The following is a 259,508-nucleotide window of genomic DNA, read 5'->3' on the forward strand; positions in this document are numbered from 1 at the left end:
GTCCAGGTTTACTTTTCTTGTTAGACCAATGTACAAGTTATTTTGAAAAGTGTTTTTTCAATTGCAATGCATATATGATATATCAATCTTGAGAGATTAAAATAACTTTTTTTTATAAGCAAATCAACATTATATTAATAAATTGGACACAAGAGATACCCGACACTTATACATCGGAATCTGTTTAGGCCAAAACAGTGAAAACTGCACAAAGCCCTACAAATGTAACAGCTGGTTACCAAGTATTTAATGCTTTGCATTAAAATGTAACAGCTGGTTACCAAGTATTTAATGATTTACACTAAAATGTAACAGCTGATTAAAATAACTTTCACACCAACCATTTTCGTAAGCTTTTATAGGGACTTGGGTTTATTCACAAATAAATAAATAGGGATTTGGGTTTATTGAACAAAATCAAAACTGTCACACAGGTTAATTATTACATTCTTTTCTTCATTTTCTTCGAACACGACTGCATGGTTTACTCGTACAACTTTTATATTCAAAAGCGACGATTCTATAATAATGAGTGCAAACGGAGAGTTATGTTGAGATAAGGATTTAAGTTGAGTGAGTCGTTTGAGTGGCCACTTAGTTGATACATTTATTTGATTATAAAAAAAAGTTATAGCATTAATTAGCTACAAATTCAATGCTAGTGTTAGCTTCTTTTTTATTTTTTACTTTCAATTTCCATTTTAATAGCGTCTGTTTATGGTTGAAGGTAAGTAGCGTCGACCAAAAAGTTGGACACAACTAAGTTTTGAGCTTTGCAGCGTCAGATATAAGGTAGTGTACACAAAGTCATCACTAAAATCAATTTAGCATTTTTGACCGACGGTAAACCCAAATTTCTTGTTATGATGATACTTCCCTTTTACCAATAAGTATATAAATCCAAACAACATATGAGAAATAACCTATATATTTGTTAAGAAACAGAAAGCACCACAAAATGATGGACTTATATATGTCGGGGATGTCCTCAGCGCCTAGGAACGTATACACATGTGCGACTCGTTCATATGATATGAATGTAGTTTTTGTTCGTTACGTTAAAAGTCTTTCCAACACTTGCATATTTAAAAATAATTTTTTTCGATCTAATTAATAAATCAAATATTTCAATGTAGAAATATATCATCAAAATAATATATAATATGATCAACATAATATCATATGTTATTAACTTTTATTACAATAATCAAAATCTTAATATAATCCTATAAATTATATATATATATACTATAATATATGTTTACATATTACAATCATATAATATATTCGACATACAGTATATGTATATAATAATATAATAATTTTTTTTTCATATATTATCAATATAATATAACAATTTAATCAATAAATCAAATATCTCCATTCAAAATTATATAATTAGAAGAATATATTATACAGTCAATATAATATTATATATTATTAATTTTTATCAAAATAATCAAAATCTTGATATAATCCTATAAATTTTTTGCCTATATTATCAATATAATATAATAATCTAATCAATAAATTAAATATTTTCAAAAAATTCCACAACCAATACACTACAATTTAATAAAATACATTTTTTATTATTTAAAATGGAAGAGCACACACACAAGATGATTCATATTTGGATCAAACTTTCTTCCCAAATATATTCTAAAATCAAGAGATATCATATATTTAATAATCCAATATAATGATTATGTATCTCTACATGTTTCAGATTGAACAAAATATATATTTTCACAACAATTACAATATGCACGCTTGATGACACTGAGAAAAAGTATATTCACTTTTAGAAAAAAAATAATTTCCACAATATAATTTTAAGGCTTAATGATAAATTTAATTCTTCTATTTATCTCGGTTCACAAATTTAGTTCGTGTACTTTTATTTAAGAGTCCTCCATTTTTTTCATTCTTGTTATTTTAGTTTCCAACTTCAAAATTGGACATCACATATTAAGTTTTTATTGAACCTCAAAACTTTCTTCATGTCATCACCCTAAAACCTTGTCCCTGTCATCTTCAAAACCAAATCCCTTTATGGCATGCTTTTCATCCTCATCTCCTTTGGAAGTAACAACAGTCTCCAGTTCAGTTTCTTCAGCTTTTCTAACATTATCCCATGAAACGTGCGCTTTACTCTTAGGCATGGGGAAATTCGAGAGATCTGACTGGAGCGCACCCCATATGCACACTTCAAAAAGTCCATCTGGTTATAGGTCAAAGTTCCAGTTTTATCTGACAGGATAGTATCTACCTGACCCAACTCTTCATTCAAATTTGATGTCCGCGCATCGGCTGGAGTCCCAGTTTCTTCATCATGCATTTGAATGTCTTAGTTGATGAAGGTTGCCTGTAAAACCTTTACAACCTCAATGGAAACATAAAGTGAGATGGGTATCAAATATCCATAAAGAATAAGTGCATTAATCAGATGACTCATTCCAGCCACTCCAACTTTGTTGGGATCATACTGATATTCAATATTGTCGGGCCGTAAGTACCACCACTTTGGGGCTTGGTACTTTGTCTTGAAGATAAATCCTATGGAACTAATAACAGATATAAAAATAAAGACAGTGAAGGGGTGTATATGATATAATCCTTCTTCCTTTTCCATTGTGCTTCTTTTTGAAGGGGATTTTGTGGAATTCTGCATGACTTTGCTGTCATGACCAGTGAAAATGGCCACCCCATAGATGTAATCAGTGTTCCTGAGCTTAGAATCTCTGAGAAGAACTTGACTAGGATCAAGAGGATAAATCTGGCGCTCATAATCTGAGTTTCCAACAAACATATAAAGATTGGGGTTTGGGTCTTCAGAATGTATTGTTCCACTGAAATCTTTAAAAACTTCATTATCTAGATTTTGAGGAAAGATTTACGGAGGAAGGTTTTAGTTTGATGCCATGGAGAAGGTTTGAGGTCCAATAAAAGTACAATATGTGTGGTGGTTAACGTAAATAATTAGTCGTTAATATTTAATTTTAGGATTGAAGATTAAAATAATTGAATTGCAAAAAAAAAATAAAAAACTCAATTGGTGAATTAATTTAGAAAAACCAACTTTATGAGCTGAGATAAAAAAACTAAATTTGTAATTAAGCCTAATTTTAAATACAAAAGACACATTGATTTGACACCAATTGTTAATTACTTGAAAGTGTTTTCAACACTTACACTAGAAAATTAGGATCTATTTTGCAGTTAAAATATATAACAATAATAAATAAAGGAAAGTACATGTTCTTGTAGCAACAAATTTTTTTCTTTGAAATAGAACTCTAAAGAGAAGCTCTTTTTCTAATTTTCAAGTCTAAAAAATAGACTTTTTTTTAGTTTGTATGTAATACACTTTACTCTCATGTAGATATTTTTTTATTTATAATGTTAAAGAAATATGAATTTGATCATTTTTTAAAAAGTAGACATTTTATTTAAAATATTTTCATATCTCTTTATCTTTCTATTTGAAAATAAAAACTATTTTATATCTTTTTATCTTGAACTTTCTAATATTAGACAAAGATAGTTAACAAATAATCTCATAACTAATTATGATAACTAACTAATCACATGACCTAATATGTAACAATAGAATCCTAATTTTATCTTATGGACAACTTCTAAATTTATAAAATAATACTTTTTGTTTATATTAATTATATTCTTGTTGATAGCAAAGAATATAATAATATTTTACTAAAATATTTATTTAATTAAATTAAATTCTGTAATTTAATTATCAAATAAATTATTTTCTTTTATAGAGATTGGAACACTCACTTGTGTGTAATCCCATAGGTTTAATGGTAAATCAGTAGTAAATTAATTATAATTAATTTACTAATCAAGGTATGTATTTAACAATACTCCTTAACGTCCAGATAACATGAAGTAACATATTTTACCTTCAAGAACCCATAGAAGAAGAATCATATAATATTTTATTCCATCATTTACTACAACTCAAGATTAACGGTAGAGTGTATTACTGTCAAACTCTAATAAGTTAAAATATTATATTTAGTTAATGAATGATTTAAGAAACTCTTTTCTTCTTTCATTCAATTGTCCTGGTCAAGGTCTTAATTCAATCATAGAATTCAAACTCATTACCTAGAGTTGATGAATTCCTTCTTAATTAATCATTAATTCTACAAGTATTTAATTATATCCAATATTTATTCAACTAGTGCATTAAGACATTAGGTGTTCGAAATTAAAATATAACAAATAACTTGTTAATTACTATGATAATCTCATGTAAAAGAAAACTATTATATATCTTCTTGAGAACTTTCTATTGACATATGAAGGTAATATTATCTATTAGAAATTCTCAATTGAATAAGTTCAATAATAACATTCACATGTACATCATTTATATGCAATTCAATAAATGAGATCTATTAATTTTTATCGAATAAAGACAATTATATATATATATATATATATATATATATATATATATATATATATATATTGATCTATTTAGATTATTGATGTCCTATTCACAATAATCCCACGATCAAGAATAATTCAGATTAAATTTATAAAAGACTTATTTCTCAATATCATAATCTTTATCATGATAACAAGTCTCTAATTTTAATTAAGGACTTGTCAAATTAACAATTTCATAAAACAATAAATATGATAATAAAATAAAGAATAATTCTTTATTAAAATTAATAACATAATGAATTGGAGTCTGAACATACACATTTATTTATAACATTTTTTCCATTCAAATTATATATATATATATATATATATATATATATATATATATATATATATATATATATATATATATATATATATATATATATATATATATATATATATATATAAGGGACATATTAGGTGAGATGAATGTTTTATTATGAGAGATGAGAGAATTAAATAGCAGTCATTGGGAGATGGATGTTTTATTATGAGAGATGAGAAGATTAAATAGCAATCCTTAGATCAAAATGGGAGGTCTAGATTTAATTCTCTAATCTCTCATAATAAAATATTCCTCTCACATGATATGATATGCTCTATATATATATATATATATATATATATATATATATATATTTCTATATTATATCAAATTTATAATTTCAATTGGTGCAAATTTAATAGTCTTAATTTACAATTTAAAATGAGAAGAACTTTTCCATCATAAACAAGACAAATATAAAGTTACTTGTTAAGATCAGAAAATATTATTTTAATTAAAGATAAAATATGTCCGTAATGAATTAATTTTGATAGATTTGGTACAAACGGAATAAGCATCTGGTTGTTTACTTCTTAGAGGATTAATTAGAGGGATTCTTGTTGGCTCAGACGGGCTTGAAGGGCTATTGCAAAATCATGGTCCGAGAAGCCTGTTAACAATTGACAAAGGTAGATACAATGCAAAGAATGGGGGCACCCTTTTAAAGCAATAATAATAATTAAAACAACAGGTGCATTATATTAAATTAGGTACGTGTTGAGCTGAGGAGCCTCCACCAGAAACGAAAGAAAAGGAACACATGCAACTATGGCCTCTACGCGTCGGGTAGAGGAGTCTCCACAACATTCTTCTTCTCCACGTGTAAAGTATATAGGAGAATGCTATATCTTCGGCATCAAGAACCATTATGCAGTCTTCAATTTTCATTTTTGTTTTCAAGCCTAAGATAAGAGCTCTCGGAAATGAAGAGAAGAGGAAAAACAAAGGGAAAATCTGGGTAATTTTTATATTGATTATTATTTCATCTTTTACGGATAATTTTTTCATATAATTAAGAAAAAAACATTTGTTGAGTGTAGATTGAGGACTTTGATATTATAGCTATGCTTTGGGTGGAAAGTTAAACCAGAAGTTATTAGATAATCTCGAATTATTATGTGCGATGATCTCATTCAATTTTTATTGTTACGTATATTTAAGTTTTTTAATTTATTGAAAATAATTAATAATACCTGATTAATTATATATTATGTAAAAATTAATTAAAATCGTAATAGTACTTGGATCATCTAATAGTTATTTCAAAGTAAATGTTGTACACAACATGTCGAATTTGTGAGAGAAAAAAAATTTGAATTCGATTCTCACAATATATTTTTGAGAGAAATGAAAAATTTTAAGTGTGATAAGTCTGAAATCAAATTATAATATTATTTTTAATAAAAAAGTAAACATTGTACCCTCAAAAGTGGTTGGAACTTTATCATAGGTTTGTAATGAATTCCATAACCTCTATGTCTCAATTTTTTATAAGTAATTAAAATTAAGTAGACACTTGTTTTTTCAAATATAATGAATGCTCTTAGATTATACTAATAGAATCTCCCAATTAAGTGACCGGTAGATAAGTAATAAGTAACACAAAAAAGTCATAGCGACAGAGAACATATTGTCATGTAAGCAGTATGTGTTTGTATTAATTTTCATTATCATTTTTGTTGAACACCAATTTTCTTCAGTTACGTTAGAATGAATTGAACAGAGAAAGATCATATTGTAATATCAGGTAGTGTGTGCTTGTATTTTCGCTACCAACCCTGTTAAACTTTAATCCACCAATTTTCCTCGATTACATTAGAATCGATCTATTGAACTGTGTCTGAAGGGGCAATGCAAATGCAAACACATCCTTAATTGTTCAATTGTCACAAGCCCTAGTCTTTTATGTGTGATGTTAGTACCTTCAATTGACGAAATTCAGCTGAACTTTACTTTATTGCTTTTCTTTATTCCAAGTACATATTATGAGATCCATAGACACACACTACCTGGAGAGAAAGGAAAACACATAACATACTATATATAGCTTCTAGATGCCCATTTTCTTAGACCACTTTATAAAACTAACAGATACAAACAGCATATCATTAATAACTTATAAACCATACCCTTAAACCCTCTAAATCTAGAGTTTCTTCATCTTCAAAGTGTCAAGAAACCTACCCTTTGTGATATCATTGCCGGATATGAAGTCCAGAAATTCCCTAAAGCAGAATTCTTTGTAGGATTTGGGGTGCTGGTCATTAACAAGTTCAAGTGCTGGACCCATCTTTCTGTCCATTGCAAAACTGTGAAGGCTCACAATGGAAAACCTCTTGTCATCCCCGTTAACCGTTGCGCGGTGAATGACACTCTTGTACTGTCCATTGCTCATAACTTCCATTTGGTCACCCAACTGCACCACAAGTGCACCTTCAACAAAGGGCACAGGTACCCAGTTGTTGTTTTTGTCCTTGATTTCTAGGCCGGAACGGGTTTGGAGCAGCACCGTTATGGACCCGTAATCGGAGTGAGGGTGGATACCTAAGGTGAGTCCAGGTTGTGGACATGCAGGGTAGCAGTTCACGGCGAGTGTCTGTGAGCCTCCATTGATTTCTTCATGTAGGTAACTACGGTTTAACCCTAGGCTTTCAAAAATGATTTCCAATAGTTGATTTTGTAGAACTTGCACTGCTTTTACGTACTTTCCCATCTTCTCCCTGTTAGCATGTCATTGTTGTGCATATTTTTAATTAGGACTAGGGCAATGATATGGACATGAATTTGAAAAGCTTTCATCATGGAAGCGGCAAAATGGTTTCAATTATGATAAGTCTATTTGTGGTATAATGGTTTCATATTGTTGCTGGATAAAATTTTGGCATTTGAAAAGGTCTATATATATGAAAGCAATTTTTTTTCCTACATAGTTTTTTTTCCACACCATTTAACTTTTACATCATATATCTATACACTCATTCTTTTATTGTAGAAAAGGAGGAGAGGTAATTAAGCTCTGTAAAATTTATCTTCCCTCAGTTGGATGGGTGTAAAGATTACTGATGTAAAAATTGAGGTGTGTAAAAGAATCAAAGACACAGTTTTAAGAATAATTAATTAGGATCATATATATTTTCATACCTCCCTTTTCTTGTTGTACTCTATCCCACACTTAGCTTTTAATGATATAAAAAAAATCATTTTGCCTTAAAATATATTTTCTTGGGTTTCTCATATTTTTATATATTTTACCTTTAGTGCAAATAGCAAGTAGGGGTGGGGTAGTGTGAGAAAAGGGATCGTGGGAGAAATATTTTTCAAAGGTTTGTAACGAACTAACGATACCTGTAATTCGATGGATTTGAAGGCCACATGTGAATCCAATCCGATATTGGATAAGAGTAGTGTTTGATGAAATCTCTCCAGCAGTAAACTTCATCCCTAGCTTGGTTAAGACTTGTTCCATACCTTACAGGTTTGTGAACATCTTGAGAAAATAAACGCATCTTTTCATCATTAGGGAGGTTGAAGAACTCTGTTGCGACTTCTAGGGCTTCATCCATTACTGATTGATCAATTTCATGGTTAATAACCTACAAAAATACATAAGTCGTTTGTAAATGTAATATTACAGTATAAAAGTCACCATAGAAATAAAATAAGTCTAATTGTCTCCTCTAAATTTAGCTCACTTTGAAGCAAGGGGTGTCGTCTTCGCTTTTAAAAAAACTACATACTTATCCACACACTCAGCCAACTCCTATATATACACAAATATATATGCAAATATGCACGTTCATGTGTATGCTTGGTGTTCACTAGCAAATTTGTATGATTTGTAATTGGTCATGTGTTACCAGAAATTGGGACTTATATAGGAAAAAAAAAGGAAATCAGAATTGTAATTATGATTGGTGGAATCAGACATATTGAATAAAATAATTGTTTTTAGATAAGCATATTGAATAAAATAATTGTTTATATAAAATGTTTTTGCTTTTACTTTTCTAAACTACTTTATATATATATATATATATATATATATATATATATGATCCTTTTACATGAGACAAGAGGAAGATGAAATAATTTTTTTATAAAGTGATTATATGATTTTTAATTTTGGTTATATATTTATTTACGGTTCCTATATATTTATATTTTTTTAACTTAAAAAAAATAGTTTCTTACTAAATTCATTATATGTTAGCTCTTATAATTTATAAATAAATATGTACAAATGTATATATCTGCATGCATATGCACGTGTATTTTTGGTTGTATTAGAAAAGTTGCATGCATGATATATTAGAAAAGTTGCATGCATGATATACAAAATGAGCGTGTGCTATACCTGAAAGCAACCAATCTCCTTGCAGGCAATTCCAATTTCATCGATCGTTCTAGATATAACAGATTGATCCCACAAAGTAGACAAATCTATAATGGGAAGAGTGGTGGAGATCATGGGAACATGAGGGCTAGGACGTTGTGATGGTGGAAGAACATAACGTTGAGGTATAGAAGACACTCCAAGCTTGTCAAGACTCACAGCACTAGTAAAAGATGAAGCACTATGATCTCCCTCCATTGTCTCTCTTCCCAAATCTTATATTTTCAAATGGTATTGAATTGAGATACCGAGCTAATCATCAAGATCTATTTATAAGCCTCCAAGTGGATATGTTACGTTGATCACGATAGTCCTCTATCCACATTTCTTTAAGTTGTTCAATTCACTTAAATTGTGCATGCAAGAAAGTACAAAAAAAAGATTTTCGTTCAGAACACGAGTGTGGATTAAATGATCATAGTTGCCCCAGATCTGAGAGTGATGGGAATTGAAGTCAAAACGGGATAAAAGAAGAGCAGATAGTGATGAAAGAATTTTGATAAATATATTGGTCCAATATTCTTACGGCGCTAGTGCTAGTGGGGTTTGCTTGTTTGCGATTTTTTTATTGGAGAAATGTTAGGGCTTTGTACGAGTCCATGCTGTGGCACTAAGGATCGTTGGCTTGTTTTGACTTTGTATGCAAATCAGCAGTTTAGAACGTGCCTCGCGGAGTATCTTTGCGGTTTGTGTTTAATCAGAGAGATACCTAAGACGAGTCAATTAAAAAATAGAGTTTATATTATTTGGGGATGAATGTGTACATTATATTTGTCCTCGAAATTATCCAAGAACTGATCCTCGTTCACGGTACATTATCTTGGGTTTCTCATATCCTCGTTCAACGTATCTACAGATAGACCTCTGTTGGACTAAAATCATAATAGAGCTAAATGGTTGTTGCGGCTGTTTTGAATATTGTTTTCCTTTTTTTTTTTTCTGGTACATGAACATGTGGCTTTGGAGCTTTAATTTATTCTGGTATTTTTTTTTATTAAGTGCAACATATTGGCCGCTAGTTATTTTTTATAAAATAGATATTCATTGTGTATCCTAATGTTAGTTAATTCCATCAATCTCCTTATATTTTAATTTCAAATGTCACATTTTGTTAGAGTATCTCTCAGCACCGGGTCCTTGCTTTGAATGAGCTATATATATGTTACATCAAATTTAAGAATTCCACTATATATATGTATCCTAAAGACTTAAATGCATTTCACATGTTATCTCACATTTTTATATTTATTATAAGGTAATAATTCATTTGTAATTTTAAAACAAAAAAATATGCAAAAAACTAAAATATATTATTTTCTTAATTTTTGTAACAACAATTTTTATCACAAAAAATATTAAAAATATAAAAGATTTACTTTATCACTAATTTTAAAATTATGAGAAATACATCATATTATATAATTAAAATAGAATCTAATTTTCATTATTTTTACATAAAATTATTTTTAAATATGTTTCATCAAGTTTGTTTAAAATTGGGGATAAATTTACTTTTTACGAATAACTGTTTTTTTATATGCATGTTGCAAAATTAGGATGAGAATCGTTAGATAGTTGAGCAATTGACATGTGTCATTGTTTGGATGATCATAAGAGTAATTATTGTTGGAGAATAAACTAGTATAAAACTAACACTCTAACCAATTACTACTAATAATATCCTTACTTATATTTGGATTAAACTCAACACTCCCCCTTAATCCAAATCATTACAAGATATAACTCTCAACTCTATTCTGAGTTTTACAAATTTGTCAGGCCTAATTGCCTTAGTATGTCAGCTAGCTGAGTTTCTATTGAACAATATGTCATTTTAAGCTTTCCATTATTCACCTGCTCTCTTAGGAAATAGAATCTGGTTTCAATGTGCTTACTTCTCCTATGTGAGACTGGATTTTTAGCTAAATTGATAGCTGACTTGTTATCAATTGGCAATTTAATAGGTTTCTTTGCTTCAAACTTCAATTCATCTCGGAATGAATCTAGCCAAATAGCTTGGCAAGCAGTTTATGAGCCTGCTATATATTCAGCCTCATAGGAAGACAAGGCCACCACAGGTTGCTTCTTAGAGCACTAGGAAATTGGAGCACCTAGAAACTTGAACAAGTACCTTATAGTGCTTTTCCTATCTGTTTTGTCTCCACACCAATCTGAATCAGAATACTCTAGTAAACTCATTGTTCTCTGGTCTGTCTTCCTAGGAAACAAAACACCATATTCCAATGTTCCCTTCACATACCTCAAAATTCTTTTGGCAACTGTCAAATGCGACTTCTTTGGATTATTTATGAACCTATTGATTAAACCAACAACAAAAGAGAGGTCAGGTCTACTGTTACATAGGTACCTCAAGGAGCCAACTAGTTGCTTATATATGGTTGGATCCACTGCTTCTTCTTCTTCTTCTTTTACTATTTCCAATTTTGTATTAACCTCTATTGGAGTATTTGCAGGATTGCAATCTGCCATATGAAATCTTTTCAATACATCAGTAGCATACTTCTGTTGGTGAAGCAGAATTCCCTTTGAGGTAGTTACAAATTCTAACCCAAGGAAATAAGCTAGAGTACCAAGGTCTGTCATTTCAAATTCCTGCATCATTTGTGTCTTAAAGAACTCAATATCCTTTAAATCACTGCCTGTTACTAGTAGATCATCTACATACAAGAAAATCAGAATCACACTTGCCTCCTTCTTCACATAAACACCATATTCAACTGAACATTTCTTGAATCCACTCTGAATCAAGAATGTGCCAATCCTTCTATTCCACGCCCTGGGAGCTTGCTTTAGGCCATACAATGCCTTGTTAAGCATGTACACTTTGTCTTCCATTCCTTTTTTCACAAAGCCTGGTGGTTGAGTCACAAAAACAGATTCCTCTAATGGACCATTCAAAAAAGCAGATTTTACTTCCATGTGAAACAATACCCAATTGTGGTTGCTAGCCATTGCTACTACTAGTCTAACAGTCTTGATTTTTGCCACTGGTGCATAAACCTCAGAATAGTCTATGCTAGGTTTTTGAAGGAAGCCTTATGCCACAAGCCTTGCCTTATGCTTTGCAATAGTGCCGTTGGGATTCAGTTTCAACTTGAACACCCACTTCACACCAATTGCTCTCTTCTTATTTGGTAAGTCAACTAGCTCCAAAGTGTTCTTCTTTTCAATATCATTCAACTCTTTTAGCATTGCGTTCTTCCAAACCTGTTCTTGTAATGCTTCTTCATGACTAATTGGTTCTGCATCTGCTAGTAATGCAAAGTGAACCAATTCTCCTTCTTCTATTACCTCAATATCACTTCCCATTTCAAAATCAGAGCATCTAGTTGGCATCCTTCTCTCTCTTTGTGGCCTCTAATTTTGTGGTGATTCTGCCTCTGCATTTATTTCTGCGTTTACAGTGCTAACCTCATTCTGATCTTCTTCAATTGTTGATATCATTGGTCTGATTTCACACCTTTGTCTGCTCCAGTCCCTGCCTCTGCCTCAGTGAAGTATACATCTCTATTGATCTCAACCTTCTGCTTGTGTGGATTATAGAGTCTATAGGCACCAATAACATGATGGCCTATCAGTATCATTGGTTCACTTTTGTCTTCCAATTTCCTCCTTTTGGCATTAGGAATGTGTTTGCAGCATAGGGATCCAAAGATCCTGAGATGACTAACCAGTGGCTTTCTTCCAGACCAAACCTCTTCTAGGACTTTCTCTTTCAATCTCTTAGTAGGACATCTGTTCAACAGACAAGTTGCTGTGATCACAGCTTCTCCCTAGAATGAATAAGGTAGCTTCTTCTGCTTCAGCATGCTCCTTGCCATGTCAAGGATAGTTCTATTTCTTCGTTCTGTCAAGCCATTGTGTTGTGGTGTATAAGGTGTCGTTACCTGATGAATTATTCCATGTTGCTCAAAGTAGGTGTTGAATGCCTTGGAAGTGTATTCACCACTTCTATCTGTCCTCAGAACCTTCAAAGCTTGTCCACTTTGCTTCTTTGCCATCACCTTAAATTTTTGGAAAACTGAGAACACCTCATCTTTTGCCTTGATCAAGTACAACCACATCATTCTGTTGTGCTCATCTACAAATGATGTGAAGTACTTGTTTCCACCCAGTGATGGTACCTCAAAAGGACCACACACATCAAAATGCACAACACCAAGTATACTAGAAGCTTTCATTGGCAAATGGGAATTAAAGGAATTTCTTGGTTACTTGCCAATGAGACACACATCACACACCTTCTCTGGTACATTTAATTTTGGCAGACCTATAACCATATTATTAGTTACTAACATATTCAAACTTTTGAAATTTAAATGACCAAACCTGAGACGCCAAAGCCAGTTCAATTGGTTGATCTCTGTAGCCATTAAACACTGTACTTCTACTACCTTAATGTTTGCTTGAAAGGTTCTATTTCTTGAGAGTGGAGATCTCAAGACTAGCTTCAGATTAGGATAAAACAATTCCAACATTCCATCCTTCATTGACACAGAGAATCCCTTTTCCACTAGTTGTCCTACACTCATCAAATTACATCTCATCCCAGGAACATACAACACATTTTCAATGAGTGTTGTTTTCCCATCCTTTCTTTGAATAAGAATGTTCCCCATGCCTTCTGCACTTAGAGTTCTGCTATCCGCCAATCTGATCTTAGATCTTCTGTTTTCATCAAAATCACCAAGCCACTCCTTGTGACCTGTCATGCGGTTAGAACAACCAGTATCTAAATACCAAGCCTCAGAATGTGGGTTGCTATCACTAGTTGCCACTAACATCACAAGGTGTTCATCTTCTGAATCCTCATCTTGAGCTATGTTTGCCTTTTCTTCAGAATTCTTGTTTGGTTTTCCTTTTCCATGCTAACATTCAGAGGCATAATGCCCACATTTCTCACAGTTATAACACTGAATCTTTCTTTTATCTTGACCTTTCTTTCCTTTTTGATTACTGAAGTTCCTTCCTCCTCTTTTATTAAAGGATTCAGGTTTATCTCCAATCTTGTCCTTTTCTTTGTTTGAGAACCAATTCCCTTTGCCACTGCCTTTTCCTTTCTTCTATTTCTTCTTGTTTCCATCATTCTTGGTAAACTGAGCCTGCATTGCTTGATCCAAATCCCTTGAATTTGCCCTTTAAATCAACCTCTGCTCATGGGCTTCAAGAGAATTTTGCAGTTCTTCAATCTTTAATCTTTCAAGATCCTTCGATTCTTCAACTGCTACCACAATGTGATCAAATCGAGGAGACAAAGTTCTCAAGATATTTTCAACAATCATCTGATCTGACAATGATTCTCCACAAGTCTTCATTGAATTTACCAACAACTGCATTTTGTTGAAGTAATCAGCCACTGTTTCCTGATCACTCATCGAGAGGAGTTCATATTGCCTCCTTAAAGATTGCAACTTCACCTTCTTGGTCTTTCCTGCATTTCCAAATGCCTTTTGCAGAATTTCCCAAGCCTCCTTGGCTGTACTAGCCTTTGCAATCTTCTCAAATACAACAAGATCAACACACAAATGAAGAAGACACTTTGCCTTGAAGTCCTTCTTCATAATTGCAGCATCATCTTTCTCCTTCTCTGAGATTCCTTCCTTCACAATGCCAAGAATCTCATAGAAGCCAAGAATAGCTTCCATCCTCACAACCCATTGATCATAGTTCTTGCAATCAAGAACTGGTAACACATGTATGAATCCACCAATGTTTGTTGCGGAAGCCATTGTCGCACCTTCAATCGGGTCCTTGAACCTTAGAGCTTTATGATACCAATTTGTTAGAGAATATACCCTTTCACACTCACACACAAATATGAACAAAGAATATATTTCAATGAAACTTGTGTGTATTTTCTTATCAAACACTTACACATATGCACCTTTATATAGTGTTTTTATAAAAAACGGTTACAATAAAAAATAGAAACCAATATAAAACTAACACTCTAACCAACTACTACTAACAATACCCTTACTTATATTTGGATTAAACTCAACAATTATAATTATCATTATATATGAGTCATTCGTTCTCAACAATTGTATGATGCACACCCATATTATATATTTGATTGAATTCATGTGTCAAACATGTATTGACCTAGTATAAATGTGAATTGAATTTGAAGCATTTAAAAAATCCGCTCAACATTTCTTGTGGATTCTTGTCGTGGGATAAATAATATTCTCTTCTCTTATAGATAGGCTTGACATTGATCAGATAGGCTTGACAAATGTAGCTTACTCAAAATAAATATCATCTTCTAGATAGCCTTTTAATTGTTATGGTTTTTGGAAATTTGACTATGTGGGTGTACACACAGAGAAAACTATAACCTTATTAATTGGATCGGTAATCTAGTTCTCTAGTCGAGTTGATGAGACTAGGCCAGTTATAGAAACATTGTCGTAACCCACTGCTGAAAACATTGTCCATTAGATAGGCAGCTGATGAAAATGGAATAGGAACAAAATTTGAAAATGATAAGGGCATTAATCAAGGCAAGCGTACCTTAAAAAGGACCTAAAATGACAGAGACTTAGCAATAGTCAATCTTCTGTAGTCCCCATGACATCTAAAAGCCAAAATGTTTCTAACTAATCACTAATCTAGTGACAGAAAAATATTGATTGAGTAAATTTGTAGATTACTTTTTGAGAAGACACTTATTTAAATACACTCTCTCTTATGGCTTGCATTTTCTTAGAAATTATAAAAAATATGCATCTCACATCTTATTTAATAATATTTTCTCATAACATTATAATTTTCAATAAATTTAATAAAATAAGTTAAGAGAAATATATTAGTTAAAGAATATATTACTAGTACTCTTCTTATTTTTTTTCATCCTTTTCTTTTGACACTAATTTAAAAGTCAATCATTTTCATCCAGTAACTTGTACATATGCTCACATTATCACTACACCAAGGATTTCCCACAAAAGTAAATCCACCAATCGATTCTCCCAATCCCCGTAGTATTTGAACTTGGAAAATCTAGTTGCTCTAGTAACTTATGGTGTATTACAAAGACAAAACAAACAAGCTTACAACAAAAGATAAAGGATAAAAGGTACATAAAGAAGAAAACAAGAAAAAAAAGAAGATAAAGGAAAAAGGTGATTTCCACATCATAAGATTGTAAGACACTTGATCCATGGTTGGGCGAGAACATGAATTTTCACTAAAGCAATAAACTGCCAAGCTTGTAACCAAAATGATATCCACAATAATTGAATTTAGAGTTTGAGGAGGTCTTTGGTCTAGCACATCAATTAGTAACAAATTATGATAAGTTATTGTTGCTTTTCCATGATGATTTCTAGACAAAGCATGCCAAAACAGAACAAAACACATTTTTTGTCCTTGGAGCAGCACCGTTACAGATCCGTAATCGGAGTGAGGGTGGATACCTAATTAAGGTGAGTCCAGGTTGTGGACATGCAGGGTAGCAGTTCACGGCAAGTACTGTTTGCAATCTTCCATTGATTTCTTCATGTAGGTAATCTTATTGTAGAAACTTAGGAATGAGTATGGGCTGTCTTTATCTTTATAGTTTGTGTTTAATCGGAGAGATACCTAAGATGAGTCATTTTAAAAAAAAAAAGACTTTATTTGGGAATGAATGTGTATCTTTTAATGTCCTAGCTCAAAATTATCCAAGCACCGATCCTTGTTCACAGTTCATTTCCATTCGGCCAAAAAAACAAAGGTCATGGACAATGTATCTAGTCATAGAATATTCGGCTGTTTTGAATATTGTTTCCCTTTTTTTCAGGTACATGAATATGTGGTTTTGAAGTATATATTATTCTGACATTGTTTTTTATTTTATATTTTATCTTAAGTGCAACATATTGGCTGCTAGTTATTTTTTTATAAAATAATTATTCATTGTGTATCCCATTAGTTAATTTCATCAATATTCTTATATTTTAATATCAAATGTCACATAAAACTTATGTTTTAGTTGTAAGTTTAATTTTTTTAAAAACTAAAACCGTTTTTAGATTTTAAAATTAGTTTTTTTAATTAATTACAAAATAAACTTATTTTGAAAGTTTCTTACCTTATTAAAATTAGTTTTTAAGGGTGTGTTCAAGTGTTGACAACGACAATAGGGATGGGGACACCAATTATGGTGGAAGCAATAATAATGATAGTGATTCGTGTGAATCTTAGACCCCTTAAAGGAAAAATTGTGTTTACAAAAAATTGTAAATCTCATATCTTATTTAATGACACTCTTTCATGATTTTATTATTTTTAATAATTTCAACCAATTGTAAGGAGTGAATCAGGAAGAGTGTATTACAAAGTGTATTGCTAGCGCTCCTTTTATTCTTTCTTTTTCTCTTGTTACTAATTAAAAAGTCAATCATTTTCACTTTCTTTCAAACCAGTACTAACTTGTACATATGCATGCTCACACTATCACTACACGAGGATTTCCCACAAAATAAATTCTACCAATTGATTCTCCCAAATCAATCCCCTATTTTATGAACTGGGAAATCTAGTTGCTCTAGTAACTTATGATGTATTTCAATGACAAAACAAACAAGCTTACAACAAAAGATAAAGGATAAAAGGTATAAAGAAGAAAACAAGAAAAACAAAATACTTAAGTAGTTTAGTGCTTTAGAGAAGTTGTCCAAGTCTAATCATAGGGAACTGGTCTGCTAAAGGTGATTTTCCCATCATAAGATTTTTAGACACTTGATCCATGGTTGGCCGAGAACTTGGATTTTCACTCAAGCAAGAAAATGCCAAGCTTGCAACCAAAATGATATCCCCAATAACTGAATTTAGAGGTTGAGGAGGTCTTTGGTCTAGCACATCAATTAGTAACAAATTATCAGTTATTGTTGCTGAAGATGAAGACAACAATGAAGAAATGAGATCTCCTGGATGCTTCCCCATGATGATTTCTAGACAAATAACTCCAAAACTGAATACATCATATTTCTCAGTCACTTCCATAGTCTGGGAAAGCTCTACAATAAATAAAATTCCAAAGTTACTCATAAACCAGTGTATAGGTTTCTGTATAAGCTACAAGTTCACTAACTTTGTTTTATAAATGGATTTTGTATTGCACATGTCACCTTAATTTTACTTGAATTTTGCATACTAATTATGATGCTTAGGGATTAGTATAATTAATCTACAAGTAAACAATGTTTAAACAAACTTTGAATATACAAGTGGGGCAAATTAAATGCAAAATATGTGATCATTTCTATCCATATATGTTAATTTCTAAGAAAATTAAGAATAGGGAGAAGGGATCCAACCTGGAGCTGCATACCCAATGGTGTATGCAAACGTGGTCCAAGTGTGTGAACCAGGCTTTAGAATCTTAGCTGTCCCAAAATCAGAGATAAGTGCTTCATTTTGTGAATCCAAAAGAACATTCTTGCTCGATATATCACGATGAATTATTGGAGGTGAGCAATCATGATGCATATAGGATAAAGCATTGGCCACACCTTTAACAACATTCACCCTCATTTTCCAGTCAAATGCAGCTGCTTTTGCGTCATTGCTTAGTATTTGATCCAAGCTACCTCCTTCCAAGAACTTATAAACCAAAAGTGAGAACCGTGGATGTGAGCAAAATCCACAGAGCTTGATAATGTTACGGTGCCTGATTTCGGTCAAAGCTTGAATTTCATTTTTAAAAGCTTTAAAATTGGGCTTCTCTTCATCTGGTTGCAAATGAAGTTTCTTCACCGCATAAACCTGAGATGGACGCAACTCAACCTTGTAAACGGATCCTTGTCCTCCGACTCCAATGAGAAGCTCATCATTGAAATTGTTGGTAGCTTCAATGATATTTTCGAACATATTTCTTCCATCATGGCTCCATAGGGAAAACACTTCTTCAGATTGTGCCTTATCTTTAGCCTGGACTCTTTTCTTTCTTGCTTTTAGATAAAGAATATACATTGAAACCCCCATCCCACATAATAAAGGGGCACCCAAGATAGGAAATAATACCAGTAGGATGCCCTTTTGCCTCTTTTTAATGCTTTTGGGTTGGCAAAGCATCAAGCCAGTGACGTTGCCACACAAGCCTTTGTTATTTTTCAACGATTCAAATGGAGCCCTAAGAAAGGCTTCATTATCTGGAAGTGGCCCTTCTAACTGGTTGTATGATATGTTCACCGAAATCAAACTTGACATGCCACCAAAACTGGATGGAATACTTCCTGAAAGATTATTGCGAGAGAGATTCAACCATTGCAATAGCTTCACCTCTCCAAGCTTACCTGGTATTGTTCCACTCAATAAATTCCCACTTAGATCAAGGGATTCAAGAGACTGATATTGGCTAAACTCAAAGGGAATGCTCCCTTTTATTTTATTATTGCTCAAATTCAATTCTATTAAATTGGGTAACTTCAAAACTTGTTTTGGTATTGTGCCACTAAACTCGTTTTTTGCAAGATCCAACTGTTGAAGATTCTGCAACAATCCTATTTCAGTTGGAATGTTTTCTGAAAGATGATTGTTGTTGACCTTGAGTTCAACTAATGATTTTAGCTTCCATAGCTCTTTTGGTAGCTTTCCGTTCAAGCGATTTGAACAAAGGTGAAGCTTGCCAAGCTTGGTTGCCTCAACAAGCTCGATTGGTATGCCACCTGAAATATTATTGTTGGATATCTTCAAGGTAGCAAGATTAGTGCACTTCCCCCAGTTTGGTGAAATTTGGCCGTAAAATTTATTGTCACTCAAATCAATATATTCCAAATTTGGATAGACACCAAAATCTTGCGATATATCTCCTTCCATTTGGTTTCCCTCTAGCCTGAGTCTAACAATACTAGAGCAGTTCTTCAAACTTTTTGGCACTGGACCAGTAAAATGGTTGTGAAAAGCAGCAAAGAATGCTAGTGACCCACCCAAACATATTTGAGGTGGCAAATGGCCACTGAAATTATTCTCGGATAAATCAAGGTCGTTGAGTCTTTTCAAATTTCCAATTGTGGTTGGAATATAACCCGAAATTTGGTTGCTATCCAGTGCAAGTTCCTCTAGTTTGGCCAAGTTTTCTATGGAAGCAGGGATAGATCCAGAAAGGTTATTGGCATAAAGGTGGATCAATGTCAAGTTGTACATGTTCCATAAGGAGGAAGGAATTGGCCCAGATAAAAGGGAGTTACTGGCAAGGTAAAGTTTATTTAAATTACTCATGTTACTCATTGTTTCAGGGATAGTACCAGAGAGAGAATTTGCTGAGAAATCAATAAGCTTAAGGTTTGTCAACATTCCAATTTCTCGAGGAATGTGACCGAAAAGGTTATTTTCTGCAATACGCAGAAATCCCAACTTGTTCAACTTCCCAATCTCTGGAGGAATGTGGCCAGAAAATTTGGCGGTACTTAAGTCTAGATATGACAGGTTGGACAAGTTTGCTATGGAATTAGGAATTGCTCCACTTAGTTGAAGACATTGGGAAAGATCAAGAGCATGTAAACTCCTTAGTGACCACATTTCTTGAGGGATGGAACCATGGAAAGAATTTAAAGAAAAATTCAAAACATTTACTTTGGACATGTTACCAATTTGTGGGGGTATAGTCCCATAAAAGGAGTTGTTGTAGATATTTAGGCTGAGGAGGTTAGGGAAAGAGGAGAAGTTGAGGGTGTGAAGTGTACCTTTCAGTCCATAATATGCAAGATTTATGCCGGAGACTGACTTGGAATTGTCACACCGAATTCCTTGCCATTTGCATGGACTATTACCTCTCCATGTCGACAAGAGATCTTGGCTGTAGTTGTTGAAGCTGTGTTTCCATTTTAACAGAGCGTTTGCTTCACCGTTCTGAGCTGCAGCTTGATCACGAGCAGTAACTATGCTGGCAGCAGAGGCCAAAGAAATGGTTTTGGATAAACAAGCAAATTGGGGTGAAGAGTGTGCTAGAAACACCAAAACAAACGAGAAAAGAATCTTGATGGATACCATGGTTCAAGTATAACAGGATTTTGGGATCATGAATACAATCAAAGGCTGCAGATTCTTGTAAGAGAAAGGTGTATTAATTATGGTGAGGACTGAAGTTGGAGTTAGGAATATGCTTTATTATAAGGGAAATAATCAAGTGGCACGAGAGGGAACCATATATTGACATGACTACACTTTGCAAAGTCTAGCACTAAAATGGCAAAGTAATAATAAGCAAATTTAAGAACAATGCTTTCCGAATATTTAAAGATATTTAATATCCAAAGGTTGTATTGGTTGGTTCCTCTCATATATATGGAATCTCTTTCCTCTTCAAAAGCAAAGTACATTTTTCACATTACTTTGAAAAAATAAATTATATACACTGCTTTAGAAAAAGGGATGTTGTCAATGGTCCAAAGGCGTCTCAACGGGGATATTATATATTCACAGCGTGTTTGGTACTGCACGGTGTACCAGTTGACACGCATATAACCTGAAGCATCAAAGACCAGCTTTCGCATAATTGGTTGGAGTAGAGGATCCACATTCAATAATTTGTTTCAAACACACATTCATTTGATTGGTAAAATAGAAATTAACAACGAAGACAAAAAGAGAGACCTGTTCGGATTTATTGGTCATCTATATGGCGGGTAAAGGCCATATTAATGGCCGGTAAAACGAATTTTTGGTGTAGGGCGTTCTAATCGAATGGATTGACATGGTCAGTCTTTTGAAAGTCTTGCACAGATGCTATAAACATTGACTAAAATTTCCTGATGACACATTCTTCAAAGGTTGTATTATTTAGTTCCTCCACTTCTATCAATTAATCTTTCCTGAGACGCGTAGTTCACCAAAGATTGTATTTTAATTTAGTTCCTCCACTTCTAAAAGTTGACGCGTTCACAATTCCATATTACTTTAACATGTTATGTTACAAATGTTTTGAGACGGAATTTAGGGGTGACACCTAGGTCTCTCACCGTGAGAAAGGAGCTAGGTTCCCACTGTTAGATCTCTTATTTATTTTTTTATCGTCTTTCTTCACACGGGATGGTAGAAGAGACATGGAGAATTTGGGAAATACAAAGAAATTTTTTTTGAGAAAATCCTAATCTTTCATTTCAACTAACAAAAAAAATAAAAAATTAACTAAATTAAAATGTCCAACGTAACCTTAAACCGCAAGTACAACGTCTGACAGGTTTTTCTTCAAAATATGGAGAAATGACTTAAAAGGGACAATTTTTTTCACTAATTATTAAATGAAAGTAAAATTTAAATAAATACCTAGAAAGAAGGAAGTTGTAAGGTATCTCACCACTTTTGAGTTTAAAATCGCAAATTATTTTATGATTTTTGTTTTTTTTTTCCTTTTCTACTGAAATCGTAAAATAATTTACGACTTCTTAATTTTTTTTAATGTGACATTGAAGTTGTAAATTATTTATGACTTTAAAGTCATAAATAATTTTATTTTTAGTTTTATTTAATATTTTCTATATATTTTTATATTATTTTATTTAATATGTTTTTATATATTTTATCTAATATTTTCTATATTAAATAAATCCTTAATAGTAAATTATTACGATTTGAAAGCCTTAAATAATTTTATTTAAATTAATAATTTTATTTTTTTATTTTATTTAATATTTTTTATATTATTTTACTTAAGATATTTTTATATTTTTTTATATTTTATTTAATAAAAAGAAAAACAACATAAAAATTATAGAAAATAGTAAATAAAAATATATAAATATCAAATAAAACTAAAAATAAAAATATTAATTTAAATAAAATTATTTATGACTTTAAAGTCATAAAGAATTTATGATTTTAAAGTCAAATTTTAAAAAAATAAATTAAAATCATATATCTTACAACTTAGTTCTTTTTGAGTATTTATAAAATTTACCTTCATTTGTTAATTTAGAAAAATATTTACCCCTAAAAGATCGTTTGGCCTCAAAATAACTTGTTTATTGAATGATTATTGTTTCTTACTTTCTTCTTTATATGTATATTCCTGCAGCCAACTTAATTTGTAGGCGTGGAGCACTTGATCCTACAAAAGCAAATGGCAAAAATAGTGGCATGCACTCGAGAAGGTAAAAAACCAGTTGCTGAATATTTTGTACATTCAAAAGCAAAATGGTAATACACCTTGCTGAGCCTCATGTTTTGTCCACCGTGTGAGCTATGCTGAGAAAGTGAGAAGAACCATACAGATATGAGGCCCGTCGTTTTCCCTACAACTGTCACCTACTTATATGGAAAAAAGATATTTAGACATCCAAATGCCTTTTCACACCAAGCGAGAGAGAAATATAGGTACCATAGATAATATGATGTAATAGAAAAGGAAAAATTGAGAGAAATGAAAGATGTTAATAGAATGTTTAAAACATAGTGTTAAAATATTATCATCCTAATTATGGATGAGTTTGTTTAAATTTATTTCTTGAAAGATCACTTATTTTAATAAAATAAATAATTTTCTATTTTCTTAATGTATTTGTCTAAACTGTTTTTGCTCAAAAAAACTATTTTCTGTTTATTTTGATAAGCAAATCTTATATGCTTATTTAAAAAATGTGATAATTGTCAAATATGCTTAATTTCTACACATTATTTAAGGTGAATATATAACATTTTTTGATAGATTGAGCCTTCTTTTGACTCACAGTTAGGATTAAATAAAAAATTACACTTAGATATCTTAATTAGTTAGAATTTCTTGATGATTTTGGGGAGTTTTGTAGATATTGAGTTAGAAATCACAAGTGGGGGCATATGCTCGCTTAAGCGTGGCTTGATGTGCGCTTAAGCGAGCAAGGCAAACTAAAAAGAAGAAGCCATAACATGTCTTGTTTAAGTAAGCCTATTTGGGTGCTTAAGCAAGGTATTTTAAGCAACTTATGGAGTCATAACTCGCTTAAGCGTGACATTCTGAGCGCTTAAGTGAGCCCAAACAAAGAGCACAAACGAAAATGGCACTAAGCGAGCCTTCGAGGACAGAAAGCCCTTTTTAAGGCTGAAGTTGGAAAAATCAAGCATTCGGCCAAGAGAGCATGAATTGGAACGTAGAGAGTAGAACAGAGGCGCAAAACAGAGCAAGAAAGCAAAAAAACCTTAGCTTTCAAGAGGATCTTAGGTTTAGGAGTAATTTCTAGGTTCCTAGAGGTGGAGGAGACATCCCACCACTGTGTAATATATTATTTTCTTCTTAAACCTTCATCTTGTAACTGAAAGGTGCTGCCTTGCGATGAAAGACTAAGTATCTCTGTTGGGAAATTCTACTGAAATTTGATGTAAATTCTTAACTATCTATTTAAAGTTGTTTTATGTGTTGATTGCTTCTATTTGCACTTAATTATTGTATGCTTTTGGTCTGATCACCCATTAGTGTGTAAAGTTAGGATTTTTAGCATTGGAAAATGTATTAATCCTTAGAACTGGATAGAGCAGGGCTAGATAACTGCATTGCTAGACATAGAGTGCAAGGTTTTAGTTTTTGATATGCTGTGATTGTAATGTTGTTCGGTTAGACTAAGTTTGACGAGACATCCAAAAATGAGGTTTAATTAGAATTAGTCCATTCACACGAGGAATCGGTGTTTAATATTTTAGTCTTCAACATAGTACACAAAAATAACATTAAATAGAGAAAAATATTTCAATTACATCAAACATTCAGTAGAAGGACCCAACGTTTTAATCATCTATTTTCTCTCCCGTTTTGATAAGCGTAACTTGTAGTTATTTAGATTTACAACATATACATCCTTTGCTCATTTTTATTTACATGGCTTTATATCAATGTCTCCTTGACGAATGAAACAAGTTTCCTGAGTTCGATACTCAATTTCTTACTGTTTTATTATTACTTTAATGACTCGGTACACTTTTCGATAAAGTTCGGGATTGTGCGGGGCTCGAACAGTGACCCAATTTTCCACAATGCTGACAAGGTGGATAATTTTTCTTTTTACCCTTACCTTTGTTTTGGTTGTTTGCACTATTTTCACTGCTTGCTAGCTGGTTCTTCTTGACATATTTCTTTCTATTGGATTCAGCATGATGGTGCTTGGCTGGTAAAGCACCTTCAATTGCACCGTTTTATTTCATCAACCTCCGCTGCTCTTGGGACTGCATAGTACTTACAAGTTCTGCCAATGTAATCTTTGGCAGATCCTTAGTATTTTCCAATGAAGCAATAGAAGCTTCAAAATTTTTAGGGGTAGTCACCAGTATTTTCTGAACTATTCTTGAATCAGAAAATTCAAAACCTAGCAACCTCACCTTGTTAGCAATGCTAAGAAGTTTGTTTGCATACTCCTTGATTATTTCAGACTCCTTCATTTTTTGCATCTCAAATTCTCTAATCAGATTCATGGCTTGCATTCCCTTGATCTTTTCATCTCCTTCATATTCATCCTTGAGGAAATTCTTGACTTCAAATACTGATTTGATTGTCATGATTTTGGTAAAAATGTCTTGTGAAACAACAACAAACAAGTTAGCCTTTGCCTTTGACTTTCTAGCTTTCCTCTCCTTTTGATTTTTAATCTGAGCCATAGTTGGATTGGCCGGTAAAGGAAGAACTTCGTAGTCTTCCTCAATAGCTTCCCAGATATCATTTGCCTTTAGGTGAGCCTCCATTCTTACTGCCCAGATGTGATAATTATCACCATCAAACACAGGCAGTGCTAGTGCTGTGTTAGGAGTTTCAGAATCCATCTATTTGATGAATTGAAGCAAAGTTTATAAGCTTTGTTTTTTTTGTGTGTGTGTGGGTTGTACTGGGTTCATTCACATGTCCCTCTAAGAAAAAAGCTCTGATACCAATTGTAAGTTTTATAGCAGAAAAACTATAATAAACAAAGAAGAAGAGAGACAATACGTATGCGAAAGAAATAGAATGATTTTATTCTGAATCGAATTGTTCTGAGCGACAATACAATAAATAATAAATTAAAAGTAAAATAGAAATTAATCACATAACAAGATTTCAGTTAAACAGAATTAAAACTGATTTGTTCCTAAAGTATAGAAACTACTTATTGACTAGGCTAATCTATAATTGAAACTAAGAAAAACAAATAAAATATGCAGTTACAAAATTAATTTAAACAAATTTAAATAGTTGGATTTGTCACAGTGAATTCCTTACCATGTGCATGGATTATTACCTCTCCAAGTTGACAAGAGACCTTGGCTGTAGTTGTCGAAGCTTTGTTTCCACTTCAACAAAGCATTTGCTTCACTGTCTTCTGCTGCAGCTTGGGGCCACGAGAGTGTTAGAAACACACAAAGAAATAGAAACAACATGGACTTTTCCCTTTCAAACGTGAGTACCATGAGGTAAGTGTTAACAATATCTTTGAATCAAGGATAAGAGGATATGGTGGTGATCATAGTAATTTAGAGTTCAGAGTTGCTTATAAATGAAATAACCAAGTGTTATATGTCACATGGGTACACTAAGTCCATTTTTTTAAATTTCTGGTCCAACACTAGGTCGCATTAAGACTGCCACCAAGGTATACAAAATATTTATCAATGGAACTTGTTTAGTATAACACTATCCAATGGCTGTGTACTTTGTATTATTATATATCTGTATTTGGCAACCTAGGTTCATGTCTCTTTAGATTTACATCATGGCCTTAAATAAAAATATGCATTACTTTTTTTTCTTGTAATCTTAAATATGCGTTACTACTGTGGGAAAGGAAAAATTAATTAAAAAAAAAATCGTAATGGATTGAACTTCGTCTGAAAAGAAAAAGGGAGTTGTTATTAGATTTACTGCTGAAGAGAAGATGGAAGATCAATAAAGAAAGAAGAGGTAGAGAAAAAACATATAGAATTCAAAAAGAGATAGGTTTTCTTCGGTTCGTTTACTTTTGTATTCCTGTTCCTTGGTCTTTCCCGCGTAACCATCACCACTACTTAATTATTTAATAGACATGTGAAACAATAGTAATAATTTTAATAGAAAATTAAGATATCTACCATTTTTTTAAGGAATGCCATACATACACACACATATATATATGTGGTTATTTATATAACATAAATTCTTTCCTTTTATAATACCATACTTTTGTATTAATTGAACTAATATTAATATTGTAAATAAGAAAAGATAAAGAGACAACAAGTAACACTAGCAAATAAATAAGTTGTGATTATGATCGGTATAAGAATAAAGAACCTAAAGTTTAAGTTTTGGGTTTACTAACAAAAAAAAATATTTTTTTATTGATGATTTTTATAAAATAAAAAGACCACAGCAAGAAAATCACATATATTAGAAAAAATGGTTAACATATAACTTTCTAATTTAAAGTAAAATATATTTTTTTTCTTTAAGTTTCAGTCATCATTAGATCTGTCCCGATTTTGATCAGCAAAAAGAATAATCAAGCTGTGGAAAGTGTTGCGTGTAGCTTTAGGCTACAGTTTGTAATGTTTTAGCAACAATTTGTTTTTGTTTTTTTTTTTTCCTTTTTCAATTGAAAGCAAAAATCTTACAGGGAACACACCTATCTTGTTTATTAATTTTTCGTTCCTGTTCTCACGGTCACATCAAATCGATATCCCACTTAATCCTCCGTCCTCTAGTTCATCAACTCATCATCAACCAACAAATACTATATACACGTCTTTGGACAATATTACCACATCCACTACTTCTTATGCTACGAATTTCAATTCAACTCCTTCACTCAAGCTTCCAATTCCTCGATCTTCTCCATTTTTCCCGGATAAATCACGTTTCTACAACTTTGTCATTGCACAATGTGGTTGACACATCCCTAGCTAGCTAAACAACACTTGCGCCAAAGTCGCCAGCTTGTATCCACTTATCTTAATTATGATTACACGTGCAAAACACCTACTTCTCAAATCTAAACAATTAAACTCACTGGAACTTATGTATGTCTCCCAATTGCCAAATTAAAGAGCCCAAAGCAAAACAAACCATGTTAATTAAATGAATTTATTCATAACAAGTAGCAAATGGACTCTTGTTCCACTTCAATCTCTCATTATAATGGGTTTAGGAATTTTAGTAACTAGCTCATGCTTATCGCAAAAAGCAAAGGTTGTTGGAGAGAACTTTCATCCACCTGATCTTAGATTTCAAGGACACCTTTAGTCTTGTTAAAATAATACTTTGCAATGGCCATTCTTTTAATTTATTTTAAATCCATTCAGAGATAACCTCTAGAAGAATAAATAAAAAAATGGGAAGAAAACCATTATTTAACATTATCTCGCTTTTTCCTCATTTGCTGGTTCCTAAAATAATGTCATCCTCTTGACTCATTGTTACCTAACATCCACAAGCTGTACATATTTAACATTATTCTCTTTGACCATGATGCTTGACGATGGAATAATTCTTTCAAGGAAGAATTAAAATTCTGAAATTCCATGGTCTTTTATTCGACAGACAAGTGGCTTTTTACAAGAAAAAAATAAGATAAAAATTTATAAAATAAATACGCGCAAGGAACGTGCATTGAAAAAAATTAATTAAACTTACAGTAAAAAAAATACTTAAAGTCAAAAAGCTTCGTTACACTAAAAATTAAAATATATGAGATACAAACGAAAAAAAGTTTATTTAAACTGAGTTTGATAGGGATTAGGAAGAGAGTAAAATATCACAGACATCTCTGTCAATGAGTTTAATTTAAAGGGAGTTGATTAGGAAATACAAAAAAAAAAAAATCAATTTAAAGTCAGTAGATGTTGATGGAGAATTAATAATAACACAACAGTAGAAACACAATAGCAAGCAATATGTAACAGAAACAAATTTTTCCAATTTGCAATAACAAATATATGAAACAAAATAGAACAACACAAATAATACAAAAGAGACACCAAGATTTACACTTTACACATTTGGGTACAAAAGAGTTCCAAATAGTGTATAAAACTTTGAAAAATCTCTCAATAGTTCAAATCAAGGTCGTTCAGACCAAAAAAATAGTTTTACTATATATCAACTAAGGGTACAAAAGAGTCTCAAATAGTGTATAAAACTTTGTTTACATTTAGCAAAAACAGCTGAGCATCAACTATACATCCAAAAAAGAGCTACTATTGTGAGAAATTTATATTCACCTCCAAACATCTAGTCACCGATCCGATTATTGAAAACCAAGAATTCAACAAAAAAAAATGTTGAAAATCAAGAATAACGTGTGCTAAACTTTGCTTACAAAATTTAAGCATGATCTAACGGTAAATGACTCTGTGATCATGATTTTAGGATGATGACCAGGTGAGTATGTGAGTTAGCCTTTTCCTATTCTTTCTCTATGTTTGTTGTCATTTTCACTCACAATATTGAGTCTTTTACCTAATTTGACCTCTCTTTGCCTAGACAAGTGAAATAAAACGGGCTTACACATTTGGGTTTTTCTTCACATAAAAAGAATGTCCAAAACCCAACATTTGTTAGAGAATAGGAAGAGGATAAAATGTTAGAGACATTTCTATCGTGAGTAATAGGAAGCTTTTCCAATAATACAGACTCCAATACTCAAATAGAGTATTAAAGGAGAACTACATTATGTTGTTCAACTCGCCTATTTTTACTTAATATGGGATATTAAAATGATTTAGTATATTAAAATTACTATGTACTTTAAATTAAGGATAAATATTGTTTCATTTTTCTCACTTTAGTAATAAAACCAATCTAGAGCGCAGTCTTTAACTAATTATTATAAAATGTGCCTTTACATATGTGTCCTTCATTATATAAGGATAGGAAATAGCATAGAGGCCATGTGCGATGCTAAGCACTTTCCAAAGACCAATAGAAAAGAATGGGTCATTCCATTCTTTACCTTCACCTTCTTGTTTCATCCTTTCTTATTTTCACTTTGTTGCTGAATGCTGTCCATGCCAGTAAAAAGGTAGGCCTGGTTATATATTTTTCTTGTTAATTGGTTTCTCGTTTGCATTTTGTTAAGAGGTTTCTACTTTGAAAATGATCAGGTGATGATTTTAAGATAGGGTGTAATAATTGAATTTGGATGATATGATGTTGTTTTTTGATTTTCTGTTTATAGTGCTACATTGTATACTTGGGAGCTCATTCTCATGGTCCAACCCCTTCATCTGTTGACCTAGAAACTGCCACACATTCTCATTATGATTTTCTGGGTTCAATCTTGGGAAGGTATATAAATTGGTGAACCATTAAATTCAGCTTAAGTTCTGGTTTAGAAGAAACTGATTAATTGATTAACTGTGTTGTATATATTAATCATTCACAGCCATGAAAAGGCCAAAGAAGCAATTATTTATTCATATAATAAACACATCAATGGCTTTGCCGCTGAACTTGAAGAGGAAGAAGCTGCAGATATTGCAAGTAAGAAAATCAATTAGTGTCTATTTTTACTAATTTTTTCTTATTATAACCTAGTTTCAAGTTAGTTAGTTGACACAATGATTCCACTATGCAGAAAACCCAAATGTAATATCTGTGTTCTTGAGCAAAGTGCATAAACTGCACACTACTCGTTCATGGGAGTTTCTTGGACTGCAAAGAAATGGCAGGAACACAGCTTGGCAAAGGGGAAGATTTGGGGAAAATACAATCATCGGTAACATTGATACAGGTAAACTTTATAACTGTACCTTACTCTATTTTATAATCCATGACTCTATTTCGTAAAATTAGTGTAGTTTTTTTATAATTTCATTTTTATACCAATAAGATTTACAAAATTAGGAACCTAAAGTACAAAAATCATAAAATCAATGATTAAAGTGACTCATACTTAAATGCAAAAAACTAAAATGGGATTTACTCGATTAGAATCAATTAGTTATCTATTATTAAATATTTTGAGAGCACATCAATAGTAATGATCATAGCCAGAGATATCAATTTATCCTATAGTTTGTTATATACTTGTTTACTTATTTTATTGAGGATGTATAGAAGGTCGATGTTGCCGTAACATGTTAATTATAGGACTATTAGGTGCTTTCCGGTTTTTCAAATTAATTAATCTATTCCTCGACATGCACTACTGGCTTTCTTGAGTTGGCAAGATTCTTTGTTGAGTTCTAAAAATCCAAGCATGAAAGCTGAGGAAATTTATTAAAGTATTATATTTTATTTGTCCACGAGATCTCACGGTGTGCCGTTCCAAAAAAAAAAAAAAAGATCTCCTGGGGTGTGTGTTGCATATTTGTAAATTGCAAGAGGGAGAATTCCAATAAATTTAAGAGCCTAAATGTCAGGGATCACTTTGCAATCAATTGTTATATTTTGTTATTTTGACACCTACTATATATATATATATATATATATACTAAGTTATATCGTGTAAGTCATATCAATTATTACATACTCTGATATTTTTTATATTGGATAATTTAGGTATAATATGTAGTTATAATTAGTTTGATTTTTTTTAAAAAATAATTTGATTGTTAAAAATCATAATTATATATAAAGTTATCAAAAGTAAAATAATTAATACTCCTCATACATATATGTACATACATATAGAGAAAGAGAGGGTGAGAGAGAACAAGATTAATTAACATTAGATGTCGAACTTTTGAACTTACATCACTTGATATTTTTTTATAATAAAAAATTAATTAATCAATCCATTCATTGATTTAAAAGTTCTTTTTTTTGTGTGTGATCATTTAAAATTTATTATAAAGTAGATTAATTAAGTTTATAAAATTTTATATAAAAAACAAATTGATATTTAATAACGCTACTTTATTTTAATAGATAATATGTTATTTAAAATATAGTTAAATAACATACCAAACAATGTCCAATTTATGCAGAATTTGATGCACGTGATTAAAAAGTTGTAATATCAAATTATTTAATTAATTATATAACATACTAACCAAATAATTATTGGGAAGATAAATAACTAATTCAAGTAATGTATGGTAGAATAATCATTGTGATGTAATAAGATTTAAGAATCCCTAATAGATAAGATGGGGGATAGCGAATTAGATTTTTTCCTATTGATTATATTAGAAGATACTATGAGGGTACATGCACGGACAAAAAAAGATGTAGGGTCTACAGTAAAGAAGTTATATTTTATCTTAACATCTAAAAAAGAAAGATCTGTTTCTAATTTTATTAATTACTACGTATTTGTTTTCTACAAAGATATCTCTAAATTCTTTAAATTACTCTCCTAATTAACTACTCCTCCCTTTGTACAGGTGTTTGGCCCGAATCCAAGAGTTTTGCCGACAACGGAATAGGTCCTGTCCCGGCAAAATGGCGTGGGGGCAATGTCTGTCAAATTAACAAACTCCGGGGTTCAAATAAAGTTCCATGTAACAGGTCCTCTTCCTTTCTTTAAATCTTTCACACTTTTCATATCCAATGTATAATTTAATATCTGTAGTAACGTTAGTCATTATATAATAGTATAAGTAATTTTAAATTTAAATAGTAATATTTAAAATTATATATATGTATATAGTTTAAGTATAATCTAAGAGTTATATTTATCGAAAGAGAGAAAATATGTCTAAAAATTAAGTCCATACCTGTTTAACACCCTCTAAAATTAAGTTACGTTCAAAGCAAAAGTTTCACGAGAGTTGCTTGAAACAACGTACGTTCGTTCACTCAAATGTACCTTAACACTATGAAAAACATATATATGTAAAATAATTTTAAAACATAAAAAATTGTGAGCGTACGTGTTATATTTTTCAAAGAAAAATAAACTGAGATAAATAAGGATAGATAATAAGAGTATCAATTTGATTGCAACAAATGTATGTGTGGTATGTATACACAATGATATGCACTTTTTGCTGATTTTAAATCGCTTAGTTTAATTTATGCATGCAAAATCTTCAACATCAACAATATTGTGTTATATAATCCAGGAAGCTAATTGGAGCAAGGTTCTTCAACAAAGCTTATGAAGCATTTAACGGTCAACTTCCCGCTTCACAACAAACAGCACGTGACTTTGTAGGGCATGGTACTCATACTCTATCAACTGCTGGGGGCAATTTTGTCCCAGAAGCGAGTGTATTTGGCGTTGGCAATGGCACTGCAAAGGGTGGATCCCCAAGAGCTCGAGTTGCAGCCTACAAAGCGTGTTGGTCTCTAACCGATGCAGCAAGTTGTTTTGGGGCGGATGTGTTAGCCGCTATTGATCAAGCCATAGATGATGGTGTTGATGTTATTTCGGTTTCTGTTGGAGGCAGAACTAGTCCTAGGGCTGAAGAAATATTCACTGATGAGGTTTCCATTGGGGCATTCCACGCACTTGTCAAAAATATTCTTGTGGTTGCCTCTGCAGGGAACCTTGGACCAACGCCTGGAACTGTTATCAATGTGGCTCCGTGGTTATTCACAATTGCAGCTAGCACACTAGACAGGGACTTCAGCAGTACCTTAACTTTTGGAAACAATCAGCAAATTACGGTATTCTTCTTCTAAAAAATACTAACAACATACATTTTCAAATTAATGGATCTCACAATTCATTTATTAACTCTCTTTTCTACTTTTATATTTTTTAATAAATTTCAACAATTAGTGAAAAGTGTCATTAGTACTCTTTTTCTTTTTCTTAATTTATAATTTTTTACTACTACTACTTGTCAGTATTGTAGGTCAAATTATACCCTTACCCCATAATCATTATTTATAAATTAATATTAGTAAAAATAAAGAGGAGAATATTCTTTATAGAGAAAATTATATTACTTTATGACATGCATGCTATATGAGTTGACCTTTTATTTATTGTAATTTAAGTAACTCATAACTATTATATGAATACTTGATTAAATTACTAGATAGACATGACACTAATACTAGCTAAATGTTTGGTGGTTATCTCTTAAACAAAAATAATGTTTCTAATGTCAATCTTTTATCTGCATAACTTGTAATAACTCTATTATTTCTAAGATATTGCATCTCTAGCCTATCTTTTTTAGTCTTACTATACACATACTTCTTTCAAGTTATATAACAATACAATTACAAATTAATCAAGAGATAATCTGTATTAAAGAAAAAGGACCACGTTATATAATTAATTATAGAAGGTTTATATGAAGTTAAGATAGGTAAATAAGGTAACAAGGGTAAAATCACTAATGTTCAAAGAGTGTCAATATTGTAATTTACACATTATTCTGTTATTATTATTGTTGGAATAATTGTGTTTTTTGACTTCCAGGGAGCGAGTCTTTTCGTAAACATACCACCCAACCAGTCGTTTTCTTTAATCCTTGCTACAGATGCTAAATTTGCCAATGTGTCAAACCGAGACGCGTAAGTACAAATCATCTCACATGCACTTCCTCAAACTAACCTTGTTTATTGAATGACCATTTACTTATTAATTCCACGTGCATTCTTGCAGTCAATTTTGTAGGGCTGGGACACTTGACCCTAGAAAAGTAAGCGGCAAAATAGTGCAATGCATTCGAGATGGAAAAATAAAATCAGTTGCTGAGGGTCAGGAAGCTCTATCTGCAGGCGCCAAGGGAGTGATTTTGGGCAATCAAGAGCAAAATGGGGACACACTTCTTGCCGAGCCTCATGTTTTGTCCACTGTCAACTATCATCAACAACATCAAAAAACAACGCCCTCTAGTTTTGACATAACTGCCACGTAAATTATATATCCTTTTTGGTCACCTTAACTAACATTTTCAAATGACATTCTACGTACAAAAGAAGTGGTCCATTATATGCACACGTGTTGTATATGTTTATTGGTGCAGGGATGATCCAATAAACTCAAATACGACACTAAGGATGTCTCCAGCGAGAACGTTGCTTGGAAGAAAGCCAGCTCCAGTTATGGCTTCATTCTCATCCAGAGGACCCAATCCAATTCAGCCATCAATACTCAAGGTACATACACTACACTAGAATTGAAATATTTGGCATCATCTATGTATAGAATATGAAATGATCGAAAGTTATTAAAAGTCACAAACTTTTGAAGGTCTCACTTCGTATTTAATGAAACTCACATATATTATTTTATAATTGTTTAGATGATCTAACTTAATTGGTTGAATAACATGTGTGAATTGTAAATCTACATACCCCACATGCCCGTGTTCATCCTACTTATAAAAAAAGTGTATTCCTAACACTCTCATATTCCTTATGAATTATATTGTCTTCACTTTGTGATGAGATTTGTTTTGTTTATTGTTTTTTGTCTTAGCCTGATGTTACCGCCCCTGGTGTGAACATACTTGCTGCATATTCACTATTTGCAAGTGCATCGAACTTGCTAACAGACACTCGTCGTGGGTTCAAATTCAACGTGTTGCAAGGGACTTCTATGTCTTGCCCTCATGTTGCTGGCATTGCTGGACTTATCAAAACACTTCATCCTGATTGGAGTCCCGCAGCTATTAAATCAGCAATCATGACCACTGGTCTATTCTCTCTCTGGATTAATATATAGATATATAATCCTTTATTATCAATTTATATCTTTTGTTAATTATTTCTATTTCATTACACAAGAGTCTCAGTCTCTCTATCTCCATGTCCGTGTGTGTTTTCTCCTTAAAACAACAAATCTAAATCATTCAATGCACAAATACGATACGTGTGTCGAATATGATAGGTATCCAATATGGCAATCAAAATGTATAGGATATAATACGTCTAAGTTACATATTTAAAAATGCATAAAAAAATTATAAAACATAATCAATATATAATTGCAATTATGCAAATCAAATTAAAAACATACTTGTTGCCTTCTTGGTTTGTTAAGGGACAATACTTCTTTAACTTTCTCCTAATTATAAGTTTCATGTAATTGTATTAGATTTTATAAATACTTTAAAGGTTTGGATAATTCATTGATAAGTATCACTGATGTATCCAAAGAGTATCGATATTAGATATATGAATACATGAAACAAATTAAATTATCAATGCTTCATAAGTTTGGATATTTCACCGATGTGTATTGGTGAAGGATTCAAAAGTATTAGTATCAGATACAACTACCGATATGCAAAGCAAATTGAAGTATCAGTTCGTCACATGCATGTTCTACTTTTTTTATTGGCAATTTGTAACTCACCTAAAATATATGTTCTTGCAGCAAGCACGAGAGATAACACCAACAAACCGATAGGGGATGCGTTTGATAAAACATTGGCAAACCCATTTGCTTATGGCTCAGGACATGTACAACCTAACTCTGCAATAGATCCTGGACTTATTTATGATCTAAGCATTGTTGATTACTTGAACTTCCTATGTGCTTCCGGATACGACCAACAACTCATTTCGGCACTCAATTTCAACAGCACATTCACTTGTTCAGGATCTCACAGCATAACAGACTTGAACTACCCTTCAATCACATTGCCAAATCTTGGGTTAAATGCCATAACTGTTACTCGCACAGTCACCAATGTTGGGCCAGCAAGTACATATTTTGCAAAAGCCCAATTACGTGGATATAACATCGTTGTTGTACCCAGTTCCTTGAGTTTCAAGAAAATAGGTGAAAAGAGGACATTCAGGGTTATTGTACAGGCTACAAGTGTAACTAAGCGAGGAAATTATAGTTTTGGGGAATTGCTATGGACAAATGGAAAGCACTTAGTCAGAAGTCCTATCACGGTTCGGCGCAAATGAAAACTTTCCTTGGAGTTAGTTGTGTTCAGGATATCACACCAATGCAGATATGCATGGTTCACTACTGCAATCTCATTTTATCACTTGCCTGTGACCCTTTGTTATTTCATCTTTTTTGGTTTCTGGTTGTTTGCTTATTATAGTAATTTTTGTTGTAATATGATTGATGCATGGGGCCAAACACTGAAAGTCAGGTCATTTTATTCTTCAAATTGCAATGCAACTGAACAACATGCTTGAAACATTATGAGGTGATGGATGATGACAGTTTGGAGCTTTACTACTCCCCACTCTCCAGGACGATGATCGTGAGCCTCACTACTCATTGCTGATGAGATATTCTTGATGAGGATCGGAGGAGTATTTTGGTTATGACAAGCATGCGCAAAAGCCTGAGTTGTGATAGTCTGACGAATAGTATAGGCATAAGACGAAATTCTTTGCCAATCACCCTCCATTATTGGTTCTGAAAAAAATAGCGTGATATCTTTAATTTAATCTTCTCATACACTTCAACGTTTGGAAAATCTCCTCCCTAGTAACACATTAATGCTTTTTCCCAAATCCCAAACCTCCCACTCTCAAGCTTTGGAAAAGCACCCTCCCCACCCATAATATAATATTCCTCCAACGCATTTGGCTCATCAATCCAACTCTCATTACCATCTTGGATCATCACATATTTATCTTTCTTCCTCCTAATTAACCAACGTCAAACCATGGAAATATCCCGTCTCGTGGTCTCCATCCTTGATCCATTTGGCTCAAGATTTCCGAAACCAAAGAATATCATTCTTGTTCTTAAACCAACTCATATTCTAATGAGATCATGATGAGATAACAGAATCAATGTGCAATTATGTGCAATTATTATCCTGTATTATTAGTGTGTGATCATGTAAATCAATTTGTTTAGTCTAGACATAATCTTAAGAGTTTATTTGAAGTATCAATCTATATAATTCAATCTTAGAAGATTTTGCTGTAACTCTCTTGTATATATTTATGTCTTAGCAAAGCATGAAATACAGAATATAATTATATTCCGTCATAGAATCCTTTATGTTACCAGAGTCAACAGGTTTTGTTTGAAATTTAGTGGCAATGAGTTATCATGAAGAGAAGGCACCAAAGAATGAGTCTCATAAGTAAGAAGAACATAAGATGGTGAAGCAGACTTCATCACCATATTAATTGAATTCCAACAACAACCTGAGATCTAGACGAGGAAAAGGAGGAACAGTGAGTGCAAATATTGTGCACAGTGGTGGAACAAGTGTAGACACCAAGATCTCAGAAGGAGACAGTTCAGGTTTGACTGGGCTTACTACAGGGCAATAGCAGACGCTGGTAGAATTACTAAATGCTCAGAAAACAAACTCTAATAATAAGATGACAAGTGAGTGTGATACCAATACATGGATAATTGATACAAGGGCTTCCAACCGCATGACTGGAAACCTGAATCATATGGATGAACTAGGAGATATTCAAAGTTGTCCAATTGGACTTTCTAATGGACAACATACAACAACAATTAAAGAAGGAAACGTGGTGCTAGATGGAGACTTGAAACTTACTAATGTTCTCTATGTGTCTAAATTGAATTGCAATTTGATATCTGTTTCACAGATGATGGATGAATTGAAATGAGTTGTTCAATTCATTGATAAGTTATGTGTTGTGCAGGATTGTATTTTGAGGATGCTGATTGGAGCAGGTGAACAAAGGGATGAGCTCTATTTTTTCAGAGGAGTTTGAAATATGAGAGCTTACAAAATTGGTGGTTTGCATTGCATGGACTTGTGGCACAAACGGTTGGGACATCCTTCCTTGAAGATCACCCAGTTGATTCCTGAGGTTAGAAAACACAAAGATAACAATGTAGTGAATAAAACATGTGAAGTTTGTTTTAGAGCTAAACAGACTAGAGAAAAGTTTCCTTTGAGTGAACATAAAACCAGTAGTGCATTTGAATTAATTCATTGTGATTTATGAGGACCATATAGAACTCCTTCTACTTATGGTTCTTTTTATTTTCTAACAATAGTTGATGATTATTCACGTGCTATATGGGTATACCTATTAGCTGATAAACGAGAAGTATCGACAATGCTTCACAATTTTTTTGCTTTGCTTGAGAGGCAGTTTCATAAACAAGTCAAAATATTCAAAAGTGATAATAAGACAAAATTCACATGCATGAAAAGATATTTTCTTGATCGTGGAATAATTTTTTAGACATCTTGCACCGGAACACCCTAACAAAATGGGAGAATGGAATGAAAACAGAGAAATATTTTGAATGTGGCTCAAGCACTGCGATTTCAGCATTGTTTTGAATGGAAAAACTCCATATGAGATGCTACATGGGCAACAACCTGCATATGAACATTTGAGAATATTTGGCTCCTTATGTTACGCACATAATCAAAGAAGGAATGGTGATAAATTTGCAAGTAGGAGTAAGAAGTGTGTGTTTATTGGCTACCCATATGGCAAAAAAGGGCGGAAGTTATTTGACTTAGAAGCAAAAGAGATTTTTGTGTCTCAAGATGTTGAATTCGTTGAGACCAAGTATCTTTTTTCTATTGATGTTACTACTAGAAAAGATGTTTCTCATAAAAATTGGAGTTGTGAAGAAATTGTAGATGATTTGATGTGACTGATGGTGTAGAAGAAACGAATCACACAAGAGGTACTGAAAAAAGTGGTGTTATGATAATGGATGATAGAGGGGGTGAACCAGATGCAGGGTTTGATGAACAAGATGTTACTCTACAAAATATGGACACACAAGATACAGTGCTTCCATCTATATCACCAACCGACCCATTATTGGGTAGAGGACATAGAACCAAACAACCTTCTACTCGATTACAAGATTATGTGACAAATACCACCAAAAGATTGAGCCCATCCAATTGTTCACCCTCTCCAAAGGTAGACTTAAGTGCACCTTATCTCATAACTGATTATGTGAATTATGACTATTTTTCTCTTGCACATTGTGCTTTTCTAACATCCATTTCACAAGAAAAGGAGCCTGTCACTTATACTAACGCGGTGAAAGACATTCGGTGGAGAGATGCAATGAAAAGTGAGATACATGCACTTGAGACGAATGAAACTTGGACAGTCACACAATTGCCTCCAGGAAAGAAAGCACTTGGCTGCAAGTGGGTGTACAAAATAAAGCATAAATATGATGGAAGTGTAGAACGATTCACAACACGGTTAGTAATTCTTGGCAATCATCAAAAGGAAGGGATTGATTACATAGAGACTTTTGCACCCGTTGTAAAAATGGTAATGGTACGCACAATGTTAGCCATAGCATCCGCACGAGCTTAGGAATTACATCAAATGGATGTGCACAATGTATTTTTACACGGGGACCTTGAGGAGGTTGTGTACATGAAGCCGCCTCCTGGCTTTCTTCCTCAGCAATATGGCATGGTGTGTAAACTTAACAAGTCCTTATATGGACTCAAACAGGCGCCTCGTTGTTGGTTTGCCAAGTTTTCTACTGCACTAAAACACTACGAATTTCAACAATCTCTTTTCTATTATTCTTTTTTCTTCTTGCAAAGATCGGGGGTACATATTGTAATGTTGGTGTATGTTGATGACCTAATCATTTTGGGTGATAATCATGAAGCTATCATCGAATTTGAAGCCTATTTGCACAATTGCTTTCACATGAAAGACTTAGGGATCCTCAAATATTTCTTGGGTGTTGAAGTGGCGTGATCTTCCGCAGGTATCTTTCTTTGTTAAAGCAAATATGCTTTGGACATTATAGCCAAAGTTGGACTTCTGGGAGCTAAGCCATCAAATGTGCCAATTGAACAGAATCATCGTTTGGCACTTGCAGTAAACTTGTCTTTTCCTCATCCTGATTAGTATAAGCGGTTAGTAAATCGTCTCATTTACCTATGTTTTACCAGACTCGAGCTTTCATACTGTGTGCATGTGTTGTCTCAATTTATGCAGGTGCCTAAAGAGGCCTATTAGGAGGCTGCTCTCTGTGTTGTTCGATACCTGAAATGGAATCCAAGACAGGGTGTTTTGTTGCGTAAGGATTGTGACCTGCAACTATCTGGTTGGTGTGACTTTGATTGCGCTGGATGTCCTTTAACTCGTAGGTCCCTTACCGGATGGTTTGTTCTACTTGGATCTTCTCCAATTTCATGGAAAACTAAGAAACAACAAACAGTATCTCGCTCCTCTGCTGAGGCCGAGTATCGATCCATGACAGCTGTAACAGGAGAATTGAAATGGTTAAGAGATCTTCTCCATAGTCTTGGTATATCTCATTCTCATCCTACGCGACTTCATTGTGACAGTCAAGCAGCGCTTCATATTGTCAAAAACCCGGTTTTTCATGAGCACACCAAGCACATCGAAGTGGATTGCCACTTCATTAGCGACGAGTATCTACTGGCAATATTGCACCTACTTATGTTCCTACACATGCACAATTAGCTAACATTTTTACTAAGGCTCTTGGTTTCACCTCTTTACTATGCAAGTTGAGATATGTAATGTGTGCAATTATGTGTAATTATTATCCTGTATTATTAATCTGTGATCATGTAAATCAATTTATTTAGTCTAAACGTAATCTTAAGAGTTTTATTTGGAGAATCAATCTATATAGCTCAATCTTAAGAGATTTTACTGTAATTCTCTTGTATATATTTATGCCTTAACAAAACATGAAATACATAACAAAATTATTTTGTTGAAGAATCCTTTATATTCCTTCCAAATTGTCAAATACTCTGGCTTATCTTCCCAACGAGTAATTCTTAGATGGGCACCTATCTAACACGTCAAATTTAGGCACATCTAACTAAACATTTACAAATCATTAATATATATATATATATATATATATATATATATATATATATATATATATATATATCATAAAAACAGAATTGCTTTTTCTCTCCTGTTCATCCCGTCTATCTGGCCAACGTTCTCGATTCATCTCTTTCTTCCTCTGGTATTTTCTCTCGTATTGTATGCGATTTTGATCTCCCATCACAGGAAGACCATCCCGAAAGCATGAAACTCATTAAGTCTGCAATCCGTGTCGTCGTTGGAGTTGAAACTGGATGTCGGGGTGCAAAACTGAAAAAGCCGAGATGAACCAGATAAGTTGGAGGGTCATAGTAATAGTTATTATTATTATTGCTGCAATTTCTTTAGGCAAACTAGAGAGTATCAAAAAGAGGCCTAGGAGGAAAAAAATATGATCTGAATCAGCTCTTAGGACATGAAGAATAATACTAGGAGGAAATTCAAAAATATGATATGCAGAGCATATTTTGTTAATCCGCGGGCCACTTGATTGGCTTCTCTAAAGATGTGGTTCCATGAAATGTTCCGTGCATGTATTAGCATGCTCTGTATAAATATCTCTAACAAGATTAAAGCACAAGTGGAGATTACTACTGCTTCCTTCGAATAATTTGATAGCACTCAGCGAGACTGAATCAACACGAATCTTAAACCCACGAGACCAAGCCAGTTTGATGCCCAAGAGAATGGCCAAAGCTCTGCATAAATGACTGAACACGAGCCAATTTTGGCATGAAAACTACACAGAAAGGCCACATTATGATCACGAATTACTCTACCACAAGTAGATTGGTTCCCTAACTGGATGACAGCAGCATCACAATTAAGAGCAACCTGACCCGCCTCGGGAGATTTTCAGCAAATATCATCATGGTTAGCACTTGTCGAATTAATTAAGGGGAGAAAGAGGCTTCAACATCGAGCTACTGTCCTTATAAGCCTGAGCCAAATTGCAAGCTCCTGAACCAAATGTCGTCCAAGAGCATACCAAACAAAACATTCCACCTGACCCCGTGGACAATGTGATTAGCTGAGAGATTACCCTCTAACCATTGCTTCCAATTATTGCATATATAGAATTCCCCACCATTCTCCAAACGGATGAAAAATTGCCAAATTAAAATAGTGGTATGGCAATCTCTAACACAATGAAGAAGAGATTCATCATGATCATCACAAGCATAACAACAATCACTCTAACTAATGCCCATCCTTCTACGTCTAACACAATGAAGAAGAGATTCATCATGATTAGTCAGCATACTTCCATGACAAAGCTTCCGAAGAAAGCTTCTTATTCTCTAAGGTCTAGGCCATTGGTGCACCAATTTAAATAATCTCACCTCAGGAATCAGATGATGATTACTCAAATTTCATAAGCGAACTTAACTGAAAACGACCCATCAGTGGTTCCTTTCCAAGCCACAACATCAGCACCAGCATTATCGAGCCTTCCAATTATTGAGGCGTACGTTGATGGACCTTATCCATAATAAACTGAAAAGTGCCTTCGGAGATTGATTTAGACATTTACTTTTGTGGGAAATCTTTAGTAGAGTAAGAGCATGCATACGTACAAGTTATTGATTTTGGATGTATTAAATTCAGATTTTAAAAGACTATTTTAACTATCACATTTTTCTGCATATCTTTGTTCTTAATAACAACTGAATCCCACACTCCTTGGAGAAAAAATAAATAAAGTTTTGGGGTGTAAGGGTGGAATTAAGATAGAGAGAAAAAATAAACAAAAAGAAAAGTGATGAATTTGATAAGAATAGAATCATAAATAAAGAGAGAAATAGGAAGAAAAATGGGATGAAAAACAGACAAAAGAGAAAGTGAATTAATAATAACTATAACTCAGAACATAACTATTCAGATAAAACCATAATTAAAAATAATAGCAAACAGATACATTGGAGATGCAATGTAACATGTGCACACAGACATAAGGCACAATCCAGATTTCCAAACAATTAATGCTCTAATGAAAATAAACAAATCAAATAGTTAACTTTGATTACCTATAAATATGAATCACACAGAGAATTACTCTTGGAGCTTGGCTGCATTCAAGGTAGGAACTGGGGTTGGCCATCCAAGGAGAACAAGGGACATATAACACTACCCGGAAAGTATATATCTTCATCCGCTGCTGCTGCTTCCAGAGACTTCAGTTTTTTGTTTTTATCATCACATATGAAAACAATCAAACATCTTTATCTTAATAGAAATACATCATATAATCACAATGAGGGTGAAAAGTCAACAACTTCATATCGATCATACTAACTCCTCTCACATCAAAAGGACGCACCGACCATGTCTCTTCCTCAAAATTCATGAGTTCAAAAACTTTAGGTGGTGTTTGGTTTTATTATTTTCTTTTTTATTTTCACTAAAAATAGAAAATGGTGATAAAAATGTGTTTGATTGAATATTTGAAAATATTTTCAATAAAAATAAAAACAGAAAACAACTAGAAAATAAAAATAATAAAATCTCGTTTTCAATGTTTTTAGTTGAAAATAAGGATTTGAGTGAAATAAAAACTTGGTAGAAATTTTAAGCAAACCTAAAAATACAAAAAAGACAAGAAGTCAAAACAAACAGAAACACATTTTCAGAATTCAAATTTTTTTAAAATGAAAACAGTTTTCGAAAAATAAAAATAAAAAATAAAAATAAAACCAAACAGACCCTTAGATTCTGAATCTGTACTTGAAAATACACGGCCATTATATTGCATATCACATGGCATATATCCCATTCTGCAAGCCAAACACGATTACTGTGCTTGGGTCATCAAAGGGATCACACAAAAAAAGACCGTGATTCTTCAACGTCCAAACAAACTTCCCCATTGTAGGCAAGAATGTTGTTAGAACACCACTTTGACAGTAGAACCTCGCGATCAAGAGGGATGGTAACATTAGAATTGAAGCACCCCATTCACCTGTCTCGGACGAAAACATGTTTACTTCAATCGTCGAAACGTATCGAAAACAATCAATGGGAATGTGCACAACCCGAAACCTCGAACCAGATTGGTACGAGCCTCTTCAGTTGAATGACTCTTGCGTAATGGTGGCAATGCAACGTATTGTTTTGTGAAAGGGTTGCATAGGAAATAGTGAGTGTAACAATTGTTACTAGTACTGCACAGGAGAAGGTCGCAGTCTGTGGCTTTCACTCTAACTCGATCACGATCTTGAGGCCAGGAACAAGGGAGAAAATCAAACCCTTTTAATATGAGTTATTATATTGGAATCTACGGAGAAAAACATCATCTTATCGTAATTGGAATTGAAACTCGAAAGAAAGCGAAAGAGGAGGAATTGTGTGTGGGTTTCAAAAGCACCAGGTGATAATTAGTTATGAGGGTGAAGGAAGCGTGGATCAGAAATCACACGCAGGAATCTTTTGCTAACGGATTTACATTGAAGAAGAAAATGAAATGGCAGATGGTGAAGAATTTCAGCAAGTTGGTCATCGCTTAGTTCTTATAGCAATATATAGGTTTTAAACACGTCTGTGCAATCGTGCTAACAGTTCTAAGTGTTATGTAGAACAATATCTATATAATTAAATACATGGTTTTTCATTTTAATAAAATTTATTTGACAGAAAAATATTTTATAAAATAATTTATGGTAGTTTATTTTTAATAAAAATTAAATATAGAAAATAATACCTAAATTACTATATATATAATTTGAAGTTTTATATGTCATATGAATAATTAATAAATAATAATGTACATTAATATAATACCTTTTAAAAAAAATAGAAACTTATCTATTTATTTATGTTTTAACAAATCTATCTAAACATTCTATTCTAAATCACTTTTTATTTTATACATTTCATTGGAGTAATATATATATATATATATATATATATATATATATATATATATATATATATATATATATATATATATATATATATATATATTTTGTAGTTTATCTACTGATTTCTATATTTAATGGTTATTTTAAATCAACTACTGTGAATTATTTGTTAAAAAGTCAATCTAAACTATCTTTTCTGATAAAAATATTTATAAATATACTTAGTAATTTATCTATTAATTTATATGTGTCATTAATCATCTAGTCATATAACAGGGATTCATTTTAGAAAATAAGGTCAGAAATTATAATCATTTGAATGAAAATTTAATAATTAATATTTAAATAATTACACATATCTCCGCAGATAAATAATCATGCATTCTCAGGTTTCGTGTGTGTGTGTATATATATATATATTAGAGGATTGCAATTTGAAAGATCACATATTGATTTTCCAATCGAGTACTAGGTATTCCCCGGGTTCAGACTAAGTTCAGTATATGAGCATTCCATTTAACTATATAATTTTAACAATAAAATTTCAACTAATTATGATAACTTCTAAATTTATATTTTCTTAAAATAAATCTATCATTTTGGACAAATCTGATTTGAAGGATAAAATGCGATGATAATTATGAAGGTTAACATCCGCTAGATCGCAATCCCTCTCCCTTATTTGGTGTGACCTCTAATATCTCCCAAAAGAAATACATGAGTCCTTATTGTTAATTGTTATTCATGAGCTTTAATTGCATTAAAAATAAATGAAAAAATAGTAATGTGTCTCTAATTTATGGTTTCTTTTCTGAGAATTGTTAATATTTTGTTCTTGTATGAATTCATAAAGTAGAGACTCCATTTTTGTTGACTAATGTTGAATTTAACTTGGTTTTTGGGCTAAAGAAGATAAGGTGTTGAAATGATGCTGAAGGACTCGTTTAGCGAGCCAGATTGGCTAAGCGAGACTCATTCGCTTAGTGAGGCAGCCAACTCGCTAAACAAATGCAAAACCCTAGAAGATGTTGAGCCAGAGAGCAGCGGGCTTAGCGCACAGCCAACCCACTCAGCGAGGACATTGTCTCTTCTCACCCTTAGCTCGTTCAAGCCTGCTTAGCGCATATCCACTTACTCTCGCTCAGCGGGACATGCTCGCTGAGCGCGCCTTCGTATGCTGAGAAGCCCAAGAACCTTTAAAACACTGAGCTAGAGGGAAATAAAAGGACACTACGTGAAACAAAAGGAAGAAGGCACCTAGGCTAGAGAGAAGACATTTTCTTCATCCCTTTACCATTTTCTTTCATTCAAACACCATTTTCCTCTTTGTATTAAGTCCTCCTTATTAATGGAAGGCTAGAAACTCTGTTGTTGGGGAGTTATTCTACTGAACACTCTTAATGTAAACTTCTAACTATCTATTTAATGTTATTTCTAGTATTCTCTGCTTCTATTTGTGTTTATTTTACGTACTTGTGACTTGATCATCCATTTGTATGTTTAGTTAGGTTTTGAGTGTTGAAAAATGCTTAGAATCCTTAGAACTTGATAGAGCAACTAGAGGTCTATTTATCTAGGAATATAATGCAGTAATCTAGTATATTTTGTATCGTGTGCATACTGCAACTTCCTTATAATGAATTTGTTGAGGAATCAAGAACAAAAACTAATAGAGTTAGGCTCGTTCATGTGAGGAATCATTGTTTGAGTAAATCAGTGGTACAAGAACACTAGAGTAATGTTAAATAAAGAAAAATCTATTAGTACGACAAGAGGAAGTTTGGTAGAATACTCCCCGACGTATTTATTTTGTTTTATAGCTTTGTGTTCATTTCGTCGTTTGTTTAAGTAGCATAATTAATTACAGAAAATCAAACCATTGATGAATCTTTTATTTTCATTACCAAAGCTAAAAATGTTCACACACTGAATATACAACATCTAAATAAAATAAATTCTCTGTGGATACGATACTCGAACTTACCGTTTTAAATACTACTTGTGCAAATTGGTACACTTTCCAATAGGTAAACACTTATTCATCTTAAGAATCCAGAGGCCATCCGTGGAGAATCCAGAGCACTTATCCAGCTTGAGTGCTTGAAGTATGTGTCCATGCGAACGAGCTAGAACTTGAAGATCTAAATCCCTTACAATCATATGCCGAAAGTGAAGCGACTTCAAGCAATCGAAGTACTGAGAGATCTATCTAACCCAAGGTGTGATGAAACCTCCCCAACCCTCCAGTATTAGGTTGAACATCGCTACCTGTGGCTTTCCCTTCAGCTTTAGCAACTCGAGGTGCAGGAACCGTCGCCTTAACCTGTCCTATGTGGTGGTGTAATACAATGCGATTGTCAAGTGCTTACGTGTGAGCGAGTCAAGCTCGTACAACCGACGGCACACCTGCGACACGATGTCGCGGTCCTTGGAGTCGTGTATGTACAACATCACGCAATCCAACACCACATTCGATAACCTTGTCACCATCTGCTTCACGTCCCAATCCTTCATAAACGCCAAAAACATGTGAAAAGCAACACCACCAACTTGGTTTCAGAATAACAAGGAAGATTCAAAGCGCATTGAACGAAGATGTGAGGAATTTCCAAGAGGAGGAATTTCGCACTAAAGACGAGCCAATCGGTGGGGAACAAACCGTCGAGCCGACCATCAACGATGTAAGCAAAGTTTGGGAGGCTGAGGATTTGGGAAGGGGGAGAGAAATTGAAACCCTAGTGCAAGAGAGTGAGAGGGAGAGTGAAGCACAAGAGTAATTTAAAAATTAAAAATATATTCACTTCTAAGACAGTTTAAAACCATCTTAGAATGTCAGTCTTTTAAGATGATTTTCGTAAAAAAATCGTCTTCGTTAAAAAATCTTGTATTTACAAAATTATCATTGTCTTCTATAATAAGACGGTTCTTGAAAAAATTATCACCATCTTTGCTTCGCCATCGTAAAAAATGTTTTTTCCAGTGGTACTTGCTCAACTGCCTTTCAAAGGCATATGCCAGTAGTATATATTGTATTTTAAGAAAATTATAATTATAATTAATTATTATAATAGAATTATATATATATATATATATATATATATATATATATATATATATATATATATATATATATATATATATATATATATATATAAGTTTACTACTTGTATGTAAGTTCCTTTTGAATGAATTAATAGTTATGTTTTTAATTGTCGAATTATTCTTAAAGCGCAATACCCTTCATCAGTTCCGCTAGTATACCTAACAAGAAGGGGGGGGGGGGGGGGGGGGGGGGGGGGGGGGGTAATTCACAACATATAATCTGATTTCGTATTATTGTCAAACTAGATAAAGTCTTTTTCAATGAAACATCCTTTTCTGTACCTAATATTCGTATTATAAATTTTATTCTAAAAGCTAATTCCATGAAAGAGGAGGCTTCTATTGTGTCCCACTCTACGCGAAGCTTAATCCTTACGACCAATGGCATAAAGAAGCCTTCATTTACAAACATTTAACAAATTGTTTTCCAAAAGAAATGGTCCCCATATATAAACTTTTTTCACAAAAACTAAAAGTACAACTTTTTATATGTGAGAACTTTATGCCTTTTAGTTTTCATTAAGCTTTATATATAATTCATGTAAGTTCGCGTTCAGATCAAAATAGGATTAAGCACTAGATAGTGACCCAAAAGAAAAGGGTATCTTAGACAAAAATCATTTGCATTGCATTGACAACAAACACGCACATATGGTGATTGGCAAGTGACAAGTGACACTCCTTTTATATGATTTTGGGTTTATATATTTACATGATAAAGAATATTTTTGGATTAAATTCTTAAATTAGTTTTTGAGATTGTATAAAAGCCAAACATCTTAGTCCTTGAGATTCTAAAAATTCTCCATTAGTCATTAAATTTACAAAAAAAAAAATCGTTTTATTGCTTTTTTATTTTATTTTCCACTATCATGCATCTGTATAAAAAGGACTACAGTAAATAAAGTTTTATAATATTAAAGATTAATCTAATTTTGTTAAATCTTATAAATTAAAATGCTTGACTTATACAATTTTGAGGAATAATTTAAAATTTATTCATTATTTTTATTTAGTTTTTTGTTTTATGATTTTTAGATTCTCCATTCCTTTGGTTTCATCCTAAACATTTCCATTTTTCAGTTTTAATCGGTAGAATTTATATTGAAATGAAAATTGAATCAACCGATGGTATTGAATAATATCACAAAATATTATTTTATTTTTAATGATGTTTTTAAATTATGATGTTACTATACCAAAACTTAATTTATCACAAAATGATCTATTTAAATATTTTTAGAAGACCTAAAGACCCAATTAAAGCTAAATATAAGAATGAAACTTTTTTCCAATGCATTAGAGTTGGGTCTAGTGATGGGAATTTTGATCACTTGCATGAAGTCCTAGGTTAACTTAAATTCCATTGTCATAGTATAAAAAGAAAATGAAACTTTTTCTTACTAAATATTAGAAAGAAAAAAAACATTTTGAGATGCTAGCTAGCTAGTGTGTGTTTTTATCACATAGATGCTTGCTAGTGCCTATATATGTCTTGTGACTTTAATTAACTCTTTATATATATATATATATATATATATATATATATAAGTAACAAGGATTATATTGTGGGAAGTGAGTAGGCACAAACGTATCGAGTGGGTCAGGGATGGATTTGGATTTCTCTCTTCTATTCCTTTAAAGGAGTAGGATGTAAGAGAAATGAAAATAATATATATATATATATATATATATATATATATATATATATATATATATATATATATATATATATATATTAATTTATATGTTCTATTGAAATTTCTTTTCATATTCACAATTATAAATATTTGACAACTCATAAAAGCTTATGGTCACTGGTGGTTTGTAATTGTGACAGCGTTATATATATATTATTAATTAATCTTTTTCATGACCTAAAAAGTTGTCTAATCCCTAATCAAAATCAGTTAAAACAACTTGAAATAGAGAGGGCAAAGCACTATGCAGTGCCATCCAATGAACCCCACCCTTATTTAAATGTGGATAGACTATAAGCATAGCATGTTTTTTTTTTTTCCGGTGTCTATGCTCACTCATCTACTCCAAGCAATATTAAATAAATTTGAGGTTATTTTTATTCCTTTATGTGCATATTGAATGAGTGTCCAAACACGCACCATTAATAGCACCAGATGATATTTTTTTATATATGACACTATGATCTAAAAGCATTCCCAACTAATTGTATTTATATAGCATTTTTAAGTGAAAGTGTTATTTAATAAAATAGAGTTTTATCAAATAATATAGTTTTCAGGTAAGACTTATTCCCTCAGGTAATGTTCGATCATTTATATATATATATATATATATATATATATATATATATATATATATATATATATATATATATATATATATTCTTTTGCTTTCTATACAACTAGATAGAAAGAGAGGAAAACTTTATAAAATCATTTTATTTTCCATTCTTTTTCTTTCTTTCCTTCTCATTTCTTTCTTTTCGTTACTAAACCAAAAACATACTAAAAACATACTGTAAATGTTTTTCTTTCTTTCCTTCTTGTTTCTTTCTTTTCTATTTTCCTTACTAAACCAAGAACATATTATAAATATTTTTCCAACATAATAGCTCACTGACTAATGGCTAAGTTGCGTAGAATATTATAATCCTGAATATAAAATATGGCACCTAACTTGTGTGATATTGTGTAGGTGGTCTAACTTCACACGCGGCTAAGAAAAATAGGAAAAAAAAATTAAGATATAGTGCTCACTACCCATACCCTGGCCACATATGGGAGGATTGATGATAATATATAACAAGAAGTCTTCAAATGGATTCCTTTCTCCCTTATATATCCACATATAAAACTTTTAAATATTTTCTCATGATTTTTATGGTTCTAGCACTAAAACATCCACTCACCCTACACCGATCAAAATGGTTTAGACGAATGATGACCTGTGTGAGACGATATTTAAAAATTAAAAATTAGGCAACGATAATAACTTTCATATATATATATATACACACACACATTAAATTCAACGTTAGAAAGTATAGCACGCATTGGCGTCGTATTAAAATCATCATGAAATTGTGATCAGAATCTTGCAACTGGCATAACATCGTTATAACAACTCAAAAAATATATATGATGTGATTATAATTATTAAATAAAAGCTCTCATTAGTTTTATTCAAAGAAAATAATTGATAATATCGCATATACACCCCCCACGAGTTAATTAGAAGCGAATCATATGTACTGAGAAATAAATAATAAATTAGAATTTGATAAGCTCTCAATTCGTCAGAATAGCCATTCAATATGTTATAATCATGACAAGTGAGCTTTCGGAAGCTGGTATGGCCCCATGGCCATTGATTCAACATTTTTTTTTTATCGTAAGGGGCCATGCATTTTATGCAGCCGAAAGGGCTACACGGTTTATATATATGATTTTCTGAAATTTAGTGGTGCAGGCCTATATTATACTTTAAACCACACAAAGCAAGAAGACATACGCGTATGGAACAAGAAAAATGTGTTCACGACTCACGTAGACTGCAAGCATTAATAAGAAAGTGAATACCCTTTTTTTTTAGAAATCTGGATCTTAATTATCCCAATTTTTCTATTGAGTGAAAAAGAACATTCCAACGACATTTTAAAATTTTCTGAAACGTGGTGATGCAGGCCTATATTATACTTTGACCACACGGGCAAGACGACATGCGAGTATGGAACAAGAAAATTGTGCTCACGTAGACTGCAAGCACTAAAAAGAAAATGAGTACTCGTTTTTTATTTTTGGTTGAGAAATCTAGACCTTAATAATCCCCATTTTACTACTGTAAGAATGAACATTTCAACCTTTTTTAAAATTTTATATCAAAGTTATTTGAACACAATTTGAAATAAAGAAAAAATAATAATTTTGTAAACTGTTGAAGGTGGTGATTTAGTCCGGTTAACATATAAACTGTGTAATATATAACGTGCACTTTAAATGCAAAATAGAAATGTGATTTAACAAAATTATTTATTTTTCTCTTTTTTTTTTGTATATCATATATGTAATTGGTTAAAGCATTTGCCGATTAACTTTTGTCAAAAAAAAAAAAATTGAGCATTTGAAGTGAAATCGTCTTGTTTAACACATTTTTTATTCAGTGTTAGAACCTAGCACTTTATTTTAGGAATTTGAGCTCAAATTTACTCAAACATGACATGTTAGTATTATTTTACTTTGGTATCAGATTTTTGTGATTGTTTAATTAAGGGAAAACATCAATCGACACCAAATGTCAAATTTGTGCTCTTGCACCTTTTAATTAATTATGTCTTTTGGTAGAATTTGAAATTAAGTAATCCAATAGTTTGAATAATTTAATATCATTGTTTTGATAATATATATCATAAATTTATTATAAATTAGACATTAGATGTTATGTTATCTAGCAATAGAAAATTACTTATACTTTTAAATATTGGGAAGTATCAATTATTTTTTAATTTTTTTATTAGAAGTTTTATAAACTTAATTAACAATATAAGAACTTTCAAACTCAACAGTTAGATTGATTAATTTCAAATTTTGTATATAAAAATATATATTAGGCAGTGTAAGTATGCAAGTTTGACACTTATAAGTGTCAAATGATCCTTTTCCTTCAATTGATATTAATATTTCAAGAATTTAACGTATGTAAAATACTAATATATAACAACTACTTATATATCAACTCAACATGAAATTTTACATTAATGTAAACTGATACCATATACATTTTGGTTTATTAGCCAAAAATGTTTTGTTTAGGAAAAATATAACATCAAAGAAACCAGAAAAGATTGATAGAGCATGCATGCTGGTTAGTCTTGGAAAAGTGAAGCACCCAAAAAAAGAGAGTACATGCATGTTTAATTCGCCCGCACGTAAAGTGGCTGCAACTTTTTTGGAGGCTCGGAGGATGCATGCATGTGGACCAAGCTCTTAAAATATCTGGACCCATTTATGCTGTATAATAAACAGTTTGCTAATTGTTTAACAAAAAGCTTGATCCACCTCAGCAATGTTCATTTTTAAGCTTGTAGCAAAACTCTTTAAATTATATAGCAACTTTAATAACACGAGTAACGATTATTGTCGAATCTAAAGTGTATGAAGAAACTTTGTAATAAGGAAAAAATAATTTGTGAAATATTCTGACGAAATCTAGTTTTTGCTAAGGTACCTATGGATTGTGAGAAATCTATCCTTGAAAACGGGACAATATCGATCGCGATGTTCTTGACTAAGAAGAAAAGTACTTGAAGTTCAATATCTCTAAATCGAATCTAAACAAGATACTGCGTGTGTATATTGATTCTTATTATATACTTTATTTAAGTTTAAAATTAACTAAAAGAGCTTTTAAGTTAAAAATTATAAATTGAAGAAGTAAAAAAAAATGTATAATGTTGGTGTAGCTGAAAGTTTTCTACACACACTTTTACAAACGAACTTCCCACTGCATCCATCATGCCCGGGCCATGTTTGGTAACATCCCATGTGAATGTGACTTCTGTTTTCAAAAACTTAGAGAGCATTATGGTCGACTCGACCCCAGCTTACAGAGACACATGATGCTGTCTAATGCCCTCACAAAGTTTTAGCACGTTCAAGAAATACTGAATCTGGGTAATATAAATTTTATAGCGTTTTAAGGTTTTGAAATCGTTGTCCTGCAAATTTAAAAATTTCACGAATTCACTACTACTATATTTGATGGAAAAAGAGTCTGATTATCTATCTTTAAGATTTGTTTGATTTTTAATAATATTTAAACCCCATTAGAGGATATTCTCTTGTTCTAGAGGAAAAAAGAAACTAAGGAACTATATGTCGGCTGATAAAAAAAACATAAGGAACTATATGTCAGAATAATCATCAACCAACCTCCAACATAATTTTTTTCCTTATTTTAATTAAAGGCACAAAATCACTTAAGACAATTAAACCTTAACTAGAGTTCCAAAATGTATGTGAAAACTATCTTAATATCTACTATCAACTAATAATAGTCATGATGATATATACTACAGTAAAGTAATTACAAGTTCAATTTTTTTAATTAATTAATAAAAATAATATATAACAAGTCTAGTATTTAAACTTTATTTACAATGTTAGGTGCGCATACTAATACCAACTAATTATAAGTTTTGTTGCATTTTATAATATAATAGCCCAAAATACTAGCCTTTTAATGGTTCAATTAAGTAGACTAGAGCTACGTTGTTGTTATTTGCAACTAGACTAGATTCATACGAATCTCAACAAATAATTTCGGTATAACTTCTTTAACTTTTTATTAAACTCGACTCATAATATTAATAAATTACCATACCAATAAATTATACTCAGCTTATTAGTTGTCCTCCTTGGATATATATTAGAATTCATAAAATATTTAGTATTTACAAATATACAATTGTAACAAAAACAGTTTTCACATATACAAAAAATTTGTTGAAAGCAAAAAACTCAGTCAAATGAATAACCTAACACTGTGTATGCTCTCCCATCGAATGAAATAGAGCAAGAGGGGGTGAGTCGGAAAGAAAAAGAAAGCAACTAAACAAAGTTTTTTTTTCTCTCACTGAATATCGCTTGTAAGATTATTAAAGAAATGAAATGAAGTTTCATTATATTTTTTTACTGCAGTTTCATTATATTTATGTTCTGCTCCATTCTATCCTAAATTTGGGACAAATATATATAATTTAGTTCTGCAAGAGAGAATGATGAGAATGATTTTGTTTGTGTTATGTTTTTTTTGTGTGTGTTATATGTTTCTTCCTCATTAATTTTTAAATTCCCAAACAAGGGAATGCATTCACCCTACCCACGTGATTTTCTTTTAGAATAATAAAAATAAAAAGTTTGGTTTGATAAATTGACGTGACTCAATACGTTTTTTGTGATTAATGTAAAAAAAAATTTTAATCATGTATGAGGGTGGTTTAAGTAGCCTAAAACCTGATTTGGGTTGTAAGTCAACGTGTGTGCTATTTTGAAGATCAAACTTAATTTTTGTTGTCTACGTTCAACTAGCCAGTTTGAAGAATGTTGTAAAAAAAAAAAGCTTCAAAAAAAGAAAAAAAAAACATAATTTAATTAATCATTAATCCATTTAATTCACTTCACGTGATGGTCATGTATGAGAGCGAGATAGAACTTTAAACCCACAACTGCATTTTACAAAGATTTTATGAGTGTCTTTGGAATTGCATCTCTACCTTTAAATTAAATAAGCAAATTCACTAAAAGCTACAAGTGATAACATTAAAATTACACTTGATACGCATTTCTTCGTATACTTTTGAACATTTATATTCAACTAGTCTTAATATAAATATCATTTAATAATAAAATAATCATTAAATATAGTGTGTCAAAGCATATTTTCCGAACATTTTTCATGAATATTAACAAGTTGACCCATTCTTTAATACATTTTATTAAAACTCATTAAAATTACAAAGTTATGAATAGAAACACTCATTAAATAAATTGAACCGAAACTTGTACAATTTTATAATTTCTTAATATATAAAAATTATAATTTCTAATAAATTTAATTAATAATAAAAAATTGATTTAAAAAAATTTGTTAAAAAGTATGTTATTAAAAAATTATATACCAATACTAATGAAAACAAGTAATAATGATTTGTTTCCATTAATTAATATCTTGATAAACAAAATAAATATTTTTTATAAATTATTGAAATTTATTTAAGAGATTAATTTTTTATCACATTTTTTTATATAAAATCTCTAATCTTATGATAATAATGTCACACCATATTAATAAAGTATTGTGTTGTGTGTCTAATTTCATGATTTCTTTTTTATATTAAAAGTGAAAGCAGGAAATGAAATGAGAAAGAGTTTCGTGTGTTTTTTTAGCATGGTTAAAGATTGAGTGTTTTTTAATCCATAGAATTTTATACACAAATTGAGTACGAATTAAATAATTAAATAGATAATTTTTATCAAGTGAATGCAAAAGAGGTAAATTGTCTAACTACATGAAAAAAATTAAATAATAATAGTAATAATTATCTTTAAATTGAATAAAGTAAAATAAAATAAATGCCAGCATATGTAAAGTGTAAACGAGAGAGCCAACCGCAGTCCTGTCTGTCTTCCCAAAGGTTGAGAGGGTGAAGGAAGGATGCGTTAAACGTGCGTTCTAGAGAGAGAAAATAAAACAAACAAGTCATTCTCTCTCTATTCTCTTCTGTAACTCTCTTTCTGCTCTCAGATCTTGCAAAACCCCTTTTCTTCATTACTAAATCCCTTATTCTCTTCTCTTAAAGATTCTTTTCTCTTTCTTTCTCACTTCTTTTTCTTTCCTTTTTCCGTTTGTTTCCCGGGAAAATCTCCAACCGCAACCTCTTCTTCGATCTTTCCCGCTCCCTCCAATCGCTTCTTGCTCCGTTTTTCCCCTCCCGCATTTCACCTCACTCGCATTTTCCGCCTCGTACGGCATCGCTGTCCACAGTGCAATTATTTTCCGGGAAAGTGGGGGGTTTTCCTGGAAAACAGAGCATTCTCCCGATGACAATACCGTTGCTGTGAAAAGGTGAAGAAAATGGATGATAGAGGCGGTTCCTTCGTCGCTGTGAGAAGAATTTCGCAGGGTCTTGATCGAAGCAACACGTGCCATTCAAGTTCCGGTAAAAAAATTTCACTCGTGATTTTCGCGTTTTTTCAATGTTTGATTCATTCTCTATTCTCTCTCGCTCTCTTCCTCTCTCTCTCTCTCTCTCTTACTCTCGTAATAGTCTTTGAATCGAGATTGAACTCGGGTTTTTCACTTGCGTGATGTTTGCGGATGTTCAAAATTGCGTTGGTGGGTGAATTACCGAATTCACTATTCATTCATACAGCTACTACTTTTTAGTAAATTTTAATTAATTTTTTTTTTTTAATTTTGATTGGTTTGAGACTTTGAGTTGAGCTTGGTAGAGATCTCTATGGAGCTCAGTTTACTATGAAAAGGTGTTAGTTAATCTTATCTTAGCGTTAAAAGTTGTTTAATGTGGTTAATTTATAGGTTCGACCTGTGATGGTGTTATATCATAGATCTAGCATTCGTGAAATGCATTATTAGTGTTTATGTATATTGGAAAATGCAGATACTGTTGTATTTCTTTCTTTTCATTTTAGCGTGAAGCTGAGTTCTACTGTTTAGTTGCAGAAATAGTGGGAAATTATGAATAAAGCAAGCTTGGTGGGTGACACTATGATTGAAACTGAGCAAGTGGCTACCATAATGATTAAAGCAAAGACCACTCTTCCCTCGGGTTATATTTGGTTGCTTGGCTTTGTCCTTGTTTCCTTGTCCTCAGCCTAGACAATAATATGAGTAGCAGAAAACAAAATACTTGTTTGAGGGATTCCTCGGTTCAAAAAGTGATAGAAAAGGAAACGGGGAAGGGATAGGCAATATTTTGTGGTTAGGATAAGGTGGGAGGTTGTAGAAAGCATAGGTGAACAAGAGCTGTGGTGTGCTGAGGAATAATTAATTACTTATAAAACACATGATTGATTTCTGTCGAACAGATTTATTGTAGATTTGTGACACAAAAATTGGAAGCTCGATCTTCATTTATGGGCAATTTTATTTTGTTACAGCTGAGTTTGTGACAGGATCAACAGCATGGCTTGGCAGAGGTCTGTCCTGTGTCTGTGCACAGAGAAGAGAAAGTGATGCCCGACCCTCTTTTGATTTAACTCCAGCCCAGGTAATGCTTTTTTTGTGATTTAATTACTGAAGCAGTAATTTGATACTCATTAAGTAATTCTGTTAATTTTTCTCTTGGGCATCTTCCTTCAAAAAAATAAATAAATAAATTTTTTATTGTGACTTTGTTGATGTTCTTTTAATGAGATAAGCTTCTTTTGAACTATTTGGAACAACCAAAGCCTTTTCAGAATTTCATGCAATAAGAACATTGAGCTATAAATTCTTATTGAAATTTGAAACATCTACCCTTTTACCAAATAAAAAAGAATAAAATTCAATTGTATTTGGGGCTATGTGTTTTGTTTTGTTTATTGTTTCTGGAAATTACACTCATTTTGAAAAAATTGTAACGTACAAAATTTATAGCTTGCTCTGAACTTGTAACAGCTACTTTGGCACCCATGTTTCACATGCTTGGTTTTTTTGTTTTTTGTTTGCTTGTGCTGTATACCTTGTGAGATCAAAATAACATGTCACTCTCTACTTATTCTTTCTATTATTAAATATTGTTTATAATTATGGCACGAGAAATTCTTAGTGCTGAATCTTCAATTCGCAGGAGGAGTGCTTGCAGAGACTACAAAGTCGCATTGATATTCCATACGATGGTTCTGTCCCTGAGCACCAGGTACCCCTTCTATTGATATTTTTCAAGTTGTTGTGAGTGATATGGCAATAACTATGAAGTCCATCAAAGATTTTAAGCCATGTACACATTACTTTATGTACTGCCTTTGTCTTACCATATGTGCAATCTTTTGTCTCTCAAGAATGTAATTTAATTTGTTTTTGATGCATTGTCTTAGGATGCCCTAAGAGATTTATGGAATGCAGCATTTCCCGAAGAAGAACTCCATGGTTTGATTTCTGAGCAGTGGAAGGACATGGGCTGGCAAGGGAAGGATCCATCAACAGATTTTAGGTAGATATTATTCTAGATGTTTTAATCTCTATTCATATTCTTTCTTCAGTCAAACTACTTGTTTTTAATAATTTCTATTTGTATTTATTTGGTAGGGGTGGTGGTTTCATATCATTGGAGAATTTGTTGTTTTTTGCTAGGAATTTCCCGGTATGATCTCTTTCTATTTTTGTTCACACTTTTTTCAATATTGTAAAAAATATTTTAGAGCCTTATTTTTTTACTTGACCAAAATCAATGCGTAGATTTAGATTGTTATAAATAAAGCTTATTTGATCACCGGAAGGAATTAACAATTCAATCATATTAGGATTTCACCCAAAAGAAATGCCATTTGTGTTTCTAATTGTAAATAGTTATAGGACTATTCTGTAGATAAATATTCTGTTCTTGGATATTTATCTGTTTGAAGAATGAGTACTTCCTCTTTCTAAATTTGAAAATGAGGGATTGTCATCTTTTTCTTTCTTGGTTCTTGGATAAATATTTTTTTCTTTCTTCCTCTTATCCCTTGTTTCCTTGTATATTTTTACTTTCTTGGTGTTAAATAAGCATAGACTACAGGTCTCATTTGTTATGAATGGTTGCCAATTTTGTTTTAGGAATATTATGTATCACACATGTCACTATGATCTTTCAGGTTTTACCAGACACATTTTTGCATTTCTTTTAGACCCTAATTCCCTGAGGGTTTCTCTTTGTTAATCTAGTCTTGGTTCAAGCCTCCAAGAATGGTCAACCTAAATTTAAATCAGTCTTTGCTATTCATTTATCCTAATCATAAAGCTTGAACTTTTCATTTTGTAGAAATCCTTTCAAGATCTTTTACGGAAGCAGGAAGGAGATCGGTCAGTGTGGGAATATCCATTTGCTGTTGCTGGTGTTAACATCACATTCATGCTTATTCAGATGCTGGATCTTGAAGCAGGTTATTTTACTTCTCCTTTTAGTTTTCTAGTCTCAGAATATTTCATGTATAAAAGATGAATTGGGGATGCCTTTATGTATGGGCACATTTGTTTCTGCATTCTGGTCTGCTGACATAAAATTTTACCAGTTAGTTACTCTTGCACTATCCAGTTACCACCGATCATGATCTGAATGATGGTCAGTGCCACATTGTAATTATAAGGAATTAGATTACATGTGTCCAAGGGCCTATTTTCCTTATCCCAATAGCATAAAGTTTTTACTTTATTTGAAAGAATGGAAGTTGGTCATTCCAATCCAATGACGTAGGCCAACCTTATACATCCACTCCCCACTTTTAAACATTTTTATAATAATTTTTTGCATATTATACAAATTGTTTTTTCTTGGTTCCAATGAATATGGCTTGTTACCAATTATAATATTTTCTGATGTGAGATATCATTAAATTGCATGTTTCTTAATGCATACTATTGCAGCATAGATGTTTTTCACAAGTAATGAATGAATTGAATTTGCTTACTATGTTATCTGTTACTAATGTTTTCCTTGACAGTCAAACCTCGGACACTGGTGGGAGCAACTTTCCTAAAATTTCTTGCAGGTAGCCTTTATAATTCCTCTCATTAATCTATAAATTTTACTTCAGTTTGGATGGGAAGCAGGGAGATAGGAACTTAACCATAACTAAATGGAAAAATGCAAAATGTTACAAAAGTATTGAGTACATTTGTTTTGATTTAAGAAAGGCATTTTTTTTTACCGAGCATGTTTCTTCCACTACCTCTCTTTCACTTATCTTTTCTAACTTCTTTTTTTTTTCTCACCTGATTGGTGCTACATAATTTGTATTAGATTCATGAAAAAATTTCATGTGAAGTGGCATTGCTTGAAGAAAATACTTGTGTTTATAGCTTTTACATGATAGTGGCAGCAGTCTTCGTTTTATGTTAGTTTGCTGTTTCAAGTTACTAAATTCGTTTCTATGCTTGTCTGACAGAAAATGATTCAGCTTTTGATCTTCTCTATTGCATAACATTCAAGATGATGGATCAACAATGGCTTTCTATGCGTGCTTCATACATGGATTTTAATGTATGTATTTATCATGAATTTATTCTGTAGAGATTAGGAAATATTATGGCACTAGCAAATTTAATTGAAGTACATAAGTTTCTTTGGATTGCTAGTGATTATCAACATGTTACTTATGTTTAACAGACAGTAATGAAATCTACACGCCGTCAGCTGGAGAAAGAGCTTCTACTTGAAGACATAATGCGGCTAGAAGATGTACCCTCATACAAACTTCTCACACGATAGTTGTCCGTGCTTACTCCGAGTCTACTAGTTTTAACCAGAAGGTTTTACTTGATGTGATGCTACTCTTATAATTACGATTCCTTCCAATTCGGCTTTTAACCTTCTAACAAGACTGAGGCGAGCCTAAGTATGATATCATCAAGGTTCTGGAGGCAGCAGTTGAGCTTTTAATCTAGTTGGAGGAAAACATTGTGGGTGGGACAAACTGCCAGGGGAGTCTGAAAAGTAGGTTTGCTTGGTACCAAAAAAGATTAGATTGTAATGAATTGTGGTTTGCCTATATATTTCCTCAATGTCCATCAATGGGCAAATATAGCTTGCAGTATTGTAATTCAGGCAGTTTGTACCCTTTTTTCTGGTCTACAGGCAGAGGTGTACCTAAGTAGGTAGATTCTGCCTTGGGCCTTGTTTGTGGAGGAATTGATATGCTGCATATTGTTGTTTGAGTAAGACTTTAACGTTTGAGTTGATGAATAGTACCTTAACTATTGCTTATGGCTTAAAGTACCATGGTTTTATTTTATGCCTGCTTTTCTGGTGCTCTATCAGAGAAAAGATAAATTCTTGGGGCATTCATAATAATGAAACTGATCTTGGTCATTTATAAATATCACCTCAAACTAACCAGTGAATTTGGTTAGCTAACTAGTTTCAGTGAGTTATGGCTTGGTTGTACAATTGAACAAATGCGAGTAAATTTGAATTGGTTCTGAAGTGAATTGAATTAGTACGAGTATTGGTGAAACTTGTATTTATAGTTATTCTACATACAATAATTTCTCAGCAAGCGGAGTGAATGTATGAGTACTGAATTTACTTTCATCTCTTGAAAATTACCAGCGGTAATGAAATGGGAGAACAGTGTGCTCTTTCTTTTAAATAGTAGATAATAAAAGACTCGCGGGGTACAATAATTAAAGACTTCGGTTAGTTGCTTAAGTGGGCAATTAACTTTCTTATTAAAACTAGTGCAACCTCTGTAAAAAAAAAAAAGCTAGTGCAACCTATTAAATTAGAAGGAAATCACCCATACGTCTTTGTGGTGCATTGGTTCGTTCACAAACTTTCGTACCATCCATCATTTTTCTTAAATTTATTTACCTTTGGATGAGTAAAAATGAGGGAGATGACATTTTAAAATTTTGAATAAAAGAAAGAATGGAGAGAAAATTTTGCATTTCTTTATTTCTTAAAGTAATTTTTTTGCCTTCTCTTCCCTTATTTTCTTTTTCAATCAAATAAAAAAATTTAAAATTATAAAATTTTCTTTATTATTTTATTTTCCTTTATTCAAACATATGGTAAGAGTTCGAATGATTTTTCTTTTGGAGGAATAAATTAAGTGCAACCTCTCAACAATGAGTACAAAGAGCATTAATGAATGAACCATAGAGAGACATAAAACTTCGTTTAGGATTTATATGATCGTGAACATGTTCCCACCTGAAAGAATAAGCTATTAATTCCAACATAAAAACACAACGGCTAGGAAATGCACTAATGAAGCGTAAGGGACAACAAGACTTGTTTAGCATTTATATGACCGTGAACATGTTCCCACGTAAAAGAATAAAATTATAAAACTATTAATTCTTACATGAAAAAACTATTAATTCCAACATAAAATCAGACGTAGTGAATTGCGAAACAATAATGTTTTTCTCACACTTCTTCATGAAAGGTGAGATGAGTAAAAAAAAATAGAAAAAGAAAGAAAAAAGGAAATAAACAAAAAAGAAGGATTACAAAAATAAAATATTGGAATTTGCTAGCATGTAAACACTTATTTTTAACCAAGATTATCTTAACAAACTATACCTTAAATGTATTTTTTAAAAATTGAAGTTATAGTTTATTAAAATACTTTAAAAAAAAAAAGTAGGTGTGTATAAAAAAAAGTGAATGTATGTTAGCGAATTTAATTCGCAAGTTATACCTTAATTGTATTTTAAGATAATTATAATTACAACCTGCTAAAATACTCCTAAAAAACAAGTGTTTTTGGAGTTAGCTGACCTTTAGGGGATCAATCCTTTGTCATGCTATTATAGCACGTGTGTCATCTAAGGCAAAAGGAGAATCATAACTTGATATCATCCTCACCATCCTCCTGCTTATCTTTGATAGTTTACTCAGGGCTCCAAACTCAAAGTTGGCAACTATATATGGGAGTTGCACTCGTTGAAAGGCTTAACCCAACACCTTATTACGCAATCTGTCGACAGACATACACTACCTTGTTCACATTCCCAAAGACACAATTTTCTTTTGAGTGGATTCACAACATGTCAAGCTCTAGCAAGGTTCGTTGTTTTGCATCTATTTAAAGCACATACGTACATACTTCATTGCCTGTGCGGCTCCTCTTGGTCAATTCCTTTAAGTTTCATTATTATGAACATAATCCCTAGGTGGGATACTTAATGTATTAGCTATTACATTGCACAGAAATGGATATGCATAACACCTAATGTTCATCATTTACGGCTATGACTAATAGGTATCTAATTCTCACTCCACTAAATTTCATCTCTCAATGTGGGTGTCCCTGTATAGTCCTTTTGTTGTTGGTGTTCTTTTTTATCATTACGTATTTCACTGTTCTAGTTGAAATTTTGTTTACCCTTACTATACTCCAACTTGATGGTTTCCACCATCTATCCAAGGTTAATTAGGCCCCTAGGATTTGGCGACCAACATATTAAAAAGCCTCCTACAAACACTTTATTCCTAATCGTTTCAAATAATGCTTGCATTCTGTCTTACCGTAATTGTTAGCATAGAGTTATTCGTACAAGATTCGTTTTCAATTCAATAATAATAAACATACATAAAGTTATTATACAAAAATGATTCATTTGATATATATACATTAGGGGTCTTAGTGGTATAATTTTGACTTAAGACTAGTTTGAATTAAACAAGAAAACTAAGTGTAGTGTAGTTTGGTTCAATTTAAATTATTTATAAAATTCGAACCAAATGTTTAGTTTGACTTGATTTTTACAATTTAAAAATTTTATCACTAAATATTAAAGAAATTGTTATTATTTAAACAAAACTTGAATAATAATTAGTTTAATAATTAATAATATAAATAAACAACAAAGTTTAACAATTTAAACTTAAAGTAAAATAATAAATATTTTCATATTAAATAATATTTGAATAATAATCATTCAAATTAAATAATAAAATAATAAATTATTCAACTTGAAAGTAAAATAATGCATAATACTTACTTTCAATAATAATACTGATTTCATAATACATGACCATAAACATAATATCCAACGATATTTAACGATTGAATTGACTAATTATGCATATTGAACAGAATTATTTGAATTATATATTTGAATATTGTGAGAGATGACATCTAGCTAGATGTTGGTTAGACAAGCCTTTTGAACTGATGGCATTGACCCAAAAGCTGGCTGGGACTCTTGTAGTTTTGGTGCGTAAGGTGGATTTTCTAACTCACCTACCTACAAGCCTCAGCAAGTTGGTGTTGAAAGTGCTTGTTAATCACTTGAGACCATAGATGACATTGTTGAACCTTGTTAGAGTTAGAGTACTTTCATTCCTGAGAAAGCCATGATTGCCCAAGAGCGCTGGTCGCTTGTGCATTTTAAGCCCATGTTAGAAAAGCCTATTCAAATAGATCATGAATCCCACCCGAATTTACGGCTCTAAAGTCGACCTGAAGCCCAAAGTTGTGCAAATCAACACCAAACAACAGCAACTTTTCTGAAATATCTACTCAATCCAGAGGAGAACGTCATGAGAAATGAAGAAGCTACGGATTGAAAATGAGCCAAAATTGGCAAAGAAATCTGCAATCCGTGCCTTTCATTCTCTTCCTTTAAGGAACTCAATGCATATACTGTACATAACAAGTGATTTTTCTGACAACATTAACATGCATTCCAGCAATACTCTTACTTTACAGTTTACATGTTTAGCTTAAATTCTTTAGACACTAAAATAGTGAAATTAAGTTGGGGATATGATATTGAAAAGTTTTGTTGTTTATTAAAAAGGTTATATGATATGAATCTTACATTGACTAGAATAAGAAGTTTAATGCAATACTTTAGTCATGGAGTTCTTCCACTTTTTGCTTACAAAAAAATGGAATTCATTCTTCCTCATGATAGACTAATCTTTTAGGTTGAACTCTTAAGCTACTTATATATTATTTAATATGAGAAGAGATGATACAAATCTTCATGAAAAATATGTTCATGTTTTATTATTTATATGAAAATAAAATTAAGATAAAGTCTATTAGACAAGTTTGTTATAAGTATATTGTTTGTTACGAAAAAAATTGGGCTAACACAGAAATGGAACTCGATCATTTTGTGATTTCTGTTAAATAAGTGACTTTCAAATAACCAATAAAACATGTACATAGTCACATACATTGAGATATATATAGATTCGTATCATTGTATCTCGCATTAAATAGCTGGTACGTGATACGCAATTATAAGTAGAGGATGCATTCAGATAATATCAGTTAGTACACGAGTACTGTAAAGATCAAGATATCTTATACACAATGTAAAAGTCCTTGACATCGCTACATATTCTGCTGTCTTATCTAGCTGAAAAGTAAAAAATAATACATAATCTATATATTGACAAAAAAAAAAGTTCCACATATATAGACCAGATAAAATATTTTTTTATGGGGTAATGGTTCCCTCGAAATATGAAAAATATGGAGAAAGAAATCAAGGGAAATGTTGTAACAAGCATATTATCGATACAGAGCGTTCTGAATAATAACATGATTGAGTTCATCACACTGAACTCTGTGACAAAGCACATGGAATGTATCAATAATTATGGTACCTTAATTGAGTTCATAATTAAATACCTGTTGATCATCATTATAAGCAAACGACATTGGCCTTGCTAGCTAGAAAGAGGTAAAGCATTCATTCTCTGATGAATTTGAATCGTCGCAAGGGGAGTGATTGTGTCTACCTTCATAGGTGGTTATCACCATACGACAATCCTCTGATAGTCGTTCAACCCTCTTCTTCACCCTACAGTTGTTGTGGGTGCACCGGTAATAACTTCTGCAATATCCCAACAAATGAGATCGACCACTAAGAAACAAATCGGAGTAAATAAATCAGAAACTCCAAAGATATATTTTTTAATCTTTAAATTGACATCATACTAGTTCATTAATTTACTCAAATGGAGCCAACATATGGTGCATGTGCTATGTTTAACAAATAACTATGTCGCGCACTTAAGTATATCGTCAGGATTTGATCCTTAGATTCATTTGCATGAAAAAAATAATCTGTTAAAGAAGATTAATTTCTTAAATGAATTTCAATACTTTGAATAATTAATTTCTGATTTCGGCTGCAGGAACTGGGATCACCAAAAAAAATATACTAGATGGGGGACTATAAATTGATGTGCATGACAGATACTGCGTAGAAGTTATTTTGGTTATATTTCAAAGGATTAACCTTAGAAGGGAACCTATCAAACAAAATCAACCTTACTTGCAGGCTGGCTTCTGAAATTTGTTATGTATTCTATTGATTATATTGGTTGGAGTTATCTGTTGTGCTTAGATTCCTTTAGAATTTAGCAATCATTCGCGGTATGGTATAATAAAAAAGACTTGAAAGTCTCGATGGTTTGCCATTATTGGTTAATATACATAGACCATATATAGTGGCTTATTATGAAATCATTTTTATACTGCTGATGTTAGAGTTGTGATTTTTATTAAACACCGATTTTCGGTCATTAAATGCAGATGCCTCTATTTCTTTCAGATTGATTGATTTGCCATTTTTATACTGTTTGAAAAGTTTGTGTAGGTATAAAGAGGTCATTGTGTATTAATTTAATGAGTTTATAGAAGTGTGAAATTATAATTTCATCTTTAATATAACTTTTAAATTATTATAATGACCAATTAACTTATCATTCTAGTAATACTTAGATTAAAAAAGTTTGTGAATTGAATAAAATATAAAAATATGCATATTGGTACTGCATCATTTTATGATGTAAACTATTGTTTGTTAAACAATGTGTTAATGTCAACCATGTCCCATCATCATATTTGAAAACATTTCTTCTTTCAGTTCCATGAACCTTTATCCATGAAGTCATTAATTCCAATAATTCTTTCATCTTCCTAATTGCACTTCTAAGTAAATATATTTATATGCAATTGTTATGTTGGTATGCAACAGATATCTTGCTTTTTAGTTTAAGGATATAGGGTATAAATAGCATTTTGACCATTTTGCAATAGCGTCCGGAAGTACCTCTAGTGAAACTGTTCTTATATTGTTCCTTCCCATGCAGACAAACAACATTAATTTTAAGATACACAAAAAATGTTTATCATTTGGGTCAAATATGCTTGTTACAAATATGTAAAGCAATTAGCATAAGAATAAATCATAACTAGCTGTTTTGAACCAGGGTCCTGAACCCATTTTCTTCCTTATGACTAGATATATGTCTATTTACCCAGTGTCATTGAATTCAAGAAATCAATACACATATTCGTAAAAGGAATGATATTACTTAACACCAAGATGACAAAAAAAACCTGTCTTTTTCTCATACTAAATATTCAATATGTAAATCTGAATCTTTGTTTTGGTCTTGATATATATTTAACTTATACGGTCAATTGAACAAATTCAATGCATCCTTCACTTAGTTTCGATCCAACTGATTCAAACTTGAGTAACTAGTCTAAAGTTATTGGATTGATTATACCATTGAACCAATCGAAAATTAAGCTGAACCTTTTCAGGGGTTAATTAATTGAACCAATTTAAAAAATATTAATGCAAAATTTCATGAATGTGGTTTTAACTTATGACCTAATAATGCTGGTTAAAAAAAACTTATGATCTAATTACTTACTCTAATAACATCAATCACTATATCTCAACTATATTGATTATTATATCATATGGTTGATTATACAATTAAACCAATCTAAAACTACGTTGAACCTATTCAAGGTCATGCTAGTTTTTAAATTATTCTGTGACTTTAATTTTTTTAATAGAAATTATTTCTGTATGACTGTACAAGGTCAAATTTATTTTTCTGACTTTTATACAAAAAATGATTTTCTCAGGAGATATATTGCTGTATATGACTCAATCTGTTTGAACAATAACTTGTTAATTAAACTAATAACCTGGTATTCCAACCAAATAAATGATCCGATAAAGATTAATAAATTTGTTTTAATGCATACATGATCTATTACCTTCCATATCAAATCTTAAAATACGTCTCCCATTTTGAGAACATTTTCGAAAGATCTCATTATATGGTTGAACTGATCCAGACGCACCTTTAAAACTACTTTTTCTTTTACAGTTTATTGTGAGTGATGTCGAAACCAACTTGCTCCTCATGCACAACTAACTTACTCAATTCTTAGCTTTTACCGTAGTAGCATTGAGGCACATGACAATAACTCTTTCCCCTTTTCTTATTCAGGATAAAACTTATGTAAAACCTTTCATGATAATGTAGCTGAAAAATAAAATGCTCACACACATAGAAGTAACACAGAAGAACCTTGAGTGATAAGTCATATATTTTCACCAGATGTTATTTCACCAGATCTATTTGAATGAAAGGCTCCATGCAATTTTTTTGGTAACATAATATATTAATTAAATATGTAAAAGTAATAATAATATGATGATATGATCAAATAATATATTTCAAACTGAAAAGAAGAAGAAGGAATGCAATATAAACAATTAAAATAAAATTTGAAGCTTTATTAGATGAAAATAAGTACATTATTAGAGCAGCATGCAGTAGAATTATGCAGAACCTTCCTGTTTTGCTGTATCTGTTTTGTGAGTGGAAGGGTACATCTTTTGCTCTTTTCCATTTCATTATCAACTCACCTCAGTTTGCATTTTAAAAAAATAAAAAATAGATGAAAATAAGTATAAAATTATAACAGTATTCTTTATGACATTTTAACATAAGCATAAATTGGATTTGGAAAAACAGATGAATGATAGAGTTACAAGGAAAAACTTTAAGTTCAACTGCAGCCTTTTCCAGAGATGGATAAATATGCGGAGAAGTTTGTCATAGAAATACCACGACAAATTGGATGGTTTTGAAATAGAGTACGAAAGAGGGGACCCTATAGTGCACCCTATTGTCAAAACTCTAATAATAGCCCACCAAATATATTATCAGTATATACATATATTTATTTTCCCCCTTCCATTTCAATATTTGACTTGAAGTTAAGCCTAAGGCTCAATTAAAATGCATGAACAATTTATTATCTCTTCAGCATTATTTTATGCATTATTGAAAATAAACGATCATGAATCATTCCTTCTATTTCCTCAATAGGTCGTAGATTCCCACTATTTCTTTTGTCTTCGTGTGTTATTAAACTTTCGTGTATCCGTAATTCTTCTTACAAAACAAAAGTCTAAGATGAATGATGCCAATAAATCTTGTGACTTGTGATCACGATTTGATTAAATTATTCACTACTGACATAACTTTTTCCCAGAAAAGACATTTTACCTTCATTCCCCCCGGGTATAATGCCTCTGGTATTGCCAGTGTACTCAACCACGAACATTTTCTGTTCATAGACAGTTTCACACACCAAAAGTATATAGTTTATATATATTTTTCTTTTCATCAACCTCTCCCACATCTTGAATGTCTTGTAATTATTATATTCAATGAATGTCATTTGATAGGGTAGTTGAGCAAAATTCTTCAGTTCAAATCCTAGTTATTATGGCTTCCTTTTATCGAAATCAAGTGCTGCTTTAACTTCAGTTTTGATGAATCAGTACAGTAAAAAAATAATTCAACTTCCATGTGTTAATTAATTCAACTCATTATTATTTTTCCTTAAAACATATGTTTACTATAATGAGCAAATAAAAGTCATGGTTAATCAAGATTTGAATATTACCTTGGATGAAGGCTATTCTTGACAACTTTCTGGCCATATTTCCTCCATTTGTAACCATCATCAAGCACATCTACATCACTTCTTGTTTGGAAACAAAACCTTGGTTCTCTAAGCTTCCTCCTTATTTTCAACTTGTTCTTTTCTGTTGCTGCGCTCCTCCACCTACCACAATATATAGCATATATAATTAGCTACAAAACATTCTTCATCCCCGTTAATCACATTTCTCAAATTGAAACAAACGATTAGGACTTCAGATAAAAAAAAATAGAAATAGAAGATGGACAACTAATCTGTATGAGAGAACATGTGAAGTCACTAGTGATGTGCATAAGTGAATTCAAGAATCAACAAGTAGCAAGATTCAAGACATTTGAGTCTTTAAGCTCTTTCTCCCCATAATAACCTAAACGAGATTTTAAATTGTTATCGTGGTTGCAATTTTGTTACAATTCTCGATATTGTGAAAAGAAATTGTAGATGCGTCTTTAAAAACCATAATGTTACAGACGAAATCGTAGTTATGAACCGTATTGTAAAACCTTGTTTGAAGACAAAAGAAGCAATCCGTTCCTTATATAAGATTGGAGACCTTTTAGATTCTGATCTGATGTCTGAAGAATATCTCTTTAGTTGGATATATAAATAAATATTGTCTTGCATGCACTTGGAGAGAGAGAGGATAAGAGAGCAAAAAGAGGAGGGACATAAAAATTACAAATAGTGTAATGAAATTGAAGTTGGAGGAGAGATATATACCAAGCGTTGTTGTTGCCTTGATCACTACCATTTCCAGTGCAATTTTCTTCTTCGACAGGCTTTGGATCCAGAGTTCCTACCTAAAATACCATAGGCAAAATCTTTTTAAGAAACGTAGTGGATTGAATACCCTAAGATCGAAAAGGACACAAAAAAAATATCAAAAACGCAAAAGTAAATAAACTAATTATTATAGGGGTGAACAATAGAGAACTTTGTTCGATCTTAATTTCAATCATGGAGATTAATTTTGCAAAGTACAATTAAAAGTGAATAACCACCTCCTGGTCGTTATTCCAAGTTTTGATGGCAAGTTCGCTATGACTCACGAATCCGATGGTTGCTGCAGCGGCGATTGCAGTGGTGGCAGTAGCGACGACGAGGGTATCACTCTTTAAGGATTGAGAGAGGGGAGAAGATTGAGATTGTGAAGAGGGTGACAAGAAGCCAAGGACCTGGTTTTCTTCATATTGAACAAAACCCAATTCGTGTATGGCCTGTGGGGTGTTGGTGAACGAAACTTGAAGCTCATAATTGGGTGCGCCACCTCTCTCTCCTTCCATATCCCACTTTTGACTCACTAATTAACTAGTCTTTAATTTGCTTCGTCTTCTTCCTAGCTAGATAGCTAATTAGATCTTCTTCTAGTTAAAAAACCTTAAATTCTATGCCATGTGATTGGAAGGAACACAGAGAAATTAAGGGTAATTCCGCAGGCCGAGACAAGAAGGGTTTTGTACTTGGGTCAACTGCTACTACATGTGTTCCAGTTATGTTAACTCTTAGAATTATTCCTTCTCCTTTTTCTTTAAGGTGGTCTATTCTATTTCTAGTTTACACACACACTCTCTATCAATTAAATACACGTGCATTGTCCCACAAGTGTTTTTCAAGGAAATCTGTCTCAATTGGCGGGGAGAGGAATGGAATTATAGTTTGCCCTCAAGTTGTATGGATACCATATTTCAAGGAATTAAGAAAACATTGTTAAACAGAACAAGTAAAAATGTAGAATATTTAAATGAGTTTCTCTTTTTTACTTGACTTTAATTAGTCAAGATCAAATATAATTTTCAGATATAGAAAACTTTATACAAAAATAATATATTAAGAATTTTAAAACAGTTTCTACCTTTTATGTTCAATATTTTTATTTTAAAAATATGTTATATACATTTATAAAAGTATCCATATTTAATCTTACTTTAATAAGATTGTAAAACAATGGATATATTTTTTCATGATTTATTCTGTAAACTACATTTTATAAAAGAATTTTTGTAGTTAATACATCCCTCCTGAAACCATACATATATGAGGTCACAGAATCAAGGTGTAATTAAGTTTAAAGAAAATTATTTTGTGGAATTAATTATTATTAAACTGTCAAATTATAGAAGTGAATGGTGCGTGTGTAAATATTAATGCTTAATATTACTCTTTGTAAAAAAAAAATGTTCTTATGTGTAGTATACACAAAGAGTGCACATTTGGCAATCTAGTTGCTTGGATTTCCATTAATTCCTTTTCTTTATGAATTTTGTTTATATATTAGAATAGTCCTTATATTCTTATTAATAAAATTCCATTCAGTAATAATAATTAAAAAAAAAGTGCGCATTCACAGCAAATTATTCATAAACTTTTTTAAAATAAACTCATAAAATCTAAACACGTGATGATTATTCATATATAAGCAAACTTAAATTAGCTTAAATTTATTTTCTTAATAAAATAAACAATTTTAATTAAATATTTAATGAGTCAAAACAAAATATTTTCATTTGCTTACATCCCTATTTATACCTTAAAACTTTGGGGTAAGAATTACTTTTGCAATTTTTTCTAATAAAAATGAAGGAAAAAAAAATCAACAACATTTTGTTGCACCTTGCCCCTATTCTGTCCTCTTTTGTTCAGTAAATCTTGTAATTTACTTGACTGAAATATTAAATTTATTAAACTTTCAATTACAGATCATACATAAATCCATCATGTATAGGAAATGTTTCGATCACCGACGACAGAACATAATATTAATTGACACAAAAGGCAGCGACAATCTACCCTTAACTTAAGTATATATTCTGCTAAACAGAATTGCTATAATGTAAGAAATCTTTGTAAATATGACATTATTAGTTAAATAAAATTTAAAACTGAACCCAAAAACTAAAGTAGAAAAACAAAAATATCACAATATATAACCAAAATAGATTCTGTTGATTTTTGGGTGAATCTAGGGTGTCTATCGCCTGATAGTCAATAACTTATTTTTAAAAAAATATGAAAATCTATTTAAACGATTAATTTCTCCCGATAAGAGTTTTTCATCGATGACACTACTATACAATAATCGGTGGCAGTAGAAGAAGAGCAAAACAACTAACCGCTTCTAACAAAAGAGTTGGCTATTGCATCTGCTAAACAATTTCAAGTATATCTGTATGTCAGTTGTAAATTGTTATTACTTGTATAAAGAATACAATAAAATTATAAATGATTTTAAAATAAATGAACAGATCGATTATTTTTAAAATTTGTATAGTATAATATTAAGTAATAAATAAAAAGTGAAAAGATATAATTTTTATTGGTAAAAAATCTTTATACTTTTATAATAAAATATGTAACAAATATAATATATAAAAAAAGGGAATTATTTTTTCTAATACAATTATGAAGAGGGATGAGTTAGAAAAATAACTGAATGAGATGTAATTAAAGTCTAAAGAAAAATTAGTGGTGAGGGCACATAAAAGAATCCATCGATGCCAAAATTGTCCCCGGAAGGCAAATTAGATTAAAAAAGGTGGAAATTAAAATAGAAAAACAGCCATTCGAAACATGTCAATTGTCAAATCCTATTGCAACGCATGTGTGCACTTAGAACAAATCTGAAGAAAAGACATGAGAAGCCTACAATTATAATTGGAAAAATAGGTTATGTTAATCACAAATTATCATCATCGTAAATTTATTAATTTTTATTATGCATACCTTAAAATTTATATTAATAATAATTTCTTATTAATCTATAATACAAATATTTTATAATTATACTGATAATGTATAATCATTATAAAATCAATTATGGTCATATTTTACAAAATTAGCTAAAAAAAACTAATTAAAAACTGAAAAATTAACTTTTTAAATTATAAATATTCAATAAAATTAATTTTTGAAATAATTGAAAAGTATAAAATAATTAAAAAATAATAAAATTATGATTTATCTAAAAAAGATAAACAAAAAAATTAATAAATATATTAAACATAAAAAAATATAAAAAGTTAAAGATGAGAAACTAACGTTTTTAAAAACGTTATTTCAATTAACATTTCAAAAAATATTAAAAATTACTCTAAAGTTATTAATAAAATTTATTTACCAAATAGTCAAATCAAATATATATATATATATATATATATATATATATATATATATATATATATATATATATATATATATATATATATATATATAACCTTACCCCACATCTTTTTCGCACTTCCTAGCTTAGGAAAATTTCTAAAATTCGTATTCCTCCTATTTAAATTAACAATGCAGAACGTATGTTTATTTTCTCCCTATTATTTTTTTTAAGAAAATAAAAATATTAAACTATGACAATTAACTTATCATACATGATGATAGATTGTTATTAAATAATTATGTAAAATTATTTTATATGTCAAGACATTAATATATATATATATATATATATATAGGAGAACATGATATATTTTTAGCTTTTTACAAAATTTTCTTTACTTTTATATTTAAAAATGCCAAGTATTTTTAGTTCATAACCAGACTTAAGCTACATTATTTTTGTTAATTAAATATAATTTTATAATGACTAAAAGAAATATCATATTTTCAAGAATGAAAATCTTAAACATAGGTAAAAGTTAGTGTGAAATTTATATAGAATATCTACAATACTATTTTTTTCCCTTTGTGATGTTGTGGATTAACATTAAGTTCCTCTTCCAATTAATGTAAACATGAAGCCTGCAAGATTAAATATCAGTACTCGGTTATTTCATGATATTAACTATCTTAATTCATACCCTCCGAATTGACAAATAGTTGATATGGATGGACATGATACATAATATATTTCGAAAAGTTACTTTTCCTCTCTCTAACAATAGAGGTGAGAGAAATATCAATCTTTTTGGTCTTACAAATTGGAAACAAACAAACTCTCCCAGAAGTTGATGAAGATACGTTTTAAAAAAGCGTTATCCACATAGTGGTCCCCCGTACATCTATGGTCTCACATTTATGCATTACTTGTTGCCTTCAACTTTCTCTCTATCTCTTTCAATCTCTCTATGTCTCCTCATGGATCTTTTATCACTGTTTAGTCTAATAACATCTATTTATTATCCAGAGGGTATGTATATATATGATAATATCTTCAAAAAAAATTGAGAAACACTGCCATTTTAGATTAGCTGGTAATAAAAAAAAATACAAACATGTGCAGCTATGTGTTTATTATTTTGCAACCTCTGTCTTTTCCTTCTTCATTACCCATTTGAGTTTTTTCTTACTTGCACTTTGGCAAATATATGTTCTCATTTATAGTTTCAGACACATGCATGTATATTGTTCGAATACATGTACAATGTGTTAGAAATTGTATATAGGTTTAGAAATTTATTTTAGTATTATTTGAAAAATATTATGCTGAAATTGATATTGGCTACATTATTTATGTATTTTATTAATATTATCTTCTATCTACTGAAAAATTCTACTCATATGTATCATGTGAATTATTGCTCTCTTTAATTACTATTTTATTTTTATTTTTAGTTAGTATCATGTATTTACCTTAGTTTTCTATTCAAGAATTATTTGTATATTATGTTTTGTATAGTTTGCAAAATAGTTTTCGAATTGTCCAAAATTGTGGGTGGTATGATATTGTAAATTCACATAAATATATAGGGTTAATTACACTTATTTCTTCCTTAGTTTTAGATTTTTATTTAATTTTTTTAATATTATCTTTTACTCAGATGTATTATGTGAAGACAATCCTACTGATATCTAACTTATATATTATCTAATTATATAATGTGACGTATCTTACATTGTCATATTAGAAAATCTAATTTAATTTTTTATTTTTTTTAATTAAAATTTAAGGATCTTTTTGTAAACCTAATATTTTTTAAAAGTGTAATGTTTTATTAAAAGTGTAATGTTTTAGTCCTAATTTTCTTAATTCAATCTCTAATTTTTTAATACCTCATTTTCTAATCCTGAAACTCGTAGCTTTCACTCTCTTCTTATTATGTGACCAGTATTGAATTAATCAAATATAATAAAATATTATCTAATCAATTGTAATTAAATATTATCTAATCAATTTAAAATTTATCTAAGCAAATAAAATGTTCTAAATTTAGCTAGAAGAATGAAAGCAACGAGTTTCATGATTAGAAAATTAGGGATTGAATTGGTATATTATTTTTGCATAGTTTGCAAATAGTTTTTGAATTATCCAAAATTGCGGGTGGTATGAGATTATAAATTCACATAAATATATAGGCTTAATTACGCCTATTTCTTCCTTTGTTTTAAATTACGTGCATTTTGCCTCTTAAGCATTTTTTTATGCATTTTGCTTTCTATTTTCAAAATTTTGTCAATTTTGTTCATCCGTTAGTTGATTATACATTGTCATCAATTGACTCTAATGTAGCAATGTTAACTGCTGTTAATTTGGTGCTTTGATGCTAATGTGGACAATCGACATGGTGCTCCAATGCTAACATAATAATACACATGGCACTATCATTGACCATTGGCAGTGACATTGATGTTCATAGTTATCATTCAACGTTTAGTTAAATTTATTTATCTCTATAAATAAATAATTTCAAAGTTAGTTTTATGTTTGATTATATAAATTACTCGAGGTCAAGTTCTATAAGCTTGACATTAAGAAAACATAAATATCTCGTATGCCTGAGTACAATATAAACAAAAGTATTAATTTTAGGCACACAAAAAAAATTACTTCGTAAATTTTAATTTCTCTTAAAAAATAGCATGATCTAATTTTTATGTTCACTATTTATTTTACTTTCACCATCAAAAAAATATTATTTTACTTTATTTCTTCTCTTTATTTTATTTCATTTTTTTGACAAGTAATTATCTATTAAGTAGTTAATAAACTTAAAAATACTTTAAAAATATATTTAATAAATTAAAATAATCAAGTTAAAAACGAGTAACAAGCTAAACTTAAACATTTTCGTTTTTATAATTTCGTTTATGTAAATTAATTGAACTTAAACATAATATTTTACAAGTGAAACTTGAATATTAAATACTCAACCTTGTTCAAATCATTTACGCCATAGTGATAGATGCAGTCACTCAAGTTTGAGGGTTCAGTCTGGTTTGTACGGATGGACAACCGTGATCCGTTGGCACAAAGAGGCCTACCTGGATAGTCAACGATGGTTAAGGGCTTCATTTCTCTCAATAATGCTTCTTTATTGATAAAAAGAGAAAAAGGAAATATTTTTTCATTTTTTAATTTATATTCAATTTTTGTCTTTCTTTTATCATTTTCTCACCATTTAGAAAATAAAAAAATACCACTGAACACGTAGATTAATTGGTGCTAGATTGTTTAAATTTAATTTGTAGTTTTGATCCAATAATGATTCTATTTGATTTGTGCCTAAATGTCTCTCATAGACTATATGTGTGATATATTACCCAAGAGAAAAATCAAAGAATAGGTGTCAAGTGACACTAAATAAATAAAATAAAAATGCTTGTCAATTTAAGGTAATCAAACATTCTAAAATTTGGCCAAACAGACTAGAACAACAAAATATACCCTAGGAAGAAAATAGGAATGGAAAGAATAAAGTATACCGACAAGCTCACAAAACTCATGATTTCTAAATATGAAGTTCAAAAGTGTAATAAATAATACTCCAAAAGCAGGGTTGCGAATTGAACTTTTGAAGCAATTTGAGTGAATGAAATAAAGAGGTGGAGATCATGATGAGGATGCAAAGCAGTGTATATATGAGCTGAATTCCATGCAGCAATTATGGCTCTTGGATCAATTCCAAAATCTAATGATGGTAGAGTGAAGCATCAGATGTACGATGGGTCCCATTGTCTCGAACCTTTTGTACCCTTCACTTTATAAGTTTCTTTCGTTCTCACATCTCATTTATTTCACCTCCCCTCGGTGGGTTAGGTTTGCAATGGAGATGGAATGGAATGTCTTTCAACGGGTGAAACTTGGTAATCTTTACCAAACTTTGCTTTGTCTGTCGATCGTCACTTAATTGTAGTAGGAGTATTATTTTAATCAATATGCGGGTATATAGTTTTTTTATCCCCAAGACTTGAAGACTAATTTTAGTTTCCAAAGTCCATATATAAATGTCTTAAGGCTTTTCATCCTTGGACTTCTTATACTATTCCATGGGCTGCTAAACACCCTTATTTCTGTACCAACATTTAATAAATAAATAGAAGGACATGAAAATATCATATTTTATTAAATGTTCATAAAAAAAATATTTTACACTAAAACTATATAAATGAAATTTGTGTTTTTATTATTAAAGTAATTTATACTAATTTTGATAAATATTTTTGAAGTGTTGTTAGACGTTAAATTTTTTGTTTAGGTTGGGATCCAGGGGCTGAAGCTGCCCACGACCAGGAACGCGCACATGCTGAACACGCGCGTGGACAAGCTGCATACGAAAGTTCTGTTCATGCAAGAGTTGGGGTTTTTGTACGAGAAAGCACTCAGAGCTTGTGCTAGGTTACCCGCAATTTTCGGATATGACGTGGAGAACAATCTGTGGCCCAAGTTTGTGTATCTTGTGAAGGAAATGGAGAGAGATTTGGAGGAGCTGAATAGGTTTCCTCAATACTTTGGGTTCAGTTTGAAGGAGAGGATTGTGCCAAGGCACTTGCATTTGAAGGAGAGGGGTGTTAGGATTCCCTTAAACAGAATGTTGATGTGGGGTAATGAAAAGTTCTACGCCAAGTGGAAGTAATAGTCAAGTGGGTATATTTGCTCACACATAAAACCATACAACAACACATTTTTAGTTTGTGTACCTGTACAAGGTTTAATTGATCTTTTAGTGTGTATATGTTGTCTCACCTTAAATTGTAGTCACTGTGTATACAGATGTTTTAGTCATGAGCAATTTTTTTTTTATTTTATATATTTCAGTCTCTGTTATTAGTTTTTTATGTCACAAAATGATGTATAAAAATTACAAATACAATAAATATTCGTATGAGAACTACAACATTAAATTTTTAGGTATAGAAATCTAAATGCAAAGTGTGAACAAGTATAATTTAGGGTTAAATGATTAATTGATTTTTACAGTACCAACACCTCTTAAAATATGAGAAGCTAACATATTAACAAGAGGATCTGTTGAGATATACTTTTATCAACATACTGTTTAACATATTTTTATATTTTTATCATAATGTGCGTAAATAGAAATGCTCAACATATGTGGTAATAAGATGCAATCCTCATTAGTTGCACAAGACTATTATAGCTGCATTTGCGTAAATAAATAAGGGGCAGTAAGGCGCATAATTGACAACACACCTTCATGACTTCAATCAACCCACATTACACCCAGCTGCGAACATATAATCTAGGGTCATGCACTACCAAAGGCACCATACTATAAGAAACTATAACATATTTTCTATAAATTAAACTAATACAGGAGTGATACACCATTATAATACATTAACGAGACATTTAATTCATATGACATCAAACTCCCAATTTGAGGAGCAACAATAATATAACAATTTTTATTAGCTCAACTTACCAAAAAGAAAGTGACTAGACGGGGAAAAAACCTTCAGTAAAAATCTAACCCAAGTCTTCAGCTCTTGCTAGAGATCTATCTTTTACTCTTCTTGAAATGAAAAATATTTATAGGCTATTTCAACAAGTGATATGGGACTAGAATTCATTAAATACGTCAATTCTATTCTGTAAGGACCATATTAAACAAATTATCCCAGTAAAAAGAAATAACAGGATCATCCTGCATCCAACTGCTGCTTGAAAACTGCTTCCATCACAACTAAAGAACATTCAACATCTTGACTCAGATTCAAGACTTGACCAAACCATAGTCATACTTATCATAAAATGTATACTTTATTCATAGTATAGATTGCAAATGCATCTGAAACACAAAATCACAGCTACCAAAGTACATACAACCTGATTCGAGCATTGGAAAGAATGTGTCAACTGCAGTGGCCACATGCAAATTATAAAATAACTGCAACTTATGTCGGCCCTTTTTTGTGTGAAATGCAACTTTCTCATAGACCCCTGCCACATTGCAATAGAATATGCAAAAAGTCAGAACAAATAGAAGCAACATACAATCTTATAAAATGTGAACATCACAGACCAAAGGGGGTAAGCGTTTAAGCAAAGGGAATAAGTGGAATAGAATCCCCTGGCTAGGATGATATAATAAGCCTTTGATTCAATTCAAACTTTAGTTTTTACTAATTCTCACAATTAAGCATCCAAAGCATAAAAACCGGCAAATCTCCATAAAAGTGGAACAAGATAGACCATTACTTCCAAACTTGAAATTAACAAGTGAACAGATCCCAAGTTAATATCTTCAAGGTTAAAGATTGCAGGCTAAATTGATATCTTGGCGCATAATTATTTCACTTCAGCAATAAAACCACATACCAGTATGTTCACAGTGTCGGCTAGATAGAGAAAATAAGCCCACAAGAAATACGGTAAAATTCATCTTATTTTGAGTTTTTTTTTATGAAAAGATAAAGTGATTATATAGTAAAATAAGGCTCTAAATAATCTTTATTTTTTTGCAAGGCTTATGTGTGTGTGTGTGTGTGTGTGTGTGGTGTGTCCTAGTGTCCCATATTTGGGACATTAGCCATGCTGGAGTGTCTGTGTCAAAATCTATGCTTCGTAGCTTAAATAATTCATGCTATTGCAGGATATTCTTGGGAATTTAGCTCACATCATGTATTTAAAGTATTACTTGGATAAAAAAATGTGATGTAGAATCAAGGTGCATATTTTTCTAATGTTCTAAAGGAGAAAATTTGGTCTTTTACATGAGTGCTAAATACCTGACTTTCTTGATCATAATGGCCTTAAGTTTCCTAGCAAGATCTTCAGATCGAATCTTCCGCTCCAAGTTCTTTTGGGCTAAAACACGCTTCTCAGAGTTTTTGATATGGAATCTTTGCTCTTGCTTTATCATCCTCTCAATCCCACTTGATTGCATCTTACGCTGCATCAATCCCAATGCTGCTTCCAAGTTCCCACCTATGACCTTCACTCTTATGCCTCTGCATTGCTGAAGCTTCTGCATTTGATGATGGCCATTATTGAAGGGTTCAGGCGTGAAACCTGAATGTCTGAATAATCTTGATAAACGCCTTGCAACTGAGTTCATATCTAGGGGAGATGAATGTGCTTACTACTATTCCTTTTATGAGCACTAGTAAAAAGCAAAAGAGAGAGAGAGAAAAAAAAATCTAGTTATATTGCTCTTGAAATAGTATCATGCATAAAAATGGAGGGTCAATCATAGTTTTATGTTTTATAAATTTATTGGAACTTTCATATGAATTAGTTTTGGGGGATTTGGTAAGTTGTTTAGGTAATATTAGGGTAGATTTAGAACTGGAGTATTATTCGGATATTATATAGATTCAAAAGAACCTAGACAATGGCTTACTTCTCAATCAAATATGCTTATCAAAGGGTCTGCTATCTGTTAAACAAAATAGAACATATATATTTCACAATTTTCCTTATTGAATATTATTTCAGGTATTGTAACTTTTTCCTGGTACACAACAGAGTTTTCACCTAGTGATTCGATATGACTATAACCTATACCCCCTCCCCCCTTTTTCAAGAAAATGTAGATGAAAATAGAAAAAACTCCAGGCTAAAACCTAGAGTTTCAGTATAGCAATTTACAAAAATCAAAACTATCATGATCATGCTAAAACGGATTGCTCCAACTCAAACATCTGCTTAAACCAGAATTTACTAATCAAACCAGAACCACTAATTTTGTAGTTTTCATACCAAGCAGTTCTTGGCTCGAAACTGAATTACAGATCAATAGTCTCATTGCAGTGAATGATATTCACTCTAACATTTTAGAAAGGAAAGAAAGGAACTGAAGAGCGAAACTGAAAAGGTCGAAGAATTTACCTCGGCTCGCGTCGTCGGAGGAAGTCGCGTCGCGTTGCGGCAGATAGGGCTTCAAAGTCGAAACAGAGAAACGACGGCGTATAGGAATAAGGGTCACCTTATGAAACCTGAAGACTGATGATGAGTAAGGAGTCCGTTTCAAGTAGGGGTGAATATATTTTTACTATTTAACATATAATATTTTTCGTTTTAGTTTTTATTAAAAAAATAATTTATGTTTACTATTAAAAAAATTATATAATTTTAATGAGAAATGAAAATCACATCAATTTTATTAAATATAAGGGTTAATTTTTTTTTTAAAAAAAGAATATATAAATTGTATTTTGTTTGCATCAAGAATATCATTTCACTTACAATAGGATAGTATTAATAAAATAAAATAAAATAAACTTATGATAGAAGAGTAATTTGTTCAAGATTAAATATTAGCAAAATTGATATTATTTCTTTACAAAATTATATTTATACATATAATCAAGAATCAAATTCCTATTAACATGTTTAATGAATCTTATTATTTATCAATTGTGTTGTAATTTGTTCGTAAAAAAACATATAAAATTAAAACCAATTTAATCATTGGTTTGGTTTTTCATTAATTCCTTTTAACTAATCGATATTCTTACTCATGATTAAGACATTAGTGTAAAATTAAACTTGAATGTAAGACAGTTTTCCAATTGTAGTAGGAAAAAGACTTAAATCAATCTACTTTAAGCTTTCATGTTAAATTTTAAATTACACAAGGCTTTGCTAAACTGTTCTTGACATTTTAATTTTAATAAACTACAGCTTAAAACTGGGATGCAATATTCACGGTACTGGTAATATTTTCCTCCATTTAAGATTGCATCTCATTAACTAAAATAACTAGTGTATAGTATGGAACATAATTACAAATACATGACAATCTACAAATTCTGAGCCAAAAGTTACAAGTCTGTATTCCGGATTGTGCAGCATTCTATAAATCTTTTAGAAGGAGAAGGTTTTGTTGTCTCTTCTACAAGAAAGAACTCATTTGTTCAAATCTCTGAGCTTTCTCTAGTTGACCATTGTGTGTAAGTAATCGCACCATAATAGCGAAGTGTTCCTTAGATGCTTCAATTTTATATCTAGGCATTGAATTGAAGATTCTACAAGCATCATCAACAAATCCAGCTTTGTCACATATAGATAGAATGGCTTCAAAGGTAAAGTGGTTTGGAGAATATCTCATTTGATCAAAAAGGTTAACTGCATCTTGATACAATTCATTATATCCATAGGCCCTAATAAGAGCAGTCCATGTCATAGAACCTTTAACTGGAACTGCATTAAACACCAAATTGGCCTTATTAATATCTCCAAAGAAACCATACATATTGATAAGTTCTGCAGAAACAAAATGGACTGATGTAAAGTCCCTTTTCAATATCTGCCCATGAATCTCCTTCCCAAGCTTCACAAGTTTTCGTTCACCACAAACACTCAACATCCTTCCAATAGCAACAGAGTCTGGCCTGTGCTTTGACAATTGCATTGACCTAATCACACCAAGTGCTTCACACAGATACCCATTTTCAATATACGAATCAATCATGGCGGTCCATGAAATCACATTCCTTTGTTCCATATTATCAAATAACCTTCTAGAATACTCAACAACACCACACTTGGAGTACATCGTCATCAATGAAGAAGCTACAGACACATTAGGCAGAAACCAATGTTTCAAAGCATACGCATGAATCTGCTTCCCTTGTTCCAAAGCCCTCAACTGTGCACAAACCGGAAGAACAGTGGCAAGTGTCACCACATCAGGCCTGAACCCTTCTTGCTGCATCCAAATCGTGGACCTCAGCGCCTGCTCTAGTTTCCCATTCGCAGCATACCCCGACATCAGAGCAGTCCAACAAACCACATTCCTCTCCTTTGAACCATAAAAAACCCGTCTCGCCGAAATCATATCCCCACACTTGCAATACATATCAATCAAAGAAGACTGAACGGGCACCAGCTTAGAGTACGATTTAGTTTTCACAACATAAGCATGAAACTCCTGACCCAACCTCCTCGCACAAACCTCCCCGATCACAGGAATAACAATCGTCATCACAACCGAATTTGGCTTCACTCCCTCCTCCACCATCCACCTCACATACTCCAACACCTCCCTCTGCAACCTATTGTGCGCAAACCCAGCAAGCATCGCCCCCCACACAACAACATCCCTCTCGGGAATTTCCTCAAACACCCGGCACGCGAGCCTAACCTTCCCACACTTGAAGTACATATCAATCAAACTGGTCCTAAGAATGTAGTTATCCACCAATCCATTTTTAATCAAAAGTCCATGAGTCTTCAATCCTTGCGAAAATGCTCTCGCGCCAGCGAAACTCTTAATCACATTAGAGAAACTATACACATTCAACTCAACCCCCAATGCCCTCATCTCAGTATAAGTCTTGAGCACATCAATGTACTGTCTCTTCCCAGAAACCACAGTCCCTCTGAGCAAAGCGTTCCACGGGTACACGCTCTCGCAGGGCAATCCATCAAACAGCTTCTGCGCATCTTCCAACGACCCACATGCGGTGTACATGTGAACAAGCTTTGTCCGCAAGAAAGAGTTGTTTTCGAGTCCATTGATTCTGATGTGGGTGTGAACTTCCCTTCCTTGTGGCAGTGACTTGGCACGAATGCACGCGGCGACGACAGAAGAGAAAGTGGTGGCGTCGACGGGGATGCCGCGCTGGTCAACGTAGTCCAAGATGGTGAGAGCCTCCTTGAGCTTGTTCTGGCGAGCGAAGCGTTTGATGTCTTTGAAGATGAAGATTGGGTTTTTGTTGTGGAGGGGTAGGGAGCTCGGAAACGCGTCTTTTTCGGTGAAGGGTTTTGGCTTTTTGGTTCTGTGCTTTCTGGGGGTGGTGAATCTGGGAGGTTTTGTGTGGTGGGTTTTGGAGGGTGGTGGTGGGGATCGTGGGGAGGGTCTAAAGCTGAAAGCTTGGAAAATGTGGGTTTTGGGGTTTGGAGGGAAACATAGTGAGAGAGATGAAACAGAGTTTTCCATGGCTAACTAACAAAGGGAATGGATATTTTGTTACGATGTGAGGCATGTTTTTGGAGCAGAACAGAACTTGCAGATAACCAGCATAACATGTAAAATGTACACCATAGATTAATTTTTTTTTTTACGAAATAAATTATATATATGAATCATTTTTGTAATAATGGACGCTGGAGATTATAGACACGACACTCAAAGGTGATCTCAGTATCTAACTGATATGTTTTTATTTATTTTTAAAATATTTTATGAGGTAAGTTTTAAAATAAAATAAATATATTTAATATTTTGATAATATAAAAAATAATAATATTTTCTTTCTTTAATGAATAAAAAGGAAAATGTTAAGAAATTGAAAGTATTGATGGTAATTATAGTAAATTTCGATTGTAATCGTTAGAAAATAGTAGGAATTTGCGTAGAAATTGTGATCGATCGGATTACTTTGCAAAACAACACACTGGTTTTATGCTACAATTCTTGGGACAGTCAAATTAAATTGTGATCGAACTCTGCATGATGTTTTGTATATTCCATCCTTTCATGTTAATCTCTCATCAGTTGAGGCATTATTTAAACTCTAAAGACTCTAGTTACGCAATTTCATCGATTCCTTTTCCATGTATATGACAATGGTCTCTTGAAGATAATTGGTAAAGGTAATTGGTTCAAGGACTCAATTCTTTGTTCATGTTTTCAATTTATGTTTCATACAATACGTCTAATACTTGGCTTGCTAGGCTAGCACATTTTCATTAAGCAGTAAATTTTAGTAACATGTTTCTCCACATAATTCTCCCATATTGTGATATTTCTTTTGGAAAATCGTGATATTTCTCCTTTGAAAAGCAAAGGAGACACGGGTTATAGTTTCATCATATTTTTTTATATTATGAGAAATTATGAACAAATACAGTCTATATGACTAATTGTGGCCGAAATCATGGTAACATGTCATTTTTGAAAACCTTAGGAACTATGTATCATTCATTTCTAATAAGCATATTTTTGTTTTTTCATTTGACTTGATAAACTGTCGGACTTGGGTTCCAATCCTATATCACAAGCCAACTGAAGGCAAAAGGTATTTTTTTAACTACAGTGAATGATCACACTTGATTCACCTAGGTTTCTTCTAAAACATGAGAAAATTTTAACAACCAATTTTCTAACACACTCATTTAAACACACCTTTTATAATTGACTTAAATTTATTGGAATTCACATATTTTTGTGAAAACTCAATTCTAGTCCTTAAATAATTCTGTTGATGCAAAAGAGCTATTAACTGAATCTTAGCGGTCAAAGGCGTCCTGCATCAGCTTGGTTGAGTGTAAAACTCTGTAAACTGTGTTGAAAGGAGATACTAACACTATTTAGCATTTACTCGATGTGGACAGAAGAACACTTAAAATTGCCATTATGTTTGGGGACAAAAGAACAACTCCACTATTGCTTAAATTCCTTCAATCAACATTAGGGATTATGAGATATTTACAACTTACCAATAAAATATACTTTAGAAGTGTACTATGAACTATAAATTAAATACAAATTTGAGTTTTTTCATAATTAAAAAATAGTAATGTTCTTTCTGTCAAATGTGAGATAGGTGGAAGCAAGAAACAGATAGGAAGGAGAGAAAAAAAAGAGAGATCTGTAATGTGCAGAAAAATTAAAGAGATCAGAAGTAAAGAAAATGAATAACTTATAAAAAGTGAGTTGTGAAAAAAAAAATCAAAATCCAACTAAACATTTCAAATGCTTGTATATTTTTATAATCATTAAAAATATTTTTCTACTAACGACTAAACAATTTTTATAAATATTTCTTAATTGATTTTTTCAGCATTTATTAACCTTTACTTACACACGCTAACACAGGGAAGGAAAAAGAGTATTATTATAAAGTTCCCTTATTTCCTACTAATATTAAAAATATTGGTGTTATGAGGTCGAAATTAATTTATACCTTCACTGTTCAACGCGTAAACTGAAAAAGAGATATAACATTCAAAACTCATTACCAGCAGTTAGACATTACAGAGGGTATTGGTGCCATTAAATTCACTGAAAACAATATTTGTAAGTACAAAGAAGGTCCCTAATTTGGACTTCTCTTAGTTACTTGCCAAATCTTCTAAAAGTCGGCCTAACCAAGCACATCAAATCTTAAACAAAAAAGAATTATAAAAATATTATTTTTAGAATAGTAATTTTCTCATGAGAATAAATCATTTGTGGAACATCATCCAATTAGTTCCTAAAATTAAAGAATCTAAAAAAGAAGTCTTTCAAAAATTGGTTTCCCTAGTCAAGTTAGTCCAAATTGTAACGTTAGTCACCTAATGTAGTTTAACACGTTATATGTCAGGCAAATAACTCATTAGGATCAACTTAATGGGGAAGGACTTAGGTACTAATGTCAAGCAAATGTTTGTGTCCTCTATATGTCATACCACTCAGCAAAATGATATACCAAAATCCTCTCTTCTTCTGTTTGTGTGTCTTCATAATTCATGTCTCTGTCTCTAGCCTCCTTTAAAAATTAATTTTCTGAATTCACGCATTCACAAATTGGAACTGCTGGATGAATGTAGACGATTCACATTTTTTATGCATATTTTTAAGTTTGATTTATCAAAATAAGAATATAAATGTAAGTCATTTGATCTACATTTAACTTAGCCGAATCCAGAAATTCCCTGACTGCAGAAAATTCTGATCCCCCTTCGTCTCATCCTTCCCTCTAAATACTTTCTTTGTTTTCTTTTGCATACTCCTCCATTTGAAAGAGTCACGAAAAGAACTGTGTGATACTTAACGTATAACCTCAGTTGATGTAGTATTATATTATGGACTAAGGTAACCAACAAAACTAATTTAAAGGATTTTTTGTTAAATTTCTCTAATTCTAGAAACCAATCCAATAACGCCTTACAACTTCGGAAATTAAAATGGTAAGTAGTTAATTTACTCTTTCTCCCTAATTACCGATATTAAAGAAATTGTGATCTCAAAGTCAATACAACTAGAAAAACTAGCTAGTTAGAATTGAAGAACAACAACAACAACAAACTTTTACCAAAGTAACGAGAATGAATAGCTGCTTAAGTTAGTATTCAATGGATATTACTTGACTAAGTCTTCAACACGTATTACAAATGGAAAATAGATGAAAAATAGTTTTAGGATTCATTCAATTCATTCATTCATCAAAGTATTATAAAGTTGATATATTTATACAAAGATAGAAAATAACTAACTTGAATAATCAACACTAACTTACTCAAATAACTTCTAGTAACTATAACTTGAGTAACCAACTAATTTACTCAAATAACTTCTAGTAACTAACTAAATTAATTTTATGTCTAATATCCCCCCGCAAGCTGGAATGTGTTGAAAACACTTATAGCTTGGAGAATACAATACATCAACATTAAAGAAGAAAGAGAAAAGAAAAGAAAAAAAACTTGAAAACATGAAATATAGCGAAACATGTCGGAAATACATTGATCAAAATAAAAAATTTCGAGAAATCTTCGACCAACTTCGACGGCTTCCAAGAGTCCAAAGCAAGCATCAAAGCTTGTTGGCAAAAACTTTGGTGACGAAGGACAAGAAATTGCAATCGACACGCTCGAAGAGGTACCACAATGTGGTGACATAAACGAGCATCGCAACCGCTCCACGCCAATTCATCCACAACACCACATCAACAACTAAGCTTTTGCCGAGAACACGAAGAAAGGATGAGAAACTAAGGCAATGCCAAGATTGTCAGAAGAATGAAGGGGTTAAAATCATCAATGGCAGTCATGGCCATGAGAGAAAAAAAAAAGAACCAATCAGACATCCGAAAGGTCCCCTTAAAAAAAATGATTTAAGGGGGTGGCCTACCCAGTTATATAAGAACTTAATCATCAATGACATCCATGGCCATGAGAGAAAAAAAAAGAACCAACCAGGCATCCGAAAGGTCCCCTTAAAAAAACGATGCATAAGGGGGTGGCCTACCCAGTTATATAAGAACTTAATCATCAATGGCATCCATGGACATGAGAGAAAAAAAAACCAATCAAGCATCTGAAAGGTCCCCTTAAAAAATGATTCATAAGGGGGTGGCCTACCCAGTTATATAAGAACTTAATCATTAATGACATCCATGGCCATGAGAAAAAAAAAAGAACCAACCAGGCATCCGAAAGGTCCCCTTAAAAAATGATTCATAAGGGGGTGGTCTGCCCAGTTATATAAGAACTGAATCATCCTCATGAACCACCCGATGTGGGACTCGCAACACGCCCCCTCGAGTCAGGGCTCAGCGCCACAAAGCGAAGGCTAACAACACTATCCACACCACCGGGCAGAATCACAAATAACTTCAATAGGAAACAAGAGATACGGAAGCAAAAACTTCTGATATCATATTAGGAATGAAAGAAATGGAAGATAGATGAAAAGTAGTTTTAGGATTCATTCAATTCATTCATTCATCAAAGTATTACAAAGTTGATATATTTATACAAAGATAGAAAATAACTAACTTGAATAACCAATACTAACTTACTCAAATAATTTCTTGTAACTATAACTTGAGTAACCAACTAATTTACTCAAATAACTTCTAATAACTAACTAAATTAATTTTATGTCTAATAACACACAAATTGTTCTATGGATAACACTCGTCTTCAACCATGTGTCTAAAAAATTAATGCTCCCTCTTTTCCTTAGATTCTATTCTATATATTATGAATCAACTTGATCCAAATTAAATTCATATAAAGTAAAAATACAAGTAGTCATCTTACTCTCTATCTTTATAGTTTTCTGTGAAACACTTTTGGAACAAATTTCTCATATCATTTGTTGTTCAATCAAGAGCAGTTTTTTCAATTGAGCAATATTTCTTTGATCTCTTCAAGTGCCATGGCAAATTATGGAACCACACAGAGAATACCCTCCTCCTCAACACCACCATCCACTGCAGACAATTATGAACCAGAACCAAAAGCACCCCAAGAAAAATTCTACAGTGATTTCAGAATCTACTGCCCCATTAACATTCCCTCCACATCAGAAGCTGCAGGAGTGCGCATCATGAGAAACATGTGCAATTTTGGGTTGTACTACACACTCTTTGTGTGGATCATACTCTTCATAACCCTCATCCCTCAGCGCAAGGTGTCATTGATTCTGTTTGTGACCATGACCTATGTGACAACCCTTTATATTTTACTCTTGAGGGTATTTCCAAACTCTGTTGTGCTTCACAGAATCATAGACAAAAGGGTTGTGTTGGCTTTGCTTGCAATTGCAACTGCGGTGCAGCTGATTTTGACTGAGGCAGGCATTCATCTTGCAGTGACTTTGGCTAGTAGTGTGCCTGTGCTTCTGGTTCATGCTGTTTTGTGGGCTAGCTATGATGCCTTTGAGGTTGAGGATGCTTCTGCAAAAGGAGAACTGGCTCCACTTGCAGGCCATAGTGAAAATGTTGATGACAATACTGATGCTGCTTAAAAATTTGGGGGCTCACTATGTAGTCCTTTCTGACATGGTGACTGAGTTTTTCTTGGAGAAAAATAAAAGCATTGATATCCTTTAAAAAGTGTAAAAGAAAAAAAAAAAAAAAAAATATATATATATATATATGGATGTAATAAAGACTATGCAAATTCATAGTGGATGTTTTGTTCTTTTATAAAGTTTGGATGAATTAAGTTTCGAAGATTTATCAGGACTAAAAACTCGCGTCCTTCCTACATATGAGTCAAATCTTTATCAACTACACCAACTTATGTTGGTCATGAAAAACAGTATATGTACAAGTATCTTGTATAAAAGTCTAGGTACAAAAGTGTGAATTCCATTTTCCTTCTTTTTTACTGAAATTTGTTTACTCTAACATTTTCATCAATCACATTTACTTTTCAAAGTGAATTGCAAACTATATAACAGATAATTCCTATAATTCGAAAAGTCCTCTTTATACCGAAAAATGCCACAAGTCAAGTCGCAGTCGTTTACTGAATGAATTGCAAGGTATATAACAGATAATTCCTACTTAGAAAATGATTTAGACTAATAACAATACTGATTGAATTGACTGCTCAACTGATAGAATTGACCACTCAAACTTGCCAATTGTTAATAAAGCTTCTTAGCACTCTCTAAGTGGTGCCGGCTCTAATACTCTCTTGTATGATTATTGGGCTTTCGAGGTAGAGAATTATTGTACGGTTTGAGATTCATTACCTATCTAAAATTCTAATCAATACTTGTTTGACACATAGTCAAATTTTATTAATTCTGTAATAATACTATAGCATATAATTATTTATGTAAGGTGGGAGTTAAAGGGTTGAATCCTAATTAATTAACTATCATTTACTAATCTCTGATTATAACTGAAATCACATTTTACAATTTTCCCTTGTTTGATATCTTTTGTTTTAGAGAAGACAGTTTTAAAATAATCAACAAAGACACTAAGACATGCTTGCTCATAGAAGCCAATAATCAAGCAATTGACCACCGACCAATCAATCACCACATTTTCGTATTGAACTTTTCGTCATTAAAAGACGACAAAAGTTGTTTAGGCCCTGAAAAATAGTAAATTAATAATATTTTACTCAAAAAAATTGAAAGAAAATTATTAACCTATAGATAATATTAGGAGACAAAAAAAATCTTATAAAAAGTAAGTTACTCTCTTTTTTTTTTAATTGGTAATTACTTGATTTATTTCATTAGTTAAAATTTCATCTCTATCCAGTTTAAAATACATATCTTTCATTGTTTAATATTTCAAACGTTGAATAGATCAATTATCAAATATTGGCTATCATAAACGTAAGTAATTACTATTATGCTTCTCAAATGTTGTAAAAAAAAAAACCAAATTTTAATAATTTCAAGATTAAAAGTTTAAAAAAGTCAAGTAAAAATCTTTCGACTAACCGTGATCAAGTAATAATATTAATAATGTTGATTAACCACATGCATTTTGTGGATGTCAGGTATACATTTTTCAAATATAATGTATCAAAATTATTGATTTTTCACGGATGGTTTCGTAAAACTATATACAAAGTAGTGTAATATGGAAATTATTGACTTCTAACATCTATCGTGATTAAAACTAAAATAAAAAAGGACTTATTGACACCAATTACCGTAGTTTTCAAACTACACTAATTTCGTATATTGTTGTAGGAAACCAACTAAATTGATAAAATAAAAGTCAAAATTATTACTCATTATAATTAAGAACCCCCCTGATTTGAAATTGTAAAAATCTTTCAACTAAACCTGAAAACTATATTCGTAGTAAAAAATGTAGAAAGCCCTCAATGAAGGTAACTAGAAGTCTAGAAGCTAGCCTAGAACGACTCCTGATCCTAAATTGTTTTCCATGACCCTGCATGCCAAGCACCAAGCACTCATCACTTGGCTCCTCCATCTTGTTTAGCGCAACTCCAGGAAGCAAAAAGCACCATCATGACCACAACAAGAAGGAGCAGAACAAAACCAAGAACTCCTAAAGATGCAAACAAGATGCCACTCATTCTAAACATGCCACACGTGACATCAAACCCTGCTGCAGCAACCAACACAGACAAACAGTACAGAAGAGAAAGGCACAGCATTGAGATAATGGGCACTCTAAAAGCCAATGACCAAACCACAATTACGGTGTACACAAAACTCACTGCTATGAAGCACCGACACCGACACAAACACTGGACACGACACGGACGCTAACATGTAGACACCTGTAATGTCCAAAATATAGAACGTGGTATGGGTGTTGTGTCGGTGTCGGACACTGACACGGATGAGTGTCGGACACCAGACACGATAAGGGACTGGAGTGTCCGTGCTTCATAGACTCACTGGGAACATTCCAGTCCATATCATTGCTGGTAAGAACCCGCCAGAGGCTTGCCACAAACTTGAGCTTTTGGACTGGGATAGGTTCTCAAAAGGGTTGCCCAAAGCAGATAAAAGTGCTGCTTGAACTCCGTATAACTTAACTGCTAATGCAGCACGATGTTCCTGTGGACAAATTATCTCCCGTTGAACAGAACTGTCTGAATGTCTCACAAATGGGAGCACTTACTATGTGAGAATCATTTTTTCTTAATCCTTGGCTTCCACGTTCTAAAGTTTTGAAAGTGTCTTGATATCTATCACATGGGAAGAGGAAGAAGATATAGCATATTCCTTGTTTGCCTGTCCAAATTATAAAGAATTACTCAAATATTAATCTTATAAGCTTCAGGAGAGATTATTACATCTTCGGAGACTACTACATGTCTATAGTCCTAACTAATTTTTACACACATAATCAAATTTCAATTTACAAAGGGATCATCCAAGACTGTAATAATTTCTCCCAGTTTCAATGTGTTTGCACATATACTAAATGTTAACATAAATGAAACGGCAACTTGGGTTTTCATTACTTTTCTTCTTTCCATTGAATATTGATATGATTTATAAAATTTTCTGCACAGACAAAATTATACTTTGTTCGCAAATCCCATTTATATAGTGAAGATTTATAAGATATATGATTGTATTTTTTTTCAACTGAGCAAGCAAATTAATCTGAATAACTAATCTTGTCAACATGGCTGCTTTTCCTTTTCCGTTTTTTGGTGACTATGTCGTTAGAGTAGTTGATAGTTTTTTGAAGTTCCTTCTGACCCTTTTCCTCGTCGCTTTGTGAGCTCCACTCTTCTTCATCTTCCTCGTCAATATAGGCTTTATTGTAAGACAATATTTTGTCAGGCTGCAAATTAAGTGCATGTGGAGACAAAAGTCATATACAGTCTAAATTAGTGTTTCGGCATTTGTCGCATGAACAGAGAAAAGTCACAGGTAACATCACAAAAATGAAGAACATAATGGTGATCCCTTTCCTCATAATATACTGATGTAGCATTTGTCAAGTACTCAATTGTTCTCAGTAACTCCTTATTTGTAGGGTACTGTTAATGTTAATGCAAACGCAAGAGACATGTATGTTAGAAAGGGGGACGAAACAAAGAAAACACAACCGAAAAATAATGGTGACGACGACCAGGATGAGATAAAGATTAGAATAAAACATTAGATGATTCAATTTTTGATCAAAATTGATCTTCCTCTCTATATTTTACAAAGCATAATTTTGATTATCGCATTTTTTATATAGTTTGCGAATTTCACTTCTCACCATAGTATCTCAAGTTCATAATTAAGAAAAATGAAATTTACTAATTGTGAAAAAATACCATAATCAAAATCATCCCCTTTAAAGCATAGGTACTAACATCAATTTTGATCGAAAATTGAAAGATTTGAAACACATTTTACTCAAAAGGTTAACAAATTCTTACCTCAATTTGTTTCTCTTGAAATCTCCCTGCAGTTGATCCTCGACGCAATTTCCTGTATATGATTGGATTTGGTTGCCTTGTCTTTGTTGTTAATGATTTGCAAAAAAAAAATAAAAAATGAAAAGACCAGTTAAAGCCAAAAAAAAAGTCAACTTTGAGGGGGAAGCAAGGTGCATAGCAACTACCAGCATAACTTACAGGCTTTATTGGAAGCAAGAACTTGTTAGTTAATTTACATTGTTCTCCCTGGCCTGTTCTGAAACAGAAGAAAGACTCAACGAATCCATGATGAGACAAGAGGATCGCCAATTCTATAAGATGCAAGTTTAAAATATTTGGCTTCCTACTTCCCTGATCACCCCCCAAGTGTCTTAAGTACTAGTGTTGTGATGAAACTACATAGAAACTTTGAACCACATCGCTCATGACTCCTCCTTTTCATGGGTTGGAAGCATCTTCTGCCTACAATTTGTTTCTTTTCAACGACAATTAATGCTTTTTTCAAAGAGTGTATTAAGTACATATGGTGCCATCGGCGGCCTTTTTACTAGATAATGATAATTTTAGTTGCAAACTTTTTCTAAAGTTAGAAGTTTTTTCTTTCAAAACTATTATTTTAATTTAGAATGTTTTTAGGTTTAATTACTATTTTATTCTCTCAATTTGGGGCCCTGACCTTTTCAGTCTCTTAAACTCAGAATTTTTATTTTTTAGTTTTTGAATTTTGAAAATTCTCTTTTAGTCTCTCTTCTTATGAGTGTGTGTTAACCAAAGAATAAAAAATTGGTAACTTGTAACAATTTTTGGCTGTTAGAATTTGGTTTTTGATTTTTAGCTGTTAATATTTATAATTTTTAAAAGGCGCTTATGTTATGCATGTTGTTAGTAATTAATTAGTTGCTTCTCCTACTACAATTCATTGTGCGGTTGTTCTTCACATTCTTCATTATCTTTAGGGCACTCAATTCTGGTTTTCCTCCTTAGAGTTGTGTATTTTGATTAATTAGGGTGGTAATTTCACTTATTCTAAGTCCACAAGAATGTTTTTCATCTTTCTAAGAGATTCTCTTATTTCTTGAAAGAACAAGAAACAATCAATTGTGTCTTGATTTTATATAGAAATTGAGTATTGTGTTATGACTTTCATCATAATAGACATTTATACTTTATGATAATATAAGTGTCATACAAATCAATTGTAATTTAATATTTTATTAACATATCAAATATATTGAGATTGAGGGTCATTTCAGATGTCACTTTTTTCATGAAAACATTACTTTAACATTTATTTCTTCATCCATCCAAATTGTTGATTTGTTCACAAAATCGCATTTCACTTAATGTTTTTGTTTTTTAACTTTCTACTGATGTATCATGAATTTGAGGAGGAATGTTAGATAATATGTATTTTCTTACTTTTCCTCTCTTTTATGATGATTTAGTTTTATTACTGGTTGTATTTATATTTTCCTCCTTTTACTTTTGTATGTTTAGATGTTGAATAGAGCGCCAACTTTTATTCTCCATTTTACTCTCTCTTCTTCCTCTTCTCTTCTTTATTTTGGCATTGTTAACCATTACTACAATATGTGTTATACCTTAGCCATTTAGAAAACAATGCCTAATAGTGACATTATGTATTCTTGTGGAGAAATTGGAAATCGGGATATCGCAACATAATTTTTGCATGAAACGAAAAACATCCAATTTTAAGTTACACTGATTATCCTACAACTTGTGTCATACATGGATAAGCCCAGAAGTATAGGATTTACATTTTAGGGATAACAACTTCACGATCTTCTTTATTGGCATCTCAAGAGGGGATTCATCACTATGGCATGCGAGATGGGGGGGGTCATCCTTGCCATAGTACATTTTCTTTGATGTATAGTTTCATTACATTTGTTCAATTTAAAGTTTTTGAAAATAATTTTGTTTGTTATATGTCAACAATTCACAAAAATCATGTTCCTTTGTAATAATAAAGTTTTCAAACTTTTTTATTTTAATAATGATTTTCGGGGAAAATATCATATATATATACCATCTCACAATGGATCTCATTATTTTTCTTGACTGTTGTTGATTACTACACTAGAGTTGTGTTGGTTTATGTGATAAAGGATAAAAGTAAAACTGAAACTTATCAATATCTCGACAACTTCGCAACATGGTAAAAATGAACTTCGGTTCCTAGGTACAACATGCTCTCGTAGTGACAAGGATACAGAGTTTACATGTTTTTCTTTTCTTTATAATTTTTTGACTTAGTCTTACGTTTTATCATTCAATTATTATTTTTTTTACAAAATTTACCGCATATTATTTTTCAATTTTTAAATATTTTAGCATTATGTTAATAATAAAACAACATTATTTTTTGTAAAAATTGGTGATCAAGTTGATTTTTTTGTTAGTTCATTACATTAATTTGTTTAACTTGGTATCACATGATAAACGGTAAAAAGACATCATGTGAACTAATTTGATTTAACAAAGAGATAATATAAGGGATTAAACTGAAATTTTTTAACTTAAAAGACTAAACTAAAATCTAAAATATAAATAAGGGGCTAAAATTCTATTTTAACCTTTTTTATCATAAATTTCCTTCCTCTTTTTCATTTTCTCTCAGGTGCACGATATAAAATTTCCTATAAAACCCACATACATTTCATTTTGTTTCTTTCCTAGCTTTTCACCAATATAAGAAAAGAGACTTGTTTTTCATTGTATTTTCTTTCTCTCATCTCTCTCGCGTTTCAAATGATGAGTTAAAGCTCTCTTGTAAACAACAACAAAAAAAATGATAATTTAAAGTTATTTTAATTTACATTACATAAAATATAAAGAATTGAGGTAATTATGACATTATTTAAATTACACCTAAATATGTTTTTTTATATATATATTCAAATTTTGTTTGATCTTTTGATAAAAAAAAATGTACATCTCCCTAATATTTAAATTTTTTTATTTTAAATCAAAGTTCAAAATAAATAAATCAGGGGAACATATCCACGACCTACGGCGAGAGAGTGGAGCTGCTCCTTCGTGAACATTTCCAGAAGCTTCTCCACGGGCTCTTCTTCGAGAGTGAGATCCTCCTCTTCCTCTTCTTCTTCGCTTTCAGCATTTTGCGGTTCTTCCTCTTGTTCATGTTTTGGTTCCTCGACGACCATGATGTTAGGGTCTTTTAGGGTTAGGGTTGGTTCTGGGATGGGTTGCTGTTGTTGTTGTTGTTCGAGTTCAACTTTCGGTCGTGTTGTTGTGGCTCGACGGGTTTGGTGGGTTCGGGGTGGGAGGATCGAAGCTTTCGTTTCTTAGCCATGGGCATGGAAGCGAGAGGTAAGGTTAGGAATTGGGAGTGTTTTGGTTTTTGGTTTGTTATTTTAATTATTGATGTTTGATTGATTTATTTATTTTTTTACTTTAATTAATTGATATTGGCAGTTTTTAATCCGAAAATATAAATTTGATTTTAAAATAAATAATAATGATTTTTAAATCCACAAATTATCAAATATTAATGAACACATTATCCCTTTAAACTGTTAACAGATCTAAAATAAAAAAATTCAAATATTGAGAGAAAAATATTTATTCAGGAATCAAATGTATATATAAGAAATAAAAAAATATATTCAAGTTTTTCAATCATGATAAATTGATTAATGATTTTTATATTTATTAAAATTATGAAAATAAAGATAAAAATATTTTATTAAATTAAATAAGTCTAGTTTTCAAAACTCACTTCATAAATAGATATTTATAAATAAAAATATCGAGGGAGATAATAAAGTATGAACAATTCCTTTTAACTTGCAATTTAAAAGTATGAAGTGGACTATGCAGTATGTACAACCAAAATCAAACATTAAACATTCTCTAGACTACCCTTGGCTCCACATGTACATCTATTATGGCCAACAAGAGGAGCCATTTCTTTGGTATCAGAATCATCCTCAATCTCAAAGCCATGATGACTAACCCAAAAAACTGCATGCACCAAAAGAAAAGGCACAGCACAAGCCAAAGTCACAGCAAGCTGAATCCCTGCCTCAGTCAAAATCAGCTGCACAAATGTCGCAAACACTAGCAAAGCCAACACAAACTTTTTATCTATGGTTCTATGAAGGAAAACAGATTTGGGGTGTGCCCTTAGAACTAAACAATAAAGAACTATCACATAGGTCATGATGACCAACAAAATCAATGACGACTTACGATGAGGAATGAGGACTATGAAGAGTATGATCCACACAAAGAGTGTGTAGTACAAGCCAAGATTCTCCAAGTTTCTGATGACACGAATTGCTGCAGCTTCTGAAGTCAAGGGCGTGGTGAAGGGCCAGTAGATTTTGAAATCAGTGTATAACTTTTCATGAGGCGCTTTTGGTTCATAAGGGTCTAAGGAGGGTGGTGAAGGTGTAGTGGTAGTGGTGGGTGTTCTATGTGTAGTTCCAAAGTTTGCCATAACACTTGAAGTGGACTTTGGAGGATCAGAGAATGGCTCAATTGAGGTACCTCTTCTATTGAACCACAAATTGGAGAAGTTTGTTGCATATGCCCCACAGAAACTAGAAGGATAATAGTAAGATGGGTACATGTTGTGCAATTGAATGAAATTCAGAAGTATATAGAATCTTAACTCGTTTTAATTTATTTTCTAGTCCAGGACACAAGATCCCTATTGTCATTGTCATAAAGACATGCTTGGCGAATATCAAGGAAATTTCGTGAAGAAAAGTAGAATATTAAGGAACCTTCATTGTTGTTTGTAATGTGGCTCTTCACTTAATTTTTTTGGGCCCATGTGGTGTGAGTGTGTCCATCCAAACTAGCGTGTAATTTAAGAAATATTTGTTCTTTGATTAACAATTTTAGAAAATAACGGATGAAAATAAAGTTGAGTGAGAGACAATATATTATATATACTTGGATTTAGTGATTTGTTTGTTTGAAAACTATCCATTTAAAAAAAATTATAAGCAAATTGTCAAAAATAATATTTATAAGATAAATTGATACGAACACGTAGTTAATAATTTTAATTTATCTCGTAGCCAATATTAATTGAATAACTAATAAGATGTATTTTTTATACCTATTAAATTGATGACTAAATATTAAATGTGAGTGCTTCTTCTAAGGAGAGTTCAAACCATGGTTCATATTTAGTGTTTAACGGTAATTGAAGCAAAATCATATTTAGAGTCGTAGTAATTCCTAGCGAATTAAACCACCGGAAGTTCTGATTAAGTCGTAATTGCAGTAAATGTTGAATAGAACAAGCATGATGTCTGAAATAAATAAATCAATCTGAATTAATTTCCAATGGCAATGCAAATTTCTTATTTCACATCAACATGGGAGACCAAAATTAAATCTCACCACTGCTAAATACTCATATAGTATATGATCCCCCTATGAAATGATACAATACAAGAACAAGTTTCTGATGGGGACTCAAAAATCAATTTTGACGAAACTTGGGCCACACTGTAATTACGCCCGGTCTCATCTCCTCAAAACGGTACCTGAAGCACAACACAAGAGAAAAAATTGAGAACCAAAATGAACCTTATTCCTAGAGACACACAATGGATATCCCATTCTTATTCGTTTTGAATATCCTCAACAAAGGTAATGGGAGGGAGGGAAGGAAGCAGTATAGATGACATACTGCATTGGGAGATTTTCGACCTGTTTTCATTGAGGAAACTTCTGACAGCTGTAGGAAGAGCGGCTTGTCCCCGACTGTGATTACCGACACCTGCAGAAATTAAAAAAATGCAATTAAGTGCTACCATGTTGGTTCACGTGGACATTAGCCTATGCATATGCAATCAAAAAGAACTTCTCCAGGAGCAGAATTACCTATACAAGTATGAACATAGACTTTATATGTTATCCATGGTCAAAAAGAAGCCAAGATACCTGTTATGACATGCAAAGCTAATGGTCTGAGCCGTAATGGTGCTTCCCTGTCCATGAAATTGAGAGATCCAAGTGTAGAATGTCCAAGCCCGTTTTCCTTCACGCCATTTGAAGTGGCTGAACTCTTTGAGAAGCCTTGGCTTTCAATTCTGTAGAGATGTTCTTGCAATGCTTGAATAGCTTCAGTTGCATGAAGACCATGCAAATCAAGTTTCCAGATATCATTTTCATTATTCCTGACGCTTAAAATTTTTTTGGCTGCATCAGAATTAAGTTCTTCAGCAGTATGCCGTTCCGCCCGAGCTTTCATTGAATGATGTTGAGCAGAAAAATGATCACCTCTAAGAAAAGCACTAGAAGCTGCCCTAGAATGTCGTGATGCTGACCTGTTTAATTAAAAAGGTACGAAGTCTCAATTCAGAGTGACGATCTGTATACAGAAATGTGATATTTTCAATAAAACAACCGGTGTAAAACTCAAATGGTTTCATCTCTAATTATGGACAAGGATGCAATCCCTATGATTGAAAGTGATTACAAATGAAAAATCCTGAAGAGGAGATATATGATAGCATGGATTAATTAGACGCTTCAAATCTAAAAGTATGTGCAAAACTGGAAATGCTATGACAAAATCAGCATAGGCTAGAGCTCTTTCTCAAGAAGTTATTGCAAATCTAAAACCATATTACTATTACAGACATAAATGAAAACAGAAGGCACCACCACAGACATAAGTTCATTACTTAATGCTGTTTTTACTGTAATTGGTTAAGGTTAAGGAAATCTTTTCTCTAAGCACATTACAAGTAGTTTCAAGACCAAAGAGATTATAGGTATAGCAGATAACAATACAGGAACTTGTTCAAATCCCATCTTGATAAGGTCAGACTAAGTCAAGCATTGATCAATATGTTTCACTGCATGTAGATCCCATCTTCACTACATATGTTTCCCCATGTCATCTTATATAGAAATAGACAACAGAAGAAAAACATAAATACATACATAAATATGTATGTATTACACGAGAAAAAAATGCTGATAAATAAATAGCCAAACAATAAAAGCAAGAAATAACAGCTAACACCATTTCCAGAAAGAATACATGTATTAGCATTCATACCGCATTGTCCTCAATGCATCCTTTCGATTGCTAATGTAAATATCATCATCCTCCCATTCAGGCTCAACAGGAATGGAATTCAAGAGTTTCATTTTGCATCTCAAGTAATCAACATCAGAAAGCTTTTGACCTGAGGGAGCATTTCTATCCTCCAAGTCCTTATCATTATCCTGGAGATTATCAACAAGATTAGAATCGAAGGGAATGTCATCCTCAACCTTTTCTGAAGTAAGACTATCGTCAGTCTTATCCTTACAAGGAGTATCATCTGAAGTAGTTGATCTAGGATTGCTGGATACTTTGGATTCTTCAAAATTCGCTGCAGGGTCCATAGTTTCCAATAAAGCTGTGGCCTTGTCAATATTGTTATTAACAGCAGAGAAAATATCATCTATCAAGCTATGTTCAGCCCAAAGATGCTGCTCTCTAAGCTTTTTGATAGCTAAATTAACATCTTCCTGAGCAGTAGCCCCGCAATATTTTCCATCAGAATCAGAACCTACCATTGCCTTTTTGCTATTCCCACCCTCTTTGAAAGGGGGGAAGTTTCTAGTTGGGAGAAGTACTGAAGAGAAAGGCTTTGCAGGAACATGGTTCTTCCCGACCATAGGATCGGTAGTGCCTATAGCTGGGAAAGGGTCCTTGTCATCTTCAGATTCAAAATTGTTATTCTTTCTCTGCTTGAGATCAAAAGCTGTCCAACCAGAGGATTGACCCCTAGCCCATGACATCTTCTTAAGGGAAGATCGGGCTGAAGCAGTCATTTTGGTCCTTACACCACAACGTGGTCTCAAATCACTTTGCAATCTCTCTGTCTTAAGACTTGAGCAGATTTAGAACTCAGAAAGCCACAATCTGGAGGCCTTGCTTGCAAAACATCCAAGTCAATAACTGTAAGCCCTAAGCATCATACCATGCACCGGTATGTTAGACAATCACGGTATAATTATATATTGATGAAAACATGATATGATCAAACATTTGATATCATATGACAGTTTTTAAACTAACTCAATTTAAAATTCGGGTGCATTTGGAAGAGCATATTTGCAGTTTATTTAAGTCATGTGTGATAAACCTCTTCATAAGCACCTATAAGAAAAGAAAAAAGAAAGTATAATGAATTGAACTTGTCCCATAAATTAAAATCAACTTATGCACTTTAGCTTTTGAAAAAGTTAGATGAAAGAACTTTCATAAAATTCAGTACATAAGTTCAGTTTAATTTATAGAAGAAATTCAATTCATTTTTCCTTCTTATTTTCTTCTCTTACCAAAGTTTATCTAAACATAACTTTAAACTTATCTAATGGCATAACTTAGTATTTCGAAGGTCTTATGAAAACAGCTTATTCAACTTATTTCAATAATCTCTAGGACAGCTCGGAAACAACTTACAGGTTATATAAAAACAATTTAACCTTATTTCCTCTTTAATTATAAAAACAACTTAGAAACAAGCTTACATGATAACAACCTAAAGCCTATTCAAAAAGCGTTCAATTAAGTTATTTATCAAACCACACCCTTAATCACATATATCAATTAAATCTTAATAGAAAATTTAATAATTGCGAAATATAAGCTAATTTGATAGTTAATTTTGACTAATAAATAAGTACAATTTCTTTACTTTATTATTATTTTTAATGAAATAATGAAGAAATTAACATCTTTATTATTTTTTATCAGCAGAAGTCAAGAGAAAAAGAATTTAAGTGCTTTGAAGGAACATTGAGGCAAAAAGTGAAAGAAAAAGCCTTGAAGAAAAATTGAAGAACTGGACAGCTCACTTAGTGCGCCACCAGGCTTAGCGCGAAAGCCCGCGCTAAGTGCGAAGTCAGCGTGAAAATTAAGCTACCTGGAGACTATATAAGGAAGACTGGAAGAGGAAGCAGAAGTAAAAAACACCGAGTCTCAAAGCTATCAAAAGTCTGGGTCTATCCATTAGGGGAAACTCTCCTTCTTAGTCATTCTCCATTTTCTTACTACTAGTCATCCAACCTTTTCTTTTATTAGCCTCTGAAGTATAAAGTCTCTCATGGTTATGAGAGGCTAAATCCCCTTTGTTGGAGCCTAGCAGCCAAAGTCCGTGTAATGTAACTGTTCTTCCTATCTATTAATATAATTTCAATTTCTATTGTTCTTTTCTGTTTTTCATTGTTATTGTGTGGTTTGGTCATCTATGCATTTGTTTTTAGGGATTATAAATTGAGAAATGGTAATGTCTAAAGAATTAGAAAATGACATCTCAACATTGCATTATTAGGAATAGAGTGTCTTTGTTGTTTGGGAGAGAATACATAAGGGAGACTCTTCATCATAAGGGATCAGGGTTGAATATATTAGTAGATATGAGTAGAGATTAGGAAAGCAGTAAAAAAACATTAATATTGCATCAAGGATAACTAGGCATGTTAGCCCCAACATAATTGTAGTCTGATATCATCTTCTAAATCATCTTTGTTTTCTTCTTGTTTATTTTATTATTCTTACTCTCTCTTTTCTTGCTTACAAATAGGATATTTAACAACACGCAAGTACAAAGTCCCCTGGATTAAACACTCGTTCTTCTTTTTTAATCTTTATTAATTGTAATAAAATTAGTATACTTAACACCAATCTAGTAACAGAATTCAAAGCAAGCTCGCCACAAAAAAGTATGCCTAATAATCTCAACACAACACAAACCATCATACACCATCCCCAAAAAACCCAGAAACTAAATTTAAAAAACATAAAAGAAAAGATAAAAAATTGAGCTGAAAGAAGAAAACCCATATGAAATCTAACCTTTTTTTTTTCAATTCAGAAGAAAATTACAAGACAAAGAGGGTAGCTTGAATGTTATTTGAGAGCCAGAAAGCGTAACCAAGGAATGAATCTATCGAAGGGTTGAAAAAGCGACGGAACCACGAAGTCAAACACTTGTCGGTGGAAGAAATTTGCGACGGAACAGTGCTGCAGTGAACCAAATTTGCAAATTTTATCCATAAATCTTCTGTGTAGAGATTGCAAAGAGAGGAAGAACAAAACTTTGGGTTTTCTGGCGTTTCCTCCCAAAGGGTCTCTCAGAGGCCACAAATGGATTCTAGACAGAGAAAAAAAGCAGGCAGAGAGAAAGAGATTTGAAAGCCGCCGCGCTGTCACCGTCACGGAATCAATAACGCCGTCACGGAAGAAAGAAAAACAACACGCGAAGCGCCATGATAACTTACCTCCTTGATTTCCGGTACGGGTACCAATTACCGTGTTAACGTGTCGCCCGTACTTTATTTTTTAATTTTTATTTTCCCTGCATACTTAAAAATATTTTTTTCTCCAACCACTAAAAAAAAAATAATATTTGAACATATCTTAAATATAATTTCTTACTTTCCAACAAAGATATATGTAAAAAACGAGAAAAACAGTAATGCACCAAACATACGAATTTGTGGTTTAATATTTTTTTAGTAAAACAAGTATTAAATAGTAGTACAAGATAAAGATAAGTTTGTGTATTATGTGAAGTAAATGTTTATTTTTATATATTATAAAAGAGACACAATTTTTTCTAAAAGAAACACATTATATTTTAGATTTATGATAAAAAAATAGAAAAAGTATTCTGCATTAATAATGTAAAATTTTTATAGTCATTTAATCATAATTTATCATAATAAATTTATTAATTTTTAAAATAATTATTTTATAGTATTTTAAATAATAATTTATTATTTAATGATAATATAAAATTATTTTAAACTAGTCAATAATATTAAACTAACAAAAATATTATCATACAAGATTATTGTTAACCATTGACCAAATCCGTTTAGAAAAAAAATTAGAAATAGAAAAACAATGTAAAGTAAAAGGGATAAGTGGTTAAAAATTTTAATACTTCTTATGATATTAATGTTTTTATGCAATTTTTATTATATATTATGGCTTTTTTTTAATAGTATAAATTTTTATATAAGTGATTCTAATGAGATAAATTTCATCTTAGACAATAAAAAATGATTCAAAATTATATCTTAAAGCTGAAAATGAATACTATTTTAAAAGAACAACATTGACTCAAATATGAGAGATAAATAACCAAAATAAATCTTTCAAAAAACAAAATACAAAAGATACATTTTAAAAAGAACAAATAACAAATTATAAAATCCGTTTTAAAAATCAACATGGCGTTGATATTATCTTGTGTTTGATCTAACATGTGTGTTAATTAGTATTAGTATTATATTTATATTATAGGTGATGTTACAAGAGATAACAAAGTTAGGGTTTGAAACAAATAATGAGGCTAAGGGTTGAAAATAAAGTAATAATCAGAGATAGAAGATTATACCTTTTGTATAAAGAACACTCCACAGGGCTAGATTTGAAAGAGTACGAAAATACTGAGAACAGCAAAAAACTTTGAGAAAAACAAAATTGATGAGATATATAAAAAGGAAATGAAGACTCAGGCAGTACTTATACAAGAGCAAGATCGATGTCATTGAGGCACATTTAATATAAACTTGAAAAAATACTTTCCTTAAGGTGTCTTGAATTTGCCAAACCAAAGGACTATAATTTAAAGATTGGAGCGTGACAAAAGTATAAGTGCATTACTGAAATAAAATAACAAAAACCTTGTGTTAGACCAAAGTTACAAAGGGTGCCGATATTCTAAATCAGTTGATAAAAATTTTATCTAGAAAATATTTTCTACACCAATTCTTAATACAATCATTCAAAAAGTGTTTTCTAGACCAAACTTATTATATAGAATGTCCACCCCAATATTAAAAAAAATATCACCACCTTATATACTATATTAACTTTTTCCAACGCTAATTTAAAATTTTCAATATAAAGAAAGTTTTTTACTAATTAATACATTTATCATCCACTTTAATGTAAAGAAGAAAAGGTTAAAAGGGAATAATTCTTCCTAATAAAAAATAAGTAACTCTCAATAATAAAAATTAATAAATAGTATAATTAGTGACCCTAAGTTCAATTTTTAGTTAGGTAATCCACTTTAATGTAAAGAAGAAAAGGTTAAAAGGGAATAAATTCTTCCTAATAAAAAATAAGTAACTCTCAATAATAAAAATTAATAAATAGTATAATTAGTGGTCCTAAGTTCAATTTTTAGTTAGGTAATTACATTAAATATCTAAGACAATTTGTTGTTTATAATAGTCTTAGACGACTCAACAAATGTTATCTTTTATGAAAAATATTTATGTTTTTTATGTGTGTTTGTATTTTAGTTGTTTGTCACTTTATTGTCACTCAAACTCAACAAAACTCAAGTAAAAAATGGTTGATTCAATTGGTTACAACATTCATGTAGGAGACAACTAATATATTTGAGTTCTTTTAGCAAACCTTAGACTTTGAGAGATATTTACCAAGGAAAAAAAAGAGCTTTAAGAGACATATGTGATATTCAAACTCAATACCACAACAATAAGATTACAACATTCATCTAGGAGACAACTAATATACTTAAGCTCTTTTAGCAAACCTTAGACTTTGAGAGATATTTACCAAGGAAAAAAAAGAGCTTTAAGAGACATATGTGATATTCAAACTCAATACCACAACAATAAGATTACAACATTCATCTAGGAGACAACTAATATACTTAAGCTCTTTTAACAAACCTTAAAGTTTGAGAGATATTCACTTGAAAAAAAAAAACCTTAAGAGACATATGTATTATTTAGACTCAACACGACAATAATAAGATGACTAATTGAGTAGATCATTTTCTTCCATTGCCATAAGACTCAGGCATACTAAAATACGAAAGTGAAAAAGTTTATTTTTACCACCTAAAAAATTAATATGAAAAAATATCATATGAAATCAAGTAAAAAAAGATAGATAAAATCTCTATTTTTATCTGATAGATATTCATCATTCTGATGACATTTATATCAAGAAATTAGGTCTAAATATGTAAATAAAATGAAGTTGTCTACTGCATTTTAATTATATATATATAGAAGAGAAACATTTATCCTACAAGGTTGGGTTTTTCTTAGAAAAAAAACTTTAGAATGATAAAACTTACACGCATTAATTTTAGAACCATCTTATACAATTATCGTACAAGTTAACACATAAGAAAATTTTCTTGTCTTCTTCTTAAGGACGAATTACTTATCCTCCAAAACAAAAGAATCCCCACTATCTATTCCTTGGGTCCTGATCACTAATTTAATGATGATATAAGATTTTTTGTGAGGAGGAGGACATAAGAATTTTCATTAAATGATACCTTAATTCAACTGCAACAGTTTTGTTTTTATAATTTTTTTATGACTGACTAAAAATGTGTGCGAAATCTGTTAATAAAAAGGCATTACTAATTACTAATAATATAAAAATGTATGAGAAAATTAATAAATAATCAAGTCTTTTAAAGCTTAAATATATTAATTAAAGTTGAGTGTTTTTTTTATGAAATCATATTAATCTTTTGTGAAGCTTCTAAAAAAATATTAATCTTTTATGAAAGGTAATCTTATTTGAAGTTAGTAAGATCATTAATTCATTATGAATAATAAACCTTATCTTTTGAATATTTATTCAACTGTATAATCTTGTTATCGAGATAATCTTGTTAACAAAGAAAAAACAGAAAGTCAATTCAGCAAAGAGAAAAAAACAGAAAATCCTAACGACCCTTATTTTTTTTCCAGTGAAATAAAGTTTATTTTGTTTTAATTTGAGGCTTGAGTTGAGCTACTTATTATATTTTTTAGTAATCTCTATATTATAAAATTTCTAGTAATCTATATAGAGTTAGGAACATGCCTAAAATTTCAGAAAAAAATAAAAAAGCCAAAAACAAAACAAGGAACATACCTAAGAGTTTGCGAGAGAGACAGAGAGAGATGAAGTGGAGTCCGAACCAAGTCTCATAGCTGAGAGTTTAGGATCGGAATTCTGCCACCGTTCTTCTTCATCTCACCTACAACCTTAACCTCGTATGTCACCTTCTTTTACCTTATTTTCTTCGAATTCCTATTTGACACAAAGATAATAATATATTTCTTTAATCCGAAGATTCGTTGTTTTCTTCGTTCAATTGCTTTAGCTTCTCGTCTCGGCCTTTGATTGAATGCCTTGAAACCCATTCAATTTTGGTCTCTGCAAAATTCCCTTCTGGGTTTTGTTCCGTGTTTTTGGCTTGGCTTTATACATTTTTCTGCTTTCGAATTCATGTGGCTGATGCATAGTTTCGTACTGATTATCCAATATATTTGAAGCCCTGCTGAAATTACAACATGTGTGATTGTATCATTGATTTTGGGCATCGATTTCTTTTTCGTATGATGTTTTTCTCTCATATTTAAGATGGTTATGTGGATTTGGGGCACTTGACTTTTCATCAATTTTTCTTAATATTATTTTGATTAGGGGATTAAAGATGTCATGGCTATATGGGGTGCTTGATGGAGGGTGCCATAGGTTATTATTTGGTTTCTTTTTTGCTTGCTTTCATTCTTTTAGCCTTTTTTTTCCTTTCTATCTTCATTGATAGGAATGCATTTCTTCTTTCTCCTGATGGGAAGAAAAATTGATTTGGATCACTTTAACCAGTTGAACGAACCTGTCTTGGCAGTTTCTTCAATCATCCATTTGAGTATTTGTAGAAGTCTAAAATGCTGATTATCATGTCTTTTTGGGCTAGCTGTAGAATTTGTTAGCGTTAGAAAGTTTCTTTTTTTTTTTGTTCTTAGATGTATCTTTCACCTTTTGGATTGTCAGTGAATAATAATGAACATGTGTTTTGAAGATTTTTTATGTCTTTATTTCATTATTTACCTTTTTTTACTTGCAGATATTAGCACAAAATTAGTTTGCTTCTATGAGCCAACTGTCGTGTTTTCTTCAGCTTCATAATGGTCTTGAAGGGTCTATGTGAGAGGATTGTTTCTTCAAAATGCTCTTCTAAAAGCTCCACCGAGACTGTAGATAATACACAGGTGCCCGTTTATTCAAAAGCAGGATCTAGTAACAGTAAGTTTCCCAAGGCTTCCTTATGGTCAAACATCTTTACATCTGGTTTTTCAGTGGTTGAAACATATAGTGAATCATCAGCTTCCGAAAAGAAAGCAGTTCATTCTCGAAGTAGCGGGTGGGCAGCTGCTGTGAGGAAAGTTGTAACTGGAGGCTCAATGAGGAGATTTCAGGAGCGTGTACTAGGATCAAGCAGGACTGACATTTCAAGTTCTGATGGTGATATATGGCTTCTAGGTGTATGTCATAAAATTTCACAGCAAGAATCATCTGGAGGTGTAGATAATAGTAATGGATTGGCATCATTTGAACAAGATTTTTCATCAAAAATCCTAGTTACATATCGGAAAGGTCTGTTGAATGTATACTACTACCTTTTCAGGGATGTATTAAGATGATAAATGTTAAACTAACAAATTTTAACATGCATACTATAGGCTTTGATGCTATTGGAGATACAAAGTATACCAGTGATGTTCATTGGGGTTGTATGCTTCGAAGCAGTCAGATGCTTGTTGCACAGGTATGATGCCTTCTATATAATGATTGCTTTTGAGAAGGAAATTGTCACATGATACCTTATATTTTCTGTATTTTTTTGCCTGTTTTTGTTGTCTTTCAAAATAAAGCTACTAATGTGGCTTTCTTGTGCACAGGCATTACTTTTTCATAAATTAGGTAGATCATGGAGAAAACCTATTGACAAGGTCAGCTGATTGATATGCACTGTGTTGTTTCAGTAATTAGACTGTTTTCCCCCCTCTCTTTCCCTTTGTTCTACTTTTTGTCTTCACATCTTTGTATGTCTTGTTTTGTCTGGAGATACAATGCCATTAGGTTGACTTATTGTTGTACTTCTATAATTTACAGCCACCAGATAAAGAATATATTGATGTCTTGCAACTTTTTGGTGATTCCGAGGCTTCTGCCTTTTCTATCCACAATCTTCTTCAAGCTGGTAAAGGTTATGGCCTTGCTGTTGGGTCATGGGTGGGACCATATGCCATGTGTCGCACATGGGAAGTTCTAGCCCGTAAGAAAAATGACCTTGGAGAACTGCCACTTCCAATGGCTATTTATGTTGTTTCTGGAGATGAAGATGGGGAGCGTGGTGGAGCACCAGTTGTCTGCATTGAAGATGCCTCCAAACGCTGTTTTGAGTTTTCAAGTGGCTTAGCTGCTTGGACACCTCTACTTTTATTGGTTCCTTTGGTTCTTGGACTTGATAAAGTCAATCCAAGGTGTGCAACATTTTCAAGGTTCTTTGGTGCTATGTAATTGATTCACAGTTGAACCTAGTAATATCATTATATTTGTTAAATCAAAATCTTCCCTGCCTATTTGGATTAAAAATAATTGGGGTGGCAATCCGTAAAGAAACTTTCCTATATCTTTATTCTTAAATTGTTAAACTCAAGACCAAGCAGACTGAATTACAGTACAGGTTTAGACAACACAGGGCTTTATTCATCTTTTACTGTAGCACAATGACTGATTAGTTGTATCTATAAATTGTCAGGTATATTCCATTATTGCGCTCAACTTTTAAATTTCCCCAAAGCCTTGGCATCATGGGTGGCAAACCAGGTGCTTCAACATACATTATTGGTGCTCAGAATGAAAAAGCATTCTACCTTGATCCCCATGATGTTCAGCAGGTATGAGAGTATACAAAATTATTATTTATTACTCATCTCAATACTTTTGAGATTGTGAAACTTGCATCATATTTGTTATATATGAATTAACTTATTGAATGTATCTCCGGCTTTACTTCAAATCTGCCATCAATTACTAAGCTAGTATAAAATGTTATATGTGTTTTTGATATAATAAATACTTTTTTTTAATTCTTCTTGTTGGCACTTTATCCTGAATATTGACTACCACAGAGCGTCTTTATGTATGCAAATACATGTGTATAAATTTAGAAAGCAATGACCTTACTGAAAATATTTTGTGGAATTGCAATCATGCATGTTTTGTTAGTTATTTTGCCATATCATTATTTTGAATTTGTAAACGGGTAACAATGGGGTCTTGAATCCGAGGTTACGAATTGTTGACTTAACGCGGGAACGGGCTAATAGAATTCGGTTAATGATGTAGGTATGTACATATTTGGATATTGGTGTAACTTGAGATGGTTTTTGGTGTATAGAGGGAAACATTACAATATAAGGCTATCTTTTCTAATTTTGAGTGCCAAACAAAATAATTAAAAAGAACTGCTAATTGATAAAAGGAAAGAAAAGAAAGTGCACAAACAGAACGACTAAAAAATGAAGAATAAAAAAGGATGGATATATGATAACCTAGTTGTTGGGACTTGGGAGGAATGAAATCCCATTTGCTTTCCTTACTTTTTATGCATGACTTCAATCATATAAGTGTTTAGGCTGTTACTGGGTTGGTGAACAATCAATAGCTCACTAAGTATGTCTTAAATGGTTTTCAGGTTGTTAATATCAGTGGGGATACTCAAGAGCCTACTAGTACTTCGTCATACCATTGCAAGTAGGCCTTTTACTTGTATTGATTTTATTTTGATTCTGTTAACTACAACTTGTTCATTCTTGATTGTCTAATTTTTAAAACTCTTACCAGTATTATGAGGCACATACCCCTAGATTCAATTGATCCATCCTTAGCTATTGGATTTTACTGCCGAGACAAAGGTTTGCTGGTTACTCTTGCTTAATTTCAGTAGTTCAATAATTATGGCTAATATCTAAGCTTTCTATTGTCCCTCATCACTCTAATAATGGTGGTTGGCAGATGATTTTGATGATTTCTGCTCCCAAGCTTCGAAGCTCGCAGAAGAATCAAATGGTGCACCATTGTTTACTGTAACTCAGTCTCGGAGTTTCTCAAAGCAAGTCACCAGTAATGATGTGTCAGGTGACAACACTGGATTCCAAGAGGAAGATTTCCCTGGCATGGACCGTGGCAATGATACAGGAACCAATGAGGATGATTGGCAACTCTTATAAATGCGATTGCTGGACTATGACATGGATTCAAAGTACAGGGTCAAAAATTTGTTGCATGATTCTCATGGGCCTAATTGCCACTGCAAGTTTGGTTGATCCCTGGCATGGGGCTCCCCACTCTTCAAACATTGTTTAATAGTCGTGTAGAAAGTAATTTAAACTCATTATGATTCTTTGGCTTAAATCATTTGCTCATTTGTTCATATTAGCTAACCAGGTATTTGTTGTACATTACAACGGCTAGTTTGATCATATTTGTTGCCTGTACCCTTTTATTGGCTGCACAAAATGTAGTGGATAGTACTGTGGGACTATCAAATAAATGGTAGAAAGTAGTTCATATTGAGATGGAATGTTTTCTTTAAATAGAAGATAGCATAAACTAATCACTTGAGTCCCTTGATATAAAATATGGGTAAAGCTTTTTAGTAGTTGCACTACACTGATGTTGCATTAGCTACTCACGTGAATGATCTGTAAGTGTGTGTTTGTCTAGACATTTTAGCATATGTTCCACAAGTTCCAAGAAATCAAATATGATTTGAGAAATTGATGGATTCAATACTGCTGTCATCTTTATGTGTTCTATTTGGATGCTAAAACCAATGTTAGTTGTCAGGTTAGAGATCACTTCCATGAGTGATTTGTCAATCCATAAATCATGATGAATGGCAGGGACGGAATCTGTAAAAGTTAGTAGGGGAACGAAAATTGAGTACATGATAAAAAAAAAACTAATTTTTATTATTAGTAATTGCCTAAAATAAATAATTGCCTAATAATAAATATTTCTTTCTATCAACAAAATTATCTATAAAATATTTTTAAAAAATAAATCCTAAATAAAACTTACTGCAAACACCCTAATTACAAAAAGAAAGCAATCTTTAATGTTCACCGGAGACGTGAGTGTATACAAAGTATTTATTTTTTCTTATAGTATGATTTATTTCATATTCAATATTAGGATTTGAACTTTAGATTACTTAGTTAATGGATACAATTATTTTTCACTTGTGTTAATGGTTATTGTAACTTTATTTTTTATTTGTTTCAAATAATAATTTATGATTGAATAACGGTATAAAACTATTTTACATCATGAATATATAAATAATTTTTTTTAACATAAAACAATAAGAAAACTATTCTTAAGGTTAAATTTGAATAGTTCAGGTTGAATGCCCTACTTGAATTTTAGAATGAAAATAATCTGAAGAATTTGATCAGAAAAAAATCAAAGTTCCAAGTAAGGGTTTTCCTTTGAAATGCTTTGCCAGTAGCTGAAAATCTGTTTAAAGAAATATATTCTGTCAGCATTTAATTTTCTTGTCATGCGTGATGCGTCATGTGGTGATCAAGTAGAATCAAATGTGTGCCTCTTTGTTTTGTGTCCAATGACTGAAAGCCTGATATCTATCACAAGCCAGCTAATTACACTACTAGTACAATGCCTCATTCTGGAGATGGTGGATTCGTTCAGCTTGAGAGCTTAGCAAATTATAAATGTTAGTCTTTAATTATACAGTGAGGTAACAGATCCAGGTTACCTTTTAAGACTGATCAAGTACTTGAACCAATGTGAAGCAGCTCCAAACTGGGTTGAAACTAGTTTTGTAAATATGTAGTGTAAGTTCCATTGCTTGGAAACCAAACTTTAAGACCTAATGATTTATATAGCTCTAACCATTATACTGTATTGGTTAAAGTTTTAAATTTTTTTCGGGAAAGATGAACACACGCAAAGGAAACAATAAAAAAAATCAAATGAACAAATTAATATTTCCTGCTTTAGTCTAAAAAAGTATTAACTATTTTAAAAATGATAACAATGATAATTTTTTTCAAAAAACCAATAATAATTTCTTACTGGTCCACAATATAAGGATTGTTTGGTTTGACTGCTTTTTGTTTTCATGTTCACTGAAAACAAAAAATGGTGATAAAAATATGTTTGATTGAATTTTTAAAAACATTCCCAATAAAAATAAAAATAGAAAATAATGAAAATAATAAAATCTCATTTTCAGTGCTTTCAAACAAAACAAGTCAATATATATGTTTTTTATTTTCTAAAAACAAAAAATAAAAAGTCAAACAAAACATATTTTAAAAATTTCAATCTTTCAAAATAAAAATACAAACCAAACACATTCAAAAAATTTGTATCTATTAAACTCAGTTTAAAATATTAAATTACTTTTATAATATTTGACATCATAGTATATATTTTTATACACACCTGAACAAATATTTCATAAAAAGAAATTAAAGTCACGGTAAATATTATACTCCATTCTGAACAAAACATTTCTCTTTATCAATAACTGAAAATGGCCAGTAACTAGTATTTAACCACCGACATAACTGTGTTTTGGAATTTAGAGTGCAATAATTCCTTCGTTCTACCGTCATCAACTAGAAGAAGAAGGTACATGTTAACGCAACGCAACCTCACACTTCCATTGTTTCTCTCTTCAGATCTCTCTCATTCTCACTCTGTTTTACATACAATGTCGTTCTGAATCACTGCATCTTTTCTTACTTTCACTCTCTGCAGCTTCAATTTCTGCAAAATGGATCCGTCTGCGGCATTGCTGTTTAACCACCTCAAAGTCCGTCATTTCTCGCTGATTATGAGTTTCTAGACTTTGAATTTTTCTGGGTCATGACCTGAATTCCTTCTTTTTCTTATTTTTTTTTTTAATTTTCTGATGGGTCGTGTTTCTTTCAATCTCACCAGGGTGCAGACCCGTTCTTCCTGCTAGCGGGTCCTAATGTGATTGAATCAGAGGAGCACATTCTGCGGATGGCTAAGAACATCAAGACTATTGCATCTGAGTATGTAATTATCTCTATTTATGATTATTTTTTTTATTAATGGGAAAATAAATGTGATTTGATGGAAATCCATTAGAAAAAGCTAGCAGGAAGAACGGGTGTATATTTGATAGCTAACATGATCTTGAGTGTATATGTGTCTTCCAGAGTTGGAATACCGTTGGTTTTCAAGTCAAGCTTTGACAAAGCTAACCGAACATCATCAAAATCATTTCGTGGCCCGGGGATGGTTGAGGGATTGAAGGTTCATATTTCTGCTACTTTGTTGCGATAATATCTCCTTGTGATTTGTATCTTGAGGATTCTAGGTGTTGTAATTGTTCAATAAGATGAGACTGTATTAGCTCTGCTAAATTTTCATGACTTCAGTTAAATATGAGTAATATAAAGTTGTCTTATCCTAACTAACCGCCAAAGGTAGCTCGAGAGGGGGTGGGGGTGGGGTGTGTTAGTTTCCAAATCATTGTAAGGGGGTACTTTAGCCATATATCTCGCTAATGTGAGATTATGAAAGGGTCCTTTATATTGTTTCTGGTTCCATCTATCCCTAGAGATTTTAGAGTTAAATGTCGTCAGAGTTGGAGGTAGCATCTGTATACCTTACGGCAGGGCCTAGAAAAATCTTATCTATGGGTCAAATGTCACCTCTTGCAGTGCCAAAAGAAAAAGATACTATACTAATACTAGTAAAATTTCAAGTCTTACTTAGGAAGGAATTATTTATGACCTTTAGTAGCCATTGGCACAAGCACTGGTACAGTAATATACAGTTAGTGTGTTTGTTTAACATGTATATTGCTTTATCTAAATCACTGAGTTTTGTACTGGATAAAGCTATTTTATCTTTGTTGAATGTTTTTTTTTTTTTTGCTGTTTTATTCTCAGATACTCGAGAAGGTTAAAATAGCTTATGACATTCCTATAGTGACAGATGTGCATGAGTCTATCCAGGTAAAATGTTTAGTTTTACTATATATACGGTTGTCAGTTTAATTTTTATTTTTGGCTATTTGGCTATGTTGTATGGAATTCATATTTCATGGGTCAAGGATCACATACAGTACTAACATTAGGCATACCAATCAGACTAGTTTGGTCTTAATTATATGTTGTTTTGAAGGCAATCATTACTTGTTTGTTAGTGTTGATAGAAAAAAATAGCACAAACTTTTCTTTAAGTGATGCTCTGATAAATGGAATGTTAAAATCATGAATTAGTTGATACCTGTCTTAAATTCTTATATTTTCTTTCCCCTCATGCAATCAGTTTATGTAGAAATGGTAACTTGAAAAACATTTTGCTTGGATCATTCATTGGTATGAAACTATATCTTGTAAATCCAAGTTTGGCTCTCTTATTATCACTGATATTTGCCTTAACAATTGGCTATACCCACCCATGTAAATTTGAAAATCAGAATGGTTAGCACCTTTATTATTAATAATTTTGTAATATACTATCATATTGAATGAGGGCGAGCCCTGGTGCAGCGGTAAAGTTGTGTCTTGGTGACTTGTTGGTCATGGGTTCGAATCCGGAAACAGCCTCTTTGCATATGCAAGGGTAAGGCTGCGTACAACATCCCTCCCCCATACCTTCGCATAGCGAAGAGCCTTTGGGCAATGGGGTACGAAGTTTTATACTATCATATTGAATAATTAAATTGATTCTTCCAGTGTATACTTAGGAATGGAGTATGGTATTGATATTTCAGATTCTAACTCATGATCTGCCTTTGACGCATTTATATTTTTTGCCAGTGTGAAGCAGTTGGCAGAGTAGCAGATATCATTCAGATTCCAGCATTCTTGTGTCGCCAAGTAAATGTTTATTGCATTCAATTTCAATTTCCATTATAATAGGCTGGTTAAAATTTAATAGATGTGCCAACTTCAATTATTTCATTAATTTTGCTTCTTATGACAGACAGATCTTCTAGTTGCAGCAGCCAAAACTGGGAAAATTATCAACATTAAGAAGGGCCAGTTCTGCGCTCCTTCTGTTAGTATATTATCCAACTTTATGAGTTAAAAATTTACAATTTCAATAGTTAGCAATGACATAACTTAAGCCTCGGAATTAGTCTGATTTTTACCATTATTTATGTTTCATAGTTTTCATGTCTATAGGTGATGACAAATTCAGCTGAAAAGGTCCGGTTAGCTGGAAATCCTAATGTGATGGTTTGTGAGAGAGGAACAATGTTTGGATACAGTGAGTTAGTAGCAACTATTTTGAGGTTTTCTGTTCGTGAATGATGTGAATCTTGCAAGAACCATTCAATAATTGATATCAGTAATTGCTTAATGCAGAGCAAATTATTGTTTTTCCTTTCATTTTGTAATGCTTCATTTTTTAGAGCATTTTACTGCACTGCAGGATGTAATTTCACCAAGGAAATGTCATATCAAGTGATGCTAGTTATTTCTCTATGTCCACTTGTTGTTATTTCATTGTTGTCTTGTGTTCTTTTTGCTCATCTAATTTAAAATTGAAATCTCAATTTTATTTTATTAATCTGTTACCCAACCTCTTGGCCTCTCCTTTTAATGTGTATCTGAGGTTTAATATTGCCTTAAAAAAGTGAGTATTGGAATTAGTTGCCCTTTGCGTTTTTGTTTTCAAAACCCAGAATTGATTAAAATCTTTTCCTTTTTTCATACAGATGATTTGATTGTTGATCCACGTAACTTGGAGTGGATGAGAGAAGCCAATTGTCCCATTGTAAGTAAATCTTTCTTTTATAGTATGCTTTAAGATATACTGTTTGAACATTTATATCATTTCTTATTGAATGAAAGGATACAATCAAGAAGTGCATTTTCTTCCTGCAGCTTTTCTTGATGGCATTGTCCTAATAATTTATTTGATGAAAATATTATAGTTGATAAAATGAGATGAATCCCTGTGAACACAATCAACCTGATGGCTGATACACACCTTTTAATGGTAAAAGTTGCTTCAATTGCTTACTCTACAGGACATTTTCTCTGAAATGCTCACGTCTCTCCCTTCTGTGACTTACTGACTTAGGAGAAGGTTGATTCTGTAGTCCTTGCAAATGTTTTCCTTGGACTGGATAATAACCCAAGTTTTAATGTACAGATGACTCTTATCAATAAGCTAGAACAAGAGTATTTTATTTTGAATTCAAAATGCAAAGAATTGATTCTTGTGTGGTTTGGAGGACCTAATTCATTTTTGTTGATCTTTTAGTCAAAGGGTATATAATATTTCTCTTTCTTGCAATCCCAAATTAATAAAATAGTTATTTACTTGAGAAGTAAAGCAGAGTGCTTCCATTTATTTAACTATAAGAGTGAGATTGAACTTAATTCTTTACTATTCCCTTATTATAAAGAACTATTCTGTTAAGCAGTTTTTCTTTTGGCATTGTTTAAATTTTCTCATGGTGAAGTTTCTTGCCACTATCTCTGTATGCTGTTTATTTTTTTTAGAAAACTCAAATATTTGATTTTGGTGTTTGCCTCAGGTAGCTGATATAACTCACTCACTACAACAGCCTGCTGGAAAGAAGGTGTGTTTAGTATTGTTTATTCCCATATTTGTTTGATATTAACTGCACTTTGAACTGTATATTTCATGTGACACTATTTTAGCCTGCAATGTTTTAAAAACCACAAAATAGTGGAATAAACCTTTATTGTTGAAGTACTGGTGTTGACAATATCTGTTAGAATATTTGAATTGTTAGTGCTTTCTGAGTCTTAGTATGTTAGTAGTCTTATTGGGCTAGGCTTCTATTGATAGTATTGTGCTACACTAGAACATGACCTAGATTACTAGTACAACTGTACAAGTAGTGTTGTTTGTATTTTACAGCACCAGCACATGAATATTATATCAACAATTGACAATTCTTTTTCTGCCTTTCTCTTTCACATCATTTATCTTAATTTCAACAGTCTCTTTTTTATATTTGCATTGGGCATGTCATAGTATGTGAATACAGTGTAGGCCAAAAATGTCACTCGTTTAATTTCGCTGGGAGAATTACAAATAATAGTTTTCTTTTCAGATTTGCAATGTCAAAAGTTCATGAATGGCTTCTATGCTGCAGATTTGTGAGGAACTGAGGATCATTTAGAATCTTCAAGTATTGTGTTGTTCCCTCTGTGTGTTTGCTGTGTAAACCTCTATGCTATGCTCCATTGAAATCTTTTAAGTATATTGAAGTCTCACATGATCTTTAAGTATGCTTACTTCTGAACCCAACTATCAGATCTGACTTCTGTAGTTCTAGCTTTTAAATAACTTTCTGAAATGACCTTTCCACATCTTACACCTGGTTCGTTGAATTAAAATTCTGCTTTCTTGTGTATAGTTGGATGGAGGAGGTGTGGCAAGTGGAGGTCTTCGAGAACTGATACCTTGCATTGCAAGGACAGCAGTTGCCGTTGGAGTGGATGGGATCTTCATGGAGGTTCGGAGACTAATCTATGCCAGTTATAATTTACTAGTATTATTATAAAAAGAAAGTAGTTCAGAGTAAAATCTCAGCTATATAGTCATCATACTTGTGATTCCAAGATCTGCTATTCAAAGAGTATCTTTATTTAGTTTGTCAATCACTGAGCTTCTAAAAGCCTTTTGACTTTTCAGGTGCATGATGATCCACTGAAAGCACCTGTTGATGGCCCAACACAGTGGGTGAGTTGTTGCTTATCACAGTTATTTAGATTTATAAACATCATTTCCTCAACATTGTTTTCCTTTGGATGTTCCCTTTTTTTTTTTTTTATCAAATAGGGCACTTAATGAACTATGTACTAAATTCTCTTATTTGACAGCCGTTGCGCCACTTTAAGGAGCTACTTGAAGAGCTTGTAGCCATTGCTGTAAGTTGTTAATTGAAATTTATGATTCTAAGTTGCATAATAAATCTCTAAGTAGGCTAATTGAACTAGTCTTCATACCTCTAGGGCCTTGGACGTATTAAGTTCTCTTATTGTAAATAGAAAATCTTGTTTGTTATTAAATATCTTGCCAACAAAGATGATAATAAATCCCCTTTTAGGATAAATTTCCAACTCATACCGTTTTGTTCAGAAGAGTGACCAGAAGATGGTTGGAAATAATTAAATTAATTCTAGATCTTCACCAATTAAAATTGGTCGGGATGGGTTTAGGCAATTTTAGGTGCAACCTGAACCTGATCACATTTAGGTTGGGTCATTCTTTTATAATTAAACAATAAAAATGAAAAAACAACACAAAAAAAGTTACAAAAAAATAATGGAGAAAGCACAAATCATAAAAAATGAAAGAAAGTTAATATCCTATCTCAAAAGTCAGAAATATTTTATGAAGCACATTCATTAAATCACATTAAGTTTGTTTATTGAGTATTATAAGTGTTTTGCATTGTTTTTATAGTCTGGTTAAGTATGAGATTGTTTAGTGACAATACATTTTATTTTCCGCCGATTTTTTTTTTTTTTAATTGCTTTGTAGTTTTGAACTTATATATTTGATTATCTTCAATTTGATGTATTGTAGAGGATAAGCAAAGGGAAGCAACGGTTCAACATTGATCTCACACCATTTCGTGAATAAAGAAAGGGTAAGAAATGCTTTGTTTCTTTTTACATCATATTCATTTTATGTTTTTGTTTCTCCAGCTGGTTAAGGTTTCTTTTTCTTTGTTAATTTTTTACTAAAATTATAACCAGTGTACTGTACAGAAATATCTCAGTCTTATATTTTGTTGTGAAAGTATGTTCTTAAAATCATTTTTAGAGGGTCTAAAGGCAAATATTTTACGTACTGCATGAAATATCCTTCAAAGAACGTGTAATTGATATACATCCATTGATAAAGACTTAAAATCAAAATTGAGCTTTAAAGTCAATAAGTTATGATCTTACTTGCAATTTGCTTAAAAAGTCATATAAGTAATCCTTAAACTTAAATTAAACATTGACCAATCACTAAATTGTAATTAAACTTAATGCAAGCATCGAAACAAGGTTTAAATAACCAGAAACTTATAATGCAAACAAGACCAGTAATGCAATTAATGATAAATTTAAAACTAGTTGAAACAACCACACTACTGGCTTTTATCCTATTGTGATTTGATTTGATTGGAATTAGAAGTGTTTTACCTATTTCAAAGCATAAATGCATTCACATTTTTTTAATCTGATCTTTGTTTGCAGGTGATGGTTTTCAGATATTCTGAATATAATTCCGTGACCATTGGTTTTTAAAGATTGTTCAAGGGTGATGAATGCAAAACTGTCTCCTATCGCAAGTTCCTTATAAGGAGAGTTTATATTAAAAAATGTTATTTGATGATCCATGCTTGTTACTCTGAAGTGGTAACACTATACCAACTAATGTTTGTCACATATCCCTTAATCATGTCAGTTACTGAAGTTGAGGCAATTAATTGAATATCAAAATATAGGTAGATTATTTATTAAATTTATTATTAGGTAAATTAATTTATTGTTTTGTGTCATTTTTCCCTAGTACTTTCTACAAGATTTTCAAACCATTTCTAAAATATCTCAAAGTAAATCTAAGTTTTGTTGGATGACAGCAAATAAGGGGTTGGACAACACCTCCACGTGTTTTCACTTTTTTTTTATTATATTTCTTTTATTTCTTTTTTTCCTACCATATCAAATTAAGTATTGAATAGATGTGATAATATGAGTTGAGTTAGTTTGATCTCACTCAATAAAAGATAAGATTTATATTTTAAATTTTGAGTTCAAATTAATACGGAACTTTTTTGTTTGATCTAATCATAATTTGATTCAAGTTTGCTTTGAAATTGATGTTTTATTTTTTGTCCAATTTATTATAGCGTACAACTTGCATCTGAGCCGACCTATGTGTATATTTGGATACACATTTAAGTCAACTTGATTTGTGTCTGACTCAATGCTTTCCCTTGTAGCTTCCCTGTGTTTTATCAATTGGACACAAAAATTATAATACGTACTACTTTAATGCTTTAACAAACATATTCTAAATCGAACTAAGTAATCTATTTTATCATCTCTATCCTTGAAATAAGTATGTATTTAACGTAGTATGTGGTATGCCTAATTGTAACTTGCATGTCGATAGTTATGAAGAAATTCTTGATGATTCAATCATAATTTGAAGAAAAATGATACATTATTTTTGTTACATCGTTTTTAAATTATTTTCTTTGAAGATAATCGAATAATATAAATATACTAGCTAATGTATGTTGTTTATTTTTCTTTTGTCTCAAGTAAGAATGAGAAAAAAGTACAAGATAGTGTATAAAATTTTGTAATCCGTAGTTATTGTAAACCTGTTTAGGCAGTTTAGCCCAATACAAGTCGGTGAAGTCACTATGTTCTTTTTTTTTTTTTTTTGCGCCATTGACATTTTTGTTATTGTTGTGTTTATTAGAACAAAGTTTGGCAATTCCCCTGGAAAGTAACTAAAAATACCATCCAAATCATTATCATTATTTTGCCAAAAGTTATAAAAAAAATCATGACTAGGTAGGAAACAAAAATTATATAGATTTCCCGACAAAATTAGTAGTATAACAATAGATGATTGTTATTTTGAATGAATGATGTTTGTACCATGACTTTTAGCATGCACTTTGTCTTTGTTCCTAGTTTAAACTAAATAAAGTTGATATTAAAAAAAAAAACTAAATAAAGTAGTCACACACTCAAACACATACGCCTCACGCTCATGTCCTATATTGAGATATAAATTTATGGTTTTATATAAACTAGAACACTATTTCCATGCCTTGTAGGAAGGGCCAAGACAAACTCAACCCAATCATTAATTTCGATAGTAATAACTAAAAAAGAAGAAAGAAGAAACCATGCCAAAAAATAGAGCCATACACATCAACGCCTGTCCAATGTCTGGACAATTTTATTATATATTGAGACTGCTTAAGTTTCTTATAATTAATTTAATCTTATTGTTTAGATATCGTGATTATATTATATAGATGTGTTTTTTGGTCCCTTAAAATTTGGGTGTCTTTTCTAATCTCTAAATTAAAATATACATTTTTTTAGTCTTTTTTAACTGATTTTTGGTGACTTGAATGTATAACTTGTATAGGAACGGTTAATTTCCCCCCCACAAATTTAAGAGATTAAAAAAATGCAAATTTTAATTTAAATGATTAAAAAAGACATAGATCAAATTTGAGAGACTAACAACAGCCAACATATAATAAGTCTTGTATTATAATGCCACAAAAGAAGGAATATTAGCGTAACTGTTAAATTTTATTATTGATGTTGATAAATTTTTTCGTTATCATAATCATAGTAATTATTGATAAAAAAAATCATAAGTAATTAAAAAAAATCAGTCATGACACGTCTTAAATGATACTATCCTATAAAGATTTGAACCTAAAAGTAACATAAGATTTATATCTTTTTTCAGGATTTTTTTTCCATTGAAAGTGTTTCAAAGGATTTTTCTTATCTCTTTTAATCTATATATTTTTTTAATTATTAATGATTAAGAATAAAAATATATCACAATATAAATTACTTATTATAAAAATAAATAAATTTATATATTAAAATTACATATTATGTATTTTAGTTATATAATAATAATCTTTTACTGTATATTTCATTAATATTTTTTGTACTATATATTATACATATTAAAATATTAATATACATTAAAATTGAAAACCTCATGTAATAATCATAAATTATTTCCATAAATTCAAATAATCTCCCAAGACCAAGGACTTATTCCAAACACTAATAACTAACATCGCCGGCTGTTCCTTTTCAAGGGTTTTGCGTTCTTCTTTGCTCCCTATTTGATTCTCTTTCTCTCTCTCCGTGTTTTTCCGTTGTCTCTATCTTCACCAAATTTCCTATCTTTATTCATATTCGGCAATTGGGTTCTTTTCCAATTTTTATTTCGACTTTGACAAGCCTTCCTTTCTTCCATCTTCTGCAAATTAGGGTTTAATTTCCAATTTGGTCATTTTTTTTATTTGGGAATCTTGTTTCATCGATTTGGGGTCAATAAATCCGCGAACAATGCCTCCGAGAATAGTGAAGAGAGGTGCTGCGGCGAAGAGGGCATCGAGGGGATCCTCAAAGGCTGCTCCTGAGAATCAACCTGAGCCTGAAACTGCGGAAGTGGTCGTGAAAAATAATGAAGAAAATCCTGTTGTTGATGCTGTGGTGGAAGAAAAGCCCGTTGATGTGGAGCAAGAACATGAGGAAGTGCCAAATGGGTCGGCTAAGGTGGAAAGTAAGTCCCTTTTTTATTATATAATATATATATATATATATATATATATATTATATTTTTTTTATTTGGATCTTAACAGGGTGTTATTTGTGATTTAACGTTTGTTGTATGTTTTGGATGTTATGTTACATGGGGTTTGTCAAAAGTTCAATTTCATTTTTCTTGGACTTTTAAATGGGGGTATCATGTGAATTTGCGTCCTGCCAAGGTTTTAAATTGCTGTCACAGTGATGGTCGCGGTTTTGTTGCAATCCTTGACATTGAGAGAAATTGCAGCCAAAATTGTGGTGCATACAAGTTTTTAAAACATTGAGTTCTACACTTTTGTATTGGTTCTTCGTGAATATCTTAATTTGATTAGGAAATAACTGGTAGACGTATAGTTTGCTTATGTAGTAAGGGAAATCTGAAAATTGATATAGCCCTTCCGCCCCAACCATTTGGAGAAGTTATGGATTACGGAACTATTTGTAGCGAGCATTTTTATGATAGATTATGATTAGATGGTGCTACCTATTATTGAAAATTTTCTTTACTTGCTTGGTAACTTGAGATGGAAGGGTGTTGTATGGGATGGGAATATGAAAGTGGGTTTTATTGTTTTGCTCTAATTTCTTTTCTGTTGTGTGTTAGTGTTATGCAATGTTGGGAATAATTTGGACCAAGAATGCTGAGGATTGGTTGTGGAATACGGACTCCCTTATTTTAATAATTACTTTGATGTTAGGAAAGTTGTGTTTTGACTGGGATGATTTTAAATATTTATTTTTTGGCAGACAATGAAGAGGAGATTAAGGAGTCTATAGATGAATATGAAAAAGATGAACACTTAGATTTTGAGGATAATTATCCTGAGTATGAAGCAGAGGAATATGGTGGTGTTGACTATGATGAGAAGGAAATTGAACAAGATGAAGGTCAGGAGGAGGGAGATGAAGTCGAGGAAGATCCCGAAGAGATTGTAGGTGAAGAAGAGGGTGATACAGGTGATGAAGAAGTTGAATATGTTTATGAAGAAGTTGAGGATGATGATGATGAGCATGCTGGTGAGGAGCATGAGCATGCACAGATGCCTGATGTGGAGCAAGAGGAACACCGTGAAGTGGTAAAGGAGAGGCGAAAGCGGAAGGAATTTGAAGTATTTGTTGGTGGCCTAGATAAGGATGCTACTGAGCATGATCTGAAAAAGGTTTTCGGTAAAGTTGGGGTAGTTACTGAAGTCCGGCTGATGATAAATCCCCAGACAAAAAGGAACAAGGGATTTGCATTCTTGCGTTTTGAAACGGTTGAGCAAGCGAGAAGAGCTGTGGTGGAGCTAAAAAATCCTGTGGTAATCTTTGATCTTATCATAGTTAAAGCAGGTTTTAAATTGCTATTGTATTAGATCATATGTTTTCATTGCTACAATTTCAGATTAATGGCAAACGATGTGGTGTTACTCCAAGTCAGGACAGTGATACTCTCTACTTAGGTAACATATGCAAGACATGGAAAAAGGAAGCTGTAAGTTTTTCTCTTGGTCTTTTCTTGCTATCTTTAACACCTGAGTTATGCTTACTATGATTATTTCTTGCCACCTTCAAGGACTGAGATTCTAACTGTTAATGCAACTTCTGGTGCCAGTTAAAGGAGAAACTTAAACATTATGGAGTAGAAGATGTGGAGGATTTGACTTTAATAGAAGATGATACCAATGAGGGGATGAACCGAGGATTTGCATTTTTGGAGTTTTCTTCTCGTTCAGATGCTAAGGAAGCCTATAAGCGACTGCAGAAGAGAGATGTTGCATTTGGAGTTGATAAGCCTGCAAAGGTTTCCTTTGCCGACTCTTTTATTGATCTGGGTGATGAAATTATGGCACAGGTATTTTTCTGAATCTGATTTTCTTTTCCAAGGGTCATTACATAGAAACTGCAAAGTACGGTTCTTCAATCTTATGGAAGCATTTGGGCTACTTGTAAACATCTATGTTGGCTTCCAACAGAGTTTTTTTTTTTTGGTAGACTGTTTGGTGTTATAACTTTAGTTTTCTTCTGATTTATAAAAGAATACTGTGGGTTTATTTTTGTGTTTGATTAATAAATTTCTACAAATTTAAGCCAGTTTATTTTACTCTGGAGATTAGGCGGGCATAAAATTTATTGGTTTTAATACATGGACAAGCATACATTCTATCCCTGTCATGGTTGTAGCCTCATAGGTGTTCAGCTGTTAATAACTTAATATACCTTATATTTGCGGATCTATCATCATTTGTTTTTTATGTACCTGATGAAGTATAACTATCTGCAGGTTAAAACTGTATTTATTGATTCGCTGCCTCCTTCATGGAATGAAGATTATGTCCGAGATCTTCTTAAGAAATATGGAGAGATTGAAAAAGTTGAGCTTGCTAAGGACATGCCAGCTGCTCGGAGGAAGAATTATGGATTTGTTACATTTAGTACACATGTTGCTGCTGTGGAATGTGCTGATAGCATTACTAGTGCAGGGTTAGGTGAAGGTGACAAAAAGGTTTGTTTGGCATTTAAGTTCATTGTACTTTGCAACAGCTAAATGTGGCATTTTGTAATGCTTCTTGCTTGTTTCAGGCAAAAGTTAGGGCTAGATTGTCACGGCCTCTTTCAAAACCTCTTCAGAGAGGCCGTGGAAAATATGTTAATCATGGGGACTTCCGCTCTGGCCGCAATTCTGGAAGATTGGTAAGGTCTTCACGGAGTCAACCTGCACCACGTAGTCTTCCTGCCCATGTGGTGAGAGGAGTTGGAAGTCGTGTTCCGCCAGTTAGACCTATTAGTGTGAGAAATAGACGTCCTGTCACACCCATGCTAGTAAGAGCCAGGCCAGTGGCTCCTCCAGCTAGAAGCTATGACAGGAGATTGGCTGGTATGATTATATATATATATATATATATATATATATATATCTGACTTCCTCTTGTTAGTCTGTCTTCATGAATATTTTAGTATGATATATTATTTTTGACTGTCAAAAAAATGATATATTATTTTTAATTGTTAGCTCCTGCTTATCCCAAAAGTGGCATGAAAAGAGATTATAGTCGACGTGTGGATCTACCACCTCCAAGAAGTAGAGTTGCTACAGATTATGGCTCTAGAGTAGCCTCTCAGAGGCATTCATCTTACAGGGATTATCCTGCCCGTGGTTCTGACTACCCTGAGCTGCATAGAAGAAGTACATCTCGTGGTGCACCAAAGAGAGGTTATGTTGATGATGGCTATGGCCAAAGATTTGAGAGGGCTCCTCCTTCTCCTCCTCCCCCCCATCTAAGTTACCATGAAGGACGGCCACGTGATTATGATTCTCTATCTGGCTCAAAACGTCCTTATACTGCTATAGTAAGTATTATTTCTAATTATGTACTTTAATAGTATTGTTTTAATTTCATTTAGTTCTCTTTTTGCTAAATGAACTTATTTTACTTTAATTTCTCAACAGGATGATGTTCCTCCTCGGTATGATACTGGTGCTCGCCAGTCAAGGTCTCGTTTAGATTATGACTATGGAGGTAGTGCTTCACAGTATGGAGATGCTTATGGTGACAGGTTAGTTTCCTCTAAACAAGGTTTTTGCATTCTCCTCGCTCCAATCGTGTTGTTCTTCAGGAATGTATTCCTTGCATTTTGGTTTGTAGACTTGGAAGATCTAGTCTTGGATACAGTGGCAGCAGAAATTCTATTTCTAATCAAGATTTACATGGGACTTATGGCAGTCGACAAGGCATGAGTTATGGCGGAGGTGGACACATATAATCTGAAATGGTATCTTAAATTTAAACATCAAATGTTATTTGCTTAGTGCTTACATCTTTATTGTGTGTTTCATATCAGGTTCTTTTGGTGGTAGTGATGGTGGTATGTACTCATCAAGTTATGGTGGTGATTATGCATCCCGTGGAAGTGATGTAAGTTTCTCTTTCTCAATCGGGAGTAGTTCGATTTATGGCTATCTGTTTGCAACATTCTCATTTTATTGCGTTCTTGATGATGTAGGTTGGTGGCCGTTCATATTCATCTATGTATTCTGGTAGAGGTGTGGGTGGTAGCAGCAATTATATGGGTAGTGGTGGATCTGGGTCTTATTATTGAGGTAAGTCTTCTAACTCTTTGCCATTGCATTTTATGAAGTACATGGGGAGGCACCAGTATATGTAAATCTCGCTTTCTCTAGAAGATTTCTCTACCCTCAAACGACATCTCCATATTTTTCCATAAGGGATGACTGGCGAAGATTGATCACCTGGTCACTAGTGAATTTGTCTGTGAACAGATCTAATTACAATAAAGAGGCTGCTGTAGGATGTGGAATTTGAAGCTTATGCTCATTTTGATGCCTACCATGTGGAGCTGAACATTGCTAATTAATTGCCTGGTTTGGGTATTTATCAAAGATCAAGGTTTATGTCAATTCAAGTCTTCTCTCAAATGGACAAATTTTGAGTTCTTGAATTTGTGCTGTAAGTACTGAAGTTGATTAGAAATGGAATGAGAAGTGCTGAGCATGTGATGTATAAATAAACTTCGTATTATAAAGCTCCCTTATGGGTGGGTAATTTGAAAGATCACTCCATATCCTGTTCATTTGGAAAGAACCAAGGCCTCAGATATTACTTTTTGATATTGGATTTTTTCTCCTGTCATAAAGTTGGTTTTTCCCCTCACAAAAGAGATATATTGTTACTCTTTGGATTCATTATATTTTCGCCAATGGTATGATCATGAACAAGAGTACCCAGCACTTTGTGGAGCTACCATTGGTAGTAGTTATATGAGCACTACTTCGGCAATAAATAAAGGAAAGATTTTGATATAGTAACATATCCTAGGAAGCATCATGCACTGATTATGTGTGGCTAGAGTGTTTCTAACATGGTATTTTGTACTGAGGGGGAGTACAAGATGCATATGGAGCATTGCATATTTTTCCTTAAGATTGTTTACTTGCACCCCTTGGAATTTTTCTTTGTGATGCAATTATTTTTGCGCACTTCATTACTATCCAATCCAATTGCATAATATTGGAAGACATTTGCCCATGCTATATCATTGGAAAATGCAACTTTGCGAGATTGTATAGTAGCTGGAATGGATTCAATATCATGTGTTACCAACAGATTTTGAATTTCAAGAATCTATGGAATTTAGCATTTTATGCACCAGGTTATATACCCTGCTTGGTTTTGCAGAACTCATGCCCCAATGGCAAACATGAACTAACCATAATATCACACTAGAATGTCTATGCGCTCATGGACTAGGTCTTCTCATTTATTTTAATCCCCAGTTGGGTAGTTAGTTTCCAACTCATACCATTTTATCAGCCTTAAGCAGCAAATACTTATGAAGTATTGATGCTCGGAGTCTTAAAAAGTGCTGGAAGCTGATGTCCCCGAAATGAGAATATTAGATTAATGACTTTTTAGGTTTTTTCTAACATTTTATCTGCTTTTCAAAAGTGGTTCTGATCAGTACTAGAGGTTTGTTACTTTGATGATGTTCCGTGTTCATGCGTATCCAAATTCTCTACATGCTCTATGTTTTTCTAAGATCCCTGTGTTGCTTGTGAATAATTGGTGTCGATCAGGGTTTGCATGGTTCTTAGTTTTTGGTGAAAGGCTTTCGTTTCTTTACCCTTTCACTGTATGAGGGATCTTTACTGACTTGTTGAAGTTTTAGTTTCCCGTGTGTTCCTTTTCTGCACTGTGCAGGGTGTTGCCCTTCATCAAGTTTGGTTAAATTGGTTTCTGCTTAGCTCTGGATTTTTCTGTGGCATTCTATTTGACATCATGATTTAGTTTTACAAGTTTTGTAAATTGTTCCATTCATGACATTGTAATTCTGGGTAAAATACCATATGATGCTAGGTTTCCAATTTACTAATCTTATATTATGGTTGTATGCTGATACACTCTCGAGCTGCTTTTGTTTCTGAAGGGATTCTGTGTCTAGGGATTCCCTGTCACATGCTTTTACAACAATTAATTTGGAACAACTTGCTTTGATGACATAAAACTCTTAACGGTCAAGATGTTTTTCTTTTGAAAGATACACCTCATTGTTGCCTTTGTTAAATTAATGTTCGACCCACTTTGTCGAATTGTACAAAATTTAAGACTAGTCCATTTAATATACTGAATCTTGTACCATGTAGCCCATTTAAATGGATATTATGCTGGAATGCTTGATGTAAAATTGATCCTCTCAACTAGTAAGAGTAAATCCTGGCTATTGAGTTGTCCGAAATTACTAAAGTACCAATTTTGTTTATTTACATATTCAGATATCAATTCTTATATGGAGGAATGATGCACGTTATTTTTATTTATTAAATCACTACATTGGAATCTAGAAAAAAAATGAATTTATACGAAACAATTAGGATTACTCTTTTAAAGCGGATGGTGACAATGATGAAATTCGTCCATGGCAATCATAAGGAAATGTTTTGATATAATGAAAGTTAACGTAAGTTTTAAACACCTCAATTTGTGGCATAAGTCACTATGGTCTAAAATTAAAAATAAAAGAGTCTTGTCTTAGTTATTGAGGTAATTGACTCAACTAACTGCCTGTTTGCTGTTGCCTTCATGAGGTCTAACATGCATTAAAGTAGAAGCAACTAAAATAGCTTCCTTGATTTTTTTTTTTTTTTTTTGCAATTTGAAGAGATTTGAGCTTCAACTTTGCTATCTAAAATGGATTTAAACATTGTTTGGGTGAATACGTAAAATTGATTTTAGGTTTAATTATTGTTTTAGTTTCTTAATTTGTAATTTTTTAGTTCCTAAACTTAAAAAATATTTATTTAGTCGTTAAATTTTGATAAATTTTTTTTTCTGACATAATAAATTGATATTTTACTATGGATTTTAACTCTGGTAATTTTTTAATATTTTATGACAGTTTTAAAATATAAATTTAAGCAATTAAAAAATAAAAATTAATTTATATCAGTTAAAAATTATCATAAAATATTAATTTATTATTTTAGAGATTAAAAAAATAATTTATCAAAATTTAGTGATTAAAAAATACAGTTTTAAATTTTAGGACAAGAAAATCACATATCTCAAATTTATTAACTAAAATAATAATTAAGCCGTGATTTTAGATAAAAATAATTTTGTGAATTTTTATTTGGGTTTAAATAAGTTTTAAAGTAATTTATGTTTGATTGTTTTTATTTTAAAAGTTAAAATATTAGTATAAATATTTTTTTTTATTCAAGACAATTATCTAAAAGCCGCGGCAACAATGGAATGACAGCGACAACAAGCTTCGTGACTTTTATTTAATGTGAGACTTGTATATGTAGAAATTCACTTAAAAAAGCTGGTAATTCAATGTAATTTTGGATGATATGAATTAATAATAAAATGTCATCACAAGTTATCAAGGTAAACCAATTCAAATTAGAACAACACCAAAAAAGAGCTGCGTTCGATTTTTGAAATTAGAGTTTCTAATTATAATTAAATTGAAATATAAAATAACTTGAAATTAATAATTACTGGTAACTTGAAATTACTGCCTTCGAGTTTTGAAATTAGAGTTTCCAATTATTATTAAATATGTTAAATAATGATAGAGTTAACAACGAGTAACAGTTTATTAATCAATATTTTAGAGACAAATTATATCATATTAGCAAGCCTTTTAAAAACATTTAGATGCCAATTAGTATGAATATGATTTCGTAAAAGAGCAAAAAGGTGACTAATTGATTACTTTTTCATATTTACTTTATCAAGGATCTTCTCAACTTATAAAAAATTAGAAAATTTCAATTTAAATAAATAATAACCGTTGGAGTAAAATTAATGATTAGAATAAATTTTAACAAAATTTACTATTTTACTTCACATATGTTTTTAACTCGCATTAAAAGCATCACTCCTCAAACTGAAAAGTTGCTTCCTTTTACAACTTTACAGAACTGCAATACAGAATTGAAAGATTGTGAAGTAAGAGGATGTTGATATTCGAAGGAAGAGGATGAGAAGATCCATTACTTACTGTTGTGTGTTGCAGCTCTATAAAGAAGTTATAAAATGAAGCAATCTTTCAGTTTTAAAAGTGATGTTTTTAATGTGAACTAAAAAATATATGAAGTAAAACTATAAAAGTAAGTTTCTTAATGATTATTTTTTTTTAAATTGAGATTCTGCAGTTTTTTATAAATTAAGGACATTCATTTCCGTGATAATCATAAATTTTGGTCCTTGGAGTAATCTCATGTTAATAGGTATATTTCACGCCTACCACACCAGATTATTTCCCTAAGTAATCCTGCCGCCCATCACCGCTCGCCGTCGTCGGAGACAATTTCTGGCGGCGGTGCACCCTCCACCCCATCGTCTCAATAAACTTTTTTTTTTAATAAAATTATAGTAGTAGTAGTAAAAAAAACTCTAAAACAAAATTAAATATTACATTTATGATTTGTATTAAAAAAATTCGATTACCGCATCAATGCGTCCGAGATAGGTTGTGATTTTCAGACACATAGTAATTATGCATGCAGGCAATGTGATTGTGAGGTGAAAACAGTGACGAAGCTGAGTGAATAAAAAACAAAGGAAAAAGGAAAGAGGTAAAGATAGTAGATTGGAAATAACTTGTCGTTATTTTTTGCGGTGGAAGGAAACATCATCACCCTTTGTGTTTTGTTGCAACTTCATAATGAAAAAGCCGCGAAGCTTGTTGTCGCTGTCGTCCCATGTTTCTCTGTTCTTCATACCACAAACGTAGAAAAGAAAGAAGTACGAAAAAAACAAAGACACCCCATTTGATTTTCTCTGCAATCTGAAAAATGGGTCGTCGCCAAAACGACTCAGATTTCGGTAGATTCGCGATTCTCGTCCTCTTCTTGATAGGCGCAATCTCCTGCTCCGTGATCTACCTTTTCCTTACGGTGGTCTTCAGTCCCAGCCCTGAATCTCTTCCTTCAGTGGATGATCATGTGGTGGGGGTTGCAGAAGAGGAGCAATGCTGCAGAGGGATTGAACATTTGGAGCTTTGGGGTGATGCTGTGAAATGGGGCTCTGAATTTAGGTTGAATTCCTCGGAGGAATGTTGCATGGCTTGTAAGCGAATGTGTAGCGGTGATGGAGGACCTTGTATGTGTAATTCCTGGGTGTATTGTGGAGATAGAGAGGCTTGTGGACCTAGATTTGGTGAGGTATTGTTTCTTTTATTTTATTTTGCCACTACAAGATTTAATTTTATCTTGTGTGTCATGTGATTTAGGACATTCAGCAGTGTTGATTGGTTCAGGCAAATATTTATGGCTTCACATGTAATGCTTATTTATCACTATTGTGTATTTTTCATTGGTTATACTCCCCATTGTGAGATCTAGCTTGAGATTCAATTTGTATGATAATTGTACCCTAGGGGAGACCCCAATGGTTGTGAATTGGGTTCTCCATCTTGGAGGTCCGATTTTCTTTTAAGCCTATGAGCCTAAAACCAACCTTTCTTATTCTCGGAATCTTATGATGATGCTTTCAATTTTCGCCTACTTGCGATTGGTTTTTATATCTTTATGTTGTGTTTATTGAATTCTTTTTTTTTAACGATCTGTTTATTGAATACTTGATACATGGTGAACTCTTAGAGATTGCCACAAAGATCTATTTGGATGGATATAAATCTAGTTGGCTTAATGCCTCTGCTTTAACTGGATGGTACTCATGAATGGGTTATGATTTATGTCTTGATTGGGAAGTTTGGTTGGGCGTAATAGTACTTCATTGTAAAGATACACTCTTTTAGCTGGTGTAGTTTATTATTGCTTCAAATGTACAATTGTATAAGGATGGAATATTCCTGTTTTTATGCATAAAATTTTAGATGTACTTGATCTTAATATTATTTCCTGCTTTTGTTTCAGTGTTGGTTAAAAAAACAAAAGGATGCCTTAAATCCTGATCGACGAGACTCCGGAGATCTAGTTATGTGGACTTCTGGGTTTGTCTTTGATAAGGAAGAGGTAGGAATATAATTTATTGTAGTTAGTTCTCCAATTGACATATACTGCATATACCAATTTGGGATATGTATCTCTATCAAATTATTTTGTTTGGGTTTTATAAGTATTTTCTTTTATAATTAAAAAGAAATTCATTGCAACACAGGGAAAAACTAGAAAGAAGAAAAAGGAGGATGAGGAATTCTCCTCTGCAAAAAAACAAACAAAAAGCAACAAAGAAAATAGAGAACACCAATGCAACAAAGCTGTCCAGTCACTCAAAATATCTACTAGGGAAATCCCATTATTAAATATGCCATGTCCTAAACACCAGATAGAAAATGAACGCCTAATCTATCATAAAGCAAGTGTTGTCAATGAAACCTCCTCAAGAATACTAGAGTTACACTCCAACCAAATGCACCAAATTGTAAAAAAATAATGTTATGGAATACACTATATAAAAGCTTTTGTTATTGGATGAGAAACAAGGTAGATGGAACTGCAGAATGTTTTTCTTCTTTGGATTGTTATAAAAGGCAGAAAGTTTTGTTGTACAAATAGGAAGGCCAAAGTTTTGTTTTCCCTGCCACTTAATCTGTAGATGTTTACTTGTTTAGACACTTGTGTTTTTGAGTCTTCTAATTACTTTTGGAGGATCTTCTGATATCAAGCCACATTACTCTCAATACATATTTTTGAGAATCCAGCTTTATGTTAGAATCACTTCATTCTAATGTGTTGATTAATTTTATGTTTTCATGATCCTAAAGTTAAAGTCTTTATGGTGTTAAGATTTATCCCATCTTTTTGTCCATAAATGTATTATGTGTTAGCATTAATCAATGCTTTATGTTCATTATAATTTGCTCAAAATATATTCTCAATATACTTATTTTCTGCTCATGATTAAGCATTGTGGTTGTTGCATATATTTTAGCTTCTCTATATCTTTGAGCTATATTCTTAACTTTCCTTATACACTTGTATTTTTAGGGAACTGTTGGTATGGAAACTGACCATGGAATTCTTCGAATAAAAGTAAGTATTTATCTGCATGCCCACTATATTTTATATCATTTACATTCGTTGCACTTTTTTTATGTTGTTTATTTTCTATCTAGTATGCCGGACGTATTTTCCATTTTTATTTCATTTCTATTGTGTATTCCTTAATGTTTAATCTAGCAAATGAGGCATGTCCAATGTGTTTGAGGGGAGAAAACTGAAAAAATGTGTTCTGAACTTTCATCGCTACAGCTTTTGCCTGAATGTGCTCCATATTCTGTTTCCTACATCCTTGAGCTGTTGGCGTTGCCTCATTGTGTTGGTTGCCATATTCATCGTGCTGAAAGCCGAGGAAGCTTTTGGGATACAGAAGGAAACCACATAAAAAAGGTAAGATTCATTATGTGAATAACTATACAAAATTGTGCATATGTATTGCTACTTCTTCATAGATTTGCTTCTTTTACTTTATTTATGATTTTTCTTTCCCAATCATTTTCCTTGTAAATGAATTAATTTTGACTATTAGTTTTTTATAGGAACTTCTCTCTCTTTCAATTTCTCTGTAAATGAATTAATTTAGACTAGTAGTTCCTTTCTTTGTGTGTACAACATACAGATGTTGATGGATTGTCAAGTACATCAATTCGTCCTAAGTAATAAAAATAAAACGGAAATCCGAATATCGTATCCACAAGGACTTTGCTTATACTTAAGTAGATGGATATTTGATTAGTAAAAGAAGTTAAAGAAAATTAATTTGAAAAGGTTATGGGAAAAATAGTAATTTAAATTGGTAAAAAATTAAATCAAACAAGAGAAGAAATTAAACAAGAATTTAAATTAATTAATTAAACACAGAAAAATTAGAGAATCCAATAATATTGTAGAAGTAAATTCAGAAGATCAAAATGTTGAAAACTTAGCGTACCAAAACTACTCTTTGATGTAATGTTAATGATTTTTCTTTATTTATAATTATTCCAATTTACACTTACATCTACTAGTATACTCTAACTTTGGTCCCCCAGATGAAAGAGTTCAATTTATCTATTTTCTCTCCCAAATCTCTTTGCAGAGCTAAAATAGTAAATTGCATTAAGAATAGAGATGTATAACAAGCTAAACAAAAATCAACATATCCCTAGTGATGACTTTATTTACATATTCTTTTCCAGTTCTGTTAGAACTTCCCAACGCTACCCCTAAAACTTACCATGCAAATGGGTGATCAAGCCACAAGAAATAATATTAAGTATAGGAAAAGATAATACAAATTTAATATTCATAAATAGATAAGAAGAGAAATTACATCAAGAGTAGTTGGTTGTCAAGTTCCCAACAAAGAGGATATAGCTTCTGATTGATGAAGGCTTTACAATTGCAAAAGGGAAAATATAAGAAAGGGAATGGAGGAAAGGAATGACTCTCAATGCTTGTTTCTCCTTCTAGTCTTTGCCTTCTATAAGAAATTGTATTCTCTTGAAATTTTTGTATGTTTTTTCCTTCTTCTCTCTTCTTCTTTTATAGGTGCAGATTAGTGGGTTTCTTGCACTAAGCTTGCCTTTACTCTCCTGAATTAACATGTTTTCCTTAATTAGTCATGCTTTCCTTAATTAGTTTGTTTTTCTTAATTAGCCTGATTTCCTTAATTAGCTTGCTTTCCTTAATTATTCACTAAACACCATAAATTCATCACTCTTAATATTCTTTGCACAAAAACTTAAATGATGTTAATTTAATAATTATTTGCTAAAAAAGGAAATTAAGAGAGAAAAATTACAAATTCCTATATAATTTAACCCCAAAATATATTCATAATTAGTAGTTATCAAGACACCATGCTTTTCATATGCTTGGTTGTTGTACTTTTATACCGAATGCCTATGCTACTTCACCATGTTGTTTACTTTATGATTGGACTGGACATTGTGAAATACTTGGGTCTATCTCACATGAAAAAGTCCGGAAGATGCTCATATTTTATCGTGCTCCCTTTTAAACTTTTTGTGTGAGCTTGTTTTGATATTAAGAGTTTGGTCATTTTAAATATCACTATGGTTTTAATTTAATATTTACTATCCATGACTTCAAGAAAAAAGAGTAATGAAGTTTACTGAATCAAAGGCTTCGAGCTGGTGCTCCCCATGAATTCCTGTTATCCTATTTTCAATTTAAATGATTCTATTATTTTGCATGCTTCCCTATGCCAATATTTCTAGGTAAACTATCTTTGACTTGGTTACTCTATGTTTTACTGCATTTCATGGTTTTAACTCAACTTTTTGTGGCCTTCTGTTTCTTGTATCGACCATTTAAATGAAATAACAAAAGGAGGAGATAGAGGAAATCAACTGGTGGCTCCATTTGTGCTTGGTGCTGGTTTTATCCTGTAACTGGATCTGCTTAATTTCTATCCTAGCTTTCTTATTTTGAAATAGTTGAAGTCTGTTCCTGTATGGTGGAAAGTTGCCCAGTGCTAACTGCATTGTTCTTAAATTTAATCTCTGCGTAACTTACATCCAGACCATTGATTTATTGACCACCCATGTGATGTGTTTTTGAATTTGAATGTTGATGCAGACTCCATATGGTCCTCCTTTCGCACTTATTCAAGGAACATTGGAATCCTATGGGTCTATGTTCAAGGATATTCCAGAAGAGCACTGTCCTACCATAAGAAGAGGATCTGTTGCATGGGTTGGTTCTGGTCCAGAATTCTTTATCAGCCTCGCCGATCACGCAGAATGGAGAAATGCATACACTGTGTTTGGCTCTGTTCTATCTGAAGATATGGAAATTTTAGAGAAAATTGCTCAGCTTCCAACTAAATCAGAAATTTGGAATAATATTAAAGTCTCTGTCTTAGAGAACCCAATTTCAGTACGGTTTCGGAGAATGAACAAAAAGTCTTAAATCCTCAGTTTCATTGGTTTGTTCTCTCAATTTTTTCCTCCTTTATTAAGTGATAATGACTTCATCTATCAAGGCAATACAGGAATGGATCTTGGGCTCAAAGTTACTTCTCTACATGCTTGAAGGGGTTCGAATAATGTTAGGTATTATTATTCAGGCACCAAATTATAGCTGATTGCAAATCAAATAGAGTTGAATATACTACAAGTTTGATAGGCATGAGAGCTTTGGATATTTCATGATTCTATTTCATTTTTCCCTGTACAGAACTTAAATTTAGTGTAAAACAAAGGGTTCTCATTTTCCTTGAAAACAGAAGGCATAGAAGAGATTATGTTAGGTCCCAAGATACAAGATCATGACAAACATTTGCAACTTGCAAGCATTGTGTGCTAAAAAATTAGTGGACATTTCTTGATGCACCTGTAATGATGTAGACAAGTTGGAGATATAGAATAGAATTGACTAACTGATTGTATGGAAGTTGTGGCGTGCACTTTTTTTTAGCCTTTTAGTCTTCATATTCACGTCATAAAAAAATTCTTGGAGAAGCTTTTGGGTTATGTGTCTTCTATGTTTCTGGATGGAACTTCGATTTTCAACGCTGTATCGTAGCAAGTGACATAATAAAACATGGGCTTAAAAATATTGGAGCATTGATCTAACCTGACAGCTTCTAATCTAGTCCAAAATTTTGCAATTATTCATGTGTTTGTAACTGTTTGGGAACCTAGAAAATAAATCTATCTAAATTAACAATTATTGGTTGAATTGATAAGAAATTCGAATTTCTTTAGAAACAAAGTCTTGAATTGGAGTAAAAGAAGAAGTATAGAAAGAATTGTCCCTTGAGATAAGTTTATATGGTTTTACCCGAATTAGTTAAGAGTTTGATATCACATAAAAAAGAAATCTATTAATCTATTGGCCTGAAAGTTACAGTAACATCCAAAAAAAAAAAAATATTAAGTAGCATGATATTGATAGATAAAACCTAATCCACCTTGGCTGTTAGGTAGGTTTATAGGCATGCTACCTTCCAACCATGCGCTATGATTACTGCGAGAGTAATACTGAACTTGGTAGTTTAACTTAAACAATAAGATGCAAGTTTCACTAAAAAACACTCGGGGTTAGTTTCGTTATACACTGATCGAGGATTTGACATATTTAAAGTATGAAACATAGTTTAGAAAATAAAAATTAGAATTAGAATTGCTGATTAAAAATTTCAAAAAGTATTTAGTTTCATAACTTATGCGATGGTACAAGAGTCAGAACTTGACTGGCTTGTGAGTTGTGAGATTTTTGACATAAAAGTGATGTTGATGAGTGCTTAAAGGGCCATCCATGGGGCATTAAGAAGGCAACGCATCACGTGATGGAGTGAACAGAAAATCACATAAAGCCCGCAAATTTTCCAAACTTTAAGAAGATATATTCCGCGCCCACTGTCCTTGTTTTATTGGGTCTCTCTGAGTCTGTCCACCACTAATAATAGCAGCACCTTTTGTCCCTCTCCTCCTTGCCACCACACCATTAAAAATGTTGTTGTTGGCAAACTCAGTCACCCAGCCTTGGCGGTGGGTAACTTTAATAACACCCACCACAAAGAGGTAATTTTGATGATTTGGAATTGGTCATGGCCAAAGTCAGAGGTGGACCTCTCTCCCCCGCGGCGCACGTTAGCCCCCCTCCCAAGCGGTGCTCCCCTCCTCATCCACCCACGTCACTTATTCAGCCGCACTTTAACATGATCAACAAGTCCACCACCACACCCTAACCTAAAAACCCTTTCTTTTCTCTCTCCACCCATGGCCTCCCCTTCTTCCCCCACCGACTCCAACCCTCCCTCTGCCCTCCCCCTCCCTATCCCTCCCCCTCCCTCCACCTCCTCCCGCCGTCTCCCTCCTCCCTGCTGGACCCCCGAGGAAACCTCCGCCCTCATCGACGCCTACCGCGACAAATGGTACTCCCTCGGCCGCACCAACCTCAAGGCCACCCATTGGCAAGAGGTGGCCGACTCCGTCACGGCGCAGTGCCCCAACGCCTCCCCCACGGCCAAAACCCCCGTGCAGTGCCGCCACAAGATGGAGAAGCTCCGCAAACGGTACCGCACCGAAATCCAACGCCTCCGCAACCTCCCCCTTCCCCGCCTCAACAACGCCAGCACCAATTCCCCTTCCTCCTGGCTCCACTTCAAATCCATGGACTCCATGGAAAAAGGCCCCAACCACAAACCTCACGCCGACAACAACCTTAACATCAACAACAATTTCCACGATGACGACGTCGACGACGACGATCTGTACGAGGAATTCAAAAACGCCCCCGGATCCAACACCAGGAGCCTCAACAAGCTCTACAAGAACAACAACGGATTCAATTCGGCTGGTTCGGGCTCCGGATCCGGATTTCGGATCCGGATCCCGGCCGGCGTGCCACAACAACAACACCATACGGCGTCGTCAAATAAGATTTTTAACAGCCATCCTCCTCCCGGGATGGGGCCACGTGGCGGGGGCGTGAAGAGGGAGCGCGAGAGGGACGCGGTGGCGGAGATGGTGGGGGCTATTAAGGTCCTTCGCGACGGGTTCGTGAGGATGGAGCAGATGAAGATGGAGATGGCCAGGGAGATCGAGAGCATGCGGATGGAGATGGAGATGAAGCGCACCGAGATGATCCTGGACTCGCAGCAGAGGATTGTGGAGGCTTTTGCTAGGGCCGTTTCGCAGAAGAGGACCAAGGGCAAGTCCACGCCCTCGCCTTCATCGCAACCGTAGAAAATTCCAAATCGAAAAGGTTGAAATCGGACGGTGACGGTGACGGTGATTGATTAATTCTCTTTAGTGGTTCGGTTTCTGGTTTAGATAGGTTCTCATATTTTGCTATAGTCTTGTGTTACTTTTTTAATTGTTAGCTGGTGATGTTTGGATGTGTTGAATGCTGGAAACTTGATATTGGGTTTAGGATGGGTAAATGTGGGTTTAGCATTTGTAATTTTCTGTCTCATATTTCTTACTCACAGATTTGCTACTCATAGTTACATTTCATTACATCTAACTTTTCTAGTAGTTTTTAATTATTCCGATGAATTGTCTCGTCTGATAATTAGCCATGCATTTGTTGGGTCATGTGTTATTTGTGCCGACTATTTTGAAAGTTTTGTCCATGATTAATATCTATTCAACTTAACTTGTTCTCTTTCAACCAAGTTATCTGATAATTGGAAATATATTTTTTAGGTTACTAACTTGTTACTATGTTATTAGTGCGATGTATATCAGTATTGTTTATGAATAATATTTGCACTGATAACCTAGCTGGTATACTTTCAATGAGATCTCTATTTTGAACCAAGATTTTTCCATCTACACTAATCAAGTCCACCATGTTAGTTGATAATTGGATGTATGAATGGATGGACGAGTGTTTTTTTTTTTTTTTTTTACCCGTGAGAGCCGAAAAAAGTGTTACAAACAGAATTTATAATAACTTATGCATTCATATTCAACCATATGAGTTATACCTTCTTGACAGACGGATGAGTGTATAAATTTCTTAATAATATCAATGCATTTTAATTAATTTTAAAAAAATCATGTATAAAACATTTAAATAAGAATAAAACGTAAAAAGTAGTTTTTGTTTTTTTATTTATTTTTAAATTTGATTGATCTATTAATTATTGGTTGAAATTCTAGAATGTGAGATTTCATTTTAGTAAATTATGAAGCTAAAGTGGCACATAGACCAAATTTCAGTGATTAAATATGCAATTCGGGTTAATTTGATTTTACTGGAGGTATAAATTAGATTGCTGCCTTGTGTTTAAAACAAATTATTCAACTTAGTGAACATAATTTAATTGATGTAGCAGGGTATCTCTTGATGAAATTATGGTGTGTACTTACACGACATCCCTGGGGAACAAGTTAAGTTGGCATATCAATACTCGGTGAGGCCTCTGAAATAGTTTTCTGGGGACTGGGGATTGCTATTCTTGTATCCGTTCGTGTTATTCCCACCCGCTAACTTTATATTTTTGTTATTTTTTAGTCTTAAATATGATTTTGATTCATGTAAATTCTTGGGTTTTTTTTTTGTCTCGATAAGTTTAGTGTTACTCTTCACGAACTCCATGTAAGCTCACTCGTCTACCGTAAGTCGTGTGTCCCTCTTCCTTCTTCCTTTGAGTTGAACCATCGTAGAATCATTGTTGCATAATCCAATGCATATACAAAACCAACTCCCACAAGCATGCATGCATGCATGCAACTGCCATCAACGAGCCAACACAAAACACCATACCAAGGACATACACTCCCACAATGCATATACATTTGTTTCGTTAACTTCTTTTTGTTCCATTACATCACATAGCATCCCCCAATTCCTGATAATACCTTGATCCCAACAACTCCCTCCCAAGCCGATCATATCAGCCAATTATTGACAAGGAAATCCTACCAATATAAACATGATTATTATCGATCTGCAGCACAAATGAAACCCATCAAGAGGTGTAGGAAATTCGCATTCTGATGTCCATCATGCATACAGATTTGTGCTTCCGCCGAGGTGTACTGGGCTCGGGACCTAAGTGCTCTAAAAAGGATCATTTTCCAACATCAAGAGACTTATGATGTCAGAATTTCACTTTCCACAATGATAGCTACGAAGGAATGTAGCTGGGAAGAGAGATTCCTACCTTTTCTTTCTCTCTTTTCACATATTTTGAAGCAATGAGCTTAGAGTTGAGGTCTATTAAACATAGCACCCATTCACACAAGAGCATCTCATGTTAACACATAGGGGGAGGGTTAGGGACTTGGGACTTAGGTCGAGTTAAATGTACATTTCACCAACCAATCGATGAGATCAGTGGCAGCCTTGGCTGTTTTAGTTATGGGGTGCAACTCCTAGGGCCTATAGTTGAAGGGGCAAAAATTTTTCAAGACAACTTTAATGTGTGGAGAACAAAGATTTCTTTTCTTTTGGAAACAACTTATCTTATCAGCTTTTTGCAAACTTATTTAATTCCCAAATTTCAACTCATCCAAAACACGATCGAGTATAAAATTTGCTTTGTTGGAGAGAAAGAAGTTACTCCTATGATTTCTATGCATTTTTTAAATGACTTATTTATATATTAATTAGTTGATATATATTTAATTTATCAATGCAATGCACATCCATAATTTAATACTTTTTTATCTCATTATAATTGTCGTGAAAGAAAAAAAAATATCTCAAAATAATTATCATTTTAGTTTTTGAATGTATCATTACTTAATTTTTTTCACCTATATTTCTTATACCATCAATGAGGAATACTAAAATCTAAATGAATTAATGATAGTACAAAGTTAATTTTGTAAAATTATCATTCTCTTCTATCCATTTATTATATTTTTTTGATCCGTGTAAAATAATCTGATATGCCAATTATTTTTGGACGAAGGATATATATATTTAGTTTTAATCCGAAGCTTAGTCCCCTTGAAAAATAAATCAAAAGCTTAGTCATAATTAACGTTTCCCGTTCTGTTTATTCTATAATTATTCTAAATAGATTTTATATCCATGCGGGTTTGATTAAATTATATTTTTACTTAGTATTATTTTTAAAAATATGTAAATAAATAAACTTACTATCTTTTAAAAAATATTTAGCATCATATTAAATATAATTATATTAAAATTGAGTAAAAGGAATAGTTGTATTTTTAATTGAGCATATATTATCTTCAAAATATTAACCTTATTGAAACTTATCATGATTTTCTTTCAAGTAATGATAATAAAACAATACTGGTATAAAATGAATAAATTCAAAATAAAAAATAGTTATTTGGATTGGGAAAAATGGTATTCAGATTAGTTATTTAGTTGAGGAATCCTTTAGTCTTATATATGCAATTAAGGAAAACTTTCAAGAAATTTGGTTATTTCATAATTATTTCAAGTCAAGTAAACTAAGTGATGAGTATACAAAAATAGATGCATTTTATTATATAATTAGTATTAACTAATTTTTTTGAATCATTATTAAATGTAAGTATCTATACTGTCTCTAGATTCCTCTTATTTTAGTATATATTAGTCTCAAGAAAGATTATCTACATAAAATTCTGATTAGTAGAGAGATATTTTGACTCTTACAATAATCTTGAGTGAATAATCATCATATAAAATACCCTAGAGTGCGAATCATCGAAACATCAACAATCATGAATGTTATATCACAAACAAACATGTGTTCTAATTTTTGCATAAAAAATATTTTATTTGATAGATAATTGTAGAATTTAATTTAATTAAGATATTCTTGGCTTAGTAGCACTTTTTTTTACTCATCTTTCACGTTTTTGCAATTTTTTATCCCCAAACTATAAAATAACACATTTTTTACCCGATTTTTAAATATATAAATCGTATAATAATTAAAATTTATGATAAATAAATATTTTTAAACATATAAAATTTATTTTTGATTTACGATAAATAACCTGCATTGTGATATACAATGTTATTTTAATTTCTGGTAATTTGTTTTAAAATTTCTTAAAATTACTGTAAAACTAAAGATATTAAAAATGATATATTAGAATGAAGGGGGTAAAATGTTAAGAAAAATCTCTAAAAGTATTTTCGTTAAAAAAAACATAGTTAAAAAGTTCTCGTTAAAGAATGACAGTTAAAAACGTTATTCTAATTCATACGAAGAGAAAGATTTAGCAAAATAAGTTAAAATAATATATTTAATGAATGTAATATTTAATAACGTTATTAAGAAAATTCTTATTATATACACATATATCAATATTACATTGATTAAACAATAAAAAAATATTTAAATATATATAGAGAGAGAAAATTTTAGTAATTACTTTTTGTTTAATAATAATTTCTTAATAAATACGAACTCCTATAAAAAAAAGGCATATATTTAATAAAATAATTTTTTATATTTATTAAATTAAATTAATATAGTATATTTAATAATTTTATTAGAAAAACTTTTATTATACATTTTAATATATACTGTTATATGATATTAAATTTGGTAAAGATTACTTTTCTTTTAATAATGCGTTTTTATTTTAGATGAATTCTATAATTGTCACAATTTTAATAATTATAAGTTATATTTATTAAATATAATAAATATATTATATTTAATAAATATAATATGAAATGATAATATTAAATTCAATTATATATTGTATCATAATAGTAAAGGTAATTATACATTGCAAGGAAAAAAATATTTTGATTGATATATTTATGTAAATACTTTTTAATACTACATTTATTTTATTACATACATAATTTTGTAATAATTAATTTTTAACAATATATTTTTAATATAAATAGATTAATAGAATAAATATAATAATTAGTAGTATTAAATATTACATTACTTTTTTAGTGAGTGTGTTGTACTTGTATATAGATAGATGGATATAAATTGGCTTAAATTATCTAGCTGTTCTGATTAATTACTCGATGTAACTTAACTGCGACTAACTTAAAGATATCATTAGAAGATCTCACGATAATTATATTTAATGGAATTAATTTACGAAAGATTAGATATGGTAGCTGTTACACAAAGCCAGCTTCTGTCGTTATGTTTGGACTTTAGATTATTTAATTTCTCTGTCCGAAACGAAACAATGGTTTCCTCAGCAGGTTGAGTAAAGTACCGAGTTAGAGATAGTTGTACTAAATTGGACAACAAGCATAAGGATACGGGTCAGAAAATACTATACTCTGTTTTCTAGCACGATAGCTACCCATAAAGGCCATACAAAAGGTTCATGTCTCCATTTTCTATTTGCAATTACAGCTACAGCCAATTTTTCCAGCTTGGTTGTTTAATTAGTAGGCTAAATCCACCTCATTCTAGCTGTGATTTCAAGGTACCCAGTTGTTGCTATGTTATTGCATAAGGAATGTTCGTTTTTGTGGTTGATATATGGATGTTCATTAATTCAACAATCAAGTTTACATTGCATAAGGAATGTAATTTTTAGGTTCCCAGTTGTTGCTATGCAATTATTGATTTATTAGCCATCAAACACTGATTCAAATTAGCAGTGTACATTGAATATTAGGTGAAATTTTTAAGTAACCCTGGAGTATGTTCGTTAGTTCATCAAGTTCATGTGATGTAACAAAAAGTTTCATTATGAAAAGTCAGATTAATTGTAACTACGTACTTACTGCCAGATTAATTAGATGAATTCCATATATGTAGTACAATGATCTAATTATATAGTATGTTATTGATATTCATATTACTTGAACACATATATAAATTATATTAAATGCTCTAAAATATATTTTATCAAAATCAATTCAACACAAGTACACAACTGTAAAATAAATGAACACTCGGAGGGCACCCAAAACATTCACCTACCCTTTCACAAATTAATGGGCCTTTCTTCTTTTTTGTTCACAATTAATGGACCTTTTAAGATGCCAAATCTCTAAATCTAATTAAATTTAGATGCCCTTAAGTCTTACAAATTAGTGTCTATTATTCCCTATTATATTGTTAAAAATCTGAAATTGATTTGGGTCACATGAATCAATCTTGAAACCAAACACCACCTTTCTCTGCATTTGTTTTATGGGGTATAAGCAAATAAGAAGGAACAAAAGCAGCATTTACTAATGCCATGGACCAACATAGCAAATCCATGTTATGTCACCCCACTTGTTTCAGAATCAAAACACATGCATAGGTCGCCTAATAAAACGTGGGACCCTTATATTACCGTCGCAAATTTCCCACATGTAATCACATGATGGGTATGGAATGCCGAAACCGTTGTCACAAAATAAATCACCAGAAAAACCACAGTTCCTTTGCAACAAAGAGACACCAATACACAATAAACACGTCCCATTTTTTTTTCCCTCTTTTGCAAGTCAAGTTTTGAAACTAAGAAGAAAAACAAAAAATCATTACCCAACTCAAAACCCCAAAACTTTTTTAAGCCGAAAAGGACACAAGCCACCACAAATGCCAACTTACACATAGATAATTTAAATTACAAAGGGGCATTTTGGCCAAGAAAAGTACCTACCCTTAACAAACAACCTCTTTCACTAGTCTAACACAAACCTTACGTTATATATACCCTCACTATCTGACATCAATTCCAAGCACTTTACTACCTAGAATTTGTTACACTCATCATGGCAGAGCTTGAGAGTCCTAATGTTATGCCTAAGCTGATATCTTTTCTCTCATCTCTGCTCAAAAGGGTAGCTGAATCTAATGATCTTAACCAGCAACAACTCATACACCAAAAGGTCTCAGTTTTCCATGGCTTGACCCGCCCCACCATCTCAATTCAAAGCTACCTTGAGAGAATCTTCAAGTATGCCAACTGCAGTCCATCGTGCTTCATTGTTGCATATGTCTATCTTGATCGTTTCACTCAAAGGCAACCCTCTTTGCCCATCAACTCCTTCAATGTGCACCGGTTACTCATCACCAGCGTTATGGTGGCTGCAAAATTCATGGATGACTTGTAAGTATCTCAATGTGATCAAGATAATGGTTAATTTTGTTTTCTTTTTTAAATCTGATACCCTTTAAGTCTATGATAATCAATGATGAATTGTAATGTTCAGTCCTCTTTGAAATTTCTGTGAGATATTCCTTTGATGAGGTGAAGTTAATTGACTTGGAAGAGCAAATTTGAGACAAGTCTGGGTGTTCTTGAATTTCTCATTAAGAAATTGTTGTGATTATTAGATACATGTGAATCAACTAACATGGTGAGGTATGGTTGGCAAATAATCATGACGCTTAAGTATGTGATCAGGTTCGATCCTCAGAGTTGTATATAATGAACAACATTTGTTGGAAGAGGTTAAATCCTTAAATAAATATCTGTAATCGAAAGATTAGTCCCTGGTTAAACCAAATCAGAGAAAAGCAGGAGAATTGCTCTGCCATTCCTGTGTTTGGAGATTGGCGTTTCTCCTAGTTAACTGTGAAGTATTTCATTCATAGGAGAAAAATAAAATAAAGTCTCAGTAAAACCCAGATCTTGCATGTTTAGTTTCTCCCTGTTAAATTTGTTGGCTTTCATTTTCTACCATAATAATGATCTGGTATATAGTTGTAAATTGAAAACGACCATGCTTCTTAAAAGAATATAGTCTTGCTTGTGAATAATACTATGTACAGGCTGGCCTTACATTGGAAAGAGACAACCCACCCATGTGACCCCACCACTTTATTGCATGTACGCAGCAGCTAACTTTTAAAAACAATCATAATCTTCCTGAAAAATTATGTCTCTACACAAATCTATGATCGAATTTAGCACAAGACACAAAAGGAAATGCCAAAACTCTTAAATGATTATTGGCTTGCTTGTTTAAAAACTTAATTTTTTTTACATGCTATTCAGCAAATTCCTTTGGTGTTAACTTTTCTGTCTCTCTTGAAATCATTAGGTACTACAACAATGCTTACTATGCCAAAGTTGGAGGAATCACTACAATAGAGATGAACTTTCTTGAGGTGGACTTTTTATTTGGTTTGGGTTTCCATTTAAATGTAACCCCTGGCACCTTCCAAGCCTACTGTGCACATCTACAAAGCGAAATGCTGCTGATGCAACCACTGAATTTTGCAGATTCTTTCCTAAGTTTAGGAAAATCTCTAAATAAGGCACATTTATGATACAATGAGGATGAATCTTCTTCCCATCAAAAGCAACAACAATTAGCTGTTTGATTTCTTGCATTACCTCAATGCATGTAATCTAGGTGTAGATGTAGTGAACCTATTATAGATTTGCAAATTAAATTATTTTGCTCGTGCTCTCTTCTTACTTCTTTGTGTCTCTAATTAGTAAAAAAAAAAAAAGAATCTATTTTTCTATTTCTGAATACTGGTTAAATTATTTGGCATTGTACAGAACTACAGATGATGGTCTCTTCTTTACAGTCTGGCTAGATGAGTGGTATTTTTAATTAGCTCGACTAATATAATAATTTATTGTTTCTTTGTGTGGTTGGGACCGATTCTTGTGTTGTCCACCTTTGGATTCTCTCGAGTCTCGGTGATTTGCAATTGTATTGTCACTTAAACGAAGAGAAAAGTTTTTAACTACATTTTGGACAAAAAATTGTGTGGTGAGTACATGTCCATTTTGGCCATAAGGAGACAAAAGAATGATGTGCACAGTTCAATAGAGAGCTACTATTTTAATGTAGCTTAGCACTAGTTTACACCGAATAGGTCCATCCCTTCTAGGGTCCAGGGATCAGTTAGAGATTCAGTATGTTACTTGAAGGAAAAAGATTGGTTAGTATCTATTTTCTTAAAAAGTTGATTAGTATCATAAATTTTTACTGTGGAAATACTTTACTTAAAATAAAAACATTTTTTCACTAGAACCTACACTACATAATAGTCTCTATTCTCTATTCTCAAGTGGGAATTCAATTATCAGGATATCTAGAATATTTTAGATTATCTAATGACTATACTTGGATGACATGATTATGAGTTTTGACTCACCACACCACATTGGAGTGTCTTAAATAGAGGGTCCAGTTATCATTAGTCAGACTAATTCATCCCATTCACTGTTAATCTACTGGTTTGCATACTCACTTAGGTCTTAGAATGCCTTTCATACTTTCGTGGCTTTACATACTAGCATAATCACCGACATTCCATTCAACATCAAACAGATAGTGCGTGCTAATTGACAGTTGGGCTAATTCTTCGGAAGTAAAGAAACATGTGCAATAATGGACAACTAGAATTAGTTGGTTACATGTATATAGAAAGTGACAGAGGGAGAGAGAGTACTGCACCACGAAGCAAGACTTGACTGCTTGGTATAAGTCTCTATCTGCTTCTTTTTTTTCTAAAAAGAAAAATAAACTTCTACAAATTACAATTTCAGTCATTTGAGATTTGAGTATATGGTAATTACAATTATATTTTTTTTCTCCACCACTAATGATGCGACCATATATTTGAAGAAACAAAAAAGATAGTAAAAAACTCTTTGAAGAAATTTCACGAAAAATTGCTAATGAGATCATTGCGGATAAAGTTTCGCATTATTTACACTACTTTAGAAATATACTAAAAAGGGGTCTATACTTTAGAAGTGTTAAACTATTTTCTTTAAAAAACTAACACATGATATGAAATATCAAATATGGTTCAATTAGGTTTAGAAGATGATAAAGTACTTGTTTGGTTTAGAATTCAGAAGAATTTATTTTAATGTGTTTTTATAGCGTGTTTAATTGATCTTACGTACGGGACATGATTGTTTAATAAGAAATTGGTAAATATGACTTTTACATCTTTTTTTTTTATAGAAAAATTGATCTAGTTTTTCGTTTTGTAACGAGTGCCCAAACAAGTATGAATGTGTATTTAAATTAATTTGAATACATATTTACATTTGGACATTCTTTTAAAAGTATATATAAAAAATGAATTTCATATTTGAAAATAATTAGGGACAAAATTATCCAAATTGTTACCTCAAAGGAATCTTGCAACTATAGTACTTCACTACCCGTTGAACTAACTCTAGTTGGTAACACAATCTTTTATAATGTTTGGTTTTCTGTTAAAATAGTAATTTATTTGAGATAATTAACATAAATGATCAATAGAAGTCACATGTTCTATCCTCTTCCTTCTAATCTAAACCTATAGGTTATGTTTCGTAGTTCCGCCTACCCCTCCGATCCAAATTAATTAAAGTGCATCTTATCACACTTGTCAGTTTCTTACCTCCTTCCAGAATAGTTGGTACTTGCTGGATCTGCAAGCTATAAATTAAAGAACACAATCATATATGTTGAGTAATTATTACATTCAAGAGGTTGCAATGTACAGGATAAAATCAGTACAACGAATTAATAAATTAAGAAGTTAAAATGTATAATTAATTATTTGGTAACATATCTCTCAATTTTCAATAGAATAAATTGATATAATTGCAAAGATATGTTGTCTTCAAAGTATGTACGAGGTCATGAAGATGATTAACTAATGTCCCTTGATAAGTTTCATGGTCGAATTAATTGTTTGCGAAAATTGATAGAATGCGAGCGTAAATTTAGGGTAATTTGTTTTGGTAGAAAGGAATATTCGGGAAATCCTTGCTTAATTTTCACGAGTTTGAACTTTCAAGTGGTGGAATAATAAATCATAGAAAGTTAAATTTGAGGATAAATACTCAAATACGTCTTTCAAAGTACAAATTAATTTTGAAAGATGAAAAAATTAAAAAATATGTAAAAGTGTAATGAATTAATCCTATATATAATTTAATGATAAATTAATTCTTAAATTTTATAATTTAATATCAAATTAATTCTAAAAAAATATAATTTATTAGTAATTTCATCATTGAGCCGTATAACTAATAATAAAATAATATCATGGAATTAAATGGGTGAAAAGTGACTTCGGTTTCGTAATGTCAAATTAGTTTTCATTTTTTTAATCCCTTATCAATTGAGGGATCAAATTATATTGTTACAAGTTATGCTAAAAATTTACATTATTAATAAATTGAATAATTTTATCTCAAATATCTTGTTAGATAAAAAATATTATTATATAAATTATATTTATAAAATCTTAAACTAGTCTAGAATTATTTAATCCGTTAATATATGTATCATAATCGATGCCGATATATAATAGATTGCCCAGAGATCACTCTAGATAATTGTCCACTCATTCAACTTGCATGCATATACACAACGCAAATTTGTTGTCCTTGTGTTATAACTTATATCACACCCCCTACCTTTTCACTATAACTCAAATGAAAATAATATTTTTTTATTAACAATCGAAATTACATTTAGTCACATTTAAATTTTTCTTTTAAAAGTTTAGTATGCGAGAATTAAGATTAGGTTTTTTTTCCCCACAAATTGTTCTCTCGTATGTTATTAATTGAGTTATCCTTATTGGGTAAAATACATTTTCATTTTGTATAGTATAGGATGAAGCATTTCCTCAAGGGTATTTTTGTTAAAAACAATATAAAAAAAACTAGGTGAAAAAATAGCGGAAAGGTGTGAAAAATTAAAACATATGGTGTTCACATGTGTGATTTTAATTATTAAAAAAACTAATCTGTTAATGCTTAAATTTTGATGGATGAATTAGTGTTCAGCTCTTTAAACAACTTTCCCCACATGAACTACAGAGTAGCACGCGTTCTTATATTTCAGTCAACCTACTGGTAATAACCGACAATTTTTCAATTGAAATGCAATATTTTCAATTTCAGTCATCAAACAAATTAAGAAGATCACAGTTGGTGTGACAAGTTGCTACAATCAAATTAGTTTTATATATTATTAATATTTAACATCAATGCTGATATTCTAATATAAATGTAAATATTCTAACATGTGTTAACCTGTATCAGTAACTAATTTGTTTGGAAAAACACATTAGTTAATCCACCAAGTAGGAAAAAAAATCAAATAATAAACAAGCGAAAGACTAACAACAATATTTTCATTACTTTTTTACAGTGTAGCTTATTATTATAATACATGTAGTATTTTTTATGAACAAAATCGATCAAAACAGACAGAGAAAAGTGATTATTATTTCTTTTATCAGAAAAAAAATATATAAAAAAAGATAAGAGTGAAGTAGAAAATGTAATGCATGTAATAAAATACAACATTTGGACCCAAACCAAAGAAGTAACAAGATATTAAAATGTATGTCAAATTTTTTTGATAGAAATTACAAGAAATTTCAATCACCACTACCACAAAATACAAAATAAAAAAATCTAGTACTTTTAGTTATGGGAATCCCAAAATAATGTAGTATAGAAAAAAATTGATAGAGTTGAAGAACTAACATTCATGAAAACCCCAATGATTTATGACAGTTAATAAAGATATCAAAGAGGAAAAAAGGTATTCATAACTTCAATAGTCATTGTTTCTCTCACTTTTTTTTATCTAATAGTTTGAATTGCAATCAAATTAGAGAAACTCCAGCTAACTCTACCTATTTATATCATCCTTTGTGGTTTCTATTAATTAATGATATAAGAACTATAATTTCTTCTTCTAAAATCTAAACTAGAAATTGATTTAGTTAATTTACTTTACTCTTTGGAAACCATAAGAACAAAAAAGAAACAATAAGCAGCAGTGAATTCAAGTTCTTCATTAAAGAATTGAGTTGTGGTGGGTGAACAAGAGTGAACTTAGATGTTTATTAGCACATTTCAAAGCTTGAATTGCTAGAGCAAACAAGAGTTTCATGCAAGAAAGCATGATAGCTTTATCACTTATACCAGGACATTTTGTCACAACTTTTAAGAAAAATAATTGTATTAAAATTTTCTCTTAGGCCGGTTCTAAATCAAAGTGATTGTAGAAATAGCTACAAAGCTTCAAAGAGAATTATATATATGTAGTCTCACACTCTCTATTCCCACCAATTAACTATCAATAGCAAAAACCGACTCAGGCCCTACATGTTTATATTTATCCTATTTTGCTTAACATTCACCTGCTAATAATCTATTTGATTGAAATAAGTGAAAATCCTATCCTCCTCCTCCCAACACCTGGGCGAGGACATTTTATAGGTCGAACATAAAATCACTCAAGGGCATCCCAAAGAGAAACAAAATACTAGATTTCATATCAAGCAATTAGCAACTGTATCATTTAAAACAAAGCCACAGAGCTCCACCTGATCAGTTTGAGACATGTTCATCATATTATAAATCAAACAAGTACTAACACTATGCAATCATCTATCTTTCATACTTCTAGTATCGTGTTTAAATTATGGTGCATATCAAATCATCATGAAATTCCTCCAAGGTCATTATTTGAGTTTGTTAAAACAGGCATTTAATATCTCATGCACATTTCAGATAAATTTCAAACTGTACAAAAAAAAAATCAGATGCTCAGGTAAATATCTGAAAATATAACCAAAGAAGCTATTAAACACTACTAGTAAGTTGTATGAAAGGAAAGAAAATAAGGTTTATCATTTTCTACTTGAAAAAAAAAACGCATTATATCTTTTTCTTACCAGCTGCTTTCTTTTACTATTGTGTCCCACACCAATAGAAGGATAATGAATGGGATTGACTGATTGAGCTTGCAGTAATTCACTTTGGTCTAGTGCATACTGGTTTGACTCTCTTATTTCTGCCTCCTACACAGCATCAAACACAGTCATTCCAAGCTATTCCTAGTGTTTTCATTTTAAGACTAGAATACATTATCTTCTTTTGCTTCACATGTTTCAAGTATAAAGATACATCACTTGGGAAATTAAAAGCATCGGTTTCCTTTTTGCTACCCAGCCCAGCTATCTTTCTTCCCCTTGGTTATATATGGTTCAAATTTATTCCACATATTGGGCATTTTGAAAGAATAAATAGATAAGGCTTGGTAAATATTCTTTATGTTTTACATGCTTTGTCAAGGCATACAATTCTAACAGATATACTAATTCGTAGCATCAAATCAGCAACAGTAAACCAATGTGAAGTGACTCTCTTACCTTTGAAAAATTAACATATATTCCAGAAAAAGAAAAAATAATGTTTATATTCCAGGTAAATACTGCTGAAGAATATATGCTGGCCCTTGTTGCTCTTTTTGGTGTTTGTCCCGGCCCTTGTAGTTTCTGATGGATAGAAATGCTTCAATAAGAAGCAACTAGGGAATATAACTTCTCAGGTAAATATTGTTGAAGAATATATGCTGAAAAAAAAAAATATATATATATATATATATACATTAACCTAATTATGGATCTTATTCCTTGTCTACTCATTCATTAAATCAAAAATTCACTAAAATTCAAAGCTGAAAGGGAGTACATTTTCCTGGGCAAATGGTTTCATAAAATAATTTACACTGCAATTAGAAAGAAAATGCTTATAAACTAGATATCAACTTCTGACAGATGATTGCTCACTGGGCCTGCAACAATATTAGCAACAAAATCATAAATTAACTCCTTCAATCAATACAAGATGGTTTATTATCAAACAATTGATAATATTGGTTCAAGGTTTGGAGCACAAATCTTTCCAAATCTTAGATAAAATAAAAGATCCAAGATGTCAAAAAAAAAAAATATTCAATCAACGAAACAATTAAAAAAAGTCGGTCAAAATCCAGTTATCCCCTCTGATGAAGTTCATGTCCAATGTTAATGAAACATAGTTATAATATTTCGTATTAATTCAGAAGTAATTCTCTCTAAAGTAATCACAGAGCTAGCTAATATTTTCAAAAACTAATAAGTCTAAGACGAGGTATTTCGTCGATCCAAAACAAAAAATAATTATAAAATCAATCAAGTGATGGGTAGAGTTGAAGAAACAAGATCAAGCATGAACTGAGTCTGACTAAGGTAGTAGATTCTGATTCTGAACACATTTCCTCAAGAACAAGTTGAAGATAAGAAGCAGAAGTCTAAAAACAAAAGGTCCCGTAGGAGTGATAAGGACATAGCGAAATCTGGGGAGACAGCAAAAATATATTGATAAAAAGTCACAGCCATGGAAACAGTGGCAACAAATATCTCGAAATGGAAAGGGAACTTGTGAGTGAGTGATTCAGATTATCAGAAGAATGTGTCTTGTGTCACTTGGGGTGTCCCTTTCTTCATCATATTCAAAGTATCTTAGCCAAAGTTCATAGGAGACATTTTTATTTTTTTGATCAAAACTTGCATAAGCGGATTAATTAATTGGGTGCCTTTTTATATATAGACCATGTTTCAGCTTGGAAATTGAATCAGGGAGAAAAGTACTACTACATTCATATTTCACTGGGTCAATGTAAGAAACCGGGAATTTGAAACATTGGATACACAATTTTCGACCTCATCAACACAATTTGGGCCTTGAAAGCAAAGTAACAGAGATCTCACCTATCTTTTTGCTAGATTTTTCCAAAAAAATGTGAAGCCACAAAATTACCCCTTCCCCTCACATTTTGCTCTCACAGTTGACAGTTGGCACCCCAACCCCTTCTCCCTTCTACAGTTTCCATCACACCCCATTCAACAGCCAACTTCCTTACTTTCAACTCTTATTTTTCTTTTTTATAAGACACCATTTATAATGTGTTTTACCTTAATTATTTTTAAATTAAAATACTTTTAATTAAAAAAAGAGAGAAAATATATTAAATAATTAAAAGAGAAAGAAAAATATTATTAATTATGATAATTTTGTAAACCAGTTATAAATTTAAGATAAATTTATTGTTATAAACTAAATTAATCTTTTTGTTAATTTGAATGAATTAGATGACTAGATCGAAATCTAATAAATAGAAAGAAATGGAGTATTTAGCTTAGGAATATATATAAAAGAAAAATTAAAAAGAAATAATGAATATTTAGATAGTTTTTTCATTTAAAAAATGTTAAGATGAATTTACTTTAGTCCAACAAGTAACATCTCCGACAATTTATATTCCAATCTCTACATCGCAGTACGATAAAAAAAAAAAAGAAAAAAAAAAGATTGTTGAAAACGGCATAGTATTGTATGGCTTGCTTGGGCTAAAATTAGAACCCTAAGCCCCTCAGCGAGACAGCCGCCGCCGCCTTCTTCAATAACCGTCGCAATCCTCTTTCGGCAAAAAAAGAAAACCCTTCTTCTCACTCATATTCTTACGCACACAAAACAAGAAACACAACACAGCACCAACCTCGGCAGCACAACGTGCTAACAATTCAAAGAAACAAAAACACAGACACAAACAATGGCTGGTCGATTCCGCGAGCTGATGAAGAAATACGGAAAAGTCGCACTCGGGGTTCACTTGAGCGTCTCCACCGTTTCCATCACGGGTCTATATGTCGCCATCAGAAACAACGTCGACGTGGAAGCCATCCTCGAGAAGCTCCACATGGGCACCGTTTCCGAGGAACAAAACCCTAACCCTAACCCCTCCGACGACGTCGCTGCGCCGCCCAAGAACCGGACGGCTCAGCTCGCCGCCTCGGCCGGCGGCGCCTTCACGCTGGCGATCCTCTGCAACAAGGCGCTGTTCCCCGTGCGCGTTCCCATCACCGTCGCCCTCACTCCTCCCATCGCCAGGTTCCTTGCGAGGAGGAAGATCATCAAGACCGGCTTATGAATTGGATTCGGTGAGGAGAATCGTGAGATTATATTTATATACCTTGTTGCATTGTTGGGTTTTGTGAGCATGGAAGTGGAATTACAAGAGGGTTTTTGTTTTGTGAAGAACTGGTTTTTCTGCTTAATAAAGGTCATGGTATATGCTTGGCCTCATTTCTTGTTATTCGGGGAGAATTAGAATTTTAATTGGTTACAATGTTGGGTTTTTATGTTTTGCAACAATTAGAAGGATGGGGCATGTAACTAACTTGTGTCTTGTTCATTTTTAGGGTCATGCTTTACTTTAGACATAAAATTGGAATGAAGTTTCAATTAATGGATTTGCTTTTTAACTTGCTTTAGTTTATGGGCTTCCTAGATTTATTGGGTTTTGTGAGACCTCGAAGTGGAATAACAACAGGGTTTTTAATTTGTGAAGAACTGGTTTTTCTGCTTAGCTTCATTTCTTGTTGGTTCGGTGAGAATTACTGAATTAGAATTTTAATTGGTTGCATTGTTGGGTTTTTAAGTTTTGCTACAATTAGAAGGATGAGGCATGCAACTAACTTTGTGTCTTGTTCATTTTTAGGGTCATGGTTTAGGCATAAATTTGGAATAAGAGCAAAAGTTTCAATTGATGGATTTGCTTTTTGACTTGACAAGTTTTAGTGTGTAGGCTTCATAGGTTTATTTGCAATCAGAGATGGATATTTGGTAGACTTACATGCTGAGTTCTGATTCCAAAAATGTGGGATATGCTGTGTTTGTTTTTTCCTATGGGTTCTGTTTCGATAAACTTCTCAATAAACACTTATTAAAGACAACAAGAAGATAAAATGAAGAAAATGAGCTTATGCATAAGTTAAAATTAACTTTTTATAGAAACTAAATGAGAGAATTTTTATAAGCTAATTTTAACTTATGGGAAGAAGAATTTTAATTCAGTTTAGTTTTTTTATTTTTTTCCTCCTATAAGCACTAATTGAGAAGTTTATCTGACACGGAGTTAATTGATACTTGATGGTTTGATGGTTTAGTGGACATGATTTAAGTCAGGGAGATAGGATAGATGATTTGATTACTACGTGGTTGACCCCCAAAGTAATGTAATTTGAGTTTTATTTGTTGCATTCTATCATTCTATGTTGATTATTCTTAATCCCAGCTATCAGGTTGTTTCCTACCTTGCTTTGTTTTGGAATGCGCTGGTCCAAATTCTTCTATGAATAAAAAATGAGTGGTTCTTGCATTCTTAGTATAATGGAGTTGGAGAGATCGAGGGATATCTAACTAACTCACCTTATGCCCTTTATATTGAAATAATGAAGTCTGATAGATTGCATAATTACCTGTGCTTGACTAGAACTATACTTGATGTGGCCATAAACTGCCTAACAGATCTATCCAACCGTTGAGTGAATGCAGCAGAGTTTCAGTATGGCCCTGAGATGATTGGAATTGGATTACATTAAATTGTGCCGGTGACAAACGTACTTTGTTAATCCCTTAGATGATCCTTGCTTCTTGGAAACTTTCTCAAGGTTATTTGAAGGTTAATATTTGTGTTGCAGTTGTTCCTTGTTCAGCAGAAGACTTAGGTATAGTGGCGTTTTGTTATTTGAGATGATCAGGGTCACTGGGTTATTGGTTTCATAAAATATGTTGGCACAGGAAAAACTACCTTTGGACATCTTTGAACTGTTTTGAAAGGACTGAAGTATGCCATTCTTTCCACCTTCAAGTTGAATCAGCTTCATCTCATCACTACGTACCTATTGTTTATCTGCCCTGGGAAGAATTTTATTTTTAATGTCTACATAGTAACATGTGAAATTAGGAGTCATCCTTTTGAGGAAAAAATGACTTTGCTACTCAGGACAACCACCAGTTAAATCATTCGGGACAAGTTTGAGTTGACCTTTTTATTTGATTGTGTTTTCCTGATGACTTGTTGTCAATGTTGTGGGTAATGTAAGATTTCCTTACAACCATCTTTATCTAGGACGCCTGATTACCGTAACAAACCTTATTTTTGTAACAAACCATCGTTATGTAACACTATATTTTGTCTATTATTTTTTAATAATTTTATATTAGATGATTTATTTTAATTATTACACTAATTAACATATTAAAAGTATGGTGTCTACTTAAGTGTATTTTCTTATATTATTTTAATCTTGATTAAAAATATTTTAAGAAATAATATAAAATTAATAGTATAATATTTAACATGAAAAAATGTAACATAAAATAGTAGAATATAAATATATATGTTTTTGTTATTTTATATTTTTCATCTACTTTAATAGATAGTTTTACTGAATATTCATAGTTTAATAAATTAATTTTTTTAACTTTAAACTATCAGTTTTTAGTTTTTAGCTAATTTCACCGAACATAATAAAAATATCTACATATTCAATTCATATAAAATTATTTTATTTTAAAATATCACATTGATTTTTTATCAATAAATAACATATACACTCGAGTGTAAATATCTTTTACACTTTTTGTCTAATAAAAAACTTTGCATGGTAAATTCATGAATGATAATGGAATGAACACTCACTCATAATAAGTCTGTTTAACCCACCCCATTTGTTGAAAATTTGCCTCATATCTGATCCATACCTATACAAGTATTTTAAATATAAAAAACAAAGAAAAGTAAAAAAAAAAAAAAAAACCAAAAATATATCGAGATATATAGATAAAACTCATAAAAGAAAAACAAGTAAAAAAAATTAACAAAGATTAGTCTATTTCACTATGATATGAAAATCTTGTTAGTGTGGATAATATGTATATGTAAGTATATATGTTTATTGAGCTGAAACTCAACTCATCTAAATTTTTAATTATATAAAAAAGTGAAAGTTAAAAGGAAAAAAAAGAGTAAATAATGATAAGTTTTTTTTTTAAAAGGAATAAATAATGCTAATGTGAGGAGTAAGGAGAGTTACATAATGCGTTCTAAATTTAATTCCAGTAGACCCATGCACACCAGAACACTTCCTTCTGCGGCGGGTTGCTTCCTCCTCTTACGAGCCTTTCCATTCACTCCATCGATTCGGTGGGTGCGGGTGCTGCGAAACCGAGCTAGACCCTGATCGGTGTCGGCACACCGCCGGAGAACAAGATGATCGTCTGCGTCGCCGTCGTCGGTCACCAGGTGAGTCTCCTTCACTTCCCGCTCCCGATTTCAACGTCAGGCGAAAATCGCCGGTTTTCTATCTCCGATCTAAACTCATTTTCCGGTTTCCTCTGAATTCGTGCAGAACAATCCGCTGTACATTCAGAGCTTCACGGAGGCCGACGATGCTCTTAAGCTCCACCACATCGTCCATTGCTCGCTCGATGTGGTCGACGAGCGAGGTGAGTTTGCGTTTACTATGCAATCGTTCTCGTTTTGGAACCCTAGGTTTTTGTTTGTTGTGATTTTGAATTTGATTTATTTATCTGCAATGTTATGTATTTGATGCAATGGTTGTGACTTTGAGATCCTTAAGTTTGGAGAAAATTTCTGTTAAAGATTTCAATTTTAGGGGAACTCTGAATAATCTGAATGTGATGTAATGTGTTTGCTTGGCAGTGAACAATCCTAAAAAGTCTGGACCGATGCTTAATGAGACGTTTTTGGGACTGCTTTATCCTATTGAAAACTACAAAGTGTGAGTTTCATTTGTTATCTGTTAGAGAAGTTTTGTTTGATTATCTTTAATCCAACGATGACATGTTTTTGGATACGCTTTTTTTTTCATAATGTGATGTGATTTGCAGATATGGATATCTGACTAATACGAAGGTGAAATTTATCTTGGTGACCACGGATCTGGATGTTAAAGATGCGGATGTAAGGAATGTGAGTATGGATAGTAATTGATTGTCTTCTTTCATTCATTGCAAAATTTTCTAGAACTATGCTTTTTTCCTTAGACCAGTTCCTTTGTCTTCCTGGGTGCAAGTAAATAATTCGTGAGGTAATTCTTTTAACAATGGTACTAATGCTACTTTGATCCCTAGATTGTGGTCGTAAGATATTGGATTGGAGCACCTAACCATATAATTTAACTACCGATTCCAATTTTTTTTTATGGATTGGAGCACCTATCCTCAGAAAGGAAATGCTGATGCTTTTTTAAGCATGAGCTGTGCATGACAACGTGATGTTTAAAATGTATAGTAGCTATTGCCATTGTATGTATTATGTGTAGAATCTGTTTTTGTTTGGCAGTTACTAAAAGAGGATTTTATGAAAAATTGAACAGGTAGCAGGAGATTAGTAGTCTGTACTGGTGATGAGGGTAAAATGCAAGGAGAGAGTATCTTAGGTATCTGAATTGTAACCACCTGAACCCTTGGCATGTGGGTAGGATTAGGAAGGCAAGGGAGGGAATCAGATAGAATATAAAAGGAGGGCTGGGAGAGAGTAGAGGAAAGGAACAATAGGATGGTATCACTGCTCTATCCTTTTCCTTTTGTTTTTCTTCTTTCACTATTCCTCTGCACAGCTACCTCTTCAAAGTAGTGGTAGACAAAAAGATCTATAGCAAAATATTCTCTGTAGTCATGGTCCTGTGTTAACTTATTATGTGATTGAATTTAATTTCAGTTATAAGAGCAAGGCTGTCATATATCATATAAAAATGATTCAGCATTTTTAGGAGAGAGACTAGCATGTTTTGTTATTGGGTCATTTTTACAGCTTCCCTTTGATGCTCTCCACATTTTTATGGCTTCCCTTTGATGCTCTTTTGTTGATGGTTTTGCATTGCATTGCTGCTTTACTTTGTTCTCTAAGGTATCCTTTTGCTTCAGTAATATTTTTGTTTTATAAAAATTAAAAATCTTTAACTATTTGTTTTTAATTGTTGCCAAATGTTTCACTTAGGAATGTGATATTGTTCTGATTCCCTGTAATCATTTTCTCCTTTGATGAAATACTTGCTTTTGTTTCTAACTTTAGTGGTATACATTTAAGAGCCCCTATATGAAATCCTTCCATAAGTTGCTTAAAATTTTACAATCTTCAATATCACAGTTTTATTTCATGTGCATTTTGTTGTTAACTACATTCTGATGGGTAAGATTTATTGGAGATACGAGTACACGTTTTATCTACTATTCTTTTCATTTTGTCACTTCACTTTAGAGATATGACCTCCTGTGAAGTATGGTATTATAACTATTTGTTTGTTATTTTCTCCTTGCTGACTTCTGGTGGATTGTGCTACTGTACAGTTTTTCAGGAGGTTCCATTCTGCATATGTAGATGCCGTTTCAAACCCATTCCATGTACCAGGCAAAAAGATAACCTCCAGAACTTTTGCAGAAAGAGTGAGCACAATTGTCAAGTCATTTGGCTTGAGTTCTGCTGGGTGAACATCTATAACTGGTGCCTAGTATGATGATGCTTGGTTGATATTTGGCACAACTTTTCTTTTGTTATTCTAAGCTCCTGCCTTGTAGTTTTAGCAGTGGTAAATGCTTAGGAACATTTTGAACAGAATCCTATTTTCAATATATCATATTCAAATTGAACCATCACATTTGCTTAAACATGAATTTGAATTTTGAAAACATTTCTCCCTACAAATTGTATAGCCTGGCTGAATGGTTGCTTGCCTTCACGAAATCACTTGTTTGATACTAATGTCTCAAGGTGCTGAAATTTTGATGAAGTATATACACATGTCTACCGATTTCCTGAAAGCATAGTTCTCTGAATATTTAGAGGTGTACAATTTCTCTGAATATATTAATTATTAATTATTGCTACATGGGGCCAATAAAATTTGTTTGAGCAGATCTTCCAAAGTTGTATCTTTATTTGGGTCTTCTATTTTTATTATCAGCATTTAGACGGGACTTTGGTCCATAGACAATATCATTGCGATTCCGGACATTCTTTTAAAAAAAATAAAATTATATTATATATTAAAAAAGACTCGACACCAGAACTTTTTAAAGATCACTCGTTTAAATATTTTAATTATGTCCAAGCACGCTTAATTATAGATGACATCAAACGCCCTTTACATAGTGATTGCAATTTAGAAGACTTGAGTTGTTGAGATTCCTATGAACCTTACTAATTCCCCTATTACTGATGGACTATTTATTGAGGATTCCGTTAATAAATATTCTTTTTTCTTGATCCTGGTTAACAGAAAATGAGGTTTTGATTAATTTGGAGTTTGATTAAAAAGTAAGTAAAATTTGATAATTTTTTTTATTAAGGATTGAACTTGAATGACAACTGAATGATTTAATTTTAATTTTAACATATTAATCATTTATATTTAATCATTTGGTTCATAAATATTTTCTTTTAAAATTTATTTAAATTTATATTTAGACTCACTATTTTTTCCCGTGAAGGGGACAGAGCGCCGCCATTAAAATTGTATTACACTTTTTATTTCAAAATATGCGAAAAAACATATAAGTCATGTTATTCATACAATAATTTATACAACGATTTTTTTTTTCTTAAAAAAAGAGAAGGGAGAAGGAGAAATTTCAAATGTAATAGACAATATGTATGATAAAGAAAAATAAACACAAAAATTAATGTATAAATTATTTTATGAATATCCCATCTTTTTAGCAATTTGTTTAAAAAAGGTTTACTATCTATTTTATTCCTATGTTTTTTACAATTTTTGTTTTTAATTCTTGAATTTTTTTTATTTGACCAATCTTCCTTTAATTTTTTTTCCTTCCTTACATTTAGTTCCTTAACATAATTTACTTTGTAAATAATGAAATTTTGCCTCCGGTATCATTTAAAAAATGTTAGTAATATATCTTCTAACACAATATTTTACCTGTTAAAAAAACACAATTTTTTAAACATACTATTATTTATTGATATTTATTAGAAATAATAAATTTTTGTAAGTTTTACTTTTATTTAATAAATTCTACTCATAATTTTATAAATTTTAACTAATAATAAAAAATGTTGTAGAAAATTATATTTTCCTCTTGTCATTTCATATAAGAACTACACTCACGAGAACTTTGTGTACAAAAATCAACAAGAATTTTCATCAATTTTTTTAAAAATAAAAATATACAATTACTCAAACTATACTATTTTCTTTTTGTTACAATACTATACAATATACAATATTATTTTGAAAAGAATAAGTCCCTGGTTTTTTAAATAATATTAAGGGTAAATATTGATTTTTATTGCTTGAAAGTACGAGAAAATAAAAAATTGGTCCTTGAAATATAAATATTTAAATGCAACAAGTGTGACGAATTGGTTTTGAATTAAATTTGTAAAATTATTTTGTCATTAATTATAATGCTTAAGGATCAATTTAATAATAAATTACATTTTTTATAACCAATCTAATTCTAAGTTGTAATTTCTAATGATCCACTTGTCATTAAATTGTCTCTAAGATTAAATTTTTATACTTTTTATACCTTCAAAAATTAAATTTAAATTTTTTATCATTCAAATGATAAATTTATCAATACATCACATTTTTATTGACCATAATAACAATAATATAATAAAAAAAACATATTTTAATTATTATCTGTCTTGACAATAATTGTTATTTCCCCGATGGTTCCTGAATTTGTTTGGCCCATCTATTAGATCTGTCACATACACGCCCACATCAACCATCTTTTCTCTTCGCTGTTCCTCTTCAGATCAAACGCACACAGTTACGCTCTTCAAATCAATCTCTTCTCAGGTTAGTTACTCTCTTCATTCCTTCAATCTCGTATTTTTTCTCCACACACTAATAACTGAACATTAAGGATCAATAATCACTGAAAGTCTGAAACGTTTTTGTCCTTAAGCTATTTGGTTTGGTTGGTTCACTATTCTTCCTCTTGCTCTGCCTTTAAATACTTAGTGGCTGTTTTCACGTTTTGACTCTTTATAACGGTTCTTTCTTCATGTTCCAGAAATGGGTGTGGCTCAAAACATTCCCGATGCGGAGGAGGGAACCTTGGAGATTGGAATGGGTGAGTATCGTTTCTATTTAACTATTTTGCGTTAGTTTTGCTATTATGATTGTGGATGTATTCACCAGTGTTTGATAAATCTAGAAAACTCTATGTTTGATGCTTGTCATTTTGAAAAAAAAAAAGAAGTCATTTTTGAAGGGGTATTGGATTGATCAAATTTTGATTGGTAACTTTGTGAATTGTCTGTTTGTGCTGCAGAATACAGAACTGTGTCTGGAGTTGCTGGGCCATTGGTCATTCTTGATAAAGTTAAGGTAATGACTGTAGTGTGATACTCCTCTGTATGCTATGCTTATTCTAAAATTTTCAACTTTTCTCAATGAAGATGACCAACTATTTTTTGTGTTGTGACCGAGTTTTATGCTGATCAACTCCATCAGGGACCTAAGTTTCAAGAGATTGTTAATATTCGCTTGGGAGATGGAACTACTCGGCGTGGACAAGTGCTAGAAGTTGATGGTGAAAAGGCTGTTGTTCAGGTTTGCCTACTGACTTCTCCCTAACTGCCTAACGCATCTCTAATCATCTGTTCTGCTTCTTGAGACTGGGAGATGGTAGTTGCATATATCACGAGGAGATACTTCACCCTTATCTTTGATATGATGACGTCCCCATTTTATTACTTTACCTATTACCAATTGTTATAGGATTCTGCTGGTATTTCTCAAGCTTTATGAATTATGAGTTAGTAAGAAACCCTTCATTGTTGTATGCTTTGTTGATGTTGTGGTATTGATTTCAATAGCAAATGGTTTTGTCTGTCTTGTTCTATCTTCTGCTGTTGCTATTATTGCAAACAGTGGGCTTGTTTATTTACCATATTGTACCATTCACCAGGTCTTTGAGGGTACATCTGGGATTGACAATAAATTTACAACTGTGCAATTTACCGGAGAGGTATAAACTCTTTTTATTTATTATCTACTTTATTTCAAATTTAAATGTAAATTTATGTATGCAAATTTTGTTTTGTATTTTTTGTCAATTTTCTGTTAATTGGTGACTTTGTTCAGTAACATTGTAATTCTAATTGTGTAGGACCTAGATAACATGTTAACTATTAGTTTGAGAGTTTTATTTTGGTAGTTGTTAATTTAGAATTGGGTCTTTCAATGTGTTCTCATCTAAATTATAATAGTTAATAGATAAGATAAATCCTAGTATAGAATAGTAATCCCATTAGCATGTCTAAACTGTGGTTGAGAAAACAGTGAAGGGCGGTTCATTGTTATCAATATTGATTACATTACCTGTCAATTGACTTGATTAAATGAAAAAAATTATATTATGAGTTTGATTTTAGAAGGGTATTTTGATATATATACTGGTTAGCATGTTAATTAAGATATTAAATTTGTTCTAGAAGGATAATTTCCCAAGTTTTATTGTTTCGAATCTGATTACCTTATAATTGCTCTATTCCCTTCTACAAATTTATCCATGTTATTGATTATTGAATCTTTTTCATTTTGATTGTTTGATTTGCTTTGATTCAGTTTAACTGTTGACTCCCATTTTTTTTCTCAATTATTGTTTTTGTTCACAGGTGTTAAAAACTCCAGTATCATTGGACATGCTTGGCCGCATATTCAATGGTTCTGGAAAACCAATTGATAATGGTCCACCCATATTACCCGAGGCTTACTTGGACATATCAGGTATAAAATTTCTTCTGGGGAGGTATGAATATGTATGTTTATCTTTGCCTTTTTTAATATATCCCCCATAATTCAGGAAGTTCCATCAACCCTAGTGAGAGAACCTATCCTGAGGAGATGATACAGACAGGGATATCTACCATTGATGTCATGAATTCTATTGCTAGAGGTCAAAAGATCCCTCTATTCTCAGCTGCTGGTCTCCCCCATAATGAAATTGCTGCACAGATATGCCGTCAGGCTGGCTTAGTCAAGCGACTAGAAAAGTCTGATAATCTTCTCGAGGTATATACAATGTATTAAAGTGAAGTGAATTTCCTATGTTAAATGCTCCTGAATCATGAGTTGAGGACCTCACATTTTGTATTAATACTTTCTTAGCATCGGCAATTTGAGTGTTTTCATCATTCAGCAGCATGTTTGAGGACTTCAAAAGAAAGTGGACTTATTGGGCTGACCTCTTGTTAATGGTCATTGCACATGCATTACTTTAGTTGCAGGATTTAATGCAGTGGAAGAGTTGTGCCTTTTTTTTTTAAATGAATTAATTCCTTCAATAAATGTTGAGTTCATTCCTTGTACTTGCTTGAAGGTTTATTTATATATGGTGTCCACTGTCTAGTAATGGGTCTATTGTAAGATGTCGTTACTTTCATCAATAAATGAGGACTAATGTTTGCTCTGTTTGAAGATTTCTATCAAGAAGAATTAAATTTTTATTGCTTGCAACATATGTATTATTGCTTGGTTGACTATCAGGCATGTGGCTTTAGAATCAGCTTATTTTTTGCTTGTTTACAGGGGATATTAAAACGTGTACTAAATGACCTTACCTTTTGTTTTATCCCTTACAGATTATCTAGTTATCTAGTTTTCTGCTAGTTGCCTTCAAATTAATAAGGCTATTTTCTTCTTATTCATTTATTGGAACTTGCTACTTTACACCAAGATGAAGAAAGTGATTTTTCAATCGAACTTTGTCAATATACAGGGTGGAGGAGAAGAGGACAATTTTGCCATCGTGTTTGCAGCTATGGGAGTTAACATGGAGACTGCACAGTTTTTCAAACGTGACTTTGAGGAGAATGGCTCGATGGAGAGAGTGACCCTTTTCCTTAATCTGGTAGTCTTTAGAACCAGTATGCAAATGTTCTTTTATTCCCATTTCTTTGTTGTTTACTTGCCTTCCTGATTTCCTTCTTTGTAATTTTATCTATGTAGTTGAGACATTAAAGAAAAATATTGCCCTTGTTTGTACCAATATTGTCTGGTAATTGGAATTACCAGAATATAATTTTATTTTCTTCATTTTTCTATGGGATGCTACATTAAAATTATTCCCAGTCAGGATAGTATCAAAATGTTATTGTAATCTGATCATTGTATTAATCAAGACAAATTGACATAGTTGTAGTGATAATATGTCCATGATTAATACAAAACAATTATTTTCCCTTGTTAAGCTGAATTACTTGTAAAATTTTGAAATAGAAATTTTTTTAGGAAGTACCATTTGATGGATTATGACCTTACAGTTGTTTTTTTTGTGGATTATCATTGTGTTATTTTCAAATTTTGATTTCATGACCTGTATGAAGGAACTGATCATTAAAATTCTCTCTTTTGTTGCTGTGATTCATTATAGGCAAATGATCCTACAATTGAGCGTATCATCACTCCTCGTATTGCTCTTACTACTGCTGAATATTTGGCATATGAATGTGGCAAGCATGTTCTTGTGATACTCACAGATATGAGTTCTTATGCTGATGCTCTTCGTGAGGTAATGCACCAAAAACTAACTTTTATAATAAGGTGGCAAAAGAAAAGAAAAGAGATGAGTAATCTTTTATAGCCTCTATTGGGATTATAGTTTCCTTGTTTGTCTACAAATAATATATCAAGCTTGCACAATAATTTCTAGTTGACATTTATTTATCTCTTTTTCTCCGACTATAAAAAGTAACTAAGTATTTTGCAAACAATTAGATTGACAATGGAACTATTGACCCCTTCTGGATCCTGTAGGTATCTGCTGCCCGAGAAGAAGTACCTGGTAGACGTGGGTACCCCGGTTACATGTATACAGATCTTGCAACAATATACGAACGTGCTGGAAGAATTGAGGGGCGAAAAGGCTCTATTACACAAATTCCAATTCTAACCATGCCTAATGATGGTGATGAAATATTATTGAATCTTATCAGCTATCATGCATAATGCACTCTCAATTCTGACTGATTGTTTTTCTTGAACTTCTGTACAGATATTACACATCCAACTCCTGATCTTACAGGATATATTACTGAGGGACAGATATATATTGACAGGCAGTTGTATAACAGGCAGGTGGGTTCTTTGAAGATTTTGGCTGCTGTAAATATTGTATAAAATGCTGGGTTAGTCACCTGAATTATGTACAAGAGAATTTGGTGCAGAATAAATCTTAACATTTGACGCATAATGTTAATTGAAGAATAGTACATTTTCCCCAACATGTAAATTTTCTTTCTATCATGGCCTTAACAAGTATTTTGAAATGGTTTGATTTTATATTTCCATTGACACATTAAGGTAGTGCTTGGTGTGTGGATAGAATACAACATGGCATTTCTGTTTTGAGCTTTTGGTTCCTCCTTAGTTGAACCAAAATGTACCCTATTTTTGTGTCGTTTTCTATTCTATGCTATTTTTAAAATGCACCAAACATAAAATAAAACACATTTTCTGTTCCATCCCATTTTAACTCGTTTACCAAACACTACTAAAAATTAAGATGGAATGCTGTGACAAATAGGGTCACCTGTAAGATCAATAGAGATTTTATTATGTTCATCCTTTCATTACTGCATAAAATGAAGCCATCCTTTTATTCCAATGATCTGCTCTGTTCTTGATGTATTTAAGTAGGTATCAAATTAAAGCCACTTTGCAAATTGCTTACGAAATATTAGACTGAAACTAAACATTCAATTCCTTTTTTATTGGCAGATATATCCACCAATCAATGTCCTTCCATCATTGTCTCGTTTGATGAAGGTGAGGTTAATCTTGTTAGTTTGATGTCAAAATGCCATCAACTGATAAAATTGTGACTTTTTGGTTCGGTGAGTGGTCCCTACCACTGGATTCCATCCAACAATCACTAAAACTCTGCAACTTTTTTTCCTGGCTAAAGCAGCATTACCCTTGTTAGTTCAAAAAGTAAATATTTGAGGTTTGCTTATGCAGAGTGCCATTGGTGAGGGAATGACACGAAAGGATCATTCCGATGTGTCCAACCAGGTCTGGTTTTGCTTGTTTACTACATTGCTATTTTTTCTGTTTATAAGCCATCTTATTGGTGTTTTGTTTCTTTTCAGCTCTATGCAAATTATGCCATTGGAAAGGATGTCCAGGCAATGAAAGCTGTGGTCGGAGAAGAAGCACTTTCATCTGAGGACCTGGTCTCTACTACTTTTCTCTTGGGAATTCTTGTTTGAGTATGGTGTGTTTGTCCTTGAAGTGGTGGTACTAATTAATTTTATTCTTTTTGATCAACAGCTGTATTTGGAATTTTTGGAGAAGTTTGAGAGGAAGTTTGTTGCCCAAGGAGCTTACGATACACGCAATATCTTCCAGTCACTAGATCTTGCATGGACTTTGCTTCGGATTTTCCCTCGCGAGCTTCTTCATCGTATTCCTGCAAAGACTCTTGATCAGTTCTACAGCCGAGATGCCGGAAACTGATGATATAATAGCAAGGTCTTATACCTTAGTCACATGCTCAATCATCTTGTAATGACCGTGACGATTGTTTTATTTCTTAGATTTCTCATCCAACAATCTTTATTTCTTCTATCCACAGCATATTCATTATATATAATAAAAGGTTTGAGTCTGTTTGAGTGTCTCATATTTTGATTTCCTCAGTTAGTTAGAATGAAGACCCCATAGATATTTCCATTTCCTGTGCCATTTTTTTTTCTGGGTGATGGGGAAAATTAGTTGTCGCCAGTGATGGCATTTAAATGTATTGTGGGATTTCAGTGCTGTTAGTATTTTTTTATTTCCCATCTATGTTGTTTATTAAATAAGTATCTGTTTTTTTTTTGTTTGGTTATTCATGATATTTATATTTATAATCAGGACAATTGCGGACACTTTGATTTTTATATTTTTATTTTTATTGTTTTGCTTGTTAATAACTGCAACGACCTTAAAATTTTGGGAGAATATCTGTGCATCGTTTATCATTGTGGGGGTAAGTAAGAAGCCTGCTCATTCATTTTAGGGTACAAAAATGTGTTTGAAGTTCATTTTTTCTTACCAAAACTAACTTTAGTCCTCACATTTTGAAAACAATGATTTTAATTATCATATTTACGAAAATGAGTGAAATTAGTTTTTCAACTGCTAGCTTATTTTGACGATGTAGTTAATGACTGACATGTGTCAATCACGTGTTAGCCACTTGGCCACCACATGTTAGCATGTGTGAGTGGCAGGGCAGTCATGTGACAATAGAAACTAATTCCTCCACATTTCAATAAAAACGAGGATTGAAATTACAGTTTTTTAAATACAAAGATTAAGATCAACTTTGAAAATCTTTTATATTTTATCCTTTATTTTATTACCATGATGACAAAAATATGCTGCAGCTAGATTTGACCCAAACATTATCACTCTGGTCTGTCCTGATGAACATATTTAAAACGTGCATTTTTCTCTAAACAACTAATATGCCCTAACATTAGAACCTAGAAGCCAGACGTCCAATGCAGTGCCCCCCTTTGGCAGCCACAGCAAATTTGTGCTGTCTCGGTTGTGTTTATATATATACATATATATAAAGGGGTGTCAATTACTTAATGTTGTATCCGAAAATGGAGTGTCAATGTTAGAGAGCTGTTATAATATCATAATTTTTATGTATAGTCAAAATAAAATAGTAAAAACACGTATACATAAGATAATATATTTTATGTTAAAAAAAGATGATATACTTTAAATTTGGATATACACGGTAAGGAGTATAATACATGATCATTCTGGTGATGGTGACTCTATTAATAGTTGGATTGGAATCCTATACTCGTAGAAGGATAATCAGTTTTGTGCTTTGATACGTTTTCTCTACCAGTAATGTCAACTTTACAAGTCACATGCAATTGCATAGACACAACAAAGAGATAAAAAAAAAACACTAGGGGTGAGCAGATTCAGATAAAAACGTGGAACCAAAAGAAAATTATTATTAATTATAAAACATAATATCTTAGGTAGTTAAATTAACAAAATAATTTTTACAATCTTATTAATACAGTTAACACACTTGACAAGACAATAACAAGTGCAATAAATTATGGATATTTTAAAGAAAATCACAATTGCATACATTCTTATTATGCAATGCATCAGAGTCGCTCCAAATCACAATATCTTTACAGACTCAAATCTTCATCGAGAGATACAAATCTTACTCTAGCTAGCTGTTACAACCCTAAACCCTAAACGCACATTCCAAATGTAGCTCACTCTTTTAAAATTCAACTTTAAATGCGTATGTATGCGATACTCGATCCTACATTTTTACTACATCAGATAGTATAAGGCTTCGCCAACCTACACGACAGTGAGCATCACTTGGCTTTTATCTCACCAAGTAATTAAAATTGTGTGGTAAATTTTAAGCCACACCATACGTCAATTTTATATTTTATTAATTCTTTTTTCTTTTAATATCTTAGTGTGGATAAGAGCTAAAAATTTTGCGCGTCCTTCTTCATATTTTTCACATGCCCAAAAGGTTAATATGGTCAAGGATATGTGTGTAAAGTCTTACAAAATGAAATTGTGGTAAAAATGCAATCCTATACATTAATTTCAGATAAGCCGCTTGATAAAATTCAATTTATAATAATCAATTATATGAAAAAATTGATGCTAACTAAATATTTATTAATTTAGGTTATATTGGGTGTTGATCATCACCAATGTTACTATACTAACTATCTATTACATGGATTCATTGCATCGTGATCCCAAGAATCACATGCATGGACATGAAAAATTTGTTCAATTAGTAAGCATATTAATTTATTGTGTATATGTTTTTCTTTGGTTCAGAATTATGATGTTTTACTCTGCTATTATATTGGAGTTAGTGTACCAAATCTCTGTTCAATAAGATTAAGTGGATCGTTGTAGAATACTGTAAAAATTAACTTCAAACAATTAAAATTAATGATAGATGCACTTTAATTTATTTTTTCTTGGTTGTATATGCAGTTCCACAATCCAACGAACAACATTGACTATATATGGTTACTATGTCCTGAGTCTGCTCAACAAAAATAAATTCTAATTTCATTTTATTTTGATGCATTATTTCACAATACTTTTTAGATCATAAAGGTGTGCGTGCACCTTGTATACTCAAGATGAGATATCACAACTAAGGGAAGAGTGACCATCTTTTGTGTGTTTCAACATTGTCTCTGCACAAAGCATAAATATTTAGCATGTATTTGGTGTAACGCCATAACACTTCCCAATTTGATAGGGATGCAAATTGAAACATGTTAAATTACGTAATTCAGAACTCTCTTTAATCTATTTTCTAACAATTTAGAACGGATCTTACATGTACAGCCAATAAAAGAGATGCGGCGATCGATGTTATTATTCTCTGTGGATTTTCTTTGGGATGCGAAGGATGACATGCAGAAAAAGAAATAATACATTCAAAACCTTTGCACAACACTTGATAGTAACTTTTTGATGAAATTGTTGAGTTTCAAGCCACAAGATAAGTTGTATGTATATTAGGAATTGAATTTTTTTTATTAAGGTTTAGGTGACTTAAATGTAAAATGGAAGATTGTATTTTACTAAATGAAACTTATTTGAATGGATGCATTAGAAGTTGTTTTTGTTTCAACTTTTAAGAGAACTTATTTATTATAGTTGTTACAATTTTCACTATAAATAGAGAAGAAAATTAGTGGAGAAACAACACATGAAGAGAGTGTGTGAGAAGAGAGATTGTGAAACAAAGTCACTTTATTGAGAGAAAAAATATCCTTGTGTGAGAGTGTTATCATTTCTTGTAACCATTGAATGGGGTACTCGGGTTTGTAGAGTAATACACTATTTGGGGTGAGTTACAATCTTGTAATCATTTTTGTACTAAGGAAATACTTTTGAGACAGTTCGGTAGACGTAGGCAAGAGGTGTCGAACCACGCTAAATTCCTCTGTTTCTTATTATTCTTTCTACGGTGTAATATTTGTTGTATTCTCATGATCCTTTGTGGGTGTGAGTAATTTTATTTGAGGGAGTGTTGATTATCCAATAGTGGTATTAGAGCTATGGTCGGGAGCACACAAAGGTTTGAGATACCGTTGTTTGATGGAAAAATAAATTTTATGATTTGGCAGAGTACTATTCAAGACCTTTTGGTGCAGCAAGGTCTTGATCAGGCGTTAGAAGATGAAAGGTCAACTTTTATAAATGAAACCAAGTGGAATAAGATTCAAATGAGGGCTGTGAGCACGATTCAGTTAGCCCTTGCTAGCTCCCGAGATAAAACACGTGTTGAAAGAGATAACATCGAATACCTTGTGGGAAAAGCTCGAGAATATCTATTCGTCAAAGTCGCTAACCAATCGCCTTTGTTTGAAGATGGAGTTGTATCAACTCAAAATGGAGATGGGAGGAGATCTCCATGACCACATCAACAAGTTCAATAAGCTAGTAAGTCAATTGTTAAATGCAGATGATAAACTCTCTGATGAGGAGTAGGCGTTGTTGTTGGCCTCACTACCAAGGTCCTTCAAAACTTTGGTTCAAACATTGCTTGTGGCAATGTCAACTTCGAATTTGGATGAAGTGATCGTTGCTCTTAGAGAAAATGAGAGAATGATGAGAACTGAAAATATTGATGATGAACACAATGCAATAACTATGGTGGAGTCTGAGCGAGGGAGGAATCATTCAAGGAGACATGATGGGTCAAGAGAAAGATCAAAATCACAATCGCATCCATAACGAGATATAAGTAACATACAATGTTACTATTGTAGTGAGAATGGTCATGTGCAAGTGAGATGCAAACAAATGAAGGAGAACTTGAAAAAAAAATAAGAGATATGAACAAAGATAGCGTCAACTCCCAAATTAGTGAAGAAAAAAGTGTTGAAGATGAAAATAATGTGTTTTTGGCAACAAATGATGAGGTTGCTAAAACAAAATGGGTGATAGATTCTGCTACCTCAAAGCTCATTTGTCGAGATCGAGAGATGTTTGATACTTTGAAAACTGATGGAGAATTTGACCATTTCAAGTTAGGGAATGGTGGAAAAATGAAGGTTGAAGACATAGGGAATACGAGGATGAAGCTCCATGATGATACTATTCAAACTTTCTCAAATGTGAGGTTTGTACCTTCTGTTACCGTCAATATGATATTACAGGGTACAAGTATATTGGTTCAAAGTGGGGATGGAAGGTGTACAAAAGGAGACACTTGGTGTTGTGAAGACAGAAAAATAAAGGTAACCTTTACTATTTGGATGGACAAACCTTGAAGAGGAACCAAGAAAGCAAAGTGAAAAAGAAAGTGAAGTTTTTTAATGTTGTAGAAGTGTTGGGAGATACTTCCATTGGAGGGGGAGTTTGTTCACTTTCAAATTGATTAAATGATATTTCTCTTTTGGCTTAAGGGGGAGAATTATAGAGTTTCAAGCCAAAAGATAAGGTACATGCATATTGGGAATTGAATTTTTTATCATTAAGGTTTAGGTGGCTTAAATACAAAGTGAAAGATTGTATTTTACTAGATGAAACTTATTTGAATGGATGCATTAAAAGTTATTTTTGTTTCAACTTTCAAGAGAACTTATTTATTATAATTGATTGCAATCTTCACTATAAATAGAGAAGATAATTAGTGGAGAAACGACACATAAAGAAAGTGTGTGAGAAGAAAGATTGTGAAGCATAGTCACTTTGTTGAGAGAAAAATATTTTTGTGTGAGAGTGTTATCATTTCTTGTAACCATTGAGTGAAGTACTCGGGTTTGTAAAGTGATACACTATTTGTTGTGTTCTCATGATCCTTTGTGGGTGTGGATAATTTTATTTGAGGAAGTGTTGATTACCCAACAAAAATTGAGTCCATATCTACCCTTAATTAATGTTGTTCCCTTCGCAGCCTAACAACATTAATTTCTTTAATTTCCTCCAATCTAAATTTTTATTGTTAGCTCGTCGTTATATCTTCCTCGGTCATCTACGTACTAAAATGGAACCCAGAATCTTTGGCCTCTTACACTCTTCTTTAAGAAAAACAAATTAACTAGAAAAATGATATTTAGTCATTTCCTCAGCACTCTTAATATATATAGCTAGCACAAGCTATTTAAGTCTAAAGTTGAGTAGGAGTTGTAAGCAGGTCGATTTAAGTTGAGTTTAACTAAATTCATGATCCAATCTAATCAAATTTAAATGGGTTGGTTTGGATTGATTTTTCAAAAAAAAATATTCAAACCAACTTGTTTGTAAACTCTGGGTTAAGTCACGTCAAGGAATCAAAACATTTAAATTTGTGTTGTTAACGCATTTAAAATCTAATATTTTTATAAGCTAAAATTTTTATTAACCTATGTCATACTATTTTGGTGTGTTTTTGATTTCTGACATGGTTGAGATGCGATTGCGAGTTATGATTGAGTGAGGAGTGACAGAAAAAAGATAGGAGTTAAAACCTTGATTTCGTGAGAGTGACTTAGTGAAATGGTGAGAATTAAGAAAAAAAAAAGACAATCTCACTCTTAATTATTAAGTCTAATAATAATAATAATTTATTTTTAAAATTAAAAATATATATTATATAAATAATAATTTAATATAAATTAATGGATCAATAAGTTGGACCAACGATTTCAGATATTAAAAATTATAATCTAACTTAAAACTTAACGCATTTGAATAGATTGATTCGAATTTGACTCAAAAAAATACCCAACTCAAATTATTTAAATTAATTTGAATCATTTCAAATTCATGCATGACCCATATCCATCAACACCCATGAAGCTGAGTGTTGAAAAAATGTAATTATTCCTCCTTCTCACTTTCAAACATGCGTAGGTATCTAATTATATTGACATATTCTTCTTTAATTCATTTTGCTCTTAATATGTTATGCAAAATATGCCCGGCCTTCAGTACTCTTGCATTTTGCCAAAGTTCTCCCAATAAAGATTTTCTCTATTTTGCGTCTCCTTTTGTAATATCTTTTTCTTTTGCCTTCACATCTAAAATAAAGTTCCATGTCATCTGTCAATCTCTTAATTTCTGTTTCCAAATTTCTAAATGAGTCCGAGTAGAAGAAGATTTGAATTCCCTTATTATAGGCTTCGATTCACCCAAAATTTTCATTTTATATTCTAACGTCTGAAAGTCACAATAGAAAATATTTAAAATTAATTGTTGACAATTTTAAGAGTTAAAAAAGAATTCTCATTAAAAATAGACTAAAATTACACTTCAATTTTTGAAAGAGAATATATAATATAATTTTTCCAAATTATATGAGGAAACAATATATATATATATAATTTGAGCATCTTATATCAGAGAAAAGTGTAATTTATTCAATTTTTAAATATGTAACATGTTTAAATAAACATTAAATGGTTATTTATCATATTCAGCAAAAAATGGTTATTTATTAATATACTAATAATTTTTAATAGTTAATAATTATACTAAAAAAAGACTTTATTGTTATATAAAATTTTTCGAGGAAGAATTAAGAAATTAATTAATAAGCGTAAAATTAACAAATCATAAAGCTGGTTGGGCACGATGCTTAAGAATCTAGATTGATTTTTATAAAACATAATATTAAAACATACAGAGAAAATCTAAGCTAACTAGTTAAGTAGAGGGTTTTGACTTAAGTAGAGTATATAATATGTAACATATATTATATATATTAGCAAAGGGATCGATAATTAATTCCAATGACGGCTAAAAAGAAACATCTAATTTTAAGGAGAGGTAAAAAAATATATTAAGGACCATCTAAATTTTATTTAGGGAAAGAGACAATTAAAGTTCACTCATCAATAGACAAAAATATACTTTGTGAATAATTTTTTCGTTTGCTTATCCATTTCCCCCTCTCTTTTATACTGTATATTTTTCTTTTTAGCAGGGAGCTTTTATGTAGGCCAAGGCTAATAAACTATATGAATATATTGGACGGATTGTGTCTTGTGATCATTATTACAAACATTAAAACTTTTTGAACTTCAAATGCATGTGAAATAAATTAATCTTAATTACACAAAAGTCATTTAAATTCCACAACTTGTATTAATTTACTTTTGCCAGCTGGTGTGTGAAAACAAATGACAAGGCATCTAAGGGAAGATTTCAACCCTAACAAGATATATAGGAAGAGCTGCACGTTGAGTCAAAACCTTTTGAACTAAGTCAAAAGACTGTTATAACAGATCAAGAACTATTTGTATCCCTGGTGTCAACAAGCCTTGTTTATGTTCATTGGTGAGCAAAAGAAAAAAAAAATACACACTAATTTTTTTGTAAAGTAATTGTTCAACATGTGCAAGAATTACTTATTAGCGAAGGGTTCAAATATTTTAGGTTTTCTCTTTGTCGAAAGGTGACCTAGGTTTCCTAAACAATCATCCAACCTCTCTGTCTCTCTCACCCACTCCCACACATCCTCCAAAGATATAGACACAACATGTTAGCTTCACCCCACACGATTTTAAAAACTTTATAAATGTGGTTTTCAAAGAAATCAATAAAATAAGTACATAGTTTAATCCCATGATCATTATTTTATTCTTCCGTATACTTTTATGGTTGTGAGAATGGCTGCAGGTTTCCCACTTTATTTGTCTCTCTCTTTCCCTTCTAACCTCCCATTCCGTTTTCTCTGCAGTACTCAATTGATCCCTTTGTTTTTCTATTCGTTCTGAGGTTTGAATCATTGGGCACTCCCTAATACTTCTTTTAAAATTCCCTGTACATAATTTAATTCTTCATGTTACTATTCTAATTAAATTCCTCTTATTTTAATTGCTCCAATTTTTTTTTTATTTCCTTTTGTTTTTCTGTTTACACTTCTTTAGAGCTTTGTGTGTATGGCCGGCATAGACTTGGGTTCAGCATCACATTTTGTTCATCATCGCCTTCAACGCCCTGACCTTGAAGACGATGAGAACCAACAAGACCAAGACAACAACCTTAACGATCACGAAGGGCTTGACCTAATTACACCAAATCCAGGTCCTGGTGATGTTGTTGGTCGCAGGCCAAGAGGAAGACCCCCAGGTTCAAAGAACAAGCCAAAACCACCAGTTATCATCACAAGAGAGAGTGCAAACACCCTTAGGGCTCACATCCTTGAAGTTAGTACTGGTTGTGACGTCTTTGAATCGGTCGCTACCTATGCAAGGAAGCGGCAAAGAGGGATATGTGTCCTCAGTGGGAGTGGCACCGTGACCAACGTGACATTGAGGCAGCCGGCCGCGGCTGGTGCCGTCGTCACGCTGCACGGAAGGTTTGAGATCCTCTCTTTGTCAGGATCATTCCTCCCACCTCCAGCTCCACCAGGTGCTACAAGTTTGACTGTGTTCCTTGGTGGAGGACAGGGTCAAGTGGTGGGAGGAAATGTTGTTGGTCCTTTGGTGGCTTCTGGGCCTGTTATTGTTATTGCTTCATCTTTTACTAATGTAGCATATGAGAGGTTGCCTTTGGATGAAGATGAATCTATGCAGATGCAACAAGGGCAATCATCAGCTGGTGATGGTAGCGGTGACCATGGTGGTGGAGTTAGTAATAACTCTTTTCCGGATCCGTCTTCCGGGCTTCCATTCTTCAATTTGCCACTAAACATGCCTCAGTTACCTGTTGATGGTTGGGCTGGCAACTCTGGTGGAAGGCAATCTTACTGATCCAGAGTCTTTGGGGGCACAAAGGTGAGAAGTTGAATTGATCTCATATATATTGGTCTTCTCTAATCTTTCCTCTGAATATTGCTTGTGAAGAAGTACTGATTTTTCTATTGAAGAATCGTTTTGTTTGGCTAGGTTTGTTGTAAGGACGATCAGTTTCTAGGAACAACTGTAAAACGTTTTCTCTTGGTTGCTGGAGTTATTAGACTAGACTGTTGTGCATTAACCTTGAGTTGAATAAATCATAGGCTCAAATCAATAACAAAAATATATATTTTGGATTTTTAAGTTGGGTTGTGATGATGTCTATACGTATTTCGTTTTTCATCTAACAATTTCTTTGTTTCCATGATTAATTAGCAAAGAGAGGAACAAATAACAGTGGATAGTTTTACTCTAACATATGTGAAAACATCAAAACAAAAACACAATCTTGAAGTTATATGGATAACCAACCAACTCGCTCATCAAATAATCAAGACAAATTAATAGATCATTTCTCTTGTTTTGTTGGTATTCTAGAGAATAATTAATTAAGAAATCCTAACATTATTGCTTTTGACCGAGTGAAGTGGAACATCTCTCTCTTATAATTAAGTAACTCCGGCCACCACAAACAAGTGGGGAAAAACTAATTATATTTCTTGATTTCTGTTTCCATTATTTCATTAGGCCGGCCATTAATAGAAGTCGTGTAATAAGCTTAATTAATGTTTTACTAACATACAATTTTTTATTAACATAAAGCAATTTGAGGCTTCTAAACTTGATCCCTTCTAAATTATCTATTTTAGGTTTGAATCAAGCTAGTTGGAAACAAAGGAAAGTGGATGAAAGAAAAATACACGAAGAGTGAGATGAAAGAAAAGAGTGTGATAGCTAGATCTCCAAGTGTGTCATAACATTTTTTAGGGCGTTACGAGAGAGTTTGGCTTGATAATATATAATGTGTAAAACAAACCTTGTTAGAAGCTAAATAGATTCGTCTATCTTATATTTACTATTATCCAATGGTTCAAAGCGACAAAATCTGTGCAAGCAACTACTTTACGAAACTAAGAATATTTTCCAGCTTTTCCTATACAGTAGATGAGCTAACTTTGATTGCTAGATTGAGTGAACTAATTCAATATTCTTTCGTTTTATACGTAAAACAGATTCATAAAGATATAGGATTTAACCTATTTCACACTGGTCGTACCTAACAAGAGGCATGTTTATCCACATAATGTCTTAAAAGCATAACATGCTGTAGCTTTGATATACTTGCATCCAACTTTTCTTTCTTGTTTTTCTCCCTTCTAGTTAATGCTTTAAGACGTACTCTCAAAGAGCAACAAGGCGATCTTTTTAGAGGTTAGCTTAGCCATCATGCTTCTATTATCCACGTAGTTTCTCTCTCTTTTGCACACACTTTTATATAGCAAATAGAAAAAGGCAAATCATTATCATACTTAAGTTGTTATATATGAAGGAAATAACAAGGAAATATAGGTAAGAAGAAGAGAAAACACTCTTAACTTTTCTTGAATACTATATTTGATTCCATGACTTCCTTGACTTACATGAAAATATATTTCATATACTTGTACAAAAGTATTTATAAAAACACTAGATATATACCTTATGATATGTGAATTTTTGGTTCATTTTAACCAAATTAATTGTAACATCATGAGTAAATTATACTAATCATTCTTGAATTTTCATAAAAGCACACAGCCTTTTTTCTTTTTTAAACCTTTATAGTAACCTTTCTGGTAGGAAACACATTGTAATATTTTTTAAATAATTAAGAGAGTTAGAGTAATGTATAAGGGTGTCAGTATATGTTTTTTAAATAATATATTAAGGCATTAGTGTATGAGTAGAAAAGATAAAAAAAAAATTGTGTAATTTAACAAAATCTCATGAAGAGTAACTAATGTAATTTACTCTAACATCGTAGGTAAGAGTGAGGATAATCTTCTGGTTATTGGTAATTTTTATGAGATGAGATGAATCACTTCGATTGTGTATTTTCCCCGTTTCCGGCACCCCCCAACACACACACAAACAAAACAACAATCTTTTTCTTTGCTAAAAAGCTTTGGATCGAGCATAGACGCATGCACATACTTTGCGGATTAACATAATATACAACAAACGCTTTATAACCCTTTCAATATTTACTTTCATGGTTGTTTCACTAGAACTACTATCTTCTTTTTCTTTGGTTGATTCGCCAAACTTGCATTTTCCGTTCTCTTTGATTTAATCACCGAATTGAAATAGCCTCTCTTCTCTCCTTACCTTGGTTGCATCACCCTCAATCCACTATCATTATCCTTGGTAGCTTCAGAATATTTGGCTTTATTATTGTCCATTTCCCTTTATTTTCTCCTTCCCTTGTGAAAACATTCCACAAATTTTTATGCATTTTTCTCATGAACAATATCAGTTTCTGTGGTTTAGCAGTATGGGTTTCTTTTGTATTCTTTCAATAAAATTAAGGTCAGTTCGTCTTAGAGGAAAAGATTCAACTATTTAATTGTGTAAACCTGAAACTCTATTCAAAATTTCGATTCCAAGATAATGAAAATATATAAATAAGCACAGTTGAAAAAGATTCCTGCTTAACGTCTAAATATATTTTAAGAGATTAATCACTTACTTTTGACTTTTGAGTGAAAGATCACTTTGGAAAACATTTAAGAGGAGTTACTATCCTACATTAATTAGCAGGAATGACACTCACTTTAGGTTAGGTAGAGTATAATAGACTTATAGTGCTGATTTTCGCACTCACATTTTAACAAATATTTGTACCTAGACTTATATTTAATTTATACACAATAGAAATTATATAATATTTATTTCCACATTCTGAATATCTAAATACTTATATTTGGACTCATTACTCATACTTTAATCTTTAGCCTACTAGAAATGTCATTTCATGTCATAATTAAATAAAGATATATAAAGCAACGGTTGACTTGTAAAGTTCTCAAGCCACCAACTTAAAAAAAAAAAAAAAAAAAACTTTGTAGTAATATAAAGCACTGCGAGATAAGCACAAAGATGGAAATAATATTGGATGCAACACAGGAGTTAGAATTTTTAATTTTAAAATAATAAGATTAAATCCTTTAAAGATATGATTTATAAATTATAAATTAATTAAGATATGGCAAAAAGTTGTAAGGCTATAATAATATTTTATTTTAAATTTAATGCATTAAATAATGTTTAATTATGAGTCTAAGTTGAATAATAAAATACTCATACTGACATTTATTTCTATAAATATTCATTTCCATGACTCCCCTTCATATAATGGATTTTTTTTTTACAACTATCCACTAAATTTAGGGTTAAATAATGTTTAATGTATTTCCATGACTCCCCTTAATATATTTGTCAAAATGCATACCAACCTTTCAACGATATTATGTTGGCATGAAGTATCGTGGAATCAAACAAAATTAGTTGGCGGCCACGGACCCTCTGCTAGCTGTTGGAAAATAACTGCGGAGAGTACAGTTCAATCTAGCACATACATTCTTCTTTATTTTATTTTTCTATTAATATTTTGTTTAAGTAAAAATATGTATCATTGATTTAGATTCATGTAGTTCAAAGGCATACATTTTTGTCAAAAGTAATTCAAATATGCAATAATAATATATTGTTTCTGCAACCTGGACTCAAGCTCATGGACAACTTACGGAGAGAGAAAAATGTGATTGACACGTTACCTGTAAGCCTTGCTAGTCTCTAAACGATAAAAGACTATCGTTTAACCACCACCAAGGTAGTCAACCATGTCTAACATAAAATACAATTACGAAACTATCGACCAAAATTTCATTAGAGTCTTTCCTAGTTGCAGGAACTTCACAAGAAAATTTTAAGATTTTGTGACATATAGCATGTTCTCATCACACAAATTAAATAATTAAAAGATGTCTTAGAGTGTGCATACATGAAAGAAAGCTAGAATCAATGTTCATATATAGTGTTGATCTGACTCTGTATAAAAAGGAATAGAGAGAATTACTCTCTGTATAGAGTTTTCCCACAATTAATAGTTTTCTAGCTGTTTACTAAGTTCAAATTAAATGAAACACAATTTTATAGTCAAATTAAATGAGAGGAGGAATCTCCGTTTGGAATAAAGTGAGCAACCCAACTCATCATAGGTAATTCACATCAAAAGTCCAATAATATATATATATATATATAGTCAAGTATTATGACTGAATTAATAATCTCCAGAAATAATATATTTAATAATTTATTTTTTTATTATAAATAATTTATTAATGCTAATCCACAAATAAATATTCTCTCAATCTCCCACTCGAATAATCAATTATTAAAGTTATAAAATTATTGCAATCAATTACAGTCAAAACGTACATGTCAATATATGGTTTAAGAAATATAAGTCTTAATAACATTAGAAAAGGTAACATCTGAATGAGATAAATATCATTTAACTTATATTTTATATGCAAGATAGATAAAGGAAAACATAATTTTCTAGGATAAATATGTAATTTCAACAAATGATTCAAGCATTTTTATAATGTTATAAAAGTTATGATAATAAAAGTGTTGTATTGAATGACAATAACGAACGATAATAAGATTAATTAGGAGAAAAAGAAGAATAAAAAATTTAAAATTAGTGATAGAACAATCTAAATGTAAATTTTTAAAAAAATGATTACTATACAATTTAGTGATTTCAAAATTATCAATAGAAAAACAATTTCCGGTCACTAAATTTAGCAACTAATTTAAGTCCGAGACTTAACCAAACATATACTAATACAAAATATTTAAAGAATTAATGAAAGCTCTACTAGCTAATTCCAAACATTTAAAGACTTAATTAACCAAACCCTAAAAAATCTCCAACATTTAAGTCTTTTGGTCATTGAATCTAGTATTATGTACTTTGTAGCAATGTACTTAATTTGAGTTTAAAATTCTAGAATTTTTTTCTAACTGCCAAACATTTTATATTAAAGTTTTATGAATGCGAAGAACTCTTATTATTCTAAGCGAAATGCATAGTAGCAATATTATTGTTGCAATTATATTACAAGAGGACTAAGCATACAAGTTCAATTGACTATTGAGTATTCTTTTCCAAAAATGTGGGATGACAATTGTCTACCTTTTGTCTTCATCAAGATTTTTCTTTTCTTGGCTTTGTCTTCATCCAGAGTTTTCTATCATCGACTTTTTCTTCATCAAAACTCTCTCATATGTTATCACCAGAAGTCATATTCGGCATACATTAATTTGAAAAAAAAATAAAATACGCATAACCACATACTTGACATGCAAAACTAAAGAAGTTATAATTGTCCACTCTAACATTTTATAGCACAAAATTTCCACAATGCAAATATAAATCCTAAAATAGGATTTTACCAATAAAGTAACTCAACATTTATAAAATAGAAAATTATCAAAATAATTTGACAATATGAACGTGATCAAAATTAATCTCTAACAACATTCATAAAATATACTAAATATGACATCACTCACAATTTTTAACAACTCACTCAAAGTCAAATGTGACAATAAATGATAGTTAAATTAACGTACTTGAACATAGAATTGGGATATAAGCAAAAAAAGAACATGGGCATATACTTAATTATTAATATTAGAGGTGTAATTTTAGAAACAAAACATATAAATATAATGTTACTGACTAACTATATATATTAACTAGTTTCCTAAAATATTTAATTGAGTCTCATAAAGAAGACTGAAGAGGAATCCAATAAAATATTTGCAGGGATCTCCAATGGAATCCGTAAGCCAAGCTTCAATATGCATGGTCACAATCGAAGACTCTCGTGTTTTAAGTTAATAATTATAGGATGGTAGGACTGAGAGTTAAAGAAAGTGTATACTTCACGCTTATTATATGCTTGTCTCAAATAATCTTTTGAATAAATTAATATATATATATATATATATATATATATATATATATATATATATATATATATATATATATATATATATATGCGTGCGTGCGAGTGAAGTTTTGTGAAATTATATAAGCACATTCTTTATTTTTAGTCATTATAATAGCTTTTCTTATAGGATATGTTAGTATAATATATAAGAGATATTAGTGTCATATTTTTAAACATTAAAAGGACGATAATGAAACATATAAGAGGCTGTCAATAATGTTCTCAAACATAAATGAAGGTTAGTATAAACATAGATGAAAAATAATACTATGTATAATTTTAAGAAATAATTCAAGGTATGCTAGTAAAATTTGCTCTAATCTTTTCCATGCATGTTAGGTGGGTGGCGTCCTCTACCTAAGTGAATGGTGAAAGCATTCATATGGGCTTCCGTAATATTTTAGTGCTGGTTGAGATTAGTTTAAGTAAAGATCATCTTCATTTACTAGAAATCTCCATTAGGATCTCACATGTACCTTGTGTCTTTCTCTCTTCTAATGAAAATTTCTGATCAGTGGAGAGATTAGTTCTTATACATTATATAAGGAATACTCTCAACTAGGCCATGCATGTATTGGGTTGTTTCATTGCTTCACATTTAGCCTAGCTAGTATGTTAGCTTTGTTGAATTTGGGCTGCTTATGTGAGATGAGACGGGCCTATAGTCCAATATAGAGTTTAAATCAAGAGCTGAGTATGCATCTTCTTCTGGCTTCTCCTATAGAGATAGCTCTCGCTTTCTGGTATGGTTGTAGGGGTCATACCCTATTACTTTTCTTTGATGTAGCTTGTTTTAATTTCTGTGTTTTTTAGACTTCCCTTTGTCTAACAGAGAGAGAAGATGAAATGCGTCCTTTACATTTTTGCAGTAATAGAATATGACAAACATAGGACATGGTTAAAGATATTTTATGTTCAAGAACGCACATGGGATGCGCAAATGAAAATAATTAATTGCGCTCAATGCAAGCAAAACAAAGTTTAGCGACGCGCGACTTACGTTTTTTAACGTGACCGACGAATAAAATAAAAAGACATTGGCAAGCCAAACGAATATGGACTTATTAATTTTATTTTTGTTTGAAAAAAAAATAAAAGTCTGTATAACATTGAAAAATTATTTTGCAAGTCAACTTCACATGAACTCATAATTAAGGTCCCTAAGGGAATAGAGACAACTGTTAATGTCTGACAATTGATATCGGCTAGGTTCAAGTTGTGTTTTGAAATTGATATAGAAAATTTTCCATTTTTAAAAAATTGCAAGGCTACCTATCACAAGGTGTTTTGTCAGAGGCTTTTCATGCACACAAGGCTGGCCGATCGTGAGTTTAATTAATTATTGTTGCAGTAAAGTCCTGCATTACCAGTTGCATTAGAGGCTAATTAAGCTTAATTTGGGGAATTTTCTTCTGTATTAAAGACTTATGCAATGCTGTTGGTACATCTATAAAAGATGAGCAATTCAGGGGTTTTGATGGGTTGAAACTGGATCAGAAATTAGTTTTTGTTTTCTATACGGCAGCTTATATATAGGTGCATGCAGCTTAAAATTAATATATTAATTAGTATTAACTAAAGGCAACTCTCCTGAATTTGTCATTTTTATTTGACAATTAATCTACTCTACCAGCTTTTTTTACTATATAGGACAGTGTTGAAATTAAAAAGAATCTGAATATTGAGTTAATAGCTGGAGTATATAATAAAGATCACGAGGCTTTCAGATTAAAAATTAAAATTAGCTGATGTATCTAGACTTGTAGGGCAATGCTATATGGTTGATGTTATGATTGGTTTTTTTTAATAAAATAAAGAAAAAATAAAAATCATGGGATAAACAGAAATCGGCCACATCTGTTCGTTGGTAATTTGGTCTCATATTTTGTACGATTAAGCATTTCTGAAAGAAGAAATGATAATTATGAGATAAAACAGAAATCAGCTACGTGTGTTCGTGCGTAATTTCGTCTAGCACGATTCAGCTAGCATTTCTGAACTAACATACTCAACTTAACCTTTCAGTGCATCTTATTAACAAGTTACAACAAACGTTAATACAATTAAGTTGACCTCAGTGCCTTTAACAAAATTGGCTAATATACCCATCTTTCTTTTATTAATGTTAACACTCGATCTAGTGTATATATCTTATTCACAAGTTACATCAAACATTAATACAAGTCCGTAATTTAGAAGATACATAAATATTCAAACTTTTTTTAAATAATGATGATCATAGTCTGTTAACTTGTTTTCCACTTTCAAAAGTTATCACATATATAATTCTCTTGTGTAATAGTATGAGAAAATAGGTAATGCACATGCAATTTAAAATATTTTATACTATTATTTAATTACAATTTATTATGATAAATTTTTTAATTTTTAGATAGTTACTTAAAAAAATTTATCAATAATGATTTATAATTAAATAATAATATAAAATTATTCTAGTATGACCATTCAACTCTAGTATTATCCTTCCTTTAAGTGTATATATAAGTAGACCCTCTCTCATCCATTTCACCTCACACAAGAACAAAAGCATAGTCAGTATGGTGCACTGTGTGATCTTACCATATCCAGCTCAAGGCCACATTAACCCCATTCATCAGTTCTCCAAACTCTTGCAACGAGAAGGGGTGAGAATAACACTTGTCACCACCCTTTCCTACTGCAAGAACTTGCAGAATGCACCTGCTTCTATTGCACTTGAAACCATTTCTGATGGTTTTGACAATGGTGGTGTTGCTGAGGCAGGGAACTGGAAGGTCTACATGGAACGTTTTTGGCAAGTAGGGCCAAAGACCCTTGCTGAGCTTCTTGAGAAACTTGATAGATCAGGTGACCCTGTTGATTGTGTTATTTATGACTCATTCTTCCCTTGGGTTCTTGAGGTTGCAAAGGGTTTTGGGATAGTTGGAGTTGTTTTTCTCACTCAAAATATGTCCGTTAATAGTATATACTACCATGTCCAGCAAGGGAAGTTGCGTGTTCCCCTCACAGAAAATGAGATTTCCCTTCCTTTCTTACCCAAACTTCACCATAAGGACATGCCCTCGTTCTTCTTCCCCACAGATGTGGATAATTCAGTTTTGCTTGATTTGGTAGTGGGTCAGTTCTCCAATATCGACAAAGCTGATTGGATCATGTGCAATTCATTCTACGAGTTGGAAAAAGAGGTAAGCAACTCAAGTCTTGTAACACCTTGTGCCTGTGTACATGAGAAATTATTATATAATTTAAGATCATTATATAATTATATATGATTAGTAAAATTTAATTATGTGTCACGTGAAAATTAATCAGTATCATAATAATTTCTGCATGTGCACACACAATTCCTTCATTTGATGTAAATATATATATATATATATATATATATATATATATATATATATATATATATATATATATATATATATATATTCTTTTGAAACGTAATAGTTTGTAATTAATTATACAAATTGCTTTTAGGTAACTGATTGGACGGAGATGATTTGGCCCAAATTTAGGGCCATAGGACCATGCATAACCTCTATGATTTTAAACAAGGGACTTACAGATGATGAAGATGATGGCGTTACACAATTTAAGAGTGAAGAATGCATGAAATGGTTAGATGATAAACCAAAACAGTCTGTTGTTTATGTTTCTTTTGGGTCTATGGCAATACTCAACGAAGAGCAAATAAAGGAATTAGCTTATGGTTTGAGTGACAGCGAAATTTACTTTTTGTGGGTGCTCAGAGCCTCAGAAGAAACTAAGCTTCCCAAAGATTTTGAAAAAAAGTCAGAGAAGGGTTTAGTAGTAGGGTGGTGCTCACAACTAAAAGTTTTAGCTCATGAAGCTATAGGGTGTTTTGTAACGCATTGTGGCTGGAACTCCACATTGGAAGCCATGAGTTTAGGAGTTCCAATGGTTGCAATGCCATATTGGTCCGACCAAAGTACAAATGCTAAGCAAATTGTTGATGTCTTGAAAATTGGAATCAGAACCACAGTTGATGAGAAAAAGATTGTGAGAGGAGAAGTATTAAAGTGTTGCATAATGGAAATAATGAAGAGTGAGAGAGGCAAAGAGGTGAAAAGCAATATGGAGCGATGGAAGGCTTTGGCTGCACGAGCTGTTAGCGAGGAAGGAAGTTCTCGTAAAAACATTGCAGAATTTGTCAATAGCTTGTTCAATTTACAACAGGGAATTGCAAATTAATCCTTGTTAAACCAAATAGTTATTGTTTGTTTGTATACTATGCGGCATCATTATTTTCTCTGAAGACTTACTGGACTGATATGGAATGATCGAGTCCTAATTAATTCAAGTAATAATATATAAATATCCTTTAATTTTAAATATTTTATCAATATCTTTTTTTTTCTTTCTTGTCACATCACAAAAAAATTTATATCAACATTTTTTTCTTATTTTTATCTTTCTTTTTTTAAGTGTTCAATAGCTTAAAAGGTGTTCATCAACCATTTTTTAATTAACTCCTAAGGTCTTGAAGGGCACAATGAACAGGTGGCATGGCACATTGACACCCATTCTTGATAAGTTGTATAGCATGTCGCTATTCATGCTTTATTCTTATGGAAGCCTTTGACATACCGGTGTAGATTGTATATGATAATTAAGGGAGTTTAACTTAATTAATTAGTTAAAATAATATATATATATATATATATATATATAAATAAGTATTATAAATTTTTTATTATAAATCATCATCCTAAAAACTGATTTTTCTAGTAGTATATATTATAACAAAATCACGGATAATCACATCAAATTTCTGCTAGACAATATGCATGATAAACATTAGTACCTTATTCGGAACTAATTAATACTGTAAATATAAAATTAAGAAGGAAATAAAATTTAAGAAAACCTATATATCAAAATTGTTTAACTAGTCTTGTAATTTAAAAGATAACACAGAATAATTAAAATACAGACAAAAAGATGTGTGTGTATGAAATTTAAGAGTCTAATTAACAGGCAAAGAAAAAATTGAATGAATAATTGATGCAGAAACCCGTTATAATAGTAGTATTTTTACACTATTGAATACCTAAATTCTGTTAGGTGCTATGTAACTGGTGTGCATGCGTATAAGTGGTGGGAAGCAGGCTTTGAAGCACGTAATTAAATATTTTGGTTTGTTTTTTGTTCTTTGATCAGATGGAATTGTGAGGGCTGGATTGTAAAAACAGGAGCTGTGGTAGGAAGCGTTGTTTTTTTTTTTTTTCCGCAACATCAACTTCTTTGTGTTACTTGTATTGTTGGTTTTTGGATCGAGTAGGGTACACCTTGTGCTCTACTTTATCTCTTATCAGAAAAAATTAGCTTATAAAAAAAATAAGGGAAACAATTTCTTTGCATATGTAATAAGCTAGGGTAAATTAGTCACAACCATCTTACTTCATATATTTGCATAGCCAAAAACCTTTTGACACCGGAGGAGTACGTTAGTTATAATGTGTTTGGATAATACATAAGATCAAATTTATCCCATAAAATTATGATGACATCATGTACGTAAAAGTAAAAATAATTATATATGTGTAGTTTTATCTTCACCTTAATTGATTCTTTTTCATGATGAATATAATTCAAACACACTAGTAAATATTATTATTATTATCCTTTGTGAATTTAATTTACTGAAGCCCCGGCCCTATCCATCCACTCCACCCCCATACATTAAATAGTAGGTAATATTACTGTCCTTGGTGAATTAATAAGCAGCCCCTCTCCCTCACTTCACATGCCCCACACATTAATTTAGTGGGTATTAATATTATTGATTATTGTCCATCGTGAATTATAAGTAGCGTCTCTACCTCCACTCCACCCCCACACAAGAAGGAAAGAGAGCAAAAGCATAGCGAATATGGTGCACTGTGTGGTCTTAGCATATCCAGCTCAAGGCCACATTAACCCTATGCATCATTTCTCCAAGCTCTTGCAACAACAAGGGGTGAAAGTAACACTAGTCACCACCTTTTCCTACTGCAAGAGCTTGCAAAACATACCTTCTTCTATTGCACTTAAATCCATTTCTGATGGGTTTGACAACAGTGGGCTTGCTGAAGCAGGGAACTGGAAGGTCTACTTGGAACGTTTCTGGCAAGTAGGGCCAAAGACTCTTGCTGAGCTTCTTGAGAAACATGATAGATCAGGTAACCCTGTTCATTGTGTTGTTTATAATTCATTCTTCCCTTGGGTTCTTGAGGTTGCTAAGAGATTTGCGATAGCTGGGGCTTCTTTCCTCACTCAAAATATGTCCGTTAATATAGGACCATGCATAACCTCCATGATTTTAAATACGCGACTTGCAGATGATGATGATGAAGAAGATGATGGTCTTACACAATTTAATAATGAAGAATGCATGAAATGGTTAGATGATAAACCAAAACAATCTGTTGTTTATGTTTCTTTTGGATCCATGGCAGTACTCGACGAGGAGCAAATAAGGGAAATAGCATATGTTTTGAGAGATAGTGATCAAAGTTACTTTTTGTGGGTGGTGAAGGCCTCAGAAGAAACTAAGCTTCCCAAAGATTTTGAAAAGAAGTCAGAGAAGGGTTTAGTAGTAGGGTGGTGCTCCCAACTAAAAGTCTTAGCTCATGAAGCTGTAGGGTGTTTTGTAACACATTGGGGTTGGAACTCCACATTGGAAGCCTTGAGTTTAGGGGTTCCAATGGTTGCAATGCCATATTGGTTTGATCAAAGTATAAATGCTAAGCTAATTGTAGATGTCTGGAAAATGGGAATTAGAGCTACAGTTGATGAACAAAAGATTGTGAGAGGAGAAGTGTTGAAGTATTGCATAATGGAAAAAATGAATAGTGAGAAAGGCAAAGAGGTGAAAGGCAACATGGTGCAATGGAAGGCTTTGGCTGCACGATTTGTTAGTAAGGAAGGGAGTTCTCATAAAAACATTGCAGAATTTGTGAATAGTTTGTTCAATTTACAAGCAGCGTGCAGGGAATTGCAAAATAATTCTTGTTAAACCAGTTTAAAACTTCTATTTGTAGTATTTTATCAATTTAAAATTTAATAAAAAAATGTGAGTCTACATCACTAAATTAAATCAATTATCATATTTGCTTCTGCTCTAAAATTAATATAGAATTTGTTTGCCCTTTGAAAGAGAATGTATAACATAAGATATATAATAATAGTAATTGTTAAATTTGCAATTCAATGATATAAAACTTGCATAATCTAACATGACGTTACAAAATTACCAGTTGACTCTCTGCATGAAATGGGTTAAAGACAACGTACTGTGAAAGTTTTTTTTTTTCTTAATAAAATGTGTTTTATGTCTATCAGTTTTCAATCAAAATTAGTCTTAGTTTCTGTACTTTAAAAATGATTATTTAATCCTTATTTTTTTATATTTTAATTATATATCGTTTTTAACATATAAATTAAAGAGACTACCGATTTTAACTAAAAATTGAAGGACTTAAAACCCCTTTTATCTAAAAATATATTTGCCCCGAAACAAAGCAAACAAAATTTGAAACGATTGTTCATGCATGTGTACACTGCTGCATGCAGCTTGTTCCTGCCATTGAAGACCTTGTTCCATGCATGTACAGACTGTGTTTTGCCAGGGGCATCATTATTCTCTCTGAAGACATGCTGCACTGATATGGAATGAGAAATCTTCCTAAATAGGTATTCAATGGCACAAACAAAACAACTGCTTCATGACACATTCTCGATATATATATGTTGTATTGTATTGCATGCTGCCATCCACGTACGCTTCAATCTTATGAAAGCCTCTGTGCAGTGCCCACGGTATACTGTGTAGTAAATGGCCCACAATTGTGAAAGATCATGATCACAATATATTTGTGTAAATTCGTCCTTAACGTATACTGTTGTAGACCATGCATGGAAACAAAAATCATGGATAATCATGTCGAATTTCTGTCAGACGATGATATGTACGTATGATAAAAATGAATTAGTGCCTTATTTGGAATACTACGTATACAAACATAAAATTCTGAAGGCAGTAGAGAGAAAACCTATATCAAAATTGTTTAAATAGTCTTGAAATTGAAAAGATAATACAGGATAATTAGTCAAATATAGACAAAATTAACAATGTATATGTAAGAAACTCAGAAGTCTAAAAGGCAAAGAAAAAATTGGATGAATATGCATATGAATTAAGAAAATCATATTTGTTTAATTGAAAACCAAAAGTATAATTATTAATTAGAGATATTCACAAGTCAAGTGATTTGGATTTCATCAAACTTATTAATTATCTGAAGCGTTCAAAATGATTTAGGTTGAATTATGTTAGATTTGTATAATTTTTCTATCAAATTGAACCAATCCAATTTGGTCAATATCAGATTGTTTGAATGTGTCTATGTATACAGAAAATTAAAATATTTTAAAATAAATAAAATATCTGTGGAGTTGGTATATTCAAATTGGTGGTCTATATACCCATGCTAGCATGCCCCAAGGCATCCTGTTAGGTGGAGTGTTCAAATTCAATTCTATAGTTAGAAATCAAAGGGATTAATATATATTTTCAACTTTAATAGTTAAAATATTTCCAACTCCAATATTATTATTATTATCATCATCATCTCCAAATTCTAAGTAAAATTTTGTTAATCTTCATCATTAATTTCTGGGATTTGTTGGAACACTACTGGTACTGGCCATGGTAATTACCTTCCCACTTCCAGCTCAATCTCATATAATATGATTGCATCATTACTTTTGTGGACCACCTAATCTATTATGCATAATTACAATATTAGAAAATATATAATTTACAATTTGTGTAAATATTTCATTTGTAATTCAATCGTTAGTAAATGGTGGTATCAAATTAGACCAAAAAGTGCAATTATGCTGGGCCACTTGCCCCTCTCATCATAAAAAAAAAAAAGAAACATTAAGTTATGCCACATATTGTCATCTTATCAAATCAGAGCAGAAAAAAAAATACATGAAAGTGTTATTGTCAACTGCGATTTTACCAATGCAAATGTGATTTGCAATTTCATATTAAAATATTAATTTCCATCCTGGTTAGACTTAAGTTAGGGATGAAACTGGTATTCACAATAGTAATTTCATCTATGATTCCAAGGTGACATGCGACGTAAAATCGCACTACAATAGATTCATGTCAGTGATTAGTTTTGAAATAAATGCATTTCAAAAAATTATTTGTAAAAGTGATCCAAGTAAATTAATTGGTATTCTTTACATAAGAAAATCCTATTTAATTTAGATATAAATATTATAGACGATAAAAAAAATTAACGGATAATATGAAACAAAGATCACTTAATTACATGTATTGAAGGAACATAGAAGGTAACGAGGAAATCTTGAAAATGGTAATATATTTTTCTCACCCATTTCTTTTACTAAGCTGTTAGAAGGAAGAAAAACACTGCTAGTAAGTATATTAAAAAAAGCAGCTCAGTAATAGTAAAATAAAGTTTTATTTGTATACATTCGAGATCGATGAGAAATCATGTTAAGGATAACTTTTAATAACTTTATTATAAAGTTAATAAAGTTACTATATAATACATGATAACATATAATTAAATATCGGCATATTTAAATAAAATTCTGAGAAAAATGGAAAGAAATACCACGCTTTGGGTCCCCTGGTGTAAGTGTTGTGGACCTCTTCTTTCCAAATTTGTGGCACGCATTGCACCATTCACCAGCTCTACTATTAATTTTGATATCTTTCCAAATTTTTCTAAGGATAATTTGGATACTTCCACTTACTTATTAATTATTTCTAGTTAAAGATACCTGACATATTTTTTTAATTTTTTAAAAAATAAACTAGTACTCCAGTAGTAATTTTTTAAAAAAACATTAATAGTTCCAAAACATTATTGTTGTTACTAACTAACAACCACCAATAAGGTTGTATTTCTTGCAGAAGTAGAGAAAAGTTGAAGAAGGAAACTCCTAAGACCAAAACCCAATGGATTTGAATTCCTCTCCTTCGAACAACACAATTGCCGTGAATGGAACAATCCCCGTCGCTTCCACGTTCGCCAAGGCCACCGCGCCGTTGGAGAACCCTCCGCCGGCGAACGGCTCCAGCAACCGGAAACCCATCGCATTGTGGCCGGGGATGTACCATTCTCCGGTGACGACGGCTCTGTGGGAGGCTCGGACCAAGATTTTTGAGCGGCTTCTGGACCCTCCGAGGGACGCTCCTCCGCAGAGTGAATTGCTCACCAGAACCCCGTCGCAGAGCAGGACCAGCATCTTGTACAACTTCTCCTCTGATTTCGTGCTCAGGGAACAGTATAGGGATCCCTGGAATGAAGTCCGAATTGGGAAGTTGCTCGAAGATCTTGATGCCCTCGCTGGAACTATTTCTGTCAAGGTATAATTTAAATTTTCAATTTTTGTTTTTGTTTTTGGGGGTTTTATGGGAATTTGTTATGTGGGTATTGCTTGTTTTGTGTAATAGAGGGTCAAGTAAGGATGTAAATGATGATGGGGTTGAACTTCAAACTGACCGGCAATTGTGGTTTCAGCTTTTTCTAATTATTTTTTCTGAATTTTCGAGCTTTTTGTGGGAAGAGTTTAATTGCCATGCATTCTCGGTGTAAAGTTGTACTTGGTCAAAAATTCATTATTGGAATGACTTTTAAGAGTTATTATAAAAGTCGACAAACATGTCGTTCATGGATATTTGTGATTGCACATCGGTGTAAACAAAGAACAAAAGTTAAATGTACATTGTCAGTGCATTTCAATTAAATTCTTGTGGGAATTGAGTATCTGGGCATTGTTTGTATATGATTATGTGATCGAGTCGTGTAAAATTGTTAATGGTGACGATAAGGTTGAACCTTGAAGTTCAAACTAGGTTGTACCTTGATGGTTGGCATTTTGTGGTGAATGACTTGTTTGTTATGTAGTAGGTCAAAATGTAGTTTGATGCTTGTTTGTATTCAGGAAGTTTTCACATGGACATTAATTTAAATTTGGAAAACTGAACTGGGCATTTATATGTAGTAAATAGACTTTTGGGCGTTGTTTGAGTTGAGTGTGTCGGGGTGGTACTTGACTAGCTTGCTTCTGTTATTTTATTTGGAGCAAAATGTCTCCATTTAACCAAGATTTCATGTACCTATTTTTTGACTGCTACGTGCTGTTTGTTTGTGGAATAGCATTGTTCTGATGAAGCTAGCACAACAAGGCCACTTATAGTTGTCACTGCTTCTGTTGATAAGATCGTACTAAAGAAGCCAATTAGTGTTAACATTGATCTCAAGATAGTTGGTTCTGTTATATGGGTTGGGCACTCCTCAATAGAGATTCAACTGGAAGTTACTCAGTCCAATGAAGGTACATTTCTTAGGGCTTACACATCTCTGACAAATTGAGTAATCTATGGTTTATTCAAAACACTAACAATTATATAAAGCAAAGAAGTTTCTCATTGCATCCTCCACGTATCAATTATATAGACCTTTATAATAGAATAATCTCATTTTCTATTTTTAATTTCATTTGATACTCATGATTTTATTTTATTTATATTTTAACCACAATTGCTCCACAACTTATGTATCATCAAAACATGTGCAGAGGGCAATGATTCAGACTCAGTAGCACTGACAGCCAACTTCATATTCGTTGCTCGAGACTCAAAAACTGGGAAAGCTGCTCCAGTGAATCGACTTTCGCCAGAAACTGCTCATGAAAAACTTCTTTTTGTACAAGCTGAAGCAAGAAGTAATTTGAGAAAAAGGAAAAGAGAAGGGGAAAAGAGGGACTTTGAGAATGGGGAGAAAAATAGGCTTCAGGCCCTATTGGCTGAAGGAAGAATATTCTGTGACATGCCAGCTTTAGCTGATCGAGACAGCATTCTTCTAAAGGATACCAGCCTTGAGAATGCTTTAATATGCCAGCCACAGCAAAGGAATATCCATGGTCGAATATTTGGAGGTTTCTTGATGCATCGTGCATTTGAATTGGCTTTCTCCACAGCATATGCCTTTGCTGGATTAGTTCCTTGCTTTCTAGAAGTTGATCATGTTGATTTCCTAAGACCTGTGAGTTTTTTCTCTATCCTTATAAAATTATCAAAATTTGACTAATACATAATTCTGTATGTTTCAACTACAGTACTTGCAAAAAAAAAATGTTACAGGAGTTTCAATTTGTTTGAAGTGAAATCAAAATCTAGAGTAATTTATGTTTCATTTCTGTTTTAAATCTGTGGAGGAAAGAGAGAGGGGAAAGGGAGTATTACAGGTACGACAGTGTTTTTCAGGATGAAATGTAACATAATTTTGTGATGTTGTGAGTGGTTCTAGGACCTTATGTGTGCTTACAATTTTCCATACATTATGATCCTGCAATTGCATTTCTGCTCTTCTACTTCCATGGAACTTATCCCCCACTTCAAACTTGATTTCCCTGTTTCAAAAGGACAAAAATAATGAAAACAAACAATTGGTCAGTCTCATTTGTCAGAAAATGAACTCTTGAACAGGTTGATGTAGGGGACTTTTTGCGTCTCAAATCTTGTGTTCTGTACACGGAGGTTCACGATCCTGATCAGCCACTTATCAACGTTGAAGTTGTTGCTCATGTTACACGACCTGAGCTACGTAGTAGTGAGGTTAGTCTTTACTGACCTGCACTTTAGACAATACATAACCATTACTCAGTTGCTCTTTTAAATTTTGCAACTTCGAAGTTATTGAAGATTGTAATCAGCTTTGTCTGTTCTGTTCTTTTATGTGACTACAGGTATCAAATACTTTCCATTTCACTTTCACTGTCCGTCCAGAAGCCAAGGCGATGAAAAATGGATTCAAACTTCGCAATGTAGTACCAGCAACAGAAGAAGAAGCATGGCGTATATTAGAGCGCATAGATGCTGACAACTTGAATGAATTCTTCAGAACATAAGATGAAAAACAACATTTAGCTCGTAAAGTATTTAAAATATCCACCACTAATTATGTGAGCAGAAGTTCAAAGATTAGCTTTTATATAATAAATTTTTCTGCCCTTGTTAGGGGGGCACTAGTGTGGCTTATATGTCTGGCATTGTTGGACTGATAGAAGGCAACTGGTGCTTAGACAAGTATATGAACCTGAAATTCATAGGCACCTGCTGTGCAAGTAGTATGAGGAAAACATATGTAAAGTTAATGAAAGAAAGTTTACTATGAATTCTGTAGAATCAGATAATCAATGATGGCTATAGTGAATTGCCACGTTTGTTATGCATATGAAGCAAGGGATATTATTACTTAGAAATCTAGTAGATAGTTTTACATGCTCCTTAGTTCACCTTACTCTCTTTAAGTAGAGTCTCATTTATAACTAAAAGTCAAACTGCGCTATTTTGCTTTGCATCAGGTGCTGCAACTTCGATAATGTATAGAACATGGAATTTGTCTTTAATAAATAAATAAAAAAAGTAAACAGAGAATAGCAATTAGGCTCATATCTTTAGATGTTTAAGGTCTTTGCAAATAGATTAAAAAATATTTAGTGGAAGTAAAATATTATATATGGACAAAAACATCCTTATGTAATACCTTAGTCTTTGATGTTTGCACAATTAGTAGTGGGATAGTATTAAATAAGGGTTTCTTTGAGAAAAAAATATTAATTAGATATTAAAATTTTAAAACATTAATTATTTAAAAAAATACATAAAAATATGGAAGGAGATAATGCATTCCTTGATTTTCGAAGGAAGTCTTTTATACCTAAGTCACATGTTTATATGCCTCAGATATAACGGATATGTTTGGATACTTCAAACGTACTTTTCAAACCCAAAACTCAGTTTTGCATTATGTTTGAATTCTTTTAAAATTAATTTTGTAACCCACGATTGGGACAAAACTTGGTTTAGATCAGAAGCAACAATTAGGTTGCTTTTAAAGCAGAAGTAATTTTGATTTGTATATTCATGACAAAAACAAGAAGTAAAAGTACTTATGATTTGTATTATCCAAACAAATTCAACTGTATTCCTGTTTTTTTTTTTCAGTTAAATCTCTACAATATCACTTCCTTTTAAGTTTTCATCTTGAAAAATAAGAAAGTTTCCTTAAACGTGGTTAAATGGAAAAACAAGCGCACCCTCTATCCATGAGAGTGTTCTGTTTGCCACATGAGCATCAAATGCAACAGTGATGATAAAAGTAAGGAAAACAATCACAGACAACAAGACCAGTAAAGACTGAGTCAATATTCTGCCTTCAAATCCACATTAAGCATATTCCTGATCCCATGAAGGTTGAGTTGAGCAAGGATGAGAATTACTAATTTACTACCACTAAAGTGTCATGGAATCACACATAAGAAGAAAACTCCATGTTGCAATATACGACAGGTACGGTGTACGGGACTATGGCTACGGGTATTGAGGTTTTTTATTTTCTGACCATATGAAATTGTGTCCGTCAAAAAACAGTGATAAACTTTTATCGAGGAGTGTGATCGGGCACACAAAAGAGTGAATATTTCTCTTACAACCGGATTTATTACATACCCAATTATAAATTAGGATTCAAATATTGAAATACATGGTTAAAAAACACACACTATAGGTATTGGGTATGATAAATAAGTAAATATTTAATTCATCACTAAATATATGACTTTTTTTCAATTTATTCGTCTCTTTTTATAATATTATTTTCAAGTTGTATTTTTCATAGGGATTGAATAGAAAAACTAACACACATTAATTGATAAGGCAATTAATGTGTGAAAACAATTAAGTGAAAAAAAAGAGATTATGAGTCCCCAATAAATTTAAAAGTAATTTTGGTAAAATAATACAAATTGTTAACAAATTTAATATTATTAACTATATTAACCAACTTTTTAAAAGTACATAAATTAGTTACAAGACTCTTATATTTAAGGGGAAGAAAGTATAATTCTTAAAAACAAATAGAATATGATATGAGAATATATATTAAGTTAAACTTATTTATATATTTCTTGTTATAGTTACTAATTAATATTCATATTGATTTGTCATCATCACACTATTATAACTTTTCTTTAATACCCTAAAAAACAAATTCTTTAATCTCTTGCAAAAAAAATTAAAATAAATATTTGCCAACTTTAAATAAAAAGTATTATAATTCGAGTTTCCATAATAAATCTCAATCCAAAGAAAATGTATATATAAAATAAAACATGTTTTTTTTTTTCTGAAGGAACCCTCCACACGCAGAAACCAAATTGGAGTCTGCAACTGACCCATCTCATCATAGTTTCACCCAACCTTATTTATATTAGATGTCTCAAGTATGTATAGTTCAACTTAATTGGAAAAAATAATAATCACTTATTCTTATACAGAACGGCTCTTTTATTGAAATTCTTTGCACAACATCCCGAATTATGATTGTAGGATAATGTCAATTGCAAGCAAAGGTTATCTCTAACTGAAGCTTTTTTGTTGGAAACAATTGAAATGCTTTGTACATGCTTACAACAACATTATCGTACATATCCAGTCTTTTTTCCCCAGAGAAAATCTTTTACTCTCTCTATATAATCTACATAAACTGAAATCTTTTACAAGGATTTTTACAAATTTAACGAGAGAAAAAATTACACCAATTTTGGCCAGAGCATGCAAGCTCTGACCAATCAAAAATCACCTGGGTCCCAGGTTTTTAGGAGAAGATGCAGCCAAAAAGTCATTTTCATGAGTGATATAGCTATGGTGATGAAGATGAACTATCATCATCTGAAGAGTCATTATACTGTTGTCTCTCATGTAATCCAGGAAGGGGTTGCGGAAGCATAGGGTTAACTGGCACAGGGAATTTATGAGCTGAACTAACCATAGTTCTCTCATTTATCATTCCAACTTCTTTGCAGACCCGGTCAAGAACTGCTAGGAAGTCTCTTACAACCATGAATATTCTAAATGGATGAGCTTCTTCCTTTGTCAAGTTCCCAAGAAAATACTCTGTAATCTCCTTCACATGGGAGGAAGCAACACTTTCTTGGGCTTGAATTTTTGGAATTTCCTCCTCAGCCATTCTGATGAATTTGTTCATTGATTCTGTGAATTTCTGACTGCTTTCATCTGATGCCATGGTTTGGTTTAATTGCACAGCCTCTGCTAAGCTAGCAATTCCTTTGGAAAGTTTCAAGACATCACTGCTGAGAACTTCAGAATCCATAGCTGCTGCCTTCTTCACATTTGCTAGCTCGGAACTCAGGCTTGATACAACTTGTAGTCCAAGCCTCCTACACTTGGCATCTCCACTCAAAGTAGAGCTTGGAGTTTGATTAGTGCCCGAGAGACAAGCACCTTCAGTTTGGATAATTTCCTGTACAACAAAATGCAGTAGAGTGGTTTTCCCATCTGCGCCTTTGACGTCAACCAGTTTGAGAAGAGTATCAAGTTTGAATGCCTCTGCATCCCCGCGGTTGGTCCCCACATTCATGCGGTTCCCAGTTTTAAGTACAGCCTCCAGAAGCTTCATGAACATTCTACAATGTCGCAGCTCTTCACAGGCAGTCTGCAAAAGTACCAATCAAAAGATGAAGAAACTAGAAGCCATGAAATGCAAGGTAAACTTGCCAGAGAAGAACATAAGGAACATAACCGGATTCTTCACCTCTTATGAGAAAACTATAATGAAATAAAATGAGAATAACAGCGAGGCAGACAAGACTGAAATGTAAACATGTTTTGCTGCTATTTACGTTTAAAATGTGAGTAATTGTTGAAGAAGTACACTATATAAGCATAACAGGAATTGAAATGGCCTTACACCCAAGGTCATACCTTTTCCTAGTTCCTACCAAGTACCAACTATTATAAAAAAAATGAAATAACTATTCATGTTTATAACATTAGAAGTTTCCACAAAATCTTGTATATACTAGAAGCCTTCAGAACATCTATTTATCACCTTGACAATAGCAAGAATAATCCTCGAGAAATAAATATAAACCAGTATGAGTGTGACAGATTACCTGTAGAGTTTGAAAGGATGTCCTAAGATACTCCACTTCAAACTCAAAATTGGCTATATAAAGCATCGCTTCAATCCTTTTAAATGCAAAAGGTACATTAAGCACTGCCTTCAAAAAAATTTCAGCCGGACCAAGCTTGGTTGGTGAGTCATCTTTATGTTCCTTCAACTTACATTCTTCTTCCTTGCTTGGTGCCATTCTTAATAAGCTTTCAAGTAATTCTGTTCCAAGTGTATCAGTACTACCTGTAGAAAGGCAAATTGAATTTGGTGCGTCATCAGTACTACTTTGAAATAAACCAGCAAGTTAACAAAATTTTCCACTACCTTCAAGTGGTATTTATTGATCACAGATAATTATCACTATATAGTTTTATTTACACTTGCATATAAGAAACATACATATTCTTTTCTCAACTAAGAAATGCACCTAAATTCTACAATACAACAACAGCAAAAGGAAAAGGATATTGTCAAATTACTGCAAACTAATCCTGCTGTTGTCTATTATAATTACAAATCTCATCAATTGATTCTAACATTGTGACGTGCATAAGTTCATTCCACTATAAAGAAAACGAGGCTGTCAAAAGTTCTTAATAATGAATTGACTACTGAAATACTTCTCTTTTTCCTTAAATAATGTCCCAATGTGTACAAGGGGTAGTTTAATTACAGGGCCAATATACCAATCAATAACTGCCAGCCTACCAAAAAAGCTATAGCAAATTATGTGACAACTTCGGGCAGGAATAGAAAAATATACCTTCTAAGAGTGCTTCACACACTTCTTCTATAGTGACATTAAGTGCTTTCAGCAAGATTGAAATATTCTGAGACTTTTTAGGATCGAGTACTCTTTCCTCCTGATTCGGCTGGTGAAAAACTGAGTTTGGGTTTGGTGTGTTCACTACAAACAATGTTTCAATCATTTTCTCATTCAATCTGCAGCCAACCCAAATCAAGAACTAAGCAGCATCCACAAAATGAGGTAAATAAATCAAGAAAAAGACTCATAGTTAAACAATAAACACCATCATGAAATATAATATTTCAAATATTTACATCCAATTTCAGGAGAATACCAAACTGATATATAAAAGGCTAAAAAGTTAACAAACATTGGACTTGGAATCTTACTTAAACGAGCGGGACTTCATCTGATCCCACACCATTTGACGATCAGAGGTGGTTCTTACTTTGTCCCAATGCAGGGGCTTCAATTTTGGTTTACTAGTCTCTTCAATTTCCCCCAAACTCGCCGGCAACTCGACATTGCTTCCTTGGTTTTGCAACACAAAAGGTCTCGAAGGAGGCAACAATTCTGGCGGCCTCGAAATCGGTGTCGAGGACCCCAGTGCAAGCGCTGGCACTCCCCACTGCTTCCTTTGCCGTGGCAATGGTGGCGGCGGTGGCGGACCAGAACCCGGAATCTCCCAGTGCTTCCTCTGTGGCAAAGGTGGAGGAGCCGGAACCGTTCCAATTTCATCAAAGGGTGGTGTTAGTGATAGCACCGGAAGATTCCATTGTTTCCTCTGCGGCGCAGCCGCACCAAAAGAACTTGTTCTCCATCCATTAAAAGTTCCCCTTTCGGTTTCCGGTGATGACAATAGGGCGGGTGACAAAGGCACCGATGACAAACCCGGTAACATTAGTCCGTCGGAGACACTCGACATTCTTGGAGACTGATCGAAAGTGTTATTACGTGTCACCTTCTCCGGCGAAGAGGGAAGAGAAAAAGCCGAAGAAGACGAAGAAGCATTAGATAGTCTCGGTGGTGGTGGTGGTGGTGGTAGTGATGATGATAATGCATTTTCATTTTTCTCCAACGTTCCTTCATGTAATGATGATGATGATGATGATGCATGTGCATGTGTACATGCACTTAATGCTTCATTTGAATTATGTTCAGTAAAAACCCTTTCTGGTGTTGAGCCCAACGAAGGAGAAGAAGAAGATTGTACGTGTTGGTGGTTGTAATTTTCAGGAGACTTTGGCTGTGTTCTCCGGGAACTCGAACTCGCCGACGGCGAATTCGCGATAGAGTGTGACCTTTCCGGCGAGGCGGAAGAAGAGGAAGAGCACGAACTAGAGATGACGCTTCTTCCTCCAGCGGCGAAAATTCGCCGGGAACCCGATCCGGTTCCGCCGGAGCCTCCTAACGAGGAGCCTCTCGGCGAGTAAAACTCCTCATCGTCCTCACCCTCCTCCTCCGCGGTGGTGAACCCCGCCTCCTCGCACGGCGGCGGCGGCGGCAAGGAAGCTTGTCGCGCGAGCGGCGGAAGTGGCCGGAGCTCCGGCGATTTCATTTTCCGGTCGCCGCGGGCGTCGGAGACGTCGGCGCTATCGTCAGTTACGTGCGAGTTAACTACTGTTCCTAGATATAGAAACTCGGAGCTGGCGGAAGACGTGTGCCGGAGCTTGCGAGTTTCGACGGCGGTTTCGGCATTGTGCCGGAGCAGGCGGAGGTCGGTGTCGGATCGGATAAGTTTGCCTTCGGCGGCGAGGGGATGGTTCCGGCGACGGCGGTAACAGACGACGGCGGAGATGATTATAGCGAGGACCGCAGCGGCGACGGCGGAGAGAGCAACAGGGAGGAGTTTGTTGGAGGAAGAATTGGGTTTGGGAGAGTGAGGGAGAATGAGAGAGGAAATGTTGGCAGGGAAGGAAGCAAAGGTGATTGGAGAAGGAGGTGGAGGGGAAGAAGGGTATAATGGGAAAAATGGTGATTGTGTTGTAGTTGTAGCTGTTGTTGGTGTTGGTACTGCTGTGGCAGTGGTAGAGGTTGTGGGAATGGTAGATGATGGATATTTTGGATTTGGTTTTTGTTTTTGGCTTGAAGGAGAAGCATGAAGAGGTTGTGGCTTTGGTGCCTCAGAAGGTGGAAGAGTACTGGTTAAAGGAACAAAGGGTTCATGGAGGATCCTTCTATTGAGGAAGAAGGGTTGGGATGAGGCTAGTTGTTGAAGTGCACATAACAAGAAGAAAAGGAAAAGGTACAAGAAGAAGGTTTGCATTGTTGTGTGAAGTGAGTGAGTGAGGGTTTGAGAGTGAGTGAGATAAGTAGTAATGGCAGTGGGAACTTTTGTTGCAGAGAAGGAAGTGATTTAGATTGTGAAAAGGTTGAATTTTATGATGATGAGATGAAAAGGGTGAGAGAGTGAGTGAATTTGGGTGGTTTTGTGTTGTGTTGCATACAGCTAAGATTCTCTTGGTCGTTCTGTTTCACTACTTCAAGGTTCCACATTTGCACTGTTCAAGGGCCTATGTAACTTCTTCCTCCTCTCTTGGGGTTTTTGATTTAAGTGCATGCCACTACAACCCAATCATTGTTTCTTCTTTCTCTAGTCTTTTTTTCTTTCTTTCTCTCTTTTTCATTTCCTTTTTACCTTTTGGCATTCTTGGTTAATTGGTACATGGAAACAAAGTGAAAGGCGATATTGATGAAGATTTCTATAGATGTATTTGGTATACAACATTCAACACTATCATTATATCTGTTGCTTTGAATAAGTGGACAACGAAAACAGTTTGTTTTTTTAATCTTGAGATTGAGTTGTTTTTAAAGTGAATGTTTAGTAGTGGGTCACATAAATAATACGAAATGTAGGTGGCATATCTTAAATTCAATATATCTAAAATTCTGTCGAATTAACTACTCACTTATATAGCTTAAATAGGTCAACAATTATATAATTTTAAAATACTGTAAAAATAATAAGATAATAAAAACAATACTATTATTATACTAATTATCTATTAATTTATCCAAGAACCTGCATTAGTAACATAGTCTCTTTCCTCAACAATTGCATGACAAAGAGAAAACACTATATTTACAATCAGCTAGTTCGTACCATTAGCTAATAGTCAAACCGACAGACTATTCAGTAGAAAAAACGCAAACAATAGTACTAACATTATGCCAAAGGCTGGGTAGTGTACAGTTGGAGGACTTAGGAGTAGCCTTGATCTTGATTTTTTTTAAGATGTTCATTTTAAAAAAGAAATAAAGAAGATTAACTTAATTTAAATGAAGTGTTTTGTTTTTTCTTAGAATTGAGTAAGAACAAGTAAAACAACTTGCTTCGCTCTACTTTGCTACCTGGTCTAAACTTTGGGAAACAATGAAATAAATCACACTTTTCAGCGCATATATGCTTTCATCTTTGGAGATAATATTAGGTTTTTTAATTATCGGAGATTATATTATGATTATAAAGTTTCATGCCCTTGATGTTATCTTTAAGGCACTCACTTAATATAATGCTGATGCAGGGATTATATTAAGAAAGTAAATGTTTGATTGTGTCTCAAATTGTAATTTGCTATGGTTTCCTTTTTCTCATTTCTCGAAAAATAGACTTTGGGTTCTACTTTGACGCCGCGCATGAATTAAATATCCTTACTATACTTAAAAAGAATAAATGGGAGCACTTTTTAGTTTGACAAAAGACAAACGAAGAAAGCCAAAAATATACTAACTTCCTTAAAGTCCGGGGAAAGATGTTCAATTGTTCATCAACGAAAATTAACCATGGTCGCAAAAGTTGTCTTTTTTAAAAATAAGGATGGGATTTTCATTGTTTCTTCTTCTCATATTTCATTCTTGGTCACAGGAAATTAAAATTTAGATAAATTTAAATTTGCATGTCACACGAGTTTATAATAGTCCAACTCTTTTGACTATTACTGTTTCAAGATAAATAAAATTATGGATTTGGTTCAGTCTCGTGTGAAGCAGGGAGGAGCTAACCAAATGATTACTATAAAATACAAATTAAAAGTAGGATATTTTTTGTTTTATTAGAAGTGGAATGTAAAAAAAGACATAAAAAAGTAATATCATCTTTTTAGAAAGCATTAGTCCCTTTATTTTTCAAACCAAGTATATTTTTCTGTTTAAATAATGGCAATCTCATCAAATAAAATATATGTATATTATTGTATTTTTTTTTATTTAATTTGTGGGGTACCCATAAACCTACCTCATTCTTGTATTACCCTCCTCCACCCATAATGTGAACCCAATAACCTTATAATCATTCTTTGCTGAGCTAAAAAAAAAATCATGATTCCTAGATCTTACGTGCTCCCACTATTGAAAATTGCCTCTTCCTATGAAGATAAGGACAGAGAGGAATGGTTGCGTGCTTTTTATATGTACCTGCCTTTACCATATTTAAAGGCTGGAGTCTACTCAGAGTGAAGCATGGAAGAAATGAGTATACAACATTGGATTTGGAGCAATGATAGTAGGAATACTATTGTACAAAATCTAGCTTATACAATCTACATCTTTTATGGGAAAATCTTTGACTAACATAACTGCCTACATTGTTGATTACAATTCTTCAAGCTTAACATTGTAAATCAACAACCCGAATCATAGCCCTTTGAAGTAGAAATAGAATCTCAACCCACATTGTGAATTACTGCCCCTTTGGACTAACATCTTGCATCAACGATGTGGATCACAACCCTCTCAAGATGCAAAATAGAGCTTTAGAACACTACAGAGTTTCTTCATCCTTCACCATGGTAGTACAAAATGCATCGTTTCTAAATTATTATTGTTTCAAATAATTTGTAAATAACTTAAAATTGAAATTCTCATTTTATTATATAAAATTATTATTCAAATTATAATTAATACACAAATACACTATATGATTAACTAATATCCATATCAACACATTAAAAATGAAATTGCAATTGAGTAAAAACCAAAGCGCAGTTGTATCAATTGAGAGTGAATCTAGAAGAAAAAAAGAAAGGAGGATTCGTATGTAACTAATATATCACATTAATCCTATAAATTGTTTTTTATATACTGTATATATTATGAATGTCCATCATCTTTTATTTTTATTCTTACAAAGATGCAACATTTAATGGCTTTAATAATTACCTTCATTTTTCTTCACATTTTTTTATGCCAATCTCCTAAGACCTATCAATTGCTCGACTAATTCACTTCTCATTGTTGCTAAAATTTTGTTTAAGAGTATAAATACTAAACATCTAGATTGATTCTGCTTGTACAGTGTTTATGGATTGCGTGCTTTACACTCTCTAAAACTCAACAAGAGGTTGAAAAAGAATAATTGTAAGTTTAGAAATAAACGATTTCACGGTCACCAAATTGTCTTTCTGTCTTTACAGAAATCATTTCTGCCAAACAGATGTCAGTTGAGTATGGTATAACCAACAAAACTATTGAGGCTTTGACGGAGTTGGAGATGATGGTGGCTTCAAATCCGGGTACTGCAAAGAAAGAAAGAAAAAAATGGGGAGAATTCTCATTTTATCAGAGAACGGGATTCCAAAATATAAAATGTAAGAAAGCAGTACGATGCACACACTTCACAAACATGGATGTTCACTGTGGCTCTGTTTCATGTTTTCGAATCATGCAAGCAAATATCAAAATAAAATCAATCAAATTTATGAAGATGTTTATAGTCTTTTTCCATTATTTTAGTATATTGGGCATATATAAAAGAGAACACAAATGTATTGACAAAGTTGGGAATCACTATTATCGGAACCAATCTATGTACTCCAATGGACATCTCTATCCGAAATTGTTATAATTTCATTCAGCATCTTTCAGTCTTAGTTATAATTTCTGATATGAGAGGTTTCCAAACTGTCATTTTAATTCAATACATCCTGTTTTTCTTCCAGATTTCTATCATTTAAACCATTCTCTATCGTCTTCTAGCCCATAATGGCTTGGGAGTTGGAATATTACTTCAATCATTGAAAGGATGCCAGGTTACTTCAATCATTGAAAGGATGCCAGGTCGTTGTCCATCCAAAAATAGAACAATGAAGTAGCTCACTGTAACCAAAGGAAAGAAAGAAAAATGCTAACTATAGTGTAATGTATAGGCCACCTGATTTTGTTTTAAGTAAAGAGAGGATAAGACCCCCAAAGAAGGAAAAAGGTAAAATGAGTTTCTTAGAAATCACAACTAAGAGCCATCAAAAAACTGAAAGTAAAATTTTTGGGATTGCATCACTTCCCTACATGATTGATAGTGAAACTATTTCTATTTCTTGAGTATTTCAAGTTTCAAAATTATATCAACATACCTCAACTGTGTTTTCCTATGATCAGTTGTCATGTTAAACAGTATAACAAAACCATGGACATAAAACACCAGTTACAAGGTTCACACAGTAGAATATAAAGGGCAGCTTAAACAATAGAATTTGGGAAAAGCAGTAAAGATACAATGAAGTGGAACAATAACTAAGAGGTATTCTAAGGTTTAGAACCTCTTAGATCTGAAATTTTTATAATACTGCTAAAAGATGCTGAATACAAATCCTTAATAATATAATTTATACTGGAGTTACTTACATAGTACTAAACCTAATCCAATAAGCCTATATAACCTTAAGGTGTACACCTCATTAAAATATCACATTCTTGTCATGTGGCAACTAATTATTCAGAAAACACATTAAATGCAAAACAAAACAAACTGAAACAAATATGCATAGTATAACTAGATTACTTAAGAAATTGATCCTGCACCAATGGTGCATTTAAGCCAACCTGATAAATATGGAGACAAACAAATCATACCAAAGTCATGCACTGTTAGGACATGAAGAGAGACAATATGAGTGAGTTGAGGATAACATACATTGGGATAAGGAGAGGAGGATGCTACAGAACCAGTTTTCACTTCTGGAATGGACTCTACAGAGCTTTTCACATGACCAAAGTCTGTTGTTTGGTTTTCAACAGAAGATATATCTTGGGATAAGGAACTCTTATTGTTACTATCATTTTGCTGGATGGCTCCATTTCCATTTGTGTCAAGTTTCTTTGAAGCTTTTACCCTTTTCCTTATATGCACAGAAGGGGGCAAAAGGGAATCCTGTATAGCCTGCAACCATGAAGACTCTGTTACCTTGCTTTGAATATATTTTCTGCAGCCAGATACATACATTCCTTTGTTGGCATCAAGTTGAAGTGCGAAGCTGAATTACTAAATTTGAATTTTGAATCCCCTGCTTAGATCTTTCTATATACTCTAAAAGGTAAGAATCTTCTATAGCTTCATACGCGTTTTGATGAAGAGAATGAAGAACACCAACTTACATCCAATTTATTTATTTAAATGGTTTTTCTAAGGTGAAGAAAAATATGTATAGAATGTAGACAGAGGTTCATTCTGCACATTCTGCTAAACAATCAAGTAAAAGAAAAGAGAAGAGAATGGTCATACCATCCAACCTTGCTGGCCTCTAACTCCACCTCTGATTGCATAGGCCTCTTTGAAACCATTCTTGAATAGTAACTCAGCAACTTTCAAAGAATTACTGTCAAAACTACCTTACACACAAAAGAGAAACAAGTGAGGAATTCTGCAGACTTGTATAGTATTTAAAGAAATGTTGTTACTCTCATTAAACATGTGACTCCTTTGATCTTAGTTAGAGTTATACTACAAAGTACATACAGATTTCTTCCCAATCTTTAGTAAAATGTAAAATGTAAAATGTGAAGGGAAAAACACATAGGTGAACTGCCATAGTTAAAACAAATAATCCAATTGTAGGATACACATAAAAGCATATCCATTACTTCCACTTAGCAACTCTTAAAATTAAAGGGACTTTTCTAGGAAAACAAGAGTGTCATTCCAGCATAAGCCAGACTAAAGAATCCAGAAAATCATATAAATGATCAGACACTTTTTCCACTTGTGTTCTAAACTCCAAAAACAAAATTTCATCATTTGATTTATTTTTTTCTTTTACTTAGTTTGCCTTTCCATGAATCAAAATTTCCATCTAGTTAGACCAAGTTAGGGCGGTTCTACTCGGTTTATCAGACTAACTTATTCAACTTAGTGACATGTCAGTAAGAAATGTCATGTTGACATGTTGTGAGCCAAAATTAACACAAACAGTGCAAAATTCAGTCTATCAGAGACACTTTTTAAGGACAAAAGTGAAACAAACAAAATAAGACGTTTAGCCTTTCCTTTTTCCACCTCAGTCACACCCAAATCAGAATTCAGTTTCAATATACACACTTTTTATTTACCTGTCCAAAACACATATAACAGTGTTTGGCGCGTCCTTGAACCTCCCCAACACCTTGTTCACAAACTCATCCTCATTCCCATCCTCAGCGAACTCGACCTGCGCCACTTCCTTCTCAAACATTTTTAAATTCGGCGACTTCAGAAACCGCACGTTCTTCTGGTCCCTTATGTCCAGCAGCTGCGCATTCGGGTCATCGCGGAGCTTCCTAAACGCGTCAATCGCCGACACAAACTTGCACTTCTTCAAATACTCTTCCGCCAGAGGAATCACCACCAGCCAAATAAAGGTGCACCCGGCGACGAAAAACGGGTAGCGGTTGAAGAAGTTGTCGATGGAAACCAGAACCGATTCGAGGTTGATTTTGCCGGCGTCGTCGGAGGCCACGTCAGCGAGGCAGGGAAGTGGAGTGAAGAGGTTGAGCATGGTAAATGAGAAGAAAGGTTTTGCTAAGGGGGTTTGGAGTGAGTTAAGAGAAGGTGTTTGGAGTGCAGAAAAAGAGGGTAATTGGGATTTTGGAGAGTGTGGTTTGCTATGGTTTGAGAAATGGGAGAAGGGTTTGAAGGTGGGGAATTTCGGGGTTTTGATGGAGAGTGGATAAGGGGAGAGGAGAAGAGACAGAGAATCCATGACTGGGAAATGCTGCACACTCAGTTAAGTGATCCTTCTGAAAAAGGATAGAGAAAAGGGGTAGTTATACTTATAGTTAACATTAATATATGCATCTTATCTTATGTTATGTTGGAATTAATAATTTATAGTACATGTAGTGGAACCGAGAAATATAAGTATGTAGTTTGGTTCCACATCTGGTGTTTTGGATGAGATTGGTTATTTTATTTGAAATAATAGCAAATATATTAAATTTTATACATAAGAAAACATTATGCGAATATTCTATTCAAGGATTACAAATTTGGATATGGAGTAATGTGTAAATATTTTTTATTTATTTTAGTTATTAATACAATAAATATATATTAATAATTAAATATATTATTGTAGTACTAGTATCAATTCAAAATATCATCAAGTTAAACAAATTAGATGAATCAATTATTTATATGTTTATTAAGTGTGTAAGACTAATAGGGTAATTTCTTGAAATAGTTTCTTTTATAGATGAAATAGTTATTAATATATTAAATAAATGCATGTATAGAAAGAGTTGAGTAATAATAAAGTAAAGTTTAATTTTTATGCACAGTGTTATTGTGTAAAATAATTTTTTATATTTTTATCTAATCATAAATTACTGTTTGAATTACTTTAAAATAATTATTTTAAAAATCAATAAATTTATTATACATGATAGATTATGATTAGATAATTGTGTAAAAAAATTTACACCATCAAAATATAACTTTTTTTCTAATAAATATGTATATTTACATCTATTCTTATAAAAAAATTAATAAGTAAATACCCTTATTGAAACCTATTTATGGGATAATTTCCCACTTCATCATGAATATTTTGTGCATATACTTATTAGATTTGGGTCCAATTATTATCCTTAACAATTATAATATTTATTCACTAATTTATCAACTGCTTAAAGGGGATATGTACCATATAGTTAATATACAGGAATTTTTAGGGTTTTTTCTGTAATATTGTACTCAATATGTAATGTACCATATAGTTTTTTTTTTTTTTACCAAAATGTACCATATAGTTAAAGGGGATACTAATGACCTAAAATTGAATAAATAGATTCGCTAAGCAGTATTTACAATTCTTATGTACCCTGAATTCAATAGAGTTTGGTAATGAAGATCTCGGATGAACATTTTGTGATGAAGAGTTGACTTGTTTATTCTGTAAGTAGCATATGACTTGTTTTCTAGAGCCATCGGATCTACTGCATTTTGATGTGTACGAAAAATTTAGTTGAGAGGAGTCCCACTTATACATATACACACATTTATAAACCTTAGTACCTTACATGTATGAACATTACCAATGCAAAATTCAACATCAGATGTTTTCTACACATTTCTGAACTTCTTTCCAGTACATGTATGAATTTTGTAACTTCTAGAAACCGGATTTGAGATTCATGCATATCAAAGTTCTTTCTTCAAATTGCCTAGGACTTCTTCCATGCATGCCTTGTAAGCTTCCATGCCTGGAACAAGCTTTGCAATGTCTAATCCCACAGTCATCCATTTCTTCCCCACTTCAATCTGACCCAACCTTACTGGCACTGCTGCTCGGTTCCATGCAGACATGCCAAGCCACTTTCCTTCTTCAATTGGATACTCATCTTCCTTCAAACTAACCATTATCCTATAGGCTTGCTTGTACATGCTATATACAAGATCATCATCTGTATCACCCTTGTGAATGCTGGCAATAGATATAAGCTTGCGCATAACAAGAGCAACATTTTGATAATCTGGAGCTGCTGATGAAAGGAAAGATGAGAGGCATTCATTTAAAGCAAAGGAGGCTACTTCGTGATTCAACCGTGGTCCCTGTGAGGCAGCGAGACCTATTTGAAGGAGGAGGTGGGGTTTGCAAGCCTTGGAACTAGCAAAACTTTTCACATTGAGAAGTTGTGATCCTAAGTTATTCAGCCTGCCTTGTATATCATAAGCACAGAAAGTGTATATGAAAAACCGTTCAGGCTCAATGGTATTAATTTGGTCACTGTTAACAGAGTTCCTGGCCGAAATTGATTTTAGCATCTGCATCCACACAAGAAGGGAGCGAGAAAATATTCAACAGAATTTAAAATTAAAATATAACCTAAAAAGGAATTAGTTTTATAGCATGAAACATCCTATTTTATGCATCATGTCAATCTAAAAGACTAATGCATCAAGCAAAATGAAGGTGGTTACATTTTCATACCTGCCCTGCTCTATCTAGCAAGTGTAAAGCCTGCTTGACTTCAGTTTCTGACATCGAAGTCTTCCTTTCAAATTCTAAACATATCATTGGTGATACAGAAAGCACTAACGATTTACAAACCATGGAATTGTTCTCATTATCAGACCCCTCAACTAGAGCATAAAAATCCGATGCCAGTCTAAAGAACTCAGCTGATAATTCATAGTTCTTATCCTGCCCCGTTTTTGTACCAAAGTTCCATAAAGTCACAGCAAACCAATTCCATTCCCGTCTTCCAACCTCCTCTTTTCCAAAGAAGCAATCAGGACCAATCTCCGATGCTCGTGTAAGGGCATGTTTTAAGAATTTAACAACTTGCTGTTCGTTACCCGGTTCTTGAGAGAGGACTATCAGCAAGGTGCGCACAACTGTTACTTCTGCTGTGGGCATGGACTTTCCTGAAGCATAGAAGTTTAGCAGACTTGATAGAGAAGCAACAGCAACAGGTAGAGCATGGCATGTAACAGCTTCATGTGCTGAAAGTGAGAGAAAATCTGGTTGAAAGTCAAGGCATGTTGTCATCGCTTCAATTTGATTAATAGCACCTTGGTGGTCATTCTTTTGGAGATAAATTTTGAACTGAGTTAAAATAAATGAAATGTCAACGTAAGTTCTCATGCCATTCCTGTTACAAACATGATTCTAATGAGATGCAAATGGGATTAGTTGTAACTTGTAACCAGCTTAAAGTATTACATAGGATATCGAATGTATAGCGTCCACATAGGATAGCATCATAAATTTGTATGATGTTTTTATGTATACATATGGATACAAAAGTACCAACACACACGAAGAGAGAGAGGATGGTACCTTAAGAAAAGCACAGATAATGTTAGGCTAAAGCTGCAGTGATGGAAAAGCATGGATACAAAACTGTCAATAGTTAATTGAAGATTAATGCAACGAATGCAAAATTGTGTGAAGAACAATACCTTTTCAGCCCCGTTGATGTATTCTTGAGCACGATCCAGCTGCAGGAGACCAAGGTGGCAGAGACACAAAACTAAAGCCCTTGGCTCGAAGTATTCTGTTCTCTGTATCATATGAAATATATAGCATTGATTTTTCAAAGAGTTCCGAACTGGTCACATAATCTTTTGATTGAAAATGATCGGCAGCACTGAATCAAATTAAAATATTGAGATCAGTTAATTCATTTGGAGAGAATTTCCTAAGGATTGCAAAATGTTATGGAATGCAAATATGCATCAAGAAAACGGTAAAAAAAAAAACTCCTAAAATACACTAGAGATTGTCCAAGGCTCTGTCAACACTGCTTCTGACTCCACTATAAATACTCCGGTCCTAATTCCAAAATATAGATGGCCATAAAATGATACGCAAACCTGAAAATAAGACAGAGCTTAGTCTCTTGGACAGTTGTTAGTTGTCTAGACTCATTTGGCAAATAGGGCAGGTATATTGTTGCAGTATAATGTATAACACATTAACACTGCATAAGCATACTTATAGTTGATCTCTTATCTAATTCTGCAATGTTTGTCAATGCAGCAAGTTAAAGGTTTATCTTTTGCAGTAGAACTAGGATTCAGGGAGAGAGCGGCAAAGAGTGACTTATTCGTTACTATTTACCTACTAGAATATGTTTGAATTTGTGACTTGACATTAATCAGAAGAAGTTTCTGAAGCTGTGGATTAATAAATTGTTCCATTAAACAAAAAAAGCAATGGGGGGGACTCCTTTCAGCAAACTATTCCTCTTGCAAAGATTAAATTTAATATTGAGCCGACGGATCCCATAAGGAAGCTTATTGTTCTTGATCTTGTACTCACAGAACATGTAAAATCAATAAAAATCTAGGCATGTAGCATCACACATCTAAGAGTCAAAGAAATGAATAGGAAGTTGCTTGTCCTTTTTTGGGTTTGCCATAGCTACGCAACAGAGAAGGCAATCCTGCTTCTGCTTGAAGCACAAGCAACTACTAAATGGAGAACTCCTCTTCCTATGAAAATTCAAACTGTAATTTTCCATTTTATGTAAGGCTAGTCCCTTTCAATAGACTCAATCGTTAATTCAGCCACCAAAGCTATCCCCTTAGTGACAATTTAACCACCAACAATCATTTTATAGCCCATTCAATCACACTCAATATATTTCCTTGTGAAAACGTTTAAGATGACAAAACAGAAAGCAAATCTGAGAGACACCCCACTGCATTAGGCAAATACCAGCTAGCAGAAGAAGCAGATTAGGAAATAAATGGTTCAAGAAGCAATACCAATTCCACAGAACAGCATGCATTCCCACCCTATCCTTAGCAGCCTCCTGCCCTGCAAAGAGGGCCACCACCCTCTCATCAGACACAAACTCAGCAACCACCTTACCCCTCACCCAACCACCCTATGCACCACCCTCACCGCCAAACCAGCACTAACATGGCACCTTCCCAACAACCCCAAGAACACCCCCTTCACGGTCTCCACCCCTGCCGTCCCCGCCGCCGCGAAATAGGCCTCCACCGCCGACACCCAAACCCCCTCCGGAATCCCTTTGTCAATCACCATCCCCCTCAACTCCTTCTCCGCCTCTCCATGCCTTCCCAACCCTAACCACGCCTTCATCGCCAGCACCGAAAGACTCGGATGCTCATCACCGTCATCAGCGCTCTCTCTCAAAACCTTCACACACTTAATCACACTCTCAAACTCCTCCTTCTGCAAATGAATCACAGCGATAAACCTAAGCACTTTCCAACTCAACCCTCGGATCTCCACCTTCTCTTCCCTTGTTCGCGCCACACCGAATCCCTTCTCGCAACTCTCCAGTGCCTCGCCATTCGCATCCTCGCCGCCGCCGTCGCTCGACAAAGCACGTTTCCCGAACGCCATGAACTGCTTCGCGAGATCCGCATAGTGCTCGCACGTGCCGAAGAGGAAGCTCTTGCTCCGGTTCAGCAGCGCCACCGCCAGGTTCGGGACCGAGCCAGGTTCAGATCAAGAAGAAGTTTCCTCTCTCCGGAGGCTGTGCCATATCTGGCCAGTCTTGTGGTAGAACGACGCCGATTTTATCGCCGTAGAGGGAATGCCGACGACGTCGCCGGCGATAGAGAGGAGGTCCGCGGCGATGTGCCGGAGTTCGGCCTGGCTTTCGGTGGCGGCGGTGGTTGCGGAGGAGGAGGAGCGGATGGCGGTGGTGTTCGAGATATCGACGCACGCGTTCCAGAGGCGGTAGCTGAGCTTCCAAATCTGAAGCTTCAACAAGTTCGGAAACGGAACGAGTTGACTCAGCTGAGCCAAGCACTGCCGGAGATCGGAGGCAGCAGTCTCCGGCGGGGGTTTGTCGGCGGAGCGAGCTTCGAGCTGTTTAACGATTGCTTCAACTTCAGAGAGGCTACGGTTGTTAGCCACCGTGTCTCGGTGGAGTGACCGGAGCTATTTGGCGGGAAATTTTGAAAGACGGGTTTTTTCGTTTTGGCCTTTGGTCGTATTTTTTTTATTTTTTTTACAGCGTATACTATTTACCTTTTATTTTGAAATTGCACCTGATAGGAAAACATTTTATTTTTTGAATTCAAGAGATTACAAATAAAAGAATCAAAATTAGACATTAGACAATTTAAAATAAAAGGATGAAATTGTTTTGATTTCCGAAACCAAAAAATGAAAAATGAAAAGTGAAACGGAAATTATTAAAAACTCCATCCATGAAATAAAATGTGTTCACTCCAAGCAGAAACAATAGTTTAATTTTTATATATTTTCTATATTTACATTTATTATTAAAAGAATGGTCTTACTAAACAGGTGGCAACCCCCCATTTAAAATATCTTGTTTATTGGTTTTTTGTTAAATTAATCTACTTTGTTTAGTATATTGCTAGACACTCACTTCACATGTTTTGTTTAACAACATCAAGAATCATCTTTTGAGAGGTAGAAGAAAAAGTTTTTGCATGTCTTGCTTTTGAATAATCAAGATAGTTCAGATAAATATAAAGGCAAAACCCCATAGAAATTATCTTCTTCACCCATTCATCTTATCATGGAGCAATTGGAGTGACAGTGCTGATAATACATGTAAATAGGATTGAGGAAAACCAAGGTCCACTGAAGAGGGATGGTATTTTAGTACTTGAAATCGAGTTATGAGAAATTATTAAAAATGGAAAAATTTAATTCCCCAGCAGTTTTCTTTCTTCGCCAATGGAGGGACTCAAGGTATCCAAAGTGAATTTGATTATTGATAATTTTATTTTAAAAATGATTAAAACTTAATTCAAAGGTGAATATAAAAAAATTAAATAGTGGATACCGGATAGACTGGGTGTTAAGAAAAACAAATCAAATAAATAAGGATAACAATTTTAATTTGAGATAATTTAAAAATAAAATCGTTACGTTCAATATAGTGCATGTTTGATATTTATGTAAAATTAGATTTGATGGAAAAGTTAGTTTGTGAAGAATCTTTACTTTAATGTGTTGGATTGAGGAAAAGTAAGCTTTGGATGAGAAATTATTAAAAGTGGAAAAACCTAATTCCCCCCTAGTTTTCTTTTTTCGTCGCCAATGGAGGGACTTAAGGTATCTAAAGGGAATCAAGGTATCAAAAGTGAATTTAATTATTGATAATTTTATTTTAAGAATGATTAAAACTTAATTCAAAGGTGAATATAAAAAAATTAAATAGTGGATACTAGATAAACTAAGCGTTAAGAAAAACAAATCAAATAAATAAGGATAACAATTTTAATTTGAGATAATTAAAAGAAAAAAAAATCGTTAATCACATTAGTACACGTTCAATATAGTGCATGTTTGATTTTTATGTAAAACTAGATTTGATGGAAAAGTTAGGGTGTGTTTGGTTTGTATTTTTATTTTTTGTTTTCATTTTCTGAAAATCGTTTTTATTTTCAAAAGATTAGAATTCTGAAAACATGTTTGATCTGACTTCTTTGTTTTCTGCTTTCAAAAAATAAAAACACTAAAAATATGTTTTCAAAAGGAAATATATTTTTAGATTTGTTTAAAATTCTGTGTTTTCATTTTACAGATGAGGTTTCTGATTTCAACTGAAAACGCAATTTTATTATTTCCAGTTTTTGGATTGTTTGAGAAAATATTTTCACTAAAAATATTTTCAAAATTTTAACGAAACTTATTTCCATCACTATTTTTTATTTTCAGTAAAAATAAAAACAGATAAGTCAAACCAAATCTTCCCTTAATTTCTCAAATAGTTAGAATCTTTACTCTAATATGTTGGGTTGAGGAAAAGAAAAAAGGTCCAACAAGAAGGAGGACATCTTAGTACTTGGAGTCTAGCTATAAAAAATTATTAAAAGTGAAAAAACCTAATTTTTCAACCGTTTTATTTCTTCCCTGGCCAATGGAGGGACTCAAGGTATCCAAAGCGAACTTAACTGCATACATTCACCCTTCCAAAACCAACCAAGTTTCCCAACCCATTCTCCGCCAACTCAGCTCCTTGCTTTTCAAGTCAGCACCGTACCACTTCTTTCAAACGTCGTCGTTTCCTGCACCTCATCGCATTTTAACTTCTTCTTCTTTCCCCTTGCATTGCAGGTTCAGCGAAATCTTCCACGGCGTCGTTTTGGCCTACGATCTCAACTCGCTCCACACGTGCGCCAAGATCCTCCCCGGCGTTCACCCTTACTTCGGCGTCAAACTCAAGGTCAATCTGTTGCTCTTTTCTCCCAAACCAAACATGCTCTTAGGTACTCTTTCTTTTCTTCTTCTTCTTCTCTCTCTCTCTTTTTTTTTTTTTGTCAAAATAATGCCTCTGGTTAATTCAATTAATAGTGTTCGTGATTGTTGTTTTGTTGGTTTCAGAAGGGAAGGTGGTTAAGGTTACGCAAGAGTCCATTCACGTTGTTGTGCTTGGCTTTTCCTCTGCGATTATAACTGAGAAAGATATCAGGGAAGAGTTCGTGTGCAAAACGGTGAGTGCCTCGCAGTAATGTGATTTAGTTGATGGTTGCTACTTGTTTTAGCGATTAACTAATGAGTGATTGATGATTAATTAGGGCCTGTTTGGATAAACTTCTCCACAAACGAAGAGAATATGAAAGAAAAATGAAATAAGCTTCTTCATAAACTAAAATTAGCTTATGCATAAGTTAAAAATAAGCTTTTGGAGAAGCTAATATGATATATAGAGCTTCTGCAAATTATTTTATGTATAAACTAATTTTAAGTTTTTAACTCATGGAGAAACTTATTTAATTTTTCCTTCATATTTTCTTCTCCTGCAGGTGCTTAAAGAGAAGTTTGTCCAAACTCCAAACAGGCCTAATAGTTCTATTTGTTTTAGCGATTAATTACTAATTAGTGTTGGTTTGTGTGATTCCTCTTTCTGTAGAAACGAGGGCAAGAGGTTTATGCCAGCAGGTCTCACAAGCAGCATGTGATAAAGGTCGGGACCATGATACGGTTTTTAGTCAAGAGGTGACATACTGTTAATTTGCTTCAATTAAGACTAATTGTGTAGAATGTATATTTGTATTGTGGAATTCGTTGTGACTTGAAATGTTGATGAATTGATGCACATCTGTATCATCGGGTAGTGTCACCTATCCTATTTGATACAATGAAGAAACCACAGAAACCTAGTGTTTTTGCCACTAGGTGGGGTTGGCTGCAGCGAAGAAACACGATACTTGCAGAGTTGTATGAGTAGTAACTAGCAAATAGTGAGTAATAATTTTGCATGACTGTTTATAACTGTATAGTTAGCTGTAGAAACTCCACGGTTTTGACTTATTGATTGTATGTGAATATGTATATGTATTTGTGTTGTCATTTCGTTGAACTGATTAGAGCGAGGACTCATGCCATCTTATGCAAATGCAATAGGTATCATATAATTGTTCTATGTTTCTTTCTTATTTTTTTAGGGACTTTAGTTTGCGTTTGGTTGTTTCTGTAGTAGTGTAGACTGTGGAAGGAATAATATGAACATTATTTTTTTCATAGAAATGGAAATTTATTAGAGACCAAATACAGGACACTAAATCAATGCAACTTGTGAGAATAAGATAACCTCCCAAGAAGAAAAGTCAAGATATAGCAAGGATAATGAAAATATCATGAATTGATTGTTTAAATACAATGACCCTGGATATAATCAAACACATAAATATTCTGAGTTGAACATTTCATCTCATCATAAATCTCAATGATTTATCTTTTTTGCAGTTTTGATGAAGAAATACTTCATGTTTATGGATCTCTGGTTCCCGATCACACAGGCAGCATTTATTGGTTGGATAAGAACTTGGAAGCTGATTCCCATGTTTACAGGTTTTTCTCTTATAATGTGTTTGTAGAGTCAAAAGAATATTTTTGAAAGTATATCATTCATGTTTAGCTGTCTTATAAAACTTACAGGAGCAAAAAGAAGAGAAGAATTGTGCCAGAACGAATAATGCTAGAGCAAGATGCTGTGGATGGGGAACTGTCAACCTTGGACATTGTCCAAAAGAGCAAAAAATCAAAGAAGCAAAAGCACCAGGAGGAATCTTGAATGTACCTTGGACATTTGCATTTAGCTTTTGAAACATTGGTTAGTGGAGTCTCTTGTGCTCGCTATTTTTTACGTTAGTCTTGGTTGCATCTGAATCATAGCTCAGGATTAAGGCTTCTAGAATTGTATAGTTATCTAAATTCTATTTTTTTTCATACAATAGTTGAATTTTGGATTTCCAGAATGTATGTTTGTGTAGTATCTACTTTCTGCCCTAGAGAGTCTATAATTAATGGCTATAATAAGACGAATGGCATCACATAGTAGTTAAATTTATGGATGGAAGAGTTTGAACTTGTCATCGGATGTCAAATATGTTTCGTTTTTTTTCAAGGACAGGGAGGCATGTCTATATTACCAAGGGGATGCTTCAGCACTTAGATGTCGAAAGGATTCTCCATGTTGCTTTGGAGATAGGTGCACTTGTTTCATTTAGATCATAATTCTTTCAGAATCTTTATGATGATAATTTACTGTATGGTTAAGATGCCTTAGGATGTTTTTCTGGTTGGCGTGGCAAGGCTAAAATGCCTTGGTGCATTTTCAGTTTAGGAATTACAGGTTTGCAGTCTTTTACTATTAGTAATAGCTTGAGTCCTTTGGGAAATGAGAATTATTCATGTATATCACTGAGCCCTGCCCCATTATTTAAAGAAAAGGTTGCTTATTTTTCTTGGTTTGATCACATCTGATGTTATATGATGAAACGTTCTTCAAACTATCCTCTATTGGTTTGTAGATTACTATGTTATCTTTTATGACAATTTGACTAGCTAACAAGGGACGGATTTTGGCTTTTAAATTTACAAATTATAAGTGCTCACGCGTAAAGGTTGAGGAGGGGACCCCTGAAATAGATATTAAGCTTTGCATTTAGAAAGACTCCGTTTTGATAGGTATCTAAAACAAAGGCTTTAGGATATAGTTTTTTCGTCCCGCATCCTCAATCAATGCTTTTCTTTTTTTCTTTTTTGCGAGACCAAACAATGTTTTCCTGTTAAGCTACCACTAACTTGCAATTTGCTAGTTTCTATTTTTTTTTCATTGTTCCGTGTGAAATAAAAAATTTAAATATACTAAAGCAATTATTTCAGTAGAACTGAGTCTCAAAGTTTTCTCTAATACTAGTCTCTGTTGTAATAAAGATAGTTGGATCAGTAGTCTAATCTTCATCTATTATTAAATTTTATAATGCAGTCAAGACATTCGAAAGGTCCTTTTAAAAATCTCTGCAAGCAATATGGAGTATTATAAACAGTTGGAAAATCAATATTATTCTTGGAGAGGTTGTTTCATAATTTTAAATGTAAAGTAGTATTTCAGGAGTATTCGGTATCCTTGAATTTTGTTCTTTATATAATTCAAATGAAAATCACCGGGCTACTAAATGCGTGTCGTTTTCACGGTTGAGGTGAAAACCAAACTCAATTGCAGTTTTCTCATTAGTGGTTGAAAAAGTCAAATAATTTGAGTTCGACAGTGAATACTAGAAAGCATACTATTTAGTGAAATAATGGGAAATCTCTTATTAATTTACGTAAAATGAACCCGCATGGCACGTTGTGTCCAAAGTTGGGTCTACGAAATTCTAGTGTCAATCTAAGATGATTGGTTTGGAATTTGGGATGGTGCGCAAGTTCTATGATGTTTCATTGTTGTTTTTTTTAGTCATGATATTTCACTGTTTAATCTTTTATCCCTTTTCCCTTGCATTATTTCTTGTTGAGGTCATAAAAGTAAAATAAAAAATAAAATAAAAATCATGAAATGGCATTTTGGAGTGACGTAAAGCTTTTCAGTTACTTTTTTCTATTTTAAAATTAATGTAAGAACAATAGTAAAAGAAATGAGACAATCGGGTCCTTGATCTCTACAATAATTGTCTTATATCAATAATAGAATATCTAAATTTAATTGCTAATTAAATGAGGTGAGAGAAAAAATAATCACAATAAAACACTCCTAACTGAGATGCCCATATCCATATATATATATATATATATATATATATATATATATCAGGATGATAAAAAAAATGAGACAATACAAGATAATAGTACATTTGAATAAACTTAATTAAATATTTATTGAGAATTTATTACTTTTTCAAAAGTTAATTATGAATTTTGAACCCAAAAAATAATCAAGTTGATTACATATGTACTTTAAAACTTTAAGTAATATTGTTTTATACTAATAGTTTAGTTTAGTTAGAAATATATAGAATATAAGAAATTTTAAACTTCTAATGACTCTTTATCTCAATCAATTTTTTTCTTTCTAAATTTCTCAATATATATAGAGTATGGATAGGATGGATTAAATTAACTCTTTTCCTCTTAGGGGCCAAATAATTGTTATAAAATAGCAACTAATTTTTTCCTTTATAAATAAGGATTACATTCTTTGAAAGTTGATTGTTATTGTAGAATTTTACTTGTAATATTAGGAGTTCAAATACTGAAGTCATCTTTATAGAAATGACTTTACCTAACTACAAACTTCACCTTAAAGGTTAAACTCTTGATTTTATCCGTGAGAATTCTCAGTCAAGACTACTGATATAACATATATATAGCATTAGATATTGATTGTTAGATCTAATAAAATCCATTTGTAGGTGTGAGAGGACTGTTTCCACTTAAGAGTAAAAAAAGTAAATTTTGCCCATTATAGCTTATATAAATAATTAAAGTTGTCTGATCACTTAAAATTTTACATAATGTTAGAGTTAAGATGGTTGGCACTCTAAAATTTTGATGAGTAATAAAATATTGATACTTAAACGTTTCAACGAGAAAATGACTCATTTGCTAAGTGTGTAGAATATTTTAATGTGTTTATAAAATGAAGAGTTTAATAGTCTTTGAAGCATAACGTTCATTAATACCAAAAAAAAACACATGACGTTCATAGAGTTAGAAAGAATGAAAGAGCACCATTAACCTCAGTATTAACTATTTCATTCTTTCAAACCTCTCATTCTTTATTCTCAATTCATTCTTCAAACATTTTTCTTGTTTGGTATCATTGAACCTTTATATTTTATAAATATTAAATTTATAAAATTTTAGATAAATATTAAATTTATCTTTTTGAGGTTTCGAAAAAATAAACAATCTAGATAAATATCAAACAAGAAGTCTTTAATTAATTAGAGTATAGAATTTTTTTTTTATAAAATACTTGAAAAATGAGGAGTTCTTTATTTTTGTAGAAAAAATATTTTTAAAAAATAAAAAATTATATATATATATATATATATATATATATATATATATATATATATATATATATATCTTTATCTTTTAACGCTATGAAAATATTGACTTGAGAATTTGTAGTTTTTAAAGATACCTTTTATTGCAGTAAAAAAAAAGAAGAAGAAGATACCTTTAATTAAAGTTTCGAAAAACTCGCTTAGGAATCCAATTGTCTGTTCTACTTTCATACGCCTCTTCAATACTTTTTAAAATGATTGGTTTCTTAACGTTTTTAAAAAAGTAAAAAGAAAAATTCAATTCAACTTTTCTTTTGCTTTTCATTTATCTATTCTTACATAACATCATATTTAATCTTAATTATTTGTGTAAAATATAATTATCTATAAAATTTAATGATCACATGCACCAATAATTATTGCACTAATAGTGTAAATTTACACTATTATCTAATAATGAATTATCAATTGATATAATTTTAAAATAATTATTATATGTGATTATCTATAATTAGATGACATATAAAATTATTTCATGTTATCCATATAAAATATAATTTTTTTTTTCCTCTTAATTATGTTTACTTTCATTACTCTAATAATAAATCACTGATCTCACTTAATATATATATATATATATATATATATATATATATATATATATATATATATATATGTCATATTTAAAACATTACTATTATGATAAAAAATAATTAGAACAAGAGATTCAATTTTATTGTTTGATATATCTTAAAAAATAGAATAGCACGAAAAAATGAAATTAAACTACAACATATCTTAATCCTACTACGTGTCAAATGGTACTCTGTATATCTGGATGACTAAAATAGAAATTTATTTTCAAAGAGTTATGATATTCAAATTTTTTATCACTTGTATCCTATACAGAAAGTTATAAATGTGATCTTTTTTTAAAAAAAGTAATAAATATGGATATTTAACGCATCTGCAGCTCACTACTAAGTTTAATACTGTTAATTAAAGGGAAACAATTTCACACTGATTATTCCACACACTTCATAAACTCATATTCTTTTCTATTTTTTTTTCTACATCTCTCAACATATTATCTATTACATCCATCTCTTCTGTTTTTTTCTTTTTCTATATTTCTCTTTCTTACATTAATACACCTCCAAGAATGGGGTGTAAATTGATTTTTCCTATTTTCAAAAGACAAAGTTTTAAAAAAAATAAAAAATAATTCTCTCTTTATTTAATTTTTTTTCCCCAAAACACACACCTCATTTTCAGCAAAAGCAAGTGAATTAGTCAAAGAAACAAGGTCGCTAAGTCTTGGCGTTGCTCAATAGTCTAGTCGTCTCTGAAGCTCCCACAAAAAAACAAAAAACGCTTACCTTAGCGTGTTTATTTGTTTGACCCGCTGGATGAATATCTTTCTTCTCTTTCTCTTATGTGTTCTCATTACAATTCATGAAACACGCTCTCTTCTTTCCCATCATCACTATTTCTGATTCTCTCTCTCCCTTGGTCTAGTCTTCCTTTGTTATGCCTTGCCCTTTCCTTCGGGCAAAGTGGTGTTTCCATGTTGTTTCTGAGTTTACTTCCTCAATATCCCAGGTGGGAGGTATTTCAGTCCTTTTCTGCAAAATTCACGTGATTTCTGAATCTGGGGTTCCTTCTGTTTGTGCTTGTGTTGATTTATGTCAAAAGGGTTTCTCAGGTTTTCTTAAAAATGTATTTTTTATGTATGTTCAGTGATTGTTGGTTTAGACTGTGAATTTTGTTCTCAAAGGGGGGAAAATTCGTTGCCTTTTTGTGTTTGATTTATTAGTTGGTGTGAATTGTGAAGTGCTGAATTGAGTTGATGATGTTTGTTTTGTTGTGTTTCAGGATATGTGTGTGTTCTTATGAAGGTTGCAGTGCTAAGGAGTCTATAGATTTTATGCTGCAGCTTCATTAGATACCAATTTTGGTGAATTTTTCTTGATAACTTGTTCTTGGATTTTTGTTTTGTGGTGTTGATGAAGATGGCTATGGGTGGCCTAATTTCCGGTGCTGGTGTTATTATTGTTAGTTTCTTTCTGCTGATTCTCTGTGGCATGGTTTGTGGGACTGAGAGTGATTTATTCTGCTTGAAAAGTGTAAAGAGTGCACTTGAGGACCCCTACAATTATTTGCAATCTTGGAATTTCAATAACAATACCGAAGGGTATATATGCAAGTTTATTGGGGTTGAGTGTTGGCACCCTGATGAGAACAAGGTCTTGAATCTCAAACTTTCCAACATGGGACTCAAGGGCCCGTTCCCTCGCGGCATTCAGAATTGCACAAGCATGACAGGATTAGATTTTTCGCTTAACAGACTCTCTAAAACCATTCCGGCTGATATATCCACACTTCTTACATTTGTGACAACTCTTGATCTATCTTCAAATGATTTTACTGGGGAGATACCTGCATCCCTTTCAAATTGTACCTATCTTAATACTCTTAGACTTGACCAAAACCAACTCACCGGTCACATTCCTGCAAACTTGAGTCAGCTCCCGCGGCTTAAGTTGTTTAGTGTTGCCAATAATCTTTTGACAGGGCCAGTTCCACCCTTTAAACCTGGTGTAGCTGGTGCAGATAATTATGCAAATAATTCAGGCCTGTGTGGTAATCCCTTGGGTACTTGCCAGGTCGGGTCTTCAAAGAGTAACACTGCTGTTATAGCTGGAGCAGCTGTTGGTGGTGTGACTGTTGCAGCATTAGGTTTGGGCATTGGAATGTTCTTCTACGTGCGCCGTATTTCTTATAGGAAGAAGGAAGAGGACCCTGAAGGAAACAAGTGGGCAAGAAGTCTAAAGGGAACTAAAAAAATAAAGGTAAGCTATATTGTTGCATGGCTTATTACATTTGTGATTATACTATTACTATACTTAGAGCTGATATTCATTTTTCTTCTTAGATTGATCTTTATTTTAGGAAAATTGTTCTATTGTGGAAAGTTTCATGGGTAATATGTTTATTGCAAGTTATCTATTTTGATAATATTTTCAACTTCATTTTTTAACAAATGATGTATCTTCTTGACTTTGTTTATTATATTAACACTGAAAAAATCTTTTACTTACTGCTGTACCAAATGCAAGAAACAATATATTTTCTGTAGCAGATATTAGAAATGCTGACAATAGTTTCTGTCTGTTTAGTTTCTTTTAAATTTACAGAGCCTCAGTTCATGTGATTTGAACTTTCATTTATTATGCCTAATTATTCTGAATTGTACATCAGGTTTCTATGTTTGAGAAGTCAATTTCAAAAATGAACTTGAATGATCTCATGAAGGCTACTGATAACTTCAGCAAAAGCAATATTATTGGGACTGGAAGATCAGGAATTGTTTACAAAGCTGTCCTTCATGATGGCACATCACTCATGGTCAAGAGATTGCAGGAATCTCAATATTCAGAGAAAGAATTTCTGTCTGAGATGAATATACTAGGGTCTGTCAAACATCGTAACTTGGTTCCTCTTTTAGGTTTTTGTGTGGCTAAAAAGGAGAGGCTTTTGGTCTATAAAAATATGCCAAATGGTACCCTCCATGATCAACTACATCCTGATGCTGGTGCATGCACCATGGATTGGCCTCTAAGGCTCAAAATTGCAATTGGAGCGGCCAAAGGATTAGCATGGCTTCATCATAGCTGCAATCCCCGCATTATCCACCGAAACATAAGCTCTAAGTGCATCTTGTTGGATGCTGATTTTGAGCCCACAATTTCTGATTTTGGCCTTGCTAGATTGATGAACCCGATTGATACACATTTGAGTACTTTTGTGAATGGGGAGTTTGGGGATTTAGGTTATGTTGCTCCTGAATATACAAAAACTTTGGTGGCTACTCCTAAAGGGGATATTTATAGCTTCGGGACCGTGCTTCTTGAATTGGTGACAGGTGAAAGACCTACCCATGTGGCTAAAGCTCCAGAAACTTTTAAAGGAAATTTGGTAGAGTGGATTCAACAGCAATCTAGCAATGCAAAACTCCATGAAGTCATTGATGAATCACTAGTTGGGAAGGGTGTAGACCAGGAGCTTTTCCAATTTCTGAAGGTTGCAAGCAACTGTGTTACAGCAATGCCAAAGGAGAGGCCTACCATGTTTGAAGTATACCAGTTTCTAAAAGCCATTGGGATTAATTACAATTTCACAATTGAGGATGAGATCATGCTCCCTATAGACACTGGTGATGCTGATAACTTAGAAGAACTTATTGTAGCTCGAGAGGGACATAATTGAAAAGGTATGCGAGATATAATTAGGGCATGTAATCAATTTTAATATGTAAGTATCTCTTGCCTTGTGGTCCTAAAATAAATGTTAGTGCTATATATAGGTTTTATGGTCCAGATCCATTTGTGTGCTATCAATATTGAAACATCAATTTAATATCATCAACCATGAATGCCCATTATATATAGGTGACTTGGTTATAATCCCTATTTTGCTCTAATTTCCTTGTTCTCTCCCTTGAATGTTGATATGTTGGTGGATTTTCTTTCCCTTTTAAGTACTTTATGAGTTCAATGAATCGAGTTATGAGTTACTGTCATTATTAATTTTGTTCTCGTGTGGTTTAAACGTGCAAACCAACTAATTTATTGGGGCAAAATTACAAGAAAACCATAGGAGGGTCATCATGCTAAGCTTCATTTTACATTTTATTATCTATGCATAGTAGACCAAGTATGCATTTAATACCCTTTCTGTTGCTTCCACAATCCCATGTGCATGGGTGGATGTTCATGTAGGACGTGGGCCAATATATACATTCTTGGTCACATTATGTTTTGGCCCGTTGGAGAATGGATACATAAATATTATAATGCTTGGAAATGAAGAGAATTAAATATATGTGGATTCAGTTAATATTGTGACGTAAAATCAGAAGAGAAAAAGATTGTGCAACTCACTTATATCTGTTTGTTTGGGACTAAAAATGCTAACCAGCTTAATTAAGCATAGCGTTTGGAAGAACCTAGGGGAGTTTATTTGAGCTTTGCGAAAATGGTTTATAACTTCCATAAGTTTTAAGTGATTTCATTAAGCTTCTTGGTAAAACTTATCAAAATAAGTTTTTTTTCAGCTTATTCTAATAAGTTTCAAGGTTAAATTTATGACATAAAGTCTCATGATGAGAGCTTACTGAATGAGAAATTAATTAAGCTGTTTAAAAACAGCTTATTTTGACAAGTTTCACTAAAAAAATTATTGAAATAAATTAGAGTTTACTGTTCTAAGTCATCTTCACAAGTCCAAATAAACTCCTGTAGTTACTCCCTAATCCTATCAAAAAGCATTAGTTGAATTTTAAAAGAGTTGACAAAGTAATTAGTACTAGACATTCAAAGATCATCAGTTACTTCAAAGTAATGTAAAAGTTAGAGGTCAACCACTGAAAGATAGAGTAGGGGAGAGGAATCTGAAGCATAAATAAGAATATATACAAGACTTTACAAAACAACTTGTATTTGAATTGTCAATCAAGGTAAATAAAACAAACGAATAATCTAACTTTAGAATTTGTAGATATTGCAATGAAAAAAAAACACGTTTCTGTTTGGAACCGAATCAAACATCTTTGGACGACGTCTTCCAAACAATTCCCCCATAAACTTAAATCTTCAGTAAGAAAAATTCACGTGTTACTGATTCCTTTTTGTTACATTAAAAAGGCAAATCTCATCATATCTTGTACATTCCCCACCATTGCTAAAAGGTATCACAAAAAGTCTTCAAAACAACAGTGAATTTATAGTGGATAAACATACACTTGTATAAAAAGTATCCTAGCTACAAAGTTAATTATAGTTGCAAACAATACGTGTCAATGCAAAGTTTATCCTATATATTTATACATTTAGAAGAAATTTCTAATTTTGAGAAATTCTTCAAACCATTTTCTTGTGTATGTGTGGGGATTCAAAATTTATTGGACCTATTTGAACCTAACGGGTACGGCTTTCGTGTAAGTTTGAAAGACAACAAGAAATTATGAATTCACTTTGGTAAATGTTAATTGAACAAATAAGAAAGGATGAGAGAGAGAAAAAATAAATTGAGGTTTCACAAATTATATTATGAATTGTTATGCACCCACTTATCTTCATCACATTTCGTTTACTTTTGACATGGGACAGTCATGTTCCAAACACAACACTACTTTTGAAAAGAAAGCTAACCACAATGCTTTTCTTTGGAATAAGAATAATAAATTCTTGTAAGTTGTACGGAAGGTGCATGAATTAATTGACATAAAGTGTTAAAATAATATAATTTACAAAAAGAAAAAGAAAAGACTCGTGAAAGTTTATAAACTGCAGTTGTTAGATACAACTGATATTATAAAGGTTAATATATGATAATATGATGATTGTTATTGGTTAACAAAATAAAAATTCTTTACACTACCTGTTCATATATTAATTTAAAACATATTTGACTAATAAGTGTGCAATGCAACGAAAGCTACGAAATGGCTTCTTATTCGTCCGTCGACAATAGATACAACTGTGGTCAGTGCTAAATTAATTGAGTGTGTATTTTATTGTTTTGGATCCGCCAGAAACGACATTAAGTAACATTGTTTGTCTAGATAAAACGAACATAGATAAGACCTTTTTAAAAGTATATTCATTAATAAAATATATGAATAAGAACATATTTACTGGTAATTTAATTTTAAATAGGTTATGATCTTAGTTATTACCATTTAGGAATAGATACACATTTACTTATATATTTTGTACAAACTCATTTTAAAAGGTCAGTCATGGAGTGTAATTAAAAAAAATAACATGAAGTTTAGTTTTAATTCCAACCCATTTTTTTAACCCAACAAAGCATAAATCCCAATTCTTCAATTATTATGTTTTATTTATAATTTTTACGATAAAAATGTTTTTTAAGGTTGAAATTTCCACACAGTTATGACCTCTACATACCCATTTCAGACTAGAAAAGACAAATTAGTGCCGAAACAAGCTGTTTGACACATGGCAATGATCTGAAAATCAACTGCAACTATTGTCGTATTTTTTTTTTAATATATGCCATGAATACGAGTATATAAGACAAAATCGAGTTATTAGTTTATTACTCTCATCTCCACCTTTATTTATCTGCATTATAGTTTATTTATTGATTTTTTTTACAAATTACATATATTCTCTCCGCTAGAGAATTATGCATAAGCTGAGCAATAACACTACGAATAATAAAGTAATTTCTTTTTTAATATTTAACATAATTACATATTTAAAATTTAAACTTAAGATCAATAGTTAAGTTAAAATTATTCACTGAAGATATATTATATTTAAGTTAAGTAGATCATTATAAATAATAAAGTTTTTTTAATATTTAATATTATACTTAGAATTATAACTCAACATCCCTAATTAAGTTAAAATAATTTTATTTCCATGTTGGCTGATTGCTTATTCCTAATTTGAATGAATTCTTAATACTATTGGTGTAAACTAAAGGCATCTCTTAAACGATAATAGGCAGAATGCTTAATGAACAAGCTGGATTAAAATATACATGAATAAATTACTTGTTAAGGTATATCTACAATGGGAAAATTTTGGCAATTAAAAATTCTATCCACCTATAAAGGAATTGACATCAGTGCAATTGAAAAAGGTTTGGTGCACATATACATGAAAGGGTTAGACTCCTTTGAAATACAAAATATTAATTGAATAAGCCAGTATTTAGATTACATTTCTTCACGTGGGAGGATTCATGACAAAAGATCTATCAGTCCATATGTAAGAGAATGTGATTAAAGTAGATAAATGAGGATAAAGAAAAAAGTGAAATCAATTATACTCCGATAGTAAATTTAAGTTGATCTTCGGTAAAGCATGAATAGTTACTAGTGAAATTGCACTCATATATATGAAGCTTGGAAAGTAAATTCAAGACTTCCACTACGTTTGGAATGAAAGTAAATCCTTCCCTCATTGACAATGGTGCCCTCACAGTAAGGGTACATCATTGAGTGTAGACCAAAAAAAAGTATCTCTAATGTGAAAACCTCCACTATAAAGACGGCATGTATCTCTAATATGTTTCAAAAAAATTTATTTAAGAACAGACGTGCAGCTGAATGTCTGGATCCTAAGAAAATATTTGGTTCACATCCAGATAACCATTGAATTATTGGATTGCACTTTACAAATAGCTATAGTGTGAAAAGAGTCTACCCCAAAGACCAGTCCAACAATTGCCCAATCGCTTTTTTATTTTTTATTTTTTCTTTTTCCAACTATTGACCAGTCAAAATAAATGAAGAGAGATGCAGTACTAATAATACACCTTTTTTAACACTCTTCATAGTTCATATTTGATTAAAATTAATTAAAAATCATAATTTTATAAATTTCACTTCTTATTCAATGATTCTCACTTATACAACTGAGATTGATTACATAAATCACTACATTACGTTGATCAATGATTTTCACTTATAATTTTACAATTTTTAGTAAATGTCTGCAATAATAAAAAATAAAAAATATGTTAGTAACATTCTTCATTAATGTGTGCACTGAAAAATAAAATTGAAGGAACAAATTATTGAGTTGACCCGACAAGGACAGGCATTCAATGTGCCAAAATATAAGCTTCAGGCCCAAAAGATTTCATTATATTTTTAAAATTCATCTACATGTCATTTAAAAATAAACATTCAACAATTAAATAGTAATTAAAATATCCCTTCGTACAAACTAATTTAATATTAACATTTATTTTAATTACACAAATCTTTAAAAAAAAAAAATAGAAGTCACTTAATTTCACATAGACTGAATTGGACCAACACAACAATAATTAACCCCCATAACAGAAAGTTTGACACCTTAACACAATTCGCATAGATGAGATCAGTAACCAATAACTCAAGCTTAGTCTTCGCACAAGATAAGATCGTTAACACTGCATTTGTATGCTCTAGCCTTTTTCTTCGTAATCCCAAATGGATGCCCTAAATATATTTATCGCTCTTCTTACCAAAGAACTAAGCACTCAATGAACCCATCCAAATCACAAGATAATTAAGCTTTCAATCCATGGATACAAATTTTCTCGAGTAAAACCATTCTTCATTCTACTTCCCTAAATTTTCATCTACCATATAGGAGGTAAAATAAAATTCCTCCTCCCTGGTAAATAATTACTCTTCTACTTCCCCCTTGCTTTCCATTTTATGAGAAAAATACACCCCATTCCCTTTCGCTCGTCATCCAATCATAAACAAAATTCCCATGGCAACTACCTCCATAAAATGACAATAGAAAGACTAGTAGCCAAATAGAAATTGTTCAGCACAAATTTCTTTAGGGCCAATTGATCCTGGAATTGAATTTCGTGCTTAAAATTTCAAAATATAAGTACGCATTGCATTCGGATATGCAAAACAAAGTAAACAATTACATGATTTGAAAAATCACTTATCCAACAAAGAAAGACTAAATTGTGCTCCCAGCTTAACTTATATCAATAACAATGTTTAAACTTTCAACAACCAAATTAATTGAACAGTAGCCAATATATGGCAGCCTCTTAAGAAGCAATGCAAAACGAACAAAATAGCATTGCAAACCAATCAAGTCTACTTTATTTGTTGATACAGTATTTACTGCACCACAGAATTAAATGTCTGAAAACTAAATCTCCAGAACTTTGAAGCAAAGTGCATAACTGTATGAAAATTTAATCATTAAGCAGTAGATTCTTTAAGATATGCAATAAGATCTGCACGTTCCTGAGGTTTCTTAAGACCAGGAAATACCATCTTCGTTCCTGGAATATACTGCACAAGACAGAAGAGGATAAAATAAAACACAAATCAGTAACATAGTGGAGGAAACAAATTTTCAATGTCCCCATGCAGTAAAACACAACACACCCTAACTACATTAGAAAACACTAAAACTCAAAAGGAAAATTAAATAAAGTGGCATGAAATGATTCGCAATCAGGCTACATAAGCATATTTGAGATTTTACATTGGGATACTCAATGATTAATTAATTAAAACTCATTTGAATACAAAAACACTTTTGTCATCTGTACATAAAGAACAAATTATCAATGTCACCTTGCAACATTACCATAAAATTTAACACCACAATATCCCGATTATAATAGAGAAAGCAGAATAAAGTAGCATAGCATGAAATGATAACTATATGCAGGTTGGTATAGATTTGATACAGAAATATTAATTTGAGATGTACCTTTTTGGGGTTGAGCAAGTAATCATAGAGGGTCTTTTCCTCCCAAATCACGGCCATGTTTTTGTTAGCAGTAGAATAGGAATATCCAGGAGTTGTACCAGATTGTCTTCCAAACAAACCATTCAGATTGGGTCCTAAGATTGTCAACAAATTGAGCGAACAGTTTAGTACATTACATAGTGACATTAATCACGTAGAGGAGACAAGAAACAGAAAACTAACGAAATAACTGCAGAGGGTATGATCAGATAAGTGGAAGAATAGTATGAAGAGATAAACTAATCATACAGGGACAGAGAAGCTATGTACAAATTAGTACCAAGTCTATCAAAGCAAGGGCATCAACCATTAGGCTTTGTTCATTCTACAGACTTTGCACAAAAGCAAGAAGGAAATTCAACATAAGAAACTACTTTTTAAATGTCTCAGAGAGTTATTTGAATCGAAATTGAAAATAACATCATAACAAACAAAAACAATAATAACCTTTTATCACCAGGTAAAGTTGGCTAAATAGATTACACAATGCAATTAGGCTCTGCTTGATTTTAGTTAGTTAGTTAGTTGGTGAGAGTCCATTTGCACACCCATATTTTCACTCCCATGTCTTTTCTTTTATCTACTCTCACACCTGTGCATAAAGCATACACACAAATCATATTTTGACTCTGTTTGGATAATCTTTTTCAAAAACACTTAAAGGAGAAGAAAATAGGAAGGAAAAATGAACTAAATTTCTCCCATAAGTAAAACTTAACTTATGCACAAGTTAAAACAGCTTTTTGTAGAAGCCACAATCATTTAGCTTGTCTAAAAAGCTGATTTAACTCACACAATTGGCTAATTTAAGCTTACGGGAGAAGCTTATTTCATTTTTCTTTCCTATCTTCTTTTCCTACAAGTATTTATGAAGCAGCTTATCAAAACATGGTCTACTTACACTGACAGTGCATGAAAATTAAACTTTTGCATTCCCAATCAATTTCTAATACAATCAATTCATTCCCCTCTTAATTCTCTCTAGTTCAATCTCTAATACACAAACCACATAACTAGGGGCGAAACTCCACAATGGTTGCTGGAACAGGCTAAAGTAAACAATTTAAAGTTTCCAAAAACCAATTCCACATCAAAATAAGCCTCAGATTTGACAACGAGTTTCCAACCTCAACAAGCATAATGTTTCCCTCAACATCAATACAGAGTAACTCTCGAACCTAAACAACGAAAAAATCACAACAATATATCACATAGCCATTAATTAAAATAAAAAATAATTAAAATCCTTTTTACTATTCGACAACGAAGTGTTAAAACGCGCGCGAATCGACTAGACCCGGAACCTTAGAGCATGAAGTATCGAGATTTAAGTAAAAGCTGATGTAAAAGTAGCATCGGAATCGTAGATCTGATTGTTAATTAGGGTAAAGAAAAAAAGGGAAACGAAGATGATGAGTGACGATAGATACCTTGTTTGTGGCCGGCACCTTTGTCGACGGTGTGGCACTGAGCGCACTTGGTTTTGAAGATCTTCTCGCCGTTCTTGGAGTTTCCGGGAGGAGCTTCATCGAAGGACGCCATTGATGCCCGAACGAAGCTTCCAGAAAGAAACAAAACGCCAAATGAAACGCAAATGCAAATGCAAATTGAAATGAGAATATGCGCGGATGGATACCACAGACAACTCCACGGTCACATAAATCTCTTTTAAAACCCCCAATTACTTGCCACTTGCCACCTACCGCCTTTCTGGAATGCAGTAGTACCTTGTGAAAAATTAATTAAAAATATAATATATCATATATTTATAAATTTAATCAAATATGTAATGCATTTTGGATATTCACATAATAGTTTTGCATGAAAACTAGTAGTATAATGTTTTTTTTCTTTTTGTGCTTAGATAGAATTAGAAAAGCTTAACCGAAAAAAAGTATTTTGAACTTAAATTATAATGTTGAAATGTAATAAAGATTTGATTTACTTTTATAATTAAAAGAAACTCATAATTGATTTAGTGCCCCGATTTGAAAAAATATATATTGTCATTTTTAAAAAAATTGTGTAGATTTAAATTGATTTGACTTGCATAATTTTGATTTTCTTTTTAATTCTAGACAAATAAATTAAAATCTAGACACGTATATAAATATCTTCTTCATAATCTCTTCAAAAGTTTTTTCATCACCCGGAAATCATAATTTTAATTTTTGGAAATCATATTTTTTAGGAATTAACAAATTTTGTTATGCATTTGAAATTAAATTTTTTGGTAAAAAATTAATTAAAAAATATTCCTAGAAAATAAAAAAAAATTCTCTCATCAAACATTTCCGAATATTTTCAGGATTTCACAAGATTACAAGGCTTTTTTACAAAAGAATAATTCACAAAGGTGAGGATGTAACACTTATGTTCAAATGCAAAACTTTGTGATGATTACACATAAGCATGAAAGTTAAGAGCTTAAGAAGGCGTCTAAAGATTTTGTTCAAATAGCTTAGGTCACAAATACGGGACTAGGGAAGTTACACAAAGAAAAACACTACACCCCTTTTAATTCTCTCAGGGGGGGATAAAAATGAAGGGATAAGTTTCAAGAATTATAATGAAATAGTTTTTATTATCATATAAGTGTAAAATATTTATTAATTTTATTGATGATAATTTCAACAAAAATAATTTTATTTATAAGACTCAAATCTAATTAACTTTTTACAAGTGTGAAATATTTTTAGTATGAAATAATTTTTTTAGTTATCATCATATGATTAATTTTTATTAGAAAATTTAATTAACCATTTTTAATGAATTTTTTTTTCTTAATCATATATTTTTATTTATAAGACTCAAATTTAAAATCTTAATTAAGAGATAAATCCAATTCCAATCACATCAACAACTTACTAATAGAAGTATAATAAAATAGCTCACAAGTACTTAATTATTTTAACCAAAAAAATATGCATGATAGTTAGGTCCGTTTGAAAATGTGATTTAGACTAATAATCCAATTTTGATTAGTAAATCAACAGTCTCGTTTAGGATCACATTTCCACTAGACAAGGATACTGACATACTTTTAGTATTACTTGAGTCTATCACTACAATAAGACTTAGGGTATTCATCTGTTGTGGGAACCTGGGCTTCTTTGTTTGGAATAATGGTCTACGCCTTATGGAAACATAGAAACAATCTGTTTTTTAACAGCAAGTCTTCTATTGTTTCGAGCCTCAATCATCAAATATTCTTGCCCAAGCTCTCTCTATTCATTTAGTTGGGTTTGTGCAATGCTTTACTTGCTGAACTTTGGGGTTTGAAGTAATGGAATACAGATTGCAAGGGAACTTAACCTCCAATTAGCTCACTTTGAGTTAGATTCTCTCTGTGGTTCAAATGATTAAAGGAGATATGCAATATTCCCAACACCTAAGGGACATAATCCATGACATCATCAAGACTAGTCTGGCCTCCCACTCTTACATCAAATGACTAGTTTTTTGTTCTTTCCCTTATGAAAAAAATAAAAATAAAAATAGAGAGCATGTATAAACTTACTAGTACTTGACAAACAATGTATATATGCAAGTAACTTGGTAGGATCCTCTTATCATTGTCATATAACTGACGCAGATAAAGATTGAGTTTTAGTTTTTCATATTTATCACTTCTAAGCCTGGCTCATTCTAAGGTGAAAACCAAAATAAGCAAATTCATCCTCAACCCGCATGGTCCTTAGCAAAGTTGAGAGAAAAAAAATTAGTCTAATCCGTCCCTACATAACTACATTCACGTGGTTATTACCAACTTACCATGATACCATTACTACAGAGTTTTCTTAATTTCACTGCCCACCTCTTGCTTTCAAATTTCAATAGAAGAAAAAGTAACATGGTATGTCATTGCATGTGAAACATCTAGTGCGTGAGGATGATTGTAAATGAACATGGGACTTAATAATTTACTGAAAAGATCGAATTTAAACGTGTATAACTAACTATTTGGTATAGTACGCTTTCAATAACTTAAACATTTATTTTCTTTTTGGTGAAAACATGTATAACCAATTATTTTCAAATTCCGATCAATATCAATACAACAAATAAAAAAAAAGCATGTGTACTTTTATTGTATAAATAAAAAATAGAGTTCATAATTTTTTTTCTTTGTGAGGTTCAGGTCTTGCTTTTAAAACTAATAGTAGTATTTATAAAAATTATATATAGAATCTAACACATAGTTATGAATATATTTTTTATATAAAAGAAGTAAAAAAATTACTTATTTATGGGATGAATAATTTAGTTGAAATCACATTAATATCTAAATTATTATAACAAAATTATATTTTTTTATCATAAGAACTTTAATGTTAATGTATATGTTTTTTTGTGGTTGTATGACATTTTATATGTTTAATGGTGCTCAACGTTCCATAACCATTCTATCGTGCTAGATCTATAGCCTAGTTAGAGCCAGGTGAAACTTTTTAAGTGGCCCTACTAATTGTACGACACACAATTGACAATACGCTAATCTTTAACGGAATCTTCTTCAATTGATGAAAATTGCATGTTCCGCTCGAATAAACCTCAATAATGGACTTTGTATTTACTAATCATGGGTTGTTTCTGCACATCAAACGCAGATCCTAAGTAAAGTGTTTTTCATTTTCTGGCCGTCTACCTATTATATCGGTTATTTTACAACCGATATAGTAAAGGTCTCATGTTTTCTGTTGCCACACTTTCTGCATCAGTTTTATTTACAACTGATATAAAAAAGAATCTTTAAAATATTTTTTACATCCGTTATAGAGTTTTTGCATCGATTTTAAAATAATCAATATAAAATGTCTCAGCCCCACAGGTATCCCCAAGATAGTGTCTTTCACTGCATGAAAAAATATATACACAAAGCTGCTTTTAAAATAATACTTCCTGCATTTGATGTGATAGAAATAACCCATGATTTGGAACATGATTTTTCTTTAAAATATCACTTTTGTAAAAAAGTCCCTCAATAATTGTTTTAAATCAATGAATTATTCAGTGATTGATTATAATATAATTTCTCTGCGTATACTATGTTTTTTTAGCGATATAATGCTAGTTGCCAGGCTAGGACAAATAGGGTTTAAGAATAATTCACCAATGAAAAGTCAGAAAAAAAATACAAGATGAAATGATTTTTTAGGTGAGAGCTATTGAATTGTCTCTTTTGTTTGTCTTGTTAGGAACTTCCAAACACGTGGAATGATTAAATGGTACCATGTTTTTACCCATAATATGGTTCCCTCACCGATTTCCATCAAATCAATCTGACCATAAATCTGTATTTGTTGGATGATAGAAGAAAAAAAAATAGAGAAAAAATATTGGTTATAATATATTTGCTTTTGCTTAATTTAAGAAGATTCCTTTTATTTATTTCATTTCATATTCGAAACTTCTTTTATATCTTTCTTTCGTGCCAATAAAACGGTTATTTAAATTGCAATCCACATTTGCTTTTTAGACCACCTCTTGCTACAGATTATCCTTTCAACAACTCCCTTGGTCGTACGTGCCCAAATCCCCTTTATGCTAATAATGGAGGATTCAAGGATGGACTTGCTTTCTCAATGGGTAAAGACACTCATGATTAAATTAGTGTATTTTAAACTTCTTACATGATACCTATATGAACTAATTATCAAATACACATTGCTAGTACTTAGTAATACTCTTTCTCTTAAAGCTTTGCATTTTGTTTTATTTTTCATTTGTTAATATAGGAAATGGGTGATGATGATTTCTTCAATAATCAAATCCACATGATCTCTTTCACCGAAGAAAAGTCCTCCAAAGACATGATTTTTCAACAAGAAGTTTTCTCCTCATCTTCTTCCTCTTCTTCCCTTCAAAGCAACTTGAAACCTTGCTCACCATTTCCAACGGGTGGTTACGTTTTGTCTTTTGATAAACCTGTTGTTGAACCACTTTACCCTAAAAAACATCACTCTCCTAAAAGCCTAGCACAAAGCCAATATTGTGTTGAACCAAAGGCGTTCCCACGAACAAGGCCACGAGTTCACATATTGGCTGAGAGAAAAAGGAGAGAGGAATTGACTAAGAGCATCGTAGCACTTTCAGCCACCATTCCTGGGTTAAAGAAGGTAATGACTTATTATTAGCCAATTAATTTAAGTTAGTATTAACATATATGACAATTTCCTGAAGGGTATGTTTCTTGTAAAATTATTATTTTCGAGGAAGTAATTACATTTAGGAAACTGTCATTTTCGTGTTTCTTTTTATAAACTTTAAAAATGTAATTGTGGGCATTATTCTTGATTTTTTAATTAGTATCATTAGGATGTTTTACTTTGCTTTCGATCACGTGATAAGAATGGTTGTCTTGCTTTCTCGTGAAAATCTAAAAATGAATTATAATCTAATCTAACCAGTAATTTGGACTTTCACTGCCTTTTCTGTTAGAACAAATAATGTATATGCACTCATATTGTAAAGATCTTTTACGTTTGTCTTTCAAATATAAAGTGGCATGTATAATAAAAAAATTGTTATTTATTATAATAATTATATTGCAAAACTATATTAAATATGAGTTCTTTTTTTACGATGTAGAGATTTTTAAACTATAACCCATACTTTTTAAACTGTTTTTCTTATCAATTGATTTTTGAAAAACATTTTCATGAATATTAAATTCTAACTGAATATATATATATATATATATATATATATATATATATATATATATATATATATATTAATTTATCTAAAAATAACATTGCCAATCATAGTGTTTTCGAAAAGAATAAAACTTATATATTGTTGATGTTGTAATTAAAATTATAATTTCACCTCAATCACCTCTGTAATTTGTTAGTAAAACTTTAAATTCCAACTTTTAACCCACTAGAGTCAGCCTAATAGTGAGAAGTATGCATAAGAACTAAAATTTTCTTTTCATTGCCTCCAATATACACTTTCTTTTACTTGAGAAGCAGAAAAAAAAAAAAAACTTCTAAAAAATGCGTCTAAATTTTGTGTAGTATCAAACTGCAATCATTCCTAAAAAAAATAATCCTATGTCTTGAAACCAAAGTCTCCTAAATATTTTAAGGCTTGATATCCAATTTGAAAGGTTTAGGCTAGACAGACTTTTGGCCCGAGAATCTTAGGTTAGACTTGACAGACTTTCAATTAGGTCCGTTGGTAAATATGAATTTCCTTCCATAATATGGTCGTTGGAAAAAGAAATTGTAGATAATTTTTATATCCATCAGTAATTATTGACAAATAATCCATTGAAATATCTAACTTAATATTTGTACAGTGTACATGCATATTGAAAATTAAATTTTTATCATTAAGATTTATATGACTTAAATATAAAATGAAAGATTACATTTTACTAGATGAACATTAATTGAATGGATGTATTGAAAGTTGTTTTTGTTTCAACTTACAAGAGAACTTATTTATTATAATTGATAGTAATCTTCACTAGAAATGAAGAAGAAAATAAGTGGAGAAACAATACATGTAGAGAGAGTGTATGAGAAGAAAAATTGTGAATCAAAGTCACTTTTTTTAGAGAAAAGTGTCTTTATGTGAGAGTGTTATAATTTATTATAATCATTGAGTGATGTACTCGAATTTGTAGAGTGATGCACTATTTGGAGTGGATAATCTTGTAATTCTTCTTGTGATAGTGAAATAATTATTGAGACGGTTCTCTGGACGTACACAAGAAGTGTCAAATCACATTAAATTCTTGTGTTTATTATTATTTTTTCTATGATGTAATCTTTATATGTTTTCACAATCTTTTATAGGTGTTAGTAATTTTATTTGTAAAAACACCCAACAATATCGACCTAAATATTTATGGGTCAACATTTTATAGGCCCAACCCATCAAATTGAGATAAATTGGTCATTTTCTAACATAAATTATTAGAGTCCAACTCAGCCTTATTTGTGGATTGTTTATATTAGACGTATTTTGTCACCTTTATTACCTTTAAGTACAATCTAATATTTTTCTATTGGTTGAAATGTATTAAAATTACAAAATTTAGTGAGTTTCTTATCTTATTTCATGAATATATAATTTTTAATAATTTAATAAATAATAGTGAGTATGTTGTTAACAGTCTTTTATCTAAAATAAAAAAATGTAACATGTATTTTGTACAATACATTTTACAACAAAGAGTGAGAAGATAATATAGAAAACAGAAATATGATATGTAATTAATAATGTAATGAAAAGAGACAGAGAGATGTCAAAAAATAATGTTTGTAAATTGTTGTATAAATAATGCAATTCTTTAAAATATTTAATGGTTTCCTTGGCATTTTTTTTGTTTCATTCACCATGTTAGGTTTGTGAACTTACATATTTTAAACCTTAAAGTCTAACCAATGCCACCTAAAAGTTGTAGATGTATATATGCGACAATATATAATAAATAAATCTCAAATCTCATTTCAAAATAATCAAAATCTAATAAGGTACTATAAAGGTGGAAAATGTTAAAAAAGTAGTATTTATATTGAACACCAAGTGCAAATAGATATAGTTGACGGGTAGGTAGCACAGTTTAGATTCTTTAGAACTTACAATCATATAATCCTTTTTAATAATTGGTGAATTAAATGTATGTATAGACAGACAAGGTCAATGTAGTGCGTGAAGCTGTCAGTTATGTGAAACAACTTCAAGAACGTGTGAAAGAGCTAGAAAATCAAAAGAGAAAGGAAAGTATGAATTCAATAATACTCAACAAGCACAGGCCACTCTCCATAAATGATCAAGCCACTCATGGATTTGTGGATGTGAATGAAGAACTCCTCGAGGTGAAAGTCACTGTTTTAGACAAGGAAGTGCTCATTGGAATTTATTGTGAGAAACAGAGGCAGAGATTGCTCAAAATATTGTCATTGCTTGATAATCTCCATCTTTCTATCACCCATACCAGCGTATTGCCATTTGGAACTTCCACTCTTAAAATTACCATCATCGCTCAGGTACAAAACCGTCAAAACATTTAATTTTTCAAAGCAATAGTCTGTGAACACAACTCAAGTCTATTATTTCAAGTATTTTCAACTTTGTCTTTTTTTGTTCATACTTTATGTTCTCACAGTTGATCATGACATCCTATTTGTCTTTTATAAATTATAAATAAAAATATTTTAAGTCATTTTGTTGATGATATATATATATATATATATATATATATATATATATATATATATATATATATATATATATATATATATAAGCAATGAGTCCAAAAGGGAGATGACATTTTAAGACATTTTGTTGATGATATATACATAATACATATAATTTAGAATGAAATAACGTACAAGAGACAAGCTTTTGTTCAAATCATAATTTAGTGATTTTCTAATAAGTGTATTTCAACTAAATTTTTAAATTAATATGTCAAATGTTTTAGCCAAGAAATGGAGTCGCATGATGTTTTACTATATGACTATTAAGTCCTCTTGATTAATTATTAATTATCTTGGGTTGTTCAATTATAGACTTATTTATGCTGAAAATCTCACTTGTTGCAATCTTCTTTCCATTTTATTTTCTGTTTCTTGTTACACTTTTCCTTTTACATAAAAATAGAAACAAGATTGCAACAATGATATGCAATTTTTTTGTTGAGTTTATTAGAATATTGATTAACATTTGCCATATTTTTAACATGATATGCAATTCTGAATTTTTATACTTCTACTGCAGATGAATAACGAATATAACATGACAATTGATGATCTAGTAAAAACACTGCGGCAACGCATATTGAAGTCACAGGATATGCAAAAATGATCCGTGCTAGTGAATCAAAAAATGGTTCTGATTGTTGTTTCAATTGTTAAAATAGAAGATTCTATATGGAAATGTTTTCATTTAATTAGATGATGAAAGTTATTTCCATGACTAGTCAGAATTTGTGGAATGTTGAAAGGCAACTCATAGGAATAATGAATTCGATCGGTTTTGCTTGAGAAACATTAAGTTTCTGTTGAAAATAGAGACTAAGAAATCCTTCATGAAAAAGAATTATAACTTTCAAAATAAGAAATTTAAGAATAAAATTATATTTTAGTAAAATGTGTAATTTTAAATTTATTATTTAATTTATATTATAATTAAAATTGTTTAACTATCATAATTTATATTTTCACTGATTATACTAATAAATAAAATTTTGCGATTTTGTGGAATAGGAACTAGTGATTATATTTCCAAACAATACCTTGTCTAGCTAGGAGTGTTTGTAACGCTATTTGGTTCAGTTTTTAGAAAGAAAAAAAAGTATCACAAATAAAACATAAAATTGATTCGATTAAATTAATATATTATCACTTAAGTCACATTTTTTTTTTTTTTGTGAATTTTGAATTAAAACAATAAATAAATTGTGCTTTCATAAGAATTATAAATATATATATATATATATATATATATATATATATATATATATATAAGTGCTATTTTGTATGCCATAACCTGGGTGATATGGAATTGGAGAAACATCATTGTTTTCAGAGGTACAGTTTTTAACAAGGATAAGATTATGCATGATATTCTTTTTCAGTTTTGATCTTGGCTAAAATCATACTTGCCAAGTTTCATGTGTATTCCTTAATTTGTCCAATGGGAATCCAACATTGGACCTTGCATCTTTAATTAGCATGCTCGTGTTATGCTGGATTGCTGGAAGATATCATTGATTGGTTTGTTTGCTTGCTGGAAATTCTGTCATGTTGAATATTTAGACTTTTTCTGTATGTTTATCTAGCTTTTCTGGAATTATGTTTTCACGTTGTGGGGCTGGTGGAGTGTGCTTCCTTCCTGGGTATCTTCCTATATTCTTATTCTTGTATATATCAAGATTCTTATGGAATTAAGCACACACTTCAGGCACGCGTCAATCATATGTATAACATGACATGATCTAGTAAAAACACTGCAACGCATGTTGAGTTTGAAGTCACAGGATATGCAAAAGTGATCTGCGTTAGCTAATAGCTAGCTAGTGAATCAAAACATGGTTCTGAACTTCTGATTGTTATTCATATGGAGTTGGAAGTTCTTCAAATGCTGTGGCACGTTTGTAGTTTTATTTTCTTTCTTTTTTTCATGTGAAATAAGGTTGTTTTTTTTATTATAATGAATTCTATACGGAAGTGTTACTCATTTTAGACCGTGAAAGTTATTTTCTTGACTAGCCAAAATTTGTGGAATGTGTTGAAAAGGCAACTTAGAGGAATAATGAATTCGGTTTTGCAAAGAAAACATTATGTTTTTGTTGATATATATATATATATATATAATCTCGGTGATTAATTTACTGTACGTGTTACTTTTTTTTTTGGTACATGAGAAAAATTAAACAAAAAACTGAAGCACCAAGACAGACGACATACCTTTTTACTATATAGCATTTGAATAAACAAACATGTTCGTCGTTTCTTCTTCTTTTTTTTATTTTATTTTATGCAACAACAAAGAAACTAAACCCAATCACCAAAGGAGCAACAACTTCTCAAATCATCCTCAATCCATCATAAAGTACAATACGATATTTTTTTTTAATACAAACTGAGAACTTCCTTGATGCACTAGCACGGATCACTAATTCACTATTGCATGTCATACACCTCCAACAGATATTCTCTAAGTTTTTTCACTAGGTCATCCTTGGTCATGCTGTATTCGCCATTCATCTGCATAATAGTTAAATCAATTTAGAATTTCACATCAGCGGAACTGGAGATATAAATTAGCTTGGATGAATAAGGAAGAAAAAAAAAAGATCCCATGTTTGATTTTCTGTTCTAATAAAACTAATATTCTAACAAATTAAAATTTATAGATAAAAAAATTTACCAAAACATTTACAAATTATGCATTTAAGTTTGAACACACAAACATTGATTATGTGAATCAATATTACAAGATGATATTATAGACTTGAAATGAAATAAGATTTTAGAGTTTAATTTTCAAATAGTGTCAATCAATTAAAAATTATTTTAGATATGACTTTTGTAATAATTTTTACAAAATTCAATAATGACAACATGACCATAATTAATTAGATTTTTTTCTCTATTGTACAAAAAAAATTCTAATTAAATTAGAAGATTTTATTGAATTAAAGAAGATATTAATTTCATGGAACATCGTTTAATACCTGAGCAATAATGTTGATTATAAGAGTAGAAGTCCCAAATGGCAATACGGTGCTACTGGTTGTAGATAGATGGAGGTTTCTAAGCAAGGCATGTATTTTGAACACTATGTCCTTTTGCTTCTCACAATGGATTCCAATGAGTACTTCCTTATCTAGGACTCTTGCTTCAACCTCAAATAGTGATATTTCTTTGTTCGTTTCACAATTGCCGGTGTTTTTATCTGAGGAGGCTTCAGATTTCCTTATGAATGTTGCTGAATCTACTTTGTTTTGATTTTCCAACTCTTTAACTCGCTCTTGAAGTTGTTTTGTGTAATTGACAGCTTCACGAAGCACATAAGCCTTGTCCATCTATAAAGTTAGACAGGAAATCTAGTTATAATAAACTATTAATATAATTTTACCCCTTATGCCACTCACACAATCTAGGATTTGAATTAAATACTAAATAAAGAAGTGGACCATGAATTTTGTAAATAAAAAAAGTACCATGAAAAACTTTCTTCAATGATTTCTTCCTTGCAACAATAATGTATATAAGATTTAAATTTTAATTAATTTTTAAATATAAAATAAATTATATTTAAAAGAAAAATATCTATCCTATATGTGTTGAAGGCTTTCAACAAAAATTAGTTAACACTTTTTCTGAGAATGTCTTCATATCAATATCGTTGTCAGAAAAACAAATAATGCATCTGACATTTGAATTAAATACTGCATAAAGCAGTGGACCATGAAAAACTTTCTTTAATTGTTTTTTCCGGTGTCATTATTAGTTTGGTTGTCATATTTTGATTGTTTTCAATATAATACAATTAAAATATTAGCCACTTTTTTTCATTAAAAAAAATTACCCACTTGTGACTGATAATACTATAATAGTGAAAGTAGATATATCAATTCTTAACAACTAAAAAAACGAAAGTAGATCCCAGTTGCAGGTGAACACTACAGTATTTCAACGAGTAATTTACCAAAGAAACAAAAGTTCTTTCAGTCAGTTTCTTTTAGAAATCTTTTCATTAAACTTTTTTATTTATAAAAGTTAAACTATTTTTAAAAAAAATTGATTAAATGTGTTTGACTCAGAAGAAAAGAAGCCAAAGAAAAGTGGGTCAAGCACTATCTATTCATATTTCTAATCAATGAAAATGGAACAATTTCTGGGACTAATTTTAATTTTTACAATTATAAAAAGTTGTGTCTTTCATCCTTACAAAAGATTAAGAATGAAACTAAAAAAAAGGGCACAGAGAGCATTGAATAAGTTTAATCACAGAAGTACTAACCTTCTTGAGCCCAGGAATAGTTGCTGAAAGTGCTATAATGCTCCCTGTCAGTTCCTGCCTCCTTTTCCTCTCAGCAATTATGTGATGCCGTGTCTCACATGACCTTCTAACCTTCTTCTTTGGTTGGGTTTGGGGCATCAATGCATCAAACTCAGACCCATCTTTCACCACATCAAGCTTAGGGGAAGGTTTAAGTGTGATTGGTTCAACAATTGAGGTATCAAAAGAGAGAAGGTATGTGGTGGTGGAGGCTGGTGAGACACTTGATGATGATGATCTTTTCAAAGACTTGATGGAGTTGGAGCTGTTGCTTTTGTGGAGAGTGCTGCCACTCGCATAATTAAAGCTAATTGCCTCATCAAAGGACACAGTGCTGTTGGTGGGGCTGGTGCTGCAGATGTTTTCTCTTTGAGGTGACAAGTTTTCTGGCTGCTCCTCAAGGATCTCTCTTAGGAACTCTTGCTCATCAAATGAGCCATGATGACTTTCATTCAACACATCATCATATTCCTCCATTTCCTGTGCCAAAAAAGAGAACTTTATAAACTAAGGAGAAAAATAAGTTGTGCTTTGTTATACAGTTTATTTTTAGCCAGAGATAGTCAAATCAAATGCACTGAGATAATGGTTTGAGGGAGATTTTACCAACTGTGAAATCCAATTCTCCAATGAATCCTCCATTTTTATTTTATTTTTTTTGCCTGGAGAGAAGAACTCCTTGACTAGACCTTCTGCTTAAGCGTAGTTGATAGACAGTAGGCGTTGCAACTTATATAGCAAATTGCAAAACCTGGTACTGAAGTGACAGAATAAAAAAAGAAAAAAAATGGATCAAACTTATATTTAATTATATTGATAGAACTCCAGTATTTATTATTTAAAATAAGTTTCACCATCTATATATGGTTCTTCTGAATAAATTTTATGCTTAATATTAACTCTGTAATTAATTATAAGATTTAAAAAAAAATATTTATCCTTTTTTATAAGATTTTTTTTTAATTTTTAGAAGCTTTAATTATTATTTTTTCTTATATATTTTTACTAAACTATTCTCTTTTTAAATTTTAATGAGAAACAAATAACCGTATAAAATGAGAATAAAAAGATAATTTTAAAATAATATAAATAATTAATAAATTTAATGTAATATTTATCTTTTTAAGAAACTTAAATTAGTTGAAAGGGTCATATGATTAATAACAATAGAAATATTATAAGTTTATATTTTTTTAATTTTAATTCTTGTAATTTATTTTTTGCTTTTTTAGATTACGTCCTTTTTTACGGAGATAATTAGGAACGTAAATTACGTCCTTTTTTATTTTAGTCTTTAAAGCGTAAATTTATGTGAACTAAAAATAAAAAAAAAAGAAATAAAATCTTAAAATTAGAAAACATAGAATTATAGAAACTAAAAATAGACAAAAAATAAAAACTTACCTGACTAAAATTTAAAAAAAAATCAGAAATTTACGGAGACCAAATTAATATTCAAGTCTAAATTTTATTTAATTCACCCATCATACTATTTTAGCTACTGTGGGGAAGTTAATTCTCGTTTCTGATGAAGTTGACTTGACCAGAAAAGTAAGAGCATTATAATAAGAGAAATAATATAGACATCTCTCTATGATAAATAATTTATAAATGCTTATTATATTATATTATACTATATTATATTTTTCTTTTCTAAATGTTAAATAATATTTGGTGTTTATTATTTTTTTATTATAATGATAATACTATTCTTATGCAGGCACAGCCCCTAATCATTAGAATTTAGAATAAAATGCAATTAAGTTACATAATTTATACAATATTTTTATTAAAAAAATCATTATCTTTCTATTAAATTAACTATTCTATTTTACATTTTGTCTTTTCTGTTTATCTCTTTTGTTATTACCTAATAATATAATATTTTGTATAAAATTTATGTAAAAATTCAATTTTTCAATTGTCAATAACAAGTAACAACTGCCTTGGTATAAAGTATATGAGCAAATCAAAGAACCAATGTTTTAACAAGGGGTGTTTGCAGGTTAATTCATTCAGGTCAGTTTTTATTAAATTTATGATATAACTCAATTAAATTTAATTAGTTTGATTTGGTTCAGATTTTATACTTTTTTAAAATCCAGTCCAACTTAACTTAATTCATTTTTTTAAATTCAATCCAATCCAATCAAATTTAATTGATTTGGTTGTCAAGTAGGTTACCCATTTAAATTTGAACTTTTTTAAAATTATTATTTTATATAATAATTTATCCAAATATTATTAAATATTTAATATAATTAACACAATATTATCAAATATCTAAAAATAATAAAATTGATTTATTTAATACCAACATAATATTCTATAATAGACTAATACAAATTAAAACAAAATATTATTTAACAAGCTTTACTGTAATAGTTTGAATCACAATTATTTTCTATAAATTAATTTCTTGTAGTAAGTTTTGTTCTAACCAGATTTACTACAACCAAATTTATTGTAACCAGATTTGTTTTAATATGATCCATTAATATTATAAACATGACAGAAAAAATAGACATGAAACAAGATTAAACAAATAACAATGTATTGAAAGTAATATCTTAAAGAAGTTTCAATACTAGTAGTTACAACACTTGCAATCTCAATACTTGAAGTTCTAATATTAATAATATTTAAAGTTAAATCAAACAAATCTAATTTTTTTATTGATTTTGATCAGTTCAATCTGATTTTAATTAGGTCTATAAATCTAAATTTATAGTCCAACCCATACATAAACAATTTTAATTGATTGGATTAAATTTTAATCTAAATACATAAATAATCCAACTTAAATTATTCAAATAGGTTTTTTACAAATAATTCATACATGTGAACACCCTAATTTTAATTGCCAAAAAATAAAACTCGTTGGCTTCAAAACTCGGAACACCGACAATTATTGCTTCAGAAAAGCCAAAAGTATACTTTAGTATTTTATATATATATATATATATATATATATATATATATATATATATATATATATATATATATATATATATATATATATATATATATACATGGAGTACAATTTTGTTTCTGTGACTCTGTCATGAACTTTTGATTTAGTTTAATTTTATATTAAAGTGTATAAATTAAATTTTAGATTAAAATTAAAGTTACAAACTAAGTTTATAAAAGTAATCTAAATTTTATTTTCATAAAACTGAAATTTCAGATAAAATCTTTATGTGCAGATATATTTTTTAGGATAACTAAACATATTATAAAACTGAATTTATCCTTCAAACTGAATTCAAAACACTTCAAATGAAAAACCAAACTTTATATATAAAAACATTAAATCGATTATTATTAGTATACTTTTTATATTATCAATTAATTAAAATTAATTTTAATATAATTTTTTCTTTTAATTTCTTAATCAATATCCTAAAAGTCTTGATTAGGAAAACTCTTAAAAATAAGTATTAATATAATTTTTAAAATAATTATTATAAAAAATCAATTATTAAATAATGAGTGACAACTTTACTTTTGGTGTGCACCAAAATATCTTCTACCAAATAATTGAAGACTAACGTATATTTGTATAAACGTTGAATTCAATTTAACGGAGAAGCAACAATTTTTTTGTCACATTTGTTGTCCATAAAAGTGAGAGTTTGCTTTGAAAAACTTGTAATGAAGTCCCTATCATGTTCCCAAAGATACACTAGGACTATGTTTGGAAATATGTTAATAGAGCAGCAAATATAATTTTTTGTTCATATTTTATATTTACATTAAAACGCACGTTAAAACTAACATTTTCAATAGCAAAACAAAAATATTCCATTTTTTCTTTTTGAGATGAATCATTATTTTGCATTTTATAACAAAGTCTTTTTCATTTACAAAGTTAGAAAATCAATTTCTAAAAATATATTTAAAAAATTTAACTATCTACCAATTGAATATTGTATACTCAACTCAAGAGGCATGGTTATGGCAATACCAATAAGGCCATAGCCTTAGCTTCTCTAAACTCTTAGTTTTGTTATATATTTATAAAAAAGGTTTTAAATAATTTAATTTTAAAAAATAGTTCACATTTACTTTGAATTAAAAAAAATGGTATTGGAATAAGTATAATGATTACATTTTATTAAAATAGTATGATCTATAAAAACATTTTGATGAATATGAGAGTAATGATTTATTTACTTCAACTCTCGTTTACTGTTGGGTTGACATCTATAAATGATAGTTATAACTTATAAGCATCTTTTATTAATCACACACACAACTAAAAGTATAACATCACATGTCATGGCTTGTAATAAAATAACCATGTGTTAAGAAAAACATTTTTAATCCAACATGCATATCATGCGTTTGGCGAAAGCGAGTACGTAAATCAAATGTCATGGCTTGCAATAAACCAGCCATTGTTAATTCACCAGGTGAAACTGATATTTCTGTTGAGTATTAACGACTATATTTGCTAGCGGTTCTTCAATTTTTTTTCCTATTACTATAATTAACAATCTGTATTTTTTTTCCTGGTATCGTTATACACTTCTACTAATGTGGTGTCAAACTGTCAATAAAGAGACATTCGAAACATACCTGTAGGATTTATTTTAAACAAAAATAAAAAGTTTATGGGTTAAATTACTCATTTGCTGTCTATAATTTTATCGTTGTTACTTTTTTTAGTTCTTATAATTTGAAAGTAATTTTTTTAGTCCTTATATTTTAATTCATTTACATTTTAATTTTCTTTTAATTTTTGTAATTTAAAAATTATAGAAATTAAAAAAATAAAAATCATAAAATTATATGATTACTTTCAAAACTAAAAAAATTAAAAGAGAATTAAAATATAAACTAAAAAGATTAAAAAGATGATATATAACTGTATAAAAACATCAATTATGTTACTCAATACTGAAAGAAAATAATATATATATATATATATATATAATTTATGATAGGATAGAAAAATAAAAAGAAAAATGAGAAGTCAAATTTGATGAAGTGATTAAAATAATTAGTAATTTATGTATTATTACTCTAAACAAAAATTAACCCTTCTCGACAAATCATTTTTGGCTGGGATTGCTTTGTGTCTGCATCACGTGATATCATAATCACAATCGCCCCATCTGTGCAATTTCTAATTATGCAATTAGGTTGGGAACTAGAATAATCGTACGAGGATACGACAGAGCTTAATTGCTTCAAATTTTGAAAACGTTTATATTGAGTGTAAAAAAAATCAAAACAAAACAAAAAAGCAAAAGAGAAAAGCTAGAATAGATTAATATTACTACAAGTTATGTAGGTGCTACTTAAATACTAAGAATATGACAGAGCTGATATGACCTCAATATTTTAAAACTTATTTTGTGAAACGTTTTTCTTTTTTAAGAACATTTTGTGAAGCATGAACAAGACAAACCGACAAATGTAAACGAAACGGAGAAAAAACATTAAAAAAAAAAAAACAAAGACAGAGCAAAAAAGAGAGAAGGAAAATTAGGTAAAAGTTAAAATTGAGATGGAATCATGGAAGAAAAAAAGAAAATGCTCCATGCTCACAGCCTTACATAATGATCGAAAGTATTGACTACTCTAGAACAAAACTCATGACGACATGTTTACATTATCAAGAAAGGATTAATAATCACTAATAAGAAATAATGCCACGTGCTAATTTATGAGCCAATTTGTTACGCATTAAAAAATAAATGATTTTGATATAAATCATTTAGTGATTGTTTTTTATATTAAAAAAAAAGTTAATTATAGTTGTTGTTTTGGTGGAGTATTTTATAGTTGTTTATAATAATTAAAATGATATTTTAAAGAATTAATTGATTTAGAACTTATTTAAAACAATTTATAATTTTTTAATTATATTTCAAAGAACAAAAGAATGTTCAAGGTTTAGCACTTTAGCCACCAACATTTACTCTTTCATACACTTGTATTTATAAGAGGATGTCTTATGAGATGAGAGAAGTTAAGGGGTGTTTGGTATATGATTTTTTTTTAGTTTTTTGAGAATTTTAAGTTTTGAATGTTTGTTTTTTATACTTGATCTTTTTTTTTTAAAATAATATTTCCATGAAAAAATATTTTTCTGAAATTGTTTTGACTATTTTTTTCCATCAAAATATTCTCATGAGAGCAGGTGGGTATTTACTTTTTTGACTTAAGTTTTTTTTACTACCACAAAATATCAAGTTATTTTCATTAAATTATTTAATGTGATAAATAATTAAAAAATTATGATAAAAATACTATATTAATCTTTTATTCTCAGAAAATTCGTATGAGAATATTTATAACCTACCAAATAAATTTAATTAATCATTAGAAATCATAATTTTTCATAATTCATAACTTCCGATGATGATGATTTTTGGACAAGATTTTTTTTTCTTATAGCAAACGTCCGTAAGGTTTTGAGTGGTGTAATGTATAAGAGAGTTTTCTGTTCGAGATTAGCATAAAATATTTTATTAAATGTATTTTTTGCCCCATCTTATTTTTAGCGCGCATCAGACACAACGCATACAAATAATCTTCAAAAGATAGAACTGTATCCCTTATGCTTTAATTTTCCATAATGTCTTTAGATGATATCCTTCATACGAATGGTTTTAACTTGGAATGTCTATATATCCTTCAAACACTTCTTAATATGCTTCTTCTAGATGACCCTTGAGACTGGTATTGTAAATACTAAATATGTACCATTTTGTTTTGTTGTCTTTTGTTTTATCTAATCATATATAGTTTGTTTTTAAGAAAATTTGGAGGTGAGGCCATGAGGGCAGGTAGCCACCGGTTTGATATGAATTTTTGGAAAAATAAAATTGAAACCAATGAAAATTATTAATTAGGATTGGTTAAAATTTGCAAAAAATAAAAATAAAAATCTCCATACCACGTGATGACAAACGAATAGTTTCGGTTTGAGTTATCAGATTGGTGCATATATATCATTTTTTAAAACAATTATATATATATATATATATAGTTTGCTTTTAAGAAATTATGGAGGTTTAGACTAGGGGTGATGGCAGGTAGCTAGGGTCGGTTTGATGTGGATTTTTGGGAAAATAAAATTGAAACCAATGAAAATTGATTAACTTGGTTAGGTTTGAACTTGCAATTTTTTTTCTCCATACTAAGTCAAACCAACATGATGACAAACGAATAGTTTCGGTTTGAGTTATCAGATTGGTACATATACCATTTTTTTAAAAAAACAATGTGTTTCATAAAGTATAACCTATCATAGAAAATGCATAATTTTTTTTAAAGAAAATATTAGAAAACATATAGTATTCATCAAACCACAATATCCATATCAAATAATAACTAGCAGAAATCGTTTTCAAGATTTAGGCCTAGTAAAACTAATTTAAAAAAAAAAAAGGACCGTAATTCGGATGATAAGTGCAATTAACATGTTCTTCACAAGCAGTGATTGATATTATGAATCGTTTTTTTTTTTCGTTGCATTGATATCATGCCTCTTCACAACAACCACCAAATGGATGAACTAAATTTAATTTTCTGATAAAATCAATAACGTTAATCACATATTTTTTAAATTAGTGTGAAGAGGAGAGTAGACAATAGTATTCCAACTAGGGGTATAAATAAACCAAATTATTTGTGAATTAGTCGAACTCAACTTGTTAAATGCTCAATCAAAATCATTTATTTAATTAAATAAATAAACTCAAACTTGAGATTAGGATTTATTATTTAAATGAATCAAACTTAAATGTTAAAAGTGTCGAGTATGTATATATGAGTTTGCTAACTTAGGCGTAATTATTTTTTAGAAGAAGTTAATAAATTATACCAGGGTATATTTTAAAGAAATTTATAATTACAGCTTGTTAATTTAATTCTTGTAAAAATTAAGTTGGTGTAAATTAGCAAACATTATACACATTTATTAACATACATCTCCTTTTTAGAGGGAGTAAGTTACTAAACTACATCCGAGTATATTTTAAGAAAATTTATAATTATAATTTACTACTAACTAAAAAACAAGTAGGTGTAAATTAATAAATCCCATATATAATTAAAATGACATAAATTTCACAGTATAACATACCTCATGTTTAGCACTTGTTTTTATTTTGTACATTATTATTTAGTATTAAAATGTTTTTTAAATACTAAATTGAAAAAATTAAAAAAAATACAATTTAAAAATAATTAAGTTATAAATAAGTTAAATAAGTCCAAGTCAAGTTTTAATTTTTTAAAGAAGTAAAGTCCAAGTTTGAGCTACACATTTTTTTCACAAAACAAATATAAATTTTTAGTATTCAACACGGCTCATTTCTACTTTTAATCTCAACTATACTGGCACTCTTTTGTCTACCAACCAGCAACAATACACCATATAATCAAATATCATTAGAGGAAGAAAAACCAAAAGAGAATGAATAAGATGGGAGGATTAGACCAAAACCCAATGAATTTTTTTTTACTAAAACCTATAGTTGGAAAGGACATTTCTATTCCGGAGGAACTGGTCTCTAACAAAACTTGGAACAATGTCCCACCAAGTCAGGCCAATCCGGGAGAGCCCCCCATGATTAGAATCGGGTTAAAAATATTTCCTTACATTGTTTATGTTTTAACTTATAATAACTTCTTTAATGTCCTTGTTAACTCCGCTTCACAGTACAGGACTCGTGCAATTATCTCTCATCACTACTTCCAATTAACTTTTTATGAAATATTTAACATTTTGAATGATCTACCACTGAGTTTCAATAAAAAAAAATTATACTTATTAATTCTTTAAGATATTGATGCAGCACTCGAAGAAAAAGATGAGAAAATCAA

General features: G+C 32.0%; 32 protein-coding genes, 2 long non-coding RNA genes and 1 pseudogene across 65 annotated transcripts; 21 read left to right on the forward strand and 14 right to left on the reverse strand.

The window, feature by feature from the left end:
- The first annotated feature begins 5,619 nt into the window (after positions 1–5,619).
- Positions 5,620–9,574, forward strand: LOC121172783 (uncharacterized). The gene is made up of 2 exons (XR_005886427.1): positions 5,620–5,747; positions 9,169–9,574. It is a non-coding gene; the product is annotated as an uncharacterized lncRNA (long non-coding RNA).
- Positions 5,683–8,150, reverse strand: LOC100802165 (2-oxoglutarate-dependent dioxygenase 21, chloroplastic). The gene has a single exon (XM_041005150.1). It carries the CDS (start codon positions 7,500–7,502, stop codon positions 6,936–6,938), a length of 567 nt encoding a protein of 188 aa, XP_040861084.1. The 5' UTR covers positions 7,503–8,150; the 3' UTR covers positions 5,683–6,935.
- A 7,778-nt stretch (positions 9,575–17,352) lies between the features above and the next one.
- On the reverse strand, positions 17,353–21,402 carry LOC100803216 (MDIS1-interacting receptor like kinase 2). The gene is made up of 2 exons (XM_003533519.5): positions 18,509–21,402; positions 17,353–18,208 (listed from the first exon to the last, which is right to left on the reverse strand). Exons 1-2 carry the CDS (start codon positions 21,180–21,182, stop codon positions 17,853–17,855), a joined length of 3,030 nt encoding a protein of 1,009 aa, XP_003533567.1. The 5' UTR covers positions 21,183–21,402; the 3' UTR covers positions 17,353–17,852.
- Positions 21,403–25,292: 3,890 nt separating this feature from the next.
- LOC102665726 (uncharacterized) lies at positions 25,293–25,913 on the reverse strand. The gene has a single exon (XM_006588266.1). The coding sequence runs from the start codon at positions 25,911–25,913 to the stop codon at positions 25,293–25,295; it is 621 nt and encodes a 206-aa protein (XP_006588329.1).
- A 4,045-nt stretch (positions 25,914–29,958) lies between these two features.
- LOC100803751 (subtilisin-like protease Glyma18g48580) lies at positions 29,959–37,111 on the forward strand. The gene is made up of 11 exons (XM_003533520.4): positions 29,959–30,118; positions 30,275–30,384; positions 30,482–30,579; positions 30,674–30,829; positions 32,427–32,550; positions 33,108–33,654; positions 34,421–34,515; positions 34,607–34,858; positions 34,971–35,103; positions 35,426–35,642; positions 36,326–37,111. Exons 1-11 carry the CDS (start codon positions 30,029–30,031, stop codon positions 36,865–36,867), a joined length of 2,364 nt encoding a protein of 787 aa, XP_003533568.1. The 5' UTR covers positions 29,959–30,028; the 3' UTR covers positions 36,868–37,111.
- A 19,722-nt stretch (positions 37,112–56,833) lies between these two features.
- Positions 56,834–62,112, forward strand: LOC100808186 (ELMO domain-containing protein A). Of its 3 annotated transcripts, none has more exons than XM_003534427.5 (9): positions 56,834–57,396; positions 58,358–58,467; positions 59,029–59,097; positions 59,276–59,391; positions 59,487–59,541; positions 60,199–60,319; positions 60,878–60,925; positions 61,322–61,416; positions 61,543–62,112. In XM_003534427.5, the coding sequence occupies exons 1-9, from the start codon at positions 57,312–57,314 to the stop codon at positions 61,642–61,644; spliced, it is 801 nt and encodes a 266-aa protein (XP_003534475.1). In that variant the 5' UTR covers positions 56,834–57,311; the 3' UTR covers positions 61,645–62,112. The 3 variants fall into 3 exon arrangements, with proteins under 3 accessions (XP_003534475.1, XP_006587780.1, XP_014617859.1); XM_006587717.4 differs by having other exon boundaries at positions 59,532–59,541; XM_014762373.3 differs by having other exon boundaries at positions 56,836–57,396; positions 58,373–58,467.
- A 2,749-nt stretch (positions 62,113–64,861) lies between these two features.
- On the reverse strand, positions 64,862–72,231 carry LOC100526878 (WRKY transcription factor). Of its 5 annotated transcripts, none has more exons than XM_041004780.1 (5): positions 71,677–72,222; positions 71,396–71,475; positions 70,637–70,798; positions 66,533–66,737; positions 64,862–65,347 (listed from the first exon to the last, which is right to left on the reverse strand). In XM_041004780.1, the coding sequence occupies exons 1-4, from the start codon at positions 71,956–71,958 to the stop codon at positions 66,575–66,577; spliced, it is 687 nt and encodes a 228-aa protein (XP_040860714.1). In that variant the 5' UTR covers positions 71,959–72,222; the 3' UTR covers positions 64,862–65,347; positions 66,533–66,574. The 5 variants fall into 5 exon arrangements, with proteins under 5 accessions (XP_040860714.1, XP_014635042.1, XP_040860713.1 ...); XM_014779556.3 differs by having other exon boundaries at positions 64,977–65,347; positions 66,533–66,767; positions 71,677–72,230; XM_041004779.1 differs by lacking the exon at positions 64,862–65,347 and adding an exon at positions 66,127–66,257 and having other exon boundaries at positions 66,533–66,767; positions 71,677–72,231.
- Positions 72,232–79,134: 6,903 nt separating this feature from the next.
- LOC121172859 (transcription termination factor MTEF1, chloroplastic) lies at positions 79,135–79,467 on the forward strand. The gene has a single exon (XM_041005508.1). It carries the CDS (start codon positions 79,135–79,137, stop codon positions 79,465–79,467), a length of 333 nt encoding a protein of 110 aa, XP_040861442.1.
- A 953-nt stretch (positions 79,468–80,420) lies between these two features.
- On the reverse strand, positions 80,421–82,825 carry LOC100500533 (uncharacterized). Of its 2 annotated transcripts, none has more exons than XM_006586576.4 (3): positions 82,686–82,808; positions 81,584–81,914; positions 80,421–80,795 (listed from the first exon to the last, which is right to left on the reverse strand). In XM_006586576.4, the coding sequence occupies exons 2-3, from the start codon at positions 81,910–81,912 to the stop codon at positions 80,786–80,788; spliced, it is 339 nt and encodes a 112-aa protein (XP_006586639.1). In that variant the 5' UTR covers positions 81,913–81,914; positions 82,686–82,808; the 3' UTR covers positions 80,421–80,785.
- Positions 82,826–83,545: 720 nt separating this feature from the next.
- LOC100809249 (pentatricopeptide repeat-containing protein At1g71460, chloroplastic) lies at positions 83,546–85,842 on the reverse strand. The gene has a single exon (XM_003534428.4). The coding sequence runs from the start codon at positions 85,738–85,740 to the stop codon at positions 83,692–83,694; it is 2,049 nt and encodes a 682-aa protein (XP_003534476.1). The 5' UTR covers positions 85,741–85,842; the 3' UTR covers positions 83,546–83,691.
- Positions 85,843–90,433: 4,591 nt separating this feature from the next.
- On the forward strand, positions 90,434–91,346 carry LOC100804626 (uncharacterized). The gene has a single exon (XM_003533521.5). The coding sequence runs from the start codon at positions 90,673–90,675 to the stop codon at positions 91,261–91,263; it is 591 nt and encodes a 196-aa protein (XP_003533569.1). The 5' UTR covers positions 90,434–90,672; the 3' UTR covers positions 91,264–91,346.
- Positions 91,347–93,011: 1,665 nt separating this feature from the next.
- On the reverse strand, positions 93,012–95,633 carry LOC102663503 (uncharacterized). The gene is made up of 3 exons (XR_001382549.2): positions 95,331–95,633; positions 95,133–95,213; positions 93,012–94,543 (listed from the first exon to the last, which is right to left on the reverse strand). It is a non-coding gene; the product is annotated as an uncharacterized lncRNA (long non-coding RNA).
- A 3,277-nt stretch (positions 95,634–98,910) lies between these two features.
- LOC100805155 (uncharacterized) lies at positions 98,911–99,973 on the reverse strand. 2 transcript variants are annotated; one of them, XM_041005151.1, is made up of 2 exons: positions 99,369–99,973; positions 99,001–99,216 (listed from the first exon to the last, which is right to left on the reverse strand). In XM_041005151.1, the coding sequence occupies exons 1-2, from the start codon at positions 99,748–99,750 to the stop codon at positions 99,203–99,205; spliced, it is 396 nt and encodes a 131-aa protein (XP_040861085.1). In that variant the 5' UTR covers positions 99,751–99,973; the 3' UTR covers positions 99,001–99,202. The 2 variants fall into 2 exon arrangements, with proteins under 2 accessions (XP_014617861.1, XP_040861085.1); XM_014762375.3 differs by having other exon boundaries at positions 98,911–99,967.
- A 472-nt stretch (positions 99,974–100,445) lies between these two features.
- LOC100809786 (uncharacterized) lies at positions 100,446–105,462 on the reverse strand. Of its 3 annotated transcripts, none has more exons than NM_001255175.3 (5): positions 105,001–105,450; positions 102,208–103,107; positions 101,082–101,467; positions 100,848–100,917; positions 100,446–100,681 (listed from the first exon to the last, which is right to left on the reverse strand). In NM_001255175.3, exons 2-5 carry the CDS (start codon positions 102,969–102,971, stop codon positions 100,618–100,620), a joined length of 1,284 nt encoding a protein of 427 aa, NP_001242104.2. In that variant the 5' UTR covers positions 102,972–103,107; positions 105,001–105,450; the 3' UTR covers positions 100,446–100,617. The 3 variants fall into 3 exon arrangements, with proteins under 3 accessions (NP_001242104.2, XP_006586699.1, XP_014617027.2); XM_006586636.4 differs by having other exon boundaries at positions 100,473–100,681; positions 100,828–100,917; positions 105,001–105,462; XM_014761541.3 differs by having other exon boundaries at positions 100,473–100,681; positions 102,208–103,098; positions 105,001–105,456.
- A 3,553-nt stretch (positions 105,463–109,015) lies between these two features.
- LOC100810317 (cysteine protease ATG4) lies at positions 109,016–113,568 on the forward strand. Of its 3 annotated transcripts, XM_014762377.3 has the most exons (10): positions 109,016–109,193; positions 110,051–110,229; positions 110,311–110,580; positions 110,667–110,752; positions 110,886–110,936; positions 111,100–111,470; positions 111,749–111,887; positions 112,688–112,746; positions 112,837–112,907; positions 113,008–113,568. In XM_014762377.3, the coding sequence occupies exons 2-10, from the start codon at positions 110,112–110,114 to the stop codon at positions 113,220–113,222; spliced, it is 1,380 nt and encodes a 459-aa protein (XP_014617863.1). In that variant the 5' UTR covers positions 109,016–109,193; positions 110,051–110,111; the 3' UTR covers positions 113,223–113,568. The 3 variants fall into 3 exon arrangements, with proteins under 3 accessions (XP_014617863.1, XP_014617862.1, XP_014617864.1); XM_014762376.3 differs by having other exon boundaries at positions 110,051–110,580; XM_014762378.3 differs by lacking the exon at positions 109,016–109,193 and having other exon boundaries at positions 110,053–110,195; positions 110,284–110,580.
- A 2,030-nt stretch (positions 113,569–115,598) lies between these two features.
- Positions 115,599–122,511, forward strand: LOC100810842 (2-dehydro-3-deoxyphosphooctonate aldolase-like protein). The gene is made up of 15 exons (NM_001255308.3): positions 115,599–115,653; positions 115,783–115,837; positions 115,966–116,063; positions 116,211–116,307; positions 116,949–117,014; positions 117,825–117,884; positions 117,991–118,065; positions 118,194–118,278; positions 118,730–118,788; positions 119,558–119,602; positions 120,410–120,508; positions 120,688–120,735; positions 120,876–120,923; positions 121,585–121,648; positions 122,247–122,511. Exons 2-14 carry the CDS (start codon positions 115,799–115,801, stop codon positions 121,639–121,641), a joined length of 876 nt encoding a protein of 291 aa, NP_001242237.2. The 5' UTR covers positions 115,599–115,653; positions 115,783–115,798; the 3' UTR covers positions 121,642–121,648; positions 122,247–122,511.
- Positions 122,512–124,819: 2,308 nt separating this feature from the next.
- Positions 124,820–131,231, forward strand: LOC100811387 (nucleolin). Of its 3 annotated transcripts, none has more exons than XM_006587719.4 (12): positions 124,820–125,337; positions 126,114–126,667; positions 126,751–126,840; positions 126,961–127,200; positions 127,630–127,851; positions 127,929–128,223; positions 128,359–128,696; positions 128,797–128,903; positions 128,993–129,096; positions 129,189–129,262; positions 129,351–129,447; positions 129,574–131,231. In XM_006587719.4, exons 1-11 carry the CDS (start codon positions 125,121–125,123, stop codon positions 129,444–129,446), a joined length of 2,337 nt encoding a protein of 778 aa, XP_006587782.1. In that variant the 5' UTR covers positions 124,820–125,120; the 3' UTR covers position 129,447; positions 129,574–131,231. The 3 variants fall into 3 exon arrangements, with proteins under 3 accessions (XP_006587782.1, XP_003534480.1, XP_040861086.1); XM_003534432.5 differs by having other exon boundaries at positions 129,628–131,231; XM_041005152.1 differs by lacking the exons at positions 129,351–129,447; positions 129,574–131,231 and having other exon boundaries at positions 128,993–129,119.
- A 2,519-nt stretch (positions 131,232–133,750) lies between these two features.
- Positions 133,751–139,737, forward strand: CYP30 (peptidyl-prolyl cis-trans isomerase CYP30). Its single transcript, NM_001357158.1, has 5 exons — positions 133,751–134,538; positions 135,253–135,351; positions 136,327–136,371; positions 136,591–136,728; positions 138,922–139,737. The coding sequence occupies exons 1-5, from the start codon at positions 134,170–134,172 to the stop codon at positions 139,252–139,254; spliced, it is 984 nt and encodes a 327-aa protein (NP_001344087.1). The 5' UTR covers positions 133,751–134,169; the 3' UTR covers positions 139,255–139,737.
- A 1,331-nt stretch (positions 139,738–141,068) lies between these two features.
- Positions 141,069–142,037, forward strand: LOC102665993 (trihelix transcription factor ASIL2). The gene has a single exon (XM_006588267.3). It carries the CDS (start codon positions 141,069–141,071, stop codon positions 142,035–142,037), a length of 969 nt encoding a protein of 322 aa, XP_006588330.1.
- A 6,246-nt stretch (positions 142,038–148,283) lies between these two features.
- Positions 148,284–150,238, forward strand: LOC100812468 (cyclin-U4-1). Its single transcript, XM_014762380.3, has 2 exons — positions 148,284–148,808; positions 149,746–150,238. Exons 1-2 carry the CDS (start codon positions 148,471–148,473, stop codon positions 149,972–149,974), a joined length of 567 nt encoding a protein of 188 aa, XP_014617866.1. The 5' UTR covers positions 148,284–148,470; the 3' UTR covers positions 149,975–150,238.
- A 7,562-nt stretch (positions 150,239–157,800) lies between these two features.
- On the forward strand, positions 157,801–160,376 carry LOC100813004 (uncharacterized protein C106.07c). 6 transcript variants are annotated; one of them, XR_416132.4, is made up of 3 exons: positions 157,801–158,461; positions 159,831–159,922; positions 160,004–160,376. XR_416132.4 is itself a non-coding variant. In XM_006587722.4 (2 exons), the coding sequence occupies exon 1, from the start codon at positions 158,074–158,076 to the stop codon at positions 158,449–158,451; it is 378 nt and encodes a 125-aa protein (XP_006587785.1). In that variant the 5' UTR covers positions 157,801–158,073; the 3' UTR covers positions 158,452–158,461; positions 159,796–160,376. The 6 variants fall into 6 exon arrangements, 4 of the variants coding, with proteins under 4 accessions (XP_006587785.1, XP_006587784.1, XP_040861087.1 ...); XR_005886428.1 differs by having other exon boundaries at positions 159,858–159,922; XM_006587722.4 differs by having other exon boundaries at positions 159,796–160,376.
- A 1,019-nt stretch (positions 160,377–161,395) lies between these two features.
- LOC100527601 (trafficking protein particle complex subunit 2-like protein) lies at positions 161,396–163,985 on the forward strand. The gene is made up of 5 exons (XM_003534436.5): positions 161,396–161,610; positions 161,717–161,813; positions 162,031–162,109; positions 162,219–162,300; positions 163,680–163,985. The coding sequence occupies exons 1-5, from the start codon at positions 161,578–161,580 to the stop codon at positions 163,818–163,820; spliced, it is 432 nt and encodes a 143-aa protein (XP_003534484.1). The 5' UTR covers positions 161,396–161,577; the 3' UTR covers positions 163,821–163,985.
- Positions 163,986–165,999: 2,014 nt separating this feature from the next.
- Positions 166,000–171,977, forward strand: LOC100814088 (V-type proton ATPase subunit B 2). 2 transcript variants are annotated; one of them, XM_003534437.4, is made up of 15 exons: positions 166,000–166,159; positions 166,377–166,436; positions 166,638–166,693; positions 166,820–166,918; positions 167,277–167,336; positions 167,986–168,097; positions 168,174–168,382; positions 169,089–169,220; positions 169,743–169,880; positions 170,126–170,276; positions 170,364–170,446; positions 171,089–171,136; positions 171,329–171,382; positions 171,460–171,543; positions 171,641–171,977. In XM_003534437.4, exons 2-15 carry the CDS (start codon positions 166,379–166,381, stop codon positions 171,824–171,826), a joined length of 1,470 nt encoding a protein of 489 aa, XP_003534485.1. In that variant the 5' UTR covers positions 166,000–166,159; positions 166,377–166,378; the 3' UTR covers positions 171,827–171,977. The 2 variants fall into 2 exon arrangements, with proteins under 2 accessions (XP_003534485.1, XP_006587786.1); XM_006587723.4 differs by lacking the exon at positions 166,000–166,159 and adding an exon at positions 166,175–166,280.
- A 7,964-nt stretch (positions 171,978–179,941) lies between these two features.
- Positions 179,942–184,790, forward strand: LOC100814613 (AT-hook motif nuclear-localized protein 23). Of its 4 annotated transcripts, XM_041005155.1 has the most exons (3): positions 179,942–180,100; positions 180,253–181,101; positions 181,872–182,312. In XM_041005155.1, the coding sequence occupies exon 2, from the start codon at positions 180,265–180,267 to the stop codon at positions 181,075–181,077; it is 813 nt and encodes a 270-aa protein (XP_040861089.1). In that variant the 5' UTR covers positions 179,942–180,100; positions 180,253–180,264; the 3' UTR covers positions 181,078–181,101; positions 181,872–182,312. The 4 variants fall into 4 exon arrangements, with proteins under 4 accessions (XP_040861089.1, XP_003534486.1, XP_040861088.1 ...); XM_003534438.5 differs by lacking the exon at positions 181,872–182,312 and having other exon boundaries at positions 180,253–181,365; XM_041005154.1 differs by lacking the exon at positions 181,872–182,312 and adding an exon at positions 182,383–184,790 and having other exon boundaries at positions 179,991–181,101.
- Positions 184,791–189,604: 4,814 nt separating this feature from the next.
- LOC100805695 (UDP-glycosyltransferase 74G1) lies at positions 189,605–191,551 on the forward strand. Its single transcript, XM_006588268.4, has 2 exons — positions 189,605–190,255; positions 190,551–191,551. The coding sequence occupies exons 1-2, from the start codon at positions 189,629–189,631 to the stop codon at positions 191,283–191,285; spliced, it is 1,362 nt and encodes a 453-aa protein (XP_006588331.1). The 5' UTR covers positions 189,605–189,628; the 3' UTR covers positions 191,286–191,551.
- Positions 191,552–192,882: 1,331 nt separating this feature from the next.
- On the forward strand, positions 192,883–194,172 carry LOC100806225 (mogroside IE synthase). 3 transcript variants are annotated; one of them, XM_006587727.4, is made up of 2 exons: positions 192,883–193,255; positions 193,373–194,172. In XM_006587727.4, the coding sequence occupies exons 1-2, from the start codon at positions 192,967–192,969 to the stop codon at positions 194,089–194,091; spliced, it is 1,008 nt and encodes a 335-aa protein (XP_006587790.1). In that variant the 5' UTR covers positions 192,883–192,966; the 3' UTR covers positions 194,092–194,172. The 3 variants fall into 3 exon arrangements, with proteins under 3 accessions (XP_006587790.1, XP_006587791.1, XP_003533572.1); XM_006587728.4 differs by having other exon boundaries at positions 192,884–193,255; positions 193,532–194,172; XM_003533524.5 differs by having other exon boundaries at positions 192,888–193,255; positions 193,415–194,172.
- A 2,814-nt stretch (positions 194,173–196,986) lies between these two features.
- LOC100815138 (acyl-coenzyme A thioesterase 9, mitochondrial) lies at positions 196,987–200,369 on the forward strand. Its single transcript, XM_003534439.5, has 5 exons — positions 196,987–197,493; positions 198,287–198,464; positions 198,708–199,174; positions 199,618–199,746; positions 199,878–200,369. Exons 1-5 carry the CDS (start codon positions 197,083–197,085, stop codon positions 200,037–200,039), a joined length of 1,347 nt encoding a protein of 448 aa, XP_003534487.1. The 5' UTR covers positions 196,987–197,082; the 3' UTR covers positions 200,040–200,369.
- A 2,102-nt stretch (positions 200,370–202,471) lies between these two features.
- LOC100806759 (formin-like protein 1) lies at positions 202,472–207,610 on the reverse strand. Its single transcript, XM_006587729.4, has 4 exons — positions 205,247–207,610; positions 204,873–205,051; positions 204,108–204,352; positions 202,472–203,647 (listed from the first exon to the last, which is right to left on the reverse strand). The coding sequence occupies exons 1-4, from the start codon at positions 207,121–207,123 to the stop codon at positions 202,835–202,837; spliced, it is 3,114 nt and encodes a 1,037-aa protein (XP_006587792.1). The 5' UTR covers positions 207,124–207,610; the 3' UTR covers positions 202,472–202,834.
- A 2,496-nt stretch (positions 207,611–210,106) lies between these two features.
- Positions 210,107–213,906, reverse strand: LOC100815667 (rhodanese-like domain-containing protein 4A, chloroplastic). 3 transcript variants are annotated; one of them, XM_003534440.5, is made up of 4 exons: positions 213,180–213,906; positions 212,356–212,458; positions 211,768–212,013; positions 210,107–210,373 (listed from the first exon to the last, which is right to left on the reverse strand). In XM_003534440.5, exons 1-4 carry the CDS (start codon positions 213,806–213,808, stop codon positions 210,323–210,325), a joined length of 1,029 nt encoding a protein of 342 aa, XP_003534488.2. In that variant the 5' UTR covers positions 213,809–213,906; the 3' UTR covers positions 210,107–210,322. The 3 variants fall into 3 exon arrangements, with proteins under 3 accessions (XP_003534488.2, XP_006587793.1, XP_014617870.1); XM_006587730.4 differs by lacking the exon at positions 210,107–210,373 and adding an exon at positions 210,751–210,953 and having other exon boundaries at positions 213,180–213,881; XM_014762384.3 differs by lacking the exon at positions 210,107–210,373 and having other exon boundaries at positions 211,768–212,056; positions 213,180–213,882.
- Positions 213,907–215,209: 1,303 nt separating this feature from the next.
- On the reverse strand, positions 215,210–219,600 carry LOC100807285 (TPR repeat-containing protein ZIP4-like; annotated as a pseudogene).
- Positions 219,601–221,401: 1,801 nt separating this feature from the next.
- LOC100816727 (uncharacterized) lies at positions 221,402–224,261 on the forward strand. 3 transcript variants are annotated; one of them, XM_006587732.3, is made up of 7 exons: positions 221,402–221,545; positions 221,633–221,784; positions 221,900–222,009; positions 222,429–222,514; positions 223,265–223,369; positions 223,457–223,631; positions 223,927–224,261. In XM_006587732.3, exons 1-6 carry the CDS (start codon positions 221,436–221,438, stop codon positions 223,590–223,592), a joined length of 699 nt encoding a protein of 232 aa, XP_006587795.1. In that variant the 5' UTR covers positions 221,402–221,435; the 3' UTR covers positions 223,593–223,631; positions 223,927–224,261. The 3 variants fall into 3 exon arrangements, with proteins under 3 accessions (XP_006587795.1, XP_006587794.1, XP_003534490.1); XM_006587731.3 differs by having other exon boundaries at positions 223,932–224,261; XM_003534442.5 differs by having other exon boundaries at positions 223,457–224,261.
- Positions 224,262–228,112: 3,851 nt separating this feature from the next.
- Positions 228,113–231,258, forward strand: LOC100817267 (probably inactive leucine-rich repeat receptor-like protein kinase At5g48380). 3 transcript variants are annotated; one of them, XM_003534443.5, is made up of 3 exons: positions 228,113–228,421; positions 228,688–229,664; positions 230,074–231,258. In XM_003534443.5, the coding sequence occupies exons 2-3, from the start codon at positions 228,819–228,821 to the stop codon at positions 231,079–231,081; spliced, it is 1,854 nt and encodes a 617-aa protein (XP_003534491.1). In that variant the 5' UTR covers positions 228,113–228,421; positions 228,688–228,818; the 3' UTR covers positions 231,082–231,258. The 3 variants fall into 3 exon arrangements, with proteins under 3 accessions (XP_003534491.1, XP_006587796.1, XP_014617871.1); XM_006587733.4 differs by having other exon boundaries at positions 228,113–228,414; XM_014762385.3 differs by lacking the exon at positions 228,113–228,421 and adding an exon at positions 228,458–228,517.
- Positions 231,259–236,206: 4,948 nt separating this feature from the next.
- Positions 236,207–238,823, reverse strand: LOC100817799 (cytochrome c). The gene is made up of 3 exons (NM_001254026.2): positions 238,562–238,823; positions 237,093–237,226; positions 236,207–236,665 (listed from the first exon to the last, which is right to left on the reverse strand). The coding sequence occupies exons 1-3, from the start codon at positions 238,671–238,673 to the stop codon at positions 236,573–236,575; spliced, it is 339 nt and encodes a 112-aa protein (NP_001240955.1). The 5' UTR covers positions 238,674–238,823; the 3' UTR covers positions 236,207–236,572.
- Positions 238,824–242,771: 3,948 nt separating this feature from the next.
- LOC100808355 (transcription factor bHLH25) lies at positions 242,772–247,224 on the forward strand. The gene is made up of 3 exons (XM_041005156.1): positions 242,772–243,250; positions 245,777–246,136; positions 246,870–247,224. Exons 1-3 carry the CDS (start codon positions 242,873–242,875, stop codon positions 246,954–246,956), a joined length of 825 nt encoding a protein of 274 aa, XP_040861090.1. The 5' UTR covers positions 242,772–242,872; the 3' UTR covers positions 246,957–247,224.
- A 1,311-nt stretch (positions 247,225–248,535) lies between these two features.
- LOC100818334 (transcription factor NAI1) lies at positions 248,536–251,403 on the reverse strand. Its single transcript, XM_041005157.1, has 4 exons — positions 251,268–251,403; positions 250,623–251,141; positions 249,331–249,681; positions 248,536–248,860 (listed from the first exon to the last, which is right to left on the reverse strand). Exons 1-4 carry the CDS (start codon positions 251,301–251,303, stop codon positions 248,777–248,779), a joined length of 990 nt encoding a protein of 329 aa, XP_040861091.1. The 5' UTR covers positions 251,304–251,403; the 3' UTR covers positions 248,536–248,776.
- Positions 251,404–259,508: the final 8,105 nt, after the last annotated feature.

This window comes from Glycine max, chromosome 9 (assembly GCF_000004515.6).
Source record: "Glycine max cultivar Williams 82 chromosome 9, Glycine_max_v4.0, whole genome shotgun sequence".
Lineage (NCBI taxonomy): Eukaryota > Viridiplantae > Streptophyta > Magnoliopsida > Fabales > Fabaceae > Glycine > Glycine max.

Excerpts from the sequence above, each read along its gene's own strand:
- LOC100802165 (XM_041005150.1), bottom strand. The coding sequence starts at position 7,502 with ATGGGAAAGTACGTAAAAGCAGTGCAAGTTCTACAAAATCAACTATTG.
- LOC100803216 (XM_003533519.5), bottom strand. The coding sequence starts at position 21,182 with ATGGTATCCATCAAGATTCTTTTCTCGTTTGTTTTGGTGTTTCTAGCA. Across the intron at positions 18,209-18,508 it reads CATTGGGTATGCAGCTCCAG|AGCTTTCCCAGACTATGGAA; the intron begins GTTGGATCCCTT and ends TATTTATTGTAG.
- LOC102665726 (XM_006588266.1), bottom strand. The coding sequence starts at position 25,913 with ATGGATTCTGAAACTCCTAACACAGCACTAGCACTGCCTGTGTTTGAT.
- LOC100803751 (XM_003533520.4), top strand. The coding sequence starts at position 30,029 with ATGGGTCATTCCATTCTTTACCTTCACCTTCTTGTTTCATCCTTTCTT. Across the intron at positions 30,385-30,481 it reads CTGGGTTCAATCTTGGGAAG|CCATGAAAAGGCCAAAGAAG; the intron begins GTATATAAATTG and ends AATCATTCACAG. Across the intron at positions 33,655-34,420 it reads GAAACAATCAGCAAATTACG|GGAGCGAGTCTTTTCGTAAA; the intron begins GTATTCTTCTTC and ends TTTGACTTCCAG.
- LOC100808186 (XM_003534427.5), top strand. The coding sequence starts at position 57,312 with ATGGATGATAGAGGCGGTTCCTTCGTCGCTGTGAGAAGAATTTCGCAG. Across the intron at positions 57,397-58,357 it reads CACGTGCCATTCAAGTTCCG|CTGAGTTTGTGACAGGATCA; the intron begins GTAAAAAAATTT and ends ATTTTGTTACAG. Across the intron at positions 59,542-60,198 it reads TTTTTGCTAGGAATTTCCCG|AAATCCTTTCAAGATCTTTT; the intron begins GTATGATCTCTT and ends TTCATTTTGTAG.
- LOC100526878 (XM_014779556.3), bottom strand. The coding sequence starts at position 71,958 with ATGGAAGGAGAGAGAGGTGGCGCACCCAATTATGAGCTTCAAGTTTCG. Across the intron at positions 70,799-71,395 it reads CAAGGCAACAACAACGCTTG|GTGGAGGAGCGCAGCAACAG; the intron begins GTATATATCTCT and ends ATATTGTGGTAG. Across the intron at positions 66,768-70,636 it reads AAGAATAGCCTTCATCCAAG|TGGTCGATCTCATTTGTTGG; the intron begins GTAATATTCAAA and ends TTTGTTTCTTAG.
- LOC121172859 (XM_041005508.1), top strand. The coding sequence starts at position 79,135 with ATGCTGAACACGCGCGTGGACAAGCTGCATACGAAAGTTCTGTTCATG.
- LOC100500533 (XM_006586576.4), bottom strand. The coding sequence starts at position 81,912 with ATGAACTCAGTTGCAAGGCGTTTATCAAGATTATTCAGACATTCAGGT.
- LOC100809249 (XM_003534428.4), bottom strand. The coding sequence starts at position 85,740 with ATGGAAAACTCTGTTTCATCTCTCTCACTATGTTTCCCTCCAAACCCC.
- LOC100804626 (XM_003533521.5), top strand. The coding sequence starts at position 90,673 with ATGGCAAATTATGGAACCACACAGAGAATACCCTCCTCCTCAACACCA.
- LOC100805155 (XM_014762375.3), bottom strand. The coding sequence starts at position 99,750 with ATGTACCCATCTTACTATTATCCTTCTAGTTTCTGTGGGGCATATGCA.
- LOC100809786 (NM_001255175.3), bottom strand. The coding sequence starts at position 102,971 with ATGACTGCTTCAGCCCGATCTTCCCTTAAGAAGATGTCATGGGCTAGG. Across the intron at positions 100,918-101,081 it reads AGCTTTGCATGTCATAACAG|GTGTCGGTAATCACAGTCGG; the intron begins GTATCTTGGCTT and ends TAATTTCTGCAG. Across the intron at positions 100,682-100,847 it reads AGTTTCCTCAATGAAAACAG|GTACCGTTTTGAGGAGATGA; the intron begins GTCGAAAATCTC and ends GTTGTGCTTCAG.
- LOC100810317 (XM_014762376.3), top strand. The coding sequence starts at position 110,112 with ATGGTCTTGAAGGGTCTATGTGAGAGGATTGTTTCTTCAAAATGCTCT. Across the intron at positions 110,937-111,099 it reads GGAGAAAACCTATTGACAAG|CCACCAGATAAAGAATATAT; the intron begins GTCAGCTGATTG and ends TATAATTTACAG. Across the intron at positions 112,908-113,007 it reads ATTTTACTGCCGAGACAAAG|ATGATTTTGATGATTTCTGC; the intron begins GTTTGCTGGTTA and ends GGTGGTTGGCAG.
- LOC100810842 (NM_001255308.3), top strand. The coding sequence starts at position 115,799 with ATGGATCCGTCTGCGGCATTGCTGTTTAACCACCTCAAA. Across the intron at positions 116,308-116,948 it reads GGATGGTTGAGGGATTGAAG|ATACTCGAGAAGGTTAAAAT; the intron begins GTTCATATTTCT and ends TTTTATTCTCAG. Across the intron at positions 120,924-121,584 it reads AAGAGCTTGTAGCCATTGCT|AGGATAAGCAAAGGGAAGCA; the intron begins GTAAGTTGTTAA and ends GATGTATTGTAG.
- LOC100811387 (XM_006587719.4), top strand. The coding sequence starts at position 125,121 with ATGCCTCCGAGAATAGTGAAGAGAGGTGCTGCGGCGAAGAGGGCATCG. Across the intron at positions 126,841-126,960 it reads AGACATGGAAAAAGGAAGCT|TTAAAGGAGAAACTTAAACA; the intron begins GTAAGTTTTTCT and ends TTCTGGTGCCAG. Across the intron at positions 127,852-127,928 it reads TAGGTGAAGGTGACAAAAAG|GCAAAAGTTAGGGCTAGATT; the intron begins GTTTGTTTGGCA and ends TGCTTGTTTCAG.
- CYP30 (NM_001357158.1), top strand. The coding sequence starts at position 134,170 with ATGGGTCGTCGCCAAAACGACTCAGATTTCGGTAGATTCGCGATTCTC. Across the intron at positions 135,352-136,326 it reads TTGTCTTTGATAAGGAAGAG|GGAACTGTTGGTATGGAAAC; the intron begins GTAGGAATATAA and ends TTGTATTTTTAG. Across the intron at positions 136,372-136,590 it reads ATGGAATTCTTCGAATAAAA|CTTTTGCCTGAATGTGCTCC; the intron begins GTAAGTATTTAT and ends TCATCGCTACAG.
- LOC102665993 (XM_006588267.3), top strand. The coding sequence starts at position 141,069 with ATGGCCTCCCCTTCTTCCCCCACCGACTCCAACCCTCCCTCTGCCCTC.
- LOC100812468 (XM_014762380.3), top strand. The coding sequence starts at position 148,471 with ATGGCAGAGCTTGAGAGTCCTAATGTTATGCCTAAGCTGATATCTTTT. Across the intron at positions 148,809-149,745 it reads GCAAAATTCATGGATGACTT|GTACTACAACAATGCTTACT; the intron begins GTAAGTATCTCA and ends TGAAATCATTAG.
- LOC100813004 (XM_006587722.4), top strand. The coding sequence starts at position 158,074 with ATGGCTGGTCGATTCCGCGAGCTGATGAAGAAATACGGAAAAGTCGCA.
- LOC100527601 (XM_003534436.5), top strand. The coding sequence starts at position 161,578 with ATGATCGTCTGCGTCGCCGTCGTCGGTCACCAG. Across the intron at positions 161,814-162,030 it reads CGATGTGGTCGACGAGCGAG|TGAACAATCCTAAAAAGTCT; the intron begins GTGAGTTTGCGT and ends TTTGCTTGGCAG. Across the intron at positions 162,301-163,679 it reads AAGATGCGGATGTAAGGAAT|TTTTTCAGGAGGTTCCATTC; the intron begins GTGAGTATGGAT and ends GCTACTGTACAG.
- LOC100814088 (XM_003534437.4), top strand. The coding sequence starts at position 166,379 with ATGGGTGTGGCTCAAAACATTCCCGATGCGGAGGAGGGAACCTTGGAG. Across the intron at positions 168,098-168,173 it reads GGCTTACTTGGACATATCAG|GAAGTTCCATCAACCCTAGT; the intron begins GTATAAAATTTC and ends CCCATAATTCAG. Across the intron at positions 168,383-169,088 it reads AGTCTGATAATCTTCTCGAG|GGTGGAGGAGAAGAGGACAA; the intron begins GTATATACAATG and ends GTCAATATACAG.
- LOC100814613 (XM_041005155.1), top strand. The coding sequence starts at position 180,265 with ATGGCCGGCATAGACTTGGGTTCAGCATCACATTTTGTTCATCATCGC.
- LOC100805695 (XM_006588268.4), top strand. The coding sequence starts at position 189,629 with ATGGTGCACTGTGTGATCTTACCATATCCAGCTCAAGGCCACATTAAC. Across the intron at positions 190,256-190,550 it reads TCTACGAGTTGGAAAAAGAG|GTAACTGATTGGACGGAGAT; the intron begins GTAAGCAACTCA and ends AATTGCTTTTAG.
- LOC100806225 (XM_006587727.4), top strand. The coding sequence starts at position 192,967 with ATGGTGCACTGTGTGGTCTTAGCATATCCAGCTCAAGGCCACATTAAC. Across the intron at positions 193,256-193,372 it reads TGAGAAACATGATAGATCAG|GACCATGCATAACCTCCATG; the intron begins GTAACCCTGTTC and ends CCGTTAATATAG.
- LOC100815138 (XM_003534439.5), top strand. The coding sequence starts at position 197,083 with ATGGATTTGAATTCCTCTCCTTCGAACAACACAATTGCCGTGAATGGA. Across the intron at positions 199,175-199,617 it reads ATGTTGATTTCCTAAGACCT|GTTGATGTAGGGGACTTTTT; the intron begins GTGAGTTTTTTC and ends ACTCTTGAACAG. Across the intron at positions 199,747-199,877 it reads CTGAGCTACGTAGTAGTGAG|GTATCAAATACTTTCCATTT; the intron begins GTTAGTCTTTAC and ends ATGTGACTACAG.
- LOC100806759 (XM_006587729.4), bottom strand. The coding sequence starts at position 207,123 with ATGCAAACCTTCTTCTTGTACCTTTTCCTTTTCTTCTTGTTATGTGCA. Across the intron at positions 205,052-205,246 it reads ATGAAGTCCCGCTCGTTTAA|ATTGAATGAGAAAATGATTG; the intron begins GTAAGATTCCAA and ends GGTTGGCTGCAG. Across the intron at positions 203,648-204,107 it reads CATCCTTTCAAACTCTACAG|ACTGCCTGTGAAGAGCTGCG; the intron begins GTAATCTGTCAC and ends GTACTTTTGCAG.
- LOC100815667 (XM_003534440.5), bottom strand. The coding sequence starts at position 213,808 with ATGGATTCTCTGTCTCTTCTCCTCTCCCCTTATCCACTCTCCATCAAA. Across the intron at positions 212,459-213,179 it reads GTTATATGTGTTTTGGACAG|TTTTGACAGTAATTCTTTGA; the intron begins GTAAATAAAAAG and ends TGTGTAAGGTAG. Across the intron at positions 212,014-212,355 it reads GAGGCCAGCAAGGTTGGATG|GCTATACAGGATTCCCTTTT; the intron begins GTATGACCATTC and ends TCATGGTTGCAG.
- LOC100816727 (XM_003534442.5), top strand. The coding sequence starts at position 221,436 with ATGGAGGGACTCAAGGTATCCAAAGCGAACTTAACTGCATACATTCAC. Across the intron at positions 221,546-221,632 it reads CTCAGCTCCTTGCTTTTCAA|GTTCAGCGAAATCTTCCACG; the intron begins GTCAGCACCGTA and ends CTTGCATTGCAG. Across the intron at positions 222,010-222,428 it reads AAGAGTTCGTGTGCAAAACG|AAACGAGGGCAAGAGGTTTA; the intron begins GTGAGTGCCTCG and ends CTCTTTCTGTAG.
- LOC100817267 (XM_003534443.5), top strand. The coding sequence starts at position 228,819 with ATGAAGATGGCTATGGGTGGCCTAATTTCCGGTGCTGGTGTTATTATT. Across the intron at positions 229,665-230,073 it reads AGGGAACTAAAAAAATAAAG|GTTTCTATGTTTGAGAAGTC; the intron begins GTAAGCTATATT and ends ATTGTACATCAG.
- LOC100817799 (NM_001254026.2), bottom strand. The coding sequence starts at position 238,673 with ATGGCGTCCTTCGATGAAGCTCCTCCCGGAAACTCCAAGAACGGCGAG. Across the intron at positions 237,227-238,561 it reads AGGTGCCGGCCACAAACAAG|GACCCAATCTGAATGGTTTG; the intron begins GTATCTATCGTC and ends TGACAATCTTAG. Across the intron at positions 236,666-237,092 it reads ACTTGCTCAACCCCAAAAAG|TATATTCCAGGAACGAAGAT; the intron begins GTACATCTCAAA and ends TGTCTTGTGCAG.
- LOC100808355 (XM_041005156.1), top strand. The coding sequence starts at position 242,873 with ATGGGTGATGATGATTTCTTCAATAATCAAATCCACATGATCTCTTTC. Across the intron at positions 243,251-245,776 it reads CCATTCCTGGGTTAAAGAAG|ACAGACAAGGTCAATGTAGT; the intron begins GTAATGACTTAT and ends ATGTATGTATAG. Across the intron at positions 246,137-246,869 it reads AAATTACCATCATCGCTCAG|ATGAATAACGAATATAACAT; the intron begins GTACAAAACCGT and ends CTTCTACTGCAG.
- LOC100818334 (XM_041005157.1), bottom strand. The coding sequence starts at position 251,303 with ATGGAGGATTCATTGGAGAATTGGATTTCACAGTTG. Across the intron at positions 249,682-250,622 it reads CTATTCCTGGGCTCAAGAAG|ATGGACAAGGCTTATGTGCT; the intron begins GTTAGTACTTCT and ends CTAACTTTATAG. Across the intron at positions 248,861-249,330 it reads TAATCAACATTATTGCTCAG|ATGAATGGCGAATACAGCAT; the intron begins GTATTAAACGAT and ends ACTATTATGCAG.